At 43.1% G+C, this 243,793-nt stretch overlaps 2 protein-coding genes and 1 pseudogene across 25 annotated transcripts; 2 read left to right on the forward strand and 1 right to left on the reverse strand.

Moving 5' to 3' along the window:
- Positions 1 to 40,992: 40,992 nt before the first annotated feature.
- RGMA (repulsive guidance molecule BMP co-receptor a) lies at positions 40,993 to 85,829 on the forward strand. 3 transcript variants are annotated; one of them, XM_082388941.1, is made up of 5 exons: positions 40,993 to 41,353; positions 59,982 to 60,097; positions 61,273 to 61,325; positions 75,362 to 75,879; positions 83,416 to 85,829. In XM_082388941.1, the coding sequence occupies exons 2-5, from the start codon at positions 60,012 to 60,014 to the stop codon at positions 84,130 to 84,132; spliced, it is 1,374 nt and encodes a 457-aa protein (XP_082245067.1). In that variant the 5' UTR covers positions 40,993 to 41,353; positions 59,982 to 60,011; the 3' UTR covers positions 84,133 to 85,829. The 3 variants fall into 3 exon arrangements, with proteins under 3 accessions (XP_082245067.1, XP_082245068.1, XP_082245066.1); XM_082388942.1 differs by lacking the exon at positions 61,273 to 61,325; XM_082388940.1 differs by lacking the exons at positions 40,993 to 41,353; positions 61,273 to 61,325 and adding an exon at positions 59,684 to 59,816.
- Positions 85,830 to 97,809: 11,980 nt separating this feature from the next.
- On the reverse strand, positions 97,810 to 233,377 carry CHD2 (chromodomain helicase DNA binding protein 2). Of its 21 annotated transcripts, XM_082387828.1 has the most exons (47): positions 232,984 to 233,377; positions 232,579 to 232,613; positions 232,417 to 232,454; positions 230,615 to 230,681; positions 229,968 to 230,053; positions 225,002 to 225,071; positions 217,150 to 220,258; positions 216,670 to 216,802; positions 198,370 to 198,601; positions 197,424 to 197,441; positions 194,872 to 194,958; positions 193,143 to 193,204; positions 188,772 to 188,834; positions 187,063 to 187,170; positions 184,562 to 184,702; positions 183,164 to 183,297; positions 181,722 to 181,947; positions 180,298 to 180,398; positions 179,098 to 179,142; positions 178,746 to 178,924; positions 176,667 to 176,791; positions 173,523 to 173,739; positions 171,532 to 171,621; positions 170,471 to 170,661; positions 161,415 to 161,603; positions 155,284 to 155,446; positions 154,792 to 154,944; positions 152,223 to 152,294; positions 149,020 to 149,169; positions 148,110 to 148,258; positions 146,979 to 147,075; positions 146,455 to 146,547; positions 143,831 to 144,001; positions 142,718 to 142,893; positions 137,448 to 137,489; positions 136,729 to 136,868; positions 131,495 to 131,633; positions 131,151 to 131,301; positions 129,909 to 130,031; positions 128,549 to 128,677; positions 127,500 to 127,640; positions 125,667 to 125,801; positions 121,789 to 121,967; positions 119,671 to 119,770; positions 116,800 to 117,013; positions 106,548 to 106,794; positions 97,810 to 101,379 (listed from the first exon to the last, which is right to left on the reverse strand). In XM_082387828.1, the coding sequence occupies exons 8-47, from the start codon at positions 216,729 to 216,731 to the stop codon at positions 101,046 to 101,048; spliced, it is 5,568 nt and encodes a 1,855-aa protein (XP_082243954.1). In that variant the 5' UTR covers positions 216,732 to 216,802; positions 217,150 to 220,258; positions 225,002 to 225,071; positions 229,968 to 230,053; positions 230,615 to 230,681; positions 232,417 to 232,454; positions 232,579 to 232,613; positions 232,984 to 233,377; the 3' UTR covers positions 97,810 to 101,045. The 21 variants fall into 21 exon arrangements, with proteins under 21 accessions (XP_082243954.1, XP_082243955.1, XP_082243952.1 ...); XM_082387829.1 differs by lacking the exon at positions 232,579 to 232,613; XM_082387826.1 differs by having other exon boundaries at positions 232,417 to 232,613.
- On the forward strand, positions 181,959 to 183,155 carry LOC309626723 (translation machinery-associated protein 7 pseudogene; annotated as a pseudogene). Its single transcript has one exon. The product of its transcript is annotated as a translation machinery-associated protein 7 pseudogene (transcript).
- Positions 233,378 to 243,793: the final 10,416 nt, after the last annotated feature.

Raw genomic sequence — 243,793 nt, forward strand, 5'->3', positions numbered from 1 at the left:
TGGGAAAGAGAGCTTCCGCCTCATCAATAATGTTTCCCTTCTTCCCAGGATGGTCCCCAGACTGACCTCAGAAGGCAGCGCCAGTCTCGGGGTACAGATCCCTGTGGATAAGAACCCATGGGGCAGATCAGATTGCTGGGCTAAAGGACAGTGCCCCAAAAGTTTGCAAACCAGCAACCTGCCCTTTACAGGAAAGAGAAAATGGTACAAGCCCCTTCCCTCCCTGGAGAGCCCATTATGCTCTGAAAACTTCTCTGGATCCCCCATGCGTTTTCTCTGGTCACCTAGGAACACTGCTTGGTATTTATGAGTGTAGGGAATGCTGCTCCCACAGCGCTTTTTCCTTCCGCTTCATTAGCCAGGAACTTTGTATGGTTTGATGCTTACTCTTCTTCTCCCATGCAGAAATGTTAGTGGCTTCTTACCGTGAAGAGCATTCTTAAATCCCAGGGTCATTTCACCTGGAAGTAATCTACACGGGGGCATGTTCAAGAGCCTCAGCCTGACCTCTGGACAAAACACAGGATGTGGTCCTCAAACCTCAAAGGCCCCAAATCAGAGGACAGCTGAGCTTTCAGATGAAAATGAGAGATGGAGCGAAGGGGAAGAATCCACCCTTCTCAACAAATTCCAAACTTTTCCATGTGATAGTTCCTCATAAGCTATCATAGCACACATACCTTGAATTAATATTTTCAAATGAGTGCACTCATCACAAAAATCACCGCACTGCCATCAGCCTTTGCTCAAAGCACTTGGAATCCCAAGGCCAGCAACAGACCTTGGGTCGAGTGGTCAGACAAGGGAGCGGGGAGGCTGAGGCAGCAATAGAACCAGTGAGTCAGTCAATCAATCAACAGGCACTAAGCTCCCACTACGCACCAGGCACATGGGGTTAGTGGTAGACAGGACAGAATAGTCCCTGCTCAAAGAGCTCTTATTCTCCTGAGAGGTGGTAGACAGTGGAAAAGACTGGGAAGTGCCTTACAGCCAAGAGGAGTTTGGATTTCATTCTAGGGACAGCCAGAAGTCGTCAAGGGCTTGTAGGCTAGAAAGTGACATTCTCTGGTTCATACTTTGAAGGGGCCATCTAGCAGTTAAGGAAAGGATGGATTGTTGGGATACAATCAATGCGTTGTAGGATCAGTTAAGAGTTATTGTAGTAGATCCAGCAACTGAGGGAGAGCATTAGACGGGGGTGGCTCCTGGAGGTGGCGATTTGGGAATGGACTTCAGGTGTACCTTTGGGGTCCACCAATGTGGGAGATGACATAAAGAAGAGTGAAGAGTGATTCTTCACTTAGGCAGTGAGGGAACTGTGATGCCATTTATGTGATGGAAAAGACTGAGTACAGGGAGGAACCATTGGTGGGGAGGGGGCAATCAGAGTCTTGTGTTGGATATTTTAAGTTTGAGACACCTGTGTAGTGATGTTAAGGGAGCAGGCAAACATGAGTCTGCAGCTCGGGGCCTGGGATTGGAGTTTCGGGGTTATGGAGGTGGGAGGGTTCCAGTCCGAACTGGAACCAGAAAGAAACTTAAAGACTGCAGAGCAGAAATGTGATGACATCTTCTATCCCAGAAGGGAACACAAAAGATGAAATAGCCCCCAGAGTTTCCATTTAGGCAGGCTTGTTTGGGAGTAAAAATAAGAAAGGGTATTGAAGGGAAGGAATCACCCTCTGCAATAAATTCCAGATTTCCTATAAGTGGGAATGTGGGCAAACCATCCATCAGTAGAATCTGCCCCCCAACCCTGGTCTTACCAATATTCCCTGTGGCCTCAGACAAGTCACTGCCCCTGTTTAAGCCTCAGGATCCCCATCTGTGAAGTGAGAGTTCGTCTCAGTGGTGTAACTGTAGTCCCTTTAACGCCTCACCTCGGAGCCCAAATCACTCCTGTGCTTACACCCTTGGGCCGGCACAGTGCTGGGTCTGGGGCCATGCTTGGGAGTATTGAAAAGGCTCCTGAATGAGGAAATTCAGCCATAAAGTTGGAGAAGACACCATGAGTGAGGAATGGCAGTAGAGTTCATGGCGAATGTCTCCGAAGGTACATGATCTCAGGGCACTGTCCCCTTCTCAATCCCTGCCTAAGAGAGCCATAGACCCATGTTGTTCTGATGATACGCAAACTCCTCTCTTTGGGAGGAAAGGAAAATATCTCTTTGTGATGGAGGCAGCCGAGAGCCACTGGGCACTGTCTTGTGTGCTACAATCTGTGTTGTAGGCAAGGCCACCATGGCATCTAAGGGGGGGGTGGGGGGGGTGGAGAGCGTTTAACAAAGTCACTCGATAAGTCTTGGTTGTGTAAACCCAGCAACAAGATTCAAACTTCTTGTGTTGTTTCTAGCATTACAACTCGTCACCAATCTTCTCGGCATCCATGAACTAACTCAGTTCTAATTATTTTTTTACACACTGATATAACATTGTAATTTGCTTATGAATATTTTTTGCAGAAAGAAAATAAGCGACTAAAAGAAAGTATGTTGCAAATTTCACAATGAATAGTAAATGCAACTTATTGCAGCAGAGTAAAATGAATATCTGTCGTGTAAAAAAAATTTTAGGACAATTAAGTGGATAATACATGTTCAACAAATACACAGTGAATTTTATAAGAAGTTTATTCTCAACAATCAGAAAACAAGAAAATTAGTTGTCTGAAATCAGAATTGTGTCCAACAAACATTTTTAAACAATTTTGAACAGATCTGGGCTTATAACTTAGGCCAGCTATAAAATAGTTTGGGTTTCTGCACAAAAAGAAAAACATTTTTAAATGGAGAGACGGTAAAAGAAATTGTTATTTCAGCTATGGAAGTTTTGTTTAAAATTATGAAGAGAAAAATTAAAAATGTATTCCCCAGAAGTGAAAGACCTTCAATTAAGACCCAAACCATTGCCTGTAGAATATAAGACCTTTCAAATAATATCAAAGATGTGTTGATTCAAAATTTGAAAAATTGCAAGTACTTATTTTTAACTTGAGATAAATAGTGCAATATGGGAGATACCATTCAATGAAAAAAATTTTCACAGTAAACAATGAAATTCAAGTGCAGGCCAAGTATTTCTAGTGCAGATTTCACATCTGAATTGAGATGTGCTGTAAGTGTAAAATACACACTTGATTTCAAGATTTTGTATGAATAAAAGAATGTAAAATATTAATAATTTTGAATATTGATTATATGTTAAAATAATATTTTAGATATATTGAGTTAAATAAACAATGCTATTAAAAAAATTTTTAAACTGCCTTGACAATCACCCAATGCAAGAATCTGGTTCCACCATGGGGGAAACTTGGGGGAGGAGAAGGAGAAGCAGAGGAGGGGAAAAGGGGAAAGGTGCTGATGTTGAAACTAATTGTAAATAACTATTGATTCCTAAAAATAAAATAAACATACACACACACACAGTCTGGAACTAAAATCCAACTTAAGAAGTGACAGGGTGAAGAGGGAGTTGGGAAGTAAAACGGTGCTGAGATTCGGCCATAAAAGGAATAAACTACTGATTCATGCTACAACGTGGATGAACATTATGCTAAGGGAAATCGGCCACCTACAGAAGACCACATATTGTAGAAGCGCATTTACATGAAATAATTGAAATCTCTAGAATAGATAAATCCACAGAGACAGAAAGTGGATTCATGGTTACCTAGGGCTACAGGGGAAGAGGGAATTGGGAGGAGTGATGACTAAAGGATCCAGGGTTTGTTTTGGGAGTGATGAAAATATTCTAAAATTGAGTGTAGTGATGGTTGCACAACTCTTGGAATATACTAAAAACCATTGAACTGTGTACTTTGAGTCTCATGCTCTACCAACTGAGCTAGCTGAGTGGCTTGAACTGTATTTTTTTTTTTTTTTGGCCGTGCCATGCAGCTTGTGGGATTTTAGTTCCCCGACCAGGGATTGAGCCCGGGCCCTCGGCAGTGAGAGCGTGAAGTCCTAACCACTGGACTGCCAGGGAATTCTGAACTGTATATTTTAAATGGGTACATTGTATGGTATGTGAATGATATCTCACTAAAGCTGTTTTATATATATATTTTTAAGTGTACTGAGGCTTTCTCTTATACTTGTTATACAGAGGGGGGTTGGCTCTAGATACTGATCAGTTCTAAATGGTGATGGATGTAACGCTGACTATTAACTCAATTATTGAAGTAAGAGCCACTCCTCTGTCACAAGAGAGCAGAGACTAACCAAGAAATGTTGCTCTCAAAAACTATTTGCTGAACTCGTTTTATTCCTAGATTTGTTTGGGGGTTGGAAAGAATATCATAGCTAGTTGTCGGGGAGATGTGATAAAGTGAAATACATATTTTATAATAAATGTCACTTCTGTCAATTCTGGCAGTTGTAATATGTGCAAAACCAGAACTCTACCCGTGGGGTGTGAAAGTGAGAGCTCCGCTTGCAGGAGCTGTGGAACAAAGCCAGAAGGATGCAGGATGCCATGGTGGAGAGGATGCTGGAGGGACACATGGGAAGGTGGGAGGGGGGAGTACAGGGGACGGGGATGGAGAAGTCACGTGCTTTGCAGCTCATAACCTCGGGGACCACAATAAGCAGACATGATGGATATTAAAACTGAACTCTACTTACACTTTCTATTATTATCTTAACACTTGGTCTTGCCCTAGTCCAGTGAGCAAACCTCTCAAACTTGAGTGCGCACCAGAATCATCTGGAGGGCTTTTTAGAACACAGCTTATGGGGCCCCACCCCAGAGCTTCTGATTCCGTAGGTCTGGGGGCATGGCGCCTGAGAATTTACATTTCTAACAAGGTCCAGACGATGCAGATGCTGATGCTGAAACTGAAGCAACCAATGCGTGGACCATACTTTGAGTAGCAGCAGCGAAGGGAACGTGCCAAGCGCATCCTGGAGCTGGAGGAGGGCACAGTGAGGACGCTTCAACAGCCATTTGTTAATATCCTTCTTGAGATGCTCCAGGGGCAGAAAGGGTTAAGGGAGGGGCATTGTTCTGCTGCAGGAAAACCAGCTGGTGTGAGCAGTTTACACTGGATTCTGGGCTTCTTAATTATTGATTGCAATCAGTCAAGTTACCCCGTAACAAATTGCCTTAAATTATTGAAATAGTAATAGGCACAGCTGGGTAAATAATGCACAAGATGGTGCAGGTCTATATTCATTAGGAAGCTGCCCACACTGCACGTCTCCTACTGGATCTGACTCAAAATGATTTGTTCCCACCTGCCTGATATTTCGCGGTGCTTGCCAACTCTACAGAATCTCCATTTGAGCGGATTGAAATCCTTCATGCATATCGTACAGGTCTCCGAACGTACCCTTCAGGGTTTCACCACACATATTCATGGAGCGGCCACACAGACACATGTCCTAAGTGTCTTTAAGATGCTTAACAGCGTGTATGCTAAGTGTTTAATCCATCTTGATGATAATGAAACTCATGATGAGAAACAAGTTGCTCTCAATTACAGGCTGCATTAGAGACAAATCAATGAACTTGAACCCAAGAAGCCTTTGTTTTCAAAATGCAAAGTTTCTTTTTTCCCAACTTTAGGGAGATTCAATTAACAAAGAAAATTGTATAGATTTAAGGTGTACAATGTGATGATTTGATACACTGACGCTCTGTATTCAGTTAACATATCCATCACCTCGCATAGTTACCACTGTGTGTGTGTGCCTGTGTGTATGTCGAGGACACTGAAGACCCGCTCTCATAGCAAATTTCAAGTATGCAATACAATAGTGTTAACTATAATCATCATGCCGTACATTGGAATTTTTGCCCTGGCAAAAGGAGCATTAAGAAATACAATGTTTTCTTAAGGAAACTTTCCCTGTAATGAGATATGGCAGAGACTAGCTGTGGTAGGGCTGATGAAGATTAAGATAGGCTCCTTGGAAAGCATCATGAGACAGAGCATGCAAATCACCATGGAAACCAAGCCACATTTTATTGTGTAATAGGTTTGCTAATTATCCTAAAAAGGTAAGAAAGCCCCCTGCCTAAAGGGAGATCGAGGTGGGTATTAATGAGTAATACAGCAAGATAATGGAGGAACGGGGCAGCTGGGAGTGCACATTTCTCCCTGACCTGCCAGGCACGACTGGGCAGGAGAGTGTTTTTCTGCCCTATTAGATGCAGGGATGTGAGAGCTGAACATGGACTAATGCCCAGTCTCCCCAACTTCTGAGGCTTGCTGCTGCCTCTCTGATGTTTCCGGCAGTACCCATGGAGCTGCACAGATTTGGGGAAAACAAGTGGAAGCAGCCAGCCTGGCACTGTGGGATACACCCTACAGATGAGAGGCTGGACCAGAACAGGAAGACGGGGAAGGAGGCTGCAAACCCATCCTGCGCACCTGCCCTAGGAAGTTTCACCCATGCTGGCTCATTGAATGCTCTCTTAAAACCTGGTCTGGACAAAACTTAACATTTGCTGAATACCAATACGTGCCCAACACTGAGCCTTTTCTTTTTAATTCCAACAATCTCGAGCATAAAGGACATGAGGTAAGGGATATGACAATCCTCTAGGTCAACACGGACTAGATTTCACGTATATAGGTTCGTCACATTTATTTTACACCTTTTTATTTTTTAGCAAAACCTTTCTGATATAATTTAAGCAACTTCTGAAACAGTCACTACAGTTGTGTAAATCCTTCCTGCCATGTCTCTATGCTTTTACTAATCTAAGTATTTACCCATAGAAAGCAAATAACATTGTGTGTTTTTAATTTTCGGGAATTGATATCACATTTTATTTACATTCTGCAGCTTCATGTTTTCACTTGACATTGAGTTTTCAAGACCTGTTGTTATTGACAGTGTAGATCAATAAGTGAGTTCAGCAACGTTGCTGGGTTTATTCCATGAATGCAAGGGCAGTTGCAACGAATGGAGTCTGCATGATATATACCCTAGGACTTGAGACTTTCAGGCCTGGAATGCGGTCAGTTTATGGAAATGTTCCATGTGGGCCTGAGAAGTATGCCTCGTCTTTGTTTCTGGGATTCCACATGTGTCTATTAGATCAAGCGTGTAAGTGGCATATGCTTACTAAATGTGTCCGCTTACTCTGGTTTCTAAATAATTATGTTTAGAATTATAGTATAGGCCTTTACCTGTATCAGTGATTTTGATCATCACAACTTTTCAAAGACATGTATGATATGAGTCTTACAGATGAAGAAATGGGAATCTCAAAGCTGGGAAGTGACAGACTCAAGATTGGCAACTGTCTGCTTTTAAAAGGAATCGGTCATCCAGGGACTTCCCTGGTGGTCCAGTGGTAAAGAATCCACCTTCCAATGCAGCGGACGCAGGTTTGATCCCTGATTGGGGAACTAAGATCCCACATGCCACGGGGCAACTAAGCCCACACAGCACAACTACTGAGCCCGCGCACCTCAACTAGAGAGCCTGCGTGCCACAAACTACAGAGCCCATGTGCCCTGTAGCCTGGCACCACAACTAGAGAAGAGAAAATCCGCACGCCACAACTAGAGAGAAGCCCACACACTGTAACAAAGAGCCCGCGTGCCACAGTGAAAGATCCCACACGCCAAAAAGATCCCACGTGCCGCAACTAACACGCTACGCAGCCAAATAAATAAATATTTTTTTAAAAAAGGAATCAGACTTCCAAAAGTCGGTATCTGCAACTGAAGAAATGATCTAGATGCCAGGGCAAGTAGAGGCAATTCAGCCTGTGTTTAAATCCAGATCGGTGAGGACAGAAGATGACTGGTTCAAGATGACGGAGTAGAAGGATGTGCGCTCACTCCCTTTTCCAAGAGCACCAGAATCACAACTAACTGCTGAACAATCATCGACAGGAAGACACTGGAACTCACCAAAAAAGATACCCCACATTCAAAAACAAGAAAAATCTCAAATAAACAATCTAACCTTACACCTAAAGGAACTAGAGAAAGAAGAACAAACAAAACCCAAAGTTAGTACAAGGAAAGAAATCATAAAGATCAGAGCAGATATAAATGAAATAGAAACAAAGAAAGCAATAGCAAAGATCAATAAAACTAAAAGCTGATTCTTTGAGAAGATAAACAAAATTGATAAACCATTAGCCAGACTCATCAAGAAAAAGAGGGAGAGGACTCAAATCAATAAAATTAGAAATAAGAAGAAGTTACAGCAGACACCACAGAAATACACAGCATCATAAGAGACTACTACAAGCAACTCTATGCCAATAAAATGGACAACCTGGAAGAAATGGACAAATTTTTAGAAAGGTATAACCTTCCAAGACTGAACCAAGAAGAAATACAAAATATGAACAGACCAATCACAAGTAATGAAATTGAAACTGTGATTAAAAATCTGCCAACAAACAAAACTCCATGACCAGATGGCTTCACAGGTGAATTCTATCAAACATTTAGAGAAGCGCTAACACCCATCCTTTTCAAACTCTTCCAAAATATTGCAGAGGAAGGAACACTCCCAAACTCATTCTATGAGGCCAGCATCACCCTGATACTAAAACCAGACAAAGATACTACAAAAAAAGAAAATTACAGACCAATATCACTGATGAATATAGATGTAAAAATCCTCAACAAAATACTAGCAAACAGGGCTTCCCTGGTGGCGCAGTGGTTGAGAGTCTGCCTGCCAATGCAGGGGACACGGGTTCGAGCCCTGGTCTGGGAGGATCCCACATGCCGCGGAGCAGCTGGGCCCGTGAGCCACAGTTGCTGAGCCTGCGCGTCTGGAGCCTGTGCTCTACATGCAACAAGAGAGGCCGCGATAGTGAGAGGCCCGCACACCGCGATGAAGAGTGGTCCCCGCTTGCCGCAACTAGAGAAAGCCCTTGCACAGAAACGAAGACCCAACACAGCCATAAATAAATAAATAATTAAATAATTAAAAAAAAAAAAAAAATACTAGCAAACAGAATCCAACAACACCTTAAAAGGATCATACACCATGATCAAGTGGGATTTATCCCAGGGATACAAGGATTCTTCAATACACAAATCAATCAATGTGATACACCATATTAACAAATTGAAGAATAAAAACCATATAATCATCTCAATAGATGCAGAAAAAGCTTTTGACAAAATTCAACACCCATTTATGTTAAAAACTCTCCAGAAAGTGGGCATAGAGGGAACCTACCTCAACATAATAAAGGCCATATACAACAAACCCACAGAAAACATCACTCTCAATGGTGAAAAACTGAAAGCATTTCCTCTAAGATCAGGAACAAGACAAGGATGTCCACTCTCACCATTATTATTCAACATAGTTTTGGAAGTCCTAGCCACGGCAATCAGAGAAGAAAAAGAAGTAAAAGGAACACAAATTGGAAAAGAAGAAGTAAAACTGTCACTGTTTGCAGATGACATGATACTATACATAGAAAATCCTAAAGATGCCACTAGAAAACTACTAGAGCTAATCAATGAATTTGGTAAAGTTGCAGGATACAAAATTAATACACAGAAATCTCTTGCATTCCTATACAATAATGATGAAAAATCTGAAAGAGAAATTAAGGAAACACTCCCATTTACCATTGCAACAAAAAGAATAAAATACCTAGGAATAAACCTACCTAAGGAGACAAAAGACCTGTATGTAGAAAACTATAAGACACTGATGAAAGAAATTAAAGATGATACAAATAGATGGAGAGATATACCATGTTCTTGGACTGGAAGAATCAATATTGTGAAAATGACTATACTACCAAAAGCAATCTACAGATTCAATGCAATCCCTATCAAATTACCAATGGCATTTTTTATGGAACTAGAACAAAAAGAAGTCTTAAAATTTGTATGGAGACACAAAAGACCCCGAATAGCCAAAGCAGGCTTGAGGGAAAAAACGTTGCTGGAGGAATCAGACTCTCTGACTTCAGACTATACTATAAAGCTACAGTAACAAAACAATATGGTACTGGCACAAAAACAGAAACATAGATCAATGGAACAAGATAGAAAGCCCAGAGATAAACCCACGCACCTATGGTCAACTAATCTATGACAAAGGAGGCAAGGATATACAATGGAGAAAAGACAGTCTCTCCAATAAGTGGTGCTGGGAAAACTGGACAGCTACATGTAAAAGAATGAAATTACAACACTCCCTAACACCATACACAAAAATAAACTCAAAATGGATTAGAGACCTAAATATACGACCAGACACTGTAAAACTCTTAGAGGAAAACATAGGAAGAGCACTCTTTGACATAAATCACAGCAAGATCTTTTTTGATCCACCTCCTGGAGTAATGGAAATAAAAACAAAAATAAACAAATGGGACCTAATGAAACTTAAAAGCTTTTGCAAAGCAAAGGAAACTACAAACAAGATGAAAAGACAGCCCTCAGAATGGGAGAAAATATTTGCAAACTAATCAACGGACAAAGGATTAATCTCCAAAATATACAAACAGCTCATACAGCTCAATATTAAAAAAACAAACCATCCTAATCAAAAAATGGGCAGAAGACCTAAATAGACATTTCTCCAAAGAAGACATACAGATGGTCAATAAGCACATGAAAAGCTGCTCAACATCACTAATTATTAGAGAAATGCAAATCAAAACTACAATGAGGTATCACCTCACACCAGTTAGAATGGGCATCATCAGAAAATCTACAAGCAACAAATGCTGGAGAGGGTGTGGAGTAAAGGGAACCCTCTTGCACTGTTGGTGGGAATGTAAATTGATACAGCCACTATGGGGAACAGTATGGAGATTCCTTAAAAAACTAAAAATAGAATTACCATATGACCCAGCAATCTCACTACTGGGCATATACCCAAAGAAAACCATAATTCAAAAAGACACATGCACCCCAATGTTCATTGCAGCACTATTTACAAAACCCAGACACGGAAGCAACCTAAATGCCCATCGACAGACGAATGGATAAGGAAGATGTGGTACATATCTACAATGGAATATTACTCAGTCTTAAGAAGGAACGAAAATGGGTCATTTGTAGAGACGTGGATGGATCCAGAGACTGTCATACAGAGTGAAGTAAGTCAGAAATAGAAAAACAAATAACGTATATTAATGCATATATGTGGAACCTAGAAAAATGGTACAGATGAACCAGCTGGCAGGGCAGAAATAGTGACACAGATGTATAGAACAGACGTATGGACACCAAGGGGGTAAAGTGGCGGGGGCGGTGTGATGAATTGGGAGATTGGGATTAACATATATACACTAATATGTATAAATTTGATAACTAATAAGAACTTGCTATATAAAAAAATTAATAAAATTCTAAAATTAAAAAAAAAGAGAAGAAGTCCAGATTGGTGAGGCTCTGAAATGATAACTCTCAACCTCTAACCTATTGTGCAAAATTTAGCAAACAAAAATCTGGCCTTTCTGAATTATATCCTGCTACTCTGCACTTGGCATTTTGGTTGACCTTGTCTGCACTTGGCACTTTGGCTGACCTTGTCTGTCTCCCCGACTTTCCCCAGTGTGGCCTATCCCCATGGATGTCCCAACATGCCCAGGTCCTCTGGGCCTCACACCCACCCTCTCCCACCTGTCAGGGGTACCCTGACCATCAGATGACCAAGCAATGGCAGGTTCCTAAGTGAACAACCAAAGCCCAATCCAGAATGTCTTCCCAGGCTTTCTGATTGCATTTTCTGCCTGATAGAACAGAAACTGAAAAGGCAGATTCACCGTGACACTAAGGTAGCTTAGACATCAGGCCTCCTCCCTTGCAAGAGCCCCCTATAAGGCCCTGCACTTAATTCTGTATTCATAATTTTATCTTCTCAAAGAGGATTCCAAAAATCATGTGAACTTCAGGCCACCCCAAACCTGGATCCACCCCTGCCGGAATGATTTCTTTCTCTTGGAGATCTCCTAGTGGAGTGCTGTGGGAAAGGTGCTGTGGGAGAGTTCACAGGCCACAATCTCAAGATTAAAGCTTAGATCAGAGGAGCAGGCAGAGGCCTCTCTGTGCCCCACCTCCTTTCACTTGTGCGTCAGGCTGGGCACCTTCCCCCACCCCGTGGGACGCGTTGGCCTTGGTCAGTCCTGCTCCACTATGGCCTTCAAGCCAAGGGAAGGCCACAGCTCCCAGCTCAGCAATCCGCCTGGGCCCCGCCCGGCTCCAGCTGTGTCCACTGGGCTCTTGGGGAAGGGCCAGGCCCAGGCCAGATGATCTGACATGATGAAAAGGGAAATTCTCCACATTCCTTCTGCAGAAGACATCTGCCAAATGCAATGCAGTGAGGAGAAGCAGGCTGGGGATTTCTTGCACAGCCAAATGCATCTTCAACCCTAACAGAGTTCCATGTGGCACACCTCTAATTCAGTCGAGTTTCAGTGGGAACTTAAGCCTGCCGTGGATGGAGCAGGGGGCCAGGGAGGGGGATGCCAAGGAGGACGCAGGACCCAGCATTGAGAGATTGTCCCAATGAATGCGGACTTCCAGTTTTGGAAAAATGTCTTCGTATTCCCAGAAATGACCCAATGGAACAATCAAATTACATTATTTTCTCCAGTCATCAATGCGTGGTGATGGTTCCAGACCAAAAGGACCAAACTCCTATTTTTAACTCTGTCTTGACTCTCACACTAAGCCATCACCCAAAGTTTCTCAAAAAGGTCCTCCTTCCCAAATGCTCACTTTCCTTCTTCACCACCAACAAACGAGGTTTGGTGGGGAAAACATCAGCTTGTCAGTTTGAACTTGCGTCAAACTGGGCAGCTTCTACCGAGGACATTTGAGGGGTGTCCAGAAGTCTACCCAGAGTCCTCTTTCCCCCACTATCAGTGAGCGATCTATGGCTCTAGAATCACTCCCTAACAGACCCTCTTAGAAGCCTGTGCACTTTAATCATTAGAAGCATTGCATTATCTGGTCCTCTTGGCCACGCCAAATAGTCCTTCAAGACCCAGCAAATCACATTCTTCAAGAAGCCCTGGTCAGACTCCCTCCTACCTTGAGGCTGAACCAAGCACTTGCCCTGCTCCCAACATTTCTGTATAATAGCATTTATGATTTTATACAACTGTCTATATCAATTCTATCTCCCTCGCTAGACTGGAGGTATCACATTCCCACCCTCCCCTCCCGTGGTTAACTATACTTCTACCACCCTTTAGGGGTCACAGAGATCTTTCACTTACTGCCCATTTAACCTTTGCGATTATGAGCTACCATTTTACAAATAAAGAAGCTAAGACTTAGAAAGATTGTGTTTGCCCAAAGTCCCAACACTGGTCAGTATCAGCATGTAGACATACACCCAGATCTTCTGATTCCAAGTCTACTGTCCCTTTCACAGTTCAGTGGCTGCAGGTAACAAGGCTTTAAGGAAATGAAGATATTAGGAGGTCAAAAATTCAGAACATTGCTTGCCTGCCTTCAAACAGAAGATTGGATGATAAATCATGGGCAGAGGTGCAAAAAATACAATAATGTCACAAATTAAAATGCCTACAGAGGCCAGGTAGGGGCTGTGAATGGCTGAAGCAAGCCAGGTAGAGACTGTGACCTACCTGAGAAGGTGTGTCCACCTAAAGGTCCCAGGGTTTCTTCAGAGCAGAGTTACTAATTTTTTTTTGGTAGTTGGAAATCTGGACTTTGATATAAAATCTCCAATATTTTTTTTGTTGGCACCTAATCCATATGTTTAAAAAAAAAAAAAAAAAACTGAGGACCAAACAAGCACATCTGCAAGCCAAACGTGGCAGATTGTTAAGCTCTGGTGAAGGCTCACTGCCTAGGCCTGGGATGAACCAATGTAAACTAATCTAACTCAGCTCCAGCGCCCCTGCTCGCTCCACATGGCGCCATCTTGGCAGGCAGAGACTGAGTGAAATATCCAGTTTCCTAGCATGCTTCCTGCATCACTTTGGTTGCTACCTCTCTTGGAGGACTGGCGTTTCTGAGGATTCAATCCCAGAAATGGCACCCTCAACAACAAGGTTGCCTGCTTCAACCTAACTTCTTGCTTTTCCATAGTATCTTTCTCCCCAACTCACAGTAGAAAAACCTCCTGATTTTGCTCAACCAATGGTCCATTCAGATCAGTCAGCCTCCAAGAAGGAGACTATTTTTTCACTTGTGTCAGATTTGGCATTTCTTTTGCTTCCATCAGCCTTTTGACTACTTTCTTATAGGATCCCTTTAAGATTCTTCCTCGAAAATCCCACAAAGCTTCACACAGTATTTGTGCAATAGTGAACATTTCAAAAATGTGAAATAGGAGAACAAAAGGCCTCCCAAACCTTCAGCCCACTCTCTCTTCTCTGTCCCTGTGCAAGCATTTCTGCCTGAGACCAGCTGAAAGGCTGGGTTTCCAGAAGCTTGATATACCTCCACTGCTCCTATCATTACTGAGTACCTACCAGGCACCAGGCCCTATTCTTCATCAAATCTTTGAAACAATCCTCTAAGACCAGTCCTAGCTTGGTCCTATACTACAGGTGAGGAGAACAAGGCCAGAGAAGGAAAAAAACACTCAAGTAGCAAACGTAGGATTTAAACCCAAGTCAAAGCAATTCCAGAGTCTACACCCCATGATGCCAGCTGTACAAACTTCATGGGTCCTATTATTTTCCCTGTTTTCCAGATGGAAGAAGAGGCTCACAGAGATTACAAAACTTCCTAAAAGTCCAGCTGGTAAAAAAGAAGACTCGCAATTACACCAGGAGCAGTTCTAGATCCACTTCCAAATTTTAACACAAGCTTAGTGGAAATGAAAAAAATGATTATAATAAGCATAAGAAAAATGTTTAATGCTGGCTTTGCTATAATCCCTGCTAATCGTGCCTTTAATTAAAAAGCTAAAAAAGAAGAGCACACATGAGCTTAGCATGTTGGCTCTTCCCCTTCATTTGTAAGTCTGATTTCTTCCCTATTTACAAGTGTGAGCTTGTCTCCCAGCCTTTCACGACTTGATGTGTGGTCCATGGGCCAGCAACATCAGCATCATCTGGGAGTTTCCCAGGAATGTGGAATCTCAGGCTCCACCCCCAAGGCTCCCTGAATCGGAATCTGCATGTTGACAGAATCTCCAGGTAATGTGCATGCATAGGAAAGTTTGAGAAGCACTGGACCCCAAGAGATCCCAAATATCGGCCACTTTATGGACAATTCCCTTCAGTGTATCCAAAGACAACCTTGACTAGCGAGTGCTGGTTTTTAAATATAAAAACTCTACCCAGAGACACAACTCCCAAACAAGACCAGTCTGAGGGGACCACAAGGAAATGTCTCAGGAATCTCAGTTTCCAGGTGAGTGAGCCCACTTTGGGGGACCCCGACTTACACCCGAATCCTCAGCTCCCCTGGCCCCCAGCCATCAGCATTGTCTGCCACAGTAACTCCGTCTCTACACCTAAGATGCCCACCCACCCCTCGCCAAGTGCTCTGGGTCTGTTTTTTCACAGGGCAGCAGGGAGTGTGTCATGGCTTTCAAACTCCTTGCTGAACAACTAGAGGAAAACTGATCTTTTGCCACATGGAAAAACGCACCCAAAAATGAAGTAATAGGGGAATAGCAATGAACCTTAGGGGCCGTCCACAAAGCAAGCCTAGGATGATGGGTTTGAGAATGTCCTTATAAAGTCACATGGCGATTCCTCGGTGGCCGAGCTGTGGGTGGTAAGGGGCTGATACCAGAACCGTGGAATCCTGGGTTATAAGAAGGTCGGAACTGCTTCGGTCAGAGGCCAAATCTACAATTAGCCCTTGGGGGAGATGCACGGGAAGGGACCCTCGGCCGGAAGAAGGACCCAAGCCCGGGAAAGCCAGGAGCCTTCTCCAGAAGGCGGTGCTCTGCTTTTCTTGGGGCCTGCTGGAATTTCATTATCCTGTTCACACTGTACAGAGGGGAATTTAATAATTAATAAGGGAATAGCTCACCCCAGAGCCCGTGCAAGAGGATTATGCAAATCAACCAAGATGTGTGGCAAGGGGCTGAATATTTCATGGTGTGTTTAATTTGCAAATATTACCCACCGAGAAGGCTTAGGCAGGAAACCTATCATCATAATAATTATCATTGCTCATGCAAAACTACTCAGGTTTCCATCAGACGTCCTTCCTTTCAAATACTTTTGCCAAACATGTCTCCTGAGAAATGTAATTTTTTTTTTAATGGAAGAAAAAGAAAGTAACTGCAATGCAAAAGAATATTAGGAATAAAACAAACCTGTTTGGATAAAATAAAAACTAACCTAGATGCTAACTTTGCTCAGCATACAACTCTTTTTAACACTCAGATAGCTTCTATCCTGTTCATTTTCTCTGACATGCACTAAGGTTACCAACTGAGTTAGGAAGTTGAACCAAAAGAAACCAAGGTATTACTTCTTGTGCACTCCACACAGCACTTCATGCATTAATTAAGCCACCCAACAATTCTGAGTACCCCCAATATCATTCCTATAAATTCACCTCTGCTTAAATAAGCTCCGGGTAGTTTTCTATCTCCTCCCTACAAGAACCCTAAATGTTCTAGCTTGTGTGGATAACAAGAGCTAGAGGACCACGTACCCAAGGGCTTCTAGCTAATTCCATCTGTTCCACGACCACTACCACCAGCACTAGTTGCAAACTCAGTCATCTAGAACAGGGTCAACAAACTTTTCCTGTAAAAGGCAAAATAATAAATATTTCAGGCTTTGCTGGCCATATGGTCTCTGTTGCAACTTCTCAACTCTGCTGCAACACGGGAAAGCAGCCACAGACAATGTGTAAACAAACGAGCATGGCTGTGTGCCAATAAAACTTTATTTACCAAAACAGGTGGAGGGCCAGATCTGGCTGCCATCCAAACCTCCTGGTACTTGATGTCCTGCTATAACATTTCTTAAGTCTTCACACAATTTTATTAAAAAAAAAAAAAAAAGATGGACTCTCTCTGTGACTCTAAGCATGTGTATATGCAGACCCAAATATATTAGATTAAACCAGTGGTTCTCACATTTGGCAATGTCTGGAGACCAGGATCAGCTTTGTGGGCTTGTAAGTTGCATAGTTGAATGGGGTACCACACTTAGAATGGCCCCAGTCCCACACTTGATTTAATCCTCTGCTGTCACAATCTTGAAATTCTTAATAATTTTTATATAAGGGGCTCCGCAATTTTATTTTGCACTGGACCCCACAAATTATGTTGCCACTCCTGCTGGAGATGTAGAAAACATCAAAGATTGTCACGACTGGGGAGGTGCTCCTGGCATCTTGTGAGTAGAGGCCACAGATGCTGCTAAACATCCCACAAGGCACAAGACACTCCCCACCACACAACAAACAGTTATCAAAATGTCGATAGTGCCAAGGTTGAAAAGCCCTGGGTTAAACCATGTAAAATTGCCAATATCCTACCATGTCTGACCTAAAAATAAAGTCACTTTGCATAGGGCAACCTCATTTAACTATGTTTTACATCTTTAAAGGACATATCAAAAACATTTACAAACCAGGAAAAAAGCCCTCTCTCAGTCTATGCCTTTCTGATTTCTTTTTGTTCATCACAAATAAGCCTCCTTTAATCTGCCCCCAATTAGTGTACTCATGTATTTGTTTCTTGATTTTTCTGGAGACGTAATGCTTGCGAATGGCACAAATTTTAAGGTTCTGAAACATAGTCAGTAAAAACATGAATCTCCCACCTACCCAATCCCCCATCCTGTTCCCCTTCTAGAGCAATCCCATTTAGCGTGTTCTCTTTTGTCCTCCACAGCCATTTTGTAACTGGGGACCTTCTATATGCTCTATTTCCCTCCTGGTTTCTTTAGGACATCCTTTATCTGCCAGCCTAAAATGTTCCCCAGAGATCTATTGCACCAGGTCCAGCCCTGCTTTGTTTCCCACTTTTCCAGGACCGCCTACTCCCATAACGACGAATCCAAACCTTCCAGAGCCCCACTTCCCCTTTTTTGAAGTCCTGGCTGAATGAAAAGCAGTGTTACATTTTCCATTTTCCAATTTCTCTCCCCCGGTGCTCTTTGTCACAGAATGTATATTGTTCTGTTTAAAGTCTGTCGGGACCCAGCGCCTGTCAAAGTTGTTGAACAGAATAAACAGCTCTTGAGCTTGATCCAGGCCAATTCTCTATACGTAGACTTGGTCCTCATTTCTGGTCCAAAAAGAGCAGGAAAGAGGCAGCCTGCGGTTGGAGGCTGTAACTTCCCCGGTATTGATTTTGACTCGCAGGGTGACGGAGGGGCCTGGGTATATGTGACCACAGACATGCTTATAAATTCTTAATACCACTTTTGAATTAAAAAGAGAAAAAGAACAGCAAAAGCAACCAGAAAAGCATAAGCAGGCCGAGAACACCAATTCAAGAGATTGATTAATTATTTTGAGCTATTTAACCACAGTCTTGATTCGAGGGCAACATTTGAGCTGGGAGAAGTGAGAAGCTTGTAGGAAAATGTGGCTCTGACCCCAGGCAGCAGCAGATGGCTGCTGGGGGAGCAGCAGGTCCCTGGGAATCTGCCCTTCTTTTCCTTCTGGACTTTTCAACTCCCACAGCCACGGGACTTTGTCTCCCAGGAGGAAGGCTGCAGGTTCCTGTTTCCCCTAACCCTCCAAGGAGGTGAGAATGACATGGCCCGGGTAAGCCATTCTGGCTGTTTGATGTCAGAAATGGCATCTCAGTGATGGGGAGAAGGCTGAGCCAACAGTGGTCTCCGAAACCTAGGTGGGTCTGGTGTTCACCTCCCCCAAGCACTACTGTCCTCACACTCCAAAGTGACCCTGATGGTGGAGAGGCTGAGACGGCAGGAGGGGGGACTGATTATGGCTTGGTAGGACGTCCCTCCAGCAGCTCTTCTAGCTGATCCTTTCTGCCTCCCAATGCTGCTACCGTATTTCCTTCAGGACTCACAGGGTCCCTCCCAGTTCTAGCCACATCCCTGTCTAAACAGATGCCTTGAGATGGTGATGCCGGGAAGAAGGGTGCAGGATAAACTGGGGGTAAAAGAACAGAAAATAAGCATTTGGAATGGCGAAGTACTCTTAATTTTATGTTCCCAGACTCATTGCAAGAGAACAGCCTGTGCTGCTTTTATGTGTGTGTGTGTTAAAATACACATGACATTAAATTTACCATTTTAAAGTATACAGTTCAGTGGCATTAAGTGCATTCATACTTTTGTGCAACCATCACCACCATCCATCTCCAGAACTTTTTAATCATCCTAAACTGAAGCTCTGTACCCATTTAACAGTTATTCCCCACCCACCCCCAGCCCCACCCCGGCTACCACCACTCCACTTTCCGTCTGTGTGAATCTGACTATTCTAGGTACCGCATTTAACTAGAATTACACAATATTTGTCTTTTTGTAACTGGCTTATTTCACTTAGTGTAATGTCCTCAAGGTCCATCTGTGTTATAGCAGGCGTCAGAATGTCCTTCCTTGTAAAAGCTGAATAATATTCCATTGTATGTATAGACCACAGTTTGTTTATCCTTATATCCGTCCATGAATGCTTCCGTGGGTTGTTTCCACGTTTTGGCTACTGTGAATAATGCTGCCATGAATATGGGTGTACAAATATCTATTCAAACTGTGTAGCTTTTTAAAAAACACATAAACTCGTGAGATTTTATTTCACTAGCTCTGGAGTGAGTCCTGGGAAACTGTATTTCTAACGACCCACCCCTACAGCTGATTCTAATGCCAGACCAGGTTTGGGAAACAAGGAACTGAATCCCTGAACAAGTTGTGCTAATCCCAGCTCAGAGTCCTCTTCGCGGTTCCTCTGCAGTCAGGTGGGTTCCCTTGCAATCCCACCCCAATGAAAGTAAAAACAGTTCCATTTTGCAAACGTCAGCTCCAAGAGTCTGAACAGGGGACATCTGATCTTCCTGTTTACAATACGGAGACTGCAGCTCGAGGACCAGGATTCAAGCTCATCTCTCTCATCCAAAAACCATGCTATTAGGCTCATGGACTAAACTCCTCTGACTCCTCTACGCTGGTGGCAGCTCTCCTGGGTCACGCGGGGTATCATCCAACACCAGGGGATAAGAGTAACAGGAGAGAAAAGGGCTGCACCCCACAGGCACTGCTGTAGGAGTGGGCTCTCAAAGTGTGAGAGCAGCATCTGTCAGAGACCTGCTTCTTCATTTCTGGAAAGGTGTCATCCACAGCTTGGAAACAGTGAGTATGGCATATGTTTGGGTTTTTAAATTGTAGGTCAGCTTCTCACTGTCTTTAACGAAAAGAAGACAAAAGGACAGGAAAAGGCTTGCTGCCTTTTGCCACACTCCAGGAACGTGATTCAAGACCCTGTTGGCCGCAGCGCATAAGCTCAGGAGGCGAGCCACTGGAGGCGGACCAGTGGTGAGGCGCAGGCTGGGAAAAAAAAAAAAAATCCTGTTCTTGGCATCGAACACGTGTGATCTTAAGGAGTCCTCACACCAGCCTTTCAAGGAAAGATTCTCTCCACTTTGTAAATACGAACATGAGCGATAGGGAAGCTGCGTGATTTGCCCACGGTCACTCAGCTGATGCCAGAGCCAAGATTGGCAACCATATCCCTCTGTCCTGGTTGTGAGGTCCTGTCCCTCTCACTCCGCCTCCTCACTCCTCCTTCCCACCTCCCAGCTCCAAAGCAGTCCCAAGGCCTTTCGGCCTCATCAAAGCATTTCACAGATTAAAAGGGTTAAAAATCACAGGATTCGAAGATTGATGCCATCAAGGATCCCAGAGAAAACGAAGGTTCTCGTTTCGGCGAACATTCTGCTAAACTTATCTTTTAGCCGTTAGAGTTTAGACTCTGGAGGTCCCAGAAAAGAGGCCTTTGTCTAACCAAAGCTATGGTGTGTCTCTGAGCCCCTATAACAATTACTACCCTGTTGCTTAATACGATTCTACTGGGTATTTTCAGGAAGCTACAGTGTGAGTACATCAGACTTCTCGTGATATTTTACAGATCATGTCCAATGCCCTTTACAGTGCCATGTACATGTTCATCTCAATAAATTCTTACTGACTAGAGGAAGGAAGGAAAGAATGTATGCATGTTTCTCATATGTCTTGAGTTAACCTATTTGAGTGCTGTATTAGTCAAGGTTCTCCAGAGAAACAGAATGTTTATTTAAGATATATTTCTAAATATATGATAGATAGAGATCTTAAAATCAATCTCTCTCTCTCTCTCTCTCTCTCTATCCCTCTCTCTATTGGCTCACATGATTGTGGGGCTGGCAAAAAATTTGTGGGGCACGCCAGCAGGCTGGAAACTCAGGGAGGGTTTCTATTTTCCAGGGTTGAGGCAGAATTCCTTCCTCATTGTATACCTCAGTCTTTGCTCTTAACGACTTCTACTGGTTGGATGAGGCCCACCCACATTATGGAAAATAAAATGCTTTACTTAGAGTCAACTGATCGTAAATGTTAATCATATCTGAAAAGTACCTTCACAGCAACATCTAGACGAGTGTTTGACCAAACAGGCACCATAACCTAGCCAAGCTGACACACAGAATTCACCACCACAAGCACATACCTCCCAAATCTAGAGATTTATAAAAATGGAAGTTACTATGGATACTACTAAAGAGAAGGAAAATAAGGATGTTCAAGATTGACAACTGTTAATAATAATATGACTATGAACTTGTAATCACAAAGTCTAGAGTTGGGATGTTGTTACTATTTATATCCTGTTTGCTTACAGAAAATATTTGAAGAATCAGAGTCAAAAGCAAAAATCTAGAAATTGTCAAGAGAGCTAAAATTATTGAGCTTCCCTGAATGTTCACTCTAGTGAGTAATAAAATTGCATATTATTGTATCTCCACTAAGTCATAGGATTTTAGAATTCTGAAGGACTTCAATGGGAGACCACTGTTTCATGGGGGGAAAAAAATCCAGGACCAAAAAGATCAACGTACCCTGATCAATGAAGGTTGTACCCTGTTAAGCCACGTGCCGCAGCCCCTCTCTGCAACCAGGCCACATGTTTGAGTACCTACCACATGCCAGGATTTCTGCCAAACACCTTGCTAGGTCCTGAGAACACATGCCAGGAGTTTTTAAAGCACTTTATATGTATGAAGTCATTTAATCCTCACAATGATACTTTAAGGTGTATACTATTATCATCCCTGGTTTATAGAAGAAAACATGGAGACAAAGAGAGCATAAGAAATTTGCCTGAGGTCACAAGGCTACCAGGCCAGATTGATGGAATTCAAACCCAGGCAACCTTGCTCCCAAGTATGTGTTCGTGTCCATTACATGGTACTGTTTATGGTCAAGAAGATGAAAAGAATAAACAAAGGTTTTTTGGTTTTGTTTTTTTAATGTGTTGGGAGGGGTGATATTAGACAGGGGTCTTAGAATGAGCCTGGGAATCATGCAACTAAGAGGTGAGGGGAGAAGTGGGGTACGGATAGATCCGGATTTTGTGGGGTTAATATAATTTGGGGGCTCTCCTTTAACTATAAAGTTATAAATACAATATTAGGTGCAAAATGAATACTTACTTAGAATAAAAAGAAACTCTACAAACTGCAAATTTGTAAAATTGATCAACTATCACAAACATTACACTATCCAAAAACCCAGTATTTTTATTAACTGCCTAATCCACCTCAACAATACTTTTATCCCTACGCATTTGCCCTGCACATTCTTTGATTGCCTCTTCCTCTGATAATGAAATATTTTCTACAGAAAAAATAGATCCTTCAGTTCTTCTTCTGACATGGTTGATAGAAATTTTATTTTTATCCTTAACAGTTTAGAAAGAATTCTTTCCAGTTCCCAACTAATTTCTAGTTTGGTCATGTAAATTGTAGGACTGTTGTCAAAACTGAGAAAACCTCTCAAGGTTTATATATGAGCTGTGAAATGTCAGGGTATTTCAAGTTTTCTTAGGTAGTGACTACTCTCGTAGTCTTCAAATTCTTTGAATTGATGAAAGTCATTAACCAGTTTGGTGTTGATTTCCTTATTATAGTAGGTATTCTAAGTTTAAACTATGTTATCGATGTCAGTATTCTGGAGCAAATCAGCAAGAAACTTAAACCTTTTCCCAATGTGTTCATATGACTCACTCCTCTTAATTAACTGGATTATCAAAAAATCCAAGGAGTTAGCCATCCCTTCTATTAGAAATAGAATATCTTTCTCTTGATGAATTTCTGCCTTTGAAATATCTAAAAAATTTTTCTTACAATTTTTTAATGTCTGAATGATTTCTACTGATTTCATTGTTTATTTTGATTATGTTTTTTCATAGTCCATTAAGTTTATCTGTTGGCTCTCAAATAAACAAATAAACTAATTTAAAGATGACAAAATAGATTCACTTTCATCTACATCCAAATTAGGAGTCTGTAATTTCTCACTTCTTCTATTGAAATGTTCCAAAACATCTTTCCAAATTCCAAGAAAAATGCATATTCAAGGTTTATCAACTTTTTTGAATAAGCTTTTTCCTCTCGTTTATGTGTAGGCCCCACTCCCAAGTCTTCAGAAATATATTTTAGAGTCTTAGACACATCCCACATTGCAAGGCTCGCATTGCTTCATAATGGGCAGATCTTCTCATGACACTTAAACTCTTGAAAGAAAAATCCAAGCTTGGCCAACCTGGAAAGAAAACATGGAACAGATGCAACATATCGAAATAGTCAACAACTTTAGGCATAGTAGAGGCATCAGGAGGACCAGGAAAGAAATGCCAAAGGTCATAGCTGATTGCAGATAAAATATTTTATTTTTGCAAATTTACAAAAACTTATGGGTGAGGGGGAGGGGGAGGGATAAATTAGGACTTGGGGATTAACAGATACACACTACTGGGTATAAAATAGATAAACAACAAGGACCTACTGCATAGCACAGGGAACTATATCCAATATCTTGTAATAACCTGTAATGGAAAAGAATCTGACAAAGAATACATATAAATATACATATATCTGTACACACACCTGAAACATTGTAAATCAACTATACTTCAATTAAAAAAAAAACTTATGGCCACGTAAACATATTGCTAGTACCCCTCCCAGGACTTCGGAAGGACCCTGAAACTGAATCTACAAGACAGAGAGAAGTTGAGTGACCCAACAAGGAGATAACATCAACAAAATCCCCAGGGGGCTTGATAAGGCAAGACAGGGGTCACAGGAGCACCAGTACACAGGCAACAGCAGAGCAAGGGGAGCTCAAGGACACTGAGAGAGCTTGCCCTGTGGTTGATGAGATGCTCAGGAAGGTTGTTTGGGGTTCTTTTTTTCCAGATTTTAAAAAAATTGTGGGAGGAAGGGAGAATGGGAAGTTACTGTGTAATGGGTACAGAGTTTGAGTTGATGAAGATGAAAAAGTTCTGGAGATGGACAGTGGTGATGGTTGCACAACCATGTGAATGTAATTAATGTCACAGAACTGTACACTTATAAATGGTAAGATGGTAAATTTCATGTTATGTATACTTTACCACAAAAAAATTTAATAGAAATAAATTAAAAATTTTCACAAAAAATTTTAATTGAGGTAATTGTAGATTCACAGGCAGTTGTAAGAAATAATACAGAAAAATCTCGTACACTTTACCTAATTTCTCCCATGGCAATATTTTGCAAAACTCTAATACAACCAGGATGCTAGCACTAATACAATCTACCCCCATCTTATTCAGATTTCTCAGTTTTACTTGTACTCGTGTGTGTGTGCACGTATTAAGTATAAACAATTTTGTCCCCTCTGTAGTTTTCGGTATCCACCACCGCAGTCAAACTACTCAACAGTTTCAACACCAAAAGGATCCCTCATGCTGCCCTTTTATAATCACACCCACCTCCCTCCTACCCTCCCCCCCATCCCAAACCCCTGTCCTCCATGGACAATGACACAAAAAGAAACAAAATGTTAGCACTTGAAGAACGTTATATAAATGGAATTGTACATTCATATCATTCAAATATACCTTCTTGGTTGGACTTTTTACACTCAGCATCATTTCTCGGAGATTCATCTAATTTGTTACATTTATCAATAGTTTGCTCCTCCTTGTTGCTGGATAGTATTTCATGGCATAAATGTATCACAGTTTGCTTAACAATTTACCTATTGAAGGATGTCTGGAGTATCAAAGGACAGTTTTGGGGTATTACGATAAAGCTGCTATGAACATTTGTGTATAGGTTTTTGTGTGAACGTAAGTTTTTATTCCTCCGGGGTAAATGCTCAGGAGCGCACTTGCTGGCTCCATGGTAGTTGCATGTTAGGTTTTTTTAAGAAACTGTCAAACTTTTTCCCAGAGTTGGACCATTTTACATTCCCACCAGCAACGGATGAATGATCCAGCTTGCCCACATCCTCGCCAGCGTTTGGTGTCGTCACTATTTTTTATTGTAGCCATTTTAATTGGTGTGTAGTGGTATCTCGTGGTGATTTGTATTTCCCTGATGACTACTGATGTTGAGCATCTTTTCATGCGGTGGAGTGTTAAGCTCCAGAGTGGTGTGGCAAATGGGCACTTCTGAAAGGTCACTATGTGGAAGTGGTTTCTATTGAAACCTGATAAGGACCAGTGGGGGCCTGAGCCAGGCCATGAGAGTGAAGGGATAGAGTGGGGTGGACTGGGGGATTCCAGAAATGCTTTAGGAAGTAAAGCTGGCCAAATACGGCGACCAGTGAGACAGGGCGAGGCACCACTGAAAGAGATGGAGGAATCCGGCATAACTTCCAGGTTTCTAACTCAGACGGAGAAAAAAATTGGTCTGGAAATGTTGCGTTTGGGCTGCGAGACACCCATGTAGCCCAAAGCATTTGGATAGGAGCATTCAAAATCAGGGTCAAATCTGGGCTGAAGATACGGAATTGCAAAGTCGGCAATTCCCATCACTAAAATTAGTGAGGGGAGGGGGCCTGATTTTTTAGGCTCGTCTATTGGTTCCCATGTAGGCCACGCCCCCCGGTGTCTGGGCACTGCTGCAGGGGCCCACCAATCCCCTGCAGACTAGCATTTTCCGTAGCACAGGACACGCCTAACACACCTAAGTGCTATTTTTAACTTGCATATAGGTTCGGTTTTGATTTCACAAATTCATTAAGGAATTTTTAATTATAGATTTTTTTCCCATTATGTGTATTTTTCAACCAGATAATAAAAGTGTTAAACGCGGTGTGAAAGCGTGCAAAATGTTTAATCGTTGAGAAGTGGCTGTGACTTCTGGCCAGTTGGTCTTCCCAGGGACAAGGGGTCTCGGCTCCGAATTGCCAGCTTTCGGGTCCCCTGGATATTCTTTTGCTGAAGGCGATCTCCCACCTGCTCTCTTTCCGGGGGACTCTCTGGCCTTCCTGCCCGCCCCCAGGCCTCCCGCCCCCAGGCCTCCTCTGCGGGTAACAGGTGGCTGCAAGCCTTCCCTTTGAACTGGAGAATCCCTCTTCCTAGCCCACCCCCTCGCGGAAACCCACAGGCCCTAGGGCCGATGCCTTCTGAGTTGTGCCTGGACCACCTCTGGGGAGTTCACGGCTGGGCCCTGGCCCTCCGGGGAGACCGCGCCAGCGGCGCTAGAGCTGCCAGGCGCCTCCCGTCCCCCGCGCTTCCAGCCCAGCTGCGGGCTCTCCTTTGCAACCTTTAAGAAGATTTTTAAATTACATTTCCCAAGCCCTTTCTGATCTCCAAGTGTACGACACCCACACACACCCCAGCCCCACCCCCAGGTACGCAGTATGATCGAAAGCTAAGCACCGCCCCCCTCCCCGGGATGGATAGAAATGCAAACCAAGGGGTCTCGGTGGGGACTCAGCTCTAGAAACCGCGCCTATTCATCTGTGAGACAGCTCTGGGGGGCGGGGAGCGGGGGCAGTCAGGGCCCCAAAACACATTGACTGTAGATTCCAGCTTGCCTCTGGTATTTCATAAGGTTGCTGTTTAAACATAATTCCAAAGCAATTGAGGTTATCCTTGGGAGGGAGGGAAGGATGGAGCGAGAGAAAGGCGAACTTGTCCCGTCCTATTAGCGAACTGCAATCACTGATCCTTTGTGACACAGAAGTCATAGGTCAAATTCAAGATCTTACTGCAAATCGCGCGGCGGGGGAGCGGGGGAGAGGGGGATTGTTCTCCCAGGAATATGAGACTGTCCTCTTATTTCCTAATAACACCTCCAAAGTCTCCTGCCCTGAGAATTAGCAAGGATGATGCCACGGAAAGCGATAAGGGGATTCGGCCTCCTGCCATTGCTCTGCATTCATTTAATTGATTATGCAGCTCTGGACTCCAAAAGCTCCACCACGCATTTCTTTTCCCCAACAATAGGGAAAATAGTGAAGCTTTCTTTTTACTTATATTTATCTTTTTGCTTTATTTTTGGAGTTTTCTAAAATTAAAAATTCAATGTTCAGACCCTGGTTATTTAAAAACAAGCTACAATAGTTAACTTCCGCTGCATAAACTGGCCTCCTAAATAATTTCTCTGGAGGCCCTGAGATTCCTAAAATGAATCCATCTGAGGAAGCCACAAGGTAGGGAGGAAGAAGAGAGAATTAGTAATTAAGGAGATGTTGCCCTCACTTTGCCTCAGTTTTCCTTCCAGAATCTTCTCAGGCCTGTCATCAGAGGACCCTCCTCTGTGCCAAGGCAGCTTCTCCCATGGGCTGAGCCATGCCCACCCCACCACAGCTGCACCAGCCCTGCGGCCTAGGTGAACCCCACCTGAACTTGGCAGCACTGCTGCCTCCTTAGGGTGATGCCAGAGGAGCCCCAGTTCCCACTGTGAGTAAAGAAAAGGCCTTCCCAGAATTTGAAATGAGTTGGTGTCATTCTTTTGGGGCTCACTGCAGAAAGTGCAGCAAGCTTCCCCTTAAGACAGAATACACAGCCACAGGTACATGGAGAGCCTGTCACCGAAAACAGTGGATCCAATGATTTGGGGAGTTGACAGATAATGAAAAAAAATGGGGAAACAAATATGCATTTGCAAACTTTTTATTTTACCAAGAAAAGATTTTTTTAATTGAAGTACAGTTGATTTACAATATTGTGTTAAGTTTCAGGTATACAGCAAAGTGATTCAGTTATATATTTTTTCAGATTATTTTCCATTATAGGTTATTACAAGATATTCAATTTTGTTCCCTGTGCTATATAGTAAATCCTTGTTATCTATTCTCTATATAATAGTGTGTGTATCTGTTAATCCCCTCTTCCTAATTTATTCCTCCCCTGCCTCTCTTTCCCCTTTGATAACCATAAATTTGTTTTCTGTGTCTGTGAGTCTGTTTCTGTTTTGTAAATAGATTCATTTGTATTATTTTTTAGGTTCCATATATAAGTGATAGCATATAATATTTGTCTTTCTCTCTCTTACTTCATTCAGTATGGTAATCACTATGTCCATCAATGTTGATGCAAATGGCATGATTTCATTCTTTTTTATGGCTGAGTAATATTCCTTCATATATATACCTGTATATATATGATGGAATATTACTATAATATTACCATGTATAATACCACAACTTCTTTATCCATTCATCTGTTGATGGACACTTAGGTTGCTTCCATGTCTTGGCTATTGTAAATAATGCTGCTGTGAACATTGGGGTGCATCTATCTTTTCTAATTAGAGTTTTCATCTTTTCCAAATGCATGCCCAGGAGTGGGATTGCTGGATCATATGGTAGCTTTATTTTTAGTTTTTTAAGGGAACTCCATACTGTTTTCCCTAGTGGTTGCACCAATTTACATTCTCATCCACAGTGTAGGAGGGTTCCCTTAAGAAAGGATGTTGTTAAAACAATTACTTCCTACTATCACCATCATTTCTTTGAAGAAAGAGTGCTTTAACTCATGCACATAAATGCATGCACACACACTCGGAAAGATGAACCCTCAGAGTAAAGAACTGCCCTTCAGTTGATAATGTCGAGCTTTCTGGAAAGCCAACCACTGAGAAAGCCTGGTGTGGGGTATCTGTCTCATCCTTTGGCTGTGCATGGGGACCTGGGCTTCATCTACATCACCTCTCAGCAAAGATTAGTGAATTTGAGAGCCCGAATTTTCTGCGGTGAACTTCTCCAGTACATGAGAATAGATCAGCTTCTCTGAAAGCCATCCCCTCCCAGGACAAGGAGCAGAAAGATAAAAGACTAACGACAAAAATCTTGTGCCCGTTATTCATCCATTATTCAGCACCACTCCAATGTGCATTTCCAAGGTCAATTTAAGTCTGAAACTTCTGATTCCATCTCAATGGTGACAGAGGCCTGGCCCAAGGCTTGGCTGGAGCTGTGGTGTGGCCTGCTCCCACGTCAGCTGGAGAAGAAAGTGCTATCTGCTGATATCCCACTATTAGACCTAAATCACTCCAAATAACTTGCAAAGACCCAGGAAGCCACCTCTAGACCCAAATTAGACTGGGATGCTTTGGTGCTTGATGGACACCTATCTAATTGCAGTTTGATTGGCTCTGAGCAGGCCTGCAGAATGGAGAAATGGACTCCTTCATTCTGATAAAAATACTGATGCCCCAGCTTTGTGCCAGGTGAGAGATTCTCATTGTCATTCCAAAGCAATTTGTAAGGGATTAGAATTATTTGAAGGGGGGATGCACCCGTGACCAGGGTTGTATAATTCTGGGCTCTTAGTCACAGTTGACTGTCCTTCACCAATGCACGTTCCCAAGCATCGCACCGTCCAATTTGTATTCTAATGGTGAGGAAGGGGTGGGCCTCTTGGGAGCTTGGAGTGCACAGCAAGAATCAATTTCATTCATTCTTGCAAATGTTCTCCCACCTGAATGTGGGCTTCTGAGGATGAAAGAGGAAGCTGACAACCAACAAATAACACCAGGAGATGAGGCGCTCGTTTTGAAAAGGGGCCAAAGAGATGAAGAGACCATTAGAAAAGGATCAAAAATGTAAATACAAATGGCTAACAAATAGAATTTAAGTGTCCAGTGCCTCTGGTAACTTGTGAATCCATACAATGAGATACCATTTTTAGGGCATCTGATTGGCAAGATAGTTTTGATAGTCTTGTTTCCCAGGCTCCAGGGAAACTGACACCCCACAGGAGAGAGTAGAAAAAAATTGCAATTTTTCCAGAAGTCAGTTTTGCTTTACATATCAAATGTCAAAAACATGTGTATCCTTTGATTCCATTATTTCACAAATGTGTTCCAGGAAATAATGGAGACTGTGCAAAGATGTCCCTCTATGAGAATGTTCACTAAATATCTAACAGTAGGAAGTTGTTTAAATCAGTTATGGTCTCTCTAAGTAGTGGAAGAGTGAGCAGCTTAAATGATAAGGTAGTTGTGTTGAAATAGACAGGGATTCAAAATTTACAGTTGTTCTAAAAGGGCTACAGACAGTAAGCATACTTTTTTTTGTTTACTCATTGTTTCATTCAACAAATATTACTAAAAATGAGGAATACATGAAAGATCAAGGTAGTTCCTTGCTCTTATAAAAATTGCATTTACTGGAGTGATGGAGTCTGGGGATTGGATAACAATGAATAAATTAGTGAGAAAACTATAAAGTTGATGACTTAATTAATAGATCTTTCTGACATTTTATACTGAGATCTGAATAACAAAGAAGAGGAAGTAATGAGAGCATCCCAGGCATAGAAAACAGCTAGTGCAAAGGCCCTGAGGCAGGAGCGGGCTTTAGATGACATGATTAGATACAGCTGGGTCATGCAGGTAAACGGAAGTGTAAGAGGGGCAGAGTGGTAGATGAGGTCACAGACTGGGCAGGAGCTGGGTCATGTGGGTTTGGTAAACCAGGGTAGGGAGCTGGGATTTTATTCTATGTGCTGTGGGAAGACATTGCAGATCTCAAACAGGAGACAATCTCACTAATGTTACTAAACTTCACTCTCGCTGCTGTGTGAAAGAATAGATTTGAGAGCATAACAATAGAGGCAGAGAGACCAGTCACCAGGACTGCTGTGCTGGTCTAGCCAAGGCTTGGGGGTGGCTTGGACTAGGATAGGAGGTGGAGAGGGAAAGAAGTAGGTACAGTCAGGATTGACTTTGGAGTTAGAGACAACAGTACTTGCTAATGGATGGATGACTCCTAAGATTTCCCATCTTTCCTCCTATTCCCATCAAATGCCTCCAGCTCTAATTCTGGTCCTTCCCTACCAAGGTTCATCTATACTTCCTGCCTTAGGTTCTGTGGGATGACTTGGACCTAAACTAAATCTCCCTTTCCTCAAAGCTAACTCAAGCTGGTTTTCATCTCTTGCAGCCTTGACGGAGGCCATGCAGCAATAGCCCTCTAAGAAGGGCACAGCAGTTGAAGCAAGCAAAGCTCAGAGAGGTAAGGCAGCTTGTCTAGTTCAGAGCAGCAGAGCAAGGATTCAAACCCAAATCTTCAGGGTCCAGAGCTAGCGCTTCCTCCTCTATGCCATGTGCTAGATTGACACAACACACCCAGCTGCTAGTCGTCCACCAAAATCAAAGCCCCCTTGTTCCATGGAAACAGAACAATGGCTGCTGAACTACATTAATTTCCCAGCCTCCCTTGCAGCTTGGAGTGGACCTATGTCTTCCTCCAGTGGAATATTAAGAGAAATGATGATGCAAGCAGAAGCCATTTACTTATGGCTTCAATTTTGCAGATCACAATAAGGCTCTGGGGGATAATGGAACAATGACTTGGAAAGAACCTGAATCACAGAATGACCACATGAATCACCAGCCTGGAGGGCCTACCCTGGACTGTTATATGAGAGAAAAAGAATGTAAACTTTATTCTTTAAGTCATATTATTGTTCGGTCTCCTGATTACCCTATTGTTCAGTCCAGTCTTACCCTAAATGATCTATTTTTAAATACAAGTCACCTCTTTTGTTAAAAAATAATTGAACCGGGCTTCCCTGGTGGCGCAGTGGTTGAGAATCTGCCTGCCAATGCAGGGGACACGGGTTCGAGCCCTGGTCTGGGAAGATCCCACATGCCGCGGAGCAACTGGGCCCATGAACCACAACTACCGAGCCTGCGCGTCTGGAGCCTGTGCTCCGCAACAAGAGAGGCCGCGATAGTGAGAGGCCCGCGCACCGCGATGAAGAGTGGCCCCCGCTTGCTGCAACTAGAGAAAGCCCTCGTACAGAAACGAAGACCCAACACAGCCAAAAAAAAAAATCAATCAATCAATAAATAAAATTTTAAAAATAATAATAATAATAATTGAACCCCATAAACAATGCCTGCAGACAATGGGTAGATCCTTGAGTCTCCCTACTCCAATCCTTAGCTGAATTTGTCTAATTTGTGGACTACATTCAATGCCTGGTACTCTCCCAGGAGTACCTTTAAAACCCAGTTTGGAGGACTTCCCTGGTGGTCCAGTGGTTAAGAATCCACCTTCCAATGCAGGGGACGCAGGTTCAATCCTGGGGAACTAAGATCCCACATGCCCTGAGGCAACTAAGTCTGCACGCTCTAGAGCCCCCGAGCCACAACTAGAGAGAATCCCGCGTGCTGCAATGAAGAGCCCATGCAGCACAACAAAGATCCCGCGTGCCACAACTAAGACCTAACGCAGCCAAATAAATAAATAAATATTAAAAAAAAAAAAAAACCCAGTTTGGGTTGGAAAACAAAATCAACAAGACCTCCATGCATGAGGTATGAGAATTTTTTTAACATACTACTATTTATTTATAAAAAATATTTGAATTAAGTATGTATTCCTTGTTCTTAATAAATGCTAAACAATTGATAAAGCAAAATTTTAAATTATGCAATCTAATGTTAATTCCGCGGGAAAAGAAATAGATTTTTTAATTAAGCTTATTCCAGAAGGGCCAGACCCTGGGGGTCATGAGATCTGGCTTTCATATGCTAAGGAATCATTTTACTAAAGATGTTGGTACATTAGTCAAGGAGCAAGGTGAAAACCCTAGTTGATCAATGAGAATTTATCTATATCAGCCATTGAGCTCCTTCCCAAAGGGTCCAAATTTGAATACCATCCTAAGAGCCCCAGAGATGGGTGTGACTCAGTCACTTTGGAGGAAGCGTATCTGAATATTGAAAGGAACCCAATGTCCCCCTGACCTTCCCTGTGGTTCACAGACTGACAAAGCTTTCCAAAGTCCACCAGAAAAACATCCCACCAGGAGAACTTGCTCTGTGGACATCAGGTGCATTTGGCTGGAGGTGATAGCACTACTTATATACTCCACCAGCCTTGCCAGCGCTGCAGAAAATAAGGCACGAGCTTGCTCCCCAGAGCTGTGGGTGTAGATGATTCTGGCTTAAACCTAAGCAGGAGAGGTGGAGAAGGACGGTAAGGAAAATGGGCCACATGCTTAGCGGGAAATGCACTGTTTGGGGACTCAGGTGGATATGGATTTGAATCCTGACTCTGCCACGTGTTCATCAACTCATTAACTTCTCTGAATCTCAGTTCTTTATAAAATGAGAATTGCACCCACCCCAGAGAGTGTTATGAGGAGTAAGGAAGCATCTATCACATAGATAGAATGTGCTGGTACCGTCAGCATTCAGTAAACAATAGCAAAACAGAACCCAAACTGATCCTGACTTGAGATAAAGAAGTCAGCAAGCCTTGCCCTCCTGACCACGTCACCGTGAGGGAACACAGCATGCCAGCTGGCCCCAGGGTTTCTGAATTGTCAAGGACAGGCTTCTGTGGATGTTGTTGAGAGGTGGGTGGATGTGCTCGCCGACCACATGCCAGCTGTTCTCCTGCAGCTGTGGCTGCCCAAACCTTCCAGCTCTCCTCCTGGCTAAGCCAGCCAGCAAAGCCTCACACAACAGCCTGCTTTCCCACCGCCTTATTCTATTGTCCAAATGCGCGAAACAACAATGAAGAAATGTGTTGTTTGCTTTCTATTCCTGATGCTGACAGTTTGCTTATCTAACCAAAAAATAAAAAACCTTTATTTTGCCTTATTTTGGTCCTGACCACTAGACAGCAAATGACCGGCCTGTGGGAAAGAAAGCTGCAGAGAAACAATGAATTAACTAGGTCTTCTTTTCTTTTTTCTTTTTTCTTTTTTTTTTTTTATAAATAGGAGCACACCGTCTTGGTTTTTTGTTTTGTTTTGTTTTGTTTTTTATTTATTTTTGGCTGTGTTGGGTCTTCGTTTCTGTGCAAGGGCTTTCTCTAGTTGCAGCAAGCGGGGGCCACTCTTCATCGTGGTGCGCGGGCCCCTCACTATCGCGGCATCTCTTGTTGTGGAGCACAGGCTCCAGACGCGCAGGCTCAGTAGTTGTGGCTCACGGGCCCAGTTGCTCCGCGGCATGTGGGATCTTCCCAGACCAGGGCTCGAACCCGTGTCCCCTGCATTGGCAGGCAGATTCTCAACCACTGCGCCACCAGGGAAGCCCAGTCATCTTTTCTTATGATGAGCACAGGCACTGCGTTTTAGCTTAAACACAGGTACGTACTATCAAATATGGAAAACTGGGTGATTTTCTCAGTATGGTTTTAGGGCTCCCTCCCATGTGGACACAATGCTGATTGGTCCAATAGCCATCCACCCCCTTCCAAGATTGTCCTCATACCATACCAGTCTCTATAATGAGCACTTACTCCCTCTGACACTTTGATACTCCACTGTCTCCCACTTCTGCAAAGCATGTGGGTCTTCTACCAGCCTCATACCTCCCAGTACACTCTTAGCACCCTGGGTCATGCTCCTGACAAAAATGTGCCAAGATTAATAGAAACTTCTGGCTGGTCTTCCACCTCTTGTTTCTCCAAACCATCTTCCATTGACTTACCTAAAGTGCAGCTTCACTTACATTATTCCTCTGCTCAGTAACCTTCAATGGCTCCCTATTAGTCATTCTGCAACCAAGCTTTCCCACTTTATCACCCTAACCTGCTGTCTCCATGACATCTCTGTTCCAGCACACGAATTCCAACTAGATTTAACCACTCTTTAATGAACTTGCCCACCTTTTGCTATCTCCAGGCCTTTTTTCATGGCATGCCCCTGCCTGGAATACCCTCCCTCCTTCTCTATCATCCGTACTCTAAAATCAAGTCCATCCATCAGAGACCATCTCAAGCAACACTTCTCTAAAGACTTTCCCAATCCTTCCAACTGGTAATGAACCTGCCTTCTAAATCCCGTGACATTGCGCACTTTCCTTCTGTCTCTTCTGCCCCTCTACCTTGCAGTGTCAACCCCAAAGAGTCTGTAGGGGCTTCTGAGCAGCACTCTGATTGGAGGGGAAGGCCAGAGACTGGCCTTAAAGCTGCATTTGCTCGAACAAACAAAAGTCCAGGACCAGATGGCTTCACAGGTAAATTCTATCAAACATTTAGAGAAGAGCTAATACCCATCCTTCTCAAACTCTTCCAAAATATTGCAGAGGAAGGAACACTCCCAAACTCTTTCTATGAGGCCACCATCACCCTGATACCAAAACCAGACAAAGATACTAAAAAAAAGGAAAATTACAGACCAACATCACTGATGAATATAGATGCAAAGATCCTCAACAAAATACTAGTAAACAGAATCCAACAACACCTTAAAAGGATCATAAACCATGATCAAGTGGGATTTATCCCAGGGATGCAAGGATTCTTCAATATATTGCAAATCAATCAACATGATACACCATATTAACAAATTGAAGAATAAAAAACATATGATCATCTCAGTAGATGCAGAAAAAGCTTTTGACAAAATTCAACACCCATTTATGATAAAAACTCTCCAGAAAGTCGGCATAGAGGGAAACTACCTCAACATAATAAAGGCCATATACAACAAACACACAGCAAACGTCATTCTCAATGGTGAAACACTGAAAGCATTTCCTCTAAGATCAGGAACAAGACAAGGATGTCCACTCTCACCACTATTATTCAACATAGTTTTGGAAGTCCTAGCCATGGCAATCAGAGAAGAAAAAGAAATAAAAGGAATACAAATTGGAAAAGAAGAAGTAAAACTGTCACTGTTTGCAGACGACATGATACTATACATAGAGAATCCTAAAGATGCCACCAGAAAACTACTAGAGCTAATCAATGAATTTGGTAAAGTTGCAGGATACAAAATTAATGCACAGAAATCTCTTGCATTATACATCATACATTAATGATGAAAAATCTGAAAGAGAATTTAAGGAAACACTCCCATTTACCACTGCAACAAAAAGAATAAAATACCTAGGAATAAACCTATCTAGGGAGACAAAAGACCTGTATGCAGAAAACTATAAGACACTGATGAAAGAAATTAAAGATGATACCAACAGATGGAGAGATATACCATGTTCTTGGATTGGAAGAATCAACATTGTGAAAATGACTATACTACCCAAAGCAATCTACAGATTCAATGCAATCCCTATCAAATTACCAATGGCATTTTTTACTGAACTAGAACAAAAAATTTTACAATTTGTATGGAAACACAAAAGACTCCGAATAGCCAAAGTAGTCTTGAAGGAAAAAAACGTTGCTGGAGGAATCAGACTCCCTGACTTCAGACTATACTACAAAGCTACAGTGATCAAGACAATATGGTCCTGGCACAAAACCAGAAACCTAGATCAATGGAACAAGATAGAAAGCCCAGAGATAAACCCATGCACCTATGGTCAACTAATCTACGACAAAGGAGGCAAGGATATACAATGGAGAAAAGACAGTCTCTTCAATAAGTGGTCCTGGGAAAACTGGACAGCTACATGTAAAAGAATGAAATTAGAACACTCCCTAACACCATACACAAAAGTAAACTCAAAATGGATTAGAGACCTAAATATACGACCAGACACTGTAAAACTCCTAGAGGAAAACATAGGAAGAGCACTCTTTGACATAAATCACAGCAAGATGTTTTTTGATCCACCTCCTAGCGTAATGGAAATAAAAACAAAAATAAACAAATGGGACCTAATGAAACTTAAAAGCTTTTGCAAAGCAAAGGAAACTACAAATAAGATGAAAAGACAGCCCTCAGAATGGGAGAAAATATTTGCAAACGAATCAACAAAGGATTAATCTCCAAAATATATAAACAGCTCATGCAGCTCAATATTAAAAATACAAACAACCCAATCCAAAAATGGGCAGAACACCTAAACAGGCATTTCTCCAAAGAAGACATGCAGATGGCCAAGAAGCACATGAAAAGCTGCTCAACATCACTAATTATTAGAGAAATGCAAATCAAAACTACAATGAGGTATCATCTCACACCTGTTAGAATGGGCATCATCAGAAAATCTACAAACACCAAATGCTGGAGAGAGTGTGGAGAAAAGGGAACCCTCTTGCACTGTTGGTGGGAATGTAAATTGATACAGCCACTATGGAGAACAGTACGGAGGTTCCTTAAAAAACTAAAAACAGAATTACCATATGATCCAGCAATCCCACTACTGGGCATATACCCAGAGAAAACCATAATTCAAAAAGACACATGCACCCCAATGTTCATTGCAGCACTATTTACAATAGCCAGGTCATGGAAGCAACCTAAATGCCCATCGACAGACGGATGGATAAAGAAGATGTGGTACATATATACAATGGAATATTACTCAGCCATAAAAAGGAACGAAATTGGGTCATTTGTTGAGACGTGGATGGATCTAGAGACTGTCATACAGAGTAAAGTAAGTCAGAAAGAGAAGAACAAATATCATATATTAACGCATATATGTGGAACCTAGAAAAATGGTACAGATGAACCGGTTTGCAGGGCAGAAGTTGAGACACAGATGTAGAGAACAAATGCACGGACACCAAGGGGGGAAAGCCGTGGGGGTGGGGTGATAGTGGTGTGATGAATTGGGCGATTGGGATTGACATGCATACACTGATGTATATAAAATTGATGACTAATAAGAACCTGCTGTATAAAAAAATAAATAAAATTCAAACATTAAAAAGAAAAGTCAAGACAAAAAAAAAAGGCTGCATTTTCACAAGCACCATGTTTCACTATAATTACAATAGATGAGGAGAGGGGCTGATGAGATGAAAAATGGAGCTGCTCAGGCACCCTCCAAACCCCAACTACTGAGACCTCTTTGCTCTTCTTTTCTTTCTTCCACTGGACTGCAAGTGCCTTACAGACAGAGGCTGTGTTCCTCAAGCAAATGCCTACTGCAGGGTCAAGCACAGTGCCAGCCATAGAATAGTTGCTTGACACAAAACACACTGGATTTATTAGAGCAGGTGATGCCTCTGGGACGCATCCAGTTAGCACAACGTCTTCTCGTCTATGCAAAACAAGTTAAGTCCTCAGCACCCACTGCCTCACTGCGTCTGACTGAAGCCGAGGATGTGACAGTCAGCCCCTCTCTCTTTAACAGGCTCCTATGACAGCTCCTGACCTGCTTCTCCTTTAAGCTGCACTTTTACTTTTGAACCTGAATTTACCCAGAAAAACATAATGGGGTGATTCCGAATCCAAAGGGACAGCTCCTGGTGCCAGCCCTCAGTGGAGAGTCATGCCAATCACTTCACGTTGTTTTGCCAGCTGGGAAGAAATCCTTAATCAGTTTCACCAGGAATCCACTTTCTGAGGGTGCCCTCTCGCCAGCAGGTGCCATCTCTCGTTGGAAACAGACAGCACATTGCTCCACACCCCAGTAGCACAGGCGCTCCCTGCACTGGGGTGGCACCTCCTCCCACCAGCTGGAGCCCCATCAGCCTCACTGACACAGCACCCTTCCTGGAAGACTAAAGCTCTCCGCGGAAACCAAAGGCTTCCGCAAGGGGCTTGGAGGGGCATCTGGGACAAGAGAGAGACTAAGAGATATTAGTCTTATGCTGCATTAGACATTCACTCCCCCCCCCACCCCTTATTTCATAATGGCTTTAATCTTTTTTTTTAACTCTTGAACCCAGGTTAGCCCACTTCCTGTGCAACTTTTTAAGGAATTCAAACCCTTTGCAGTAAAGAAAGGCAAGCATTCCCTGGAGCTTGATATTAGGAATGTTTCTAGATTGCTGGTTCAGAGCCTGTACATTTGTTAATTTGCAACCTAAACACACCCCACGGCCTCATTTAACTCTGAGTGCTCGTGTGTGCATTGCAACTGCCTATGCCTGGTTCCAACTTAATCAAGCACTTAATGAGTAACATTAATATTCGTTGTCTTCTCCATGGGAGCTGATGCTCATCAAGGTAAATAGCTGCTGGCTGTCTCCACAGCCTGTGGTTAAGCTAAGGATCATCTATCCTCATCTAGACAGTGGACTGTTTGTCCCCCTCAAGATGGAAAAACCCTGCTGGGTACTTTCCAAAGGTTTCATTTTAAAATCTTTCCACTTACAGATCTTTTAAAAATGCCAAGGGATTTGGAAGAGCAGTAAGAAATCTACTATCTGGGCGATAGTCATTCAGAGATTCTTGTAGGGTGCCTATTACATGCCAGGCACTAAAATAAGTGCTAGGGATGTAATGATGACCCCAGGCGGTCCTGGTTACTGCCCTCAAGGCACATACAGTCTGATGGGAGAGGCCCAACTAGGTAAGGGTCATGCTAACCAGGGCATAACTGCAAAGTGAGATCAGTGTTAGGAAGGAAGCCATGCAGTGCTGGGAGAGCCATTCCCTAAGGAGGAGAGGTTAGAGCTGAGTTGAAAGATGGATAAAGGAAGAAATCTGTTGTTCACCAACTATTAGGGCTGGATCTCTCTCTCTCTCTCTCTCTCTATCTCTCTCTCTCTCTCCACCCCCAACATCCAGTACAACTCCTCTATTTATAGATGTGGAAACTGAGGCCCAACAGAGCTAAAACTCTTGCCCAAGGTCAGAGCTAATTATAGAAACCAATGATCCCAATACCCAATCTCTTCCTGCTAAATCACCTGGATTTTATTTATATCCCAGCTATAGATTACCTCAATGCCAATAAAACACAGAATATTGAGTTCAAACCACACCCCTCAAGACCACAAGCATAAATAGCGATCGTGTTTTAATGTAGATGGTACCTTTTTATTTTGCAAATCCAGAGAGTTCTCATCGTATCAAAATCCAAGACAGCTTGATTTCTGTAAGAACGCGAAGGCCATAACCCTGCTTGAAATGCACTAGCAAATTTCTCTAACCGTGCAATGCTAATTTAGGCGTGAGCTGTGTGTTCAGGCTGACTTCACGCCCCAGCTAGAGTTTCAGATTTGCACAGGGCGATTGGGTGGCTCTTTGCTGTTTCACTGCAAGGATCTTTCCCTGGACTCCGGAAGCCTCTGGGGAATTTACCGCGGCCGAAGTGGCCGTGTTCTCCCCAGTGTGTGCATGCGCTGCATGGTGAAACATTCTTTTGAAAAGCCCGTGAAAATCCACTCGCAATCCGTGCGTGTACATGTAAAATCGCAGAGCAAGGACCGGAAAGACCCGCAGCGGAGCACACCCTGACCCGAGGTTACTTCTGGGGAGCCGCAGTCATGGGGAGGGGATGTGATATGGTCTTCTTTTTACTCTAGATATGCCTGAGCTTTGTAAAATTGTACACAAGAACGTATTCGTGTATTACACATTTAATACATTTGTGTTAATATTTTAAAAGAAGTTTCTTAAACAAACATCTCAGTACAAAAAAGGTGCATCGCTGTAGAGAGCAGCAGCGTTTCTCGTGGATGTGACTGTCTATTCCAGAAACCTCAGAGTAACACCCCGCGCCCGCCCACCCTTGGACCATCATGGAACTGATGATGGAAACGTACTCTCCAGGACATCCCAGCGGGAGATTAGGAAAGTTGGAGGCGCCTCGCGGGTCGCCGCACTTGCCGCCCGCAGCCCCCTAACCCGGGCTTTTAGGGAAGTCTCGACTTTGCAGCGTGCGAACCCCACCGCCTCACCCCTCTACTGGTGCTGATGCGTGAAGGTGCGGCCGCGGCGGGCGGGGCAATCCGAGCCCGCACCCCCACCTCCTATCCCGCCCCCTCCCCGCCGGCCCCGCCCGCCTCGCCCCCAGCCTGCGCCCCGGGCGGCCGGCCCGCCCCTTCCCCTCCGCGCGCAAACGAACCTCTCGACGCCGCGCTCCGCGGCTGGCGGCTGGGGCCGGGCGAGGGAGGGGGCTAGCCCGAACAGCCCGACTCTGCAGTTGTCTCCCGAGCGCGGGCTGCGCCGCCCGAGCCGCTAGGCTGGGGAAGCACTAGCCGTTCGCTCACGGGCCGGCTCCTCCAGGCGCTCGCAGGCATGCAGCCCGGGAGCAGGCGGCGCGCCGCGGGCCGCTGCTGAGCCGGCCCGGGCGGCGGGGACCATCGCCTGCCGAACCCCTCCCACCTTGCCCCGGGGCCGACGAGCGGCGTCCCGGCACCCCCTCTTCGCCCGCAGCCCCGCCAGCGCCACCCCCCGCGGGCTGCAGGGGCTCATGCAGCCGCCAAGGTAAGCGCGGGCCGGGAGCGGGACGGACCCGGCTTTTGACAAGAGGCGCCGCCGCCACTTGCTCGGGGCACGACACCGCTGTGGTCCTCCCCAACCCTGCGTCTCATCTTGCTCCCATCTTGCCCAGATTTGGAGCTTTGCTGCGCCTCGATCCCTTTAGCTCTTGGCAGCAGTAAAGTTTTTGTGGTTTGGTATTTGCTCTTTTTTCCTAAAATGCTCTCCCCGGGCAGCCGGCAGCGCGCGTGGTTGGGCAGACCCGGCGAACGTCTGTACCACTGTGCGCGTGCTGGGAGCTCCCTTTCTCCCGCGCGGCCGTTGCAATCGGCCCGCGGAGCCTGGGACTGAGCGGGCCACCCGGCTGTCCAGCCGTGAACCCCCACTGGCACGAGTCGCCCGGCCCCCTCCTCCTGCTCCGCGCCTGGCTGCCTAGCCAGCTGCAGAGCCGCGGCTGGAGCGCCTGCCCCGGGGGGCGTCGACGCGGCGCACCGTCTGAGCTCGGGTCCGAGCGGTCCTTTGCCTGGGAGGGCAGGTGCTCGGGAAGGTGAGGGACTTGGGATGAGTGTTTAAGGGGTAGGATCCCCGAGTGGCCTTGACGTTCCTAAGTGGGCAGGTGGGCCCGACGGGCGGGGCACAGCGACGGCTGCGCGCGTGGCCCGAGCCGTGGCTCATCCCAGGGAACGAGTGGGGCAGGGGAACAGGTGTATTTAGGGGGAGGGCCGATGTGGGGGACGTTCGGATGCAATTCTTGATTGCACCCTCTTAATGTAATTGCATAAGATTTGCTCGGAGGTAGAATCAGTTCCCCCAAATTGATTTTTTTAATGGGAGCCTGCGAGCTGCTATTATGTGGTGTGGTTTCGGAAGGCGTTGGATTGTATTTATTTTATAAATCGGATGTCTTGCGATCGGATTAGGGGAAATCGCGCCATCTAGCGGAAATGGTACGCTGCGCGTTTCTTTCAGGCCGAGAAGTTGGGCGTTCTCAAAGTAGGAGATTCCGGCGCGAGGCGTGGAGGCAGGAACCAGCAGGCGGGTCCTGGGATGAGTATTTCTAGGTGTATTTACAGTCCGGCTGAGCGGGAGCTCAGCGACGCCCCCAGCTCCGCACGCCGAGCTCAAGGGCCAGGATTGCAGGTCGTACTGAGTGGCAGGTTGTCACCTCGAGGAGATCGTCACCTTCTCCTTCTGGCTTGAAGGTCCTCTAGCAAGAACATAACGTAAAGTGTTGCCTGCCTGTAAGTCTGTGCCTGTTCTCTGGGCATCTATCCCAGAAATCGGAAAAACCTAGGCACGGACCGTGGTCTTCTCCCGTGTATCACAGATGAGTGATTTTTCAGGCGAACCTTGAGCCATAACCCCTAGAAAAGAGATTGGCTGTGCTCTAAAGGGCAGCTGAAGGAGAGAATTGGGAAAGAGTCTGGTGCAGATCTGTACAGGAAAGGTATAATATACCAAAATGGCATTTTTTTACGCAAAGAAGAGGCTTCCTGCTGTTCCACTGCCACAGTGAGTGACAAGCAGGCCTCCTTTATGAGAGGTACATGACCTCCAGTTAGCAACTGGGGCAGACTTTGCTGGACAGCAAGCGGAGCGGACAAAGACTGTGGGTGGGGCTCCCAGTCCTTGGTGCCTGGTTTTTGCTGCCACCTTCCAGGCCAGATGATATTAACACTGAGCTGGACCCTCCCTGTTCTGAAGTGTAGTCTGCTTCCTTGTACAGCAGTGTGGTGTTCTCCTTGTGGGGAGGACCCTTGCCCCCTTAAGATCCTCTGAGCTGTGGTGGTGGTGAGGGAGGTCCCAGCCTCCTTTTTTTCAATAGCCCTGCTCCCATCATTTCCCTCCCAGGTGACAGGTGCTTATGCTCTGAATAGACATATGGAGTGGTGGGTGGCTTATCTGCTTACTCCCCACGCTATCTCAAACTGCCTCGCCGTTTGCAGGGGTTTATTTAATAACTAGATTTATGACAAAGAGGGTCTTGCAGTAACCTGGCATCTTATTCAAAGTGGCCTTCTCTGACCTTTGCTAAGAGACCTCTGTCTGCTTTCTTTCCTTACAAGCCTCTCCAAGGTGTGACTCGCTCCCTCCCCAGTGGGTGTAATAATACAGAATGGAGGATGAAAAGCTCCTGGTTAATATGACCCTTGACTTGTCTCTTCAACCGCCCTGTGGGAGCCCAATACAGGAATTCTTAGATGAGGAGATGCAAAATAAAATGAATAGGTACTGAGCATTCCTAACATTGGGACAGGGAGTTTTTCAAGTCACTCTCACTGTGATGCTCGCTGCTTCTCGGAAGCAGACAGGAAGAGGTGCTGGCATTTCCACTTCTCAGAAGAGGAAGCTGATGCCCAGAGAGGTGAAGAGGAATAGCCAAGGTTCTGTGAGTTTAAAGTGCTTTTTTCCTTACAGCCTTGCTACCAAATGAATTAAACTCAAGCACTTGGTTTTACCAAGTATGGTCCAGAAGCCTGCCATCCAGAAAAAGAGACAGGATATACCCAAATGAAACTGATCATAAAGTTCAGGCTTATTGGAATCTGTTATTTCTGTGAAATAAGAAGGCACTCCTGGGCTTCCCTGGTGGCGCAGTGGTTGAGAATCTGCCTGCCAATGCAAGGGACACGGCTTCGAGCCCTGGTCTGGGAGGATCCCACATGCCGCGGAGCAGCTAGGCCCGTGAGCCACAGCTACTGAGCCTGCGCGTCTGGAGCTTGTGCTCCGCAACAAGAGAGGCCGCGATAGTGAGAGGCCCGCACACCGCAATGAAGAGTGGCCCCCGCTTGCCACAACTAGAGAAAGCCCTTGCACAGAAACGAAGACCCAACCAGCCAAAAATAAATAAATAAATAAATAAATAAATAAATAAATAAATAAATAATAAAAATAAAGGAATTCCTTTAAAAAAAAAAAAGAAGGCACTCCTACTTAAAGATCACTGTTCTAGAACTTGACTTATAACCTCCCAAGTGTAAGTTCAAACCACGTTTACGTGTCTGCAGTGTTCCTGTGGCTCTCTGGAGAATGGCTTTGCTTTTCAAACAACATTCATTGTTTATTCATTCAACAAACATAACACAGACTTAACTTGAAGGAAACCCAGGCTTTTTCACCTGTGGTATCCAGCCCCATTCAGATGACAGGCTTCTCTTTTTCTTATTTTGACTGAATGACACCACAATTTCAGCTTCCCTTCCTTTAGCAACAGAGCTCTGAAGAGCAATGAACAGGGCAATGGAAAAAATGAAGAACTGTCTCGCCCAAGTGTGCAGACAAGGTCAGGCAGAAGTCAGTTTCCTTGGTGACAAATGAACATCTTTTAAAACGATGCCAGTTTCTTAGCCAGGTCTGACCTATGAGTAGAAAATGCTGTATCACACTGGAGCCTCTGGGTCAGGAGGCAAGAATACCCACTGAGGTGTGAAACTTCATAATCTATGGGCAAGAGGAAGAAGAAATTTTGAGATTTGGGCAGAAATTGGAAAAAATGCTAAATGCAAGTATCTTTTATAGCCCCATTTGAAAGATTTAAAGTCACTGCTACTTGACAAACATAAATGCGCATTGTGTACCTTATAAAATTATTATATCCAGATTACTACTGTAAAAAATTAAAGTGTAGCAGGCACTGTTTTTGTGGAAAATAATGACAAAATTGCTGGTTGAGTTTACTTCTCATTTTTCAACTGTTTGTTTAAAGCAACATTCCAAGATGGAGAACTTTCAGGAATCAGGACCCTGGATTTGCCAGAGTCTGAAAATCTGGCAGAAACTTGAAAACAAAAGATTCTGTCAACAATCTGGTAAAACAAGACCAATTCTTACAGATTCTGTGTCCTCCACAGGGCATAACAGAGATGAGTGGATATGAGTACCAGTGCCCTAAAGCTTGTTGATTGATATCTCACTAGGGTATCATTTAGTAGTTACCATCCGATGTGGTTTCCACTTCTGTTTTATTTTTTTGTCTTTGGTAGACGCTCAGAGCTCAAGATCTCTGCAGCAGCTTGCCCTGGCTGACAACAACAATCTGTCCTGATGATACCCACTCTACATCTGCCCTTGTGGACAGAGATATTCTCCCTCAGTCCTCAGCAAGAGGCTCGGTACCATTACTTATTCTTTTTTTTATTGAAGTGTAGTTGATATACCACATTATATAAGTTACAGGTGTACAATATAGTGATTCACAATTTTTAAAGGTTTTACTCCATTTATAGTTACTATAAAATATTGGCTATATTCCCCATGTTGCACAATATATCCTTGTAGCTTATTTTATACATAATAGTTGACGTGTTTTAATCCCCTACGCCTGTATTGCCCCTCCCCACTTCTCTCTCCCCTCTGGTAACCACTAGTTTGTTCTCTATATCTGGGAGTCTACTTCTTTTTTGTTATATTCACTAGTTTGTTGTGTTTTTTAGATTCCACATATAGGTGATAACATACAGTATTTGTTCTTTGCTGTCTGACTTATTTCACTTAGCACAATGCCCTCCAAGTCCATCCATGTTGCTGCAAATGGCAAAATTCCATTCTTTTTTATGACTGAGTAGTATTCCAGTGTGTATATATATCACGTCTATGGTTGCTTCCATATCATGGCATTTGTAAATTGTAAATAATGCTGCTATGAACATGGGGATGCATGTATCTTTTAGAATAGTGTTTTTGTTTTTTTTCAAGTATATGCCCAGGAGTGGAATTGCTGGGTCATATGGTAGTTGTATTCTTAGTTTTTTGAGAAATCTTCCATTACTTCTTCTTAGCACACTTATTCTTCTTGAAGGTGGATGCAAACAATTTTTCATCCTCTTTAGGAGTTTTCTCCTTGATGACTTCTTTAAACGAGGCCAGGTGGAAACATAGGAACATACAAAGACTGACCCACGACGGCTTCCTAAACATCCATCATGGTATAAGCCTTGTCGGTCACAACGCGGACACTCCACCTGAGAATTCACTCTCCTGACAGACTTTTTAATACATTTCCCAATTGATCTGGACCACAGTGTGTATTTTCCTCCAGGTTCGCTATTTAAAATCCATGATATCTAGTTGTTTAAGGTGCTTTTCACAGTTTTATCCTCTTCATCAAAGTCCGATCCACTTGTGAGACTACCAGACCTTCCTGGTTACCCCTTGCAGGGATGCATTTACCTGGCTGTCAAAGAGGCTAGCTCAGGAAACATCTGCTGGGCCATCGCAGTGACGTGGAAATTTGCTGCCAGTGTGCATTTTCAGCCCCAGAATAGAATAGAATAAAATAGAATAGATCACTCTTACAAGAACAAGTCCCTTGGACTGCTGAGAGTGCAGCTAAGCTACCCCGTGGTATTGCTGCCTCTGCACCCATTTTGTTTGGCCAAGTGGCCTGTGGGGACCTTGAATTGACACCAGCCCCCTCATTCAAGTGCATGCGCTAGATAGCAGCCAGCCCTGGAGATCCACAGTCTCCCCTCCTCCCCAGGGCCTGCCCCTTGTGCACCCCTCAGCTAAGACCCCCATTAGGCTCACCGAAAGCTCACTCTTTTGGTTTGAATTGACCTATCTGGCCTTAGCTCAGGAACCCCAAAGCACTCTACCCACAGACCCTAATCAAGACATGTGCCCCAGGTCCTGTTTTCTGTTTGCACTGGGCCTTGACTTCCCCATGTGGCCCCTAGAAGTGCACCAGGTACTTCCTCCAGGACCTGTGAGTAATGAACTTCCCTATTTCAGTTTCTCTCGTGGTCTGCTCACCATCCAGCACCTTGTACTCCACTTGACAAGTGTGAATGTGACAGATTCATAACAGAAGAGCACGTGGAAATGCATATTTCATTCACAGAATCATAAAAACTACCAGCTTTCTTCAAAACAATTGGTACCTTGAAAAGGATAAGAATTAATTGGAAAGAATAAGAATTAATGTTTGTTTGGAAGTTTTGGTATATAACTCATTTACATTTAATTTAATATCCTTTATGGAAAGAGGTAGAATATAAATAATAAATAGATTTTTAATACAATTGCGCTTTCTCAGATGGGCTTCCATTTATGCAAGCAAAAAGAAATGTAGAGCTTACGGGTGTTCCCTGGTGGTCTTGTGGTTAGGATTCGGGGCTTTCACTGCCATGGTCTGGGTTCAGTCCCTGGTTGGGGAACTGAGATCCCGCAAGCTGTGTGGTATGGCCAAAATAAAAAATATGGAGAGAGAGAGCTTTGAGTGCAGGCTCACCTGTAGACGTGACGAGGTTCATGAGGGCTTCCCCTCACAGGTCCAGACCTGCTAATAACCCCTCACTCTTAAGGTTGGTAGGTCATTCTGCCCCAGAACAAGGGATTCCTGGGAGTTTAATTTGTGTTGTTTTACATCAGTCAGTGCAGCTAAAATAGTTTGAAATTCAAATTTCAGAATACTGATTTCAAAGTGCTTCCCTTACTATCCTGAAGCATGCTTGGTTTTGTATCCATGGGTATCTCAAGATCATATGGTAAGGAAAAGCTAGATGCCACCCTCTTCAGTGCTGTGAGGGTTTTACATTGCTTTTATTTTTCTCTGCTAAGAGCATTTTGAGAAAGGAGATCCCTAAACTCCAAGCATCTGATTTCTTCACGAGCAAATGGATGCTACTGGCAGAGTCTACTGACTTCAGGGGTTCATTGCTAGGGAGCGTACACCTCCCCACATACACACACCTGGGCCAAGAGTCAGTGAGGGCAAAGCAAACCCAAGCCAAACGGCACCCAAACCAAGATGGCACCCAGGTCCTCCCTTTCTGGGTCAATGACCAATCTCTAGGGACGGAAGCCCATCTGGTTTTGAATTTAAGACATGCTCTGAAGAGCTTGAGGTCTGAACAGACTGCAATGAATTGATACTGTAGATAGATTTACCTAAACATCTTGTTGTGTAATATTTACCTGTCACTCAGAGGCTATTAAGTCAGGTAAGCACTCTATGAAACCTTGACCTAAAGATACCATTTAACATCCAAAAGAAAGAAGAAGAATTCTATAAGTATTTCAACTTCATAAGTTTTTAGGGGGGTAGGGGAGATGGTGCAGGAAAATTTTTCTTTCCTTAAAACATTTTAATATTTTTGTTTGTTTATGGAAAACAGTGTATCTCTAAACATGCTCACATCTCTAATGAATGACCCATCATTATATATATAGAGCATAACAGGAAAAAGTAAACCCTGGTGAAGATGAGAAGTAGCTGTGATTTGGTGGGAAATACATTGGACTTGGCATCATAAGGCCTGGTTTTGAGCCTCGCCCTGCCATTTATATTCTTGGTGACCTTGGACAAGTCACATAATCTCCCTGAGTCTCAGTCTCCTCATTTTGAAACGGAGGCAGCTGTGCCCATTCCCATAGTTGAGACCACCCTACAGTTACGTGGGAGACTTTGTCTTATAGTGGTTGATCAACAAAACTTGAGTATAACTGATCATGCAGTTAGAACCCACCCAGAAGTCAAGGTTATCTAAAAGTCCTTGGGCACTAATTTGAAAAGATACATGCACCCCAGTATTCATAGCAGCACTACTGAAAATTGCCAAGATGTGGAAGCAACCTAAGTGTCCATCAACAGATGAATGCATAGAGAAGACATGTCATATATATATATATATAGATAGATAGATAGATAGATAGATACACACACACACACACACTCACATATACATACACACAATGGAATATTAGTCAGCCATAAACAAAGAATGGAATTTTGTCATTTACAGCAACATGGATGGACTTGGAGGGCATTGTGCTAAGTGAAATAAGTCAGACAGAGAAAGACAAATACTGTATGATATCACTTATATGTGGAATTTTTAAAAATACAACAAATTAGTGAATATAACAAAATAAAAATAAGCAGACTCACAGGTATAGAGAAAAAACCTGTGGTTACCAGTGGGGAGGGGGTGGCAATACAGAGCTGGTGGAGTGGGAGATACAAACTATCAGGTATAAGATAGGCTACCAGGATGTATTGTACAACATGGGGAATATAGCCAATATTTTGTAATAATTGTAAATGCAGTGTAACCTTTAAAAATTGTATTAATAATTTTTAAATTTTTTTAAATTTAAAAAATAAAATAAAAGTCCTTGGGGAACTCTGCAGATTTCCCCACAGTCCGCACACATACAAAGCTCTAGCAGAATCAGGTATGTAGTAGATACTTTGTTACAATCAAAACAATGGTTCTTATCCATGATATAAAACTAACATTGGCAACTACTTATCAACACTTAACTCTATGCCAGGCATCTGCTCTAAGTTTTCTATTATTGTGTTAACTCATTTAATCCTCACAATAATCCTCTGAGGGAGCCAGAGTATATCCCCATTTTTCAGATGAGATAACTGAGGTTTAGACAGTCTGTTCAGACTGCATGTTCTTGGCCAGCATGCCATATTGCCTCTGTAATGTAAAAGTGAAGACATTCCCTCAGCCTCCAACAAATCGAGAAAAAGAATACCATGGTGGTAGAGGAAAATGTCACATAAGCAACACATTTGTTCTTTCTCGATTGGCACCCTTCCCCACCGCCCATCAGCCGGGGATCTTCTTTATTTCAGCTTTGCATTAGCCATTCTAAACAATTTTGAATTTGATGAATAACTTGGTTCTCTGTTCCTATTGCTAAATGTCTGTGGTATTTGTGCTCGGCACCAACTTGTTCATTAATCCAAATACTGCGGCCTTCTGCTGGTTGGGAGAGAGACGCAGACTCGCTGATCAATTCAAATAGTTGCCATTTGGTGGATAAATGGGTCCAAGCTGGTTCTTCTCCCAAGAACTTATGGAATGGGGAGAAGTAGACACTGGGTGGTCTGTCCTCCTTTACAGGAACCTGGTGCATCTCGGCATGGGTACCCGGAAGTTGCTTTAAAACAAGAGGTTAGGGGCTTCCCTGGTGGCGCAGTGGTTGAGAATCCGCCTGCCAATGCAGGGGACACGGGTTCGGGCCCTGGTCTGGGAGGATCCCACATGCCACGGAGCAGCTGGGCCCGTGAGCCACAATTACTGAGCCTGCGCGTCTGGAGCCTGTGCTCCGCAACAAGAGAGGCCGCGATAGTGAGAGGCCCGCGCACCGCGATGAAGAGTGGCCCCCGATTGCCACAACTAGAGAAAGCCCTCGCACAGCAACGAAGACCCAACACAGCCAAAAATAAATAAATATATTTATTAAAAAAAAAAAAAAAACAAGAGGTTACTAAATGTTTACAAGATGTGGTTTCAGGTATACAGTAGTAATGCTGGGTATGACTGCTGAAGAATTTCATGCTGACACTGAAACATACAAGTGTCACTTTTCAAATAACATTTCCTACTTGCTCAGCAACATTTCGCTTGGGAGAACCCAGAAATGTTCCAGATGAGGCCCCAGGCTGGCTCCTCAGAGTCAGGTATGGGCAAGGCCAGTTAGTCACAAAGCCAACACTAGTTCACTGAATTCCTAGAGATACCAGACCGTGAAGCTGGGAGACCGCCTCCCCGGGGGGCGGTGGGATGTAGTGGGCAGCCAGGCCACGATTCTGCAGATTGAGAAGCTGCGGGTCCAGAGGTAGGAAAGGACAGGGACCACACAGCTAGAGGTAGAACTGCTCCAAATCCCAGGTCTCTCTCTTTCCCCACATCCACTGCAGTGTCTAAAAACTCTCAATCTCAACACCGACAATGAAGCAATTCACAAATACTATCACTTTCGTACTGGGCTTTGTAGGCAGAAGAATTTGCAACTGTAGACCAGCTAGTAGGGTGTGCACTGGAGTCGCAGACAAGAGCTCAGGAGGAAAGTGAGGAAGACTTTCATAAATGAATTCCAGCTCTGTACTAGCTTATAATCCCAGTTAGCAAGAAAGGGGAGAGGTATCAAAAGAATAAATGAGGCTGCTCCAGGAGCTTACTGAGAATCTCAGAGGTCAAGAAGGAGAGGTGCGAAAGACGGAAGGAGGGGCTTAAATTATGGAAATGTGACCTCAGAAACTGTTAGCATGTCATCAGGAGGGCTCCAACCCAGCCTGGGCTGAGGCTGGGGGACCTCAAAGGGAGTCCTTCCTTCTGTTCTGAGTAAGAGGATGAGTACAGAGATGGACGAGTGTCAATGGAGGCAGAGAGAAGACCAAACATCTCCATGCCTGGGAAGGAGTTCGTGAGCTCATCAGAGGTGGTGTGACAGCTGGGAGTCACCCAGACCTGCCCAAACCCCACTCTGCCACCAAGCCAGCTGGGTGACCTCAGGCAGATTACTTGCCTTCTGCAGTGTAAGTTGGGGTAAATGTGGGTTGCCTGACTTCTGGATGAGAGAAGAGAGAAGACGTGTTTTTGAATGGGAATTGAAGTCCAGGAAGAGAAGAGGATGTAGTTTTTAAAGGCATTTCGCATTCCTCACATGGACTATTTTATTTTATTTATTTATTTTTATTTATTATTTTTTAAGTGAAGTATAGCTGATGTATGATATTGTATGTTACAGGTGTACAATATAGGGATTCATAATTTTTACAAGTTATACTCCATTTATAGTTATTACAAAATTTTGGCTATATCCCCCACGTTGTACAGTATATCCTTGTAGTTTATTTTATACTTAATATTTGCACTTCTTAATCCCCTACCCTTATATTTCCTCTCCCCCTTTCCCTCTCCTCACTGGTGACCCCTAGTTCTCTGTATCTTTGAGTCTGCTTCTTTTTTCACATGGACTGTTTTATATTTAAGTCTCTGTCTACATACGTACATCCCCTTTGGCTGGGGAACTCAGTTCTTCTTGGACTCCTCAGCTCCTGACATAATGGAGGGACTCATAGGGCTATTTCACTGAGAGCCAGAATAAAAAAGGAAATACCCACTGGAGAGGGAGCAGTTGAGGGCTTGCTAATACTTTTTGGTAAAATGATAGCTAGCTAGATAGATAAATACGTTGATTGATTGATTGATTGATTTTTATGTGTGCTTATGTGCATATAGAAATATCTAGAAAGATGCACATGAAACTGTTGATAGTTATGGCCTCCAGGGATAGTGACCTGATTTCATTTAACAGGAAATTGATTTTTGAACATGTGTGTATATTACTGTTTCAATTTCTTGAAATAAATTTGATGTTAGATTGAAGGGAACAGAAAGTCCAGAAAATTTGTTCTCCTAGCATTTTCTTTTTTTAAAAAATCCCTTTTATATCTTTCCAGCACCATGAATATGCCCATGCCTACCAAGCAGGGGTGTGCTTCTGGAAGGTTCTGAGGTGGACACTCCATGCTGATGTCCCATGCCAACCTGGTCCTCCAAAGTGGACTCCTGAGCAGGGATGCTGACCCACTGGGCAGTCTGATGTGGTTTGTCCACAAGGTGGAATTTTGACAGATGTGTTCCAGACAGTATGAGGCCAATAGTGACGCAGTTGTCACCAGATCTGGTACTAATGAAGTCTTGCTTTGCAGTCAGTGGTCCAGTTCGTTAAAGAAGCTACTGACAAAGACCTCCCATTCTAAAAGATTCTTCAGCCTGGTAAAGTCCCGAGTTAATTTGCGGCAACAGGGATGGGGAATAAATGTGGGGCTCCTGAGACACCACACAATCACCCCTCTCAGAGTCCTCAGAACTAGAATAATTTGTCTCCACATCTGCCTGCCCCCGTGGGCTTCCCGGGGTGGGGGGCGAACTGTCTGCTGCTCATCTGAAAACCCCTAAAACCCACTCAGAGCCTAATACTCAGTGAATGCTTGTTGAATGAATGAAACAGAAAAACAAATAAATTAAAAGAATCTGCCTTGCATGTGCAAGTGGGGCGGGGCGGGGGGGCGGATCTTAGTAACCTGATCACAGACATTAAAAGACATGTCCAAGAGCAAATAAAATCTGCTAATATGTTTTAAATCCATTGAGAGAGTTCAAAGAGAAAGTGACATATTTCTTCAGTTTCTGAAGAGAGCTGTTGGAATGTCAGGGAAATGTGTGTTTCAAAAAACCATTAAAATATTGGAATAAAATCTGTATGTTTTAATTACTAAGAATAAGCACCCCTCAGGGTGAGGGACAGAGCTCATAAGCCAAGGAAATAATGTGCACACACAGAGAAAGTAAACCTACAGCAAACAAACAAACAAACAAAACCAAGATAAGCCAAAGTGGGAACACATTGGAAGGTTTTCCGAAATCAACAGTAAAGAGGTTCCTTGATGCCAGAGTAAGGACAGTGAGACCCAAAAATGCTTTGGAAGAAGAGAAGCAGGGAGATTCCTAAATTGTCATGGAAACAAATAGGTCAAGGACAGCCTGTGGCCCTCTACTTCAGGAACGTCTGCCGAGAAGGGAGCAATGGCAATTAAAAATGGCAGTCATATCCCGGTGGCCAAAATATGCAACTTTCCTTCCACACCTGGTCTGCACCCAAGGGCGTACATGCTGGGCCCCCTGCCCACAAAGGAAGCCCACCTATCCAGGAAGGGTCACTTTTAATAACCACTTTGGTGGAATAGATACTAAAAAAGTAGTATCAGCAAGCATTTTGTAAAGTCCTAATTAACTGGCCAAAGCACAACACGCTTTCTGAAAAGAGAACATGAAACTGGACCAATCTATTAGCATTCCTTGAGGAGGTAGAAACAGGTCTGGAGAAACCCAGGGCTGAATTATGTTTAAACGTTCAAAATTCCTTCTGACAAAGTTCCACCCCAAAGGTCATTTCCAATAGTAAATTCCTCCAGAACATAAGGGGAAATCTCCATGGATCGGAATTATCCTTAGAGACAGGAAACAAAAAGAGGATAAACAGGTACTTTTCTAGATGAAGAATTATAAACAGTGGGGATCCCCAAGGATCACTGGTGCTCCGAGACTTTGTTTAAATGTCCATAGATCATCGGGAGGAATGACTGGTTCCAGGCCTTCAGATGAAATGGTTCCAGGCTATCCAGAGAGATGGCAAACAAATGGTGATTAACTGCAGGACCAGTTTATGAGTTTGCAAGAAGATGCATATTAAGCTTTTGCAGGGGCAAGCCTCAGTTAATACATTTAGGAAAACAATCCAAATTACAAAAATAACGGACTGTGTCCAGTCTGTTTATAGCCCCCAAGGGATCTTGGGGGTCTTTGCAAAATGTTTGTTTGCCAAAGACTGTGCAGGACCAAGCGTTCAGAAATGGTATTGGAAACTAAGCCAAAAATAGTCTTCTCCCTGGGCTCTACCCAAACCTGGCAGTTTTATGATCTTCTCCTGGAGAAAAATATCTCAAAACCATAGAAAGGTGAGTAATCACCCAGTCAGAAGGCTTTCCTGAGAAGCTGGGCTGCTTTGTTCTTTAAGGACAACAGTGTGGAAAGATGAAGCCAGAAAGGTGATATGATCAAAGTCTATAAAACCTTAAAGGTTATGCAGAGATTGAGCAGCTCTGGTTCATCAAATCTGAGATGGACAGACCCAGTGTAGCCCTTGAGGTTTGAAAGAGGATTTTGAGGGACAAATTACAGAGAAGGATTGGGTCCCACTCTGAGTTGTAAAGTGAAGCAACTGAGTTCCTCAAAATGTAGTATAGGGCAAAATTTTTTCAAAGGTGGGGAGTGGAGGGGATGGGAGTAGGCTCAAGAAATTTTGCCAGTAAATGGATGATGGATTAAGAGCCATCAACAACACATCCCTGCACTTCTGAGGATGGCTAAAATACTTCGTGGGACCAGTGTTGGACCTTAGCTTCCTCCTGATTGGTCAAGAATCTGTGCATAGACGTGAGAGGAACCAAAATCAAACCAGTTTCAGCAAAACAAGGACTTTGTTGGCTCCCATAGCTGGAGCAGGTCCTCATATAGCTCCGAGGAGCTAAGAAGGAGCTTCAGGGAGAATCATGTGCTGAAGAGTGGCATGAGGATGGTTAGCCCTGAAAATCGCCATCAGTCCCTGAAAAGCTCACCAGACACAATGCAGTTTTAGTATAAACAGTATGCCAACTCTGCAAACACAGCTTCAACCCGCAACACTCATCAATACTCACCTTGCCATCAAATTACTATCCCCAGACCCATCCTGTGGAGGAATCAGAGATCAGAACTGGAAGCTCCCTCATGGCAACAGTCTCAGGACAGAGTCTGATTGGTCAGCTTGGGTCATGTGCCAGTCACTGCTTTAATGAAACCAATTATTAGGTTCTCTGTCTTGCCTGGACTTTAAGTCCAAGAGGATAAACTGATTGCCTCATCCTGGGTCTTATGTGCACCCACGGTTGATGGAGCATGATGGAACTTAGAACATGCAAGTCCCTACACATTAGTCACCCGGGAGGGCTGACTAAAAATGCTGATACCCAAGGCTCTACCTCCCGAGATTCAGATTCAGCTGCTCCGAGTGGGGCCTGGGCATTTGTATTATTGTTAAATCCCCCATGATGGTCTCCCAAAAGAATAAACCCCTCTCCTTTGTGAGGCTTTGGGTGGGGCTCCCAAGTGCTAAAATTGCACACCCTAGCAGAGCATGTGCTGGCCTTTCCCAGGCTTTCCCAGGCTCCTGCTTTCTCCTTCTGCAGCCTCACCTCTTTCTCCTATAGCCATCCTCAAGCTTTTCCAGCTCCTCAGGCAAGCCACACCTTGGTACATGGTTTCTTCAGTGTTCCTTCTACCTGGAAGCCCTGCCCTCCTCCTCCTCCCTTGCCCACCACCTTCCCCTGGCACATTGCCAACTGGGAAAACTTCCCTTCCCATGCTGCACCCCAGGCTGGGCTGGAGGCCCCTGGCACCTGTGTTCTGTGCCTCCCCGTCAGCGTCTGTGTTATGCCTTATTGAAAGTGATGGTTAAGTTATCTGTCTTGACTTTAAGCCCAGTGTGGACTTGCACCATTGGAATGAAAGGCACATACAGCACGTCGGGTGGGTTCGGTGTGCTTGGCTCTGCAGTTTATTAGCTGGTAATTGGGTGAGTACTTAATCTCACTCAGCCTCAGTTTCCTCATCTGCAAAATGGGGATAGTAATAGAACCTACCTTAGCTTAAAGTGTCTAGAAATGTAAAGCACTTAGCCAGCACCTGACATAATGTAAGAGCACATTGAAACATGATTCATTATTACTATCATTCTTACTGAAAATGAATCCTTGAAGACACCTCGCAAGATACACCACCCTTTCGGTAAAGCCCTCCCCAGGTAGTTAGTTGTTCACTCCTCACCTCTGTTTTACCCCTCACCTTCCTCTAATATCTGTTTCTACTAGCAGTTCAAAGATAGGAGTTGTCTTATTGATTTCTTTATACCCCAGGGACTAGCATGCACTAGTCCTAAATATGGATTTATTGACTGATGACTCAGGCCCTGGATTTGAGAACACCCTGTTCATACCCAGAGGCAGGGGAAGCCAGAATCCTTCCCCACCCCTGCCCCTGGGAGTGCTTCAACCTTATGTAGACCTCGCCTTTCAGAAGCTCCCTGCCCTTCCATCACACAACCCCACCTCCCGAAAATGGAGAGGGAGAGATGGGGGGCGATGGTTCAGTGGTGGGGCCTCCACAGCCAGGACTGGCCGAAAGGGAAGAGTAGCATGAAAAGGTCTCTGCCCCTCTGCCCAGGCTGCACCCAGGGGAAAACGCATAAGTGGTGAGACTCTATAATGAGACCTGTCAGTCTGAAGTCAACTACACTTTGAGTTAAGTGAGTTTCTATGGCAAATAGAGTGCTGAGTTCCAAAACCCAACATTTCAAGAATTTCTCATTTTTGCAAAGATTTGGGGAGTTGTCAATAAGCTGGTTGGTTTGGCCGGTATAGACAGATTCCTCAAGGTCAACACAACCTCATATTGCTCTGTTTGTGGCTGGATTTCTCTTCATAGTCTAAACTGGAAAAGCCAAATCTCTACTTTGGTGATGTCCAAATTCAGCCTCACACATTTCTCCTCTGAGAAGGAAGCCCTTTTCGTCCCTTTCCCAAATGATTTGCTTACGCCGTAGGAATTGGATCTCCTCCCAAAATGACAGCCAGTTCCCTGGCCAGAAGGCTGGGGAGTTCCCATGGCCCAGTGCCCCTCCCAGATTGTGCAGGCACACCTCCTTTTATTGTGCTTCGTAGATATTGCTTTTTTTTTTTAAATTGAAGGTCTGTGGCAACCCTGTATCCAGTAAGTTTATCTATGCCATTTTCCCAACAGCATTTGCTCACTTTGTGTCTCTGTGTCACATTTGGGTAATTCTCTCAATATTTCAAACTTTTTCTTTATTGTTCTGTCTGTTACGTGATCAGTGATCTTTGATGTTACTCTTGCAAAATGATTCCGACTCGCTGAAGGCTCAGATGATGGTTAGCATTTTTTAGCAATAAAGTATTTTTAAATTAAGGTATGTATACTTTTTTTTAGACATAATGTTATTGCACACTTAACAGACTACAGTATAGTATAAACATAACTTTGATATGCACTGAGAAGCAAAAAATATTTGTGGGACTTGCTTATTGCATTAGTTGCTTTATTGCGGTAGCCTGGAACGGAACCCTCAATATCTCCAAGGGATGCTTGTATTCAGTTGCAGTCTTGGGGTGACAGTATTATCAGCCTGCCCCTTACAGACGAAGAAACTGAGGTATAGAGGCTGCAGCCAAAGGTCCACACTCTTGGGCAAGGACAGTGCCGGGAGGGCCTGCTTCCAGGCCTTCGGAAGCCTGCACAGCCTCTCTGCTGGATCCTAAGCCACATTCTACAACCCAGAGATGCTGCAGCTGTGGTGGTGGTGAATTTACAGTCGGGGCTGCTGGGAATGCTAATGGATCCTTTCTCATTAGCGAGAAGCTTTAGAACTAACTTGTGTTAAGGCAGGATCTAGCAAAGGGTGTTAATTGGTGGACCTCAAAAGTGCCTGTGTGCAGTCTGGCTCTGTACCTGCCTCAGTGTGCCAGGGCTGTCCTGTGATTCTAGAGAATAAATTGTGGATCTGGCTCCCGGATGGGCCAAGCCTGAGAGGAATGCGAATCGCGACCTGGATTTTGAGGTGGTGGCCTTTCACCGGACAAACCTGTAGCATTTTGCCAACGGGGGCTTATAATGAATCCCGGTTTGGGGGAATGATAATTAGACAGAGCCTGTTGGACTGAGACCCACATTTTTCAGGGAAATACGGTGGCACCCCAAACTGTAAAGCCAGCAGTAGCCATCACGGCATTTTGCCCTAAGGAAACAACAGCTTGTTTTTGCCCCATGGTACGGTGCTTGAGGCATTAGTCCCCTTTCATACTTGTTTTGTAGAAGCCAGAGTCAGAAGTATTACTGCTTTGGGTTCCATCTGCAGACCTAGGGTCCTCTTCCCCTAGCCCAAACCTTTCTCCTTCAGAGCTTCACTCCCCTCCCAGCAGGCAGAGTCCTAAATGCAGATGCAGCCCTGCAGGCTCTGTGGCCTTCAGCAAGTGAGGACTGCCATAGTGCTAAAGAGAAACATCTAAATTGGATAAAAACTCAGAATTCTTTCCAAAGAACCAGACGAGTAGGCTTGGAAGTGAGGTGAGGGGGGCCAAAGGAGCAATTGGTTTGACTAAAAACACTTGCTCTGGCGTATTTGTGTTCCATCCAAAAGATGCTTCTCAGGGGAAGTGGCCAGTCTTAAATATCCCAACAGCGGCGGGAGAGCTGCGGGGCCTAGGGAATCCTGCGGAGGAGACATTTTGCTCCTGGAAAAATACGTGACCAAGTTAAAGGAAGTCACCACCCTGACGCTCTCCCAAGAGCGGCCTTGGTGGCCTTGCCCTGGCAGCGCCGAGCGTCCAGGTCCTGCGCACCGCGGGGCCCGCTGCATCCGCACCTCCTGGGGTGGCAGCTGTCCTGCCGCCTCCGTCAGGCTCGCAGGCCCCCGACTCCGGAGCGCGGCCAGTACGAGTCCTGGGGCAGCAGCGAGGTGCCTGGAAGGGATGCTGGAGGTGGCCGAGCCCAGGCAGGGTGGGTGGCCCGGGGCCGAGGGGGGGGGGGTAGGGAGGGAGCCTCGAGGTGCTTTAGTGGCCGACATCCATTGGGCCATCCCGCCCAACCTCGGACAACTTGGAAGCGGATTTTTCAGCCTCCTGCACTGGGTACACATCTGAGTGAGAGCAATGAGTCGGGGTGTTGGTGGCGTCTTCGGGACAGCAGTCTAGTTGTAAAGGGTTCCTGGGGTTTTTCTCCAAGCTCAGTTTCTACTTGGGTTGGATACGTATAGGGAAAATGGGGGGAGGGGGCGCGGCCGTCCTTGCACGCTGCCGGCCTTGGCTGTCCCGGGGGATTTGGGCCTTTGCGTGGAAAGCCGCGAGGTTCGGGGAGCCGGGGCGCGCCCACCGTCTTCCAGTCCTGGGTTCCCCAGGTCCCCGCGGCCAGCGCCGCAGCCCGGCCGCCTCGGTCCCCGCCCAGCTCTTCTCCCCCAACCCCCAGCGGGCCGCGCTGAAACCCGAGCGCGAAGGGGCGGAACGCGAGGCGGCTGGGGCAGCGGGGCCGCGCCGACATTGGAGGCGAACTGGGTGATGGATGGCGAGGGAGGGGCGCGCGGGGAGGGGGGGCGCGCCGGGCGCCCGCGGCCGAGGTGGACCGAGCCTCCCGGCTCGCTGCTCCCGCCGGCGGAGCGAGGCTGCCCTTTCTCCGCAGCGTGATTTATTTTCTTCTTTTCTTCTGAACTCTTCTTCCAGGGAGAGGCTAGTGGTAACAGGCCGAGCTGGATGGATGGGTATGGGGAGAGGGGCAGGACCTTCAGCCCTGGGATTCTGGCCGACCTTCGCCTTCCTTCTCTGCAGCTTCCCCACAGGTAAGGCACTGCCCCCGGCCCGGGGACAGCCGGCCGGGCGCGCGGGGCCCGCTCCCCGGGTCTCCTCGCAGCGCCGGGCCACAGGTCGGCGAGTCGGAGCTCAAGTTCGCCGGCCCCCCGCCTCCCATTTCCACGCGTCTTTGTTTCTCCCGCGTCCCGCCGAAGGCGCGATGGATGCGCCCGTGGGGACCTGGGGGACCCCTCCCAGGCTATAATGAAAAAGAGCCAGGCGGGGAGGTCGCAGGCGCCGGGGACGTCTCCCAACTTCCGAGAAAAAGGGGGTACCGGGACGCGCCCCTTAGGGGCCCCCGAGAAGGGGGAGAAAGGGAGGCACGGACTCGGAGCAGGGGGCACTTTCTCCAGCTCCTCGCCCAGCAGTTTGCAAACCTGCCGGGTGCCCAGGGGTGGAGCCGGGGGCGCCCCTGAGGTCCCAGGCCTGACCCGGACCGCCCCCTCCCGCGGGACCCCGTCCCGCCACCCCGCGCTCGCCCACGCGAGGAAGCCCACGGACTGGGCTTCGAAGGGCCCTTATTCCTGTTTGATAACATTCCGCGTCGCCCCCTGTTTGTTTTTATTGTGTCAGAAAGGGAGAGAATTTCAGAATTAAAGCTGAAAAAGCCCATCTGTTTCCAATGAATCCCCCATAGTTTTTCACAATGTTTTTGGCAGATCGCTGCTTTCAAATTCCTCCGAGCCCGGACCTCTTGTTTTTGTTGGGGGAAGGGAGACCAACTCCACAGAGAAGCATTTGTTCCTTCCCAAACGCTCCAGTTTCTTTACTTTTTTTTTTTTTTTTTCCCCTGTCGGAGGGGGAGGGGGAAGGCACGAAACTTAAATCCCGGGTCTGTTTTCTTTATAATGTTTCAGGAAAGTTTATTCCATTTTTGCCATATGCTACTTACAGCCTGGAAATGCTAGTTAAACCCTTCGTACCCATTTTCCCCTCGCTAAAAATACAAATAAACCCAGCGTCATGGGTCAAATGGTCCCCGATGCAAGGCGGGATTTCCCGGCTGTTTCCATTGTGCTGCGCGATGCCGAGGTGTCTTTTTGCAAAAATGAGAGCCTGTTTCGCTCCGCAGGCGGAACGGATCCGCAGCTGCAGCGCTCTACCGAGCTCTGCAAGAAAGGACTTGAGTTAGACCGGGATTGGGTTGTTTTGTTTTGCTCCTCAGCCAACTGGGTTTCAGGAACTGGCAGAACTGGGCAGTCCGGACTCGGCCTGGCTGTAAGTTGGGGCTCCCGGTGGGAGGACATGCAGGCAGTGGTGAGGAAGGAGGAATCCGTTTACTTTCCCGCTCCAGCCCTGCTCCGGGGCCCCCCAAAACCCACCCGGCCCCGCGCGCCCCAAGGGCGTCCCCGGAGAGTCGCAACCTGCTCGCAGCCCTGGATTCCATTGGGGAGGCCCCGGGTGAAGACAAGATGGGGGGTGTCAATGCCTTAAAGAGCCCTTAGACCCCGTGCACCCTCGCCCCAGAATATTACAACCTCCATAGAGGGTCAAGCAGCAGGGAGTCCTACTTTCCCTCCCTTTTTTTTTTTTTTTTTTTTTAAAGGCAGTTTCCCCACCTATAGAAGGTTCTGGCTGAAAGGCTGATTTGGTTCCCTCCCAAGAACTAAGAAAATAAAATTTGAAATGATTCTCTTCTTAAAAAAAGAAATCCCCCTTTTAGAGATGCAGAAGTGTGCAATGTGTGTGCATCTCGGTTTGGTCCAGATAAAGATCCAGCCCATTGGAAGTTTTATCAGATGGGTTGATAAATGGCTTTTGTCCCTTAGCTGCCGTGGGGGATGTGATCTCAGCTTGGAGCTGAATTTGAGAAGGGGGGCTTAGAGGCCCTTAAAACAACACCTTCCCACTCTTAAAGCGGCAGCACTTGTTAACTTATTGGGCTGGAGGGAGAGGAAGGGAAGGGCTGGCAGGAGGTACTCAGAGGTAGGAGGGAGCTGTCAGGGCTGGGTGGTGGAGTCTTGCTGTTTTCATTTCTCCATCTTAAAAACTTTATTTTAAAAGTCTCCCCCATAGTCTGAGGAAAGCTGGTGGGTTATATAATTCACAGCCCGAATTCCATCACTTGTTTCCAAGAAGCCCATTTCTTTTTGGCTTCAAGGCTGGTAACTAAAACCTGGCAGATAGAGCAGATAGCTGTTGCACTGTCATGCCAACTGGCTAATGTTTCTTCTAATTTGAGACCTTGACAGCCGCATTTAGTCAAAATTGCCCACCTTGCTGAAAACTGAGCTTCCAGTATGCCCGCATGAAATACACTGGGGGCTCTGAAAACGCGTGTGCTCCAGAAACCTGGGTCAAGAAGACAGTTTCTTAAGAGATGAAATGGGTCATTTCCACCACAAAGAGGTGGACTGTTGGCAGAGGGGCTGCTTGGGGATAAAGTCAGAGAACCTGCAGGTCTGGTGGGGAGCTGGGTGGGCGTTAAAGAGAAAAAAAAAGAAAGCACTGGAGACAGTCAGGGGCCCTGTGTGCCAGCCCCTCCCTCTAAAGACAGGTGGAATCTGGCTGGAGCAGCCTTGTGAAAGCATAGGCTTGTTTGGTGCTAGTCGACTTGAATGGCTTCCAGGAGTAAACCCATAGGAGTGCAAATTAAATTGGACATAGTTATGTGGAGAAAGATGCCTTAACCTCTGCTAGACTGAGAGGGTTTGTGTGTTTTGAGAGTGTTTACATGTACTCAGCGTGCGTGGCACACCTCCTGTGGTCCTGACACAGGGACAGCATTCGGGGCCCTCATCTGAGCAAGGCTGGCGTCCGCCTTCAGTCCTGGTGGAAGGACAGGGGCCCTTGGGTGTCCCTTGGGCTATCAGGGTGTCTGCATGGACCATGCTGTGCCTTCAGCAGATGGACAGAGTGGCCACTGCTGTGGTCTAGCTGGGAGGGGGGTGGGTGGCAGGAGGCCAAGAAAGGCTTCTTAGAAGAGTCTTTCACTAATAGCGTCTGCTTCAAAACACAATTAATAGATACTTTTTTAAACTTTGAAACCACCCTGGCTTAATAAAACAGATTTCCAGGAGGAACCCGTCAAAGTCATATGTTGTAGACACGCTGGCGTGCTTCCCATTGGCTGCATATGGATGCTATACTCCAGCTTGGTGGTTCTCAAAATGTGGTCCTTAGACCAGGAACATCAACCCCCTCCCTCCCCCCGCCCCAGGAACTTGTTAGAAACCTACTGAAGCTGATGTTCTGGGGGTGGGATGTGCAGCCGGTACTGTAACAGGCCTTCCGGAGGGTTCTGATGCACCTCAAGTGTGAGGACCACTGTTCTAAAAATTATTGCCCTGGGCCTTTCTTTTTTCCTCTTTCCCCTTCCTTTTAAACCACAGCTGTTTTAGAAAGATTAGTCCTCAGTGGGGAAACTAAGGCTTGCAGAGACCCAAGTCCTCTGCAGTATCCAAGTACATCTGTGTCATTGTAGAGATGAGAATATTTATCTCGGAGCTGCTATTCAAAAGTGCGGAAGCAAGTCAACCTACTTATCACGTTACTGTTCTCCCAGTAGGACTTTGTGTCCCAGAGGGAAAGACTGAAATGAGTCCCATTGCAAGAGCCAGATGGCAGCAGCGCCAGCCAGTAGGCTGGTGTGTGCCACACCAAGGGGCCTGCAGGGCAGAGCCCTGGCTCCCAGGGAGGGCGGGATGTAAAATCCTGCAGATGGTTGGCCCCTTTGGCCCTGAGGATGAGTTGGAGAGTAAGGAGAGCATCTATGGTCTTCTGGTTTAAGAAGGGAAACCTCTGCAAGGTTGGAGGAATTGGCTAGCAATCACCCCAGTGCCCAAAGGAGAACTGCGGAGAGGTGATCCATGGGCTCCGATAAGGTTGCTCCATGAGATGGGGAACTGGGGTGCCGGGTCTCTGTGGAGGTGAGAGGATCACGTGGGGACCACTTTATATGTTTGGAGGTCGTATGGTTCCTGCTAAAATTTCCCTCTCGGGTGCAATGTGCAAGGCCCTCAGCAGAAGTGGGCAGAGAACCCCAATTTATGTTTGGTTGAGTGATTGGGGGTGCCATGCCGTTGTAATACCTGGCTACACTCAACCTGCCTAAGATTGAAGGCACTGTATCTTCTAGGGTAACCAGCGCATCTCAGTGGACCCAGGACTTTCCACTGTTTTAAAATTGAGAGTCCCGTGTTTTTAGAAGCCCTCTGAGCCCTGGGCACACCAGGATGGTGGGTCTCCTTAGACTCTCCTCCTGTCCCCTGGACTAGCGCCTGGCCTGTGTCTGTTAGACCCCACTGCCCAGAACCGTTAAGTCCTGGGTGTGAAGTGGCCTCTCCCTTCTGTCCTTTCACCTGGCGCTGGGCCTCCTTCCTCCGCCCTTTCCTGCCTGTTCCCATCGTCACCTGCAAGCAGCTGAGCTTGGACCTGCCTCCCAGGTGCCCCACCCGCACGCTCCAAGTTGCCAGATGAATCGCTCTAAAACTCCTGCTCAGGCACTCACAGCTCCCTGTGGCCCTCTTTGGAGCATCCAGAAGGGAGAACCCTCTGGCATCTGGTCCCACACTCATCCCCGGCCTCATTCCCATTGCCTCATTCCCTGGCATGTCCCCAGGCTCCAGGTCCCTCCTGGTCTCCCCATACTCTGTCACCACCCACCACACCTTAACGGTGGGCAGCCCCCAGGCCTTGCTGATGCCCCTGCCCAGTTTGGGATGGGAATGCCCACTAGATTAAAGCCCAAGGCCAGTGCCATCTGTTGGGGTCTAGTGCTGTCCCTCCAGTGACCTGGGTACCTGTCACCTTGGCTGCTGACGCCTGTGCTTCCTCTTGGCCTTGTTGCTTCCTGGGTCTTGGGTTTTTTGTTTTTTTCTTTTAAACTTTATTCACAGATAATGTGTTAAAGAATGACATTCATTTTTAATTTTTATTTTTTTTTATTTTTGGCTGCGTTGGGTCCTCGTTGCTGCGCGTGGGCTTTCTTTTTAGTCGCGGTGAGCGGGGGCTTCTCTTCATTGCCGTGCACGGGCCTCTCATTGCAGTGGCCTCTCTTGTCTTGGAGCACCGGCTCTAGGTGCGCGGGCTCTAGAGCGCAGGCTCAGCAGTTGTGGCGCACGGGCCCAGCTGCTCCGCAGCATGTGGGATCCTCCCGAACCAGGGCTCGAACTCGTGTCGCCTGCATTGGCAGGCAGATTCCCAACCACTGCGCCACCAGGGAAGCCCCGGGTCTTGGGTTTTTAATCCTCTTCTAAATCACTGGAGCTGTTCATAAGGGCAGGAACCCCATTTCCTGTTTCTTTATACCCTTCTCCTTGCTCTGCACCCCAAACACACCGGCACAATCCTGGAAACTACAGGACCCTTGGGTTCTTTGTGTCTCTGTTTGTTTTTTGCTCAACAGGCAGAGATCACAGGGTTTGGGGGGAGTGGAGGGGGGTGTCCAGATACCCCAATCTTTTTTTCAAAAAATTTGTTTCTGCTTATAAAGACAATACTCATTTTTAAATCTAAAGACCGAAAAGGATAAATAAGAAAATGAAAATAACCCAAATTCCAGTCTCCCACAGACTACCATCACTAATTAACATTCATGAATAACCTTCAAGACAGAATACCTTCATATTGTTTTCTCCAAAATATGATCATTTGAAGGAGAACAACAATTTTTAAAGCTCTTCCGTTTGTTGAGTGGCCACATATACCAGGCACTCTGCTAAATACTAGAAATACGTCACCTCATGAGATGGTCACCCCTCCCCCGTGAGCATCATTCCCACTGTATCGATGAGGAAACAGAGGGTCAGAGAGGTTGCCTGACGTCACACAGCTCAGTGGCAGAGCCAGGAGTAGAGCCCAGACCCCTGCCCTTTTCCATATACCAGATTTTGGGTAAACACACTCGTTAAACGTGCTACGTAGCATTTTAGACTTTGGGCTATGTAGCATATAAGGCTTTAAGGTGGGGGAAAAAGAATAAGAAACTTTGGAGATATGATTAGACAGCAGAATGAAGAGTGACCACACTCTTCCATGGATCTCACATTGTTGCCTCTTCCCAAAGGCCCTCTCTGCTCCCTATCCATCCCTGGCTTAGCATTCCAGAGCACATGCCACCCAGCCGTAGGTTGGGAAAACAACTTTGGCAGAGCTATCATGGTGCAAATTTTCCCAAGTCAGATTTGTGTCTTTTGGGTTTTGCTTATTTATTCATTTCACTCACCACTTCACCTGGGCAGTCAGAATACCGAGATGCCTATTAAAGTGATCCCTCTGCGCCCAAGTCCCTGCAGAAAGGAGCCCATTATTGCTCCCCACGCTAAGGAATGTTCCATGAACACGGGCTCACACTCGTGTGTGCACCAGCCGGACGTGTGCCCTCCCCGTGCATGAGGAAGGTGGAGGAAGGCCTGCCTGCAGATGGAAGTGGGGGAGAAAAGCCACTTCAAATGAATTTTGACCCGGAGCAGTCAAGCAGATGCGCCCAGGGTTACTAGAGGCAGAACCAGAATGGAAAATTATCACCTCTAGAGCCAGTCCTAGACTCAGGAAAAGGGGTTATGCCTCAAAGTAGGAAGCCCAACTGCTCGCCTACAAGCTTCATTTATACCTGAAAAGTGATGTCTTTGCCCATACCATCTTCCTCGTGGAACCCAGAGTCACTTAGTTCTCTGCCCTAAGGCAGGGTGGTCTTGGCATGGAATCCTGTGCCCGGCCCCTGCCCGCCATGGGCCCCTCTAACCCAGAGGAGCCCTCAGCTGCCTGACTGACAGGCCTGCTTGTGGCCTTGGGCCCGAGGGTGAGCACATGTGCTTTTTAGCGTTCTATCGGCTGTTGATCTGGCTCCGTGTGGCCCCGGTGGGAGCTGGGGGAGGGTGTCCAGTTGGGAAAGCTGAGGTGTGCCCTTTTCCTTGGCACTCGGCATGGTTTCTTGCAGCGACTTGGCACGTGTGGAGGCTGGGACAGAGCAGCCTGGCTGGGTGTGACGAGGGGGCAGCGCCTCCTGCCTCAGCTTGGTGAGTGGCACTCGGCCACCTCTGCCCACACTTAGCAGTGAGTTAACCACTGCTCCCCCATCTCCCCCCCTCCACTCCCTAAGCCAATGCAGATTGTCTGAGAAGCTTCCTCCTGCCCCGGGCTTTCTTCTCGGGTAGGCAGGTCCCTGGAGGAAGCCCCTGAGAAAACTCCCAGCGCTCTCAAGGGGCGAGAGACACTTTGGAGTAACGGGCTAGGTCGGTTCCTTGGAACATTCTTAGGCTGAACTGGGAGGAATGCCTTTGAGGAAAGCTGATCGATTCTGGCTGCTTGTGGGTTAAGTCAGGTAGGGTCTGCTGCACCTGGTGAAAACTCCAGTCCCTCACCTGAGTGTGTTCCTCTTGGTATGTGACGCCAGACACCTGGATGGAGCGACACAAACCCAGCAGCCACAGGCACCTCTCAAGCAAAGAGACTCCAGAACACTGCCCGGGCAAGAACTTGCCAAATTCTGGCGCTAGATCCATCCACTGTCCCCTCCCAGCTTCGGTGCTAAGGGACAGGAGAGGGTGGAGAGTGGTCCGCTGTTTCTGCTGCCGGTGCCCAGCCTGGGTCTCCCACTGGGCGCAAGCACGTTTCCCACCTCTTTTGGGACCCACATCCCAACTCGTTGCTAAGAGGCGAGCCCCAGCATTGGCGCTGCCTGGGACAGGTGGGCAGTGAGGACAGGTGACCTGGTTGGGGGGGGGGGGCGGCCTCTGTGCTGCTCCTTCCACAGAGGCTGTGCAGTGAATTCTCTTTGAAGCTGCTCTCCCTCTGCTCTGCCTGCTTCTATCCTAATTAAAGCCATCGCCTCTTAATGTTATGCCACTTCCTAAAATAGTGTTCTGATCATGCCATGTACTGACTGAAAATTATCCAGCGGGCTCCCCACGGTCAGCGGGATCTGGTCTGAAATCCTTAGGCTGGCATATCGGGGTCCAGTCAGGAAAACAGAAGCCACATGGGTATTGCCACAGAGGGAACGTAATATAGGGAATTGTGTCTAGATGGGCGTGGGAAGACGGAAAAGGCCACAAGGGACCACGGAGGCACACACAGAGTTGCAGGAAGCGACTTCCACTTCTGGGGCTGGAGGGACAAAGGGAAGAGGACCTTGGGGGCCCAGGGCTCTGAGGAGGGCCGCTGCCTGGCTGGTCTGGCCACTTCGCAGCAGCACCACCAGCGGCTGGAGGGGAAGAAGGGCCAGGGCTGGGCGGTGGTGCTAAGCTTAACCTGGCTGGGCCTCGTCTAGGGCTCCCTGGTGGTAGAATCTAACAGGGAGCTGGGTGAACAGGGAAATGGGGTTTGCTGCATCCCAGCCCCACACAGAGCAGAGAAAAGCAGTTTGAAGCTGAACGACATTTGCTTCATCGCCGGCTTGCACTCGGGGCTTTCGTGTCTGGCCCCAAACTCCCGGCCACACTCTCAACCATCCGGCATTTCGCCTCCGGCCAGTCCCAGCTGTTCTGGAGCCACTTGGGCTTCTGGACCTCTGCCCTGCATCACCTGTCAAATCCCACTGCCCTTCAGGACCTGGTGGAAAGGCTGCTTCCCTGATAACCCTCTACGCCTCCATCCTTAAGTCTGTGTTCAAATGAACCGTGTCTTCTTCCCTACATCCCCGTGGTCTGCGTAGCTGACTCCACCTGAGCACAGAAACCAACTGGGGCTTGTTCCAGGAATGGCAGGAAGCACCGTGCCTGGCACCTAGTGGGGTCCAGAACCTTCAACAAGTCCATGAATCCAGGCAGTTACCCTGCAAAGCAGAGAGTCGGACAAAACCAACGTGACTGTGGGGTTTGCCTTCAAACGAGCCTTATACTCCTTTAAGAAGAGGCAGGTTTTTCTCTTTCCCGGCTCACCCCACCCCTCCTACACGGCAACTGAAACCTGATCTAATCCCTTTGCACGAGGGTAATTTATTGGTCTATTGGGCCTTTCTTGGTGGCAAATTGCATTGTCTTTATTCCTGGGTTCAGGCTGAGGAGCGGCTCCTGCATTCCTAAGACTCCTTTCTCAGGGCCGAGCCTTCACACCCCGTGGCGCTCGGCAAAATAAGTTTTATTGGGCTTCTTTGTTATGCAAACAAGGCGGTAATAATCAGGCTATTATTCTGAAAGATTGGGCTTGATTAACAGTTCAAAGGAGGTCTCTGAAAGCAGCTAATGCTGCGCTGGTGCATAAATATTTTCATCCTGCCTGGGTTGGTACAGCTGCAGCTTCCAGCTCCTGGCTGCCGCCGCCCACCCCCTGCCCCGTCTTTCTGCTCCAAGAGGAGCTGGGTTGCTATTTAAAGGAAGAGAATTAAGTCAGGCAAGCCGTGTGTGGCTGTGATTTCTCTCTGCTTCATCTCAGACCATGAGGAAGGCAGTCTGGAGCCCACCTCCTGCAGAAGTGAAAGGTTACAAATGTGGGGTGCCGGAGCACAGATGCTTTGAGCGTAGAGTGTGGGAGTCAGAGGATTCTCAGGGGATTTGCAGGCAGGAGGGTGGCACCCTAGCTGGGGCGTCAATGGTTGACAGTTCAGTGAGGCCCACAGAGAGGAGTGGCCAGAGGGTGAGACCAAAGAAGGTGACACAGGGAAGCCAAGGGGCCATCCCCAGTATTTGCAGGGTTACATTTGAGCCTTTTCTATGTGGCTCTAGAGAAGGGCCAAAGCCCCACGGATCTCCCTGGGGGGCAGATGTGGGTCCACAGCTGGAGCTGTCCAGAGCAGGAGGGGCCAGCCCTGCCCAGCAGAGTTCCAATGGCAGTGGAAGCCAGACACCCACCAGGCAGGGATGCTGCAGGCAGATTTCCTGCCATGGGGTCTGGCTGGAGGTACAAACTGGTGACCTGTGGCATCCCTCAGGCCCCAGGTTCTAAAATTCCATGGTGCGCCTTGGGAAGCCAACATGGAGTTTGGTCGCCAAGTGAGCATTAGATAAAGTGATCTTAACAAAGTCAATTGCACAGAGAAGTGGGAGCCCTGGCCCTAAGTGCACAAGTTGGGAGCGAGTGGGTCCGGTGGTTGCCCAGGGTCCCAGCCTGCACCCCACCTTTTGAGCCAAGTGTCCGGCATCATGGGGCGCTGGAGGGAATCGGGTTTCCTGGTGGTGAGTCTGGCTGGCCACTGTCTTTGCAGCCTCTGGATTCTCCTCTGTTTGTTCCCTAGTAGCTAATCCCAAAAGTTCTACGTCTCAAGAGGCTTGAGTGAAATCAAAATATGCATAATAGACTTCCGAGGAGCATAAAGTCTGTGCAAGAGTCTTTGCATTTTCCTGGGTGTCTGAGGTGGAGCTCCAGGTACCAAGGGTCAGAAGGGGCCCCTTGAGAGCCCCCCCTGCCCGAGGACACAGCGTCTGAGGTGGACATAGGAGCTCAGGAGAACTTTAATCACCTGGCTGTGCGCACATGGGCTGCTGTGGCACCGTGGCGAGGTGGCCGTCTGCAGGAGCCAGGCAGGAACAGGGCAACCGGCCGCCTTCTGTCGCACTGAAAGCACCAAGGAAGCCGCGCTCAGAAAAGCTCGCTTCCTCTTCCCACTCACACGAGTTGCAGTAAGATGTTTCAGACTCTCAGACTTCCCTCTCCTTCCTTCCTTCCTTGAACACTCACATCAGAAAAGCCCAAGGTTTACTGCCTGGAATTCAGGTCTTTTTTTTTTTTTTTTTTTTTTTAAGATACGGCACATAAAAATCAGCCCCTCTGGGGTCTCTTTGGCAGGTGACGCCACAGTCCAGAGCTTTTCCTTTTGATGCTGGGCCAGGTTACATTCAGGTCCTTGACCTGGGTTGGGGAGCCTTCAGCCTATGATTTACTGGAGTGGAACACAGGGCGGCAGGATGACTCCATGCGGGTCAGGGCCCCTCGGCTCACCACCCGTGGGGACTGTCCAGCCCTGGTATCCCCAGCACCCTTCCCTGAGGCCCCCAGGAAATGATAGCAGACGGGCCTGGGAGAGCTGCGTTACCACCTGGACAGAGGGCAGAGGGGATCTCGCCCAGTTCTGGTCCCAGCTCTCATTACTCTCAGTGGCCTCTTATACACCATTCCCCCACCCTGATCTGTAGCTTCTCCCTTATGATGAGAGCGCCTGAGGTTCCTCTTACACCCTTAGGAAGATGTGCAAGGCCCGAGGGTTCGGGACAGCTGGGGAAACCCAGGCCATCGGGGAAATGTGGCCCCAGGCATCATGGTCCTGGACTGATCCAGGTGGGCTGCGGGGCTGGGCCTTTGGGTGTGAGTGGGCAGTGGGCAGGAAGAGCTGCCCAGACCCAGCTGATCGGAGTCAAGGCAGAAGGGCAGACCGAGCGCCATCCAGGGCCCTAACCTGAGGAGGAGGGTGGAGGGCTGAGCGCAGTCCCTGGGATTCACTAGGGAAGAGGCAGAGGGAGGGGGACGGCTCCCATCCAACGCCCTTTCATCCCCTGCCTGGTGACTTTTAACCTCTGACCTCACGGGGGGTTGTATCTGTCCCCCTCTGAGACCTTTGTCGGGGACCTTATTTGTTGAGTGCCCACTGGGTCCCAGGCATGCGAAGTACATCTCCTCAATCCTCCGCTGCCTCTGAGGTGGGTGTCACCTCCACTTCACAGATAAGGAAACTGAGGTCAAGTCCAATTCCCACAACTACTCGTAGGGGACAGAGTGGGACTTTGGACCAGACACCCTCCCTCCGGCGCACACTTTGCCCGCCATCCCACGCGACCAGCGTCTCCTTCAGACTTCCCCACTTTTGGCCCAGCCCTGGGCGATCGCATCGAGAATGTTCTCCAGAGGGTTGAGAAATGGGATTGGCAGGACTTAAAGCTCAGCCCCTCTACCGTCCCCGCCCCGCCGGGATGGAGGCGGGAGGGAGGCCCTGGGTGCAAGGGCAGCGGGAGAGCAACCCCTGTCGCCGCCTGCCGGTGGTGGGCGGAGCTGCCCTGCGCCCTCTGGGGGTGGCCGGTTGCTACCTGTGGCTCAGGAGGCGGAGGGGAGCAAGGGGCGGAGCCACGGTGAACGGAGAGATGAAAGGCCTTGTCTCCGAGCGCTGACAGCCTGAGTGCCCCAGGCCGCTCAGTGTTGGCAGCTGGGTCCCTGCTGGGTTTGCTTCTCGGGAGGCCGGTCTCCTCACTGCCCCCTCTGCCTGCAGCCCCTCCGTCCCCCGCCCCCGAGAAGATGCCCCGTTCACACATTCCAGACCTGCGGTGGGGGGGCGCTGGCAACTTGGCCCCTCTGTGACTGGCTGTTGAAGAGAAAATGACCCCCAGAGCACTTGACAGCGATGCAGACCTCAGGCCCACTGGGCCCGGCGGAGGCGGAGCCCGGTGGTTGGTGGGCACATTCGAGGAGCACTGCTCTGAACAGATCCACTCGATGACCCCAAAGCACTTCAGGGACTCCCTCTGGGGCACCGGAGTGGGATTTCGGTCATGGATTCCAGACACACCAGAGAGCTCTGTAGCTGAGACACTGCTCTGAGCCCAGGTGTCAAGGCTGTGCAGACAGCAGACACCCCGTCGCCTGTTTGGGGGGAACAGAGCCACGCATGACGGGGGTCGGGAGTGGGACGCCCCCAACGCGTCCCACGCTGTCTGTGTGCAGGCTGGCCCTGCCCTGGGCAGCATCCCGACCCCAGCCTTCGAGCCCCTGCCCACCCCCGGCTGCACCCCGAGAAACAGGCCCTGGAAACTAGTCTGTGGAGGCAATGCCGCGGAGCGTGTGGACCATGGGCCTCCTGGCGGGTGGCCGTCTCTCAGCGTCGCAGGAGGGGTCCTCGGAGAGGCTGAAGCCCACCTGTGGCGGAGTGTGCCCTTGAACCACCCAGCTGCCGGTGGAGGGAATCATGAATGCGCCAAGGTTGTCCGATGTCTTGGCACTGCCAAGGGCCTGGGCTCTCAGGTCTGAGGGGCTGGATTCACATCCTGCTTCCGCCTCACAGTGGAACCTCAGGCAAGAAAGTCAGCCTCGCTGAGCCTGGCTCTGCTCTCTGGGAGGCAGGGATGCTGTAGCGCCCACCCATGAGGCTGCCGGGGGCCCCGAATGAGGTGAGGCCTGCAGGGCCCAGGCCATTGAGCCTGGAACAGAGTCAGTTAGCTGGGACTTCAGTCTCTGCTGCCCCAGCTTGGCTCTGGTGGAGAGCTGAGGCCAGCACAGCCCTGCGTGTGCTGCAGTGGTCTGGCTGTAAAGGGACGGGCACTGTCTTTTCTGTCCTTAGGGCATGGTGAGGGCCAGAGGGGGACCCAGGGCTGGTGGGCCAGTGGGCAGTGGGACAGAGCCAAGGTAGCTGCCACTCAGCACGAGGCCTGAGTCCCGTTGGGGTGGTTTCCTCTGAGATACCTATCTCCAGAATTCTGAGAAAGCAGAATGGCAGGTCAGCTCACCTGTAATCACCGAGGCTACTGGAGTGGGCATTACGGGGAGGCCGCAGACCAGAGGTGGAGGGTTGGCAGTTGCAGCGGCCAGTTCCCCTGACCTGTGTTCCTCCACACTGCTTGTTTTCCACGGCATCTTTTCCACACACACACCCCCACCTCGAGGCCCCCTGTACCGTCTCCCACTCAGGCCACAATAGCATTTGCAGCCCACAGGGAGGTTGGGCCCTTGGGCATCTTCTACAGGTTGGGAAATCATGAAGGTGGCAGGGCCAGAGAATCTTCTAGCCGCCTTTCAAAGGAGACCTGGGCCAGGAAGGAACATGGCTCTGTGGGAGGGCGACCACACAGGGGGTCTCCCCGGACGGGCCCCTCTTTACAGCGGTCACCACCTATCATTTACCGGATCTGCTTTAGGTCAGCATGCTTCTTCAACTTAAAATGGGAAATCTGTAGCTCTTCTATCAAATCTGTTTTATTTTTCCTAATACATATTTAAATATGTGACTTCTCAAGTGAAAAGAAAAATGCTCACCCAGATACCTCCTGAAATGACCTTGTTGTACCAGAGGTGTGACAAATACAGGTCAAGTTAGGGGAAAAGCCTGAATTTTAGGACGAGCACCGTGTTTACCAGATGTGTGACTTGGGGCAAGTCACATCAGCTCCAGGAGAACGGTGCCCGCACCTGCAGAGGTGGGAGAGCTCCATGAGCTAGGTGGCCCAGGCGTCCAGGTACGGGGCCTGGCAGCACAGACCAGGGCCACACAGGGCAGCCGCCTGGATGGTTCTTTTGCTAGCCTGCCCTCATATACTTCTGTCCCTGCTTTTAGGCACAACTTGATTTTATAGGTAAAAAGCCAGTAACAGAGAAGTAAACTGACTTTTCCAAGGTTAAGGTCCAGATTAGTGGCCCAGCCAGGAGTGGCTGGAGCAAGCGCCTTCTTCCCCTCTGTTGATTGGGCTGAGACACCAAAGGCTGGACCTCGCAGCTGGTCTGCTGGCCCTTTTGCACCTGGAAGCCTGTGTAGAAACGTCCCTCCTGCTGCCACTTCTGGTCACTACGGGCTGTGCAGAGGAATCCAGGAAGCCGGGAAAGGGCAGGTTCCATGTGTCTAGGTACAAGATGCAGGTGTGTTGAAGTCACAGTTCTCAGGCATGATAATTATCTGTAGCTAATTATCACTAAGGTCTCAATGCTTGTAAGTGACCTTAAAAAAAAAAAAAAAGCATGAATTAGAGCAGATCCAAGGTTACCACTCAGTTGCCTCCCAGCTTGCTCTCCTGAGCAGGATAATGGGGGATGGAGCTACAGAGACCAAGAGGGAAGCTGCCCTTCATCTGCAGACAAAGTGACAGAACCAGGCCCTCTGTGACCAGGGCTAATAATCACACTAGCCAACATTCATTGAGCCTCTGCTCTGTGCCCGGTGCCGGGATAAGTCCTTTAACACTTTCAGCAACCTCATAGGGTAGATACTATACTACCCCATTTTCTAGATAGGTAAAATGAGGCACAGAGAAGTTAAAGTGATTTGTACAAAGTCACACAGTGGCAGAGATCAGAACACGTAATAGTGGGGCTTAATTCCCTGCCAGATTTCTGTTGCTGTGCCAAAATTCTTGGCAGTAGTTGTGAAAGTGTCAACAGACGCCAAAGGCCCAAGGGTGGGCAGAGAGCTTGCGGCGGGGGGCTGGGGGTGGGGCTCCGGTAGTCCTCCGCCAGGCCTTTCAGCCTGCAGGTCCGCAGGCCTAGCAACTCAGGGTCATTACGGCTGCGCAGAAGAATCGGGAAAGTGGGAAAGGCAGATTCTGCGCCTGCAGGAACTCTTCCAACGTCTGAGATGAGGCGTTCTTTGTCCCTTGCACGTGCCCCGCAGCCCTGGCCCACGGGGGTGGAGGAGGCCTGGGCTCACCACTCCCAACGTGACAGCGCCTCCCTTCCTGTATCCGCAGCCACCTCCTCGTGCAAGATCCTCAAGTGCAACTCTGAGTTCTGGAGCGCCACGGCGGGCAGCCACGCGCCGGCCCCGGACGACGCCCCCGAGTTCTGCGCGGCGCTGCGCACCTACGCCCTGTGCACGCGGCGCACGGCCCGCACCTGCCGGGGCGACCTGGCCTACCACTCTGCTGTCCATGGCATCGAGGACCTCATGAGCCAGCACAACTGCTCCAAGGATGGCCCCACGTCGCAGCCGCACCTGCGCACGCTGCCGCCGCCGCCGGGGGACAGCCAGGAGCGCTCGGACAGCCCCGAGATCTGCCACTACGAGAAGAGCTTCCACAATCGCGCGGCCGCCCCCAACTACACGCACTGCGGCCTCTTCGGGGACCCGCACCTCCGGACTTTCACAGACCGTTTCCAGACCTGCAAGGTGCAGGGCGCCTGGCCACTCATCGACAATAATTACCTAAACGTGCAGGTCACCAACACACCGGTGCTGCCTGGCTCAGCCGCCACTGCCACCAGCAAGGTACGGGGGAGGGGGGCTGGGGGTGGTGAGGCGGGTCACGGCACCAGGCCCTGCCATCAGGACGGCCCAGGCTTTCCTCCCCACGACCCAGACGCTCCCTGACCCGCCATGTTCCTCTTGTCGGTAACTGAGCAAATTATTTAGGAAGCAATGTTCTGGACATTCTTTGTCATCAGGTGAGCCACCCTGGAGCCACCTCTGCCCTTTGCCCAGAGTGCGGTGTTTCTCAAATTGCTGTACACCGTCCACTAGGGGTCTTTGAAATCAGCATTCTGGCCTCAGAAGCTAGCACACAGGCATAGTTTGGGGGTGGGTCTGGGTTGGGGGGCGCAGGGTAGAACAGGATAGCCAAACCTAGCCTATATTAAGGCAGTTTGTGAATGCTTTCCAAGTGCAAGAGTAAACGTTTAGGAAACTTAGTTTCTACTGTGTGCGTTTGTTCATGTGCGTGCACATTGGGTCTAGCTGTAAGATGGATTGCTTACTAGGGTTAATAGTCCAGAAAGTTTAAAAACACTCCCAGAGCATTCTGTTTCAAACTTCTGGGATAGTCTTCTCTTGCCCCAAACTATATTTTCATAGAACTCCAGTGTCAAATCCCAATAAAGAGGAGCCTCTATGCAGGTTTGTTTCTGTCGTTACCATCACGGAGCTTACTGTCCAGTGGGAGTCAAACCCTGCCCCAGACAAGCGGACCCAACAGCCTCCTGGAGGTGACAGTCCTGCCCAGGGGTTCTCATTGTGGCTGCACATTTACAAACCGAGCGGATTTTAGAAGATAGTGGTTCTGGGCCCCCCAGGCTGCTCTGACACCACATCTCTGGGTGGGGGTCAGATGTGTTCTTTTTTTAAAGCCCCCAGTGATTCTGGGGCTTGGAGGGCATTGAGGACGCTGCTTGGAGGCCACGGCTGCTGGATGTTGTGGGGCCAGTCGGGGCTGCAGGGTGCCATCCTGCCCTTTGTCTCTGTCCCACACCAACACAGTAAGGCTGCAGCCTCAGAGCAGAGAGGGCCGTGGTGTCTGGCCACAGGGAAGATGGAACAAGTGAGGACAGGGCATCAGCCCACTGAGCACCCCCAGGGCCACCCATGCAGCCCGTCTGTCCAGGGCAGCTCCATTTAACGCATCCAGAACCTGAGGCTCTAAGAGGGAAAGTGGCCTCCCCACCCAAAGTGCATTCGGCTGGGAACCAAGCTGGGATTTCACCGGAGCCAGGGGACTCCAGAGCCCAGCGTGTTCCCACTGCCAAGAGAGGAGGTTCCCATCTGGAGCCCCGGAGGCCACCGAGAGCCAATCATCTTCTGACCCAAGGAGGCTTCAGTGTCTGGGTGGCAGGACTCAAGTTCTGCTCACAGAGCCACAGCCAGAGGCAGCCATGATGTGGCCCGTGGCCCAGGCAATGGGACATTCCTGTCCACTCCAGATTCTCCCTCCCGTTTTTCCAGGAGGGTCTCCCGTGAGCTCACATTCAGACTCAGCCGGAGAACGTGGTCTCCGGTCCAGGAGGCTGGTGGATGACCAGAGTCCAGGCCGCGGGGACACCTCTACCTCGCCGGGGCCTGGGCCACCAGAGCCCCTGGGGTTTCCGGTTTGGCAGCAGGTCTGTTTTCCCAGGAAGAGCACGTTGCAAGGCAGTGTGTGGGGCAGTGCCAGGCTGGCCCACAAGGGCGTTTCTGTTCCTTCTCGTCCCTCCATGCCCCAGAGGAGGGCACTGAGGTGACCTGGCAGCCAGGAAAATTCCTGCCACCTCCCTCTGCTCCGGTGGCCCTTGCATGTCCACAGGGGTCTCTTCCTGGGACCAGCTGCTGGGTAGGAAACAAGCAGGCCTTAGCCCCATGGATGCTCTTACAGGCCTTTGGCACCAGGCCATGAAGCCTAGTGGGCAGCAAATTGCGGCCAGGGCTCCCTCCTCCCCCTCCCCCCTCTCAGCCCTCCACAGACTAAGGGGGGCCTGAATCAAGGTGCCGGCCGCCTTCTCTGCAGCCCCATCACCTACCCGCCTCCCTCCCTAGAGCCAAGATAAATGAATGCCTGGAGCCTGAGGCTGCGGCTTCTAAATCCAGCAGCAAACACACTGTGGAAGGGGACCCCGCCTCCCTGTCCCAAGCTGGCAGGGGGCGCACAGGAGGTCTGAGGGTGTGAGAGGGCTGTGGACCTCAGGAGGCCTACCCCTCCTGACCAGGGTGGTGTAAGCATCAGATGTGATAACAGGCCTGGGAGGAACTGTGGTTAGTGACCAGCAAGGGGGGGCTTGCTGGCCCCTTTGACTGGGGGTGAAAGCTAGAGAAGGAGCTTTTGGGTCACATACTAGTGGGTCCTGCAGGCCGGGGTGAGGTGCCTGGGCTTAGAACCCCTGGATACCACCCTCGGCTCTCTATTGGCACACAGTGGGACCCTGAGCTCAGCGAGGCCGTCCACAAACCAAATGGCTTATGCATTCATTCATTCATTCATTTGTTCTTGTATTCCATCCATTCACTTAGCCCACATTTTTCAAATGCTCACTGTGTTTCAGGCTCACTGCTGGGTGCTGTGGCCAGCAGAACTGCTCAAGCAGGCATGGGAGCGCCTCCCTTCCTGTCCCAGCATGAAGCTTCCAGAAGGGTCTGGGGCTCTGCAGCAGAGCCCCTTGATCAAGCCAGCCCATTTCTGCGGTGACCTAGGGCCACCTTGATCTTCCCAGCAGGTGAAGAGCTTCAGCAGCCCTTTCTTATCTCCCCATCAGCCAGGAGGCAGCACAAGGCTCTGCTGGAGGCCGGGCAGTGACAGACTCGTGTCTGTGGCCTAGCCAGTCTCAGGCCTCAGGGCCGACTGGGGTCTCACGGTACCCGGGTGAGAGACATCGGTGGCTGGTTCCCCAGTGCCCTCGGCCTGCCTCGGCCTGTTCTCTTGGGCCTCCATTACTCAGGTGTGTTTGCTCCTTCGCTGATTCAGAAAACACTGACCAAACAGCTCTTCTGTGCCAGCCTCTGTGCTCGGCGACGCCTCCGTCTCAGCAGCTCCCAGGCTAATAGTGCAACACAGAGATCAGCCACGGGATGCTGGTGATGGGTGCTGGGGCAGCAGGCTGCTGAGGGTCTTGGGGCGGGGGACTGGCTCTACACAGAGCGCTGGGGAAGGCCTCCTGCCTGCCCTCGCCCTGAGCTTGCCCCCGAAGCACAGGACGGGAGCGGGCAGCAGCAGAGCCAGGCGGAGTGTGGGCTTTTATCCCCGAGGCGGTGGGACCTGGGCTTTTGTGATTCCCGACTCCCCTCAGCCGTGGTGCCTTGTCCAGGAGCACAGCACTCTCATTATCCAACCCTGCCTAGCCCTCTGTTCTTGTGGAGGGTCGAGATCTAGTGTTTTCCAGCCCAAGCTGACATTTCAACTTCCTGTTCCCGTGGGACTGCCTCCCATGCCCGCCCCCTGCTCTGTCTTCCTCTTTCTGGCTGCGCTGGTGGCACCCCGTGTTGAGCCTCAGGGAGGAGAGGAGCTCGGGTCTCGGCGCCTCCCCTCACGGCGGCCCCCTTGCAGGTTCCCCGTTGCACTTGCATACCATCACACGGCGTCCTTCATCCGCTTAGTCTGTGACATCACCTTCCACCCCCGCAGTGTGAGCACCGTGAGGACAGGGGTCTTGGGCTGTTTCCTCCCCGCACGTGGACACAGCCCCCAGCCCCAGGCCTGGCACACAGTTGGCGCTCCATGAATAGTTCTGATGACGCTCGGGCTCCGCCCTGTGCCCAGCGGTGGAGAGGGCGCGAGCCCCTGGGGGAAGGGGGGCGGCAGAGGCAGGAGTGGCAGCCACGCCTGCGGCCGTGTGGGCAGTGAGCCGCCCGGCTCTCGACAGGCCCCCTTCATGCTGTTCCTTGTGGTTGAGGCCCTGGCACCGGTGCCAAGAAGAGTCAAGCGGCCTGTCAGCCTTCCAGGAGACTGTCTCCGCAAGAGATGGCGGTTAGAGCGAAACCAGCCTTTCCTGCTCCAGGGAGGCTGATGGCACTGGGAAAGCCACCCCCCACTCCCCCGCCCCCAGTGTCTGTGTGTCTGTGTGGTCCTGCACACCAGGCAGGGACACCAGAGCCCCTCCTTGCACGCCCCTCCCCCCATGGCAGGACCACCCACTGCCCAGACCACCCCGGCTGGCCCACCTCCCGGCCCCCCCCGCAGGCAGGCAGGCAGGCAGGCAGGGAGGCGGCCTCATTAAGGCAGGAGCCTAGGATGGAGAGAGGAAGCAGCAGGAGGTGGATCCCTGTGAAGTCGCCACTTTTATAGGTCTGGGCAGTGGAGGAGCGGCAGTTTCATGGGGTTCGACGATGCGTGGGGCTAGGGGCAGGATGGGGGGGCTGCAACCACCTTGGACATCCCACAGCGAAGCAGAAGAGCCACGTCCCGGGACCAGCCTGTGACCTCCAGGGAGGAGACGGGGAAGCAGAGCCCCGGGCTCAGGGAGCTGTGCACGCGGGCCTCCCGCTGTAGCCCGCTGTGGCCTCTGGCAGGGCCTCCGGCTCTCGACCTCAGAGCGCCAGCCCCTCCTCGTGTCCCATGAAGACCGCACAGAGTGCCCCCTGCACACCCGTCAGGCCCCACAGGCACGGTGTCTTGGCCCCAAGACTTCTAGGGCCCACGAGAAGGCTTTCTTTCCGTTTAAAGTCAGAAGGAAAAAACCAACACGATCCAACCTAGACTATATTAGTCTTTACAGCAATGCAGTCCCAAAATGTAGCTGCTTTTTTTAAAAGAATTTTTGCTGGCGTATAGTTGATTTACAATGTTGTGTTAGGTTCAGGTGTACAGCAAAGTGAATCAGTTATACATATATCCACTCTTTTTTAGATTCTTCTTCCATATAGGTCATTACAGAGTATTGAGTTCCGTGTGCTACACAGTAGGTCCTTATTAGTCATCTGTTGTATATATAGTAGCGTGTATATGTCAATCCCAATCTCAGCCACAAGTGTAGTTTTTAATGTTTCTGACGGAGGAAGGGACCCAGGAAGGCCCAGGTGCCCCGGAGTTCCCAAAAGTCATACTGTGGCCTGCCCCTCTTGGAATTCCTCTCATCCTTACATCTCTCAGGTACGGGGTGAGAAGGGCTGGGGTCTTCTCTGTGTTCCCTCTGGGGGCCCCTTGTACACTCCCTGCCTGGTCACCCCTGAGCTTTACACTGGCGTGAGGGGACACGCAGAGCAGCCGTGAAACAGAGCCGGCGACACCTCCAGCCCAGCTCTTGCGACTTTGTGTGTTTGCTCTAGAACTTTCTGCAGCCCCTAGGCTGCCCCTCTCCAGTCCTCAGGCCTCTCAGCACCTGCTCCTGGGGCCCCCAGCCAAGGCCACCCCCTGCCGGCTTCCCCCTCCTGGCTGTGTCCTCAGCCACCCCGGAACTGCAGACAGACACACTCGCTGGCCTGTGCCCCACTGGCACCTCCCCACGCCGCCCCCGCCTGTCTTGGCCGGCCTCTCCCTGACCCTCCTGCCTGAGCTGAGGTCCTGCGGCAGCTCTCCCCGCCTTCCCTTCCCCATCAGAGCCGCTTTGGGTTTCCTCTTTGGTTTCTAGCAGGTCTGGGGCCTCGCCTTTGTCATACATATACCCACCGTTCGGCCAGAAATTCCCCTAGTGCTTTGCCGCATTGCCCTCAACCCCGAGAGCTGTCCAGGCCATCGTCATGCCCCTCAACTGCCACGTCCCCCCGGGGTGCCCAGGCAGAGAATTCAGCCACGGCCGACCGTACATGTAGTCAGCAGCCCCCCGCCCTTTGCTAGAGCCCCTTTGGCCTACAGATGTCATGAGGAGGTGTGGACTCCAGCTGGTGAGGCCCTTCTTCTCCAGGCTTGGTGGGGATAAGGGGACAGGGCCTGGGAATGGTGGCTGGGGGCCGTGAAGAGGTTGGGGCCGGGTGGGGGGGGGGTGCTTTTAGTGGGAGGTCCCAAGAGGCCTGGGCACCATCTTGCCCCCATCGCCCCGCCTCCCTCTCTGGCTTCAGGCTGAGAGTCCAGGAGGAACGGCGCGGGGGCGAGTTTCCCAGTTTCACTCATGTCTCCACCCCATCTTCCTGGTTAGGGTTACGGAGGAAAGAACAGCCAGACATCTCACCCAGGGTGACAGGGGAAACACATCCCTCCCCGGCCTGTTTGTCTCTTGTCCTTCTCCCAGGCCCCCCACCCTGTGACTTTTTGACCAAAAATGCCCAGGGACTGGAAACCAAGAGCCTAATCCCAGCTCTGCCTCTTGCTGGCTGTGTGACCTTGGGCAAGTCACTTTGCTTTCTGAACCCGAATTTCCTCGTCTGTAAATCCGAGGCAATGTCACCTTCCCTGCAGCGCCGCACAGGCCCAGAAGTAATAACTGCAGCGAGTGTGCCTGTGTCTGTGGTTCTCAGGAGGACGGTTAGTGATGGAGCCGCTTAACCCTCTGCTCCTCCAGTAGCTCAGCACGGCCCCTCACCCCGGCTGCAGGCTCCAGCAGAAATGCGCCTCGCTGCTCCCCTGGCCAGGGCTGCCCGTTAACCTGGAGCCCCCGTCTCCCTTTTGCTGACCGGCACCTCCCTCCCCTCCCTCTTCCTCCTGCTACTGCCAAGGCCTGGCTGGGAGACCCCTCAGGGCAGCCCTGCTGCGGTGGCCTCTGCTGACCTCTGCCTGCCTGCCTGCATGGATTTTGCCTGCCCGTTCTTTCTTGGAACATCAGTCTCTTCTACCTGCTGTTAATGTTCAGCCTGTGGCTTATGGTGCTTTGGTGTGGTCCATATTTGTTTCCTATTGCTGCTGTAACAAGTACCACAAACGAAGTGATTCAAACAAACAGAAATTTATTCTCATACCTCTGAAGGGGAAAAATCTGAAATGAGTCTTAAGGGGCTAGCATCAAGGTGTCAGCAGGACCAGTCCTTCTGGAGGCTTCAGGAGAGAGTCTGTTCGTTGCTTCTTCCAGGCCTCTGCTGGTGGCCAGCATCCTTCAACTTGTAGCCACATCCCTCTGGTCTCTGCCTCTGTGGAAACCCCGCCTTCTCTTCTGCCGTTAGGTCTCCCTCTTCCTCCATCTTATGAGGACACATGTGATTACATTCAGGGCCCACCAGGATAATTTCTCCACCTCAGTATCCTTAACCTAATCCCAACTGCAAGATCCCATTTGTCATATAAGGTAACATTTACAGGTTCCAGGGATTAGCGCCTGATATCTTGGAGGCCATTCTTCAGCCTACTACAGTGGATAATGACCTTTCATGTTTAATTAGCCATGCTTTTCTTTTTATGGTTCCTCTCTGTATATAGTAAATGAGCTGGTTTTCTGTTTAGGAGAGGAGTATAAAGTTCCCTTTTTAAGTCAAAAAAATTTTTAAGCAAAAATGCAAATTGTTTTAAAGAAAAATATTAAATGCATAATAGGGCAGGTGGCACTAAACAGTGACCACAGTGGGGAAGGGGTGGTCTGGGACATCCTGGGGGCTCTTGCCATCCCTCCGCTCAGTCCAGAGCTTTGTAAGTATGGGGCTGGGCCTTGTCCCCTCCACAGTTCCCGGCACCGCCTCACCCCCTCTCTTTGCCCCCTTGCCCCGCAGCTCACCATCATCTTCAAGAACTTCCAGGAGTGCGTGGACCAGAAGGTGTACCAGGCCGAGATGGACGAGCTCCCTGCCGCCTTCGCCGACGGCTCCAAGAACGGCGGCGACAAGCACGGGGCCAACAGCCTGAAGATCACCGAGAAGGTGTCGGGCCAGCACGTGGAGATCCAGGCCAAGTACATCGGCACCACCATCGTGGTCCGCCAGGTGGGTGGCTACCTGACTTTCGCGGTCCGCATGCCCGAGGAGGTGGTCAACGCCGTGGAAGACCGGGACAGCCAGGGCCTCTACCTCTGCCTGAGGGGCTGCCCCCTCAACCAGCAGATTGACTTCCAGGACTTCCGAGCCGGCGCCGAGGGCCCCGGCGCCCGCAGGCTACCAGCCGCCAGCCCCGCCCCCTCAGCCCCCGACACCTTCCCGTACGAGACGGCCGTGGCCAAGTGCAAGGAGAAGCTGCCCGTGGAGGACCTCTACTACCAGGCCTGCGTCTTCGACCTGCTCACCACAGGAGACGTGAACTTCACGCTGGCCGCCTACTACGCCCTGGAGGACGTCAAGATGCTCCACTCCAACAAGGACAAGCTGCACCTGTACGAGAGGACTCGGGAGCCGCCGGGCCGGGCGGCTGCCTCAGGGCTGCCCCCGGCCCCCTGGCCCCTCCTTGGCAGCCTTCTACTCCTGTCCCTGTTCCCTGTGCTCCTGGAGGCCGCCTAGGACCAAGAGCGAGGCGTCCCCGAACTGGTCGGCGGCTGCACGAGGGCCGGTGGCCTCCCGGTGGCCCCGTGGTCCCTGCAGGGGTCAGGAGCCCCGGCGGCCGCGTACCTCCGAGCTGCCTTGGGCTGCCTGCTGGCAAGGGCTGGGGGCGTGGGACGTCCCCTCCCCTCCCCCGGGGCCCGGGACAAGGTTGTGGTGACTGGTGCTGTGACGTTTGTGACATAGAGCTGTGCAGAGGGAGAGCTGCCCCTCTCCGCCCGCCCCGCCGTGTGAATGTGCAAATCAGAGCCCCTCAGGCCTAAGCCCTCACCCCAACAGAGACACTGGGCGTGGGCAGAGTCGACCTGCCCTCACCCCTGCAATGCACTGAAACAGGCCCGGCTGACTGCTGCACGCGCATCCCGGGCCACCTGCGCCCACCCCACGCACACACACTCATACACACTCGCACACACGAAGCCGGGGGGCCCGAGGCAGCCTCGAGGCTGGACCCCTGGGCAGGGCATCCTTTCCTCTTGGGCTTTAGGACACCCCCAGGGTGCTGCTTCGCATCTTTAGAAAACTAATGTAACCCTTTGGCCAAAAAGTTGTGCCCTCCTGGTGCCTTCCCGCCTGTGGCCTCCCTGCGAGCCAAGGAGAGACCACCGTGTGCACCCTGGCTGGGCACGGGTTCAGGTCCCAGTTACCAGGCCCCGCAGGTGGGGGACGACACATGTCGTTGGCACGTGCTCTGGGCAATGCCTGCTCTGGCGCCTTCCCCCACTGCCCGTCCTCCTGTCCCCCGGTCCCCACTGTTCTTTGGAAGTCGAGTCTTTGTTTCTAAATGTCTAAACAGAGAACTACCCCCTTGATTTCTGTTCCTTCCTCCCCAGCAGGTGGCAAGAGGCGGTGAGCAGGGGAGCTGAGGCCGCAGGGTGCGGGCTGGAGACTCAGTGGACGGGGCCAGCTGGCCTGCCCTGATCCTCTGCTTTCTCCTCACCTGCCCCCCCAGAGCCCTGCTCCCTGCCCTGTCCACCCAGGTCTGCATTCTGGGGAAAGGAGCAGGGCCTGGAAGGTGTCTCAGCCCTTAGCATTCCTGGCAGGATCTCCTCCTTCTAGGCCTTTCTCTTGAGCCCCGTGGCCACACAGCCAGGAGACTTTCCCACCTCATGTCAGCCAAGCTGCCCATCCGAGGAGCCCCGAACCAGTCCCACCTCTGCTGCTGTTTCAGAGAACCCCGGGCACCAGCACCGAGCTGGGCTCCACTCCTAAAGGTGCGGCCGTGCCCCAGAGGGCGATCCTCCCAGAAGCCCCGCAGGCCCCACTGTCCCCGCCCGCCCACCACATCCCCGACCGCCCCTCTGCTGTTGCCCAGGGACCTCTCATACACTGGCCCGGGAGGCTGCGGACTGGTCCCTGCCTCCCCCTCCGAGAGGTTCCCTCTCTCTGCCAAGCTGTGGGCTAGGCGGGCAGGTGGGTGGGAGGCACAGCCCCGGCCCCTCCCTGCTGGTTTTTAGATGGTCCCTATGTTGGAAGTAAAAAGTGAAGCACTTTATTTTGGTTGTGTTTGATCACGTTCTGCTTGGAAGTGGGGGCCCCTCACTGTGTCCCGTGTCTGCGACCTGTGTGGGGTGTCACCGCGTGTACATACTGTAAATTATTTATTAATGGCTAAATGCAAGTAAAGTTTGGGATTTTTGTTTTGTTTTGTTACTTTCTTTTGGACTACGTGTTGGAGTTTGTTTTCTGAGCGGACTTTGGTTCCTTTCGGGGTGGAGGGTTGACTTTGGTAGTGGCTGCCCCCTTACAGTGTATGTACCAGGGAAAGGGGAGCGGGCAGCGCATGCGCGCGTGTGTGTGTGAGTTGAGTGTTGTGAATGCCTGCAGAAGGAGAAGCAATTAAACAACCGAAGCCCCCTGCTTCTCTAAAATTACTTTTTCTCCTTGCGATGAGCTGCCTTTGGGGCTTGAGGGGTCCAGGTTCCCTCGCGAAGCTGGAACCGCCTTGGAGACAGATGATCACATGGAGGAGGGACATGAAGGGCCTTGTGGGACGAGGTTGGGTGGGCTGGCCTGAGATCCAGGAGGAGTCCATCAGTCTAGGACCCCAGAGCTGGGACTGTGGCTGCCTCCCTCCCCAAAGGTCCCCCTCCTTGCCCGCAGCCCAGGGAAAGGGTGGTGGCACTGCAGAGGGTGCATCAGTGTGCGCAGGACTGAAGCTTGCTTGGGGCCAGGTCTTCACATTTCATCTTTTAGAGTTATCCAGTGAGTCAGGAACAAATGCATGCCCATTTTACGGATGGAAAAAGAGAGACTCGGGGAGACGGACTGACTGGCCAAGGGTTCCTTAGCAAGGGCAGGGCCAGCATGTACACCTAGGCCTGTTTTGCCCCCAAAGTCCCTGCTGTTAATACTAAATGCCAGGCAGCAGAATAGCAGCCCAGCTAAGCCAGGCCACGTCCCAGCTTCTCCACTTTCCTAGCTCTGTGACCTTGGGAGAGTCAACCTCTCTGAGCCTGCATCCCCTCCTTTGTAAAGTGGTGAGTGTCCATCCCATAGGGTTGTTTGAAGATTCCGTGAGTTAATTCCTGTGAAGTACTAAGGACAGGGCCTGGCACACAGTGAGTGTCCAGTGTTGGTGTCACTATTATCCCAAAGCAAGAGGGGTTGAGTGAGACGGTGGGTGAAAGGAGAGGGGAGAGGGCCACGTGGACCCTGGAAGCTCAGGAGGGAGGTGAACTGAGAAAACCAGAGAGTGAGCATGTACACCAATCCCAAGCCGAGGAGGAAGCTAAAAGTAGGAAGGGAGAACTTTCTAGGGCCCTGTTCTTAAGCAGGCTCCCAGAGAGAACACAGGAGTCCGGGCTTTGGGAGGAAGAACCATCCTGGAAGGGACAAAACAAGGCTGGGACATCCCCACGCATCTTACCCAGTCACCCAAATTGATAGGCCTCTCAGCCTCACTAGAAAGTGGGATGAAATGAATACTCATGCAGGGGGTGGGGGGAACCAACGAGGGCTGTTGGCACTTGGCCAGTGCAGAAGAACAGATTATTGAGAAGCCAGGGCCAGGGCACACGGGAGAAAGAAAAAATCTCATTCACCATCAGATGAAAAAGCTGCGGGCCTGGCCAGAAAAGAGTCTTGGCTTGGAATTTGTTCAGGACCCTAAACTTAACCAGCTGGAATTCTTTTCCAAGTACCATGCTACTAGTTGCCCTCGTGAACATGGAAATTTGCATTTCATCATGAATATGGAACACAGAGTCGTGAGCTAAATGATTCCCAAGAAGCAGCTTCATCTTACTCCACAGGCTGGGTTTGGAGCAGAGACGCTTCTGTGCCAGCTCAGCCGAGACCAGTCAGCCTGGAGGTAAACGCATTAGCAGATGGAGATGCGGGCCCTTCTCCGCGCTCCACCCCCGCCCCCCCGCTTACCGAGAACCCATTTGACCCATTTGAGCCAGGCCAGAGTGGGGCTCATCGGAGCAATGCCAGCGCGCAGGGTGGACCAGGAGGTTGCACGGACGGGGGGGGGGGGGGGGGGGGGCACTTGGTCTCAGACGGCAGGCTGACTCGGCATCCAAACTGGCTCTGCCCGTCGCTGTGTGGTCTCCCTTGGATTTTTTGAACCTTGGATTCCTTCTTTGTAAAATGGAATTACGAGTACCTACCTCCTAAGGCCATTACAGAAATCCAATGAGCTAACGCTCATAAATTGCCTTGCACACGGAGCCCTGGCACCCAGACAGCATGGAGAGGCCACCAGAAATGGCCATCTCCTCCCTTTGCAACTGCCCGTGGTCCTTGATTCATTGGATAACTCTTGTGATCGCGGGTGCTGGGGGGATGCGACAGACTCCCTTGCGTTCTTGTTGGCGAGACGGGTCCCTAACCAAGCAGTTACATCAGCGAATGTCCCATGTGACAGCAACATGAAGAAAAGGTTCATGGGTCAAAGGACCCGAGAGAGATGCACCCTGGATTGGGGGATGGTGGGGAGAGGCTCTCCTCTCCGGTGGGCTCAGCGGGGACCTCGGACTAGTTCACCTGCGTGAATCCGGAGAACGGGCCATGCAAAGATCTGGGGAGGGCGTTCTCCACAGGGAACGGTGAGTGCAGAGGCCCTGGCACAGCAGCAGCCCGGAGAGTGTGGGCCGCAGGAAGCCAGGTGCATGGATCAGGGTGCAGGGTGAGGCCTCAGAGCAGCTGGAGCAGGACAGGCCTTGTTATTCTAGTTGCCGTAGGAAGCTGCTAGCAGGCTCTGAGCATGGGGAGACGGGTTGGACTCCGGTTTTAAAGGAATCATTCCAGCAAAGAGTGGGATCACTGCAGGGAAGAAAGGACGTCAGGGGCTGCGACACAAAGCCATCCAGAAGTGGGAGGGCAGTGGCAGAGCCAGAGGTGGTAAGCATGACGGGCTTTGGGGTTCACTGTGAAGGTGGAGCTTTGGGGAGCGAGAGAACTTGAGAGCGGACCAAGGTGTTGCCTCCAGGTGTGTGGGCTCAGCACCCAGGGAAGCTGGGGTGTCATTTACCGAGCCCGGGAGGACCACAGGAGGAGCAGGTCCAGGACCCCGACATCCAAATCTTACTTTAGGACACGTCAGAAAGCACACGCAGCTGGATTGTTCTTGATTTTTAAATGTAAATGACAAAACTTCCAAGAAAAACCTCTTAAGAAGTGCAATGCTCACAGAATAAACCTCCCAAAGGGAAATGTGTTGCATTTGAACGAGCCGATTGCAAAGCCGTGGTTGGTAAGAGGACTGGCAGGGGACTCCTGGCTGTCACTCAGGGGATAAAGACATCTGAAGGCCACGACCCAACAGAATCTTGGGAGCCTGGTGGGTTGGGTGGCCCAGGACAGCTGGCTTCACTAAGATTGGGCTTTACGGCAAATACCCAATTACGCATGAACCAAAGTTCTGATCCTGTTAAGGACAACGATGCTAAACTTTGAAAAAAGGAAGTTAAAAGAATAGGAGGGAAGCCTGGGAGGGGCATACTTACTCCCCACAGCTACCAGATGATGTGCTGGAGCCCCTGTGGGCTGGAACAAGTCCCCTTCAAGTGGTGGCCCTGCCACTTGCTGGCCGCGGGACCTGTGGCCTGTTTCCTCATCTGCCAAATGAAGCTGGCGGTCCTGCTGCAGGGGTGCTTGGGAAGACAGGCAAAAATGAGAGAGAACACAGAAGGAAGCACCAAGCAAACCACAGGCCCCAACTAGTGTCAGCCCCTCCCCATGTCATCCCCCCAGCTCACACCACCTTCACGGACTCCCTCCTCCAGCAAGCCTGCTTGGGGCAGCTCCTACACCAAGAGGGCCCCTGCGCCCGCCCACTCCCCGGCTGACCGATGAGATCTAGACAGAGGGCACCTTGAAGGAAAGGCCCACGCTTAGCCTCACATACCTGTCTCCCACCAGACACTCAGGGAGGGGACACTGCTTGGCTCACGGTCCTTTACCATGTGCTCATCTCTTGAATATGGCCCAGGAATCGCATCTCTTTGGTCTGATTGGCCTTACTTAGACTCTTAAAACAATTCAAGAGCTCTTTATCCGGCTCCCGCATGGGCTGAAGAAGCTTGGTGTTCTGGCCAGTGGTCAGTGGGAACCCCCGGCACCAATCAGGACTCTAAGGACCTCTAATCCCAGGGAGGTGCCCGTTGTCCCTGGGAAATCATCACCTCCTGAATCAGTGGGACCAAAGACTCTACCACCTGTTTCAACAGCTCCCTCTTAGCTACCTTCCCCACCTTTCCAGGCTTTTCAGCACCTTTGACCATTTAATCCCTTCCTGCCTCTGATGTGGGTTTGGTGCAAGAGCCCTGAAGGAGAGGAACAGAAATGAACACGCTCAGAAGGTCCCAGAAGGATGGACTTAATTCAGAAACTGCAATGGGCAGCAGGTGTGCAAGGCATGATGTGCTGGGGGGCAAGGGTGTCTCTGGAACCGGAGGACGCAATCCCAGGCAGCCTGGATCCCCGAGGCCGAGGCAGGCATGTCTCCCGGCATCACTCCATCCTTGCCCAGAGCAGTGCTGGGAAGGCTCACAGATTCTTCCGCATTTGAAGTCCTCCCGCCCCCTTCGTCCCTCCTTCCCGCAGGAAGCAGAGCCCTCCCCAGGCCGGCCCCTTTAGCCAGAGCAAACTGTCTGGCCAAGCAGATCTGCCGGGGGAGAACAAAGACATGCTCGGAGAGGTCTGCTGGAAATGGTCTGGGGCCTGGGTCTCAAGTTCACTCCAAGCTCCTTTTGTGCGCAAGTCCAGCAACAGTATCCGCTGTCTCTAGGGCTGGGCACTTTATTAACGTGGGTGAACTGGCTGGGGCTGAGGGGGACACCCCTGAAAGCAGGCCTCTAAAGGGATTAAGAGGGCTGGAAATGGGTGGAGAGGCCGTCCCCAAAGCACGCCCTCAAGGAAGCAGTGCAAGTGCTTGGTCCATTGGACCAGCCCCACCCTGCCCAAGGCCAAGCCCTCAGCTGGGGGCAGGGGGTGTGTGCCTTGGGTTGGGTGGGCCTGGATGACCAGGGATGGGCAGTGGTGTGGGCAGGGGGACACCTGGGCAGAGGGAAGAGCCCAGGCTCCAGGACCAGACCTGGCCCAGGATCCCAGCCCTGTCACCCACCTACTGACTGTGTGATGGGGGGTGACGTGTGATCATTCTCAGCCTCAGCTCTCTCAGCCACGAGGGGTGATGACCACGTGTCCTCATGTGGTCTTCCTGCAGACAAAATGCGTACGTCTGCACCTGCCCTGAACTTGCAGTTCCTTTGACCATTTTCACAACAGCCCTACCAGGCAGATGCCATCGACCTGGTTTCCAGGTGAACCCCATGCCACCCACCTGCTCCTCCCTTGAGGAGCCCCAAAACAGGGGTGGCATCAAGCCAAGGCTCTGGTCCTGGGGGAAGCAGGGGGCCAGACCCCCACCTGGAGTCTGGGCAGGTAGGGGGACCTCAACGGACCCTGAAGAGAAAGAGGATGGGAAAGAAGTTACGCCAGACCTGAAGCCTGAGAGGCTTGGGGTCGAAGGAGGAGACAGCCCGGGGTGCCTGTGGGGTCTCAGCTGGGTCACCCCAGTCCAGGGGCGGCCATCAGCTTTCCCAGGTGGGGTTCGGCCTTGTTGGCAATCCCAGACATGATCCAGCTGCTGGTGTGGACCCCTCTCCCAAATGCATGGAGACTGGAGTCTCCAGCCAGTGCCATGACAGCTACGTGTTCTGGACATCTGCCGTGTGCCAGGCGCCCTGCCAAGTGTTTGATCCAAGGGCTGATTTGTCACAGCGGAGCCCCCTTCCAGCCGCCTCCTTCCTGAAGCTCAGGGGACTGGAATCCTGGGCTCCATCCGAGGGGCTTGGTCAGCAGGTCTCCCAGGTGGCCCTCAAGTCAAGGCTGGGGGCCTGGACCACCAGGGACCAATGCCAAGGTGAGCCGGGCAGGGTGACTCCAGCATCTGCCTTGGTGAGTTGACACATCCTTCCCTTTGCTAATGGTCAGGGTGGAAGGGGGCGGTGAATCCCTCCAGGAAGTGCCCAGGCCCCTCCCTCTGACTGGGTGGGTCTAACGTTCCCTTCTCTCTCTCTCCGGTCCTTGCACAGACACCTGCTGGCGCTTCCCCTGTGTGTCCGGTCATGGTGTGGGTTTGGGGACACATTCATTTAGTCCACACACATTCAGTGAGGCCCTATGCCGTGTCTGGGGCTGTGCTTGGTGTTGGGGACACAGCAGTGCTCCCAGGAGATGAGTGTGGCCGCCCTCCCCAGATGACTTACAGAGGGTGTAACAGAGTGGGGAGGGGATGAGAACGGCGGCGGGAAATGGCCCTGCGCTGGTCCTCACGTTGCTCACCTTGTTCTCTGGCCTTGAGGCAGTCACACGCTGCCCCTGAGCCTCTCTCTCTAGTCCTGGGGAAGGACTAGGACTGGGTCACAGGGCCGTCGGGAGAATAAGATAATACCAGTCAAAGGCACTTGGGTGACAGTCGGAGAAGCCATTGAACAAGGCAGGGACAAGCTCGCCCTTTAGAGGCGGGAGGAGCCGAGTTGGAATCTGAGCTCCACCATTTAGCTGTGTGATCTTGGGCAAGTTACTTCAAGTCTCTGGGCTTCAGGATCCCCACTTGGAAAATGGGGATAAATCCGACCTCATGGCAATTTTGTGAGGACTCAACGAGAAAACACAATAAACAACAGGCCCAGAGCCTGGCACCCAGTAACCAACCCTCTGTAGATGGTGGCTTCTGCGCACGGGCCCATCACTCAAGTTGCTTTATTCACTCACACCCAAGTCAAGGCCGTGACCAGCTTGGGGTTCCCAAAGATACATAACATACAGATGCTTTCTAGGGGCCAATATTTCCCCAGGCCCTCCAGGGCTGGAGTTCATTGTATAATTTATGAGGGTAGGGAGAGAATCTTTGTAATTATAGCTCCTTTCAACTATAAAATCAAGACATTTATTAATTAAGCCCATACAAAACTACAAAACCAATAAAACACAAAGGGACAGCATTAATTTAAGAAACGGGTGATGTTTTGCAGACACTAAATGGGCCCTCTCCGTGCGATGGAGGGCGGAGGTGGGAGCGTCCGGGCCAGGCTCTCCCCAGCTCAGCTGCCTGTCATCTGTCCCCCTGCCTTTCAGTCTTCTGACCCTGGGAAGCCCGTCTCGGGTGTGAGTTCCCTCGTCCCCCTGGGGAAGTAGCACTGACTCCTCGGCTCCAATACACCCCTCCAGTCCCGGCTCCCTTTCTCCCTCCTGCCTTTCCCAATGACCCAGGATTTGCTTCAGTTGATTGAAAAAGATGTCCATCAATATGAAAACATACAAAAATTTCAATTCTTCTAGAGATCTCAAAGGACTACCCTCCCCACCATACATCTGTTGGCCCCAAGTTCAGGAAACACTCAACTAGGACCTAGTCGGGCGACAGTTAGCTTATCTGATTCCCATCCACACCCACTGTCAGAGCAGAACTCAGGAGGTGAAGGGGGCCGTGAGGCTCTGTGCAGGGGACAGAGTGACGTGACATGGGGTTCAGAGGGGGAGGCAGAGAGGCCCCGGGTGGGGGGTTGGGGACCACAGGAGCCCAGAGCAATGTGGGAAGAGGTGGCCCCAAAAGGAGGCAGGGAGGCCCGCAGAGCCTTTATCTCCAGCCTCTCCAGGGCAGGGATGGCAGGGAGTGGGCTGGGCCTCAGGACAGATCACCAGGCCCAGGCCAGGCTGGTCCATGCTGAGGACCAGCAGCCCCGAGGAGTTGGCCACAGCAGTTAAGTTTCCCCCTGCATGGTCTTAGCACGGCCGGGCACTCACTGCTCCCCCATCAAGTGGGTGACACTTTTCCCCACCTCCCCCCAGAGGTTAACACCTGGCCCAGGTCACAGCAGTCGGGGTGCAGCCTGATCTGAAGTGAGACGTTCTCCCTGGTACCCATGCGGTCAGCCAGGCTGCTATGAGGGCCCTGGGTCTCCTCCCCGGGCCTTGGGGCCCTCCTGTGTGAGTCCAGTAGGCTCTCCACCCTGCTGCTGCCACCCCAGACCTTGCTGCCCCTTCACCCTCCTGCCTGGTACAGCGAGCCCCAGGCCGGGCCTGGGTGCCTCCCTCCCCGGGTGAGGCAGCCGGGGACCAGGAACCCGCACGCCTGCCGCAGCACAGCCACCTTCCAGGAGCTACGATGCTGAAATAATACCACCGTGGCTAGTAAACTGCCTCTACTTAATATTTGCCCCAGGCTTCTAAAGCCCCATCATCCTTCCAGTCCGTTCCCCGGAGATTCTAAAACTCCAGCAAATGAAGGGTTATTGCCCGGCAGGCCAGGAAGCCTTGGGGAAGTTGTTCTACTGCCCGGAGCTGGCTTCTAACTGCTTTAAATGTGCCCCTGGTCCAGGAGGCCTGCCCGACTGGGACCTGAACTCTGGCCTGGGCCCCTAGCCCGCTCATCCTCCAGGGAAGGGAGCACCCCGGCCCTCCTCTCCCCGGGTCCCCTCTCCGGGCACCTCACAAGAGAAGGCTTCAAGCCCAGCACCCACAGGGCCCGTGCGGAGTCAGGACTCAGAGCTGGAGGTGAAGGAAACCTGGTCCCCGCTGGGAGCCCCACTTTTCCAGGGGGGGCATGGTGGCTATGACAACACGGGGGCAACAGAGTATGCCAGGGGCTCTGATGGCATCTGTGGGCACCGGGATGGGACAGACAGGAACGGGACAGGGACAGCAGGGTCAGAGAAGGCTGCTCAGAGGAAACCAAGCTTGAATTGCATCTTGAGGTTGAACAGGATTCACAGGCATGCGGAGGTGAAGGAGGTAGGGAAAAGGGGGACAGTGGCCTAGAAGCAGACCCTCAAATATCTGAGGCTGCTGGAGCAGTTTGGGCTGGCTGCAGCCAGGGGCTCAGGGAGACAGAGAAGATGAGCGTGGCCAGCAGGGCAGGTTGTTGCCAACGGCCTCGGACCCAAACCAGCGAGCTTAGAGCTAAGGGGAAGGTCACAGGGGAGCAGCAGAGTGATGCCTGGGCCTTGTGGATCAGGGCGGACCCTCTTCCTGCCACACGGAGGTGGGAGGGAGGAGAGGCTGGAGCTGGGAGTAGCCTGTGTATCCCTGAAGGATGGCTGGAGGTGACCGTGAAGCAGGGCTGCCCCATCAGCCCGGGGAGGGCAGAGAACCCACCGGGCTGCCTGAGGCCCCTCCTGAGGCTGGGTGGTGGCGGTCGGCACAGCCCCCGGGGCTCCCGCTGGTGGAGGCAGGTGAGGCCAGCCTCTCCCTGCAGCCTCTAGCCCTCTCCTGTGTCCCCGCCCTGTCGCACTTCCGGCAGGGACAAGGTGCCTCCAGGTCTCTGGCTCCAGTGTGGGCTCACAACCAAGGAGAACGGCCCCCAGGGGGCAGGGGAGTGACGGCTGAGCCCTCCCAGGGTTGGGTTCAGGTGGTGGCAGAGACAGGCCGTTTGTAGTGGAAATCTGCTGCCCCCTGCAGGACAGTACTAGAACCATACCCGCTCAGGGCCCTCCATCAGAGAACGGGAGCTGATCCCAAAACACACAACGCAGACCCCAGCTGGGTGGCAAGAGTCGCCTCCCAGGTGCAGTTCCCCAGCGCCTCAGGATGTCCCAACAGCCCCCTTTGATAATATCGACAGATGCCGAGCCCATCAGGGACCCCTCAGGGACCTCACTCAGGCCACCAGAGCCTAACCAAGGGCTCTCATACGGACTTTGTGTCTGAGGCTTGGAGAGGCAGCAAAGTCGCCCAAAAACGCCAGCTGGTTCAAAGCCAAGTCTGTCCACCTCACAGACCCACGCCTCCCATTGGTCCTCACACCTTCCCTGGACCCCTTCCCTCTACTCATCTCCTGGCTCTTTTCTCCCTGGTATTTATCAGACCTTGTGTCCTCTTATTGTTTGCTTGCCTAGGGTCTGCGTCCCCAATCCCCCCAGCTAGGAAATCAACTCAAAGAGGGCAGGGCCCCATCCTTCCTGTGCGTGTCCACACCACCTGGAACAGGGCCCGGCCCACAGGGAGAACCTCTCTCTCATGACTGTCTAGTCCCAGCTGTGTCTCCCCCACCAGACTGGGAGCCTTGTCTCTGTGTTTAGATGGTTCCAGTCACTGCTGGGCCTTCCTCCTTGGGTTTAATCGCCCAGAGCAGGCTTTGCAGAAGCCCCTTTCCCGGGCTCCCAGGACAGGCAGCTCCAATTATTTGGCCGGCTCCAGGGTGAGGGCTGCTACATCCTAGGTACCCCCGACCTCCCCTCCTCTACCTGCACCCTCCCCAGCCGAGAAATGATGGATGCTGTCTCCTTCCGGGTGGTCCCCAGGGCTTGCAAACCTCTTCCTTCACAGCTGGAGCTCTCACTTACAAACCACATTAACCCTAGGACCTGCCTGCTTCGTGTGCAAATGAAGGTGAAAAATCCACCTGCCCTACTGCACACAGGGAAGGACCAAAGGAGACAAGGCACCGACTTCCCTGCCCGTCTCCTAGACCACCCCTGCCCTCCAGGGCCAACCCAGTGCATGGGGTCAGTGGGGACCATGCTTTAGTGACAATTCCCTCTTGGATCACAAAAGACTTTAAGAAAAAGACAGCACGTATGAACCCTCTGCGGGGCAGCTCTGGCCCCAAGAAGTGGCTGTCATTCTGCCCATCTTCGAGGTCGGAAGTCTGTAGGTCAGAGACTTGCCTGTGTTCCACATAAAGCTCGGTCACACGGCACAGAACTGACCAGGAATCCCCAAGACTCAGCCCAGGGTAGGACCCCACCAGCAGCAGCAGGGGCAGACCCACCAGGGCCCCGGTTTCTACAGGATAAGGAGCATTTATTCCGATGAGCCATGTCTCTTCCCCACTTCACAAAGCAGAACAAATGCAGGTTGGGAGGTGCCATGAGCGCGGTAGTTTTCCAGTCTCAAAACGTGATGGAAAGGCTGCCTCCAAGACAAACTGGTCCTGCTCCTTTAAGAGCCACAGGTTGGAACCCAGAGCCACAGATCTGGCAAACTGCGGGGGCCTTGTGTTTCAATAAGTGACCTTTCTGTTGGCGCTAATTGAGAAGGACTTGCCTTGATGCCAGATGTGTGAGGCCCTGCCAGGGAGCGGGGAGGGGGGGGGGCCTGGGCCTGCTCCTTCCAGTAAAAGGCAGGCGTTTTTGGCAGCGGTCACTTTAGAAGCCTGGTTGCTATTGTAAATCATAAGCTGATTATTGCACTTGTTCTTAAAATTTCCCAAAGTTGTTGCAGCTGAGCTGTGAGTTGCAACACGATTGTGAGTTAAGTTTATAGGCAGGAAGACCCCTCAGCTCTTGAGTCTCTGACTCCCACTGCATGCACTAAAACCCCAGCACCACCAGGCGGGCGAGGCTCCCTGCAGCCAACGTGTCCTGGGCTGACAGTCACAGGAGTTAACCCCTCAGCCCTGAGCAGACACACGGGTTTATTTGGTTATCAGCAATTAAGACCTTCACAAAGACTGAAGTTTGGTTTCAGAGTCACTTAGGTATTAGCAAAACCCCTTGGGTCTGGCAAACTTCTCCGCCTCCTATTCAGACGGCTCTCCAGCCGCGGCTGTGCCACCCTTCCTCTGTCTGGGGCTCGCAGGAGCTGGGCCGGCCCTGGTGCCAAATTGCTCAAGTTAACATTTGTGTCAGTGTTTCCATTATAAAGTGCTCTTTTCCCCCCTTCAAGAATATACAACCCAACCGTAAAATTACCCTCAAGGCTGCAGGCTGGCAGACCCGGTGTTCTGATTTCCTCTTGCCGGGGGACTGCGGGACTCCTGCTGATGGGCACCTGATGGGCACGGGTCTCCCCGGGATCCTCCCCACCCGGCACAACCAACATGGGAAATTGAGGGCGGCTCTGCTCAGCCACTGGCGGCAACTCCTCATCAAGTGCAGGGACTCGGGCTAAGACGACTGCTGCTGGGCCGGGGGACTGTCAGCCTCAGCTACTCAGAGAAAATCTAGAACGTGTGGTAAAAGGACCTGGACCCGACAACACAGCTGGGCCTGGGTAGGGGCAAGAGACGCAACTGTAAAAGGCTCCGTTTCACAAGCTGTCAATCTTGATGACCCAGCAACCAAAAGAAGGGAGACGAGGAGGCATGCACAGTCACGGGTCACGCCAATGCAATGCAACGTGTTCGCCCAATTCTAAAAATCCTTAGTAACACTTTTTAATATACAAGAATCAAAAGTACAGCAGTTTTACAATGTAGGAAAATTTAATACATACTATATAAACAACATTATTTACATCAGAAATCACTAGGACAGTGGCATTTTTCACAAATATAAATTAATTACTGTTTAGTCAACAGGTTTTAAAAGTCCACAATTTTACAATAAAGAAAAACCATCTGTCCCCAACCGAGTGGGACACAGATGGACTAAAGCAGCCTGGACCCTTGGCCTGGCTCTCCTCGCCCGACACGGCAGCCCTCAGATGAGCCAGAGGAGCGAGCGCTGGTGCTGGGCCCCAGGCCACCGCTCCTGCTGACGCATGGGTTTTGGTCTGTAGGATTTCAGTGTCACTGTGTGAATTCATAACTGAATCGTGTTTGCACCGCGCACCCTGATGCGGCTCTCAGACATCAGGCTAGAGTGTCTGCAGCAGGACGTGAGAAGTGTTCTGGGTTCCCATCAAAGAGCGTTAAGGAATGACTAAAAGGAAGGGGAGCCCGGGGCCAGCGACAGACGGCGGGGACGAGTCTGGAGTTACCGTGTCCTCTGCCAGGACAAGGACATACACGTGAATCCGGGTTTCTGTTCAGGTTCCGGGTTCTGTTCAACTTCCCTCTTCCTCAGCCCCTGCTCTTTCTACCTAATAACTAAATCTTTCAAAGCTAGGCTCCATGGGATACCATCCTCACAGATCCTGGGGGCAGCTTCTCCCATCCACAAGTGAGAGAATTCCTACCTGTGCAAATTTCTGGTTTTGATATAAGCATACAGTATTCATACTGATTTAGGACAAAGAGGAAATGCCTCCTTCCTCCCAACCCACCCTTCAAACATACTCCGACACCTAAAATAGATGCTTTCATGGGGATACTGTACTTTTCATAATCAATTTAACACTGACCTGGCTGACTTTGCCTTTTGCTACATCATATGGCACTAAAAATCCTGAATGTGAACAAAAGGAAGTTCCTTCTTCCTCACGATGAGACATCTTTGGGAATAACTCACATCTCCTACCAACAACTTCAGAGAAAAAAAAAAAAAAACCTTGATAAGCATTGAAATGCAGGCCCTCCAATTCCTCCTCCCGGCCTCCTCTAACTGAAAGGACATGACCCGACTTCCCACAGGGGAAGCCGTGCTGGGGCCCACCCTGCCTACCTCCAGGGCCCGTGGATGGCTCAAGGATCTGCAAGCCAGGCTGTCCTTCCCCTTTGGCCTGAGCAAGACAAACACAGGTAGTGTCAGTACTGTTGGCAAGGAGCCCAACCTGTGGCCAAAGCAGAGGCATGATTTTCCTATCCTCCCCCCACGGAGCAGTCTCACACGTCCTCATTGGGGTGACGGTGGCCGGGGGCTCCTCTGTGGTCCCTTGGGCTGTGCTCCGGGCACGTGTTGTACAAGCCCAGGGTGAACGACCCCAAGTACCAGGAGAAGAAATAGATCAGGAGGTGGTGGGCCCACTGAGCTCCCCTCACGAGCTGTGCAGACCCAGACTCTCACGTGGACCTCAGCACAGGCGAGCCCGAGGACGCTCTGGGAAACAGAGTGTGACGGCCCCCCAAAGCCACCTCTGCTTCACTGGTGAGGCAACAGTAAAGGCATTAATGGTGCTGCCCAGGATACCAGCAAGTAAGTGGTAACGATTTTATGAAGTCCCCTCGGGGGAGTGCGGGCAGTTTAACCCTGTATATGCCCAATGGAAGGGTTTCCAGCAGCTCTGAGCCTGGACACGTATAGGCACACTGTATGTTCAAGTCAGTTATTCTGTCTCCATCTAGAAAGGCCTTTGGATATTCTAACAATTACTGGCAAGTTATATTTAAAGTGAACAGAACGGAAGGCCCCAGAACCAGTAAAATGAAAGAAGCCTCCTTAACGAATGTAACCAACGTGCCTCCCATCCTGACTCAATTCAACTCTAGTCTGACTCTCACTATCTACAGCTCAGTTACCCTGTCCTTGGATGCTTTCTGTTTTGGAAAAAAAAAAAAAAAAAATGAACTTAGGTTTACACTTAACTTGGTTTCACTCTAAAAGATACTGAGTTCAATTCTAATGATCTCCAACTAGCAGTGGAAACGTGCTCACCACAGGCAACTTATCTGTGTCTGTCCACCCACCACATGAGCGGCAGGAGACGTGTGACTCTGTGGAATCTTACTTCTTCAAGCTGGGCGAAGGGAACTCAGACGCAGCTGCGGATGGTGACCGGCTGCCACACTGGCGCCTCCCCCATTTGCCGCACTACCAACCCCCAGGCTGGGAAACCCATCCACCCCTGCCTGCCCAGCACCCCAGCTCATCAGCAGGCCTGCTCCCTCGGCCCCCTCCTCGCCAGGCCCAGGACCGTTACCGCTCATCCCAGCAATCGGAATCCACCGGGGATTCCAGTGCCCTGGCCACACACACCCACCCCTCGCCCCGCCTGCCCTGCGTTCAGCCAACCGCTCCCAACCAAACAAGACCCCCGCCCACTTCAATGCTGCCCAACTCACAGTCCTCAGAAGTCAGCTGCACAGGCCCTACTTTCCCTGGCACAGGGGGCAAACGAGGCCCACCTGGGAGACCAAACCTTTGAAATGTACAGTGTGGGAAAACTTAGTGTTGGTGGGGAAGCGGCCGCTGTGGAAGTGTTTCCCCCTGTCCCCCACGCCCACAGCACCACAGGTGTCACATGATGAGGCCGAGTGGCACTTCTCCCAAGAACACGTTTGAGGGGGGTACCTGCTCCCCTTCAAGTCCTATGATGCGAGACCCCACCCGCTCGCCCCCACGCCCCGCTCCCCATCAGCAGCATCGGTCACGTCATGGTGAACCAAACCCCGTGCTGTCCAGCAGGTCCCAGCAGCCTTCATGCACACGCGCCTTCCCCGACCACGCGCCGAGGTCCAGGGCGCGCCAGCCCTGGTGATAAAACATTCACGACTCTTAAGATCCTTTCTTCCTTCACTGGGGAACAGCCCGTGAAGCTGGTAGACAAAACGTCACCTCTTCCTCCTAGCACCCATCAAAGTGGGAGGCCAGGACGAGGCTGGAATGGGATGGGGTGCCCAAGTGCGGGAGTGGTGACCCAAATCAAAGCTGGACCGAGCGAAAGGCCCCCCACTCCCTGCAGTGCTCCTTCAGCGGCGAGCTGACAGCAGCCGCGTGTCCAGAAACGCCATCACTGGTCTAGATAACTGGCTCCTGTGGATCAGACCGAAAACATCCAGGTGCTTAATGACTCTTGCACTCCCCTTCTTTCCAAACTGTCCTTTATGTTTTTCTAACATTCCAGTTATAATCTGGGTTGTTTTTCTGTTCTAGTGATCTCTCCAAAGGAGACCGATGATCCAGGGGTGACTTGGAATCGTGAGGAGATTTCTGAGAAGGGGGCGAGCGAGGATCTGAGACTGCGGGGTGCAGCGGGGGGAGGGGCTGTTTATACTCCCCCAGTTTGTCTGTGTGGAAAGAGCGGTGATGGTCCGAGGGTCCCTGGCCGTGGTAGCCCATAGGCGGGCGGTGATCAGACATTCGTCGGAAATCCTGCTGGTGGTAATTTTGAGGCCTGAATTCATCGGATCGCCTCCGTTTGGAGTCGTGATGGTGCCTGAAACAGAGATGCAAGGATCAGCTGGAGACCAAAGCCGGATTCCCACCTCTCCTCCGTCATCCACTGGCTCTTCCTCATGCACTCATATTTAAGGACACTTCCAGAAACTCAGAGGCAAATACTTACATTACTAGGAATCGAAAAAAACAAAACTGAAGTAGTAACAAAGGGCTATTTTATACTTATTGGCAATAAGCAACAGCCTATGAAATGACATAAGCCTCATCAAGTCTGCAGTGAAACAAGTACACACTTGAATCACTGATGGCTTTGTAAACTCACATTCCCTTCAGGAAAACTGGCAAGATCTACAAGCATCCTCATGTTCCTCGACCCAGCCCAGGAGAAAAAGAGCCACAGAAATTATTTTGTAAGTTATTAGTAACAGCAAAAATTATAACCTAAATATGCAACAATAAGTGCAGGGTTAATTAAATTATTTTAAAATGTACTCAATGCGAAAAATATTAAAATTTTTAGTCAGGACCATGGCAAACTGCTTGTTATACTATTAACAGAGAATCTGTATAAGTCAACAACAAAAAGACAAACAATGCAATTCAAAAATGGGCAAAGGAGCTGAACAGACATTTCTCCAAAGGAGATACACAAATGGCTACTAAGCACATGAAAAGATGTTCAACATCTTTAATGGACATTAATCACCAGGGAAATGCAAATCAAAACTACCATGAGATACCATGTCATACCCATTAGGATGGCTACATTCAAAACACTAAAAATAAATGTTGGTGAAAATGTGGGAAAATTGCAATTCTCACACATAGCTGGTTGGAATGTAAAATAGGTCAGCTGCAGTAGAAAACATTTTGGTGGTTCCTTAAAAGTTAATCATAGCACTGCCACTGACTAACAATTCCAATCCTAGGTATATACCCCAAAAGCACTGAAAACAGATATTCAAACAAACACTTATATACCATGTTCACAGCAGCACTATTCACAGGAGCCAAAAGGTGGAAAAACTCTAATGCCTATCAATGGATGAATGGATAAACAAAATGTAGCATGTACATACACTGGAACATTATTCACCCATGAAAAGAAATGAAGTACTGATACATGCTACAATGTGGATGAACCTCTAAAACATTATGGTAAACGTCAAAAATGCCAGTCACAAAAGGCCACATACTGTATGATTCCATTTATGCAAACTATCAAGACTAAGTAAGTCCTCAGAAACAGAATGCAGAAGACTGGTGGTTGCCAGGAGCTAGGGAGAGAGAAGAATGGAGAGTGACTACTTAGTGGTTACCGAGTTTTCTTTGGGGTGACGAAAGTGTTTTGGAACTTGACAGAGGTGGTGCTTGCACAACACGGTGAATGTACTAAATGCCTCTGAATTGTTCACTTTAAAATAATTAATTTATGTTATGTGAATTTCACCTGAATAAAAGAGAGGGAGGGAGAGGGAGGGGAAGGGAGGGAGAGGGAGAGGGAGAGGGGAAGGGAGGGAGGGAGGGAAAGAGAGAGACTGTCCATATTCCAGCCAAGATGGAGTAACAGGGGCTACACTTACTCTCCTGCTGAAACAAGCAGAAAGGGACAAAATGTATGGAACAATGGTTTTCAAGACACCAGATGTCACGTAACAAAGAACCGCGATCCCTATGGGATGAGAAACTAATGAGATAAGCCTTACAAGCACCGGCTCAGGAGAAGCCCAGACTTCCTGAGTTGGGGTGGGGGTGTTCAAAGTGTAGAGTGCAAGAGAAGCAAGTTCTACAAAGAGAAAGAAGTTCAAAGAGCAGCAAAGGTTCCCCCTCGAGTGTTCAGCTGGATACCGCTCAGGGTGTATATGTGAGGAAACTACCCAAAGACCAGGAGAAAAAAACACTGCGAAGGATGAGATGCCAGTGCTCTGTGCTCGCACAGAGTTGGAACAGTGCCTGTTCTCTTCTCACCGGCCAGATGGGAAAACCTCAAGATCCAAGGGCACCGGTAGAGTACCATGAGGGTCCTTGCCTCGGTGGTGGGAAATCATGAGCCTTTGCCTGAGCACTGCTCCAGTTCTGCCTAACAAATCCTAACAACAAGATCTGAAAGCATCAAACTGTTCCCAAGTAACCTAACTGTGTTTCATACAAAGCTCCAGAACGTTTATAGGAATACAAAAATGTCCAGCACTTAACTAGGTATCTAATCAAAAACTACCCAGCATAGAGAAATAATAGCAAAAATAAACAAATGGGACCTTATCAAACTTATAAGCTTTTGCATAGCAAAGGAAACCATAAACAAAACGAAAAGACAACCTATGGAATGGGAGAAAATATTAGCAAACAATGCAACTGACAAGGGGTTAACCTCCAAAATATACAAACAGCTCATACAACTCAATAACAAAAAAAACAAACAACCCAATCAAAAAATGGGCAGAAGAACCAAACAGACATTTCTCCAAAGAAGACATACAGATGGCCAATAGGCACATGAAAAGATGCTCAACACCGCTAATTATCAGAGAAATGCAAATCAAAACTATAATAAGGTATCACCTTACACCGGTCAGAATGGCCATCAATAAAAAGTCTACAAGTAACAAATGCTGGAGAGGGGTGGAGAAAAGGGAATCCTCCTGCAACTGTTGGTGAGAATTTAAGTTGGTGCAGCCACTATGGAAAATAGTACGGAGGAGGTTCCTTAAAAAACTAAATATAAGAGTTGCCATGTGATCCAGCAATCTCACTCCTGCGCATATATCTGGACAAAACTGTAATTCAGAAAGAAACATGCACCTCTGTGTTCATAGCAGGACTATTTACAATAGCCAGGACATGGAAACAACCTAAATGTCCATTGACAGATGAATGGACAAAGAAGATGTGGTACATACACACAATGAAATACTACTCAGCCATAAAAAAGAATGAAATAATGTCATTTGCTGCAACATGGATGGACCTAGAGATCATACTAGGTGAAGGTAAGTCAGAAAGAGAAAGACAAATACCATATCATTCATATGTGGAATCTAAACAAATGATTCAAAGGAACTCATTTACAAAGCAGACAGAGACTCACAGACACAGAAAACAAACTTATGGTTACCAAAGGGGAAAATATGTGGGGGAGGAATAAATTAGGAGTTTGGGATTAGCAGATACAAACTACCATATATAAAATAGATAAACAAGAAGGTCCTACTGTATAGCACAAGGAACTATATTCAATATCCCGTAATAAACCGTAATGGAAAAGAATATGAAAAAGAAGAGAACCAGGAAAATAAGACCCATAATGAGGCAATAAATCAATCAATCGAAACTGACCCAAATCACAGAATTAGCAGACAAGGATAGAAATACCATTTTGAAACTGTATACCAGATTTCAAAAGGTCAAAGAGAGACATGGAAGATTAAAAAAAAAAAAAAAAAAAGGACCCAAATGCAACTTCTAGAGATAAAACTACAGTGTTAAGAAATACAAAATATACTATCAATAAATGGGCCTCGAGGCAGATTAGACATTGAAAAAGACAATGTTAGTGAACTTGAAGACAAAGCAATAGAAACTTTCCAAATGAAACAGAGAAAACATAATTTAAAAAAATAAACCTAGCATCAGTGAGCTGTGAGACAAATTCATGCAGCCTACCACAGGTGTAACTGAAATCTTCAAAGGAGAGTGGGGGAACAGAAAAAAGGATTTGAAGAAATAATGGTAAAAAATTTTCCAAATCTGATAAAATGATAAAGGTGCAGATCCAAGAATTCCCAAGCACAAGAAACATAAGGAAAAATATACCATGGCACATTATAATCAAATTGCTAAAAACCAGTGATGAAGAAAAAGACATATTATGTAAAGAGGAGTAAAGATAAAGATGACAGATTTTTTCAGAAACAATACAAGTAGAGAACAGAGGAACATCTTTAAAGTACTGAAAGGAAGCGTCAATCTATAAATTTATACCCAAAAGAAAATATCTTTCATAAGTGAAGACAAAATAAAGATTTCCTCAGACATACAAATGCTAAAAGAATTTATCACCAGCAGACCCACACTAAAACAGAAGTCCTCCGGGCAGAAGAGAAATGATACAAAATGGAAATACAGATCTACACAAAAGAATGTAGGGCAAATGCCCACTGGAGTCAGATAAGATGGTACAGAAGGGTGGGGGGTGAGGGGTACAGACCCCTCCTAACAGAGGCTTCTGCTACTCGGCCACAGCTGCTGTGCTAAAGCAGCCTGGTGTTACCAGATCCTCCAAAAGAAGGCAGGACATGGAGATGTTTATATGAAATTTTCCTATGTTAAATTCAAGGTGCAGTCAAAGCATGTCTTTAGCCTAGGGGAAACCAAAGTTGCTAGGAAGTTAAAGTACAGCTAAGTCCTGAAATTAAGAAGAATAGATAAAACCTCTTCAGCCCTTTCTATATTTGCTAACTCTCACAACTACTCTCACAAAACCTTGGCCCATCGTATCATGATATTATATAGTTGTAGAGAAGGGACAGCTTCAAAAGACTCTGACTGCTAAACTGTGGGCTCCTAGCACGGAAGGACCACAGGCTGGGACCCACCTAGTGTGGCCGACAGCGTAGCGCAGGGCTTCATCATTTTGGTTGCAGACCCTAATATTTTATGGCTACCACTTCTCTAGATTTCCTCAGAGGACGGCAGAAAACTCCCCCTGCACAAGTGTGATGATGAAACCATAAATGGCTCCTTGGCCCAGAGAATAACACTTAAAACCTGGAACTTGGCATTCAAGCCCCACCCCCACCATCCAACCTGTTCATCTTCTGGGCATCCCTTCCTGGGGGCCTATCCTTGGCCTGGGCCTGTGATGCCTAGTCCATCTCTCTCTGCTTAGCTGACTCTTCAGGGCCCAAACCAAGAATCACCAGCCTCCCCTCTTCCTCAGCCCTCAGGAAAAACTCAAAAATCCATTCTTTCAACCGTCCACTCAGCACACAATGTCAGCTGCCTACATCATGATTTTCCCCCAACACTCTGAAGATGCCTTGATGGCAGAAACACAGCACCAGACTTGGGACCATGCCTGGCACATGCTAAGAATGAGCAGCGGATGGGATAAATACATTAAGTTTCTGTTGCTTGTCTCTCCACCTATAAATAGTAAGCCCCTGGCAGAGGTCAGTGCCTGGTGTCTGAGGGCCCTCTGCATACCGGTCATAATAATCCCTGTGTCCCCGGTGGTCTCGGTCGCTGCTGTACTGGTCATAAGGTCTCTTTCTGGACAGGTTGTTGGGTCGGTAGCTCCCTGAACGGTGGGCGTCCATGTGTCGCCGGTCCCCATAATGGTGGTCCTTGTACCAGTGCTGCTCATACTGATGGTGCCTGTCACCACCCCAGGGTGGATTGCTATTGCCACCACCATAGTTGAACTTTCTTTCCCTCTGCCAGTCGCCTCGATCTGCAGAAAAAGAAGTAATGATCTCATGATTCCAAGAACTGGCTGCATTTCACTTCCACTAAAGTTTAAACTGAAAAGGCCTGACACATGTTACAAACACTACATTTCTTCCTTCTTGGCCTTTTTGCTGCTGGTTATCATACAAGTAATGAGTCCAAAATTCTTTCCCCAAAATTTTAAGGCAAAAGAAAATTCACCTTTCTCCTTCTGAAATTTAAGAACCACTGTTTTTCATTTTCTTTCTTTCTTTCTTTTTTTTCTGCTTTTCATTTTCTACACCTGCTTACCTTCCAAACTGGGGCTCACCCTTAAAATGAGACTTCATTAAAACAAACAACAACAACAACAACAAAAAAAACCCCACACCAAACATTAATTTGGAAAAAGGCACTGCTGAGTTTCACAGCCAGAAGGTAATACCCTCCATTTACACATCTAAGGTTTATTTACCTGCTGGTACCATCAGCTGTGCCTGGTCACTGAAAATCTTTCCAGACTATACCTACTGATCCTACTCTTCTTCCTTAGCCCACACCAAAAGAATGGCACTCCTCCTGTAAAAAGTGATTGCTCTAACTTTGGATTCTGTAACTGTCAAGGATAGAGCCAAACTGAAATTTGTTTTAGCTTCAGTAAGCCTCCCTTTTCCCCTGAGGAGAAGAGTCACACTTATCTGAATCCGAAAAGGCAGTGAAGACACAGAAGTAGAGGAAAGGAGGCTATACTGGGTTGAAACGCGGTCTCCAAAATGTATGTCCACTTAGAACCTCTGACTGTGACTTTACTTGAAAATAGGGTCTCTGAAGTTGTAATGATGGATCTCGAGTTGAGATCATCTTGGATTTACAGTGGGCCCTAAATCCAATGATGGATATCCTGTTAAGAGAAAGGCGTAGGGAGATTTGGGACAAAGAGACACAGAGAGGAAGACCATGGAGAGATGAAGACAGAGAATGGAGAGACATTCACAGAAAGATAGACAAGATGAAAAGGCAGAGGGCTATGTACCAGATGAAGGAACAAGATAAAACCCCAGAAAATCAACTAAATGAAGTGGAGATAGGCAACCTTCCAGAAAAAGAATCCAGAATAATAATAGTGAAGATGATCCAGGACCTTGGAAAAAGAATGGAGGCAAAGATCGAGAAGATGCAAGAAATGTTTAAAAAAGACCTAGAAGAATTAAAGAACAAACAAACAGAGATGAATAATACAATAACTGAAATGAAAATACACTAGAAGGAATCAATTGCAGAATAACTGAGGCAGAAGAACGGATAAGTGACCTGGAAGACAGAATGGTGGAATTCACTGCTGCAGAACAGAATAAAGAAGAAAGAATGAAAAGAAATGAAGACAGCCTGAGACCACTGGGACAACATTAAATGCAACAACATTCACATTATAGGGGTCCCAGAAGGAGAAGAGAGAGAGAAAGGACCAGAGAAAATATTTGAAGAGATTATAGTCGAAAACTTCCCTAACATGGGAAAGGAAATAGCCACCCAAGTCCAGGAAGCGCAGAGAGTCCCATACAGGATAAACCCGAGGAGGAACACACCGAGACACATAGTAATCAAATTGGCAAAAATTAAAGACAAAGAAAAATTATTGAAAGCAGCAAGGGAAAAATGACAACATACAGGGGAACTCCCATAAGGTTAACAGCTGATTTCTCAGCGGAAACTCTACAAGCCAGAAGGGAGTGGCATGACATATTTAAAGTGATGAAAGGGAAGAACCTCCAACCAAGATTACTCTACCCAGCAAGGATCTCATTCAGATTCGATGGAGAAATCAAAAGCTTTACAGACAAGCAACAGCTAAGAGAATTCAGCACCACGAGACCAACTCTACAACAAATGATAAAGGAACTTCTCTAAGTGGGAAACACAAGAAAAGAAAAGGACCTACAAAAACAAACCCAAAACAATTAAGAAAATGGTAATAGGAACATACATATCGATAATTACCTTAAATGTGAATGCGTTAAATGCTCCAACCAAAAGACACAGGCTCGCTGAATGAATACAAAAACAAGACCCATATATATGCTGTCTATAGGAGACCCACTTCAGACCTAGGGACACATACAGACTGAAAGTGAGGGGATGGAAAAATATATTCCATGCAAATGGAAATCAAAAGAAAGCTGGAGTAGCTATACTCGTATCAGATAAAATAGACTTTAAAATAAAGAATGTTACAAGAGACAAGGAAGGACACTACATAATGATCAAGGGATCAATCCAAGAAGAAGATATAACAATTATAAATATATATGCACCCAACATAGGAGCACCTCAATACATAAGGCAACTGCTAACAGCAGTTATAAAACTGCTAACATCACTATAAAAGAGGAAATGGACAGTAACACAAGAATAGTGGGGGACTTTACACCTCACTTACACCAATGGACAGATCATCCAAACAGAAAATTAATAAGGAAACACAAGCTTTAAATGACACAACAGACCAGATAGATTTAATTGATATTTATAGGACATTCCATCCAACAACAGCAGATGGCACTTTCTTCTCAAGTGTGCACAGAACTGTCTCCAGAATAGATCACATCCTGGGTCACAAATCAAGCCTCAGTAAATTTAAGAAAATTGAAATCATATCAAGCATCTTTTCTGACCACAACGCTATGAGATTAGAAATCAATTACAGGGAAAAAAACGTAAAAAACACAAACACATGGAGGCTAAACAATACGTTACTAAATAACCAAGAGATCACTGACGAAATCAAAGAGGAGATCAAAAAATACCTAGAAACAAATGACAACAAAAACAGGATGATCCAAAACCTATGGGATGCAGCAAAAGCAGTTCTAAGAGGGATGTTTATAGCAATACAAGCCTACCTCAAGAAACAAGAAAAATCTCAAATAAACAATCTAACCTTACACCTAAAGGAACTAGAGAAAGAAGAACAAACAACACCCAAAGTTAGCAGAAGGAAAGAAATCCTAAAGATCAGAGCAGAAATACGTGAAATAGAAACAAAGAAAATAGCCAAGATCAATAAAACTAAAAGCTGGTTCTTTGAGAAGATAAAATTGATAAACCATTAGCCAAACTCAACAAGAAAAAGAGGGAGAGAACTCAAATCAATAAAATTAGAAATGAAAAAGGAGAAGTTACAACAGACACCACAGAAATACAAAGCATCCTAAGAGACAAGCAACTCTATGCCAATAAAATGGACAGCCTGGAAGAAATGGACAAATTCTTAGAAAGGTATAAACTTCCGAGACTGAACCAGGAAGAAACAGAAAATATGATCAGACCAATCACAAGTAAAGAAATTGAAACTATGATTAAAAATCTTCCAACAAACAAAAGTCCAGGACCAGATGGCTTCACAGGTGAATTCTATCAAACATTTAGAGAAGAGCTAACACCCACCCTTCTCAAACGCCCAAAACACTGCAGAGGAAGGAACACTCCCAAACTCATTCTATGAGGCCACCATCACCCTGATACCAAAACCAGACAAAGATACTACAAAAAAAGAAAACTACAGACCAATAACACTGATGAATATAGATGCAAAAATCCCCAACAAAATACTAGTAAACAGAATCCAACAACACATTAAAAGGATCATACACCATGATCAAGTGGGATTTATCACAGGGATGCAAGGATTCTTCAATATACGCAAATCAATCAATGTGATACACCATATTAACAAACTGAAGAATAAAAATCATATAATCATCTCAATAGATGCAGAAAAAGCTTTTGACAAAATTTAACACCCATTTATGATAAAAACTCTCCAAAACTGGGCATAGAGGGAACCTACCTCAACATAATAAAGGCCATATATGACAAACCCACAGCAAACATCATTCTCAATAGTGAAAAACTGAAGGCATCTCCTCTAAGATCAGGAACAAGACAAGGATGTCCACTCTCGCCACTATTAGTCAACATAATTTTGGAAGTCCTGGCCACAGCAAATCAGAGAAGAAAAAGAAATAAAAGGAATACAAATTGGAAAAGAAGAAGTAAAACTGTCACTGTTTTCAGATGACATGATACTATACATAGAAAATCCTAAAGAGGCCACCAGAAAACTACTAGAGCTAATCAATGAATTTGGTAAAGTTGCAGGATACAAAACTAATGCACAGAAATCTCTTGCATTCCTATACACTAACAACGAAAGATCAGAAAGAGAAATTAAGGAAACAATCCCATTCACCACTGCAACAAAAAGAATAAAATACCTAGGAATAAACCTACCTAAGGAGGTAAAAGACCTGTATGCCGAAAACTATAAGACACTGATGAAAGAAATCAAAGATAACACAAACAGATGGAGAGATATACCACGTTCTTGGATTGAAAGAATCAATACTGTGAAAATGATTATACTACCCAAAGCAATCTACAGATTCAATGCAATCCCTATCAAATTACCAGTGGCATTTTTTACAGAACTAGAACCCAAAATCTTAAAATTTGTATGGAGACACAAAAGACCCCAAATAGCCAAAGCAGTATTGAGGGAAAAAAACGGAGCTGGAGGAATCAGACTCCCTGACTTCAGACTATACTACAAAGCTATAGTAATCAAGACAATATGGTACTGGCACAAAAACAGAAATATAGATCAATGGAACAGGATAGAAAGCCCAGAGATAAACCCACACACCTATGGTCAACTAATCTATGACAAAGGTGGCAAGGATATACAATGGAGAAAAGACAGTCTCTTCAATAAGTGGTCCTGGGAAAATTGAACAGCTACATGTAAAAGAATGAAATTAGAACACTCCCTAACACCATACACAAAAATAAACTCAAAATGGATTACAGACCTATGTAAGACCAGACACTATAAAGCTCTTAGAGAAAAACATAGAAGAATACTCTTTGACATAAACCACGGCAAGATATTTTTTGATCCACCTCCTAGAGTAATGGAAATAAAAACAAAAATAAACAAATGGGACCTAATGAAACTTAAAAGCTTTTGCAAAGCAAAGGAAACTACAAACACGATGAAAAGACAACCGTCAGAATGGGAGAAAATATTTGCAAACAAACCAACGGACAAAGGATTAATCTCCAAAACACATAAACAGTTCATGCAGCTCAATATTAAAAGAACAAACAACCCAATCCCAAAAATGGGCAGAAGACCTAAATAGACATTTCTCCAAAGACATACAGACGGCCAAGAAGCACATGAAAAGCTGCTCAACATCACTAATTATTAGAGAAATGCAAATCAAAACTACAATGAGGTATCACCTCACACCAGTTAGAATGGGCATCATCAGAAAATCTACAAACAACAAATGCTGGAGAGGGTGTGGAGAAAAGGAAATCCTCTTGCACTGTTGGTGGGGATGTAAATTGATACAGCCACTATGGAGAACAGTATGGAGGTTCCTTAAAAAACTAAAAACAGAATTACCATATGATCCAGCAATCCCACTACTGGGCATATACCCAGAGAAAACCATAATTCAAAAAGACACATGCATCCCAATGTTCACTGCAGCACTATTTACAATAGCCAGGACACGGAAGCAACCTAAATGCCCATCAACAGACAAATGGATAAAGAAGATGTGGTACATATATACAATGGAGTATTACTCAGCCTTAAGAAGGAACGAAAATGGGTCATTTGTAGAGACGTGGATGGATCCAGAGACTGTCATACAGAGTGAAGTAAGTCAGGAAGAGAAAAACAAATATCGTATACTAATGCATATATGTGGAACCTAGAAAAATGGTACAAATTAACCGGTTTACAGGGCAGAAATTGAGACACAGATGTAGAGAACAAATGTATGGACACAAGGGGGGAAAGTGGCGGGGTTGGGGGGGATGAATTGGGAGACTGGGATTGACATATATACACTAATATGTATATAATGGATAACTAATAAGAACCTGCTGTGTAAAAAAGTAAATAAAATAAAATTAAAAACAAAAAAAGAGATTGGAGCAGTGCAGCCACAACACCAAGGCTTGCTGGTAAGCAGTATAAGCCAGGATAGAGGCGTGCAACAGATTCACCCTCAGATCCTCCAAAAGGAACCAACTCTGCTGACACCTTGATTATCGAGTTCTGCCTCCAAAACTATGACAGAATACACTTCTGTTCTTTTAAGCCGCCCAGTTTGTAGTACACTTTGTTACAACAGTCTCAGGAAACTAATACAGAGGCTTAACTAGTAGGAACCATGTGGCCTCATGGGAAATCCATCTTCCAGCTACAATTCGTTACGATCAAAGACGTGCCACCAAATATATCTCTACTCATTTTGTTGGCTTTCTAGCATTTTTTACAGAGCCAAAGAATAATACCATAAAGGAACCTGTGTAGCTTAGAAATTTATACCGTCAAAACAATATATAGTCGACCAGCGGCTTAAATTCATTGCTGACCCAGGGTGGAGCAGGCCAGGGAACCAAGAAGTAAAAAACTTTTGACTATTCAACCTAAAAATTAACAAACAACAAAAAGAGACACCTTCACAACATGAAAGGATCATCTGAAGATGGCTTCAAACTAAATAGAAAGCTAGGTTTCAAACAGGGTGTCAAGGTCTGTGGTACTATGGAGATGGCAAAGTCATTTATTTCCAGAGAAAGTAAACGGTGCTTTTCTTTCTTCTTGAACCCTCCATGGGGTAGATAACTGGTTAGGAAGTACTGACTATTAAGGAGAGGGATGAGAAATCCAAAGTTTAAATAAAAGACGACAGTTAGCTTAGTAAGAAGAGTCCTTTCAAAGGATCAGAATATAAAATCAGTGACATCACATGAATGACATGAAACCAGTCTAATCCCAGGAGAAAAATCAATACAACTGATACAACTACATCTAAGAACATGGAAACATTTCCCAACCATCTTTTTGTACAGTCATTACCTCCCCCCACTAATAAAATGGTGTTCAATTAATTGAACTAAGATTTTTAAGATTAAAAGACATGGAACCTCTGCTTCCAGGTAATTCAGAGTAGCTGCCACAGAATCACACTCTGCCAAGAACAATAAGAAAACACCAGATAAACAGAAGATAATCTGCTTAAAGACATCAAAGAGCAGCCAAAGCAATGAAGACTAGAAGGACTAAGATTCCGAAGAGCAAAAAAACCCTCAGAGGTAATAATAGTTGACTTGACTTCTGCAGCCACTGGGGAGATCTGTGACTCTGAGCCTGGGCAAGAAGCTGAATATCTGGGCTTTTCCCAGCCGAGAACCACTGCTGGAGAAACAGAGACACCGGCAGAGCTTTTGGCGGTCTTTCTAAGCTAGAGGGACACTGGACACTTGAGGGACTGCAAACACACAGCCAGTTTTCCCTTAGAACATTTGCTGAATCTGCAGGGAGCAGGAGGCTAAAAAGCTAAGCTAGATACCTTCTGAAAAGCAGAGCCGTTCAGGGCTGTCTCACGGTGCCGAGGAAACCAAGATCCTAGTTTAAGACCTGCCAGTGGGGTGGGGCAGAGAGTGCAGCAGGCCCTCCGTCCGTACCCTGGAGAGCCAAACCCCAGGAACAGGGGGACCAAACGAGAACTAGATTAAGATGATCGACTCCCACTCCATGTGCCTGGGGAGGAAAGAGTAAATCCTCTCTGGGGCAGAGTGACATCATCTGGGGCTTCTACAATTTTTAAAACACAGTGCCTATCATCTAATCAAAAATAACCAGACATGCTAAAAGATAGGGCTGTTATGACTGAAAACCAAGGGAAAAAAAAAAAAAAAGCATACAATACAAATGGTTCACAATAATTCAGATATTAGAAATAACAGTCAAGAATTTTTAAATACCTATCATTAATGTGTTCCAAAAAAGGGGAAGAGATGGAGAAAATCAATTTTCCTAGAAACTTGAGAATTTTACTGGAAGATTAGAATGTACTTAAAAAAAAAAAAGAAATCCTAACACTGAAGTTTAGAAAAAAATGTATACTTCATTTTGATTATGGAACACTTGACTCTCTGTAAAATTTTATACTATGCTTCTATATATACTATATTCTTTTAAGGTTTTGTTCTATATGCTTTTTTCTTTTTACTACTTTTATCTTTAAAAGTAATTCATGCTCATTGTAACCAGTGAAGTAACAGACAATGGAGAAATTATTAATTTCCTCCAATCCGTCCACATTTTTACCAGCCTAAGGTAACTGGTATGTCTATGTTTTCACATCCTTCTCTATGCTTATACAAATATATTATTCAAATATATACCATAGAAAACAGCTTGGTGGTTCCTCAAAAAGTTAAACGTAGAATTATCACATGACCAAACAATTCCACACTCCTAGGTACACATCTAAAAGAATTGAAAATAGGTACTCAAATAGTTGCACGCAGATGTGCACAACAGTACGATTCACAATAGCCAAAAAGCAGAAACAACCCAAATATCCGTCAACTAATGAAAAGACAAACAAATTCTAGTCTAACCATACAATGGGATATTATTCAGCCACAAAAAGGAATGAAATACTGATACATGCTACAACATGGATGGACCTTGAAAACCGGATGCCAAGTGAAAGAAGTCAGACACATATTGTATGATTCCATGTGATTCCTTTAATACAAAGAATCCAGAATAAGTAAACCTATAGAGACAGAAGACAGACTGGGTGGTAGTCGGAAGCTGGGGAGAGGGGAGAATGAAAACTGTTTTTTCTTTGGGGTGAGCAAAGTGTTTTGGCACTTGATTTAGGTGGTGGTTGCACAACATTGTGAATGTACTAAATGCCACTGAACTGTTCATTTAAAATGGTTACGTTTATTCAATAAAGTTAAACACACACACAACAGAGATTCTGTTGTTGTTGCTTTTTTTTCCCTCCAATTTTTTTTTTAACTATAAAGCCAACTCATTTTTTTAACAACTGCTAATAATATAGAGTACAAATATCCTATTATTCATCTAACCATTTTTCTATTAATGGGCAATTTATTTCCAGCTTTTTGCCATTATAAGGCTGTAACAGCATCCTCATACATGTATGTGTTTGCATTACTACAGGACAGACTCCCAGAAAAAGGGCCTATGTATTTAGATATTTCAGATTATTTTCTGGAAAGACTGTAGCAATTCACACTCCTAGCAACTTGTGTGCATTTCACCCTTTAATTTTTGCAGATCTGAATGGGTAAGAAATTGGTTAATTTATTGTTACTTTAATGTACATTTCCCCAGCAGCAACTGTTCATCTTGTCCTACTGGCCATTTGAATCTCCACTTCCAAATGAATTCCCTATTCCTAACCTTTGTCCATTTTTCTATTTGGTTATCCTTCTGTTATCAATTCATAAGGAGTTTTTCAATATTAGCAGTTTTAATCATTTGACTGTCATATATAATGTAAATTGTTTCCCTGAGTCGTTCATTTGCCTTTTGCTTATTTATGTTGGTTATGTTCTTCTTAGAGTTGAATTAACAGCCTTTTGGATCTTTGTCTCATGCTTTATCTCACTGAGAAAAAAGAGGACAATAAAGTGATGGAAGAGAATAAAGCACAAAGGTCCAGCTACTGTCTTTGGAAAAAAAAATGATTCTTCTTTCGGCACCTTTTTTTTTTCTTAAACAACTGAGTTTTGTTTTGTTTTTTGGTATATCTATTTATTTACTTATTTTTATTTATTTATTTTTGGCTGCGTCGGGTCTTAGTTGCGGGGTGTGGGCCCTTCGCTGAGTCGCACATTCTCTATAGTTGTGGCGTGCAGGTTTCTCTCTAGCTGTGGCGTGCAGGTTTTCTCTCTCTAGTTGTGGCGCGCGGGCTCCAGAGTGCGTGGGCTCTGCAGTTTGCGGCACGCAGGCTCTCTAGTTGAGGCGCCTGGGCTTAGCTGCCCCGCGGCATGTGGGATCTTAGTTCCCCGACCAGGGCTCGAACCCACATCCCCTGCACTGGAAGGCGGATTCTTTACCACTGGACCACCAGGGAAGTCCCCTCGGCACCTGTTTTTAAGACTTCACTTAATGACTCACCTGCATTACTGAAGTGTCTCTTGTTGGGGTGACTATAGTTATCTCTTGGGTGTCCATGCATCTGTGGGCCATGAGAGGCAGGCAAATGAGGCTTCTGAGGGTGAGGGTTGTGCGGGGTGTGGGACTGAGACATCAGGGAATCCCGGCTTGAACCCGAGGCCTCTGGTCGAAATGGTTTCTTACCACCAATCGCATCATCTTTCTTCTTCTGCTCCTGTAGAGTAAAAGGAAACCAAAGACCCTCAGGATCCCAGGTGGAATTCCCAAGAACAGTATAAAGATCACCACCTTTAAATATTTCCCTCTTGACTTTTGACAAGTCCCTCTCGGCTTCCCTGCTGTTTACTACCTTCTTAGGAAAAAATGCTCATAAATTCCACTGAGCTCCCAGGGCATGGACAGCCTCACAGAGCTCCACCTGCTGCTCAACCTGCTAGGCCACTACAAAGAAGCCAACCTCCAGTGACCTGCAGCTGTCAGAACAAGGGCCCAGGCCGCTGGATGTCACTGCGCGGGGCGAGGAACAGGGGCCAGGCTGTCAGCACTCTTGCAAATTGCTCTCAGGCCATGTAAAACTGGGACCGCCAACTTCTTCAGGCTAACTTGAACAAACAACCCCTGACTGGCCCAGTGGGAACTAGTTCCCATGCCAAAGTCATCAAGCTAAACATCTAAATGTTGAAGTAACAACATATCTTTACCACACAAGTGAAATATTTGACATAAAAACATCAGAAAATGCAATAAGGAAAAAATAAGAACTGTGAAGTGACCTAAAAATCTCACCACCAAGGGAATTACTGTTAATAATTTGGTCCACGTCTTTCTGAGCCATTTTGTGTGTTCATACATAATACAGTACACCCCCCTAATCCACGGGAGATACACTTCAGGACCTCCAGTGGACGCCTGAAACTGCAGATAGTACTGAACCCTATATGTACTATGTTTTTTCCAATACATACATGCCTATGAGAGTTCAATTTATGAATCAGGCACAGTAAGAGACTATCCGAATTGCCAGCATCACTACTCTTGTGCTTTGGGGCTACTATTTAGTAAAATAAGGATTACCTGAACTCAAGCACTGCAATACCACAACAGTCGATCTGATAGCCAAGAGAGCTACCCAGTTACTAGTGGGCAGGTAGCGTATAGTGTGGATACGCTGGACAAAGGGATGATTCACGTCCCACGTGGGAGAGAGCAGGACGGCACGAGATTTCATCACGCTACTCAGACCAGTGCGCAATTTAAAACTTATGAATTGTTTATTTCTGGAATTTTCCATTTAATATTTTCAGACCATGACTGACTGCAGGTAACTGAAACTGTGGAAAGCAAACCACAGTGGGGGGAACTGCTGTCTGTGTGTGTGCGCATGTGTGCGTGTGTGTGTGTGCGTTTTTTAAACAAAAATATTATTTGATATTCTTTTTTTACTTAATGTATTGTAAAAATCTTATGTGAATACTTACTTCCACAATATTATATTTATAGTTGAATATTCCCTGATATGGATATATCGAGTCATTTCCATATAATCATGTTTAAACCCTTAATTATCTCTTTCGACTAAATTCTTAGAAGGAGAATTGCATGTTTTAGTCTTTTGGTAAATCTTACTAAACTGTCCTCCAGAAAGGTTGTGAATGTATACTATAACCCCAACTAGTGGGACCACTACTTTGATTACTCACCTTATCCTAACTTCTGATACCTAGACTAATGAAGCCCTTTACCCTTTACATCATTTGTCCAACCTCACTCATCCTAACCTTCACTCTTTCCTAGAGGGCCTTTCCCCAACCATTGCATTCCCTCCTGGGGCTTTTCCTGACTATTCTTTCAGAGACTTTTTACAATGTATAAAATTCACAGTAACATTCAGCAGTATTACTATACTATTCCTGTATATTGCCGTTCTACCATATTCTTCCATGTAAAATTAAATTATAAACCACTTGAGGGTGCTACTCCACAGCTCAGCACAGTGCTGGGCACAGGATATGCTTATGCAACAAATACTTCTGAGCACCTGCCCTGCGCCTGGCACCATTCCAGGTGCTGAGGATACGGGAGAGGATGAGAGACATAAGACCTCAGCCTTGACATGGTAGTGAAGGAGGTATTAAATGTTCCTAGGCCGGAGCTACATGGCTAATTGGGGTAGGGCCCACGTGGCAAGTCACCAGATCTGCAAACAGACATGGCTGAACAAGGAACGCTGCCCCTGCGGCATCAGCCAAATCACTTCATGCCCATGCCCCTCCACCAAAGAAGGGGAGGCAGCTTCTGGGCACCTTCTCATGTTTGCTCCTTTACATGAGCGGTTGGGACCCTACGTACAAAAGCTAGAAGGACACCAAGTACATGTGGACCAGAAAAGAACAGAAAAATTATGTGCTGCCCATAACTGTTATCTTTCAGGAGCCACAGTTATAAGCTACCGTAAGACATGTGCATATGGAAGAAAAGCCCTGGTGAATAAATGATTCCAGGATATAAGAACACATAGGAACAACTCCTTGTCAGAATTTCCACACTGTCTGGTTCCAATACATTGGCTATTTTACCCATCGGGTCTTAAGTGTTAGTTTGTCTACTTGTGGAACATGTGGAGAAACTGCACAGCTAACACAGTGAAAGAGCCCACCATCCAAGACAGGCTGGGCTGTGGTGGGCTACTGCACCGCCTCTTGGACCTAGACCTCCATCTGCAAAGTAAAGGCAGAGAACCCGTGCCCTTTCTAGCACCAACAACCTATGAGTCTATGATCATCTCCTCAGGAAAAAAACAGTAATTAGGAATTTTTCTGTGGAAATGGTTTTTATCTGTTTGTATGAATTAGAATTAAATTTGTATTTTACCTCTTCTTCTTGAGACCTTTTCTTGTGAGCCATCTTGTATAACTTATGCAATTTTCGAGCATCAAATTCTGTAAACTTGGAAACAAAAATCCATAGGTTCCTTAAAAAAAAAAAAAATTTGTTCTGGTGAATTACAGAATTTTAAAAATAACTATTCTCTTTATAGATGGCAAGTTATTGAATTTTGCTGTGGAATACTCTCCAAGTATAGAAAATAAGTTACAGAAATAATCTTTCAGGTCTTGGCCTCAATAATAAATACACCTTTAAATGCTACTGTCAATAGAATTTGACCTAGGGGTCTGGAGACGAGGGTTCTGTCTCACAGCTAAAACCCCTCTAATTTATTTCACTGGCACCTAGGGCTCCGGACCCAACGTCTTCCTCCACACCTCCTGCACTCCCTGGACTCTGCGGGCGATCTGTCATTACCGCCATACCCCAGGTGGGGACCTATATACGGCTGGGCATCTCTGCATTGCTGCCCCTTCTTTCCTCCCAGGCGTCACCACCAAGGCCTGTCACTTCTACCTTAAAACTCCAAGGGACTCTTCTCCTCCAATTCCACTGCACTTACTCTAGCATGGCATTACTGTCAACAGGGGGGTGACCGGTAAAACGGGTGTGTAGAACAAGGAGGCACAGGTACCCTCCGTGAGCTGGAAGGGAAGGCTCACATCCTCGCACACTTCCTGGAGAGCAGTCACACCACACCGTGCCATGCCACTCAGAGGACACTGCCCTGGCTCCTGACAAGTAAACCTGCTGCACAGTGTGGAAATCCATCGCCTTCCTTTCTAAAGCCTTCTGTAATAGGGCTTCAGTCATCTTAACGAACTGCCTTTAAACCCTAAGACCCTCCCAGTCCCCTCACTGTCCCACTTTCAAGGCTTTGCTGAAGCCCGAGACCTCTCCTCATCTAAGCAGGTCCACTCTGCTCTTCCATGCCGGCTCGAGTGTACATGCCCAGCCCTCAGAAGACTTCCCTCCCTCACTACTCCTCTGCATGTACTTATTCCTTCTTGGAATTCCTACTATACTTGATCTTCCAATCACCACTTCATCATGGACAGTTTCTCACAAGTGGGCAAGGAACTCCTTATGAACCACAGCAGGCCAGGACCATAGAACCTGGCACATCTAAACAAAGACTGGCCCCAGTGCACAGTATCCAGCCCAGCTTCGCGGATCTATACGTTAAGATGATGCATTTTCGTTATCTTCCAACAGGGATTAAGCTCAGTATACAGAAAGCCAGATGGCTAGACACAGGGATCTGGTTTGGTAACAGTGTAAAACGGAAGTAAAGTCACATTTCAAAACTTAGACCTTCTTTTTTTAAAGGGTGTGAAGCATGCTACGGATAGACAGCATCATGACAGAAGGTTTTCTTAAATCTCTTTTTCACTCAAAAGCCAATCCACTGATATTAGGTATATTATACAAAGATAACTACATTAACCATGAAGTATTAATGTATGAGTTCAACGTAACTGTGGAGTATGGAAAGAGACTTAATGTTACAATTGTCTTTGAGAAATGCCAGTCATGTTTTCTTAAAACATCAAAAGTGAATGTATAAATGAATATATGTAAGTCATAATGCCTTACAAACTGAAGTTCTGGATTAACTGCATTAATCCAAATTACTTCTACAGTTCTTCAATTATTAAAGAGAAGAGAACTCATAGCTCTGGTGGTTTTAGCCTTTGCTTCCTCGCATGAGGTTAGCAGAGAACTAACCAATTAGTTATTATATTATCTCTGAATATTAACCTGAGATGGGTAAAGTAGTGAAATTATAGATGGTTTCTATCCCTTCCAGGTCTAAAGACTGAGTCTTTATTCTGAGGACAGGCCAGCAAATCCAGTATCACGGTATTTCTCTCATAAAATAATGACATCATCCTACCCATTCAAAAGATTAGTCTCAGAGGAATGGCCTATTTCAGGAAAAGGAAACTGAAGCCTGCAGGTATGTTGTTAATAGGCTGCTTTTGCTGGGGAAAACAATTGTTCATTAGGTGGCTGTGTCATGTTGCATAAAACAAAACAGAACCCCTAACACACACTTTGTCATCAAATCAAACCAGGCAATTTGAGGCTGCAGCTGCTTACCTCCTCCACAGTTTGATGTGCTCCTGGTCTGAGTAAGCTTTAAGGCACTCGGCTATCCGGTCCCCGATTTTCAGCAGGCAGTTCCGGGTGTGCTCCAGCTGTTCCTGTACACTGAGCCCCTTGTCAGGTTTATCCAACTGTTTCAGTGCCTTTTTCACAGGCCTCATCCTCTCCTTACACTGGAACAGACCAAGAGTAGAGACATAAAACATCTGCAGCAAAGACAGCTTCAGCTGTGCTTACTGTGCCCTAAATTCCCAGAGAACACACAGCGCCCCCCAGGCCACATAATCACTAGAGGAGAAGCAGGTAATGGCAGGGGAACAAGTATAAATGTTAGAGTCGGAAAAACCTGAGGTTCAAGTCCCAGCTCCATCACTCAGAGCGATGACTTTCACAGCTTACTTGGCCTCTCAAAACGCTGCTCTGTTTCCTCATCTGCAAGAGGGGCATGATAATCTCCCAAGGCCATTATGAAGATAATGAGAAGCAAAATTATAGACCTAACCTGAAAACCTCCCATCACAAACTATCTAAAACTACAGGATAAAATATTTACAAGTCCTTTAGACTTGTAAGAAACTGAGGGAAAGGTTTCCAGATAAAGATAGTAGACTGAACACAGGAATCTTTTTCTCCCCCTCCCCATCCACTAAAACAACAGTAAAGGAATCGCAGTAAGAAGAGATAAGCCCACAAAGACAGGGAAAATGAGAGGAAGCAACAGCAACAAAATATTGGCAGCAAGTGAAATGACTTAATAGACCTGAGACAATGAAATCCTAACCCAGCAGTGGAGAGAGCTGAGAACCAACCTGATTTATACTGCAATTCCTGCAGAGGCTAGCTAAGTATCTCTGGAAGTAGGGATGAGGGCTAAAAATAAGGATTTTGTTTTGTTTTGTTTTGTTTTTTTAAGACTGCCTAAGAGGAACAGATTTATAATAGACGCCCAGACTTCCAACTCTGCCCGACAAAAGATATGGAGGTTTATGCTCTGGAGAGGATAAAAGAAAAGTCTCTGAACTGGGCTACACAGGCATAGTTGAGAGGCAAGGCTACTACACTGAGAATAGCATTGTACGAATATATGCATATTAGATAAGCCACCACCCAGTCTTTTTATTTATTTGTTTATTTTTTGCCTCTCAGATTCTAGAACGAAGAAAGCTAGGCCTTAAACCCTCCAGTCAGGAGACTGGAGGATTCTCATTCCCCAAAATCCAACCACCCAAGAGGAAGAACCAAATGATGCTGATTCCCCACTGGAAGTTTTCCAAGGAAGCAGCCCAGCCAGATCACCCTACAGAGAACACTCTAAAAGTCGATCAAGCCCCACCCACATGTTCAGAGCTTCCAATCAGATGTTTAGTCCCTACTCTTAAATACGAGCAGACAACCAAGGATTACCAAGCCATTTGAAAAATATCTAACATGAGTGACAGAAAACAAATCTAAGAGAAATATAAAAACATTCAGAGAACCACATGGGGAAAAAAGATCTTGGAAATAACACATGACGAGAGAAATGAAAACCTCAAAAAAAATAATGGCAGATAAAGCTGAGGAGATCTCCAAGAAAGCAGAGTTAAAAAAGAAGAAATGGAAGAAAGTTTAAGATAATATTAGGGACCACTCCCAAAGTCCAATATCCAAAAAGTAGGATAAAATTAAGAACTGAGGAGGAAATTATCACAAAATAATTTAAGAAAATTTCTCTGACCTGTAGGGCATGGTTGTCAGCCACTAAAGTATCTAATATAAGGAACTATTAAGGCACATGTCCATGTAACTTCAGAAGAGTGAAAATCTGACAAACTTCCATCACTTTGTGATAATTTCCATAGCTATATACTTACAATTTATTTTCCAGTATTGTACTTAAATTTTTTAAAAGGACACAAAATAAACTGGAAGATACATGACTGTAACAGATAAAAGATTAGTATTGCGAATGGATATAGGATTCCTATAGAAAAGGTAAGAAGAGAAAATTTACCTGGAACAGGCAAAGGATATGAAAAGGCAATTCACCAGAAACATGAATGCCCAATAAATATGAAAGTAAATGTTCAACAGCACCACTGGTCAATATTTCATACCTCTTAGATTGGCAAAAATTAAGAAGTTAGAAATTACCAAGCGTTTCCGAGACTGGGAAGCAGCTGGAACTCACATTCGTTGCTGGAAAGAGTGCAAATCTCTACAATCACTTTGAAGACTAATTCCACAACATCTAAAAGCAGTAGATGTGCAGACCCAAAGAAACACCCAGCTTTTTTGCTCAAGCTACACACTAGCGAAGCTCTTACACATGTGTATAAGAAAATATTTACAATTTCACTGCAGCCAATTTGTAGTAGTAAACATTTGGAAAACCCCAATGTCCATCAATAGGAGAAAGAATGAATTGTGGAAGTCATAAAACAGAATAATATGAAACACTGAAATCAGAGACATAATTATCAACATGGATAAATCTCGAAAGTGTACATGCTGAGGGAGGAAACGCAAGTTACAGGATACACACAGTGCGGCATTTATTGATAGGTTCAAATCTTTGCTCTACATCTTGGACAAGTTACTTAACTCTCCTCACCTTATTTTTTAAGGGGTAAAATAGAGATAATTACCTACCTCATAGGTTGTTGTGGAGAAAATACACAAAAAGCACACTAATAACGCCTGGCTGTTTATATGAGCTATTACTTACTGTCTTTAGAGACATTAAGTAAACTCTAGAACCACGCATGAGAATTACGATTTGATCTATACTGAATTTAGAATTGTGACCACTTCTAGGGAGGTAACAAACCATGACCAGAAGCTTCAACTTTATAGCCTGAGCCTTAAAAAGTTCAGACCTGACAAAACTTGATGGTACCTCTATCAATGCCTATTACATTCCTGAAATTTTTCTGTATTTTTAGAAGATATCATAATATAAAAACAAGAGTAAATGAGCCAGTATGTAAATGCAATTTTCTTTTCTTTTTTTTTACTTCAAGTATAATTGATTTACAATGTTGGATAAGAGCAATTTTTTAAATAGTATGGTACCACAGAAGCGTTAGTTATGATTTTCTCTTATAAACACTGGGCTAAGAAGCAGGAAACAGATCAGAGAGCTGGTTGTGTAATGAATTTACTCATTTACTCATTTATTGAGCTACTTCTAGCATCTACACATACTTTATATAAGACACAGTACTTGCCCTCAGAGAGCTCACAGGAAGAATAGTAAAGAGATTTAAGAAAAATGAGATAAGTGCGAAGAGAAAAAAAAATACACGTATGCATACAGGTTTCTGGGAACATGGGGAAAAAAGGGTAAAAAGAGAGAAGACTGCCTTACAGGAGGAGGTCAAAATTCTATGCTTCGCTTCCCCAGAGCAGGAATATTCTGAGATTTGGAAGATCACTTTCTCTCTGAAACTAAATTAACTATTCAAGTGAACAGTGATGTGTGGAAGTTTGGGGAAAGGAAAAGACCTCAAGAGAGGAGGGGAAGGGAAGCGAGTGCAACACAATGAAATATACACGTGCAGCTCCGGTAAGGGCCTAAGTCCCGGAGGACGCACTGGCCTGTTTCCATCCCATACAAGGCTTGGTCCATGACTCCTCCCCTCACCTGCCCTGTCTCCTATGAGGAGATGGACCACATCCTAGGCCACGTCTTGGCTCCTAGCCCCACAACACGGGAACACATAAGATAGGCCGTGCTCGCCACCGCTCCAGCTCACGCAGCCAGGACCCCAGCCTCGTCTCAGGTCATGCTGCTTAGACCGACTGAGGCTGAGTGGCGGCAACTACGAAAGGCAAAGCCGCAGCAAGCACTGTGGCTGCAGACCCCAGAATTCCTCAACTTCAGGACTTACTATGCTGAATGTCTCCTGGTCCAGATCATCATCCTCATCCTCTCCAATGGGGACAGGTTCACTTCCTGCTGTAATATGGACAGGACCCTGAGATCGCTTTGATTTACTTGAAGATTTGGCATCACCACCTTTAGGCTTTTAAAAAAGAGTTACAAGGAATCATTGTCATTTGTGTACTCCTGTCTTGCAATTTGGACTTCTCAGCTATGTCACATCACTACAAGTGGGTACATAGGATGGCCTCAGTTTTGAGACATCATGAAGCCAAACCTATTTGATTAACAGTTTAATCATATGTCATTCCCACTTCTGTCTCTAAACAGAGCCAATTATAATTTTAGCTTCATCAATGCTATTCTGGCTTCTATTCCCTAATCCATAAAATGCATAAAAATGTCATCAAGAGCTTAAGATTGTGAATTGGCAGAGCCCTCACAGAGTAGCATGTAGCAACTTAAAAATGAAAGTACACTTTGATCTTGGAAACTGTATTAACCAAAATATTTCAAGTGATTGAAATTTACATAAATCCACATGGGTAAAGTTCATTTATCCATGAAAGGGTGCAGAAGGATGGAGACAGAGATACATATAAAAAATAACTTTATGTATGAACATTCAAAAACATAAAACAATACTATGCTTTGATTATGATTATGTAATATGTAGTAAAAGTATAAAAACATGGGCAGGAAGGTTTCACACGAACTTCAGGGCAGTGTTACAGAGGAGAGAAGAGGGAGGAGAGCAATGAAACTGGGAGAAGAAACAGAGGGGAGTCCCAGTAATGAGTGCATGGATACCAAATACAGTAGCCCAAAAAAAACCCACTTGAAGTAAACATGAAAAATGTTAACAACAGCTGCAATATCTGGGTAGTGGACACGTGGATGCTGGCTAAATCATTCTTTGTGCTTTTATTTTTTAAATATTCCACCTTAAGAGAAGAATACCTTTCTGCAGAAACACAGATGCAAAGAAAGGTATCTGTTACAGTACAGTTTATAACATTAGAAATTTGAAAGCAATTTCAATATGGGAAACTTAAATTGTTTCCAAAATGTTATAATCAAACAAAATCTTCCTTATCTATTAAAAATGATTTTAACTTTTATTTATTCACTTGGAAAGCTGTTTGTGATATATTGCTAAGTGGGGAGAATAAGGCTATACAAACAGTCTGGTCTGATTTTTATTTTATATTTGTTCTTATATGCATAATAAAAAGTTCCAAAGGTGCTCATCAAGAAATCTGTTAGAGCTATGACTGGATGGTAGAATTAAGGCAGTTATTTGTTTGTATGTTTCAACAATGATTAAAGATTAATTGCAAAATAATTTCATCATAAGTCAGCAAGGTGCAACACTGTACCAGAATTCTGTGGTTTGGAGTGAACTTCATAAAACCCCAACATGAAGATTATATAATAATAGTAGGGCTTTCACCCATTTCTACTCCAAAAGCTTAACTCTTGATAGTATTTCATAGTATTTCATGTATTCAGATTCATCTGTGGACTGTGCTTTTCTACCATGAGTCTGAGAACATGTATCAAGTAGTTACCTGTCCTGTCTCATTCCAACACCCTCTCTGAAATGTGTAATAAAAGAGCAAATAAAGGCTTCTATATTAAAGAACACCACAACTCACACACTCCCCTCTCTCTGCAGGAAGAGGTGCAGGCATCCCCCTGACAGCCCCATCCTTCCTTCTGGGATATACTCATAAAATGACAATTATTTCAGGGTCCCTCAAACCCCATTCTACTTCTAAATCCTAGAAGGGAATTTCAAAGGCTGCAGGCATCTCAGTAAGTAGAATGACATCGATACCTTCTCTTTCTTATCTTTTGATTTCTTCCTTTCCTTGTCCCCTTCCTTGTCTTTCCTAGAACTCATTTGTTTCTCCTTGTTCTCCTTGTTCTCTTTCTTCTTCTGTTTCTTTTTCATTGGACTTTTTTCTAAGCCATCATCCTAGAAAACAAACAAGGCTATGAGCTTTTACCACAAACTTTACATTTCCTCGTTTACTTTCTAGAAAAAAAAGCACTGCCCCAATGGTTCATCACTGTGTCCACAGAAGTATGTTCTCAAGCATACAGCCTTAAAGCTATCTGCTTAAAGTGAAGCCTGTAGAGGCAGATGCTCTTCACTTACATCTTCTCTTTATTTCTCATAGCAACCCTTCAACACAGGCATTATCATTCCCATTTCACAGATGGAAAAAACTGAGGAACAAAGAGATTATATACCTGCCAGGTAGTAATTGGTAAGGTTGCTAGTATTTGAATTCATGCATGCTTGACTCAAATCCATGCTAGCTCACATACCCACTGCTGATCCTCCTGGAAATAACCTCAAAGGGCAATTACACTTGAAGAGTAACAAAATAAAATCCCATAAAGTTTTCAGTCACTGAAACAACAGACTGAATGCTAGCAAGTTATTTTTCATTTTGCTTAGACCAGAGGTTACAAATTGACAGGCCTTGGGCCAAACCTGACCCACAGATGAGTTTTGTTTGGCCCACCCAACAATGAACTGCGTAACAGCTGCCCCTATACATTAGGCATGAGCTCCCTGGTTAACCACAGTCTCCACCACTCATCGCTCCCAACAATGAGGCTGAGTGTCAACTGCCATTTGCATGGTTCCCTTCATTTCCTTCCATTACGAATTTACTTCTATTATGAATTTTCAATTGCTGATTTTAAATGAACAACTATATTCCTCTCTCACAGGTTAAGCAAAGACATAACATAGTTTCTATTTTTATTTTATCTACTCTGGCATGTAAACCAAACACATTTCAAATGATTTTATACCAGTTGGCACAATAAATGTAACTTAAAAATAATCTCAACTGAAATCCAGCCTCATACCTTTACTTCTCCCTCTTCTGATGGATTATCTGAGTGTCTAGGAGATGAAAACTCAATTCCATGCTCATCTTTCAGCCTCGGTGCTTTGTTTTCCTTCTTTACTCGAGGCTTCCGCTTCTTTAATTTGGCCTGGAAAGGGTAAGAAAATGATGATAAAGCAAGTCCCTCAAAAGCATGACCAAATAACATCATGATTCTTTGGAACAGTAGCAGCCATATAATTCGAACAAGGAAACTCAGAGAAAACTCAAAGGAGTGCAACCAATTTTACCTGAAGCAGAAAAAAAGAAACTATAGGCCTTATAAATCTCCTATGCCACACAAAAACATCCATATCCTTGAACCTACTGATTCCATTTTTTGGAATTCAATCTAAAGATAAAATTCAAAAGAAGAAAAAACACCTTATGTACAAAGATATAAATAAAGATAATATATAAAATAAGAGTAACATTAAAAAAAACTAGAAGCATGTTATATCTAAAAATAATGAAAAGGTGTTCATCTACTCAAACAGATACAGTAATTTAAACAAGTAAAAACATGATGCAATCTATCTCCCCAGAACCTAACCTAACTTATAGAATATCCTCAACATATTATGTGAACAATGACATTAATTATGACACTACTACGCAGAAAAGGACAAGGTATGGGATAGGATTTTTTTCTAAAACTTGCTTTCTTTATAATATAGGGAAATTAATACAAATGGCATGGCTCTAAGAGCACTTAAGGAACATGCACACACAAAGGCTGCTACTACTGGCTGTAACTTATAGTATCTCCTAACTGTGATTCTCATCTTTTTAGGCCTGAATTGAAATGAAAAGTTGGGGAAATAAAAGCTAAAGCTCAGATGAGTCCATTAGTAACTCGGTTGAAATTTTTCACTGAGCAAGTCAGGCAACTGTAACTGAAGTCCAGTTTCTGAATTAACTGTGTATCCTAATTACCCATTTTATCCCTGGGACTCATGATTACAAGTAGCCGAGTGTTAGCTGTAACAACGGGCAAACCCAGTGATATTCACGCAGTACTGAGAACTATATTCCAAAATTGAGGAAGGAGCATAAAGACACAGCAACAGTATGTCTAGACCAGTGGCACTGGGAGAAATGAGGACTATTTTGAGGCAATATTTGAGGAGAATGCCAAGATGTTCAGGTCAATTACTAAATGAACATTCCTATCATTACCCAACCAAACCATCATTACTGGAACCTCAACAGCAACACCTGACAAGGAGAGGGTTAGCGTTCTGTGGAGATGCCTGGAGAGGGCATCTCTGCCCCAACCTAACCCTGCAGGGCTGGAGCCTCAGACCCCTGGGCGGTGCCCGGCTGGCAGCTGCACTCACCTCTTCCCCGCCCGTCACGGCCCCCTCCTTCTCCAAACTCTTCCTGAGCAGCTTCAGCAAGTAGTCCGCTCGGGTCTGCAGCTGCTTTCCCTGGGGCTTTTTATCTGTCTCCACTGGCAGGATCTTCAACAGGAAAGGAAGAGAAGTACCCGGCACGGCCCACGGCCCGGTTAGTGGATCAGGATAAACAGAGATGACAAACAACTCAGCAGTCCTTTCCCTCCCCACCACCCAAAATACAGATAAAGCCTCAGATCCTATCTCATGTCCATGGCTCCCAGTCACTGAAAATCCCTTATGAGCCGTTCTCGTTTTACAAAATGGGATGGAGAAATCCAGCTCTCCCACTGGCTCCTACCTGTGCTGTTAACAGGGTAGAACAACTCAGGTAGGAGGGGCTTGTTGGCTTCATCTGCTAGAGCATCCCAGCCGTCGTGGATTTCCTCCTTCCAGGAGCAGGGAATCCCTGGAGCTAGGTTAAAGCTTCATTTTAGATTGAAAATGCTTCTTAGAGCATTGCTGGAGAGCACTGAGCTATGCCAGGACACAGCTGGACCTCTCAGGCCAGACTGGATTTGGTCTCAGTGCTTATGGCAGGGTGCTGTCACCCTCTGAGAACATTGCACCTGGGATGAGCATTGTTTGACGTGCCAGGAAAAGCCCTGCCAGGAGCACAACATGGAGCGCATCCTACTAAAATTTGAGCCAGCTTTCCCTGCTTACAGCTCTGAGCACGGCCTTACTATACTTGGTAGCCTGATGTGCAACGGATAGGGTGGGAGGCTCGATTTTGTGGGAGAAGTACAGCCAGTGTTTAATTCCATTACAAAAAATACCAAGGTATGGCTCATTCTTTCTTCATGTGTAGAAATGAAATATGGCTGTTTCAAATATTGTTAAAGAAAGTGCCAACAACTAAGGCCGAGAAATGCTCTTATTATTAATAATCTTACCCTGGTATTTGTTGCAATGAGATTTGACCTACAATAAAAATCAGAATTTGAAGACTTCTCCTATAATTTCCCAAAAATTTCACCGGCTATTATCGTCATCTCTGAAATAGTGCCACAGTCCACTAAAGATGGTAATGTTTCCAAGGATAAAGAAATCCCAGGAATTTACTATTGTTCTAATTTCCAATTTGATCCCCACCCCCCAGAAAATAGTTAAAAGTAAGTAATCAATATAAAAATATTATACAACAAATCTTCTAGACATCTCCAGCATCACAGAAATACTTACTTTGTCAGTTAACTTAAGCTCTGGATCCGTTTTAATTAGCTCCCAGTTTCCATAGCCGTGTTCATAAATTCCCAGCAATAGGCGAGAATCATCCTCTACTCCCCACTCGACATCAAAATGTGCAGCTTTGACACGACAGGTTAAGCAGTATCTGAAAAGATTTCCAAAGCAGGAGGACATTAGAGGAGGGGTCTTTCTGATTTGGGAATAAACACCAATGAGCAAAGCACTCTGGTATGTTAGAGAAAAGACAATGAAAATACTACATAACTACACATATCTGTAACTTCAAATCTGTTTTCTAATGGCACAAGCACCCACACATAAGCATGTATTATACTCACTTTTTTTTTTCTTCAGGGTCTACAGGGATAGATTTATGCAGCATCTCAAACTCTTCTTCATGTTGGATAATAGATTTCACATTAACCTGAACCCCAGATATCTTGATAGTTGGGCCTCTCTTTTTCCCTGGTCCTTTCCCTAAAGAACACCAATTTCATATTCGTTAAGTGAGAATTCGCTGAAGTTTCACAGAAAACATAGGTCAACAAATCCTGAACTCTTATTCCCTCAGTGTATATTTCTGGTTTATCGTTAATTCAAAGATATAATCAAGTAAGGCAAAAAATTTTCTCAATTAATGTTTGTAAAATAATCTCTAAACAATTCAGTTTTTTAAGATTTAGAATTTTTTAATCCAGTAATGTTTATAATTGTATTTTAATCTTCCTATTTGTTTTATACTTTGGCTCTAAAATTACTAAAATTTATGAAAGAAGATTTTTAAAGGAATAATATTAATGCTGAAGTTTTTTCTTTTGTTTTTCTAACCCATCAACAGATTTTTAAGTGCTTTAAAAGATGATCTTCTCTACTAAAAAAGTGTGAGATCAAGTTAATAACTAACACATTTGAAATGATGAACAAAAGAAGTCATGGAAAGGTTACCCTAGCCCGAGTTTCCAATTAAAGTAATCCTAGAGGTAAAAACAAAGCAGTCAATTCTAACCAAAGAGTCCAAATCGAAATGCATGATAATGACACTTGTCTGTGAGGGAGAAGATGGCTCAGAGCCTGAGAAAAGATTTCTTTTTTTAACATTCAAGTCGATGAAATGGCACTACAATTATAAACAATTATTTAGGGATTCTCATATAATCCACTAGAATTTCACTTGCAAATGCTATTCCCAACAATACTGATGAGTTCTGGAACAGAATGTGGCAAAATGGGAAAGGCACCTCCTCCGAAGATCAGAAATCTGGATTTATTCCCGGATCTGCACAAACTACCCCCTGTCCCCTTTCCCCTCTCACTTCTAGTTATTAACCTCTCTGGGTCTGTGTTTCCTCATCTGTAAAATAAAAAGATTGCAACAGAAAAATGGGCAAAGGATAAAGAGACAATTCACAGAAAAGGAAATACAAATGGTTCCATGTGAAAAATACTCCACCTCATTCATGGTAAGAGAAATGCAAATTAAATATATAGACATAGCCTTTTTAACCTCAGGTTGGGAAAATTCAAAGATTTGAAAACATGTCAGTGAGATTAAGAGGAAACAGACACTGCCATTCTAGTCAATGCTGGTGGGAGGATATGGCGCAAATGGCATACACACAAGATTATTTACCACGACACCGTAAAGGAAAAGATTGGAAAGCTAAACGCCCATTAACAGGATACTAATATTGTAAATCCATAACAGATTGTGTAGCTCTTCAAAAAAAAAAAAAAATTCAGGCAGTGGAGAAAAGATCAACCATCTTTAATGAATGGTGTTGAGACATATAGTAGCCATATAGGAAAAATCCAAAATCCAAAAAACCTGGATGCAATACCAGGAAAGACTCCAAGTGAATCAGAGATATAAAGGTAAATGAAATCACATAGGTATTGGTGGTGGTGGGGGGTGGTGATCTTAATGACTTCCCTTATATCCTCAGAGTAGAAAAAAAAAATTTTTTTAGTTTGTTACAAGATATTGAATATAATAGTTCCTTGTGCTATATTAAATCCCTGTTGTTTACCTCTTTTATATATAGTAGTGTGCATCTGCTAATCCCATACTCCCAATTTATCCCTTTCCCCTTTGGTAACCATAAATTTGCTTTCTATGTCTATGAGTCTGTTTCTGTTTTGTAGAGAAATGTTTTTAACTGATCAAAATCCAAAACAAAAATACGGTAAAAGATCGATAAATTTGACTATATAAAATTTTTTAAAGTTTTCTGTACAAAATACCATAGTAAAGTGAGAGGACAAATCACAAACTGGAGGAGAACACTGGCAACTTTTATCAGAAAAAGAGATCCTGGGACTTCCCTGGTGGTGCAGCAGTTAGGATTCCACCTGCCAATGCAGGGGACACGGGTTCGATCCCTGGTCCGGGAAGATCCCACATGCCGCAGAGCAACTAAGCCTGTGAGCCACAACTACTGAGCCTGCGCTCTAGAGCCTGTGAGCCACAACTACTGAGCCCGTGTGCCACAACTACTGAAGCCCACACGCCTAGAGCCTGTGCTCCGCAACAAGAGAAGCCACCGCGGTGAGAAGCCCACGCACTGCAAAGGAGAGTAGCTCCCGCTCGCCGCAACTAGGGAAAGCCCGCGTGCAGCAACGAAGACCCAACACAGCCAAAAATAAAATAAATAAACTTTTAAAAAAATTCCCTGTATTAAATCTTCGTAAAAAAAAAGAAAAAGAAAAAGAGATCCTAAAAATTAAGACCAACAGCTCAATAGAAAATGGGCATAATATATGTACAGAAAGTTCACAAGTGGCCCTCAGAAAAGATGCACAACCTTGCTCATTAAAAGAAAAATGAGATGCCATTTCCCAACTGTCAGTTTGGCAAAAATCCAAACATTTGACAATACATTCTGTTGTGTATGAATATACATTGTAGGTGGCAATGTAAATGGTATCAGATTTATGAAGAATTTGGCAGTATCTAACCAAATTACATATGCATTTTTCCCAGGACTCAACAATCCCACTTCCAGAAATTTATCCCAAAGATATGCTGGCAGAGATATGAAACAGCATATTCATTAAACTATTTATTCATTGTGGCTTTATTTATAGTGGCAGAAGACTGAAAACAACCCAAATATTTATTACTAGGGGATATTAAAGTGTGAATTAACATCTATCTACACAGTGGAATACTGTGCAACTGTAAAAGGAAGAAGGTATGAACTCTACACAGTAAGATGGAGTGAACACCATATGTGAAAATAAGTAGGTGCAGAACAGAATATAATGTATGATATCTCCTGTATAATAGCGAAAATACACACACACAGACTTAAAATTTTAAAAAGGAACAATGGAAAGATAAGCCCAAAACTAATAGAAATGATTACCTACAGGGGAGGAAGAGAACAGTACTGGGGGGACAGGAATGAAGGCAAGATTCTCTCATCGTGTTCCTGGTTTTGTTCTGACTTTGGGCCATGCAAATGTTTTACATAATTAAAGAAGCAAAGTTTCATCAAAAGGAGAAAAGTAGTCCCTAGAAACTGAAAAGAAAAGAAAACAAAAGATACTAAACTATATATTAAGTTGGTGGCATAACCACACAGAGAAAAGAACAATTTCAAATAATTTTAAAACACAGTACTTTGTGTACTGCTAGTGAGGTGTATTTTAAGGACAAAAAGAAACACAAAGAAATCAAACTCCGCAATAAGAAGTCTTATTGTTAACAGTAAAATTAGGGGGATTCCCTGGCAGTCCAGTGGTTAGGACTCGGCGCTTTCACTGCCACGGCCCAGGTTCAATCACTGGGCAGGGAACTAAGATCACACAAGCCGCACAGCACAGCCAAAGAAAGAAAGAAGAAAAAAAGCAAACAAAAACAGTAAAATTGGTATTAATATTTGGAAACGTGTATAATGTATAAGACAAATACATGATTATGTTAACATTTTTAGGAACAAAATTTTCAACTTAAGCAAAGAGATATCGATAATCTTACATTAGCATTGGAAATGTTAACCTGGACTCAGGAATATGCTAAATGCCGGTTTATAGAAAATATATATGGAAACAAGTTAAGCAATGCCAGAAGGAAGCAATCGACCAGATACAGAATGTGAACATGCAGAGATGCAGAGAAAAGAAACATGTGGAAAGGAAGGGACTGTTACAAGGAAATATCTCCAAATATGCTGTGAGATGGACAAAGCAAGGTACAGAACAGTGTGCATGCTACAGCACCAACTGTGTTAAGACAGTATCTATTCATTTTTTGAACATACGTATTCTTATATTTCTAGAAGGAGACAAGAAATAGGGATTTTTGAGCCATGTGAATGTAGTACTTATTCAAAACAATTACAAGGAAAAAAAAAAAAAAACACTGTAAAGTTAAGATTTACTTTTGGATGTATTCTTGGCGCTATAAAAGCACATATTTGGATCACTGTCCAAACCACTCAAGTTATTTAAGTTTCTTTCATGGAAAAAAAAAAATCTAAAAATGTTTTTGACTGTATTCAAGATATTTTAAAATTCTATTACTTTTAGTAACAGCCTTAGGAAGAAAATTTCAAAGCATAAATACTTCTTTACTTAATGAAATAGCTAACACTGCAAGCCAGACGTGATGACAAGCACTTCACATGTACGGAGTTATTCAAGGGACCATCCAAACCCTTTGAGGCACGGACTACTACTCTATTTTGCACATGAGACTGTTAAGAGGCTATCACTTGTCTCAGGTCTTACAGCTAAGAAATGGCAGGACCAAGATTCCAGGTAAACTGGCTGCCTCCAGGGCCTGAATACTTAACCACAGATGACAGAGCCTCCTGTGAGTAACATCAGTGAAGGGTGACAAAAGAATGGGGGCAATGGCACAGATAAACCACAGTCCAGTGAACTGTGGAATGACCACACCCTCATCTTTTTGTTTGAGGTTCAACTATAAGGGTGTCCTTTAACAACAAGGACCTCAGCTCTCTCGTGACACCTCCTGCTTTTAAAGGACAGGCAAAAGCACTCTTGGTGTATAAGACAAAACACACTACAGGTCAAATCGAATTACAACAAATTCTAGTGCCAAGAGAGTCTCACTGCAACAAAAAGGTTTACAATATTCATCTACTATTTTTATTCTAACTAATTCTCTAAATCCTTTAAGTTTATCACAACAAAACAATACATGTATGTATATCCAAGATAATTACTGATGTTTGTGGTCTGTAATGTCCTCACTTACAGCCAAAATACAAATGTGTCCACTCAGCTTTACCCACTCAGGTCTTTACATCATTCAAACCAATCTAAACTTTCTACAGTAACATTAAAAGAAATCATTCATCTTGTTCATTACTTTGCACCTTCTGCAAATCAACTTCATTTGTGAGTAAATCTTTAGAATCTTAAAACTGAGCTCACGTAAAGGCAGGTGAGAATACACACCTCAAAAAATTAGGGATGCATGGGATATAAGTGTGTTCATCTTTTTTAAAAAAAAAAAAAAAAAAAAAAAGACCCTTAGCAGCAGAGATCCCAATCCACAAGTGCCAGGTCTTTGAGAATCACTAAGGGAGACATGCTGACTTACCCTCGCTGGCATTTTCTTTCAGCTGTTCTTCGTATTCTTGCATTGCTGACACACAGCTGTTGTGAATCAATTCCCCTAGGCGCTTCAGATCTGCCACAGACTTATCTACCAACTCAGCATCACGTGCTATGCACTCCAGCCTGAGGGAAGACAAATACGGGGATACCTCAAGGCCCTGTGCCCACGTTTCTAATGTCAGGTGAGCTACCACTTGGTTTCACATAAGCTTACTCCTGCAAAGACACTTTTCTCTACATGCCTTAACTGATCGTTCCAACAAGAACCCTCGGACAGTGACTGACGACTTACTTTCCATCATAAAGAATTTGACTTGGAATAGTCCACAAAAACAGACTAATTTCAAAAAACAGAGGGGAAAGGGTTCAGCTTTCTTTATTAACTAAATGCGCTGTCTGATAACAGTAGCAGGTGAAGTGCCCCAAAGCTATTTGCACTGGTTTGTTTCTTTGTGTTCACTTTCCTTTCTCTAGCCTACTTTCATTCACTGCAGTGTTCCTAGAAGCGAAGTACAGTTACATGTACAATATGTTTCGTTGATCTCCAAGTCATCTGGAGCAGGTGAGTAAATTAATGTCTAAAAACCAGGCTGTCAAAAGGTGCCAGACCTTAAAAATGGAAAGTAGAACCAAAAAAAGAAACCTCTACAATACAGAAGTGAAAAAGAGGTGGATAAGGAACTATTATATTACTAAGCTTACCGTTCAAGAGGGAGACCAAACTTCTTATACGCCTTGATGAACCTAAGAAAATAATCAATAAATCACATTAGAAAAACAGACTTCAGCTATGTTAATGCAAACACATCCTGTGATGAAATATGAGCCATAAAAACTGTCAAAAAGAGACCGGGCCCAATCCTTGCGACTGCCACTAAATGAACTAAAGTTGGCCTTTGAAAGTGGCCAGCTTAAAATAATGAGTGCTAAAAATCTATTCAAAGATTAACTTTATTCTCAGTGACTGGTCATGAAACTGCTTAGGGACATAATTGAGAATGGTGACTTAACTCTAGTACTATCATTTTTAGAAGTTTATGGAGTTCAATAGATAATAAATGATTTAAAAACCACAACCTCTTATAATAAAATCCAGTACAGTTAAGTGGTCTATTTAGTCCACTATTGTTACTTTCAATTCCACACTACAATATTTTCCATTACTTTCTGGTCAATAATACAAATATAAGGTTTTTAGGACTGCCTCAAATACTTTTTGTAATGAGGCAAAGTAAAATAAACATATGATTTTAAACTTTTTAGGCAAAACTATTTTGGAAACTCTGACTCCTTCTGCCAAACATTGTCTCCAGCCAAAAATCTAATCTATCCTTCCACAAGTCTCTAGCCTAAACCATGCTACATGCCAATCCATGTGTATTCCACTCCCCTCCCTAGAGCCAACCACTAGCACTTTCACTAAAAAGGCGAGATGCCATGATATATCAAGGGCATCACTGTAACATGCCAAACTACCTGATTAGATAAAAGTGAAGGGAGAGATACTATGGAGAAAAAAAAATGAAAAGAGAGGGCACAGCAATTAAAGAAAATGGGGATGAATATAACAATAGCTAAGAAACAATATTAAAGGAACAGCATGGATTAGGAAAGTACTATATGTGAAAGCAAACCTGAGGATTATTCCTCCACTCTACATTTCTTCTTCTTGATATATACTGAAATATTTTACATCTGCAATAATATGCCATTTGGGATTACTTCAAAATAATATCGAGACAGAGAAGCATTCCAGGAATGGTGGAGTAAGGACCTCTGAAAATCCGCTCCTCCATAAAAGCAACAAGAACACTGGCAAAATTGTCAAAATCAACTTTGTTAGAATGCTGGAAATTAACCAAAGGCTTGCAGCCATCTTATGAGCATTTATTCAAGAAAATGGCTGAATCTCAGTATGAACAGTGAGCTCTCTGGCATTTTGACTTGCTCTATTTCCCATGCCCTCTCCCCAGCTCCATGACTGCCTTGAAAACTACACCTTCCCAACTACTGCAGCTGTGCAAAGAAGCAACACAGCAGCCACTAGAGGGAGCAGAACAGGCCTAGAGCTCCCCAAAAGCTCTTTCCCCAGAGAACACTGCTATTTGACCAGACTGACAGCACCCTGAGAAGCTCCATTCTCAGACTTGCCTTCATTCGACCTGACTCTGTATGAAGAACACTCTGTAGTTCATTGGTCAAAAAACAATTAGAGGCAAAGGTTTAACACCACAGCTGCCTGAGGCAGCATTATAAGTTGGTGATATGAACAGGCTGACCAAAAACTGCAATGGAAAAACTTGGGGGAAAAGATGTCCACAAGTCTTGGGGTCTTTGAAAAGCTCAGGCATCTTCCTGGGTATCGAGAAGGCTGCATATATGCAGGGCTATGTGCAGGCACAGAGAAGACCTGAGGAGCTGTGAATCTCTCACCTTTGACTGGCACTGAGGCTCTGCACAAACAGGAACTGAAGGTTAAGGCAGAGCTGTAAACTGCCTACCAGAACATTGAAGACATCCCCAAAATACACAAGTAGCCCTTCAGCAAAGGCTGGTAGATTTACTGGTTGGTAGACTTAAGGTGTTTAAGGAAGTCTCTGTCCAATCATTAGCTGACCACTAACCTAAATGAGCAGAGACTTCAAAAGACAGAGAAGACAGACTTCACAGAACTAGTCCAGAAAAGTTACTAAACAAACAGCAACAACAACAAACAGCAAATACCAAAACCTCTTGCTGGCAGGGGGAATCTGATTTCCAGACTTGCCACATTGTGTTACTTAAAATGTCTAGTTTTCAACAAAAAATTACAGAAAACAAAAAAGTATGGTCCCTATACAGGGAAGGAAGATGGTTTTCAATGGAAATAGACCCTGAGGAAGTCCAGAAGTTGAACTTATTAGACAAAGGTTTTAATCAACTATTATAAATATATACAAGAACTAAAGGAATCCATGTCTGACGAATTAAAAGAAAATTTGAGAATAATATATCACCAAATGGAGAATATCAACAGAGACAGAAATTATATAAAGGAGTCAAATATAAATTCTGGAGTTGAAAAGTACAATAACTAAGATGAAAATAATCACTAAAGAGGCTCAGGATTAGATATGAATTGACAGAAGAAAAAAAAATCAGTTAAAAGATAGGTCAACTGAGGGACTTACTTCTCTGATGGCACAGTGGTTAAGAATCCGCCTGACAATAGAGGGGACACAGGTTTGATCCCTGGTCTGGGAAGATCCCGCATGCCGAGGAACAACAAAGCTCGTGCGCCGCAACTACTGAGCCCGTGCGCCACAACTACTGAAGCCCATGTGCTCTAGGGCCCGTGTGCCACAACTACTGAGCCCACATGCTGCAACTACTGAAGCCTGCACACCTAGAGCCCGTGCTCTGCAACAAGCCACCGCAATGAGAAGCCCACACACTGCAATGAAGAGTAGCCCTCGCTTGCTGCAACGAAGACACAACGCAGCCAAAAATAAATTAAAAAAAAAAAAAAAAAAAAAGATAGGTCAACTGAGATTATCCAATGTGAAAGACAGAAAAAGAATCAAGACTAGCCTTCAAAAACAAAGGAGAGGGCTTCCCTGGTGGCGCAGTGGTTAAGAATCTGCCTGCCAATGCAGGGGACACGGGTTCAAGCCCTGGTCTGGGAAGATCCCACATGCCGCGGAGCAACTAAGCCCGTGAGCCACAACTACTGAGCCTGCGCGTCTGGAGCCTGTGCTCCGCAACCGGAGAGGTCGTGACAGTGAGAAGCCCACGCACCGCGACGAAGAGTGGCCCCCGCTCGCCACAGCTGGAGAAAGCCCTCGCACAGAAACGAAGACCCAACACAGCCAAAAATAAATAAATAAATAAATAAATTTATTAAAAAAAAAAAAAAAAAAAAAGGAGAAATTAAGACATTCCTAGATAAATAAAAAGAAAGAATTTGTTGCTAGCAGACCTGCCCTGAAAGAAATACTAAAGAGAGTACTCTGGGCAGAAATGAAAAGACATGAAACAATAACTCAAATCCACATGAATAAATAAGAGCCTCAGGAGGATACCTGAGTAAGTAGATAAAAAGACAGTGTATATGTATTTTTGTCAGTAACTCTTTTCTTCTCCTAAATGATTTTAACTATCAACTGCATAAGGCGATAATTATAAAACTGTGTTGGTGGGCTTATAAAGTATAAAGATGTAATCTGTGTGACAATAAAAGCACAAAAGAGGGGGAAGAAATGTACCTAAACTGGAGTAAAGTTTTAGAACACCACTGAAATTAAGGTGGTATTAGTCTAAACTAAATTGTTCTAAGTTAAAACATCCAATTATAATCTCCAGGGAAACCACTAAGAAAATAACTTTTAAAATATAAAAGAAACAAGAGAATTAAAATAGTATACTAAAAAATATGTAATACAAAAGAAGGCAGTAATGGGGGAATAAAGGAACAAAAAAGACCCAAGACATAAAAAACGAATAGCAAAATGCAGACATAAATTCTATCTTATAAGTAACTGCATTAAATGTAAATGGTTTAAAGACTTCAATCAAAAGGAAGAGATCAATAGAATGGATTTTTAAAAAACATCTAACTATATACTACCTATAAGAGTTGCAAGCTAGATTCAAAGACACAAACAGATTGAAATAAAAAAGGAAAAAGATACTGCACATACAATACCAAAAGAGAGTTGGAGTGTCTGCACTAATATCTAACCAAGTTGTAAACTTTAGGACATAAATTGTTACTAGAGACAAAGAAGGACATTTTATAATGAGAAAACGGTCAATTCATCAAGACAACATATTATAAAGCATACACACCTAACAGCAGAGGCCCAAAACTTATGAAGCAAAAACTGACAGAATAGAAGGGAGAAATAAACAATACAGCAATAATAGGGCCTTCAATACCCCATTTCCAATAATGGATAGATCAGGCAGAAGATCAATAAGGAAATGGAAGATCTGAACAATAGTAAACCAAATAGACTTTAAAAACATCTATAGAACACTCCACTCAACTGCAGCAGAATATACATTCTTCTCAAAATAACACTGAGAGTAGGGGAAAATAGAAATATGGCACACACACAAGATTGACTGCAAACTCATAATGGTTAAAATAATACCCGGGGAGGGGTGTGTTAATATTCTATCAATGTTTGTATACATTTACATTTTTCCATAATAAATTAAACAAAGAAAGAATAAAAGAACAGGTATAACATTTAGTGGGAAACAAAGACCTTGTGATTTCAAATACTGACCTAAAAGGACTATTTGATAATAGTTAAAATTTGGGTTAGACCATAAAGTTAATCATTTTCATATTTTCTACTTTCTTCAGCTTTTAAAAAAAATAACATGGAAGCTAGGGGAAAAGTGGTTTGGAAGCAATAATTTTAGATTTTTCTGGAGGGAAGAGGGGGTGTGAATCAGACACCAACAAATGTGTAATAAGTACTGACATAGAAAGATGCCTAAAATTGATTATAAGTGACAAGAAGCTGCAGAACAGTATGTTGTATATACCAATAAACCAAACTGGTATCAGCACTAACACTGATGGAAAGTAAACTGGGGTTGTCTGTACTACTTTAATTTTTATATTTACACCATTTCTTTTATATACATTGATACATATGTATGTATGTATTTATTCATATTCTTCAATAAAAACAAAAGAGAAAGTTTCAGCCCAAGTTTACCTCCAACAGCCTCTTTCCTCTTGGCTGGACTTTCTTTGTGAAATGTTCAGAACCCAGAACAAGAAGTAAACAAAAAGAAAGAGCCCAACTGAGGAAAACCTTGGAGAAGGGAGAATCATCCTGGGGCCCTGGAGCATGACTCAGTCCCCCTTGCCTTCCTCTGACCTCCCTGTCATCAATGTCAGGGATCCATCAACCTGAGGCTTACAGCATGTCCTTCCAAATGTGAGGGGGAAGGAGAGCAGAGCCCCTACTAACCTCCGGATCTCGGCATCAGTGAATCCCTCCACGAGGTCCTTCCGCACACTTCGGGGGCGCCCTCTGCGCTTGGGCTTCTTGTCATCATCAGAGTCATCTGTCTCACTCTCAGAGGCAGAGGATCTCTGGGCCTGCCTCTTAGACTCAGTATCAGAGTCACTGTCATTTGTCTGAGCCTGAAAAGGCAAAGTCACATTGTAACAAGTGCCAGGTCCAAGAGATCTAAGGACTAAGACCAGCCCATCTTAACCCCTTAATACTCAGAACTTCCCATCGTATCAGGCAAGTCAATTTCCCTTTAAGAAAGAAGGAGGCAGATGGCATGTGATGAAAGAAGACTTGCTTGGGATAGTCACTCTGCCAGAGACATACTGTAATGTCATTAAGTAAACTGGAATAAAAATATTTCGATTGTGGCTTCATGTTTACTTCCTTGGGCAAATTACTTTACTTCTTCATGCCTTTGTTTTCCATTTGTAAAATGGGGACAATAGCACCTATAATACAGGGTTTTCATAAGAATTAAATGAGTCAGTAAGTGGAAAAGCACTAACTTATGCCTGACATACAGGAAATACTCAATGATAGCTACTATTAGCTAATACTGATTTACTAGGATCTCAGACAAACCTGAGTCTGTTAACTCCAACAACTGGGTAATAAAACAGTCTATCTACTTAAATGTGGTTGCAAAAATCAAATTAGATAGTGCCTATGATAGAGCTTTGTAAACTAAAGCACCTTTATATAATCTCTTACTAAGTATTTATGCCAAGTGCTATGAACAAACTCTTAAAGGTGAAAAGAGGTTTGACTCTGAAAGTCAAAGGCCCTGCCAATTAGAACCAAACTCTTAGATTTACTGGTTCTAATCTCAAGGGCAAAATGCAAACTTCTGTCAAACTCAAATTCCTGTCCAGCCATCTCACAAAGAGCCAATCTGCAAAGATCAAATGGCTCATAGGTATGCGCATGAGCCTTGTGCATTTTTCCATTTCCCTCTGCTAGGTTTCCTATAACTCTGCCCTGGAACCCTCCACGTCCAGACAACAACATAAGGTGAACAAAATAAGAAGTATCAATACTTCCATATCTTTCATGTTACTTGATCACCTTTTTAGTGGAACTCCGAATTCGAGGCAACATATAAATTTCTTCCAGTTCTTTCTGCCGCTCTTCCTCCTCTACTTTCTTCCTTTGTTCCTCTGGAATGATCTCATCCCAGTCCTTGTGAGGACGCTCTTCTAGTTCTTCTTCATCCTCCATTGTTGCGAAGTTGGCAACCTTAAAACAATGGACAACTCATTGTCTGACTGACATTTCCCTATTTCCCAAACACCATCTACTAACACACCAACTCAAGCGCTGTTTTTAATCTAACATGCTATGAATGATAATAGGACTCCTGTGATATTACATAATCAAATAATCAATTTTCTACTCATCTCTCCCTTATCGCCCCCCCCCACAAAATCTACTTGCCAAATCCTAAAGCTCATCAGAAATTTTACTGAAAAACAGGGAAAGATATAAAGCTACAAACTGTCTTATTATAAGTTTTATTGAAAGATCTGCTGTTAAATCATACACATTTTCTAATGTACTAATTAGAAATTTTAGATTTATTTAGATTATAACATTTGAAAACCTAATACTAATCCATTACAAACTTACAGTCCGATACATTATAAATCGCTACTGAATAGAGCTCATTTGAAACAACCCATAACTCAAAGCAGTAGCTATTGGTTACCTTATTCATTTTTATCAAAAGTATAGAAGTTAAAGGTATGTAAGAATTTCATATGCTCAAAACTGCATGTTTGTCTTAGGAATAAAAACAAGAACACAAAATGCAAAAAATTGAAACAAACCTGGAAGAATATTCCATTTATTTCATATCAAATATTTAATATATTTAGACCAGGGCACCATCATGAACATTACTTCTGTTTAAGAAGGGAGCAGGGGCTTCCCTAGTGGTGCAGTGGTTAAGAATCTGCCTGCCAATGCAGGGGACACGGGTTCGAGCCCTGGTCCGGGAAGATCCCACATGCCGCGGAGCAACTAAGCCCGTGAGCCACAACTATTGAGCCTGTGCGTCTGGACCCTGTGCTCTGCAATGGGAGAGGCCGCGACAGTGAGAGGCCCGCACACCGCGATGAAGAGTGGCCCCCACCCGCTACAACTGGAGAAAGCCCTCACACAGAAACGAAGACCCAACACAGCCAAAAAAAAAAAAAAAAAAAAAAAAAAAAGCCAATAAAAAAATATATATATAAAATTAAAAAAAAAGGGAGCAGTACCCACAGAAGTGAAATCCAGGTGAAACACTAACAATTCACCTCCATCCTCTGCATCCGCAGACACATTAACTCTGATCCTCCTAGAGCTCTGTGATCCACTCAACTCCTTCCTTTTTCTTCCACTAAGACAACTTCTACCTGTGGCCAACCTTGGACTTCATCACAAAATAATGCTTCCTTTCAAACACTTCTTCCTCAATCCTTATGGGTCTACCACACATAACCATCAATGTAACCTCCAGGTCTTCCCTGCTTCTCTAACATGCATGGAACCAAACCATGATGAATCCATTCAACCACGTTCTCACTGGAATCTGGGAAACTTCTGCCACTTTGATGACTCTTCTATGCCTCCCAAGCCAATCTTCCACCTTGGGATGGCCAACTGATTCAACTTCTCTGACCTCAAGTATTTCTGGAGCAAGTCATATGATCCTGCTGACTGGCTCTAATGTGAAGCCCCATCTTCTAAATTCAGCTCTACACCCTAAATCAAGTTCCTCCTGGCAACTCCTGGCCCCTGGATGGGACTATCCCAACTCTTTTCCACTTCTCAGCAAACACCTCACTTAATTTACTGGTTATTAAGGTCACCAGTTGGAACTCCTACATCTTCTCTCCCCTCTATTCCCTGAAGTGTATACTTTCCTTTTTCTTTCAAAGGCCAGTTCCTCCATCTGTGCTTTTGATTATATCTGTTCCAGTCTCCTCCTGGGCAATGTGCAATCAAATTTTCCTTTTTTCCTTAGAACCTTCAGTATTTCCCTATTCTCAATTTCTTTCCTCAACCTAGAAACGTGGTAACACCTTTAAAAAACTTTGCCTTGCTTGATCCTTCTATCCTCATAAATTACTTTCACTGATCTCTTCACTAAGCTTTTTATTAATGTCTATACTCGATGCTGTCACCTCCTACTCATCAGGTGCCCAGCTTCTGCATTTAGTCCTGATCTCATTTAATTTTCTATCAAATACCACTAACTACCCCATAACTGTCCTTAAAAAAAAATCCCACCAAGTCAAGAGCTTCCCAACTGTCACCTTCTATTTTCATACCTTTGACCTCTCTTTCTTATGATTCTATTAATGTCTCTCCCGCAACCTCTCCACCCCTCCCAGAGCTCCACACTATCAAGTTCTCCACCTATCCCACTGACAGCTTATTCTCAGCCCTTGTCACACCGGCTTCTTTTCCTCTACCCACTGAATCTGGGCAGGATGGACCACTTCAGTGGTGACCCTCATGGGGAGGACTATACAGTCTATACCCACATCATACTTGGAACTCTAGAGAATGATTTTGAGGGATATGAGTCAACTTAGGTAAAGAGAAAAGCAGAGTCCCTTGCACCCAGAAAGTACTGACAGGCATTACTTATTACTGGTTCATGAATCAATGCTAAAGACTTTCTCAGACAATGATTTTCATACCTTAAATTGTGACAGAAGCTCATCTGTTGCACTTGTTGAGACTTCATTCTCTCTGGTTTCAGCCAAGCGCAAAATTTCATCTATATCCATTTCCTAAAAGAACAAGAGCAACACAAACATGGTAAAAAGGCAACAGTGGTACGCATCTACTGAAAATGACTGGTGCAAATAAACCAACTCTCTTCTCTGATATTCCATTTTCTTTTACACTCCCAGTTTCATGTCCTTTATATCTAACGTTTCAAACTACTATTTATACAAATGACAAGATGAAACTTCAGAAATTACGAGAAATAAAATTGGAACAAAAAAGACCAAAGACAAAATCCTCAAATGCTTTTCTCATTCTTTCCTAGTCAATTTAGTAAGAGCTTTTAGCTCTGTAAGAAAAAAAAGAGAAACTATGTTCTGCAAGTAACTACCGTTTCTTTATAAAAGTCTCAGACTCAGAATCACTTCCAGAAAAATTCAGACTCTCACAGATGATACTTATCAAGAAAGTTTTTTCCCTTATTGTTGACTACCTGAGGCTCTGATTCCTCCCCTTCCAGTTCTTTGAAGAGATCCTCCGCTCCAAATTTCAAAATCGCTGTCAGCTCTTCTTTATTAAAAGGATTTGAACTGCAGAAATAAAATGTAGTTGTAATCTTTTAGGAATGTCAAATAACCTCTATGGAGTTCTAAATATCTATTCTTCATAAAGAGGTCAAATTACTGGTGAAGATATAAATTCTGCCACAAGAAAAAAGAGCTCACAAATATTTCATGTTTTTTAATCCACAGGATGAGTCTGCAGTGGTAAATCTAACCTAACAAAAGACTAAGAAATCAATTATTTTCCTGTTGATTCATCTGTTACATGGTTAAGCAAGAAAGATAATTAGCAACATGAGAGAAGGGAGTTCTCTCTTTGTCCTTTGACTCAGAAAGTTACCATTCACCAAGAATTTTCAAACTCCTCATCTCTGGTCCAAAATAAAAGAACAAGCTTTTTCTGCCTAGTTTCCTCTTTAATGGAAAATTATCATCATCTAATTAGGAAGGGCTCATTTGATCTCACCTGTAACACAAGTTGTAGGACTGCCTCAGAAGATACTCAACAATTTGATCAAAATGTAAACTCTCCAAGAGAAATAGTTGTGTTTCCAAATAAAGCCAACTAAAAGGTAACTACTTTCCTTTTATAGCCTTCTGTTTTCAATAGGAAAGATAATCTCCACACAAACATTTTTACCAACAGTAAGAAATAGATACCAATTCAATCTGGTGCATTCTCACTGCTGAAAAGTCCAAGGCAACGTTGTGCCAGGATGAAAGCCCAATGAGGAGCACACAGCTGCCACTGCTGCTGCTGTGTCATATGTCACAGGCAGAGCCAAAAGCAAAAGGCAAGAGAGGAGGGCAGGAAAGGAAGAGAGAGGGCACATAAGAAAACGTCTGATATGGGGAAAAAAAAAAAAGAACCCGAAGAAGAAGGAGAAACAGGGAGAGCAAAAATTCAATGAAAATGCCATCTTCTTGCAGTTTTGGCTTGGCCTTTTCCAGGTAATTAATGGATTAATGTCTGTTGTAAAGCATCCTATTAGAAAAATGAATTATACCAAATGTTGACAGAAAATTGACTCTGCTACCTCTCCCATCTTTCCGGCACTTACTTGGACCTTCCAGAGTTGTTTTCCAGAACTGTCCGGCCAGTGGTATCCATGCGCTGAATCACCAGATGGTCCAATACCATCTTCTTTTTGGCCCGTTCTATGATCTCTTCCTCCACGGTCCCCTTTGTAACCAAGCGGTAAATATTTACCTGTAGGAAAAGGAAATGTTATGCTTATGCCTGATCACACATACAAAAAAGTTACCTCTGTCTAAAACCAAGGGGGAAAATAAAAAAATATTTGTTCTCTGATATGGCATACCACTTGTAAGCCATCCATCCAAGCAGACAACTTAAGTATTGTACATGCAATATTTTTACTATTTGCAGCACGTTACATTCTTAAATAAAATAGCCTGTAAGGAATTGTTATTATAGCCTTGTTCTAACAATAAAAATGCTGCTAAAGAATGATCTGTCTCATTGAAATTGAATCTTTGGCCACATATGAAACTTAAGAGGTACCCAGTACTAGAGCAGACTTTGAAATTCATCTACAAAGGAAACAAGTGTGTACGTTTCCAACATACCACAGAGTTAATACTGGTCATGTGTAATAAAAGTAGACCATCTTGAACAATAGTAGAATATTCTAACCACTTTTCCATAATAAAATAGATGGAAAATTTCAATTCTAAGTCTATTCATCATATATCCTTGAGTAAGCCAGAAAGCTACTGGTGATATACTTTTCAAACAGCGGAAGAGAATAGTTTCATATCTATGAGCTCATCTCAGCCCCAAAGACAGCTTCTCTGTACTAATTAACAAACAGACATCTACCCTTGGGGAAATGAAGACGAAACAGGAAAAAAAAAAAAAAAAGCATTTTATAAACATCCTGAAAGGGCTGAATAACCTCCCCTGCCCCCTCCCCTCCAAGCCATATCTAGAGGCCCCTCTCCACTGACCTGCTTCTTCTGACCAATTCTGTGGGCTCGGGCTTGTGCCTGCAAGTCGTTCTGGGGGTTCCAGTCAGAATCAAAGATGACGACTGTGTCCGCTGAAGCCAAATTGATTCCCAGGCCACCAGCCCTTGTCGAGAGCAGGAAACAGAAGTCCTGTACACAATGCAATATACTACTTTATGCAGTGGCCTTCTCAGAAACAGTTTCACAGTCCAATAAGCCCTTATACCTGGAAACCCCTGCAGGTGTGAAGAAAAGTGAGATATGATGGACAAACTTTATGGAGGCTACAAGAATGTCAGGGACTTGATGGCAGAGTGAATTTTCATTTGATTAAGAGGTAAGAGTCAGTGCAATGAACTAAGGAGTAAAGTAGAATCTGATAAGGCAACAGGAGCAAAAGAATTGGTGTTCTCTCCTGGCTAAAACTAGTACACAAGCAGTTAACAGAAACCAGACAAACTTAATTATCATGAGGATCGTTTCAGCAAGTTGCTTAGATACTTATTTCCTGGGTAAAGGTGGATTATGCCATGTAAGGCAGTCAGTATGAGCAAGGAGACTTTATTGGGTAAATGTCCATTCATTTGTTAGGCTGGTGAGGAATACAGAAACACTGTACTAACATATCACATGACTGAACCACTGGACAGCACAGGATCCTCAATCACCACGGAACATGCACAAAGAAAACCAGAGCAGGTATGGCCGAACAGCAGTGTGTGGGAAAGACCCAGGCACTGACATATTCCAGTTTCCACAGCAATGATAATAGAGACTGGGCAGGCACAGTACACCTACCTGCATCTGAGTGCTCAGAAAAAAAATGGGCAGGAGGCAGAGAATAAACTCTATGAGCCAGAGAAAACCAAAGCCAAACAGATTTCTATTTCCAGGGAATTTGGTCACGTATCAAAGACTGACACCTTTCTGGCATGGAAATGGCACTCAAAAACTGGTAGTTCTGAGTTACTTTTTGATAACTGGGTATATTTAATACATATACACAGATGCAATGAAAAGATCTCCACATTCTAAATAACAGTCACAATCCACCAACATTATGCCATAGAGATAAAAATGGAGAGAGCCGTCTCACAAGAGCTTTACACAATTCCAATAAAGAACTGATTAACAGGGGTGTTGAAGCATCGTCTGTGAGCCTTGGCAGAGATACCAAGCAACACCACACTCTGAAGAGAAGCCTGCAGGTAAACACTTGAGAATGAGACACCTAAAACTTAAATGAAATCTGGGGTCTGAATGATCATAAGAAATATTTTCAACGTCACTCTTTATCAAAGACAATATGAATTACATTAAGATATTATTTGTGCCTATTATCAAATGGTAAAATGGAAATATTCATACATAAACATTATGAATATAAATTGTTTGGGAAGAGTGATTTAGCAAAATGTATCAAGAATCTTTTTTACATGCTCATATCCTAGCTAAACATCTGACAACAATAAAATGGTCAAATAAATGATGGAACAGGCATGAGAAAATATTAGAAATTACAGTTCTTTTAAAGCTTTAATGACATGGGAAAATGCTCAGAGTAGAATTTTGAATGAAGGGCAAGCACAAAACTATATGCAGCATGATCCCAATTGGGCAAACATAGAAAGAAACAAAGGGTTTCTTCCAGGATGAATGGAAATGCACCCAAATAACGTGAATAGCAAGCTTTCTCTGGGATGGAAGTTTTCTTCTTTGTACAGTATTTCTTCTTTGTACTCTTCACCATCTTCCAAAATTTCTAAATGTGTTTATAATACTTTCCCCCCATAATAAAGTAATTTTTTAAATTAATTTAAAAAAGACTCAGAGTTGCAGAAAATGGTAAAGAATCTCTACTCTATATCTAGCCATCGGACAGGGGAATCAACAGAGAACTACAAAGAAAGCCACTTTAGCTTTTTTTTGAGAAAGGGCGATATGAAACATTCAACTCACACTGTGTTTTAAACTAACAGTAGGGACCACAAAACCAATCTCAACAAATACTGAAGAAGAGAAACAGGTAACACTGATGGGGTGCCTGCGATGAACCAGGCCCTGCGCTCAGTGCTATGTGTGGGGTATTGCACTTAGTCGTCACAGCAGGGTTATGAAGTAGGGCATCATGGTGCTTTTACAGTTGAGGAAATAGGGAGGAGAGAGAGGAGGATGGGAATTAGATGGTTATCAACGTTTTTAGTAATTACATTCCTCTTCTCCTTGACCATTCAGAGCCTTGGTTCTGAAGAGATTAGTGCCCAAAATTCCTCAAGGAGAACTAAAATTGTAGGCTGGAGAAATAGTCAGAATACCACAGTCTAACTAGGCTTAACGTGCTATTCAAGCGGCAGGAGTCATACCATTCTGGAGTGACAGACAGACATTAAGAGTGTTCAAAGCTCTTGAGAAAGCAGAAAGTTAAGCCTGGTCTATCTATAAAGAATAGTGGCCCAGACTTCAGAAGTTCTAATGTTCTCTCCAAAACACTTTTAGTTCTACCTCTGGCCCTCACCATGGCTTTCTTAACTCCTCACACCATTATAGCCTTACTTACACTAAACTTCTTTTCCCCTCTTCTCTCACATCCCATGGTATTTAATAGTTTGATATGCACAATTTACAAGGTTACCACAGTTTCTAACTTGTCCTAAGTGCTCTTCCACATGTACCTTAAAAACAAAATACTTTATAATGCCAAATTCAAGTTGGATACTTAACAGATTAACCAATGTTGCTATTAGCCCAAGCAAGGGAATTAAGCCACATCCTACCGGGGTCCAACAAATCTGAGACACAGCAAACATACTTTTCAAGACTCAAGTCACCAAAAAAAGTATAGATCAGAACCTTCTGATGTAACATACATGTCAAAATTAATCCTACCAGCCAGCCCTCCCCAACCCTTGCCTTGTGGTTCTTCTAGGCCCAGAAATTTGGCATCTGAAAGCCGCCAGAGAACCCTCAGTTGATACCGGAACTACTCTGTCATTAATCCAGACCAGGGGAGATAAGCATGCATATGCTTTTCTGGATTGACAAACAACAAAATTAAGAGGCATCTTTAGTGATTTCTCCTTCCCTTATGAGGTAGGAGAGTTGCACTGTGAAATGTTTCTGAAACAGAATACATTAAGCTAGAAAGGCTTTCCCCTTGATACAGAGCCCAAGCTGCCCAAATAACAAAGCCATGCATGGTATACCTCAGACCCATCTGCATTGAAGTGGTCCAGTGCCTGTTTTCGGATTTCTCCCTTGATGGAACCATCCAGACGCTGTAAAAATAAACCACATGAAAATCATAAGGTAGGAAGATCAGCTACACTCAAAATAGAACACCAGACTTGTAACCTTCATCACTCCAACACCCACTGAGTAAAAATAACCGGAACACACTGGCAAAGTGCTGTCCAGGGGCTGTGCTTCAGCAGCACACCCGACTTGCCCCGAGCTCTCCGGTTACAAGCTCAAGGTCAGAAGCTTCTGATTCTAAGGGCCATCTAGGCTTATCCAAGGGTCAGAATGGCCACCAGGACATAAGGAGAAAGGTGGCAACCCAAGCTGTGCTTAGAGGCTTTGTCTGCTTCTACATCTGTGGGTACCAAAGAGATTAGGAAATAGTACCACTGGTCACCTCATAATTAGCTCCTGCAAAAAATGGTGCTCCTTAGCTACATGGCTAAAAGTTGCCCTGTTATTAAGTGCTCCATAAACCAAAAAATCATTTACATAATTTTGTTAGGAAAACATTTTCCCATAATATTGAAAATGTTAAAATTAAGTGCGTCATATATCCCAGCTTTTCTGAAAATTACACTCTAAAATCAGAGCAAAGTGTTCAAACAGCCAAAATGTATCTTCAAGAGAGCCTCTAGCATTTACTAGCACATACAATTCTTACATTAGACTATATATCAATTCTAGGTCCAAAACAATGTCACCATAGAGAAACCATATAATAGGTAAATACTGAAGAATTACTACTTGTATGCTGTATATAAAGCATTTCTCACTCTTTAAAATCATTTTCACATTACTTCCCCTTAATCACCACTTGAGATAAACTACCTCATTTTACCAAAGGCAAAACTGACCAGGCAGATGTTGTCAGCTGACCAGTGACAGGGGAGGGGCGGAGTCTGTGGAAGGACCTACAGCTCAGCGCTCTGTCCACCAAACCCAGAGCCACCTGATCACAGATAGAATCACACATTGGAATCCCCTTTCTTCTTTCTGACTACCAACTCTACTGAGAGCCTTGACCCAAAGATAAGTTTAAATGGCAGGTTCACAACCAGTATTTGAAATGAGAAAACCCAAATGCCCTCTTTTCAGTATTCTAAGAGAAGACATTAGGCATGATAACCTGAGTGGACACCAGACTACTCATTCCTTAGAGAGAAAAGTAACGTATTCTTATTTTACTTGATACCAAATGATGACCTAGACCTGAAAGCTCCCAGGGGTCAGATGTACTGAGAGATCACTGACTCTTTGTACTGTGTTATTTTTGATAACAACCGCGGTATTTAACTATATTCTAAGACAACAGCTGAAAGACCACACAAGGTATTATGGATATAACAATGCCTTTCAGGGTATGCTGAAAGAAAACCTGTTACTGAGTTTTAAAGCTTGGCCTTCTTAGAGAGAATCACTGCCTTCAAGTATCTTCAGTATCAGCATAATTGCATGAGTCCATCCAAAATTAAAGAAAAAATTTATTTAATGTAAGGCAGGACTTCCCTGGTGGCACAGTGGTTAAGAATCCACCTGCCAACGCAGGGGACACAGGTTCAAGCCCTGGTCCGGGAAGATTCCACATGCTGCAGAGCAACTAAGCCTGTGCGCCACAACTACTGAGCCTGCACTCTAGAGCCCGCAGGCCACAACTACTGAGCCCAAGTGCCACAACTACTGAAACCTGTGCACCTAGAGCCTGTGCTCCGCAACAAGAGAAGCCACTGCAATGAGAGGCCTACGCACCGCAACGAAGAGCAGCCCCCGCTCGCCGCAACTAGAGAAAGTCCTCGTGCAGCAACAAAGACCCAACACAGACAAAAATAAAATTAATTAATTTAAAAAAAAATCAAGGCATTATAAAAATATTAGGCCAAAAGTCAAGGTAAATTGCACACGTCTATAAATAAATCAGAGATAAGTTTCCCATTGTCTAACACATAGAAAAATATTATTATGCTGAAGAAACTCTTTTTCCCCCTTATTTTTCTCCTCATCTTACAAGAGATTAATGAATGAAGACAAAAACCCAAAATTATAATTCTGCAAAGTATATTCAGGGACGAGCAAGGTTTCAAGTATACTGTTCTCCTGAGTTGCCCAGCCTCACAGCCAGGGTCAACTTCCTTTGGGGTGAAATATAAAACACTGTCACTTCTCTTTTTCTTTCTTTCTTAGGATTTGGGCTTCTGTCATCAGGTTCACACTTCCTTCCTCGCTACTTTTACCACAGGCTTAGAGATGTAAGATACCATCTAACAACACTTCTCTTGCCCAATTTTCCTTTCTCTAATCCCCATCCCTCACCCACCAAAAAAGAATAATCTTCCCACGGATCTTGTTCATTACCGGGTAGCCTAAAGGCATGGAAGTAAAAATTAAGACCCGCCTGGAACCTTAATCTCAATTTGTTTCAAACAAGAAAACTCTTGTTTTCTCCTTTAGGATAATTTAGCAAGCAAAGCATACAACCTCGAGGGAGGGAGGGAGGAAAGGAGGAAGGGAGAGACCCCAAGCACCAAGCATCCTCACCTGGAAAGGATAGTGCTTAATAGTCAGGTACTCAGCCAGGATATCCAACATTCTCACCATCTGAGAGAAGATAAGGACTCTGTTCCCTCTTTCTCGAAGTCTTGTCAACAGTTTATCTAACAGAATCAGCTTCCCACTGCTCCTGATCAAGGACTGAAGATTAAAAAGACATTCTAATCATCATGTTCAAAAGCATACTTCAATCTGCCCTTCCTCTCTAGTAAGAGTTGGTATTTTTAAAATCATCCTTAAGCTTTTGGAAGCTTTCTGCAATCTAGCTGACAAGCAATTCCTAAAATGCTCTTTACCTAGTATCTGTGACAATATACTTTCCAGATTTTTCCTAGCTATTTGACTTCTCTCACCTGTTTTTAAAGCTTCTTTTGATGCTCCTTGAAGTTATCAAGGAGGAAAAGGAGTGTTTTGATAAAAAGCATCTATAGAAACTAAAGTGCCTTTAAGAAAGTAATTACAAACAAGGTAAGCACACACCAGAAGAATCTCCTGTCCATTTTCCCTTTCATTTTCTTCGGGAGGTTTAATGAGATAACAGTGGTTGCAGCACTTTTTCAGTTCCATCACAATATTAAGGAAACCAGATGTGCTGCCTCTTGTTCCTTTGGCAAGAGCCTTGTAATTCCTAGTCAGAATCCATCTGCAAATTAAGATAATAATGATATTATTAGATTCAAAGAAAGAGAGAGTTGGGGATACCAGCAGATTATAAAAGGAAATAGTGTTACTGAGGCACGGTGGGAGGCGGCGGGGGGAGTTAAAAAGGCAGGGAGGGATGCTTTATTTTATATCTCCTGCCACCTAACCAGGCACCCTCACACATCTCCAGTCAGATTCAGACCATTAATCATTCTATTGGCTATTTCAACCTGGCTGAACACAGGAATATTAAAAGAAAATAACAGCAACAAAATATATATATTCATAGAACATATATTACATATATGTATTTTATATAAACAGTGACTGTCACTGAAAGCAGTCTTTATTGTAGTATAAATGTGGAAGTTAAGCTGGCTCAAATTAGAAAATCAGTTAAATAAATGAGATATACCAAAGATAGAAGCTACAGGGACTTCCCTGGTGGTCCAGTGGTTAAGACTCCACGCTCCCAATGTAGGCGGGCTGGGTTCCATCCCTGGTGAGGGAACTAGATCTTCCATGCCTCAACTAAGAGCCTGTGTGCCACATCTAAAAGATCCCACATGCCGCAACTAAAAGATCCCTCATGCTGCAACTAAGCCAAATAAATACATAAATAAATGTTTAAAAAAAAAAAAAGATAGAACCTACATACCCATTTAAACTGTTGTAAAAGGGTATTTTACATAATACAGTGTTCATAACGAGTATGTTTTATATCCCAGTTTGAAAATATTAGAACTGCTTTTTTTCTGAGTAGTGAAATTTCTTTACGCTTTTAGCAATCACACTTTTAGGAATCCATCTCAAAGAGGAATTCTCAAGGATTCTCACTGTAGCACTATTTATAAAAGGAAAGCATTTGAAACTATCCAAATGTCCATCACTAGGAGACTAGTTGAATAAACTATGCTACAGATCCACTATGCAGTTGTAAAAAGAAAGGACTGTCTCTATAAACTACTATGGCGTGCCTTCCAGCACAGCCGACTCCCATCACTAAGTGAAAAAAGTAAGGTACAGAAAAATGCATACAGTATGCTACCACTTGCATAAGAAGGAGGCAATAAAAAAGTTAACATGTATCTGCTTATATTTTAAAAATTAAAAAATAAAGGAAAGATAAACATTAAGATTTTTAAATATAAAAGTAATTATTACCTAAGGAAAAGAGGGACTAGAATGGAGGAGACAAGGATAGAAGCCAGATATCTCTGAACATGCCAGGCATGGCAGCTTTGCCTTCGGAACTCTATAAATATTATAAATAATCATGAACAAAATTAAACAAAGCAATCCCTAAAAAAAAAAAAAAAAAAAACACACTAAAATGAAGTAAATAAACTATTGTATCCAGTCAGTACCTAACCAAAGAGAAGGAAAACTATCTCAAGTGCTTTAAGCCTCTTACCCATTTCTAGTGGGATATACCTTTAAAAACACACACAAAAATACTATTTTAAAAAACCTTAACCTGTTTTTGTTCTTCATCTTGCTAGTGGTAATCCTGGCACCATTATTTTAAGACTGTGTGCATAGTGTGAATTAGGCTGGTGCACTTGAGAAGTCGAATTTTTGGTATGGGTATAAGTTCATTAAGGTCAAATAAAATTTCTGTCGTACTATTTAACTGGACAAAACTCATGATGTATTTTTATCTTTAAAAACAAACAAATTTCCTAAATCTGTCCACTTTAAAGACCAGTGAATAAGGTCCACTGCAGTTGCAAAGAGCACCCCCAGTGCCGTTTATGACCTCCAAATACCATTTTCCAATGAAACAGTACGTGAAGCTTTTTGGCTGACTCTAGTTCTGGGGCAGGAAATGAACGAGACGAATCTGAGCATTTTATCATTCCAGAAAGCAAAGAAGTTATCAACTACAACTTGGATTTTGTCAAAAGAACTTGAACAAGCTCCCACTGGCTAAAACTGGGACAATTAGACCATGAGTATAGATAATAACTGCAATAGAATAAAACACAAATATGTTTATTGATGAATCAATAATCATACAAAAATATTCATAATCATACCAATAAGTCTCATTGGTCAAATCTTTGAAGGAAGATAGATAATCCATTTTTTCTTTTGAAAACGTCAAAAATTCAACATGGATGAACCTTGAACACATCATGTTGAGTGAGATAAGTCAGACAGAGAGAGACAAGTAACGTATGATATCATGTATATGTGGAATCTAAAAAAGCCAAACTTGTAACAACAGAAAGTAAAATAGTGGTTACCAGGGGGAGGGGAGTGGGGGATAGGACAGATGTTGTTTAAGGGTACAAACCTGGAATGGGTAGTAAATAATCCCTAGAGATCTAATGCACAGTGTAGTAAATATAGACAACAACAATGTATTATAATTATCATCCTTGCTAAGAGACTAGATTTAACAATCCTAACCACTAAAAAGAAAGGATCATCATGTAATGTGATAGAGGTGCTAATTATCACTACAATGGCCATCAGATTACAATATATAAATGCATTAGATTAACATGCTACACACCTTAAACTGTACAACATTATATGTCAAATGTACAGTCAGCCATCCGCATCCACAGGTTCCACATCTGCAAATACGGAGAGCCAACTATACTTTGCCATTTTATGTAAGGAACTTAAGGATCCATAGATTTTGGTATCCGAGCGGGGGGCGGGGGGGATCCCTGGAACCAAACCCCTGTAGTTACCAAGGGACAACTGTATTTCAATTTTAAAAAACAGTAAATAAATAAAAAATTTTAAATTCGAAAATCAGAAAGAACCATGCATTTATTCTGTCTTTCCTATATGAACTGTTCCTCATTGATGTGGGGAAGTTTCTTTTTACAGAAGTATTCCCGCTAATAAACAAAGGAGTAACAAAAGTTGAATATTACCACTTTGTAATCCCTAATGAATTAATGATCTAGGCAATGCTCATCAACATTTGCTAATATCACAAAAAGACAACCTCCTCTGATAGATTGCATTCTGTGAAATATTCATACTGAATCTGGGTCTAACCAACCTTCTACACCTATCTGTGAATGTAAAGGAAACAATGTGTTCTCAGGAAAATATTAAATGATGCCATGGAGCTGGAATCAGCAAAATCCAGGCTGTGAAAAAAATCTATGGAACACAGACTCAGTTTCTTCACTCAAAAATTTACAAGGACGGAGGGGAAAATGACTTAAAATAAACTTAAGAGATATGTCAACCAATCATAATGTATGGAGCTTACTTAGATCCAATGCAAACAAGCAAAATGTGTGTGTGTGTGTGTGTGTGTGTCTCTAGGACAACCAGGAAAATGTAAACACTCACTGTATATTATAAAAATAGTTAGGAATTACTGGGGGTTTTTTTTAGGCATAATAAAAATAGTATTGAAATTATGCTTAACTTTTTTTTAATTGAGGTATAGACATATAACATCATATTCGTTTCAGATGCATAAAACATGATAATGAGATATTTGTATACAATGCAGAATGATCACCGCAATGTCTAGTTACCATCCATCACCATAAATAACTACAAGTTTTTTTCCCTTGTGATCAGGAATTTTATGATCTACTCTCTTGCAAATTTCAAAATGCAATTCAGAAGTTATTAATTATTGTCACCATGCTGCGCATTTCATCCCCGTGACATATATTTCATAGCTTAAGTCTGTAGCCTTTTGACTCCCTTCACCCATTTCTCTCACCATCCTCAACCCCTGCCTCTGGCAACCACCAATCTGTTCCATGAGCTTGGGGGGTTTTGGGGGTTTTTGGCTTAACTCTTAAGAGTCTTTATCTTTTAGAGATATATAGAAACACTTATGATTTGGACCTGGAATATGTTTCGTATGACCTGGGGGTGGAAATGGGGATGCAAAAGAAGATACAGATGAACTAAGACTGGCCAGGAGTCAGGAAATATAAAAGCTGGATTATGGGTACACACCATTCTATTTTTGTATGTATTTGAGATTTCCCATAATAAAAAGATTTTTAAAAATCAAGGCAGTGTTAGGCAAAAAAGTCAGATAGTAATTTCTGAAAATAAAATTCTTGTTTTTATTCGGTTGTATTAATTAAGAACAAGCAGGGAGTAAATTGATACAGCCACTACGGAGAACAGTATGGAGCTTCCTTAAAAAACTAAAAATAGAACTACCATACGACCCAGCAATCCCACTACTGGGCATATACCCTGAGAAAACCATAATTCAAAAAGAGTCATGTACCACAATGTTCATTGCAGCTCTACTTACAATAGCCAGGACATGGAAGCAACCTAAGTGCCCATCGACAGAGGAATGGATAAAGAAGATGTGGCACATATACACAATCGAATATTACTCAGCCATAAGAAGAAACGAAATTGAGTTATTTGTAGCGAGGTGGATGGACCTAGAGACTGTCATACAAAGTGAAGTTAAGTCAGAAAGAGAAAAACAAATATCGTATGCTAACACATATATATGGAATCTAAAAAGAAAGGGGGCGGGGGTGATTCTGAAGAACCTAGGGGCAGGACAGGACTAAAGACGCAGACATAGAGAATGGACTTGACGACACGGGAAGGGGAAAGGGTAAGTTGGGACGAAGTGAGAGAGTGGCATGGACATATATACACTACCAAATGTAAAACAGATAGCTAGTGGGAAGCAGCCGCATAACACAGGGAGATCAGCTCAGTGCTTTGTGTCCACCTAGAGGGCTGGGATAGGGAGGGTGGAAAGCAGACACAAGAGGGAGGGGATATGGGGATATATGTATACATACAGCTGACTCACTTTGTTATACAGCAGCAACTAACACAACATTGTAAAGCAATTATACTCCAGTAATGATGTTAAAAAAAAAAAAACAAGCAAGGAATATCATTAGAAAGATTACCAGACCTCTAACTTTAAAAGACTGTAATTTTCATGGCAATACAATTATTTCCAGTCATTCCAGATCCAACTTTAAATCACCAAAACTGAAAGCCCATGACAAGTACCTTATATACCACCCTCTGTCCCAAACCCACCATTTTACCTTTAACATATTATAACCTAGACCAAGTCCATAACCTGCCCATGCCACCTGGAGTGCTAGAAGAAAAGAGTCTTCACCGTTGGTACGGAGGTGAGTGCTTTTCCTTCTGAACTTCCACACTCCCCTGCATATGCCTCAGTTATAAACAACACTTTGTATTATTTGTCTCTAGTCTGTCTTCTCTACTAAACAAGAGGCTTCTGGCAGGAATGCATTCCATTCACCTTCATATTTCCAGTATCTAGCAGAATGCCTGGCATGTTGCAGAACTTGAAGCAAATGACTGAATGAATGGCAGAGAAGAAATATATGAATGAATAAAACATGCCTGTTTATTAGTAGGGGGATAAGCACTAAGAACATATATTTCAGACCACTTAGATAATGAAAAGTACTGTGCAAATTCTCACCTAAAAAAGAAAGAACAGTAAATCTTCCTCTTTCTGACCATAAATAAATTGCTACTTAAATCTGTCTTGAGGCTTCACTGGAAAAGGCAGTTTATTTGTCAGTTATATATCTCATGGCTTCCTGGTACTGATCTTTTTTTTTTTAATTAATTAATTAATTTATTATTATTTATTTTTGGCTGCACTGGGTCTTTGTTGCTGTGCGCAGGCTTTCTCTAGTTGCGGCGAGCGGGGGCTACTCATCGTTGCAGTGCGCGGGCTTCTCGTTGCGGTGGCTTCTCTTGCTGCGGAGCACAGGCTCTAGGCGTGCGGGCTTCAGTAGTTGTGGCACGCGGGCTCTAGAGCACAGGCTCAGTAGTTGTGGCGCACGGGCTTAGCTGCTCCGTGGCATGTGCCATCTTCCCAGACCAGGGCTTGAACCCATGGTCCCCTGCATTGGCAGGCAGATTTTTAACCACTGCGCCACCAGGGAAGCCCCCGGTACTGATCTTAATCCCATTCAGGCTTAACCCAGCCAATAACTTACTTGTAATACTGTTTCTGAAGGGCTGACATCTCCACCCTGAGAATCTGTTCCACTTTGGCAGGAAGGGATTTCTCCACATCTTTTTTCACTCTCCGGAGAAGGAAAGGCTCTAGCACCTTATGAAGACTCTGATAGCCATTCTCTCTCCCTTTCCCATGGTCTTCCTCAAAATCTTCCCAGAACTCAAATCTAGAGATGACACAGTATAGTGTTACTTAATTACAAAGAAGGAAAAAAGCATTTTTCCAACTAAAATTTCTTTTTTAAGGAACCAAATAGGAAAAAAAAATCTGTTAAAAAAAAAAATGAGTCTTCCCTATAACGAAAAATAAATTTTATCAGTCACTAGCTCTTGAATACAAGAGAGGGGAAAACAAAAAGGCAAGGGAAAACCAACTGAATCAATTCCATCAGTCTACACTGGGTAACAGCAGGTTTCCAATTCTGAGACTGGATCTAGAGTTCACAAAATATTTCAGTATATCATGCAATTAGTATGTAAGTAACATAATAAGTTACTGTGATAAAATGTTAGGCAGAAAAATTAATCATAAGGTGTCTTTTAATAAGCTGCAATTTACTGGGAAAACAAAATTCAGAGGTCAAAGAATAATTAGTGGTGATATTACAGCTATCACTAGTCAGAGGTAAAAGTTATACAGTTTCCATCAGTAATCTTCACTGCTCATAGATTAAAAAGTTAATGGATTATAATGACAGTAAACAAGTGACAGCCTCCAGACAAGAAGAGCAATATACGTGATACAAACTTAATGCTAATAGAACTTGAGGACACAAAATTTATTAATGAATTTTAAAATGTTATCACCCGTAATAATTTTGCCTGAACTCTACAGATAAAAGTTTCTCCTGTTTAAGTCTTAACCATCTTTGGTTCACTAAGGGATTTGTGGCAGAAATCCAGTATGGGACATTATGATCAAATTTCTTTCAAAAATAAAAACTGAAAGAAATTTATTTCATGAGGCTTAGGAAAATATGCTCTAACTTGCTACTAGAAAGCCAACAAAGCACTTGGAAGAAGTTGCTTGGTTTTGTGTGCAGACTGAAGCTCAGTGGGTGAGGCGCTGCCCCATGGTCTGCTTTCTGACACCAGGAGGTCCAGCTCTGCTGAGGCCAGTGAAGTCCCAGAATAATAAACTCAGTGACTCGACATGACCAAGAGCTATGTAATACGCTCTCTGATAAGATAGAAAGTCAAAGACAGCAAATGCCAGCACTGTCACCGGGCACAAGGATGTCAACAGAGTCTGCTGCCATTGTCATTTCTGAACTCATGAACGGCCAAACATTTCATCAGGCACTAGGAGCATCAGTATCAGCCCTAGTGACAGCTGGTAATGCCTGAAACAACCGTGTTCGGAGAAGCAGACAAAACGATCTTTCGGGGCAGAGATCTAAAAACATAATTAATGCTTCTAGCTCAACAAAACTAGAGTAAACTGTATTTTGCCACACTGCTATGAAGATACTCTAAGAACATAAAATAAAATGAGGAGTTAAAACTGATAAGAGGATTAAAAGGAACAATGTAAACTAAGCTATCTCAATACCATCTCACACACAAAATGTATGAGGCAACTGGAAATGAGGGACCATCACTATATATCAGGCCATTTTCTGAAGAACTGGGAGATTCAAGAGAATGTTTTAATTTATGTAACACATATTATAATTAATTAAAACTTTACTAGTCTAAAAACTTAAATAATAAACTTTTTTTTACAAGACTTACTTCCCCTACGTTTTAGGGAACAAATATTTTCACCCACCTAGTGTGTACTCTTACTACGTTAAAGGAGTTAATATGAGATACTATTTCTTTATATACACATTGAATTGTTTATGAACTACCTGTGGCTGCTTTCTGTCTATACAGCAGATGAGTAGCTGTGACAGAGACCATAATGCCTACAAGTTGAAAATGTTTACTACCAGGTCCTTTAAGAAAAAGTTTGTTGTTCCCTGCAATAGACAACCATCAATTTATAACACGACATATATAAAAGGTATATGGTCATCGTGGTGAACTTACAATGATATAATGATATCACACCACAGCCTAGAGAGTCATTATTTTAGTTATTTCCCTGTTAATCAACTTCTGTATTTAACATGTCTCTCACCAAAGTAGAAACAATTTTGATTATTTAAATTTTCCAGACCTTGGGATTTTAAAAAAACAGAAGCTCACTCTACTGAGGAATAACAAAGAAGAAAATTAAATCAAAGCAGTGAGAATGGTACACTAGAAGTCATGAGATAAACAGGTGAAAGGAAAAGTGCAAAAAAATTCACAGACTGGCCTAGACAGCAGAAGCAAAAGTAAAAAAAGATTTCAACACTAAGAGGTAAGATCTCTGAAAATACTCTATCAAACTGAGTTATTTTGTAGGGTGGGCATGAAGTACATGTTTGCACATGATTATCTTTATAAGCTGAACTCTTTGATGTAGTCATAGCTCTATCTTTAATACCAAGCTCGATGCTTTGCAAAATACTACATACAAAACAAAGTGGCTCACTGATATATACCTATAATAAGGGTAGTAATAACATACAGTAAGGGTAGGCTCCTGGCCAGAGCCGCCATGCAGGAAAGGTGCTCGGACTGACTCTGCACAAAGGAAACAGCATTTTAGTTGGTTAAAAAGATGACTAACTTTTGGATGTTGAGAACAATGGCCTATCACAGTTGAATAGGGGAGAGTCCAGAAGTTACCTGAGCAAACCTAATTCTCTTCTGTACAATAACAATTCTTCAGTGGATCATTTCCTTAAAAAGAACAAATGGTTGTATAGAGCCATAATGAACCTCAGGAACTACCGCTAAGGGTGGGGAAAATACTTCACAGGATTTGTCATCCACACAGTAAGCTCAGGCAGAAATAAAGGAAAATCTCCACTCCTTAACTAATGGGTTTCCTTCTTATACACGCATCTTTGTGAAAAATAATGTTTTTTTAAAAATGCTTGAAAATAGTAATGTTTTAAAAACAAAAGTTTGCAAAGAGAAAAGGCTCTCTTACACACACACACAGTGCATCTCTTAACTCCAATCCATTCTTCAATAAGTAATCCAACTGGCCATATGGAAAACTTTGGCAGACACTATCTGAATAATCATCTCTAATGGAAAAAGTAATTCAAAGTTCCTCTCTTTCCAAAACGTAGCCCATGCTGGGTGGAATGCCACAGGTGCTTAACAGCAACAAAAAATGAATTATGGCCATTTAGGAGCCAAAATCCCTACCATCCACTTCAGTAGCCAAGTACAGAAGGGCAAATCTTAGCTAATCATTCACTGGAGGAAACTAGGCATCACATTTCTTTTTCTAAATATCAAGCACATATGTTCCCACAGTGCCTCAAGATTCCTACTATGTAGAATGCTTTTACTTCATCTCAATGGTGCTATGAAGGATGTACTATTTCTCTTAGAATTTGAAGTTTAAAGGACATTGGCCTCGGTCACAGAAGACCAGAAACTGAACTCAGTCCACCCACTTATTAACCATGTGATATGAGACACATTTTCATCAACTCTCGAAGACAGCATATTCTTATTACAATCTGAGGCTAAACATATATAGTGTATCAAAAATTAGATATAAGAAAACAATATAAAAACTATAAAGTAATATACATGAAAATTCTCTTATCCATTTCAGAAAACAAAGATTAATAACTAATAATTGATACCCCCACTGTCTCTAAACTTTTATACATTTTCTGTTTTACAGCACATACAACCTTTGAAAAGCACACTTTATAAAAACATGGGCTTCTGCTAATACATGATGGACAGGGTATTCATTACAGAATGGACAGAATGTTTAAAAAGAGAAGGGGGCAACTGCCTCCCTCCTCAGAAAGGTGACTACTATTGACTTACAGAGCTGTATGGAAGGAACAGAGGATCCAGGTGAGCAGCAAATAGGACAGGCAAAAGATTAGCACTGAGACGGGGTGGGGAGGGTGGAGGATGACAAAATGAGCAATGTGGGGAGACCTGAGGAACCCACTCACGTAGTGCTTCTCAACTGGTGGTAATTTTGCCCCTCTGGGGCACACTTGGCAATGCTGGGAGACATTTTTGGTTGTCACAACTGAGTCATTCCTGGCATGTAGTGGGTAGTGGACAAGGATGCTGTTAAACATCATATAACGCAAAGGAGAGCGCCCACTGTAAAAAAGAAGTATCCAGCCCAAAATGTCAATAGTGCTAAGGTTGAGAAACCCTGTTCTAAGAGAAGGCATAGGAAGGAGGGGTGCAGAGGGGCCTCCTCTCTCAGAAGCATACTATAGTGAGGATACCTGCAAAAAACGAAACAGTCTAGGCCTGTTCTACTAACAGCTATAGTGAGCGTATGTATAATCAGAGTGGTCAAGTTTCTTTATCCATCTTCTGAAGAGTCTTAAACTATTCTTCAAAAATAAAGGTGAAGGGACTTCTCTAGTGGTACAGTGGTTAAGAATCCGCCTTCCAAGGCAGGGGACATGGGTTCGATCCCCGGTCCAGAAGATCCCACGTGCCTCAGAGCAACTAAGCCCATGCGCCACAACTACTGAGCCTTCAAGCCACAACTACTGAAGCCCGGACGCCCTAGAGCCCATGCTCCGCAACAAGAGAAGCCACTACAATGAGAATCCCACGCACCACAACAAAGAGTAGCCCCCACTCGCCCCAACTAGAGAAAGCCTGCGTGCAGCAACGAAGACCCAACGCAGCCAAAAAAAAAAAAAAAAAAAAAGGTGAAAAAAGAACAGCCATAGACAAATGAAGACAGAATTTGTGGTCAGTAGGCCTGCCTTACAAGAAATACTAAAGGGAGCCCTTAAGGCTAAAAGTAAGTGACACCAGATGGCAACTTGAATCCACAGAAAGAAATGAAGATCACTGGAAATGATAACATAAAATGGGTAAATATAAACGATTGTATAAATATACTTTTCCCTTTTCTTAACTTCCTTAAAACACAAGCCTGAATAAAGCAATAATTATATCACTGTATTCTTAGGTTTACAACACAAGGAAGGAGGTGAAGATGGAACTATGATGCAGAAAAGTTGCTATATTTTACCAAAATTAAATCAGTATTAATTTTAAGAAGATTGTGATAAGATGTATATACTAAAAACCTTAGAGCAACCACTACAAAATAAAACTTAAAAAAATCAATTAACAGAAGAATCTAAATGGCAAACTAAAAACTACTTGTTGAAACAAAAGAAGGTGGTAAAAAAGAAACAAACAAAAAAGAAATATGACATACAGAGGGAAAAAGCAAAATAGCAGACATAAATCCAACCATATCAATAATTACATTCAATGTGAATGAACTAAATACTCCAACCAAAAGGCAGAGATTGTCTAACTAGAGAAAAAAGGAAGATCCAACTGTATGCTATCTACGAGACACATTTTAGACCCAAATAAACAGGTTCAAAGTAAAACAATGGAAAATAGTATTCCATGCAAACAGATACCAGAAGAGAGCTGAGGAGCTATAAGAAAATCAAAATAGACCTAAGGAACAAGAAATATTACTAAAGATAAAGAGGGACATTTTATAATGATAAAAAAGTCAATAAATCAGGAATATGTAACAAATACAAATGTGCACATACCTAACAACAGAACCCCCAAACTGACAGAACTGAAAGAAGTAGGTCGTTCGACAACTGTAGTTAAATATTAAAATACTTCACTCTCAATTACTGATAGAACAACTAGACATGAAGTCAGCAAAGATACAGAAGGAAGACTATTAACCAAGTTGACTTAATGGACACTTACAGAATTCTACCCAACAAAAGCAGAATAAACGTTATTCTTTTCAAGTACACAGGGAATATATTCTCCAAGACAGAAAATATACTAGACCATATAACAAGTAACAATTCATTTAAAGCATGTTCTCTACGATAAAAGTAAACTACAAATCATTTGGGAAATAATTAAATATTTGGAAATTAAATAACACTTCTCAAAAAAAAAAACCGCCATGCATGAAAGAAAAAATCAAAAGAGATAGTCAAAAATAGGTGAAACTGAATGAAAACAAAAACACAAGATATCAACATTTATGGGATGCAGCTAAAGCAGGACATAGGGGGGAACCTATACCTTTAAGTACCTATATTGCGAAAAGGAAGAAAGAGACTTAAATCAATAATCTAAGCTTCCATCTTAAGAAAACAGAAAACAAGAAAATTAAATGAAAAACTAAGGAAGGCAATAATAAAAATGAGAGTAGAAATAAATGAAATTCTAAAATAGAGAAAAAAAACAAAATAACATCCAAAGCTGGTGTCTTTGAAAACATCCCCAAGATTGTTAAAAGCTTTACCTAAAAAGACCAAGAGACGAGACACAAAATTGCCATAATCAAAAAATTATTTAGATCAGTATTGATCCTTCAAAAATTAAAAGGATTATGAGGAAATACTACAGCTTTATGCCAACAAATTAGACAACTTATATGAAATAAACAAATTGTCAGAAAGACACAAATTAACAAAACTAAGTCAAGATGCAATAGAAAACTTGAATAGACCTATAACTAGAAACAGAAATAGTCATTAAAAATTTTCCCACAAACAGAAGTTAAAGCTCACAAGGCAACACTGGTGAATCCTATCAAATATTTTAAAAAGAAGTAACATAATAAATCTTAAACATTCTGACCAACTCTGATTTATCCCAGGAATAAAAGGTTGGCTTAATCTAAAAAGGAACTAATGTTATATACCATATTGGTAGAATAAAGAACAAAAACCACATGGTCACCTCAACGGGTAAAGAAGAACAGCACATGACAAAATCCAACACTCAATCCATCACTCACCAGGAATTACAAGAAAACTTCCTCAACCTTATAAAGTGTACCTAACAAAAATTCTGTAACACCCTACTCCCACCAATTCTACTCAACGTGGAGGTTCTAGCCAGTACAATAAGGCAAAAGATAAAAGGCATCCAGTTGCATTGGAGAAATGAAGTATTACAGCCTTTACTTAGAGAAGATCTGAGTCTAATATAAAGCACTTTAATACAGACTACTTAAAAAAAAAAATTAAAAACCTCTTCAACTCATAAGGCAAACAATCCAATTGAAAAATGGGTAGAAGATTTGAACAGGTATTTCACCAAAGATATACAAATGGCTAATGAACACAGGAAAAGATGTGCAACGTTATTAGTCATTATACAAATGCAAGTCAGAACACAATGAGATACCACTACACACCCACCAGAGGAGCTAGAATCCAAAAGATTGACAATACACCAAGTATTGGTGATGATACAGAGAAACTAGAAAATTCAAACATTTCTGCTGAGAATATAAAATGGTACAGTCTCTTTGGAAAACAGTAGCCGGTAGTTTAAGTTAAATATACACTTTCTGAACAACCTGGCAATTTCACTCCTATAGATCTAGTCATACGTCCACACAAAGACAAAATAACCCAAAACTGGAGCAATCCGAACATCCATCAACTGGTGACTGGATGTGCATACAGTGGAATATCACTCCATAATAAGAGAATAACTCCTAATAAACTCAATAACATGGGCGAATCTCAAAATTATTATGCTAAATAAAAGCAGCCAAAGACAAAAGACTACCTATTAGGATTCAATTTAGATGAAATTTCTAGAAAAGGTAAATCTCTAGAGATGAAAGCTGATTAGTGATTACCTATGGCTAGAAGTTGAGGCAGAGATTAACTACAGACAGACGAGAGGGAACTTTTTTCAGTGAGGAAAATATTCTAAAAGTAGATAATGGTGATGGTTGCACAATTCTATAAATTTACTAAAAAAATATTAATTTGTATATTTACAGTGGTACATTTTATGGTATGTAAATTATATCCCAATAGGCTGTTTAAAAAAAAGGGTAACACATGGGGAAAGGGACCATTTCTCTTTTGTTCCTTAGGCCATCCAAAATGCCTTGTTCAGTTTATGGCATACAGTAGGCACTCAAGTCTTTTCTAAATTAAAAAAAAAAAACAAAACTGTGGAGCATTTACCTGTCAATTTGACAACTCTCAATTTAACTGTTTACTGCATGCCAGGTACCATTCTAGGCAATGTGGACCATGGATTAATAAAGTAAATAAGATCTCTGCTACTTATGAATGCATAATTTAATGACATGGTATGAATGAGGAAATAAATGAAAAAGAGAGAGGTGCCATATAGAAAATAAAACGGGGTATGGATGATAAGCTTGTCTGATAAGGAACTTGAGGTTCAGTGGTCTGAGGAGACATCTAAAAGGAGGCGGTCATATAAGCTGACGCAAAGATGTTAATAAGTGACTGGCCATAGGAAGACAGGGAGGAGAAAAAACATTCCAGACAAAAAGAATAGCAATGCTTGGCATGTTAAAGGAACAGAAAGATGGCCAGAATGGCTGGAGCACAATTAGTAATGGAGAAAGTGGTATGAGATGGGTCAGACTAAGTAGGGTATTCCAAATCAGGGTAAAGAATTTAGATTTCATTTTAAGTATCATCGAACACCAATGGATAATTTTAAGTTTTATGAAATGTGCATACCATCTTTCCCACAAAAATCTTTTCAGTAAAGACATTCCGCAATTCTTTACTAAGTTAGATTTTAATAAGACCTAAATCCAGTGCTACTGTTATCAGAAGTTTAGATTTAAGATATTTTTTAATACTTGTCAGATTGTGTACCTTGTATACTTTTTTCCAATTATATTGGTCACCTTATAACAACAGGGAGAAGGTCTGATGTTTCCTATTTATCAATTATTTCCCCCAAAGCATTAAATGATTCAAATATTTGGTAGACAATATGCTTTCTTTCTTAACAGACTGACTTCTGAGCTTTCTATCATTTGTTATGAAACATCTTACTACTTTTGTTGCTGCTTCAATGCTTTGCTTTCCCCAAACCATGCCACCTGTTTTCCCTAAGGTTTACTAAAAAAGTTAAAGAGCATTGGCATTTCAGACATTCTAGCATCTTTTGAAACACATAGGAAGGAGCTTACTTCTCCGGCATAATAAAGTGCAGCAAGGACCAGAGCTCTTTGAGGGAATTCTGAAGAGGGGTCCCCGTAATCAGGAGCCTATGGTTGGACTTGAAATCAATCAGAGTTTTATACAATAAAGAGTCATCATTCTTCAACCGATGGGCTTCGTCCACTCCCAGAAAGGCCCAGTTAATACTGCCCAGCACAGTCTAAAGTAAAAACAAAACAGAACGAGCCACCAGGTCAGAAGGGAACCCAAAAGTACTTTCAAGTGTTAATTATCTCTGTACAAATACCATCACAAAGGTATACATAGAAACATTTATTCTTCACTGACTGAAAAGTATATCAGGACTCTTCTGTTTATTCTGTTACTTGACAGATTGGTGTCTACTCAAAAGAGCAAGTCATCCTCTAAAAGCTATAGGGGGGTCCTTTAGGCCAGGTTTTGCTGCATGCCTCAAAGTGAAAACACAAAAACTGGTATGCTGGGCAAAAACAACACAAAAACAAAAAATACATGATTTTGCAGTCTCTCCTTAATCAAGATTCTTCTCTGCCTATTCTCCACCCCAACCCTGAAGCACAGAAACACCAAGAGCCACCAAATTGAACTTGTTTATGCTTATTATCACCAGTGGGATCACCTGGCACATACATTTCTTAGTAACTGTGGGAAGGAGATAATTTAAAGAGCTTCATTTTTCTGTCCTCCTCACAGAGACCCTTACACAACATCTGTTCTGGAGAAATGCTTAACAATAAGATGGGGAAACCTGAGAGGGCACTCAAGACCAGCTTCCAATGACTGACTAGAATCTCCAGTAAGTTACTGGCCTCAATACCCTTTCATCTATTTAATTCAATTGGCTTAGGTGACCCAAGGTCCCCTTCAACTGTAAGGTTCTGTTTATTTTTTAATAACCTTAATATTCTTCATGGATTTTTTTGTTTGTTTGTTCATTTGTTTGCTTTTTTAAATAAAAAAAGAAAAGGAACATGGCAAGGGGGAGGCAAAGACCCCATCATTTGGACAAGTCACACTCCAAAATTTAGCCTTTTGGTTACCAATTACACACCTTATCTTTTAAGAGGATCTCATATGTTGTTATAAGTGCATTGAACTTCAGCCTTTTGGTCTGACAGTGAATCCATTCATATTCTCGTATCTGTAAGAGAAAACGATCATTAAGATACAATTTCTACCTTTACCTTTCTATATCACCAGCAAGTCTTATGACAGATGCAATAAATATACCAAATAAAAAATAAATCTGATTAGAATTTAATGAATACCTTATACATTCTAAACTGACCTAAGCAACCAAAGTACAGAGCAATATGAGTTAGAATTAAAAGATCTATCGTGGAGCAGCAAAAACTTTATTGCCAGAATTCAAATAAATTGTCATCTCCCTCTGCCCCCCTCCACTCCCCATATATTTGACCACAAAAATGCATTTCATCAGCAATTAAACCCTGGTAACTTGAACTTATCTAGGGATCTCCCAGAATGAGAACTTTCTTAAGGAAATACAATTTGATCATTCTTTGGGTAGGGCATACTTTTACTAGTAAATAAAACAAATTCCAACCTCTGGCTTGGTCAGAAATTTCATTAATCATACAGCAGAAAGATGTGGCCCCCAAGAAAAAAGAAAGGGAGGCTTACAGGATGAAAATACAATCTAATATGAATGAAAATAACGTCAGTGCAAAGGAAAACAAAAACTAACACATTTGTACTGGAGTATAATATAATGTATTTAACTGGACACCCAGCAAGCACAATGGTCCATGACAGAGTTCCTACAGTTTGGTTGTCAAGTTAAGAACCGGAGGACAAGTCAAGGAGAGCTGCAGGGCGTCACCATGAAGTGGGAAGAAGAACAAAGAAAAGGAGTACTGGAAAGAAAAGAAAATGTCCCTGATTCCACAGTTTTTTAGGGTTCACTTTCTGTCTTCACCTTTCAATGCAGTAGTGCTTGAAGCAATTCTGCAGAATCTAGAACTTCTTTTTCTTTTTTAATGGTTAACGAATGGATTAACAAACTTAAGAACTACTACAGACTTAGAAACTCAAAATTAGAGCGATGAAGTCTGCCAGAGTTTAGGTTAGAAAATTTTAATGAAAATATTTAATAAAAATGAATTTGCATTAGCATGGTAATATATGGTTGTAACATGTCTCTCAAAGGTTGAGGATTCCTGATGGCTTGCTCTTATTATATATAAGCAATCCCCTAGAAACAGTTTATTCCAACATACAAACAGTGGTGAAAAAGCAAAGGTCTGGGACCAGACATGTCTTTGTCCCAATCCCAGCTCTGCCACATTCCAGCTGGCCTGGGGACAAGTATGAAACTCTCTGAGTCAATTTCTTCAACAGAAGATTGGAAAGAATATCATCTACTTTGAAGACTATCATAAGGATTATAGGTAATATGCATAAAGCACCCAGCACAGGGCCTAGCACATAGTAAGTACCTTAAAAAAAGTTGTTATCAAGAAAAGATTTGCCAAACAAAGACAAACTTAAGCCCATGTGTTCTAAGTTCCTGATGCTCAAGTTAACTTTGATATCAGACAGATAATTCTCATTTCTGCAGCTCTGAAATGGCTCACTGTCCTTTTATTCCTTTCTTGTAAGTTATGCCACCTCACTATTTTAAAAGGTTAGGAAACAAACTCTAAGAACTCAATTATTTTCAGTAATATCTCTCTGCTCAAATAGCAAAAATAATATTAACATTCCACAAGGCATTAACTCTATCTTATAATCCTTTATAAATAAAGTGGTCTTGAAAGCACAGGGGAAAGAAAGAAGAAATACTGCAATCCAACTAAGAGAGATTCCCATTCAAGTACTGCTGTTGCTGTTCTTCACAAAGTAAGCATATGTTTTTAAGACTATCTGAATTGTATTTTTGTGATACATCAGTCTCCCAATATCAGGGGCATAGCACCGTGTCAGAATCACAATTTTACTAAAGACTATAATGGCTTTAGGTCAATTTCCAAAAATACATTTATAACACAGATTCTATCCCAATTCTTTTTGTTTACACACCGTATTTCTGCTCATCAGGTCACCTATGTAAACCACTACGTTAATCTCTGGTGCCCAGATTTCAAACTCCCTCTGCCATGAGGTGAGGGTGGATAAAGGGACGACTATAAGAAAGGGGCCATACAGCTGGTGTTGGTGGAACAGGTAGGAGAGGAATGATATGGTCTGGATGGTCTTTCCTAGGCCCATTTCATCAGCAAGGATTACACTGTTACTTCTGCAGAAAGAAAAAGATAAAAACAAAAAGATCGTTAGTTCACAAAAAAACAGTATGTGCACAAACAGCAAAGGCATCAATGCCTCACAATGTCACCAAGCAGGACATGGGTTGTGAGCCTCTAATGTCTTTCCTCTCCTCTGCAATTAACTCTCCTACATTAAGACAGTAGAGTAACAAGTAATCTAAGTATAATCAAGGTTTGGATTACTACAAGAGCCTATTGAGACTATATGTTCTTTATCTTGCATTTTGGTCTTTTACATCTATCCCCTGTAACAGAGAAGGCAGGTTTTGTTATATTGGTGTATGCAAGCACATGACCTTGGGTTCCATCAGTACAGAAAGCAAGGGCAGATGGGCTATCCCCACTGCTGATGAACCCTACAGGCTGACAGTCACGTGCCTTTGTTCAAAGTGCCCACCCATTCCACTGCAGGCCACTGGGTTGTTTAATGCTACATACACTACTCCCTAGACCTACATGCTGCAGGTACACAGAGCTTGTTTTAAATACACTACTCTACAGCAGGGGCAGGCTGCAGATCAGATCTCTGAATCCCACCCCAGACCTACTGAATCAGAGTATCTGCGGAAGGGCTCAAGAATCTGTACTGCTTAACAAGTACTTCTGGATATTGTGCTATGGGTGTATGGCTTGGACCACACTTTGAGAAACAAGGCTCTAGGAGACAGGCAGGAGGCAGGATTTCAACAGGATGCTAATAGAAAAGGATTGTAAAGATATTAAAAAAAAACCTTTAAGTAAATTAAGTTAATTTAAACTGAAAGAAACAGCCAGAGTTAGGAAAGTATGTTCCAGAAATAGAAAAGAGCCCATTTGGCAGGAAACCAGGACTGCGTGTATGCCATAAGTTTGAAAATATTAAAAGGTTCTGGAAAATCAGGCCATGGGAGGTTTACACATATATAATACCTGCTTAATCAGTGGACCGGAGAGAACTAAAACCAATATTCAAGTTAAAGACAACTTAATCTATTGGAAAAACAAGACATTTAATTCACTAAGAAGAGATTCCTTTGAGTAATTTTCCTCATATTTCTCTCACCTTGTCACACCACTGGGGAGGAAACAGGGTTAATTTTCTCCAACATTTCCTCTCCCTAGCAAACTGCCACTTTCCATTTATACACATGAAAGGAAGTTCGGATTGATTTGCCTGCTTTTCTGGCACTAGACCAAAACAGCATGTTACTTAACGCAAGGTTCCCATGACCAGGGCCTAGTAGCTGCCTGGGCCCTTTTCAGCTGATTCTGAATTAGCCAGTTTAAAGTAGAAAATGCTGGCTCAGGACTCTACATGGTGTGACTTTGGACAAGGGCTCCTAAGAGCCCTCAACTATAAAACAAAAGGGTTAGTCACACAACTCCTTAAGGCGGCACCTAGCTTATAACCGTCCTTTAGGAAGATCAGGTCTCACTATTCTCCGAAACAAAAATAATTTTCAAGGAATTACGAACATCAGACCTCCATTCTCAGTCACAGAAATTGAATCTCCTCAAGATCTCTGATTCTCATATTGAATGTTAAATATTACATAAATTTTTACAAGACAATGAGAAGTACATGGTTCAATTGGGAAAGTCGTTGTAAATGCACCTCTGTAACTTAAAAACCATCTTTTCGGCATTGAGAAAAGAAGCTGGCATGCTTTTGTTTTCAGGCTGTAGTCTAATTCTGAAATAAGAATTCTTGCTTTGCCATAAAACACTGAAGAAATTAAGAGTTTACATGTGGGGGAAGGAATTTGGAGACAGACATTAAAGGTACTTCTCACACTGTATGTTCCATGAAGACAGGGAAATCCTGTCTTGTCTTGGTTCACTATTAAATTCTCAAGGCCTGGGACTTCCCTGGTGGTCCGGTGGTAAAGAATCCGCCTTACAATGCAGGGGACGTGGGGTTCGATCCCTGGTCAGGGAACTAAGATCCAACATGCCTCGGGGCAACCCGCGCGCCACAACTACTGAGCTCACGCACCTCAATTAGAGCCCGCGTGCTGCAAACTATAGAGCCCGCGTGGTCTGGAACCCGTGCACCACAACCACAGAGCCCACGCACCACAACTAGAGAAGGGAAAACCCGCATGCCACAACTAGAGAAAAGCCCGCACACCACAACGAAGAGCCCGCACGCCGCAATGCAAGATCCCACATGCCTCAACAGAGATCCCACGTGCCGCAACTAAGCCCCAACGCAGCCAAAAATAAATAAATAATAAATAAAATCTTTAAAAAAAAATTCTCCAGGACTACCTAAGTCCCTAATACATAGTAATTAGGGACTACTTGAATTTGCAATTGAATTTGGTGAATGAAATTTATGAGTACAGCCTCAAAGTACCTTTAAAACCTCGTTGTCTTATCTCTCTTTCTTCTTTTTTTTCCAAGACTATGGTGATCTTGTTACAAAAAGGTAAAGGATAATTTCACAAGTCCAACCGTCAGAGAACTTTCTCTACAAGGGATGGCCTGCACAGCAATCGGGGGTGTTGGGGGGGGGTCACATTACTCTTCAGCACCACTATGTAAAATTAAAGGTTTCCCTGGCTCAGAAAGACAACTGAATGGAAAAAAGACATTTTCTTCTTTCTTCTGAGAATAACTCCTTCACCACTAAAGATCTGGGCAAATTACCTTGCTATTTATACTCATAAATAACATAGTAAGACATAGGTCTCTGGCTATGAGAAATTAACCCCCAAATAACTAAATAACAAAGTACTTTTTACTTCAGACTAAACTGGTAATTATACATACATAAAAACTCCCAGAAGTGGCTCCTCTCAATCACATAATTTTTTTATTTCTATAATGTACAAGAAAAGGAAGTAATTCTTTACACCTAACAGTTTTTAAAAGCCAGAAACAGTGGAGAAAACATCAAACATATTTTTCTACCTACTTGCACCAAGAATGAGCAAGCCAGTTGAGACCTTCTAGCTGATAATCTCGGAGCTCCAGGTTCTCTCCTCCTAAATATGCCGGCTGTTTCTTTAAAGCCACAAATCGTGGTCTCTGCTTCAGGGCCTGAAATGCAAAATTTAACAAAGCCCAGGTTTGAAAAAAACCTTCTTCCTGTTCCTATGTTAACATGCTAGCCATGATTTCTGTGCTCTACACCAAAGCATAAGAATTTACATTTCACATCTGAATCACCAACCACACCCAACCCACCACGAGCTCTTGCATCGTGGTCTGCGTTCCCAAAGCCAGATTGCATCCCGAAATATTTTTTAGTTATAGCTCCTTTCCTGAAGTAAGTTTGCGAACATCATTAAATAGCACTTACTTTACATCATCTTTACAGTACAATACAGTGAGTCTCCTATTTTCATCTTGGCATTAGCTTACTCTAAACAATGCCTCTGGGAAAGTCTGTATATGCTAAATGCAGCGGAACTTTTACCATAACAGCATTTGTAAATTCTGAATTGCAGCCCACCTACCTTGAACCCCCAACTGTGTGAGTTTGGTTTTCTGAAGGAAAGGCTGCTGCTCTCACCTCCAGAGGTGTGAAGAATTGGCAGTCTAGTAAAGCCATGTCTCTATGGTGTGCACAAAATGTGGACTCTGTGGCCAAATCAGTTTGGGAAACAATGGATTAAAAAGTTATATAAATTTCATGGCTCATGACTTTTCAAAGCCTAACATTCTTGTGTATGCTGTGAACTTACAGGAGAAACTCATTCAGGAATGCTTCCCAAAGTTATTTGGCCACAATAGTGTTTTTTTCAGGGAGCATTTCTCTGAAGATTAGCACTCTCTGGAATAGTGCCCCATCATGAGAAGTGTCGTCCTAATAACATATTTGATAAGGTAATTATTGTTAGTTGCAGCCCTCCTTTGTGAGCAGCTGGCAGTAAATGGAATCAGACGCCTCTGGCTGCCCACTTCTGCCACGTCTGCCCCACAGTGCTTCTCCCATCCGACCCCCCTAGCTGCTGCCACTTCCCTCGTCCTCACACTAATTCTCCCTCCATGGGCTTCCACGACACCTTCCTGGTGGGACCTTCTGGCTTTAACAACTGCTTACTCTGGTCTCCAACAAATGGCCGTTAGATGAAACTTTCTAAACGAAATACTGTTTCCTGCCTGCTGCTCTGCTCAGGAGGGTAGGCTTAAGAATACCCACAGAATAAAATCCAAATACCCTCCAAGGCATTCAAGACGTACACACTTTGACCCGCCAACATCACCTCCCTCTCCTCCTACCCTACCCTGAGGTCCGGTGGTCCTCCTACTGACTATAAGAACATCTTTCTCTTAATATCTTTCACGGGAGGCCAATAACCTGGGCCCCCTTCTGTCTGTCTAACCAGCTCCAATCAATTCTTCAAGGACAGGGCACTTCAAGCACCACAATTTCCTCGTTTTAAAACCCCTTCAATGATCCCTGTGGCTCAGTGACTCCTACTTCTGGAATAGTCTTTATCACACTCATTGACCTTCAGTTACACACTGCTTTTCACAGATAGAGGTTTGGTGCCATGAATTTGAATGTCAACCTCTTGGAGAAAGAGGCCATGTCTTACATAAACTTTTATTACTGAGGACCCAAGCGTACCAATTTACACAGGGAATGAATTCCAACGGAAGAAAAGGAACTGTACAACCAATCTAGCAAATAAAAGAGCCTATATATTTAGTTTATAACCTAGAATTCAGACACTCCCCTTTCCCGTCACTTCTCTTTAAAGTGCTTTAATTCTTTCCAGTATTCTCCACAATATCTCCAAATTAGATATATCTAATTGTGTAAATAAGATTAAAGAAGTCAGCAAAGCCATTATACAACTCATCCTCTCCTTTTGTTTTAATTATTTTCCTTTGATGTCAAGGTTAAGTCATTTTCTTTCACTTCAAAACAGGAATTATCACTTACTTTTGTAGTATTTTCTCTTCCCAACATCTACCTATGTGGCCAACCCTCTGTAGCAATACACCTTTCCCCTGAAAACTCAAAAGTCAGCAGTCACCACACCTTGCATTCTCTTGTTGGGATGGTTTTTGAGTTGTTCCGACTATGGAAGCTGTCGATGCAGCTCTGGAATTTCTTTCCAATCAAGGCTTCATCTTCCCAGCTGCACTCTGAATAGGGCAGTCCCATCCATTTGCATAGATATTCAGGTTCGTTGGAAGGTGCCGGCTTCCGACTGTGAGCTATTTCACATATAAAAATTTACAGATCAGCAACTGTCAATTAAAGGAGAGGAGTGACATTCTGTTTTATGTATAACCAAGGAAACACCATGTGGCAAAGCTGTAAATATTCTGCAAAACATGAACTGCTCTTAAATGCTAAACAGTATTTATAAACAAGATGTCTTGCTTACCTGGAAAATCTGTTTGACCCAGCGTAGATTTGCTCGTCTTCACAGCTAAATAAATGGAAAGCTGGGTAAGTTATCACCATAACCAAGAAAACGGTGACATGTTAGGTCCTATGAATAAGAGTACAAATATACTCTACTATCTCACGTCTTAAAAAAAGAAAAGAAAGAGCAGCCTATCTAGCACTTACCCCATCTCTCTGTTCCCCCTTTACAACAAGGCTCCCCTGGGGAGCTTCCTTCATACTGTCCCCTCACTCTCTCCTGAAGCCACCCCATCAGGCCTGTAGCCCCACCACCTCATGGGTCCATCTCCCCAGGGCCAGGCCTGCTGCAAAGCTGAAGGATCAAGTCCCAGTCCTCTGTGACTGGCAGCGCCTCCTCCTGCCCGAGCCGTGTGACTCATCTGGCTCCCAGCACACCTCCCTCTCCTGGCTCTCCCCCTATCTCACTGGCTGTCCTTTCTCACTCTCCTCTGCTGGTTTCTTCCTGACTTCCAAAAGCTAGAATGCCCTCAGACTTCTACTCTCACCACGTACACATTCTTGATGATCTCATTAAACCTTAGGCTTTAAATACTATCTACATACGGATTATAGTCTCAGATTTAAATCTCCAGCCCAGACTGAGTTCTAAACTCCAGACTCACATATGCTACAGCCTTCACAATACTATCCACTTAGATGACTGAGAAGTATATCAAACTGACAAATATCAAAATAAGCTCTTGATTTCCGTTCCAAAAAGCAGCTCTTCCCTTAATCTTTCTATTTCAGTAAATGGTACCTCTAGTCTCCTATTTGCTCAGGTCAAGAATCTTGGCACCATCCTTGCCGCCTCTTTTCCCCCATCTCCAAATCTACCGGCAAAGCTTGTTTGCCTTTCCTTCAAAATAAATCTAGGCATCTGTCTATTCTCCAAAAGTATACCTACAAAAATGCATTTTTTAAAAATATTTATTTATTTGGTTGCACTGGATCTTAGTTGCGGCAGGCAGCCTCCTTAGTTGTGGCATGCATGTGGAATCTAGTTCCCTGATCAGGGAACGAACCCGGGCCCCCTGCATTGGGAGCGCAGAGTCTTAACCGCTGTGCCACCAGCGAAGTCCCGCATTTTTTAAATATATATACATTACTCCCAAAAGAAAAAGTTCTATTATTCCTGGAGCTCAAACACCGCTTAAATGAGTTTCCATGTACTTACCTATTACTCTTTCTACTATCTGATACTGTTTGTTCAGCTCTGAGGCCAGCTCTTGTTGGCAGTTGAAATATTCCACATCTTCAGGAGTAACCTTCCCTAACCTGGACAGAAGACAGACAGAAAAAATAAATACTTATTAGATTTGGGGGATCCATATACATCTATCAGTGCAAAGTCAAGGTAGGAAAGGAAGCATAGTCTTTACTTTCATATGTCCCTTAGTAATCTTTTACTAATAATTAGGCCAGAGATTTTAAGAAAAACATGTAAGACTTACAGAAAACACTAAAAACCTTAGACTTATAGGACATACCAGTTGTTCTCTCTGATGTGGCCCATTAATAAAGAAACCTAAAAATAACTATTTTGTGTGATGAATTCATGTGATAAATTCATATATCTTAATAGACAAGGACAATAAAACTCTTCCAGATTTACAAGAAAACCTGCCTTTTTTCAAATATGTATGGGCTTTAGGCGTGATTAAATGTGGCTTTTTTAGAAAACCAGTTATTCATACTTATAAAACGACAACACCAGCAACTTGAAATTGAATACTGCTATAGCTTTCAAGGATTTTTAAAATTCTAATCGCTTTACAAACTACCCATATCTTAGGGATACATATTTTTGTTTTTGACTCAAAGGAAAAAATTTCTGATTTACTGAAGTAGCATATTTTGCATAGTAATAAAACAGGAATTGGAACCCATTTGTCCCTATTCCTAACACAAAATAACCTCATCACATGACACTGACACATATTCTTCGGGGGGAACTTATGCTTCTTTTCGTCAGTTTAGGTGTGTGTATGCTGTGACCCCACGTATGTCTCAGATGCAACCTAACATGTTCAAAGCTGTAAGTAAACTACAAACAACAGGCTATCACAGTTTCAGAACATTTCTGTCACATCATTTCTGTAAACTGCGTAAAACCAAGATTAGTTTAAAGTATATCATAACCCAGAGAGTTCTAGAATATTAACACCTGACATCCAAGCTACCCCAGCACAACCACAGAAAGTAACAAGGTGCTTAAGTACGTTAGCCTTGGACTCTGGCTGCCAGAATTCCAATCCTGGGCCCTCTCACAGAGTTGCTCTGTACCTCACTCTTCCCACAAAAAACATTTTGTTCAACAGTACAAATCTCGTAGGATTACTGTGAGGATTAATGAGATCATGTCTGAAAAATGCTCCATAAGCTAGTTATTATTAAACTCTACACACTTGGTGGCTATACACAAAAATATATACTATCTTCAGCTCACAGTTTTATAAAACGTAATCGTGGATGCCCCCACGAGATGCTAAGGGCAAAATTTGATTTTCTAGATAGCTGTGTTCTCCAAGGACTAGTTAAAAACCTTCCCTTCCTCCAGGCTGCAAATGTATTTTTTTTTATCCAAGATGGATAATGTACCATTGCTTGATTTCATCCTCTTTCTTCTTGAAGTTCTCTAGTTTTTTTAGGCCCTTCACTTTCTGCTGCTGTAAGGACTCTTCACTCTCCCACGTGCTATGGATATACGACCAGCCCTTCCACTTGATGAGGTACTGGACTTCGCCTTCATCCTTTTCAGGTTCAAAGTCGCCACTAGGGTCTCCGTTAGCTTCAACTGCATATACAGTAGTAGAAGCTCCAGTGGCTGAAAAAGGATTCAGTTAAATTTTTAAAAGTATATTAAACCAGACATTGAAAAGCTTCCCAAATACACAAATGTCTAAAGAGTCTCTTTATGGATGAAGCACCAAAATCCTTTGACTTGAAATAAGCAGAAATTCACAAACAATACAGAATGAACATGATCAACAATTTCAAATATTTTCATGATGCAAACCCAATTTTTACTACTTAGAACATTCCAAAATTTGCTGGTGAAATCAAAGAAATCTCTGTATCCAAACACAATAAAAATGGAACAGCAATATCCTTTTGTTTTGGTCCCTACTGACTCAGAAAACAAATCTGTCTCTCCAGGAATATTAAGAACAAGGTAAGAGAATTTAAAATCTCCCCAATTACTCATCCACCCAAAACTCCCTGTTAACTCTCTTAACCTCAAGTAAGGCTGGATGAAAAAAAAAAGACAAAGAAAAATGAATTAGGTATTATTTTGATATTTCCTATATGGAAAGTTTACTTTAAAAAACTGAGTTGTGAGATATCTCAATTTGGATATAAAAATTCTTCACTACTGTCCAAATATGTATTTAACCCGTTTGATACTTATCACAAGGAGATTCAAAAACAAGTAACTAAAGGTAGATTTACTTAATGTTAATAATCAAGAATCTCTGCTGCATCACTGGTTTTTAAGATATTAAAACATCTTTAACCAGCTCAATTTTAAAAGCTCAAAGACATATGGGACACAGCCCTACAGTCTCAGGTCAGTTTTTCTGTGGGTCAGAAAAACTTCCACATTTCACAACAAATACAGGCATGGACTGAAATTCATCACTTCAGAGCTGAATACATAAAATTTGGGCCTTACTGAGCAGATATAAAAAATAATTTGCTAGCTTCCAACGGCAGGGAAGGGGCAGCAGGTGTCATGTCTGGCCGCAAAGGTGGCAAGAAGCCCCTGAAGCAACCCAAGAATCAGGCTAAGGAGATGGACGAGGAAGGTGAAGCATTCAAGCAGAAACAGAAAGAGGAGCAGAAGTAACTCAAGGAGGTAAAAGCCAAGGGGAAGGGTCCCTGGCCACAGGTGGAATTAAGAAATCTAGCAAAAAGTAAGCTGTTCCTTGTGCCTGAGGCAATGATGATCTTTAATTCTATTCCTGTTTATAAACATCTGGATTCCCTACCATAACATCTGTTGCCACCTATGGCAAGAATGAAGTGTTGTCTTCACATACCTCCTTTCTTTCCCAGCCTTGAATCTAAGACCTTTTCAATAGTTTCACTATTATCCTGCTGTTCATCAACTCCTTCTCCAGTCATTTCAATGAGGTCATCTGAGTCAGTCTCAAAGTCATCGTCTTCTTTATAACTGCATGAGGAATAATGCCGCATAAATGAGAAACTATCTTCAGATTCAAACACCACCATACATAATATCATTAGGACAAGGAACCATACCCTTTTGGCTCCAACATGCTGTTGTGCAGATCAGCCACGATAAAGTGGGCTCAAAGTTCATTTTTTTTTCCTGCTTAAAGTATTAATGCATGTTCACAGATAACTGCAGGAAGGCTAACTCATATTGCAAAATAAAAACTGACTACAGTGATTTCTGTAAGCAAGACATAGAAAACTACTACAAAGACACTCCTATGTTTTCATTTTTTAATGAGATCATTACTATGTATAAACAAGGAAACAACTACAAAGAAAGAAAATGCATGATAAATGAAAAAAATTACTAGTATTCCATTAGATAAGTAGGTCTAAGATTGAATATATCGACCCTGCATTTTGTCTCCCAATAACAAGAATATGAAATTTAAGTATTCTCAAGTTACTGAGCATACTTCCTGGTAATAAAATATTAAAATGTAACCTTCCGCCATATATTAACAACAAATGGTTTGGGAGTTACAGAAGAGAAAAACACAATTCTGGATGCAGTACAGCTATAGGAGGAAAAAGTGCTAAGCTACACATTAACATACTCAAAACCTAGTCTTAGCTTTCAAAGTATTAACTGGATACATTGAACAGGTTATTAATAACTCCAGGACTCAGCTTCACCATCTTTAAGTAGAACAAAAGAAACCTGCATATCCTCTAAAAGGAAATTAAATACCCTTTGATTCATATAAAGTAAAATATTTATGTTTGCATATTCTATTCCTTTATTTCATTTTCTATTAATGCTTCATAGTGTATCGTAAGCTTGATAAGATTATTATATCCAAATAACAACACATAAGCTGAAACTTAAAAGAATTTGTCTGATTCAAAGAGCAATTCAAAAGTGAAAATACAATCCTAATGTCCTTCCTAAAAAAGGATGTTATGAAATGAAGATAACATCACTACCACCTCAACGAAACATGAACTTGAAATAAAGCAGTTCTCTTCATAGGAATGAAGGCTTGAAATGAGTTATCACTATTCTTTCCATATTCCTATTGGCCAGAACCATTCTTTTTGCAAGAACCCTGACCAGATTTCCGAATACAACCTCAAGACACAGGTCATTATTTTTACCTATCAAATGCCTAATCCTGGACTTACCAGAACCAAGCTCTAGCCAACTACACTATCACCTTCCCTTCACACTAATGAAAACCTTCTGGGGCATCACCTACCTAACATTTTTAGCCGCTCTGCGGCGAGTCTGCCTTTTGGGAGCTTCATCATCTTCATCCTCATCATCAGAAGAATCTTGCTTTTTCCTCTTTCCACGCTGAGCCTTAGGTTGCTTTTTAACACGAGGTTTGGGCATTGCTCTAAAATGAGAAAAGAAAAAATGGCAAAGTCCTTACTTTATCATCTGCTGTCTACTTCAAATCTATATAATTGTTATTTCCCAGAGCAGGGTTCATATATAGGGATTAACCAGGGGAATGTTAGACATGAATAGTCCCAGGTCCCATTCCCTGAGATTCTAATTCACTAGAGATCTGCTTCACTAGAAACATGAAAGTGATTCTACTGCTGATACCCTTCAGTCATTTATAGGAATACAGTCAGCCCTCTGTATCTGCAGGTTCCACATTCGCATTTTCAACCAACCATGGATCAAAAATGTATTTGCAAAAAAAAATTCCACAAAGTTCCAAAATGTAAAATTTGAATTTGCTGCGCATTAGCAGGTATTTACATAGCATTTACATTGTATTAGGTATTATAAGTAATCAACAGATGATTAAAAGTATACAGAAGGAGATGCATAGATCATACGAAAATACTACAGCACTTTACATAAGGAAGCGACTTGAGCATCTGCAGATTCCGGTATCTACAAGGGTCCTGGAACCAATTCCCCGCAGGGGACGAAGGGACAACTGTACTGTGGGTTCTGAGGCAACGGTTCTCAACTGTTCCTCAGGATCACCTGACATAAAAATACACATGCAGCACGTTGCTGATGGCATCTCTCTGGTGGGCAACTTGGAAATATCTATCAAAATTACAATTTTATTTCTGGGAATTGACTTTACAGATATAGACTGATACAGGCACAGTAAGGTATTCACTGTGGTATTTGCAATAACAAAAGATTAGAAAAACTAAACATTCACCAACTGGGAACTAGTTCAATAAACAGAATACTACGCAACCATAAGAAAAAAGGGAGTTTTCTGTGCATTGATAAGGAAAGATTTCCAAGATAATGAAAGAAAAATGCAGAGAAAGATGCGTGGAATGCTATCATCTGTATAAAGGAAGTAAAGGACAAGAAATAAAGACACATATATTTTTCTCCTATGTACATAAAGTATACCAGGAAGGCTACCTGAGAGACTGTGCCCTGCCACAGACCAACGGAACGGGCTGAGGAGGTGGCCCCTCTAGTGACTCCCCTGCAGGCAGGACTGAGAGCCACAGACTAGGAGCTCTCAAAAGGAAATCCCCAAGTTCTCCATCAGCGGTAAAAAGGTGAAAGGAGAGAGAGGGAGACGGAAACTCACAATCATAGTCACCTGTTTCTCTCATACCTGCCACAACCAACACTACACAGACAGATGATCAGAGATTCAGTAAATGATGGGTAAAATCTAGAAGACAGAACTGGAGTGGATTCCAGCCCTGAGAACTGAAACTGAGAAGAAAGGAGACAAAACTCATTGATGAATTTCCCTGCTGGGGTGGGAGGTGAGTGAGGGGTCAGGTACAACGTCCTAAGCCAGGGATAGACACAGGTTTGCTGTAAATGGCCAGAGGATAAGTATTTTTTACTTTCTCAGACAAGAGGCAAAGTTGAGGCCACTACATAGGTACTTATATAACAAGAGAAAATAAATTTTAACAAATATTTTATTGACGAAAGTCAAAATAAAATAATAATCATTGAGTACTTTTTTGTGTGATACAACATCTACTAACGAGAAGAATAGAATTCTTTTTGAAGGGATAACATTTCACTTCACTAGGGTTCAAATTTAGTGTTCCCCATCACCAAACTACAAATGTTCACCTATAAAAGCTATATTGAGTTCACAGGCCATACAAAAATAGGTGGTGAGTGGGATCTGGCCCAAAGTCAATTATTTGCCAAACTCATCCTAAGCAATACTGCCAAGGAGGTAAATTTTCCTGGGGCCTCTCTGCCTCCTGCCTTCCGTTCCCCATCACCAATATCTTTCAATGCCATATGTCTGATCAAAAATTACCAGTTTCCTCTCATCTCCACCTGCTTCCTTCTCTGCACAGATTCTCTGCTTAACGTTATAAAGATTATGAGAACAGGCTAATAAACAGTAAAGTATGCTTTGAACCCGCCAATTAAACTTAACAATTAGTTCTCCCAAAAAAAACTTGTACACTAGTTAAATACACAGGGAGCTTTTTTTAAGAGTGGAAGACACATTCGCTCCTCATAACTAGTCTGCCTGGAGTATGAACAGTAAGATCCACTCTGAGCTACGTACCATGCAAACACACAAAATCAATATAAGTAGCTCAGTAATCTAATTACTTGCTAATGATGCAGGCTGGCAAGAAGTTAACCAGGCATTCAAAATCCGGAATCACAACACACTGTACCCCATCAATTAAGGCCCTCGGGCTAGCACTACATCGTCCTTCTCAATCTAACACAAACTAAGCTCGACCAGAAGCAGAGACGTTCAAGCAAACACTGCACCTTCTGGGGACAGGTCTTCTGGCTTTCACTTTTTTTTGCTCTGGTTCGCTCTCTGCACTGGTGCCTTGTTCCTGTTCATCTTCTGAGGGTTCCCGTTTCCATTTTTCTCTGTGATCAAAAGCAAAGCAAAATTTTTTTTTCTGAAAGAATTCTTCAAGATTGTTTAGCTTGAAGAATCTGACAAATCTGACAATCTGATTAGCCAAAAAGGCAGAACATGTATATTTTAGATATTATGCTAAAAGATTTGTTCTAGCTCCATTTAAATTTTGGTTGTGTTCCTTCCTGGGCTGTGTAATATCTATTCCTATTTTATATCTTGCATCAAAAATAAATGAAAATGGAAGCTAAGGCTGTTATTTTTTAAACCATTTGTTCTGAAAAAAAAAAAAAATGCTGCTAAATCTCTAATATTCTATTTTTATTTACTACTATCATTGACCAGATTGAAGCCATAATATATACTAGATCAGAGGTTCTCAAATTTTAGCATGGATCAGAAATACCTCAAGGGCTTATTAAAAAAGAGATTTTTGGGCCACAGCCAGTTTCTGATTCAGTCGGTGTAATGTGAGGCCTAAAAATTTGAATGTTAACAAATTCAGATGGTGCTGATACTAGTGAGAGACTTGAGAACTACTATACTAGTTATTTTAACATCTTTAGAATATACTGAGAAAACAATCCCCAAAATTATTTTTCAGTGATAAACCTACCACCTACTAAATAACCTGTTCAACTAATGAAGTAGCTTTTAATAATTATTAAATACAGTAGGTGTTCTTTTGCTCCTCGAGATCGTAGAAGACTTGGGAGAGCCATACCCTATAGGTGCCCTACTATCCCCAAACAGTTTTTGAAGTTTACTTGAATACCAAACAAGACATCACATAAACTCAGCTCATTTCTCACCTGCAGGGAAGAAGGAAGGAGCATATATAATAGCTACTGGGCATGAAATATCTAGAGGAAAAAAAAAAATTTAATAGGCAAGAACCTGTGGTTCTCTCTAAACGAAACAATTACCATTGTGCCTCTGGGTCTGTGTATAGAAAATGAGGTTATGCTAAAGACAACCCTTGCCAAGTTGCAAAGTCAAATCAATATTCTTCATGGGAGAGTAAGTCAAAGTAATAGTGGAAGAACCTTCCTAAAAGGTCCAGGAGCCACTCTACACTTGAATTAGTGGAAACATTACGGGAAAAAATGTTTTTCAAGCCTTCCATGAAAAGGCAGTGGAGCACTTCCACGTACATTACTCAAGTTCTACTGGCACTACCATTTCATATCCATTTACCTAATAGTAGGTCACTCTACGTGGGCAGGGTATCCTCGTACCAGAGCTTAGCACAAAGGCAGGCAAATGGAGATACAACTTTGTTAAATAAAGAAATAATTAAAGAATGAGTCCTATCAGACTGTCAGACAGGTAGGGTGCTTTTGGAAGCAGACTGGTAAGATATTAAGGCCTACTATTGTCACCTAATACCCTTCACTCTCTCTTTAAAGCAAACTATACTCTGGGCACCTGCTTTATTCTCCTTGCCTAAAGCCTCGTACAATAAATGTCTGCTAAGGAATCCAAGGAATAGATGGTGACGGCCAGGAAGGAAAAAACGAAGATGTCCAGCAATTGGGAGATTGGCACCTAAGGCTACAGTCTCCCTTGGGCCAAGTCCAGAACAGTTTACCCTTTAGAAGGAACTCACACAGTCAAACTGGAGAGAAGTGGTTTCACAGGAAACAAGCTTGAAAGAACATGCACGTAAGACCTAAGGGAGAGCAGATCAGATGAGAAAGATCCACAGTCAAGTATTATTTGTAATTTACATAACTCTGCCAGAAATTGAGAATCTATATCGGGGTAGCTAATAAGGTCCACTTCCATAACTTTAGGAGACTAAACTGGCAGTAAACACTGAGAGAATGGATGTTGAGTCTAGTTTTCCAGTTAAACTGCAGATTTGTAGACTTACAGACAACCAGGAGGACTTAGAATCTCCCAATGTAAGAATGTACAAAAAATTAGCAAATCGTCTGGTCCAAAGGCCTCTTCCCAGGTAGGGGGAAACTCAAGCCCAGGGAGAACAAGCTGTTTGGTACATGTCAAATCCCCAGCCCTGCTACTCTCAACCATAACCTACTGAAGACCATAGAATCTGCAAACATTAAAGCCACGCTTACACATTCTAGGAGGATCTGAACAATCAGAGGCTAAAAGATCTAAATGAGTTTTATGTATGCGTATTTGAAATTGGCTGGATTACTTCAAATTTCGTTTTAATTTTCCAGAATAGAGGGGGGAAAAAAAGTAAGTTACAACCAGCAATACTAAGTCATTCCGTATAAGGGGTGAAAAGGGCAATCAATTACAAAAAGATTACTGCCCAACCCTGGCTCTCCAACAGGTGAAACCGATGTCCACTTCTAGTTTGCTAGCTTCTCATATAATGCAAATTTTATGAGGGAGATTCCCTGACTAAGCCGTACGTTATATGCTGGGCTACAAGGAAGAGAAGTCTAAAATATGAGATCGTGATTAAAATATTTTTCATACATTAAAGGCGACTTGAATTGCCAGATCCAGCTCTAAGAGGCCATCAATGGGATTCCCTAAAAGGGAATCAATGGAATTTTTGCCAAAATTTTGGGAACTGGGGAGAAAAATATCAAGATTTGGCCACTGAGGCCTCAAGGCAATATAAATAGATAGGAAAAAGTCAGAATGCAAGTTAACTGGGTATAGTTTTCTTCCTTTACTAAGAAAAGGTGGTTGGTAGGACACAAATCAAATCTGAACTATAAAGGAGGGAAGGAACAAAAGCCATTTTTAAATAAAATGGACCTGAACTCTGGTCAAGAGCCACTGAGGCTTCCTATTAACTGTCTCTAAGAGCTCAAAGAAGGGAACTCCTTTCTCCTCCACTTTAGAAGGCAGGTAAGGAAAAGAGGGAAAGAGTAGCTGTAACTTCACTGATTTTCAGTAGATTTTCCCGAAGAGAATGCCTTTCAGCAGCAAGTCCCAGTGAAGAGGGGAAATCTGGGGCTAACGAGGATTCTCTTCCACTGTCACAGGACTGTGACAGACTTTCAATTCAAAGCAGTGGAAAGGGAGAAATAACTATAATCCCAGGAGAATAGCTTCAAATGATTACAGCTGAAATACTTTTTTAAATTCCAGTTGGGAGAGAGGGTTTTGGAACCACTGTCCAGTGGGGTTAAGCACTACTGGGACCGTCCCGAGTCAGGAGAAATCCCACACAACATTTCACAAATTAGGGTAACATTCATAGGGACTACATAAAAAAGGGTTCAATGATCAAAACAGCATGAGTGGGTGAAGCAAAACGCAAAATTTTGTTTGTATGACTTTAAGTCAGGGGTTACAATCTCAAATACCCGCTGGGGCCAGGTAAGGACTGTAAATGGGGTCAAACGGAGAACTCACGGCCTCTCCAAAGGTTACAAAGACCAGTGTTATATGGGGCAGCATTGACAGCTTTTCTCAAAAACTAGAAATCTAGATTCGTACATACCATCCCTCAATTTTCAACACTGCCAACTAATTCAAAAAATGTTTTCCTCTTCTAAGCTTTTAAAATGCTAATTCACATGACTCAAGGGGAGTTACTCCCTTCCAAGACTCTACCTTCAGAAGTGTCAATGTCATAAAAGCAAAGAAAGTCTGTGAAAGTGCTCTAGATTAATGAAACCTGACAACTAACACATACTTAACCCTAGATTGGATCCTGTCCTGGGGGTGGAAAAGTATTATGAAAGACATTATTGGGTTGACTGACAAAATGGGAATATAAATTAGACCAAGGGGTTGTAGCAATGTTAAATCTATTTATGTTAAAACTGTATTGTGCTTATGAAAGAAAACACCCTTATTCTTAGGAAATACACACTTAGTACTTGGGGGTGAAAGACCCTGATGTATGAATCTTAGTCTGAAACATGTGTGCAATATATAAGGAGAGCACTCACAACAATAAAGCAAATGGGGCAAAAATGGTAACCAACGGTAAATCTCAGTAAAGTACACAGGCATTCTTTGTACTACTCTTATTCTTACAATTTTTCTACAGTTTGAAATTAATTCCAAAAAAAAGTTTAAAAATGGCTCCTTTTAAAAACTTTAATATCTGTGATACAATCTGCAGGGCAGGGTTTCAGAAAAACACTTCCCTGTGCTAATATTTCAAAATTTCCACTTCCTTTGAGTGAGTCTCTCAATTCTGAAATTCATGTGCACACACACTGGGTTCTGTTACCCTTGCTCAGATCACAGAGGCCCCCGTAGTGCTGTGCCTTGCAACCTGAGCCTTAGCAGTTGCAGGACCTCCTCTAATTCATGTTAGAAGGGAAGAGGTCCCCATAAGCCCTAGTACTCTCCAGCTGCCCAGAGGATGACAAGAAGTGAGGCCAGCCCAGGGCCCAAATAAACAAGCATGAGGAAAACCTCAGCTTATGCTAAGTTCCTATGGAAGCGCCCAGGGGTAGAAAAGCAGCATCACAGAAGACACAAACCCCCCACAAGGAATGAAAAGGTTCTACTCAAGGGAAGAAAGGTCCATGAAGTCCACTGAGAGTTGCCAACTTTGGAGAGCTCTCAGGATTGATAGGAGAGGGAAAATAAATATAGAAGCCAGTCAAAAGAGTAAGTCTGATGTGTTACACAGGGACTGAAAAAATGGAAGGCTTCTCCACACCCAGATAAAGCCATTAAAATGAGGAGTTCAGGGACTTCCCCAGCGGTCCAGTAGGTAAGACTCCACGCTTCCACTGCAGGGGACACGGGTTCGATCCCTGGTTGGGGAATTAACGCAGCATGGCCAAAAAAAAGAAAGAAAAAAAATGAGGAGTTCACGTTTTCAAGTACAGCCCATTTAGATTCCAGCCAAGAGACCAGCAGAATGTAGCCAGACAGTGGAGGAAAAAGCACATGCATGGACTTCCCAAAAGCCCCCAAAAGCCTGGGAAGCTGAGAACAGTCTCCCGAGCAGGCCCTGGGACTGGGGAAGAACAAGAGCCTTCTGAGCTGCCAAGAAGTACAGGCTTGCCTACAGTTATCATGTTCTCCAACGCTAACGAAATATTATAACACAAATGAAAATCGTATGCCCTCTGGGCAGGGCAATATTAAATACTACTTGACTTTTCTTAGCATAGTTTCTAATAACCCTGTTAGGTCAGCAGAATAAGTATTACTCTATTTTGGAGAGGAGGAAATGGATTTTAAAAACTCACATTACTTTGCTTTAGGCCAAACACTTAAATTAAGGATTACTAATACTTTAAAACAGAGAATATATAACTGGGGCTCTCAGTGGGAGCCAAGGACAATCGTTTACCATGAGAACCCCCTGAATTTGTGTGCAGAGGTTTGAGTATTCTTCTGAGGAGACGGGCTGTAGAATTTAATTTGTCAAAGGGATCCACACATCCCCCCAAAAAATTTTTTAAATGATTTCTCCCCCCCCAAAAAAAAGTCAAATTTTTTTTTACCATAAGTAGAATTTTTTAAGTTTTAAAATAACAAATATATAATCTATATCATAAAGGGATTTCACATTAAGCCCATGAATTAAAATTTTCTGGCTTATGAACTACAATAGTAAAACTACATGGAAATGACAATGTGAAATTTCATACTAAAATGGGTGTCCAACCAATATAACTTTGCCATGCCAACACAAAGAACAAATGAAAAGGAAAAACAGCCAATCTAAATGTGTTCCTTGTTTATCTAGAATAGAATACCAAATGCCTATATGTTTGATATTCGTGCACATTTTTAAGAAAAAAAATAACTGGGCTAACTGGGCAAATCAGATGGAATAGCTGGGGTTTGCCCCAAAAAGTAGCCCAACACCTACATGTGAAAAACTAAGAATCCTGGGTTTCAAATGCCACTGCTGCTGCAGCAGATTCAGATGAACAGGAATCCAAGATAGCAAGAGACAGAAGCGGACTCTGGGCCCCGGGGTGCGCTACAGACACAATGAAGGCAGTCCCAGAAATGCTCACATGTTCCAAACTACCAAATTAAGTAATCTCCCCCATGAAAGACTTACTGTTTTTTCAGCTGCCTCTGGCCTCTTCTTTTTGGGCTCCCACTCTCAGACCCGCTACTTGCCTTCAGTGTGTGAGGGGGAAAAAATGATTACAGACTTTAATTCACAGTTCTTAGGGATAACACTACCCCCTGGTTCAACAATCTACTCAATATAACATTATTCAATATGAGTTTTTAGACAGAAAGAAACCTAAGCATCTGATTGGTGGTGCTCACTTTTCTTTTGCTTTGAAAATTAATTTGTCTGTTACTGGTGAGTTACCTCTAACGCCAGGAAATAATATTTTTTTCAGCTTGACTTATGAAAGAACACAGTCCAATAAAATGTTCTGTGATGATGGACATGTCCTGTATCTGCAGTGGCCCACAGAGCAGCCAGCAGCCACATGTGACTGAGCCCCTGAAATGTGGCTGGTGTGACTAAGGAATGGATTTTTCATTTTACCTAAATTTAACTAATACACATTTTAAAAGACGCATGTCTAATGGCGACCAAACTGGATGCTGCAGATATAGACTGTCACACAAAAATGCCACACATTTAGTGTGCCATTAAAGGCGGTACCTACGGACCTGTTTCATTTCAGACTCATTAAAGAGCATGGTCAGTCATGAGCCAGCAGCCCTCTGCTAACAGCACTAGGCCAAGGAAATTTGCAGTTACAGACATCTGAACAACTCTTTTTTCCCCCAAGTTAAGCAAATTGGCAAACTACTCCCATTGCTGTTAGTCTTGAGACTAGAGACTTGAGACAGAGAATGTGTTAATTTATACACAAAAGAGAGAAGATGTGGTTGGTTATAACAAACATGGAAAAAAGAAAGGTAGCTAAGGTAAACCAGCTCAGAGGTCACTGAAAATAAAACACCATAAATGCAATGCAGGTGTTAACGGTCAATTACTACCCCAAACTCACTAACCTTTGGCTACTAATATGTAACTTTCATCAGAAAGATATTATATATTTAAGAATAGCAAAGTTCTCCTAAGAATGCAGAGAGGGGACATTTCACTGAGAGACCAAAGAACGTGTCTTCAGAATGCAGTCTATAAACCTAACGTAGAGGTAAAACTTAGAGGATTTCCACAAAAGCATCACACAAACTGAGAAAAGGTCTGATTCTACAGAAACAACAGAACCCAGTATATAACACTAACTTTAAAAACCATCAATCTATTCAATCTCTGACAATTTGATCAGAGGGTAAATATGTGTTAAACATTTTATACTGCACATTAAAAATGAACTAGGAAACCAAATTTAAACCATTTGGGTAAAATAAAATACTTAAGCAAACTCTCCTTCCTTTCTCAGCAGTAAATCTGAAACTACTTCCACTGTTACATTTGCTTAGTTACCCAGGTAACAAAATCTAGAAGATTTAGAAACTAGATATTTTAAAAAGTATACTTCTTGCTATAATCAACTGCACTATGAGAAATATTAAAAAAAAAAAAAAAAAGAGAGAATTCGAGGCCAGTTCTATATAATACTCTAACTCTCTACTAGAGCATTCACTATGACATGATCTTTCTGGTAATTTTATTTTTTTAAAAGGCCACATGTGGCTTTTCTTCTGTATTAGATTGAGAAAGCTCACTTTCGAGTCACTTAACTCCCATGCCTGAAGTTCAGTCTCGTTAATGGTAATACATATCAGAGTCAAAAAGGGTAAGATAATTAAGGAGTCTGAATGTATCACCTTAAAACATTTTTTTTTCTTACCTCCTCCTTAATATTAAATCGTGATGGTTCTTGTCTGCTTCGGTTTGACCGCCTAACCCCATAAACATCAGGATATTCTTCCCACATCTGTAAAATTAATAGACCACGCATGAATCGTTTTTTCTTGACCCCCATTTACTATTTACATTACTGGAACATGTATTTCAATTTAAGAGAATTCAATTCGTTATTTGGTTATATATCAAAAGGGTTGTTTTGTTAGCTTTGTTTATGAGACAGTGAAGGACCATCTTTAAAAAGAATAAGGCATATTATCCGAGAACTCATTAAAGTTGTAACGATGCCTCTTCATTACTAAATGGCATTAAACTAGAGGTCACACTGCTTACCCACTGTTAAAATATAAACTTACAGAGGAATAATATGGCAACATAGGAGAACAACTGCTTCCACTAAAGACAAAATATTTACTGATGAATTTTAAGTCCCTAATGCTTTCAGTTTCAGCTTCGACTGCACAAGACTCATCTGAGAAACTCAAAAAAATCAGCAGGGCCCCACCACCAACTCTCATTAAATAAGAATCAGTGCATTTGCATATTTTTTTTAATTCTTCAGGATGTGTAACATGCCAGATACAGGCAAATTCGGTATTTCTAACATTTAGCTAGAAGTTCTCAGAATGAGACCCACTGGCACCCTTGCTCTAGCACACTTCATTTTATTCTCTAACAGTAGTTAACCCTTTGCCTTTAAGACCTGATTTTTAGTAACAATCCTCACTAGTGATCAAACAAAGTTTAAAGAGGAATCAGTTGAAGAGAACATTTTTTTCACAACATACTGACACCATTTTATTAAAAGACTCAAATCAATAAATATAAAAAATTATAAAAGGCCCCCATTCTTCCACCTCTAACAATTGGTCTAACCCCTAGCCTCACTCTCCTTCCCACAGAAAACTATTAACAGGTATGTTGTGTGTTCTTTTAATGAAATCAATCACCTATAGGCAGAATGAATTTTAACGGATTGTGGAACAATGAAGTGAAGATGCTCAACAGGAGTTAAACATACAGAAGAGATGCTTGAAAGCCAAGATTAGAAATGTGGGCTTGTCATCGAAACACAGGTGACAGCTAATGTCATGAAAATATTTGGAGTGAAGCAAGAGGAGAAGCCACAGGTTGAGGCTCATCATGAAATGTGTGGAAAGTGGACCCCCAAAAAGACAAAAATGATGAAAGACGATCCAAAAACACATAATGTCACTAAGCCAAGGAAGGACATAATCAACAGTGCCTTTAAAAAAAAAAAAAAGCGAAGTAAGCTGAAGAAAAACAAGGCCTCCAAAGGTAACAAGCATGATGTTCTAGGAACAGGCATTTTAGAACTAGAAGCCATATAATCATGTAATATAGCATCCTCAGTTTATAAATTCAGTTTATAAACGTAAAAAATCCTTAACAACCTTAGAATAATATGAGTTGGAGGACAAAAGGTCCAACCAGGAGTCAGTAATAACAAGCAGAAGGAAATCTAGGCAAAAGAGGCAGCACATGCCAAACACTCTGAACAAATGGGGCAGAGAGAGGAAGGCAGCAAAGAGCTTTGCTCTAGCGCTGCCTGCCAACCCCTCCCCCATCCTTTTTTGGACCTCTCCTAGAGCTATGAAATGACTCAGCACAGGTATTTATGGAGCTTTTATTAACTGGGTGGCTCAATGCTTTAAATGGCACTACATCAATTAGTTTTACCATTTAAAAATATTAGACAGGCATTCAGGGTCACCTGTTGGGACTTTATCACAGTATATACTGTAATGCATACATCCTAAAATCATCTTGTGTTCCTGTTTGTCCTTTTGAGGGCTAATGATATCTAATTCAACTATTCAATAAAAAGCTACCATGTGAAAGGGAAGTGTGTACAGAAAACAAAGAGCTTTCTTTAGAAGCTCATTTTAGAATAATAATTATTAAAGTCACAATCCAATCATTCTAACTGGCTAGTACATTCATCCATGTGTTTATTAACTTTTTGGAACTTATCACCTTAACTTTAACATTTCTGCCTAAAGCTGTACTTCTATCTTAAAATTCAGTCTTATTCCCCTTTATCTCTTTAAAGGGAGTTTCATATATATATATATATGTATATGGTCTTACAGTTAAACTGTGAATTCCAGACAGTGAGCATGATTTCGGTAAAGTTTTCAACACCTGACGCAAGTCGTGTTTTCTATGGCTTCCTTTACTCTCTGCAAGTAAAGAACTCTCCCCTGTATAGAAGAAAGTTAAAAGATGGCCAAGCAAGACCTTCTGCAGGTAAATTTCTGAGTTGAATGACACTCAGAGAAGATCTCTAAGTGGTACTTCTACATTCAGGGTCTTTCTGAAATAGGTCACCACCTGAAATGTCTCTTGTGAAAGGTCCCCACACACTGAGCAGGCAACAAAGCACAACACTTGAGTGTTAGAAGGTCACTTCTCTGGTGATGAGTTAATTAGCAAGGACAGCTTTCATTTTCCTATCCCTATCACTACTATCAGCATTCCCCAACCTCCCACCAGCTCTTAAGCGTCACTTACCATTAAGCAATGACTACGCTGGGAATAGAAGAAATGAAATAACACAGTTAATCCCAATTCTGTCTCAAAAGTTAAAAGCAGTTTTTGTTTTTTAATTTCAGGATTGCTGAAGCTATTTTGTAAAACTTGCAGGTAATTTTAAATTGTTTGTACCGCTACGAAAATCTTTGTGTGCAGATGTAGGTTTGTATCTTAGAAGAAAAACTGATTTAGCATAAAGTTTTTAGTTTCTTTAAGACATTTTATTTTTAAATTTCTAAAAGCAATCTTTTTTATATTTTCAGTGATTCTAACTTAATTCTCTCAAAAGGGAATTTTAAAAGATCAGCTGCATTTCTCATGACTAACTAGACCAAGTCATTAATTCTTCCCCAAAAGGGACACATCCCAAAGTTTGGACATCAATGAAAAAATGCTATGCAACTCAATTTTTGCCTTTTTGCATTCTCTGCTGGAAGATTCTCATTAAGCAAAGAATACCTACCTTGCCTAGGTACAGATAATTTCTTTTCTGTGAGGAGTATTTCTCCTTCCATTCTTCAATAGAACAAAAACTACCCTTATTCCTGGATTGGGATTATCCATCACACTACAACTGCATTCCACAATCATCTGTGAATGACTTTCTCTGGTACAATTCAGTGCTGTACTAAAAAATATATATTTTAACCACCTTTTTTAAATGTTAAAAACCAAGACAACAAAAACTGGTCTTTCTGCCCTATAATTTGATGGTTCATGTAATTATTTTCCTTATAGCCCTGTGTCTAACGAGTACAGCAGAAAGCATTCCCCATTTAGACCCACAGACAGTATATTATTAGAAAAGGTGGCTGTAGGTGAGTTTTCATTATCAAGATACACTAAGGAGTTTTCCGTGGGAAACAAAGGTCTGCTAGCTGGTCCTAGCTCACAGCACGTTTGTACTGTACAGCAAAGCCGATACCTTCTTCACATCAGCTATCCGTTCCTTCTTAGAGGCTGGCTTCTCTTTGGCTTCTGGAAGAACTGGCTGGGATTTGGAACCTCCCGATTCACTTTCAGATTCTGACTGACTCTCCGAAGATTCAGAACTACTGTTTGACTCGCTGCCATGTCCACTTCCTGGATCGCTGCCCTGCTCACTCTCCGACTGGCTGCCTGAGTCTGAACCCGAAGCTTCTTCAGATGCCGAATGACTTAATTAAAAAAAAATAAAATAAAATAAAAATTTAAAAACTGCCACATAAATCTGTTTGAAAATAAAAATCCTAGTGTTAATATGACAGCAGATAGTAGCGTTAATAATGACAGCAGATAGTAATTTGGTAATACAAGATCAAAATTTTCTAATTCACTTTTATAGTGTTATTTGCAAACAATGTCATTAGTCCCATTCTCAACATCCCTAATAGCTACCATTTCCTGAGTATGTACATGATGCCATGTGCCACCTAATTTATATAGATTAGCTCTTTTAAAAAAAATTAAAAGGGGGATATTATTTTGTCCTTCATTCATATGAGGAAAAACTGAAGCTCAGAAGTAGTTAAATAACTCTCCCAAGATGACACAGGTAGGATTTGAAACCAGGTCCATCTGTCTGAATCCACTAAGTCTTATTTGTTCATCATCAGTCCCTCCCTCCTTAAGACAAAGACAAAACCAAACCAAAATGAAACGAACGAACAAACAAACAAGAAAGGAACCAATGCAGAACAAAACAAAACCAAGGCAGAGTCACCCAAAGAATAAAAATGCCATCTGGTTGCAATTATCCAATCAGTGGTTCTCAAAAATAGGTGCAAATTAAAACATACACACTAACCCCAAACCAGAACTCCTGCCTTGAAATCTCCTGCAGTGAGTCCCAGACCTGGTAGACTTAACAGAAAAGAATAAACAAAGAGCCTAACCCAATAAAGACGGCCATTGGCTTCCACACACCCCCACCCTTTCCTCATTCCAAACCCCTCCCAGGAAAGAGCAATGGTAAGTAGGCAGATGAAAGCAGAAGCCACACACACACAAAAAAAGGCAGCCAGGGAAGACTGAAGGCAATATACCACCCCCTGTTCTCCAACAGTTAAAAAGTAATTCATGGGCATGCTGGTTAAGAATGAGGATACTCTAAAGCGAAAAGATCTAAAGTTGATGGACTCTACAGAAAAAAAGTGGACAGCTCACTCAACTCTTCTGCTTAAAAACTATCTTTTCATTTAGGAGAGGCAGAGCAGAGGAGGAGGCAGGTAGCAACCCACATCCTACAGTAACATCAGCAGAAAAGAACCCTGAGTTTAGCAACCCGGAGATAAAAGACACACGGCATGAAGCCAGAAAGGCTCAAAAAAAAAAAAAAAGAAAAACAGAGAGAGAGAGGCTTTGTATTTTTGTTATTTACCACCACTCCTTTCCAAACTAGAAATGAGGCCCTATCACTTGACAAACATGTCCACAGAATGAACAGGACAGTACACTGGGAACGGGAATTGACCCAAATGTGCAGTGTGATCCACAGCAAGCACAATGCAGTTGAGGGGACTTTAGTTAAGATGAGAAAGCAGGGCTTCCCTGGTGGCGCAATGGTTGAGAGTCTGCCTGCCAATGCAGGGGACACGGGTTCGAGCCCTGGTCTGGGAGGATCCCACATGCCGCGGAGCAACTAGGTCCGTGAGCCACAATTACTGAGCTTGCGCGTCTGGAGCCTGTGCTCCGCAACAAGAGAGGCCGCGATAGTGAGAGGCCCGTGCACCGCGATGAAGAGTGGCCCCTGCTTGCCACAACTAGAGAAAGCCCTCGCACAGAAACGAAGACCCAACACAGCCAAAAATAAATAAATAAATAAAACAAATACTTTAAAAAAAAAAAAAAAAAAAAAAGATGAGAAAGCAATGAGAATAAATGGAGGGGGAGGATGCCTACCTTGGGGAGGGGAGCAGAAGGGGAAGACCACTTATTAATTGCCTGATCATCTAACAGGTGCCAGGCAATATGCTGAGTACCTTATATGTTCATTTTGCTTATTTCCCAGAACAACGCTTTTAGACACTATTATTCCCATGTGAAGGATGAAAAAATTGAGAAGTTTTAAATAACCTGGTCAATGACAAAACTAGAAAGTGCTGGGGGAGTCGGGGAGGGGAGCAGGAATTCTACCTCAAGTGTGGCTCTAAAAAGCTCATATTCTATTTTACCACAAGAGTTCAAAGCCTTAGAGACTCAGAAAATAAACCTTATCCCTGTTACACAACATCCAAAACCAGTCAGGCATCCCTGTAACAGCAACTAAATACCTACAAGGCCTCATTATACTTACTGACTCCTTGGTCCTTTGCACAGTAAAGCTGACTAGTCCAGCTGACTAAGGCACCTTAAGTCACTTATTCTCCACCTGTGACCACTCAGAAGGTGGTCACCAGGCAAGAGGAAAAGAGAGGAAGTACAGTTAAAAGGTGTAGGCTCTGGCCTCCATGGCTTGGGTCTCCGTCCTAGATCATCTCAGGCCTGTGCCCTCTTTTAATCTGTGACATAAATCATTGCAAATGTGAGGGAAACATCCAATGCCAATTCCCACATCAGGGTATATGTGTGTATATGAATATCTCATTCTCTTTGAACTGCCTCATAGGATGAATACACTACATTTATTTAAACTGCCCCCTTATTAATGGAACATTTAGGTTATTTTTAAACTGTTCTCTTAACCAACAAGCGACAAATATCCGTGATACACTTCCATACCTCTATATTTCTGAGTATTTAGATTTCCAAATTGTTCACTATAACCAATAAAACTATAAATATCTTTGTATATATGCCTTCATGTGCAGCTCTGTATTTGTGTTTGTGTAGGAAAGTGACCTCTGGAAACATAAAAATACATATAACACCTTTTAGGTAAAAAACACATCTATGTCTATGTGCATAAATACATTTTAATCACCAAATTGCTAACAGTGGTTTACTCTATGGGATGGGTTATTTGAAGTACCTAGTGGATTCCGTGAACTACTTACTGGTGCAATTTAAAAAAAAAAAAAAAATTAGTAACTCTGAAAGTCAAACCCAAGAAAAGATAAACATCAAGTTTACAATTGTATTTATCTCTGGGTGTTGAGGGAGGCAGATGTAATCAGAAAATGATATTGGTAGGGGACTTCCCTGGTCGTCCAGTGGTAAAGAATCCACCTTCCAATGCAGCGGACGCGGGTTCGATCCCTGGTCGGGGGGAACTAAGATCCCACATGCCACAGGGCAACTAAGCGCGTGCCGCAAACTACAGAGCCCACGCGCCACGACTAGAGAGAGAAAATCTGCACGCCACAACTAGAGAGAAGCCTGCGCACAAGGAAGAGCCTGCGCCGCAACGAAAAAAGATCCTGCACGCCTCAACTAAGAGCTGACGCAGACCAAAGAAAAAAAAATGATATTGGTGGGTTTTATGACTGAGGCTGTGTGGTTGAGTTCATAGTCATTCGTTATTTAAGTATTAATCTTTTTAATGTTTCAAATGGTTCATAAAAAATCCAACCAAAAGAGCCAAATTCAAGGCAAGGGATGTTAAGTATCCCCAATCCTATACAAAATGAGCTAAAGATATGAATGAGAGTGAGACCAAGTGTTTTTGTTTTTTTTTTTTCCCATCATTTCTGAAACAAGTCAGAATTAAGAGACCTAAAATAATATTCAGGGGAAAAAACTTTTTTAAAAATAAGCCTTAATAAAGGCATAACTCAATTAATTTGCATACTTCTCCTAGGAGAATAAGTTTCTAAATGTTGAAACAGAAAAAGAGTATTTAGGAAAAAACTATAAATACCTTCACATTTAAGGCACTGACGGTCTAATTATTCATTCAAAGGACAGGATATTTCCTGAAATATTATGCAGATTCACTATTAATGCCGAATGATAATACTAAATACTATCAATATTAAGTTGTAGCTTGTAATGTTGATTTAGAGTAAGAGATGTGGGAAGTCCACAGGACTGAAAAAAGGGACAAATCAAGTTCGTGGGTGAGTAGTCCTTTAGCTAAGCTTTCACCTAAATTAAAGTAATAAAATTACCTGATTTCCAAAAGCATTAATAGTTATAAGGCAATTAAAAATGGAATTTCCAGGAATGATTAACCACCATATATACAGAATCCTCATGAAAAATAAGTTTACCTAAAAATTACTGAAAACCTAAGTTGCAAACAAGTTTTATAATTTTTGATTGAACAATCATCACAAGGGAAATACAATGCAAAAATAAATAAAAGGGACAAGTCAAAATTGGGAGTTTTTCGATTCCAATAGAAAAATGCTTATTTAAAAAAAAGCTTAACACTTCTTTTCACTCACTGATAAAAAGGATTTGACATCTCTTCAAAATCCTTTTTGAAGATGGCAAAAATAGAGTGATTAAGTGTCTCTTACAACTGGACTTTGAAAGCAAGCAGCATTAATAGCTATTGTTCCGTTTTTAATTTTTAATCACCGCTTCCCAAATAACCACAAGAGGGCAGCACAGCAACACTTCACTACAGAGCAAGCCTGTGGGTTCTCGGCCCAAGAGCTGCCATTTCAGCACTTACTGGGTACTGTTTATTTTCCTAAACTCACAAAATGGCTGAACTGCTTGGCAGAGCTGGATTTTTTTTGTTGGTGGTGGTGAAAGCAAAATCTGGTAAAAACGCAAAGCCATCTACACTGGAATTCCATAAAGTTTATCTCCAGACTATGTTCTATCAATATTAAAATAGCTAACAACATTTGTGGAGCACTTCTGTGCCATATGCAAACATTCCCCTCTAATCCTTCTCTTCGTTTTACATAAGAGGCCTAGCCCAAGTGTGTGTATGTCATCCCCCAGCCCCACAGCCTGAATTATGAAATCCATACTACTATTAACCTTTAAGTGGTGTTGCTGCCCCTATCATAATCAGTTAAACAGATTATTAAACCACCCAACAAGAGATTAAGGCCAGAATCATTCCAAGGGTGGTGCAGGACAAGTCCTTCTCAGTCACTTCTATGTGTCATAAGAGGATAGAAAGGCAAAGATTAAGTCACGAGTTTCTCACTGATGAAAAAAATACTGGATGTAGTTCCTTAAATAAATTGAACAGTATCTTTAAGACCTCCTCCACCTCTGGTTCAGGTCCTATGATTCTGAAGAATAAGCTACATTATAAACCAGGTTCAAAGACAAGTAAGAGACTAAGAAAGTTCAATGTATACACAACAAAGGATTTATATACATACAACATATGAAGAATTACATAGCAAAGAAAAATCCAATATAAAACTAGGCAAAGGAAATGGACAATTACAAAACCCAAACTGCAATAGCCCATAAACATATAAAAAGGTAATTAAACCTCACTGGTAATTTGGGAAGTGTATTTACAATATATTATTTTACACTCATCTGCTTGGCAGAAATGAAAGTCTGGTTAACATTAAAGTATGATGAGAAAGTAGGGAAAATAGTACTCATATACCATTATTGAAAAAGTAATCAGTAGAAGCTTTGGAAAGCTATTTAGCATTATATTACCCTAGAAATATGCATGAATCGTGTGAGTCAATCAGTGGGTATATAACCTAAACAAATTATCAAACGTGTGCAGGAGATGCAAAGTATAAAAATGTTCAGAGCTCTGCTCATAAGATTAAAAAAAAGGAAATAACCTAAACGTTCATGTACGAAAATGCAAAAATAAAATGTGAAACATTCATACTATGCAATTAACTACAACAGTTAAAACTAGGGATGAATCAGATCTATAAATATCAATATGACAATTTCAAAACTATCATATTTTTCTAAACAAAATATATTACATGAACCATGTGCATTTTAAAAATGCCAAGGTTTTTATATGCCAAGTTCATGAAAGTGACTAGGGAAAAGGGGTGAATAGGATTTTAACTATATCTAACTTGTTGAAAACTTTAATTTTATTCTTTGAACTTCTCTGAATTTTTCTTAATTTCTCAAAAAAGAGCTGCTTCTAACATTGAAGAACTGATCAGTATTCCGGAGTAGACCTTCCTAGGATTCGGCAATTCTTTTGGAACTTACTTTAACACTGGAAACACTAAGGATCCTCTTTTCAGAAAAAGGTACATATATGTGTGAGACAAAATGCATACAAAAATGCTGTGTACAGTTTCAGAAGATAAAGGGTAAGTCCCATCAGTAAACCACCCCACCCCACCCCAAGATTAAGAAACCCAATGGTAAAGGAGGAAAAAAAAATCTACCTTTAATAACCATATTTCTAAAATTCTCAACTGGTGCCAGGCAGAAGTCACCTTTACCTCTATTATGCTACTTCTGTTCCCCAATAACCAGTAAACATCTGAGTAGTCCTAAATAGTTTAGGAAGCATTAAACAAATGGAACCCAGGCATACATATCATTAGGGAAAAGTGAATGATAACAAGCCTGGATAAGGTACAAATTAAATATTCATTTCGCAAATACCTATCCCAATCTGGGTCTGGCAGAGCACTAAGGATTAACATAAAAGGCGAGGCAAGCTCTCTACTCGGGTAACAACATGGAAGACTAACCCTTCATGCGGTGAAAGGCAGTTACACAGAGAAGAACTCTCCCTATAATCTACCATACCAACTGATGTATTTACATCCATTTAGAACCCTGAGGTTGGACGAACTTGTTTGACCAGGAGTTCCTTTCAGCCCTTTGAGTCTTATCTTTCCTTATTAACAACTTTTAGGCTATAGTTTTAGACTTTTGTAAGTTAGCAACTCCAAAGGTCAAAGGAGATTTAAAAGTCCTGGCTGCTAACCTCAATAGTAAATGTGGAACTTATGACCACACTGTCATAGGAAGTAAGTGAAGTCCCTGAATCAGGCCACAGAAAAGGAAAAGTGAGGGCTCCCAACTTTCTTAATAACAGCCAACACTCACTGTGGCAAGCACTTTAGTGTTTTAGACCAGTTTCTCACACTCAGCATTATTGATGTTTTCTTGTTGGGGGGGAATAGGGGGGCTGTCCTTTGTATTGTAGGATGTTGCGCAACATCCCTGGCCTCTACCCACTAGGTGCCAGCAGCACCCCGACCTGAACCAAAAATACCTACAGACACTGCCAAAAGTCTTGCTGGGGGAGGAGGTGGTGTCCCCAAGCTGAAAACTAGTGTTATAAAAACAGTATTTTACTTAATTCTAACTTCCCCAAGAGAGACATACCATATACCCTTACTCCTATTTTAAAGATAGAGAAACAAGCTCAAAGGTTCCTGCCCGAGATTCTACAGCTAAAAAGAAACAGAAAAGAGACCCAAAGTCCCGTTCCATTAGCCCTTATTTCCCAAACCTGCCTCAGTGCAAGAATCAAGGGAGGCTGTTGTTCAACATACAGATTCCTGGGCACCACCCCAGAATGACTGAAGTCAAACTTCCAGGGGAGAAGCCTGGGAATATGTTTAACAAGCACCCCAGGTGATTCTTAGCAAGTAAATCTGGGGACTTAAATGCCTATATAAAGCTAAATTCAGAGGAAACAAACTTTTTAATCAAGCAAGGGAACTGGAACACTGCAAGAATTTGACCCATCACCCCCTTCCCTCAAAATGACAACTTACCAGCCATATACTGCCTCCATTTTAATGTCAAATCAACCAGCATTATCAACTGGAACTGAAGGCGCCCTCTAATTAAGGTTTTTGACAGCCACCACACTCAGGAACCATTTCCCCAGAGGGCATGTCTATAGGACAAGTGTTCCCAACGCTGGCTTTGCAATGGACACACCTGGAGCACTTCTGACAATCCCGGTTATCTCCCCCCTCCCCTCCCCTCCCTTCCCCTCCTCTCTCTCCTCTTCCCTCCCTCCCCTCCCACTACAAGACCCCCCATATCCAATCAGGTATGGGCCTGGGTTTTTTAAATTCACAAGTGATTCTGATGCAAAGCCTATGTGGGAACTAAGTTTACCACAACAAAAAACAAAAATTAGAAGCAAAGCTCAGTCTCTACAAACTGTGGCCAAATCCAAAGTGCATGTGCAGCGCTGGAGTCTGTCCAACCAGACGAGGGCCAGGTTCTCCTCTCCAGCACCCCTCCACCCACCACCTTTCCTTGCACTACTCCCCAGCGGTTTCTCAAACTACCCCCAGGCGAATCACTGGATACAAGTTAACTTGAATCTTTCCATGTAGTATCACCGCCTTTTGAAAAGCAATCTGTCTCTGGTATAAATCACACCAGTGATTTTCAGCTTTTGGTTTCTTTAAAAATGTGAAGTTTTTCAAGACAAACAGAGTACAGAATTAGTCTACAGTTTTACTATTTTCCCCAATCACCTACATTACCTATCTATCTAATCCTGGAGCCAAACTGCCTGTGTCTGAATCCAGTTCTATCTATCCTTTATTCCCCCTTGTGCCTCAGTTTTCTCATCTACAAAAGAGGGGTGATAATCCTACCTACCTCACAGACCTGATGTGAGGACAACTCAAATTAACACATATCAAGGACTTAGAACAAGTTGCAGGCTCATAGTAGGCACTATTGTTAGCAATTATTGAATCTCTCCAGAACAATCAACGCAGTTTTCAATGAAACATCTCTCAACAATCATTTCATCTACTGGTTTGATACTTAATTGAAATGCACAACTGTAAGCAGAACCAGAATAAACGGACAGGAGAAGTAACTATAAATCCTCAGTAAGTACACAACCCAACTGAGGGAACAGCATGACATGGGTATAGGAAGAGCTCAGCAGGACGCAGGACCACCCACAGAAGGTCAAAAGAAGAAAGCTCTGTGACAGTTAACCTGGGAATGCTAGTGGAAGGAGGTCACTATCATTTCTGCTACACTAACCCTCACACTAAATAAAATATACGTTCAAAACTCCTTGAAACAGTGCCTGACACAGTGAGCACTCAATAAAATGCAAATCTACACTGGTATTCACCACGTGTTATTTTCCTTCATGACAAAATCCAAATGAAAGATTACCAGTCACGACTGGACTGAGAAATAACGCATACAAATGCAATACCCTGAGGTTTATTTTTATATTCTATTCTCTTACTCTGTTTTTAACGCTGGTTACAATTCACAGCCCACCAGTGGGTGACAAATATCACTCTAAATAACTGATTCATAGCAGAACCCAGGGCCTCTGCTCTAGCCCTAAGTTACCTTTATCAGCTAGGGGGAAAAGGAATTCTGAAAGGAATGTAACTACATTCAAAGTTAATTCTGGAATCCAAACTTTTGGAGGTCTCTAAATGGGTTCAAGTAGACAATCACAGTAATGAAGAGATAGCACTAGAATTTAAAGCAATTGGAGGTGAAAAAAATCCCAAAAGGGGCTTCCCTGGTGGCGCAGTGGTTGAGAATCCGCCTGCTAATGCAGGGTACACGGGTTCGAGCCCTGGTCTGGGAAGATCCCACAGGCCGCGGAGCAACTGGGCCCGTGAGCCACAACTACTGAGCCTGCGCGTCTGGAGCTTGTGCTCCGCAACAAGAGAGGCCGCGACAGTGAGGGGCCCGCGCACCGCGATGAAGAGTGGCCCCCGCTTGCCGCAACTAGAGAAAGCCCTCGCACAGAAACGAAGACCCAACGCAGCCAAAAATAAATTAATTAAGTAAAAAAAAAAATCCCATCAGTATAAACATTTCAAAGGTATGCTACAGCAGGATCTGGCATGACATTGAAACAGAAACTTTTCCTCTTCCATCAAGCATACAACTCCCCTTTATCAGCATCCCATCCCCCATTGCTTCCAGACCTCCAAATTCAAGCTGCCCTAAAAAGGGAACTGAGAAAATAGGACAAGGAATGGAGAGACAAAGGATTAGAAAAGAATGTAACAAGTGCTCCATCAGAAGATTTGAAACACATGGGGAAACATGCAAACATATGGAAACACATGCAAATTGGAAACACATGGAGAGCTTTTAAAAATTAATCACAGGGGTTGGGCTGGACATTGGTATTTTTAGAAGCTCTCCAAGGTCTGATGTAGAAACAAAAAATAGAATTCAACGAACTCAGAAACCAAAAGTAAAGGAAATGAAGAAAGTAGAGGAAACCCAAAACACAAATCATGAGCCTATAGGTCTAACAGAATAAACTGGACGTTAGGCATTATGTTAAATCAAATGCCGCTATGGTGAAGACTGATAAGGAAAAGCAAGCTACAGCCAATTAGATTTTGTTGTAAATATTACTGCAGTTACATTTATATCCAAACAGCATTGCACCTTGGTATTAATTATTCACTCTTGTACAGCTTGAGAGGGAAATGAGGCAGAGGGTAAACCAGGGCAATAATTATCAGTTCAGCTCCAGAAGGAGGAAATAAGGCATCTACTCAGAGTGACTGCCAAGAGGAGGGCTATGACTCACACAAGCTGGTCTAGTCCAGAAAGAATCATATGCTCCCTTCAAAAGGCTGGGTTTCTCAGGGGGATAAATTTAAAAAATAAAAACAATTATAGGATTAACTGCAAAATACACCCAAGGTTTCAACTAACTAAAAAAGAGGACCTGCCTCCTAAAATCATTTTAACAAACCTCTCTCCCAACTTGCCTAAATAGACCAGACTCCTGTGGGAGGCCAGGCCACCAGCCACAGAACCTCACAGGCAGCCTGGCTCTTAAAGAGGGACTTAGAAAGAACAGAAAAAGAAAGAAAGAAAGATGCACTAGGAATAAAATATTACTAGCAGCTTGCAGTTACTGAGTACTTTCAGTGTAACAGTCTCTCTTTGCTAAATACTTTATAGGCATTGTATGATTTAATCTTCATAACCCAGTGAAGGCTGTCATTATCCACACTTTTTTTTTTTGGCCGTGCCGCGCTGTGCGGCATGCGGGATCTTATTTCTCGACCAGGGATCGAACCCGAGCCCCCTGCAGTGGAAACTCGGAGTCTTAACCACTGGACCACCAGGGAAGTCCCATATCCACACTCCAGAAATGAGAAAATTCAAAAAAAGAAAAAAAAAAAGAGAAAATTCCAACAGTGTACTTCATTAGCCTAAATTGGGAAGAAAAGTTAATACTAAAGTAAATGCTGCACTAGTGCCCATCATTGTACACAGCTCTTGCCCGGCACGGAAGGAACAGTTAAAGACTTCACAAATTACAAAATAACTCATCAGAACTGAATCCTAAGTATAAAATCAAGACTATCTTTAGAATGATGCCTTAGCTGCTGCTCTTCTGCCAACACTCTCCCCACCAAGATGAGAGTAATCACATTTTCCCCTAAACTGTGGAGACTCTCCAGAAGCTATCACTAAAATAACAAAAATGGTGACCTTAGCCAAACACAGTAACATAATGTTGTAGGTCAATTATACTTCAAAAACAAACAACCTGGGGCTTCCCTGGTGGCGCAGTGGTTGAGAATCTGCCTGCCAATGCAGGGGACACGGGTTCGAGCCCTGGTCTGGGAAGATCCCACATGCCGCGGAGCAACTGGGCCCGTAAGCCGCAATTACTGAGCCTGCGCGTCTGGAGCCTGTGCTCCGCAGCAAGAGAGGCCGCGGTAGTGAGAGGCCCGCGCACCGCGATGAAGAGTGGCCCCCGCTTGCCGCAACTAGAGGAAGCCCTCGCACAGAAACGAAGACCCAACACAGCCCCAAAAAATAAATAAACAAATAAATAATTAAAGGTGCTAATAATTAAAAGGAAAAAAAAAAAGACTTTAGCCCATATCAATTTCATTAAAAAATCTCCCACTAAATTAAAAACAAAAACAAAAACAAAAAACTACCTTACAGAAAAAGAGATCAGATTTGTGGACCAGAGGCAAGGTTGGGGGATGGGGGGGGTAGTGAGGGGTCTGGGGGGAGGGGGAATTGAATGAAGATAGCTAAAAGGTACAAACCTCCAGTATAAGACAAATAAGTACTAGGGATGCAAGGTAAAACACGATAAATATAATTAACACTGCTGTATGTTATATAGAAAAGTTGTTTAAAAAGTAAATCCTGAAAGTTCTCATCACAAGGAAAACAATTTTTAAATTCTGTATCTACCAGATGATGTATGTTCACTAAACCTATTGTGGTAATCAGTTCATGATGTATGTATGTCAAATCATGCTGTACACCTTAAATTTATACAGTGCTGTATGTCAATTATATCTCATAAAACTGGAAGAAAAAAAAGTGACTTAACCAAACATGTTAACAGTTAAGATGCTAAATTGGAACTGTTTTGAAATGCAGCATGAGTGCCTTCCATACACCTACATTCTCCATGATTTATTTCACCAAGCAAAGCCTTGTCCCCCCACCTCCAATACACCCAGTATAGGAGCTTTTCATAAAAGGGTCTCTGCCCCCCAGACTTCCCTTATCAATTAGTTTAGACTGATTAGGGGCAAGGTCATAACATATAAAATATGTGCTCCAACACTGTGCTAAATTACTGAAAACAAAATAAACATAAAACAGACCCTGGGCATTTGGTGAATTGTGTCAAGTTTTGTTGTTCTGGATTTATACTAATAACACTAAAGTTCCAAAGAAGTAGTAATAGGCAATTTTGGAAAGGTATGAATTTGAATTCAATGCCCAATCAATGAGGTTGAAATGCAGGAGGGATTATTCAGCTATAGTATCAAACACCAGCTAAGTAGGCCAACATAGTTGTTTTTATATGTATACAAAATAACTCTTGGGTGATTAAAAAGAACACTGTTTCTTCGCTAAAACGCCCTCCTTAAGAAAGTCAACTGAGTTCTAAGGTTTTCAAAACAAACAAATAAAAAGCTAAAAGACCTTAAAAAAATGATGCTCATGCCCAGAGTAAACTTACCAAATGTCACACAGAGCAGTCACTTAATTTTTATGTCAGGAGCAAGTTGTGCCACATTTTATGGGAGAAATGATAGGAGTCTGGAAATAGGTGGTTTTAGGAGGTATCTCTCACAATTGTCAGGGGTTTGCTGTATATGGGAGGGGGTAAGTAAACCAATCAATTATAAAATCTGTGAGTTTCACATACTGTCAGGTAAAATTCAACTAAACTTCCAGATTCATCTCTCAAACAATAACCTGCTAAAACTTTTTATAACTAAAGCTTCTTATGAAATACTGTTTGCCCACCTTCCTGCAACCGCTTAACCTTTACAAAAGATGTTACTCTCCAAAGAGCCAAATATCAATTGGAAACTGCAGGTTTTCAAAACAAGAATCCAAAAGAAAGAGGAAAGATTAATCAGCACTGTTCCTGCCATTTCATTACATTCTGCACACAGGAGGAAAACCCATAGAAAGCTCAATGAACAGACCTAATACTCTGGTTCTTTAAAAAGTTAATTGGCTCCAAGTGGCATGCAAACTGTTCACAGATATACTGCTATATCATAACATTCATTTTAACTCACATAGTAACAATATTTATTACAGCTACAACAGAGCAGTTTATATCCTGGAACACGACTGCAGTGTTACTTAATTCTATCTTTTAATTTAGAGTATTTAGCAAATAAAATTTTAATACAACTAACCAGAATTCAATCTCAATACACAGAAAGAACCTTTCTTCTTCTTGCTTTATATCCACCTTCAGAAGTTGTTAATATGTTAATGATCATCAAATTCTTAAGTAGTTGTCCCTAAGGCTGTTAAAAATTTCATCATATATATTTGAGGATATACTTTAAAAATCACTTACAGAAGCTCTGATGAACGAGTCTATAAAACAAACTGAAAACCCAATTTCACCTAGTTTCCACAAAGAATTCTTTGTAAAGAACCAAGACTATGTGAACCTACAAAACCAATTAATAATGTAGTGAATTTTATCTTCTATAAACTTTATTCAGAAACTCACGATATGCCCAGGTAAACATCTCTTTCAAAGTATCATACTTTACTCAATAAAAAATTTCTGAACTATTGCCAATTATATGACAGATCATTCCAGTTATTGCTAAAAACACTCCAAAAGCTTAGAAAACACTTTTCACCAGGGTACGATTACGAAAACACCAATATAGTCTCTCCTTCTTACTTAAATTCATTTCTTGTGACCAAATTACAGTCACCGTTGGCAAGCTATGATTTTTTTTTAACCAGAAATCCTTGCAAGGGTTTCCAAACAAGGCAGACCATGAGCATCATTACAGCATTTTAACAAGTTTACCAGGATTGAATTAAAATTTCCAGAATGGGGGATCTGAGAAGTTTCCTAAGATTTTGCCAAGTAATTCCACTACTGGCCAAGCTTTGGGAGTCACTATTCTTCAGCAAGTGCTTTAACACTTAAGAAGAGTTGTTTTCTAACACTTGTTTGCGTAGTTATGGATACCTATCGCTGTATTCTGTTGTTTAAGTTAACCTAATATTAGTAATCTAGTAGTTACTGATCAGGTGAAAATCTATTTTCTACTTAACTATCCCGTTGTTAATCTTAAAAATAAATCACTTTGCACATACTGACCTGAGTTTTTCTCCATCAAATGCCAATTGAGAAAATGTTTGGTACCAAGTAAAAATGCACGGGGACAAGTTCAAATAATCTTCCCTTTGTTTATAAGCCATGTATTAAACAACAGCTGTAACACCGTTAACAAGTTTCAATTAAAATAAAAATATCTCCTCTTGATAGTGAAACGCTTTTGGTCAGTGGTAACAAACTCACTAATCTCTTCACAGTGAACACAAAAAAGAAAAGAAAAAAAAAAAAAAAGACCCGCTAGGATATGAGAAAGGAAAGCGAAAATGATAAAAACTGGCAGGTTTTCGACTTGAAGGTTTCCGATTAGTGCCTTTCACTTTCTCCAAAAGCAGAAGCCGCTTCTAAAAGAGGAAAACCATTCTTAGGGATGGGCAAAAAATAGACGCTGCAGGGTGGAGACGGCCACAGGGCTGGGCGGAGGGCGCCGCCAGGGGCGAAATCGCGCAGGAGAGGTCGCCCACCGGAAAGCCCCAGGCAGCATTCCCTTCCCCTCCCCACCCCGCCCCCCCCCCGCCCCCGCCCCCGCCCCCGCCCCGTGCCCCTTGGCGTGCGGCTGGCTAGGCGAAGAGGAACGACGTAGGCTGCGCACGCAGCCTAACGTCACTGCGTTCGCTCCTCCCGGCGGCGAGGCGCCTGACGTCGCAGGGCGGAGCCTGCCCAAAGGCCGCCGCTGTTGACCCGCTGTTACCAAGCGCGCGCACAGCCAATCAGCAGTCGGCGCCGGCGCCGGCCGGCCTTTGAACTCGGCACGGCAACTTCCTGCTGTTTGGCGAGTACACAGTGCAATGCAGTATGTCTGTCAGCGCTGCGGCACAAAGGAACAGCCATTTTGTGACTGAGCTGGACCTGCACCAAGATGCCAGGGACTCAGAGAGCTGCTGCCGGCGCTAACTACCAAGCTGCCCTTTATTTCAGTACCAAAGAACAAAAAAAGGGGGAGGGGGGGAGATACTTCGGTATTTCAGGTTTCAATTCGCTTTATTTTCAATCTTCTCAAAAAATCCCGATTCCTAAGAATTATCAGCATCATAAAATGGCTGCCACTTAAAAAACCCCCTGTTCCACTCCACAAGCAACTGCATTATGCCAATTTCTAACTATCCCCAGCCTTTTAGAGTAACAACTAAAAGGCTGATTAAAAAGATTTTGCCCGCACCTCAGGTTATCAAAATAAAATCTGGTTCAGAGGCAGCCGTTTTGGAGATAAATTTAATAAACTGTTTCAGTCCTTATGATAAATTGAAAACGCAGCGTCCTAGAACACACAGAGCTCTTTGTGTGCAGAGTTCCATTCACGTTTCCTTCTCTTTCCATTTTGTGATTATTACTGAAGTTACCCCAAACCACAAATTATTTTAGATAAGTGTGTGTGGTATGCATTTCTATATATGTCCATCACAAAAACTTTGTTTCAAATATTTAAAAATTTACAGATATCAAGTATCTTTAAAATCATGTTTTTGAAAGTGAACTTTTCAACCTTCAAAAATCATGATATACAAAGTATAACATTATACTTAAGCATTAACTTCAAAAGAACAACAAACTTACATAATGACTATTTAAGTATTGCCATTATTTCCAAAAACAGGAGAATACCAGCCATACCTAAATTTACACTCAATTCTTTCAGGTCCTAAAGTAAATCTCAGACCAAAAAGTTTACTTGACCTGCAAACTCCTCCCTTCCTCTCCTGTGGCTCAGGCTGCAAAAGTTGATTTCTGTAGTATTCCCTAAACACTAGACTTTATGCCATAGAAACTAGGTCCTTATGGAGAAATTCTGATGGATTAAAGAACCAAGTTCTAGCTACCGTAACAGTCACCTTAATTTTAGCTCACTTAAAAATAACATTAATCTACTACAATAAAACACCACTAACATTCTATAGCTTTACAATTTTAAAAAGGAAGTGATGTCATAATTATGTGCATGTATTAAGGTATGCAACTTAGAGTAACAGTAATTGAACACTCCATCTTCTTTTCAGGGAGTCTCTCATATATTTTTTGACACTCATCAGGTATATGAATCAAAATATACGTGACAAAAAGACACATTCAAAAGTACAGTGCATGCCTCTACTTAAGCTGCAACCTCATTACCAGGAGACAAATGCATGGCAACTTCCATGTAGTTTTCCAGGTCAGAGTATCATTAAAAGAAAGAATAACAACAGCGCTTAATTTTTTTAAATTAGAAAGCAGAGTCTGATCAATGTTAACCACAAACCTTGCCTGAGAAAGCCAAAACCCATGTGAGATATGCAAATCATACACTCAAGGGAGTACCAATTTTAGGTATTGAATCTTTAATAATTTGTCAAAGATACCTGGGGATTCCTATTTGTTCAAATCACCATCACTTTTCAGAAAAATCAGTTTAGAATCAGTAGAGAAGTTTTCTGTCCTAAATCTAACCTAGGTAATTACATGGGCAATTCAATTCCAAAGACAGTAATCCAAACTATGTGACAACTCAATTTGCAAAAGAATTTGGAAAGGTATTTTTAAAAGCAAGGGTCAAAATATTTTAAGTCTTATAAAACATAAAAATTTAACATTATTAATAAACCATTTTCAAAACTTTCAAATCACTAACCTAATAATAAAGCATATTGTTTATATAAAATTATAAAAGAGCAAAGCTGGGGAGAAAAAAATCATATAACCAAATTCTTGTTAAATGCATGATTTAAAATTTGTAACATGACAATTCATAGAACACACATCAAGAAATGCATTCATATATACTTTAAAAAATTAATATACAGATCATACAAAACATCTTAGAGGCTTTTCATACAACAAAACATCTTAGAGGCTTTATTACTTAGTCACTAATATGGTGAACTCCAACAAATGTGAAACAAATCATGATTTGAACAAACAGTACATTTGTAAGCTTCAGGAGATAAAGCATTCCAGGCGACTCTGTCGAAATAAATCAATAAATTTAAAGCAACTACAACTAAAATGCAAGAATAAAATACTACATCTACAAACCAGAGAGCACTGTCTGAATATAAGCATACAAATGCAAACCATAAAGTATTTTAAATATAAAATATACAATTATAATCAGTAGCAAACACAAAATAGAAGCATATTAATAGTATTCCAAGATTTCTGTGATCACAGGTCTGATCTCATAAATTCAGGAACTGTAATCATCGAGAGTAAAGGTTTTGATAAATCTTATCAAAATTTCCTAAAATGTCAAGAGTATCAAAAGAAATACAGAGTCAAATAAAAATATAAACTGAGAGGCATCAGTCAAAGGGTCCTTTTTGCAATTTCATTTTAAAATGTACATTTTTTCATTCATATAACTTTCTCAAATGTCTATTTACTATAATTTACTACCACAAGGCTCCTCTATGGCCTTCAGTTACAAGTTTGGGTATCCTAGATTCTTCAAAGAAAAAATTTGCCTTGTATGTAAAATGGTGCAATGCAGCAATGGCTAAACCGACAAGGTCATTTTCCTACAGCACGAAAACCTAAAAACTGAAATTTATTGACAAAAAAACTGTAGTTTACAGGAAAGGCCCCCTTGAATAAAGGTACCTTACCTTTTGACTGCTGTAAGAGGCCTTAAGTCACAACTTAACTTTCATAAATTGCTACCAAAAAATTAGGGTGTGGCATATTAGCAATCTCAAGGTCACGCTTTAAAAAACGAATCCAAATTAGTAAAATACTTAAAATAAAACAGATAGCTATCCTTGTCTGTCAAGGTGAACAATGTAAGCTGAGGTTTCCCCCAAAAAAAAAGAAAAAAGGAAGAAAGTTGATAGCTCATACCTCGATGCATTGCTGTGTAGCGAACTGTCCTCCTCTTGGCTTTTGTCCTTATTTCTCATCATCTTTTAATTCTTAAATATTAAGGGGGAGGGGGAATCTGTGTTTGCTTTGAAGTCCTGTGCCCAGGTATTTACTGTCAAAAGTTGAAAGAAAGGTAAGGTCCCAGCTTCTATCGATGGTTTTTATTATCAGGAACAAAGTCCTGACGATGTAACGATATTGTTATAACACAACAGCGGTAAGCACCAAAAAGCAAAATATTTCTATTTTTTCTTTAAAAAAAACCACATAAAAACAGGCTAAACCGAACAGGGAGAATCATCACTATCAATAAGGAAAGTTTCTCAAAGTAACACACTGGATACAAATAACAATCTCTGTATCTTATTGCGTCATCCAGGAATTTCTCATATTTACAGAAAATAAAGCAAACATAAACATATAAATCTTTTAAATTATCACTAATGATCATGAACTTACCTGATCCATGTAGTAGGTCCAAAGCAAGAGTCCTATCTAGTAGTAGAAAAATATCAGATCCAAATAATTAAAAATAAAAACAAAATTCTCCGTTAAAAAACAAAAAATAAATAAAATTATCCTCAAATATGTTAACTGGTCAAAAAAATACAGCAACAATTAATCCTGAAACGGGTCCGGAAGAAAAAAAACCTCATTAGGAGAGCGCACAAAAATGGAGGTGCGCCATGGCTTCTAAGCTGGAAAAAACAACGACCTGGGCTCTCAGTACGGCTGCTTCTTTCCAACAAGGCACGAAAAGAAAGCTCCCAAAAGCTGCTTTTCTCCCTAAAAAAGGTTCGAATCGACCCCAGTAAGTCACTAGGACAGGCAGGGGGCTGCGGGGGCCCCCTGAGGCTGCCTGAAAGTTAGGGAAAGTTGCGTAAAGTGAGGCGAAGGCAGGGAGCAGAGCGCGCTCTCTCTAAGGCACAGCCGCCATCTAGAGCCTCCTTCCCAGCTCTGAGAGCTCTGCCTTTGATTGACACTCTCTACATTTACCCCACAACTCAGGTGATGTACCATAGACCCACCCCTTCATCTCCACCAAAAAAAAAAAAAAAAAAAAAAGATCCTCCATCCCAGGGAGCCTAAGGACCCCTACCCCCACCCCTCCCTGCCCCTCCAGACCACCCCATCAGGGGAAGGGGGGAGGGTTTCTTAACCCCCTCTGGCTCAAGCACCCTTTTTAAGCCAGAGAGAAATGTAATTTGTTCCTTTTGTCTAAAGATCTGCTAAATATTTCAGTCCTTGAGCTAAAATAACTTCCTCTCTGGACAGGAAGTGGTGTTTTATCAAGCCATTTTGAAAGAGGGATAATTCTTAGAGAATATAAAGCTCAGCTTAAGTATTAATCTTTTTAAAAACTACCCCCCACCATGGGTAAAATGATTTCTAAATAAAAGCAAAACCTCAACTTAATAAATTAAATTCAAGTCTTGCCTTCTTTAGGAAGCCCAAAAATTATCTAAGGACTAAGTTTAAGGGGGAATTTTCCATCCCAACTGGAAGAAAGGGGTACAACTCAAGAGCGCCTCCCTAGTGTTCAGTTGCATTAGGGCAAAAATTAATGCAACTAGTTTTTATTCAAGAATCTCAAATTTTCTTCGTACTTTAACAAAATTCTTTAACCCATTATATAACCTTGCCAAAACCTTACCCAAAAAATTCTCATACCACACTGATTTGGGCAAAACAATGTTCTTAAATTCAAGAGCATGGAACTACCATGAAAAAAACCCAAGAAACTCCACTTCCAAAACCAACACAACACATATATCTCAACCATTCCCTTGTATTTCAAATCAAATTCTAAGTATATACCCATTTCAACAATGGTAAACTAATAACAATCTGTCACATCTGATGGAAAGTTATCAAAGTAATGTCACAGGGCAAATTCTCCTAAATATCAAAACCATGAGATCTAAGGAAACAAATTTACTAATGCCAAAACCAAATTATTCAACACTTTCTCAACAAGCACCCCAAGAAAACATTCACACATCCAAAAAAAATCAAATCAACTTTCCTTATTCAACATTGTTATCTGCCAGAACAATGCCCTTCCCTCACTGAGAAATCCATTTTAGGTCTATACCCAACAAAAGCAACAATGTCGCACCTAGGTAAATGTAAAATCCATAATCAAAACCCAGCTTCAATCCCATACTTTCTACAAGATAATTCTCTACCAAAATCAAAAATCTCACTTTTGATTTATACAAACCAACCAACTCAAATCAGCCAATGAGAACAAATACTGCATATATATTGATCATCGACGTGTATACCCTGGTATTTGACATTAATCACAAACATGGTATGATTAACACTTTCTCACCAAAAGAAAATTAAAGCTGCACTATTACTTGTTCTCTGTATAACGGCAAAATATAATCAACAATTCATTTGGTTTATCAAAATAAAGCCTACTACACCCCATAATAGTAACTGAAACTGATTCTAGTCATCAATGAATGAAACCAGTATTTACCTAGGATTCAAACGTAAGTTATCTATGACATAGTGTGGTTCATTTACTCTAAGTTCCTAAATGTACAGAGTAAGAAAAATACAATTATCAATCCTATTTTATAAAATCTATTGCAGACATTATTGCCACCAAAATTTTAAGTCCTTTTGTGAATACTCTAAGGACCTCCCTACCTTCCCTTATAAATCCAACACCTCTTCACCTAATATTAAGTATTAAGACAATAGGAGGATTCAGTTTAATTTAAATGTTCAGATATTCTTCAAGATGTTTTATTTATAATATTTAATAATCATATAGGTAAAAGGGACCTTTTCCATCAAAACAAAATAAGTCAGAAAAATACTGTATCACTCATGCTGAATTTTGAGGCAAAAGACATTTTGTTTTAAAAGTTCATTAAAATCGCACAGCAAATTAAACATACTATTATTACCCACTGGTTAACCTATTTTGTAAGATGTTTCAAGAAAGCATAAAATAGCATTTTAACTGGACAACCATCTTTTAAAGCACAAATAAATTTCCACAACTTTGTAAAAAGACAAATATTAACCAAGTAAAACATTTTCCAGTACACCATTTCCATTTTACCAGCTTTATTCAGTACACTTTACTGCTGGGCAACTGTAAAGGTCAAAGTGTTATTTAAGGTGACACCAAGTATTTAATGAAGCTTCAGCTTAAAAAAAAAAGCCCAAACTGAGAAATTTTAAAGTGTTAGAAATTTTATTAAAGTTAACATTCCACAAGATCATACTCATACAAATCAAACTGCAAAAAATTCCAGGCATACAAACTATCATCTGTTAATGTGCCATCTTTCTTCTCCAAATGTCAAAAATGTTCTTAATGATACAAAGTCTCTAGAAAGTCAAATTCACTGTCCATTTGTGCTGGGTAAGAAACCTATATCTTCATTCATTTCATGAAATCCATGTTAAAAGAACCCTGTCTTGGTTGTATATTATCACAGCACTCTTGTATTAATCCATTTTTCTCAATTCCCCATAGTGGACTGCCATCTTGATTTCTCAGTGGTAGGGTCCATTTGAGACTCTTCAAGCTGACTGGGTGCTTGATGAAAACATTAAAAGAAAAAAAATGCTGTTGGAATATCAATAATCTTATTCCTTCAGAGAACATCCACCCACCTTGAAGATACTCTTACCATACACAAAGCTTTAATAATTTTATAACAGCTTTAAACTATAAAACTGAGTATGTGCTGCACATACAACTTCTCAATAAGAGAATCATGGCAAAACTGCACACCAGTAACAAAGTTCTTTTACTGTCACAGATACACAGTAACCATAAAAATGTGGCACTGAAGAGTCAAATTTTTAATAGTTAAATGTAATGTTGTTATACTGTCTACATGAGAAGTGAAAACAAAAATTCAAATTCAAAAATTCTAGAAAGCTAAATTACAGCAACACTATGGATTCTAAATCTCAATGCAGAAAACTTTCCAAGCTTCTTCAAATAAAACTAAATATGGAAAAGAATCTTAAAGGATTAAAAAAAAAAACCGAAGCAGTGGATCATATAACAGTTTTCCAGTCCAACAGATCTTAATTAATTTTGCATAGATCACACAAATGGCCAATACAGATGTCAGCATCTTTAGCTACATATATGAGAATGCAGGAAATAGGTAGCCACTAGAAAACAAAATGATCAGAAATGCAAAATATCTCCCTGCCTTATTTGATATTTGCCATAAAGTGCTATCAGATATCAAATTCAATACAAATAAAATATTCTCATTGCAAAAACATCAAATGTTCATTTTTTAAAAAAAATTCATTGCTTAAATAATTTGAAGTAAGGAGATTAAGGGAAGCCAGGATATTTTACCATTAAATAAATGGTCCTGATTCATCATGATAAAACATAATTAGAAAAATAAATTTTAACCCTGGTCATCTTCTTTATAAATTTTGCAGCTCTCCAACTAAATTTATAGCAATAAAGTCTGAGTGACTGACTAGGAGATTATTAAATATAAGGGCATTTTTTGCTCATTAGATAGTTAGTACCTTGATTCCAAAACTACAATGAGGATTTGTCTATTATATACAATACAAAAATCTACTTAATAAACCATTTGATTAACCAAGAGACACCACCACTCATTAAAAAAAATACTGAAAATGAGCATCACAACATCAGTAATAAACATCAAACGAAAGCTATTTCTCCCAAAACATTTTTTGCCGATTTCTCTCCAGCTTAAAAGGAGAACTAAAAATAACTCATTTATTCCCCATATCAGTAAAATATCTTCCACTTGTTCATTCCTTACAATTAAGGGACATATTTCTATATAAAAGTATAAAATAAAAATACCATCATTCCTCTTGCAGAGTTAATTATAAACCAATTTCTCCCCGATCTCTACTGTTACAATGCAGGATCAAGCTCTCAGTGAAGTTGGGAATGTAAATACTATTATGATGAACGGTGACATTAATGCATTCATATCAAGCTACAGTCATTTCAATGGCTATAGGTGCAATTTATTCAATCTAGTACATTAAGTGATAAACTCCATGCTTTATATTCTTCTGCCACAAGGTAAGAGGTAGAAAACTCATCGCAGACACTGTAAGAAATTTCTTTTTAAAACCACATTTTAAAAAAAAATTTCAAAAGAAAGCCCAATGATATTAAAACCATATCAAAACTAATTAATAAAATGCACCAGCTTGTGTGGCAAAAATAGAGATTAAAAAATACTAGCATATTGGTCGCGCTATCACATATACTGTCATATATTTAACGTGGTAAAAAAAAAAAAAAAGCGGGGGGAGAAGAAAAAGAATGCTACAAGAAAGCTATGATCAATCTGCACTCCTATAAAGCCAATGAAAACCCAGAAGTGAGAATTCTGTTAATAAGCAAAAGTGCTCAGTCAAATATCAAAGCACCTAAAACAGTCAAGGATTTAGGAATAAATCCATTTATTTTCATGGAATTCCAATTTCTTGCAAAAATTAAATTTGCAAATAAGCAAAGTTAAAAAGTGGAAAAGAAAGCAGGCATGAGTTCTTTGAGCCTGGAAATTTTCTGGGTAACAAAATCCAGTTCTTCATCTGTAAAAATAGAAGTAACAGTAGTACCTACCTTACGTGGCAGTAGTAGTGAGGATTAAATGAGTTAGTACATTTATAGCTTTTACATTACCTGGCATATAGAAAGACCTCAATAAATAGACCTCCAATATACCACAGTAACCAAAGTACCTGAGGACCTACAAACTAACCTTAATGAATCAAAATAATTTATATTCCAATGGCCGTGGTATCTCTGAAAACTATAGGATCATGGGGTCAACTTGTAAAAGACAAAACACTTTCTGCTTTAAAGAGAATTTGATTTTGCATTAAAATAAGATCAGTACAGAAAACTGAGTAGGGTTTAGTATCTAAGCCCTACTACTCCACATCTTTCCAGATTTGTGAATCACTGGAAACATACTGAAGAGATGATGGTTTGATCTAGAATTCCATCATCAAACATACAAGCTTCAAGCTAATACTATGAAAAGTTAGGAGAATTTTTCCACTATGATGTTCACTATTTTATACCCTCTGTTTTTCAGAACAAATTGCTTGTTCTAAGATAATTTCCAGGAAGAAAAGACTTCTATGGTAAGAAGGTAATAAGTACCTGCTACTGCTTAAAATCCCCAAATACTGTACATCCAGAAATTAAAAACATAAAATTGAGCAAGGAGGTCTTAAATTCTAATTCAGTAAATTTGTTCAAAAAAACACTGGGATATTGTAAAATAAGTTGTTATCTGAAATGCAAGCAAGTGATTCATTACTGGATGTGTTTAAGAGGGGTTCAATTTCCTTACCTCTACTTCCCAGCAAACCCCCATTTTAATAGCAACAAAAAATGTGCGGGACAGCGAAAGAGTAGAAGGAAAAAGATTAATGATTCTTAATTTTTTAAACGAGTGGCTCTAATAAATACTACAATTTGTTACTGTAAAACCAGTGGGACAAATGGGTACAAAATTACAATAAGAAGCAGAAATTGATGCTTACATGATGATTCTCATCATGTAATTAAGCTTCTTGGTACTTAAGACATAATTTCAATCTTCTTCATATTGTTTTTAAATTTGAAAACATTTAATAGTGAATTCACATATTTTGTCTTATTACCAAAAATAGCTTGACTCCTCAACAGGATTAAAATGTATTAACAAGTCTGGGTCCTAAATACAGTGGGCATAAAAACTAACTACAAAAAACCCAGCCAGCTGTTGTTCACAACGTTGTTAAACTATGTTGTTCAACTATGCTAAGAAAGAGTCATCTTACTTAAGGTTTTTACAATCAAATCAAATCTTCCCCATTATCCCATTTAGTTTAAAACTTGACTACATGTCTATGAAAGATTGAAAGTTGTGGTTTCTTGTAACTTTAAAGTTTTTACTGAGTCAAAGTTTTGGCATTCAAGCATACCTAAAAATTAGTATTTAAAGCATTATAAATAATGAATTTCACTTTTTACTAGATTAGACCCAAAACACTAGTTGATAATGTTTAATAGCCAAGTATATACAATAAATCAACAAGTATTTATTGAGCATCCACTATGTGTGCCAGGCAATCGTTTTAAAATGTAAGGCATGAAGTCAGTAAATTACACTACATTAGGAAAGTTTTCATCTCTGCTCTCACCATCCCCCATCGAAAAAAAACCTTCACTATTTTACAGGCCCTAGTAGCCATTTATACAATAGAAGTTGAAGTAGTAATTAGAAGCAAAGATTATCATCTAGAATCTAGATTCCCGAATGTGATTCAAAAAATTACTTTTATGAAACTACTAAATAATTATCATACCTAAAAAGTTTTGTCAATAATAAATCCTTTTGAGAATTCATCCAAATTCATTTCTACAGTCTTACCACTAACTCTTTTCCCACTATTTCTCAGATGGGGAATTAGAAATTCCACGGTAGTAGTAGTAACCAAACCTTCTAGTATCAAGGCAAAACCCCAGTGTGAAAAAAAACTTTGTTGGGCTTTCAAATTTAAGGAAAGCTCATAATTACTTCATTTATTTGAATTACTAACAATGAAATCCATTAAAAAGTACGCTCTATTACCAAGAGAACCTAAGGGCTTCTGAGTTTTACACATGTGAAGTTGACAAAAAGGAAGGATCCAGGGAAAGAGTAGGCAAGGTTGCCTAACAGGAAAAAATACTAAGTATTTTATAGGGTTTGTGGCCATTAGCTACAGCTACTCTCAACTCTGTAGCTGTAGTTGGAAAGCAAACACAGATAATGTGTAAATGAAAGCGCATAGCTGTGTTCCAATAAAACTTTACTTATAAAAATAGGGGGGAGTTTACCAACACCCAGATCTAGGGTGCAGGGTTTTGTGGTTTTTTTGGCCACACAGCACATGCGCAATCTTAGTTCCCCTACCAGGGATCGAACCCACGCTCCCTGCAGTGGAAGCGTGGAGTCTTGACCACTGGACCACCAGGGAAGTCCTAGGGTGCAGTATTAAAAGCATGTTCAAATGTGGGGTTTTTTCCATTTTAACTTTGCCTGAGCTTCAGTAAAAAAAAGTAGAAAATAATAAAAGGTTGGAGTAAATTAACGCGCAAGATTTTAATAATAAACTTCACATACATCTAACCATGTTGATTTATTTTTGTACTGCTTTAAGCCTCACTAAATCCCTCTATATTTTTACAGACTCTGACTCAGTTACTCAAAATTTCCAAAGTCATATTTAAAATTAAAAAACAAATTAAACATGTAAATTGAGTAAAACTTACTAAATTCTTCCACCAACATCTATTTCGTTGTACTGGCCCCTTAGATAATTCAGCCTCAGGATTCGTATTTCTGTAGAAATCAAAAAGAATATAATTGTATGTACAGAAAAAGACAAAAACAGATCTGGAAACTTCAACATTTTATCAGGATCACTAGCCAGAAGACCGAGACATACATGTATTTTATAAATACAGTCCAAGCAGAAAATCAAAAGTTCTGATTCAGAGGATCTTAAGTTTGGCTGTTCACAGGGCTCACCTGTAGAATAAAGTTACTATAAAAACACATTATGTCTCAGGCCCCAAGAACTTCCTAGATAAAAATCCGGGCTCCCTAACAGGCAGCCATGGCTGCAAAATAGCTGTTTAACAGAGCCAACATCACTCCTTCCTTAACAGTACAGAACTATTTTATCTTCTGGTCCTTCAGCTAATCTGCTTTCCAGACTTCTAAAGGAATGCTTCCATTACCAACCTGGCAAGGCCATGTTTCTCACTCTTCAATATTACTATATTATTTCATAATATCATGTACTTTAATCAACTCTATTCTAGGACAGAAACCTTAAGCCTAATTTCAAATTTTTTCCTCTACTTATTATATTGACCTACACAACACTAACCCTTTCTAAAATATATGCGTGATAAAAATTACTTTTTATCTGGTTACTGATAACCATTACTCTTCACTGGTTAGACTGAAATACCTCATAAACATGGAAGATGTGTCCTGTATCTCAAACAAATTTTTGAGAATACAGGTATATACTTTTTCCAGTCACTCCTGTGCCAAAGTATGATTATAATGATCACAATAATAGGTAGAACTACCCAAAAAGCTTTGTTCAATAGTTTAATATTAAAGTGTATCAATTTAAGGATTTTTAGAAAGCAAAAGAAGTTTAGGATTTAAGCTAAAACTAAGCTACCTAAATGCTTTTTCCATGACCAAGGTTTCCAATTTTTCAAATTATAAAACAAGTTCCTGATTATCTTACCAAATCTAAATCCCTTTAATCATTTTGACTAGTCATAACCAAGAAACTGTAAGATCTGCTTCAAAATTTATTTTAAGAGCAAGGTGCTAAAATATCCTCCCAACAAGTTGATAAAACAAAGCAATTTACAAGAAACACAGCATTATTATTAAGCTTCCAAATTTAATCTGATCTTATAAAGAAGACAGTTATACTGAACAATGACAAAACCTAAATCAATCAAGTAAAATAAATTAATTTAACCCCTAAGAGAAGGGCAGAAATGACTTAAGGAATACCCATGAAAGAAATGTCTGAGGGAAACCCATCACATTAGTCTGACAACAGGCTTATAAAAAGGCTACCTACCAGTACAAGTATGTGGCTCAGGGTGCTCACTGCATCGAAACCAGAGGAGGACTTGGATCACACTTTGCACCACCACAAAAATTACTGACACCAATGTAATCTACCACTCGATCTCCTTCCCAAAAATTGACAAAGTAGTACTCTGCCTTCCTTTAAAGGGGGGTAAGCCAAGTTCACCTTAAGTAGATTACAAAAGTTGGTAATTTTGCTCATACTCCTATCTATCTTTAATATTTTGCAGTATCAAGGATCTTCATGTAGTATGAAATTATAGGTATAATATAAATAACAACTTTGATTGCTGGTCATTTTATAATAAAAGGCAAAGACAGCTTTAGTCAAGTCTTAATATTATCATTACTAGCCCATTTGTGCTCTTCTTAGATTTGGTTTTGTCACCTTTTAAAGTCCTTAAAACAATTTTTACATTTTAATTAAGAATAAAATCCGAGAGCACTGTGAAATACAAGAAACCGTCCACAAAAATAACGTACTAGTGATAAAGTCATTAACAGTCATAAGAAAACTCTGTCACAACTCATAAACCATTAAAGTTAAGCAAAATATTTAGCTTGATAACCTAAATTAAAATGATTTTGACTACCATGTAATACACACATTAAGGATATAATTGCTTGTTTGGGAAATATTCAATTTCAAATAAGTGGTATAGTTTCAAAAAAACAAAGACTGTTTTCCAAAACACTGGATTATCTAGCTTTACACAATGTATAAATCAAATCATTGTAGGAAACATGCTACTTGAAAGCTATGTAAACAATCAAATCACATAGTTTGTATTTATAAAGTTCAGAATATCCTTGAATTTAAGTTGTAAAGGTTAATTATATTCAGAAATAAGTCAATTTGAAAATTAAAAGTTTGTACTGACCCGCTCAATCTGGAAGGGAAAGGTAGTGGGTAAGATGAGGATATTTATCTTTGAAATATAGATTTAAGGGAAATTACATAGCTTATGTCAAGCATGTAAGCTATATAAATCATCATTTATAATCACAATGGTCACCTGCAAATGTTACATTAAATACACTAATCTTTAAATTATTTAATAAAATTATTAGAAAAAAATTCAAAACAATGCTTTCATTGCAGCATTCTAAATCTTTTTTAAAGACAATTTCACACCTTAACTGCTTTTTAAGATCAGCTTTCCATTACGCCTGCATTTATACTATTTATTAATATTTTAGAACGCCTAAAATTAGGAAAGTCAGGTACTCTATTGCCCAGGTTTCATGTTATTCAAATAACTTCAACAAAGAAATAACATCCATGATTTGCAATGCAAAAATTACAAAAACTACCTTCCAGTTTAAGAGAACTAGACACTAATTATTTTTACCACACTATTTAGGAGCAAAAATGTATCTTAAGAGATTGGAAACTCCAAATATTTTATACAAATTAGGAGACTAAGGTCCACAGTGAATAAAACGTCCAGATTACAGGGCTAATTTACATTAGAAGCTGGGTCTCCTGACTGCTGAATCAGTTATATTTTCCACTCTATCACACACCTCTCATTAATGCAGAAGATGGAGATGTCCTCAAATTACATTTCTCCCCTTATGCCTCTCAACAAAGAAGAAAATCAGAGGAGAAAAGGTAAAATAATTGGTTGTCCGCAGTCCAAATTTTTAAATAATCAAGAAACTGTGAACAGTAAACGAAACTTTAAAGAAAATTTATATTCAAAATTACCTATTCCACATAATCCAACCTCTAATTATTATGTCGTAGTTCATGAAAACCTTTTGTTAACTATGGGGCATGGCTTCTTTCACTTCTGTGGAACTCCAGGGAATTTTTTGAACAGTTATTACCAATAATAACAAACGCAATGCAAGCCAATCACCAACTTGATCAGGTGACTTTTATGATTCAAGAATTCAAAATGCTACAATAAAAACAAATATTTAAGTATTGATCACTTCAGTTCTTAAGCAGAAAATAGTAGTAAACTAAACAATGTATTTATGAAATGCAGTAATTTAAAACAATAGTATCTTCGGTTATATTTGCCCCCATGTGTCCATTATTTCTGTCCACCAAAAATATTGCCAATTTTACAGGCTTCGCTCAGCAGATTTCAAAACACTGACTCTAAATATTATCATGAAGGTCGAAGTACATATAGGTCTTTTTAAAATGTGACTTATTATAATCCTTTATCTTGTTGGTGATAAAAGGAAAACTATACTCCATTACATTAACTTAGGAGTTACTACAACACCTAAGTTATTTTTATAATTATTAATACTTGACTAAAAAAGATAAAAATTTTCATTTAACATTTCTAATCTTCTTTAACCATTCATTTTTTATTCTATGGGTTCAAATTACGCCTTTGGTAGGCCATTATAAATTACTGCCAATTTATACTTAAACTTAGGTTAAACTTCACATACATTTGTGTCTTAAGAGGCCCAATTCTCAATTTTTATAACAGTGCCCAACTACATCTGAATGCCAACCTAACATCCTATCATTTACAAAGAGGAAACCCTAACCTTGGCATTTATGTTAAACGACCTTGGGATGAAAGATGTCTTAACTTTTTTATGTATGCTATATCTTTAAAACATAATGGTTAAAGGTCTAACATTTGGTTTTCTTTTGTACACTATAATAAACACAAATCTGATCAAACTGCAAAAGGGCTGAAAAGCAAAAATTAAGCTAAAGCAAAAGCAATAAAAATATTACCTTTATCACCTATTTGAATCAACAGAATAAGCCAACACCAACGATGAATTTTCCACAAAAACTACAAGGACAAAGGTAAACCTGCCCTTACATTAATTAATTGGTTATTTGGCTATTCCTAACACTTCCCAAGATATCTCATTATATATTTCCTCTGATAAATCCCTTCCTAATATATACTGCTTGACGGTAACTTGCCCTTTCAGTGTTAAGAGTAAGAGGTAATTCCTGAAAATTCTGTACATATTTTTTTCATTCATGTATCTAATTTTAAGATGTCAAAATACCATACACATGTTGAAATTATTTCTTTCTTTTATGCTTTAAAAAGACTAAGCTACAGATTAGAGGTCTCTTTAGTCACATTCTAGTTTCCTGTAAGATAACTTATTTTTGCACCTGTTTGGAAAAAAGACTCATAAAAACAGGTAAAATGAGTATTTTAAATCCATTACATAATAACTAGAATATGAAAGGGTCTATTAAGTTTTTGAAATATAGTTCTTTTAAGATAAATCATAAGATCTGCAAATACAAAATTCTAGGCTATTTCTAAAACGTAATCTGCATCACCAAAAAAATGGCTAAAGAATGTACACTTCAGATTGTAAAGATATGTAATTCTGATGACTCAACTACTGATTTAACCATAATTCTAAAGCACCATTTAATTAAAAAATACTGAATGTCTCACTGCTGATGTAAATTATATTTATCAACTATTTTAACATTAACACAAAACTGCTTTGATGTAAGGAAAAAAATTTAATGGGCTTTATCTCATCCCTTTTTCGAGATAAGGTCTACAGTTTATGTCGCACTGACAAACTTTAGTGATATTCTCCTGTTGGTAGCTATTAGATTTCAGATGTTGGATAAAAACATTTACTTACTTGCTATATAAAACACAGACTATCGCAAAGATTTCCTTTATCCTCAAGGATAAAATTCCACGGTCTCAGTCTTCAAAATGGCATACCTTTCGGGGGAAAAAAAACAATATTCTAAACAATTTATTGATGGAACCACCAATAGCCAAGTACTAATACGTGTTTTAAAACTTTTTATTACATAAAAGAAAAAATAACATCTATGCTCACAAAACCCGATTTTTAACCCATTCTTTCCTAAAAATCCGTTAGTATGAATAATAACAGCTTAAATTTCCCCCAAAATTTATTTCTTTAAATATTTAAAAGATTTAAATTGTTTGCACAGTATATTAGATAGCAAAAAAGAAAAAGCATATCTTTGGGTTATGGTTTTCCTCAAAGTATAATCAGTCTTTTCTTGTTCCCAAAACTAAACAAAGGCTTAAAGGACCTTCAGTATTTTAAACTATTCAAAAGGCACATTAAGTTACAATGGCTATGCAGATACACTTTTCATACAATGAAAAGGTTTAAAGATCTTGTAACATTATTTCAGATATTTACTCATACTCATAATCACTATTCACTAAAAATATACATTATCAAAGAAAATAAAAACCTAGTAAGTTTACTTTATGTCAAAGTAATAAAAATTTACCCACTCTTACCTCAAATAAGAGCTGTATTTGTTCAGAACCATCATCAACCAAATTTAATTTTAATCTTGTAAGTTACCTTAAAAAAAAAAAAGGAAGATGATTATCAATGTTTTGATTTTTAAACACTTCTTGGCCAAAGTTTCAGTGTGATGAAACAATGAGAAAATATTCCAGAGACAACGATCATTGGACAAATTCAAGAAATGGCTCATCGACACGCTACCTGTACATTTTAAGGTTGCAGTTATTTATCTTAATATCTATCAATCTTTATTTTCTTCATCTTTTGGTTGTATGGACAAACACTAAAGATTAAGGCATTGAGATTAAAAACAAAAAATTCACATCTTTGGACAGATTTAAGATTATGACCTTGTTTTCATTTTTATTCTTCTTTTGATGGCAAGCAATACACAAAAACAAAGGAAAAGTTTACCATTTTTAAAGACTGAAATCAACTTAAAATTTTCTCTACCATCTAGAAATACCTTTTACAATTATGAGCAATTAAAAATTAACTCCTCCAGGAAAAATTAGTGAAGTTAAAATGGCCACTGGCTACTTTAAATTTTTAAACCACAAGTTATCTGATCTCACCAAGTGGGATATTAGCTTTGTCTTTAAAGCAAATCTAAAACATGTAGTATCTATGACCTTTATTCAATTTCAAACTGGGGTCCAGAACATTTTCAGTCTCTCCCTTCCCCCATTTCTCATGTAAAAAGATCTTATGAGGTTAAACTGCTTAGTAATTATTCTGCATTTCGCTATTAAAAAAAACTAGATTCAGAATATTAATTTAAAACGACTTGCAGTGTTCAAAATTTTCAGAAATGTTGATTTGAAAAACCAAAATTGTTACTTAAACAACAGAGTCTCTAAAATCAAGATATGCGCAACTGATGTAACGTATAGCACTATATGAATGCTATTAGGAAAATAAAACAATGTCACTGACAAAAATACCCTCAGATACACAGTCCATTACACCAGTATGTTTGATTTTATAAGTACTACGTAAATCTGCCCAACACTATTTTTACATAGATCTGCACCTCTACAACACCAGAGTTACCGCAGGATGAAGACAAATATATTCTAAAACACACAAAGGTTTGTGCATTTGTGGTTTGTTCTTCAAATCACTAAACTCAAATTCCCTCTCAGACAAGTTTTTAAATTCCTAGAGTATACAGAGGACTCTGCAAATTTTTTAAAAACCAAAATACACTATTAAAATACTGTTCCGTTTTGAGCATATCTGGATTTTTATGCATGCAACAAATGCAACAAATATGGCTCCTCTTCATCGCCCATTACCGAGCAGTCCTACTTTAATATTTACACTACGAGAAAGTAACTTCACAAAGAGATTTGGTGTCAGAATATTCCTTTGTAAAAGTTCTGTCCACCATGGCTTGTGATAATACACATTATTTTTTAAAATCATCAAATGATGATCTTAAACTTTTAAAAGTCTAGGAACTGACCCAAGTACGGTCTAACATTCAGGTGTGATAAGTTACAGATAACGGCTCCTTATGACCTTTTTAAAAGTAACGAACAGTAGATTTAATCATTGTTCAAACATAAGAATGTCAAATAATCTTGGCGTAATTACTCAGTAAAATAAACTACCTTAATCAAACGTCATCGTCTAGCACCGTAATTAAAATCTATTTCCATTAAACAACCTTGACGACATAGTAAACTTGTCTTCGTAATTTCTGAAATACCAGAAGCACTCCTCCAACTTGCATTTTTAAAAGACAACCTTAACGTCAATAAAGGTTTGAACAAGCAGCAAGTACCTTCTGATCTGCAACACTGCAGCCGTTTTCAAAATCGGCTTTGAAAGAGTTAAAAGCCAACACCCAAAAGAAAAAAAAAAAACAAGTTTTATTTTTGTTGAAACGTAGTCAGGATTCCATTGTTCTTTTAAATTCGAAAACGAAGATGAGTTCCCACCTCACCGGAAAGGGGTTAAAAAGCTCCCCCGTCGGAGAACCTGAAAAGGATTTTTTTTTTTTTTTATCCTAAATATCAAAATAACTCACCAGGACAGAAAAGGGCTCTCCTCGCGCAGTCCCCTTCAGGCTCCCGCCCGCGGTCACCGCCGCCGCCCCTTTCCCGGCGGGGCCGGTCCCGGCAACGAGGCCACCCCCCGCCTGGTCTTCAGCGGGGGCCCCCGCGCCCCCAGCCCCGGGCCCCGCGGCGCTTCCCGCCCGGAGAGCCAGAGAGCGGCGCCTGTGGGGCCGCTAGGGGAGAGCCGGCCGGCGAGGCCCGGCCCGCCGCCCCCTCCTGCTCGCGCGCTCAAGGACATTTTGCTTTTCCTCCCAAGGACAAAGGACAATAAAAAGAACCGGGGAGCCACTCACCAGGTCCGAGCGCCGCGGTCAGCACCTCCTGGTCGCCCGCACCCGAGTCCCGCGCCGGCCGCCCGCCCGAGCCTTCCGCCCGTACCGGGTCGAGCCGCCCGGGCCCCGGGGAGCCTCCGCGGCCGCTGCCGCAGCGGCGCTTTCCGCGTCGTGGGCCCGGCCGCCCCGGGCGCCTCTGCCGCGGGCTCCGACCCCGGCGCGCGGCCCGCCTCGCCCCAGCCGCGGCCGCTTCGCTCCCGCGGACCTGCGGGCCGCCCGGGCGCGAGTCCCCGCCAGCCGGCGGGCCCCGCGGCCGCGGCGAAACGCCTGACAGCTCGCGGTGCTGCTGCCTCTCCGGCCATCTTGTGCCGTGTGTGTGTGGTGTCTCTCTCCCGTCTCCTCTCTCGGCTTTACTCCCTCCTCCTCCTCCCCCCCCCCGGCCCTCCCCCCCCCGCCCCACACACCACACAACATGGCCTCTTTGCTGCGGCGGCGGCTGCTGCGACGGCAGCAGCCTCCGCCGCGTTCCTGCCGGCTCCCCTCCCCCACCCTCCCCGCCTCCCGCCCGCAGCCCCAGGTCGCAGTACGCATGTGCACTACCGCCCGCCCGCCGCGGCCATTGGTTCTGCGAGCTTCCTTCCACCCCTTCCCGGGAGCGGCCCCACGCACGCTCGCAGGCGTCTTCCTCCCGCCTAACAACCACCACTTCAATGCTATTGGCCAATTCTGACCCCACCCCTTCAGCTGCATCCCCGCGGATAGGTTGGTCTTAATGCCATTCACCTTCCGTAGGTGTTTCTGGTTTTCTTGAGGGATCCCAGCTGGCGATTGGCTGGTGGTGATGGAACCTTTGGGTTTGGAGCTGGGCTGTTGGTTTGCGCCCGGCAGTGCGGACCCCTCGGGGAAGGCTAGGGGGGTTCCTGGAGCGGGGTAGGCCAGGCCAGTATTATTAGTACAGTGCCCTAGAGATACGGGCTTCGCCCCTGGAAAAAGCTTGGAATTCGGTGTTTTCGACTTCAGATTTTTGTCTTCTCTTTTTAAAAAAAGGAAAATGATTGACAGGATGACGAGCAAACAAGATGCAGGTTCATAGCCCTTGGGCAAGCAGCCATATCTGAGGAGCTATAGAACTCAAGATTTTTCTTCCAAACAACCAGTCCTTCCCTAAGGGTCACAGAGTTAGGGCCAGTTTTTTTAAACCAGCGCATCCCCCTAGCCCAGTATCCGAATTGAGATGCCATTTATTTGAGGGTTTGTAAGCTTCTTGTTGCCCGTTTATGAGAGGCAGGCTATTAGTATGTACGGTGTCCATCGGCATTATGAATCAGTATCTCATAATCCTGGTTGGGCCAGATTCCACCCTTTAGGGAGTGTTTGTTAAAGGGATAGTTTGAACCTGAACAATCATAGTCTACCTGCCAACCACCTTCTCCCAGAGAATCAGGCAAAACAAGCTTCGCTTCTTTTAAGCAAATCTCACCTTTTTTCTGTTGTTGTTTTCATTACTTCTTCCTACTTCAATCTAGAAGCAACTCTTGGCAGACGAAGGAATAACTGAAAACCTAAACCTTCCTGAAATGGATGGGAAAAGAAAAAGTGGCTCTCTCCCAATACCAGCATTTTAGAAATCTTGCTCCTTTTGGGACCTGGTAGAAAGGAAAGGAACGCTAGATGCTCTTAGTCTTAACGGATTTATTTGAGGGAAGGAGTCTTGGGGAAAGGTGAGCAACTCTGAAATTCTCTTGAGACCCTGTTCTTGGATTAGAATAAGAGAGTGTTAAATACTCATGAGGCCTAGGAACTAGGTCTGGCCCCTTCTTTTCAAAATGACACAGTTGTTAATTAACTTGATTCAATACGGCATCAGCTACTTAGGGCAGAACCAGAACTAGAACCCAAGTCTCCTGACTCATAGATCTTGGGTTCCTTCTGTGCAGACTGGCCATCCTCCTTAGCAATATAATTTGAGCTCCAAGTGGACACACAGAAAGAATGCTTCTTGAACTGAAATTAAACTTTCTCCATTTAACTTCCAAGAGAATTCCCTTATACAACGTAGCGTTGAACATTGTAGACCTGCAACAGGCTGTTTTCTCTGAAACAGCCCCACCCTGAACCCTTTTTCCTCATTCTTCCTGATGTGTTCTTGCTATGCTATTGTTCACCCCCCTTTTCCCCTCCTATCACTACCTGAAATCCATCTATGATTCTGCTTGTCCAGATTAATCACCAAGTACCTCTGTGCCAGCAAAACTGGCCTGAACAGGTCTTTATTAAAAATAGGTATGGCTGAAAAATATTGAGTTAGCTATGAGCCAGTCATTGTTCCAAGCCCTCATTGGTGGTTAACTCAGGTGATCCCGCAACATCCCTGTGAGAGACTATTATTATCTCTGTGTATTAGCTCTATTAGGAAGCGGAGGCACAAGGAGTTTAACTTGCCCAGGTTCACACTGCTAAGAAGTATTAGAACCAGGATTGAACCCAGTTGTCTGACTCCAGAACCGTTCCTTTCTGCCTCTCCCAGTTTTTTTTTTTTTTTTTTTTTTTGAAGACTGCCCCCTTGCCAGATAGGTTCAGTTGGATCTCCTGTTGTGGGGAGCTGTCTGATTTGCCAGCTGCTCCCTCCCCGACTTCACGGAAGTGCTTCACTTTCAGAATCAGGCCTCCCTCCAATTGGGGAATATCAGACCCATACTAACTTAATCCCCAGACCTGGGTCCCACCCGATTGCTGTCAACCTCCTGGCATGCCACCTGGGAACCATCTAGCTCTCTTGTTTTACTCCTTGTTTGATTGCGGACCTCCACAGTTCAACTGTGGAGTGACTCCCCTTTAAGAAGATACACCTTGGGTGTCTTACAGAAAACAGCTTTCTTCTCCCAAGCTTACATCCCACACAGCGCCTTCTTCAGAGAACGCCGTTCTCTGCCACATTGAAACTTTTTTCCCTATCACACATGACAGTCATAATTTCTTTTGCCACATCTACACCATGTCTTTAGCCATCCTCGTTAAACCTAGACTAGCTCCGTCCTAAATAAAAATAAATAAAAAGCACCTGACACCTGGCGGACCACATTCTATCTCCACCACAGTTCCTTTTCATGCTAAGTGATCTGCCAATGAACCGAGAAGAGATCCCTCCCTCCCCCAGTCCCCGCTGGGTCCTATTACTGCTGTCTCTTTACCAGCGAAAATGAAGAGCACAGCCCTTAGCCTTGACTTAGAAGGAAAGGCCTCTGCGTATGTGTGCTTTGAGTAGTTCTTTTTTTTTTTTAAGATCTTTTTGATGTGGATCATTTTTAAAGTCTTTATTGAATTTGTTACAATACTGCTTCTGTTTTCTGTTTTGGCTTTTTGGCCACGAGGCTCGAGGGATCCCAGCTCTCTGACTAGGGATCGAACCTGCCCCCCGCTGGCTCCCCCGGGGGGGGGGGGGGGGGGGCCCGTCCCCGTTCCCGCACTGGAAGGCGAGGTCTCAACCACTGGACTAACAGGGAAGTCCCACTCTTGAGTATTTCTGTTCCTATTTAATCGTGCCCAGAAGAAAACCTGGATGGGCAGAGAATATTTCTGGAAGGATACTAGGATCTGTTTACACGCCTCACCTCTGAGGAGACCGCAGAGGAGGCTGGAGAATGGGGTGAGAAGGGCACTTTTCACTCTATACCGCTTTGTGACTTTTGAATTTTGAACCACGTGAATGTATTACCTTTTTAATGAAGAAAGAAAGAAAAGAAAAAACATAAACTAAATCTCCTAAGCTAAAAGCTGACACTAATTAGAAAGGTAACTTTAAAATTTTTTTTTATTGTGTCATCTGCATTTGCTACACTAAACACCTGTAACTTTTTTTTTTTTTTTTTGAAATAAAGGTCACACAACACTCAGTACCTACAGGGATGTGAACGGCCCCCGAAATGTCCCTGGTTGATGGTAAGGATCCCTGGTACATAAAATGGGCAGCAGCTCCCATTTCCCACGTACTGTGTGGCCTCACACACTGCAGAACAGAGCTTCTTGCCGCGCTCCCTGCTTCCCTGCAGCTCCCCAGGTCTGTTTCCCGTTTCTGTCCTCCTCCCCTCCTGTAGTAATTAAAGAAGAGCGAGGAGGATATGCTTTCCTCCCTGTTTCCTGTCCCACGTGTCCACCTTTGCCTAGGGTGTCTCCCTTAGAGGTTCAGCCCAACTCATCGCGGAGGCCCAGCCAAAACCCAGGATGACCTTGACTCAAGTCAGAGACACAGTTTTCAAATACAGGCCTTTTCAGATTCCAGCAGCTCTGCTCCTGCGCTTTGCAGTTTCTCTTGCTGCTCGTACTCACATGACTTACATGCAGCCTCTCTCTTATTTCTGGATACACCCTGCTCCTTCTTCACACATGGCAGTCTTTCTTTCTTTTTCCCAGGGTACATCACACACAGGGTTGAAACTCATTGGATATTCAAAATATTTCCAAACAGAGCTATTGAGTTTCTTCCATGTTCCAGGTACTATTTTAGAAGCTGGGGAATGCTACATGGACTGAGGTGTCTGCTCTTGTGGAGCTTATATTCTAATGGGGCAGAAGACCATACCTAAGAAAATACCAGGTAGTGATAAGTGCTATGACGATGAAGGCCTAATTTCAGGTTGAGTGGTCAGGGAAGGCCTCTCTGAGGAGGTGACATTTAATTTAAAGCAGGAAGGACACAAAGGAGGCAGCTATGTGTATGTGTGCACGCCAGTTCCAGGCTAAAGGTGGCAGATGGCATGCATGCAACTAATTTTGCTCCATCCCAAAACTGCACTAAACAGATTTCTTTTCCCTTTCTTTCTCCCTTCCTTCCTTCCTTTCTCCCTTCCTTCCTTCTTTCCTTCCTTCCTTCCTTTCTTTCTTTCTTTCTTTCTTTTCATAAACTCATTAGGAAAGCAAAGCAAGAGAAAAGAGCAACACAGTTTGAGAAGCTGGAAAATAGATGGATGAATGGTAACTTAAAATTTAGCAGGCCTAGACAATATAAAACTCTTAGAGGAAAACATAGGCAGAACACTCTATGACATAAATCACAGCAAGATCCTTTTTGACCCACCTCCTAGAGAAATGGAAATAAAAACAAAAATAAACAAATGGGACCTAATGAAACTTAAAAGCTTTTGCACAGCAAAGGAAACCATAAATAAGACAAAAAGACAACCCTCAGAATGGGAGAAAATATTTGCAAATGAAGCAACTGACAAAGGATTAATCTCCAAAATATACAAGGAGCTCATGCAGCTCAATATCAAAAAAACAACCCAATCCAAAAATGGGCGGAAGACCTAAATAGACATTTCTCCAAAGAAGATATACAGGTTGCCAACAAACACATGAAAGGATACTCAACATCACTAATCATTAGAGAAATGCGAATCAAAACTACAATGAGGTATCACCTCACACCGGTCAGAATGGCCATCATCAAAAAATCTACAAACAATAAATGCTGGAGAGGGTGTGGACAAAAGGGAACCCTCTCGCACTGTTGGTGGGAATGTAAATTGATACAGCCACTATGGAGAACAGTATGGAGGTTCCTTAAAAAGCTAAAAATGGAACTACCATATGACCCAGCAATCCCACTACTGGGCATATACCCTGAGAAAACCATAATTCAAAAAGAGACATATACCACAATGTTCACTGCAGCACTATTTACAATAGCCAGGACATGGAAGCAACCTAAGTGTCCATCGACAGATGAATGGATAAAGAAGATGTGGCACATATATACCATGGAATATTACTCAGCCATAAAAAGAAATGAAATTGAGTTATTTATAGTGAGGTGGATGGGCTTAGAGTCCATCATACAGAGTGAAGTAAGTCAGAAAGAGAAAAACAAATACCTTATGCTAACACATGTATATGGAATCTAAAAAAAAAAAAAAAAAAAGGTTCTGATGAACCTAGGGGCAGGATAGGAATAAAGACACAGACGTAGAGAATGGACCTGAGGACATGGGCAGGGGGAAGGGCAAGCTGGGATGAAGTGAGAGAGTAACGCTGACATATATACACTACCAAATGTAAAATAGATAGCTAGTGGGAAGCAGCTGCATAGCACAGGGAGATCAGCTTGGTGCTTTGTGACCACCTAGAGGGGTGGGATAGGGAGGGTGGGAGGGAGACGCAAGAGGGAGGGGACATGGGGAGATATGTATACATATAGCTGATTCACTTTGTTATACAGCAGAAACTAACACAACATTGTAAAGCAATTATACTCCAATAAAGATGTTAAAAATAAAATTTTTAAAAAAGTGTACAACTCAGGAAAAAAAAAAAATTAGCAGGCCTGAGAAAGCTGAGATCCAACCTGACTTACACTCAGAAGGCTCAGAAACCAGAACTGGGGACCACTGGGACTGAGGGTGGAGGGGAAGGCTAAAATAAGGAGAGCTGAGTGAAAGCAGTTTGAGAAGCAGTTAGATCCCACATCCTATCCCTGATCCCAGCAGAAGATTGGAGATTTATCCTGCAAGGAGAGTCTCTGGTCTGAAGGATGCCAGGCACACGGAGGGCATAGGTACCACACTGGAGATGAGGGGATCCAGAGGCCAGATGCACAGCAAATTCGGCGACTCCAATTGTCTTGCCCCATTTGGCTCTTAGGATGCTGGCAATGTGACACTCACCTTTCAGTCGGAGATTGGAAGACTCTTTTTGAGGAATCTACTCAGTCTATGAGGAAGGCCCACAGCATCTGACACAGGGGGACCTCCTAACTCCTAACAATGGTCCAAACAGGTCACCTTTCAGTGACGCTCAGGATCAATGTATCAGACACCTTTTGTGCACTGCTCCTAATCCTCTTGGCCTCACCTCTTACTCTACCCAGAGTTGCAGCCACTGTTCCATCAAGTTCCATACAGCTTCCCAGAGCAAGTGTGATGGTTAGTTTCATGTGTCAGTTTGACTGGCCACAGGATGCCCAGATATTAACTATTATTTCTAGGTGTGACTGTGAGGGTATTTCTGGATGAGATTAGCATTTGAATTGGTAGACTGAGTAGAGCAGACATTGGGCTTCATCCAATCTGTTGAGAGCCTGAATAGAACAAAAAAGGCAGAAGAAGAGAGAATTCACTCCCTCCATCTTATAGTTTTTGAGCTGGGTCACTGGTCTTCTCCTACACTCAGACTGAAACATACACCATTGGCTCTCCTGGTTCTTAGGCCTTTGGACTTGGACTAGAACGACACAATTGGCTCTTCTGGTCTCCAGTTTGCAGATGGCAGATCATGGGACTTCTCAGCATAATCACATGTGCCAATTCCTTATAATATCTATATCTACACCCATCTCCTCCCTGAATCTTGCTTTCTGTCCAAAGCAGCTTTAACATCTATGTGGGTCTGCAGAACCACTCAGTATCAGCATTCAGGCATGTGAACCCAGAAATTCAGGGACAATAACATCTGTGGGGCTACCTTTGAGGACAAAGGCTTCCCTCTTTCATCCCCTGAGTGGACAGTTCTGAGACACATCCCACAAGGCTCAGGATATCCCATGGAATGCAGCACCAGTCACTGCAGCAATGGCCAGCTGGGTGACATATCTAACACTTATACTGGCTTTCTCTCTGCTTTTTTCCCTCCCATTATCCCTCATTTCTGCTTCTTTGGATCACTTCCTAAATGAGCTTCCTCTGTGTAATTCTTGGGCTCTGCTTTGGGGGAAACCTTGGCTAAGACACAACAAGGCCCAATACCACACTCAGAGCTTCCAAACAGCCTTTTAATCTGTGCTCTTAATCAGGAACAAATGGTTAATGGCAAACAACTAAAGAAAAATTCTCACGTGAAAGATAAAGACCAAAACCAACAGGGAAAAAAATAATAATAACCTGAAGGAAAAACAGACCGTGAATGGAAAAGACATCAAAAAATAAAATTTCTTAATCATCATGAGTATTTCAAAAAGAGATGACATTGCATCCATGAAACAAGGAAAGAAATAATTCAAAGAACCAAAAAGAACTCTTGGAAATCAAAAACATTATGACAGAAATGGAAAACTCAATAGAAAGAATAATAAAATTGGAGAAAACTCACAGAAAACAAAGCATAAAGGACAGAGATGGACACTAGTAGAGAAAATTAGAGGACAAGTCATGTAGGTTCAACATTTGAATAATAGAAACTCCAGAAAAAGAAAACAAAGATAAGGAATTGGAAAGAATTATCGACTAAATAATTCAAGATTCCCCAGACTTGAAGGACACAATTTCCAGATGGAAAGGCTGATCAACAAACAAGACCAACAGATGAATTACACACACTGAGGCCCATCATTGTGAAATTCCAGAACATAGGAGGCAAAGAAAAGATTCTACAAGCTTCAAGGGGGAAAAAAGCCACATGCAAAGGACCAGGAATCAACAGCTTCAGGCTTCTCAGTAACATCAATGGAATCAAGAAGATAGTGAAGCAACATCTTTAAAATGCTGAGGGAAAATGAATTTCAACTTAAAATTCTATACTTAGCCAAATCATCTAGTAAATAGGAGGATAGGAGGAAGACAATTTTCATGAAAAATTTCAAAAAATTTTACCTCCCATGCGTGCTTTCTCAAGGAGCTACTGGAAAATGGATTCCACAAGGGAGCAAACCAAGAAAGAGGAAGTCATAAGATAGAGGACAGAGGAGATTTATTGCAAAAGGCAGGCAAACAGAATCCTTGGGTGGATGGTACAGGGAGATTCCAGGCTGTCTACTGTGCTCCAGACGCCCACCAGTCAGAACTGGAGCAGTGTAACCCAAGAGACAGACATGACGATGGCTTCATCCAATGCTGCCTGCCATTGTTCATAACCAGGTGAACCTGACCCAGATTCTAATCTGTACATGACCTATCTTGGACCATGTATTGATAAAGTTCCTCTCTCCTCTGTAAGGCTTGCAACCTAGACCAGCTGAAGACTCATTTCTTCCCCCACAGACATGGTCTGCTTTGATCTACTCCTAGGCTGAGGTGAGAAGCAGATAAAAAGAGAGCAGCGTACTACCCGACCACATAACTGCCACACGTCTCACACCTGCCTCCTACGCTTGTCCTACCAATCATCCGACTATGCTGCCACCATGTCTTCTCCAGGGTTCACTCATGACATTGCCTAGGAGAGGTTCTGGTAAACTCCCAGGGAAGCCGCAGTCAGACTACAACCTGCAGACCGTTTTCTTTGTCTTCTCCTGGGAGACTTCATCTAACTCTGGCAATATCTCATGATAGCTAGGTGTGTACTCGCAACTCAGATTTTCAAAATTAAATGATAACTGTTCAGGGAGACCTATCTAGGTGGGTTTTTTCAAAACTATATTTAAAAAGAAAGAGAATGATTAACTCAAATGAAGTCAAAACTCAGGAGAATGGGTAACCTCTGGCAGGGAGAGGGAACAATCATGAATGGGTACAGGTAAGTCATCAGGACTCTCCCCACCTCTCAGCTCTGCCCTCTACTCTGTCGGCTTCTTTCAGGAAGGCCCTTCCCACGTGGTGGCAAGATGACCACCAGGAAATCAAGCCTTGGTCCTAAACCTTCCATTGACCTCTGCACAAAAAGCTCTTAGCATGTTTGATGATTGGCTCAGCCTGTGTCACATGCCCATCTCTGAAGCAGTGGCTGGCTGGCTGGCCAGATCTGTCATTGCTCTGGAGTTCTGAGATGGGCACCACAAACTTGTGAGGGGGAAATAAAATCGAGTTGCTACTACCAAAAGGAGGAGGAATGGATTCTGAACCAGCAAACCAAGAGATGTCATTATAAAAAATACTGTGCAAACACTGCCTTCCTCCCCAGGTTTGTGTGGCCAAAATGATAGGGAAGAGATACCCACTGTAAGAATCTGGGTCATGTTTTATTTTTTGGCAGGGGGAGTTTTCAGTAGGGGAGAGTTCATGTATTTTTATTGCTCTGAATACCAGCTAACCTGTCCAAGGTTAGCTGTCCACATTTATAACAAGTTCTGTTTTTTACTTTTTAAAAAATTTTTACTGGAGTATAGTTGATTTACAATGTTGTGTTAGTTTCAGGTGTACTGCAAAGTGAATCAGCTATACGTATACATATATCCACTCCTTTTTAGATTCTATTCCCACATAGGTCATTACAGAGTACTGAGTAGAGTTCCTTGTGCAATACAGTAGGTTCTTATTGGTTATCTATTTTATATATAGTAATGTGTATATGTCAATCCCAATCTCCCAATTTATCCCTCCTCCCACATTTCCCCCTTGGTAACCATAAGCTTGTTTTTACACCTGTGACTCTATTTCTGTTTTGTAAATAGGTTCATTTATATCATTTTTTTAAAATTCCACATATAAGCAATATCATATTTGATATGAAAGAAAGATATTTGTCTTTGTCTGACTTACTTCACTCAGTATGACAATCTCTAGGTCCATCCATATTGCTGCAAATGGCATTATTTTGTTCTTTTTAATGGCTGAGTAATATTCCATTGTATATATGTACCACAGCTTCTTTATCCATTCCTCCATTGATGGACATTTAGGTTGCTTCCATGTCCTGGCTATTGTATATAGTGCTGCAATGAACATTGGGGTACATGTATCTTTTCAAATTGTGGTTTTCTCCAGATATATGCCCAGGAGCAGAATTGCTGGATCATATGATAGCTCTATTTTTAGGTTTTTAAGGAACCTCCATATTGTTCTCCATAGTGGCTTTACCAATTTACATTCCCATATAGTAACTTTTATCTGATAGTTTCACTAACATCTTTCTTGGGTCCATGGCAGCGTGTGAAAATGTTAACTTCAATCTCTGTGTAGTTTGAAAT

The sequence above is a fragment of the Balaenoptera borealis genome (assembly GCF_965194805.1).
Source record: "Balaenoptera borealis genome assembly, chromosome: 3".
Lineage (NCBI taxonomy): Eukaryota > Metazoa > Chordata > Mammalia > Artiodactyla > Balaenopteridae > Balaenoptera > Balaenoptera borealis.

Coding starts and splice junctions, on each gene's coding strand:
- RGMA (XM_082388941.1), top strand. CDS start 60,012: ATGGATGGGTATGGGGAGAGGGGCAGGACCTTCAGCCCTGGGATTCTG. Junction 61,326..75,361: donor AGTCCGGACTCGGCCTGGCT/GTAAGTTGGGGC, acceptor CTGTATCCGCAG/CCACCTCCTCGTGCAAGATC. Junction 75,880..83,415: donor CCGCCACTGCCACCAGCAAG/GTACGGGGGAGG, acceptor CTTGCCCCGCAG/CTCACCATCATCTTCAAGAA.
- CHD2 (XM_082387812.1), bottom strand. CDS start 212,945: ATGGCTTATAAACAAAGGGAAGATTATTTGAACTTGTCCCCGTGCATT. Junction 119,771..121,788: donor CACATCAAACTGTGGAGGAG/GTAAGCAGCTGC, acceptor TTTTTTTTTAAG/GAACCTATGGATTTTTGTTT. Junction 117,014..119,670: donor AAAGGTCTCAAGAAGAAGAG/GTAAAATACAAA, acceptor TTTACTCTACAG/GAGCAGAAGAAGAAAGATGA.